This window comes from Blennius ocellaris (genome assembly GCF_963422515.1).
Source record: "Blennius ocellaris genome assembly, chromosome: 8".
NCBI lineage: Eukaryota > Metazoa > Chordata > Actinopteri > Blenniiformes > Blenniidae > Blennius > Blennius ocellaris.
Window position 1 is genome coordinate 3457253 of NC_137657.1, and position 252162 is coordinate 3709414.

At 44.3% G+C, this 252162-nt stretch overlaps 4 protein-coding genes across 9 annotated transcripts; 2 read left to right on the forward strand and 2 right to left on the reverse strand.

Moving 5' to 3' along the window:
* Positions 1–116811: 116811 nt before the first annotated feature.
* Positions 116812–131582, reverse strand: cep76 (centrosomal protein 76; the record flags this gene model as incomplete). Its single annotated transcript, XM_080500314.1, has 13 exons — positions 131471–131582; positions 129585–129740; positions 129394–129478; positions 129093–129311; positions 128824–129009; positions 126610–126707; positions 126401–126529; positions 124413–124604; positions 121731–121897; positions 119336–119495; positions 118908–119081; positions 117728–117945; positions 116812–116950 (listed from the first exon to the last, which is right to left on the reverse strand). The coding sequence occupies exons 1-13, from the start codon at positions 131531–131533 to the stop codon at positions 116812–116814; spliced, it is 1986 nt and encodes a 661-aa protein (XP_080356440.1). The 5' UTR covers positions 131534–131582.
* A 2960-nt stretch (positions 131583–134542) lies between these two features.
* ptpn2a (protein tyrosine phosphatase non-receptor type 2a) lies at positions 134543–155193 on the reverse strand. 3 transcript variants are annotated; one of them, XR_013936722.1, is made up of 10 exons: positions 155022–155193; positions 149441–149531; positions 149264–149364; positions 149071–149169; positions 147042–147179; positions 146101–146310; positions 144240–144404; positions 143091–143290; positions 137921–138194; positions 134543–137705 (listed from the first exon to the last, which is right to left on the reverse strand). XR_013936722.1 is itself a non-coding variant. In XM_080500413.1 (9 exons), the coding sequence occupies exons 1-9, from the start codon at positions 155076–155078 to the stop codon at positions 138002–138004; spliced, it is 1251 nt and encodes a 416-aa protein (XP_080356539.1). In that variant the 5' UTR covers positions 155079–155193; the 3' UTR covers positions 134543–138001. The 3 variants fall into 3 exon arrangements, 2 of the variants coding, with proteins under 2 accessions (XP_080356539.1, XP_080356538.1); XM_080500413.1 differs by having other exon boundaries at positions 134543–138194; positions 143091–143287; XM_080500412.1 differs by having other exon boundaries at positions 134543–138194.
* Positions 155194–162367: 7174 nt separating this feature from the next.
* seh1l (SEH1-like) lies at positions 162368–172944 on the forward strand. Of its 2 annotated transcripts, none has more exons than XM_080500305.1 (9): positions 162368–162554; positions 163161–163211; positions 166681–166827; positions 167964–168175; positions 168269–168367; positions 168465–168605; positions 169422–169576; positions 170044–170197; positions 172701–172944. In XM_080500305.1, the coding sequence occupies exons 1-9, from the start codon at positions 162444–162446 to the stop codon at positions 172876–172878; spliced, it is 1248 nt and encodes a 415-aa protein (XP_080356431.1). In that variant the 5' UTR covers positions 162368–162443; the 3' UTR covers positions 172879–172944. The 2 variants fall into 2 exon arrangements, with proteins under 2 accessions (XP_080356431.1, XP_080356432.1); XM_080500306.1 differs by lacking the exon at positions 172701–172944 and adding an exon at positions 172443–172694.
* A 7880-nt stretch (positions 172945–180824) lies between these two features.
* cep192 (centrosomal protein 192) lies at positions 180825–237273 on the forward strand. 3 transcript variants are annotated; one of them, XM_080501062.1, is made up of 52 exons: positions 180825–180952; positions 181327–181534; positions 182824–182919; positions 184404–184561; positions 184905–184966; positions 186359–186485; positions 186619–186731; positions 187245–187331; positions 187414–187566; positions 187641–187791; positions 187872–188089; positions 188218–188325; positions 195834–195980; positions 196050–196314; positions 196401–196550; positions 198542–198606; positions 200222–200452; positions 201280–201421; positions 201563–201645; positions 201720–201965; positions 202883–203591; positions 204036–204153; positions 204328–204481; positions 205118–205769; positions 205947–206066; positions 206140–206288; positions 207617–207847; positions 209068–209193; positions 209388–209522; positions 209605–209668; positions 209752–209891; positions 210573–210665; positions 210892–211010; positions 212950–213126; positions 213546–213636; positions 214836–215015; positions 215093–215353; positions 217343–217464; positions 217929–218038; positions 221247–221391; positions 222401–222491; positions 222604–222682; positions 224518–224641; positions 226049–226154; positions 226722–226941; positions 227038–227114; positions 227420–227515; positions 229114–229233; positions 230101–230213; positions 232900–233026; positions 233327–233385; positions 235791–237273. In XM_080501062.1, exons 2-52 carry the CDS (start codon positions 181362–181364, stop codon positions 235921–235923), a joined length of 8016 nt encoding a protein of 2671 aa, XP_080357188.1. In that variant the 5' UTR covers positions 180825–180952; positions 181327–181361; the 3' UTR covers positions 235924–237273. The 3 variants fall into 3 exon arrangements, with proteins under 3 accessions (XP_080357188.1, XP_080357189.1, XP_080357190.1); XM_080501063.1 differs by having other exon boundaries at positions 205118–205745; XM_080501064.1 differs by lacking the exon at positions 233327–233385.
* The last annotated feature ends 14889 nt before the right edge of the window (positions 237274–252162 follow it).

Sequence of the window (252162 nt, forward strand, 5' to 3'; positions counted from 1 at the left end):
GGAAAAAACCAACCATGCCCCTAAGAGGCCTCTGAGGAGTGGGACATGACAGAAACAGAAAAAGTACTGAAACACAAAGTAGCAAACAAGACAGACAAGAAAATTCCCAAAATAAACTCCTGTTACCAGGTGAAGGTAATCACACACTCAGGCTGCTGAAAAACATCAGGGCGGGGAACAGCAATCAGACATGAGGAGAGGAAGTCAAAGAGCCTGAAACAAAAGACAGAGTCAGAATCTGAAAATAGTACAAGAACACTGGATGTGAACATGACGTGGATCAATTATTCCAAAAAGTTTTACACTGTTGATGAGCGTTGAAGTGGCATTGAGGCTGGATTTACTATGATAATTATGATGACTATGATGATCCCCAGTGGTGCTATTACTATTGCAACAACACATCATCAGTAGGGTAAAACTAACCTGTCTAATCCCAGTGTGTATCATGTACGCACCATGCTTACAATGTAGGTTGCAGTCCTGTGGATGAGTTCTCTGTTAACACATACATAAGTGGAGTCACTCAGGCTGGTCTGAATAGTAATTTATTTGCTGTTAAAACACACATTTCTTTGTGAAGAAAATATTCAGAGCAGACTATGTTTTACCAACATTCTGAAACGTCCTGCTGCAACAGCAGAGTCACAACTTGTTCAGGAGCTTCTCCTTCTGGGTCACATTCTGGTTCTTATTGGTTTCGTTGAACTGCTTTTCTCCATAATGTAGTGACATATAGAGTATAAACAATAGCACATGGCATGAGGGGAGGAAGCACTTCCTCCTCTTCCCAAGATGGACATGTGGGCGGAGCCAGTCCAGCTCCCTGAAAATCAGCACATTCTGAATGAGGCTCAATGATCAAATATTCAACTGGCTGAAAATCAAGGACAAGCTGGATTTGGTGCAAAAAACTTTGAATACAATATTTGTGGACCAATAGGAATCATGTGAACGTGTTGAACGGCTGTGTGATATGACTCCTTTAAGTTTCATGTCTTCTGTGATCATCAATGTTAGAAACTGGCAGAAAATTAGGAAATTACCAAATATGGTCACTTGCTTGATTGTGAAAGGGCAAATAATAGCATACCGTTTTCAGTAAATTAGTAGCTTTAATTCTCATAAGTGTTTGAGGTAGATGTGCCCAAGCAGAAAGTGTCTCTTCAGTGATGAAGATGCCATTTCTGTTGTTCTTCTAACATGAAACAAAAAGCATAAAGCTACTTTTTTTCTCTCAATATGTTCAGCTTATACTTTTGACTGTGTCAATTGGTCTCTTTCAAACACATGTAAAACTTTTAGTTCAACTCAAAAGTTTCATCTGTTAGACAAATAAAAAGAAAACAGAACAAATCAAACTGTTTTCACTACATGGTACCTTCCTTGTGAACATCTGATACTGTACAACACAACAAATGAGTGCACATACAGTACTCCTCACAGCATATGGTGCTATAGCAGTTAAGGTCATGTTGTGTTGCTCACCAAGACATGTTCAGAAATGGCGCTGAACACAAACTCGTGGTAACAGGTTGCAGGAGTATGCTGGAGAGGAGGACAAAAATAGGGTGGAAGAAGTTGGAGCCGCGATGAAAGCTGGAAAGCCGTGGAGGTCTGGAGGAGAAGGTTGACGAGGAGAGTTAAAGGACAGAACGGTGGGGCGAGAGACGGAGCGCAGAGGCATATGACTAGTCGTCCATGGAGGTTGATGACCGGCCCCTGTCAGTCAAGCTCACACAGAGAGAGCAGGGCCCTGCCATCTGCTCCAAAGTTAATGGGAAGGAGACAAGGTGGGGAGGTGAGATGTGTCGACACAGACCAGAGGGGCCGGAGGGAGAGGGGGACACCCAGAGAATGGAGGTCTGAGATAGAGGTGGAGGTGGATGGAGTGAAGCCGGGTGGAGACCAAGGACGGGGGGGGGAATTAATGAGAGATGGGGGATTAAAAATATGACTGATGGAGGTTGAAGAAGAATTCACTACTATTATTAAATGAAGGTGGAAGCCAACAAAGTGAAAAGCAGTTTGGTTCTTTCAGTCTTTTCATCGCTCCTGATGTGTTTCACCTTCAAATTACAAACATTAACACCAAGTCTTCTCCGAGAAAATGCAAACAATGTTTTATTCTTTCAGTCCAGGACAAAGTCAAAAGATCAGTCAGAAGCTTCAGGCTTCTCTGAGGTGGACGACAACAGATTTACTTGTGTCATAAAAAACTAAGGCAATGTTTACGCATATATTGTTTATGGGTTAGTGTCCATATTTGCATATTAAATATTTTGAAAACGATGTCCATTTCCAGGGAAACAGCAACAGCGCTGAAAACAATGTCATTAGCATTCGAGGCCACAAGTTGGTGCAGTTGTTCATTTTATTTTAATGAAACCACACACACATGCATGCAGAGAAAAATACACTATAAACAGGATTCGAACATTGATTAGGACAGACGTCCAAGTTGGATTGTTATTAAAGTGACTGTGAGCAATAAAACCACCAAGTCCCAGGACGATATGGACTGGAAGTCATGACACTCTGGAAGTAAACATTGTTCATTGTCCGTCTATTGAACATGTGCGGAAGAACTATTTACTACGACCGTGGTGCGCATGCACAGTTGCAGAGTTTCAGAAAAGTTGTGTTTTCCTCTGGTTCCAAAAGGAAGGAGTTGAAGTGTTTTCAAAATGTTCCATCTTGGGAGCTGTTTTCAAAAAGTTGCATCTTCAGTGGCTCCGAGCATGTAGCATGTAAACGGACACACAAAACATTTTCGCTTGAAAACATGTAAACTGGGTGTAAGTAGAGACGGCTTTCATGCTCTGTCCCATAAATCCCCTGAACTACACACACTGTAACACCACCTGAGACAAAGCAGCTGAAAATGATCTCAGGACTGTAACTATTAACGCATTTGAATATTTATTTGTTTAATTTCTGCTTGAATTAATTTGTGTGGATTATTTTGGTAATCATTCCACAAACATGGTTTCAACAATTTTTCAAAAACAACAGCAAAAATCTTTCCTTTGTGCTTCCACCACCTTGTAACATGTGTACAACAGCTACACAATGACTGAAACCAGTGATGTTTGTTGAACCTGTTTTAAGAATTCTGACCTTCAATCCACTGAGAAATAAGTCTTGATTGTTCAACATCTACTGGTAATTGGTAGAATCTTTAGTGTCTAAATTCCTGTGGCTTAAAGACTCAGGCCTGGAGAAGTGATGTTAAAGAGAGGAGAGATGTATGCATGTGTGCAGATGCTGCTTTATTCTGCCATATTGTTTTGAGGGTTAACCAAAACAGAACAAGGGTTCACCAGTTACTGCTGATCCTGGGTGTAATTCTCAGAGCCCTTCCCCACCCGACATTCCCCACATACTTTGGACTTCTCAGTGGTTTGTCTTGAATGTGAGCTTAATGCCTAATCAATTGCTTTTTTGATCCTCTGAGAGCTTCTTACTAGACCAAGATAGTGACACCCCGCAGAGGTCAAAGACCTTTGACAGCTCAATTACGCCCCTCCAATTCACAATGGGATGAGTGGTGGCGGGCAGTGGAATCAGGATAACTTCATCGGACAGGCATCCAAAACATCTGCTCCGTGTGGTTTGGCAAAGATGCAGTTCATCACAGTGATAAGCATTCAGATAGGGTAGATGATCTGGAGGCGGGTGCAAGGTCATCCATGGTCAAATATGGTCAACTTTTGATACACTGGAAGAAAATTCTGTCTGTTTTGCTTATTATTATTCTGATACATGAAGAAAGATCAGAGGAGGGTCAAGTCAAGAGAGTGGAATTCCTGCACATCACTGACTCTGTGAGGTTGTCTAGTTGAGCCTCACACCACCTGTTCAGCAAAGTCCACCAACTAGGTCACGGCGAGACAAAGTCACAACAAGACAAAGTTAGTCCGGTCCGGGGTAGAATGCAGGTCTCGGTACACGGCTTCCCTCAGCCATCACGTCCGCTGCACCCCCCGCTGTTGGACATGAGCGATACCGGGAGTGTTTTCTCTCAGGTTCACCCCCCCTCAGGTTAACCTCCTGACTGGACAACAGATGGACTGTAGTGGAGCCCAGACAACAACACCTGCAGCTCGGGTGAGGGCACATGTATGAGTGTGTGTGTGTGTGTGTGTGTGTGTGTGTGTGTGTGTGTGTGTGTGTGTGTGTGTGTGTGTGTGTGTGTGTGTGTGTGTGTGTGTGTGTGTCGGGTGGGCTGTGTGTTGTTAGGTCATCGTGGCTGCAGATGCAGCCGCGATCCTTCGTGTCTCCGATTGACACCACCATAACTCATTGTCCAAACACTGAGTGTCCAGATTGCCTTTGCTACTGTACCTCATTGTTCACAATCTAGCCATAGTCAAACATCAAACACCTTGTTTTAAACCCCAAAACAACAGAACCAAAGCATCAGTCACAGTTCATGTTGCAAAAAGAGTGTTAAATGAAGTCCATCTGGTTCAGATCAAGACATGAGGCCCCAGGCTGTCTTTGACTAAAATTAATGAGAAATTACAGTTTGAACCACCATTATCAGTGAAAACATGCAAAGAAACACAAGAATTGAGCAAATTTCACAGCAAATAAAAACAGTCACAACATGTGACTCACAAATGAGTAGAATTTAAGAGTCAGACCCTCATAAACACATAAATCATATTTTTTCATCTGACTCCCTCAAAATAAATAATAACCCACTACTGCACTAGTATGTGTTGTCCCATTTACATGTTTCTGTGAAAATATGAAAATAGAAAACTTTCATTGTGTTTTGGGTGTCTGTATACACAGCAATGGCGCTCAGATCCACTGAAAACACTTTTTTTTTTTTTTTTTTTATCCCAATGTGGAACTTGGGAGCTCACCCTAACTCTAGCCCAAAAAATGTTCCATCACCATGGAAATAGAGGATAACTCAACTTTGTTTTCTGGCTTAATTTTTAAAATGTTGCCGTCCAAACACAAAAAGTTTCTGATATGAAAACACTGTGCATTTTCACAAATGGGGCCTTCGGCTTGCTCAATCAAATATCTGTTTCGTTCCTCACTGCCTGAGCATTTATAATTTCATTCATTATTATCACTGTATAGCATTCCTGTCATTTAGGCACTTAAACATCTGAAAGCAAATGCACAGATTTGCTCCTGGATTTGCTTCTGTACATATTATAAAAATATAGTTTGCCTAAATCTTGTAAAACCATTGTGATCTGTGTAGATTTTAACTTTCCATCACATGGTGCGGAAGTCACGTTACTGATGAACGGAGGACAAATCACAATCGACTGCTGGCAGTATGTCACAGTGGCATTTTGATCAGGTCAAAACTTGACTTGTGATAATGAGAGTCTAAATGAGCTAAAGCAGCAGCAGGAACTCTTCCATTGTGCACAGCCATGAGGATCTGCTCCGGCTGCAAAAACAAACAGCAATTCTGGCTCTTTCCCCATGTTTCTGGCATTTTTGGCTTCATAGTTATCCTCAGTTAATTTGTACCGGATTTGTGTAGTTCGTGGATCCAACAAGCAGCTCATTCGGTGCATAGCAGGGTTCGGCCAAGTGGTCGACACGGACACAGTCTGAGTTTATTGTACCTGGAACAACCCAGATCAGAGTTACCACACCTCTGCACTGATTAATCCTACATTTTTCCAAAGAAGAAATGAACAAGATTTCAAGCAACAATCCCTGAAGGAGAAAGCTGATGACAAGAAAAAGGCCACTGGGAACAAAAATCTTAACCCAAAACAAAATTGTTCTTGAATGAATTATTAGCACCGACAGCCAACCATGGCTGATCAGCACATTTTTTCTTCTTGTCTTTTTCACATTAAAATGAGAAAAGAAGTACCTTTGTGCTCAGTCTGCACCACCAACAATATGTCACTGGTTCCAAAGAGATCAAACTTTTAAATTTAATCAGGTTTATTTGCTTTGACTCAGTCCATTTTCTGAGTGATGCTGCTTTAGGTTTATGGTTTAGACTGCAGACCACATTGCACTGTTCTTTACACTTTGTACATTGATTTCTCATCTTTGCACTAAACTTTCCTGATATGTAGATCCCGTTCCTATCAGCAACACACTAACATCGATTTTGTATTTGACATTTCTTGAGTATTTTTCTCAGTTTTTTTTCTATTTGCCTTCCACTCACCCACCCTGGCAGGACAGATGTTCCATATTCCTGACTGGTTCTGATGGAGGTTGTTTCACTTTTTGAAGTGAAGTTTTGTTCTTCATCCAATCAGCCAAGAGTGTAACTCATTACCACAGAATTTTGGGAGGAAGATATTATGAGGCCAGGGGAACCTGGACTAGTTTGGTACATTATCTGTTTACATAATCACAGTTGACTGAAACCCCTTTTTTTGGACTTAAGTTTCAGAAAAATCTCAGATGACAATGTGTTGAAATAGTCACAGGAACAAAGCCAGAAGTGGGTTGCATCTCATCCCACTAGTGGGTGCTGGATTTTTTGTAACCACACAAACAACACAGTCATTTAAAGGTACTTTTATGGGGAAATACCCACCAATTCCACATGAGCAACTAGAGGAGACGGTGGGAAGGAAAAATCTCAGTTTTAACAGGAAGAAACCTGCAGAACCAGAGGAGGAGACTTTCCGTATTAAAATATGAAGGTAAATAATGAATGACAACCATAGTGCACATGTGCAGTACTCCACATTTCAGAATAGTTGTGTTTCAAAAAGATTGCCTTTTTCATTATTTCCCAAAACTGTTGTCACGTGAACAAACCGTCATTATACAACAAATGTTTGCTGTATTCACTGTAAACATGTAAACTGGGCCTGATTTTCAAAGCCCTGCAACACAAGACACAGACGTCTTTAGGGTGAATGAAATCTAATATTTTCATACTTTATTATAACAATGACACGCTGCATAGATTTCAATTGTAACTACAGCCAGATGACCATTTCCTTTCATGGAAATGTGTAAAAAAAAGGCAATCAAAAAGGAATTATGGAAACAAAACTGCGACAAACTGCAAGCAGGAGGCTTACAGCCTGAAGTACAGTCCCCTGTTCCACAACTATTTCTGTACACCACAAAACTAAAGCACATTCAACGATTAAAGACAGTCGACAGTCATTGCACATGACAAACAGAGACATCGACTGTTTGATAAAGCAGCCTCTCGTCAATCACTCACTGTCAGGGAGTTCGTACTCCTGCTGCGTCGCTCCGAAAAGTCGAGAATATTTGCAGTTTGAAGCCTCGGCAAATGACAGAACACAGTCGTCTGCAGTTTGTCGCACGTAATCATCACTCAGCAGCTGAAGACATGCATATGTTATGGAAACAAATTAGACATTCAAAAGAACAACAAACATTTAGCACCTCGTCAAACAGAGCAGCTCAGTCTGCACCGACTCCTGCAGTGTGGTGCTACTGTTCTCAAGCTGCTCCCACATTACACACACACACACACACACACACAACGGGATGCAGGAGGGCACTTTTACATGGGCACATGTGAAAGTAAAAGAAATGCACGTACACACACACACACACACACACACACACACACACACACAAGCAGAGAACGAGAAACACTCCCACACACACACTGGCCTCCAGCAGCGTTGAGAGTCTATCAACACTCAGTGACATCTGGCAGGGATGCTTCCTCATGAAGACGAGCCCGACTCAGCCTGAATCGTGTGTGTGTGTGTGTGTGTGTGTGTGTGTGTGTGTGTGTGTGTGTGTGTGTGTGTGTGTGTGTGTGTGTGTGTGTGTGTGTGGTGTGAGTTGGGTTATGTTCTGCCAACATCTGGAGTCTAGACTGAATGGCTCTGAGGTAGTGGGCAATAGTCCGTCTCCCTGTCACCCACTCTGTTGACTTAGGTGCTCCTGTGCATTCCCGCACCTGTGTGTGTGTGTGTGTGTGTGTGTGTGTGTGTGTGTGTGTGTGTGTGTGTGTGTGTGTGTGTGTGTGTGTGTGTGTGTGTGTGTGTGTGTGTGTGTGTTATACAAATGTGTTTACATATTCACAGTGTGGCATCCCTCCTCTTACCTGAAACCAGCTCCTTATATGGCTTACTTATATATATAATCACAGTCGAGACTGAATGCAACGAATATGAATACATTTAATATTTAGTAAAGTAATAGAAACTGTACTGCATTTTCCTTGAAGCCCTGCTTTATGCAAATGTTTAAACAAGGTAAATTAATTTTATTTGTATAGCGCATTTTAGTAACAGGACAATTCAAAGCACTTCATGTTAAGACACATGTATAGAACAAAATCAATGAGAAAGATGAGATGAAACATCAAAGTAACATTCAAAACAAGAGTGAAAAAGAACAAGAATGAAAAGTGAATCATCTTGTTTCCTATAAGGCCCCTTCAAACTTTTCTAGTGAAAACGCAAAAGTTTTGTTGTGTTGTTGTTTTAGGCGTCCATCTCCGTGTCGATAGAAGAACCGCTGCTACTGCACAATGCTCACCACCACCATAGTTAATCATTCTTCTGCTCGTGCGGTAGAAGATAAACAATAACAATGTTTGTTTCCAGAGTGTCATGACTCTCAGTGCATATTCTCCTGAGATGTACTTTTATGTCCATGTACTCACCATTGTAAATATATATAGCGTATTGATCTCTGTTTGTGCAGTTGCATTACATTGATTTCAAAACGTTGCAATGTAAATGCAAAACTTTTCTGAAACAAAAGTGCAAAAATTATGTGTTTTCAAATGACGTCTTTTTAACAAGGCTTAGGGTCACGTACAAATTTGGTGGAACTTGTGATCTCGGACCCCCTTGAAGGGAAACACCAGAACTCATAAGGGAGGGGAAAGAACCAGGGTGTTAAAATATGTTAAACCTGTTTGTGGATCGACCTGGAAGAAATAATATCACAAAGGCAGCGTCAGCATTCATTTTTTAATGTGAATGTACTGACACAAGATCAAATTATTTTAAGAATTTAACACTCAGATGTTCAGTTTGCGTGTGTTTAGCAGGTGGTTTCCTAAGAATAACACTACAAGTAACAACATGCAAAAACTGGAGTATTCAAATGAGGGTTTTGCATGTTTTAGACCTTGTTTAGACAAGATGATCTGCTGGAAACTGCATCGCTGCCAGATTCATTTGCTTGCATTCACTATGGAGTGATTGGCTGAAGCACGGTGACTCCAGCAGCACATAAACGGTGGAGGAAATGGTTAATATATTGGAGCGTTGCAGCAAATAAATCAGAATTTAGCAACAAAACAGAAAAGAAAACACAACATGGGAGATAATTGCTCACAAAGACAAAGGTTGAGGTACAACACAGAAAATATCTCAGGTTTAAACCAGCAAACCAAAGTCATGGGGAGCAAGTTGCAGAAATGTCGAGAGGGGTCTCCAACCCTGGTCCTTGAGGGCCCCTGTCCCGCAGGGTTCCGCTCTCTCCCAGGTGAAACACACCTGATTGCAATGAAGGGCTCGTTATTGGGCTTTTTCACATCCTTGGTGATGACATCATTATTAGATTCAGGTCTGCTGAAGCAGGGAGAGACTAAAGCCTGCAGGACAGGGGCTCTGGAGGACTGGGGTTAGAGACCCCTGGTCTAACCTGATGACAGGTCAAGAAGAAGAAAAGTTCTATCAGCAACAAAAGCTGCTTTAATAACTTCAAATCATGTAGGTTTTTTTTCCCCTGGGTTGAGGCTTCAGACGTCTCCGTGCTTCATATGACTTCTTATCAGCCGGCTGCAGAATGGCAAACACCACTTTGAATGGGAAGCAGCCATCATTAACAGCATTAGTTACACCTGTGCATCTCCCGCCATGACAGGTGACACGTCCCCTGAAATGAATCTGCACCGAAAATCATATCTCAAAACACAAAAACAAATGATGGTTTACAACCACAGAGAATGGATCATTAGAGGTGCAGAACAGCCCCTTCTGACAATACAGAACTTTAATTGAAATCCAGGCCTTTTGTGTGGATTAACAGAGTTTTCTGCTGACAATACTGGGTTCTTACATGATGTCAGAAAAAGAGTGCGAGTGAAAGTCAACCCTGGAATCAGTCACATGTGAATTGTTAAAAGATAAACATTACTGATTGCTGCTGAATATTTTGTGTTGTGTCTGAAATGAATGATTGAATAAAGCTGTTTATTGTGGCTCAATCTCCATCATCTGGAATGTAAAATTAGATAATCTAGAAAATCTGAGGCCCCATTTACACAACAATGTTTTCAAGTGAAAAAGGAAAACGTTTGTTTTTTTGTGGTGCTTGTTTACTTGACAGCAGTGCTTGGAGCCACGGAAAGCACAATCTTTACAACACTCCGACTCCATCGCTCCACCACTGAGGAAACAGAGGAAATTCAATTTTTCGAAAGGCTGCTCGGAGGAGGTTCACTTACCAGATGACCTTAGTGTACGAGGCTCTTCTTGGCTTGGTTCCCTCCTGTTCTCCTCTCCAGGGAACCAGCAGCCGTTACTCCCTACGCTCCAGTAACATTCTTCACCTGCATCCTCCTTCAGCAAGCTTTCAGTTTCTCTGCCTCCTCTTTCTGGAAAACTCTCCAAATGCAATCCAACGAGTTTCTTCAAATCATTTCCAGTCTTTATGACTCATCAAAGAGTGAGTTTCCATTAATCAGTGTTCTTCTTTTTAAAGTTTTTACAGTGAACAAATGCACCTGAAAATTCTATTACACTTTATTCCAATCTGCTGCACAAAATCTGCATTTTATCTTTTTAATGTTGTCAATAGTAGTCTGTACTTTAACTGGTGTATACTGTTAATTGTGACTTAAAAAAAACAGTTTAAAATGTTTTAAATCTGAGGATGTGATGTGAGCTTCAGACCTCTTGGCCAGGTCACCTTGTAAAAGAGATCCTCATCTCATTGGGTTTCTGTTTCCTGGTTAAATAAGTTTAAATGAATTGAACAAATCCAATTAAATGGAATGATCTCTTGATGAAAATGAAATATCTTGAAGGTAAACACATTGACTTGAGTGTGGAACATGAATGTGTGAAGGTGGAAGTGTGTACCGTATGTTCTCTGTGATGATGTAAGAGTACCACTATGTGCTCTTGTCTAGTTTAGGTCAGTTTACACAACATTTTGAAGCGAAAAATGAAAACTCTTGTTGCATTTTGGACATCTGTTCACACAACAACTGTCCTCACAACCATAGAAAATGCAACATTTTGAAAACAGCTCCTAAAGTAGAACTTTTTCAGAACACTAACTTTGTCTCCGTGGAAATGGGGAAAACAAAACTTTTTGGTGGTTTTAGAGTTTAGAGTAACCGTAACAACAGTCCAACTTCATCATGGATCAAGCAGCTGCCTGATCACCGTTACTGATTACTTCTAAGTTCTTCTTCAAAAGTGACAGAGACTGTTTGAAATTCTCTAGTTATTTGTAAAAGCAACGTTTGTGTTACTTGTAATTGTCTCAATTACGACGTCTTTATAATGTCTACATTTTGTACCAATATGCAATTTGCAAATTTGGAATTTATTTCAAAAGGAATTATCATTTTAAAATGTAATGTGAAAAGGATTAAACTCATTTTAATACTATTAAAAGACACGCCTTATGGATATATTACAATCTAAATTTGATTGTAAAAAGCTGTGTGAATCAACAATGACTGATCACTTCTTGTTACATAACAGCTTTGCTGAACCTGACATTTGAACCACTTCATCCTGATAAACGTGATTCATTTTGACCTTTTTTTGTCTGTGTAAGATAAAACATGTGATATGTGAGAATGTGTCATTCATTAGCTTGAGCAAGATTTCTAGAATTTCTGTCACGGCGGGGAGCCGGCGTGTGGAGTGTCCTGAACCCAAAAGCAGACCTCAAGCAGGAAGTAGTTTGCAAACGGTAAATGTTTATTGAGGGAACAGGGAAAGGGGAGCTGGAACGGTGACGGGACCCGGGGGAACTCTGGGGGGCCTCTTGGAACCGGGACTGGACCCGTGAGAATCTTCAGGGGGGGGCCTCTCGGGGATCTCGGGCATTGGGGGCCTGGGAAACTCGCGGGCTTCTTGGAAACGGGGACGGGGCCCGGTGAACTCGCGGGCTTCTTGGAAACGGGGACGGGGCCCGGGGGAATCTCAGGGGGGGCCTCTTGGAACCGGGACGGGACCCGGACGGGGAACTTCTGGGGACGGAACCGGGACGGGACCCGGATGGGGAACTTCTGGGGACGGAACCGGGACGGGACCCGGATGGGGAACTTCTGGGGACGGAACCGGGACGGGACCCGGATGGGGAACTTCTGGGGACGGAACCGGGACGGGACCCGGACGGGGAACTTCTTGGAGCCGGGACGGGACCCGGACGGGGAACTTCTTGGAGCCGGCGTCGGAACAGGAACAGGAACAGGAACCACCCCGGGGAGGACACTCACCCCCCGGGGAGGACAACACCGACGCACCTCCACACGGAGTGAAGACTAGCAATCCTCTGGCACCGAACCCTCCTCCCTGCAGGGCTTAAGACTGCTTGACAATCAATTATCTGATTGCCTGCAGGAGTGCCAGAGAGGATCCGGTGCTGGAGCGAGGTGTGTGACTCCTGACAATTTCAGTGTAAAAGAACCTGATTTACAGACCAGTAATGTTTATGACAGGTTGCTATGGATGCAGGCTTTCATGCTGCGTTCAGGACGATCAAGACAGCCACGGTGGCTGATACTAATGTTAAACCCCCTCTTTATTTAGCATGATATCAGCCCTTAGTACCAGAAACTCCACGATGCCTCTGCGTTGTTTTTCTTCTATACATTTCCACACGTAAACTTTAAATCAGCTTGAAAGTTTTTAGCAATATTTGTGCTGGAAGAAATGAGACTTGATGTGAATCAGTGAGACAAACTTCTGATGTAATGCAGCTCAATTATAATCCAATCAGCCTAACTTCTTAATTTCACTGTGGTCTCGAGGGCTGATCACTGTAAATAACCACTGATCAGTGCAATGAAGTGCAGGCCAGAAGTGTAGATTTTAAGATCTTAAATTAGGAGGGAATTAAAACCAGAGGAGGGATTTTTCTTTTCACATGAATTTACAAACTATGAGAAAATATTCAAGATGTACATGTGGGTAAATGTTTCTATCAAGGAGTCTCTCAAGAGGCAAACCTAACCACAAACCTTTACTACAACGCTACCCATTTGTTCATTTGTTGGTTAACTGAAATACTTTAAAAGATATGAACACGTTTTGTGAAAAAAATGTGTTTGTTTGTCCTGAAGTAGCCTGACAGTGGTAACAGAGTCCACAGATCTTTATTCAACGCCTCTACAATAGACCTGTTATCAGTTAAATCACTCACAGCTTGCATGAGATCATAAATCAAATCAAAACGGGTCAGCAGTGCAGTATGATACTAAATTTCCTACTGATAGCCACAATAATAAGTTATGTACTAATGCAGAACGTGTGCATCATCAACAGTCTGAATCAGTCTCTTCACCTGAGAAGCAAAGACTCAAGTTCCACTGTCGGTGCAGTGAATCAGCTCTAATTTAATATTCCTGCAGCATCAACACACACAATCACTGTTTGGTTGTTCTCTGAAGGGCTGTCAGAGATCAGCGTGTAAGCACATGAACATCAGCCGATGACCTCCACAGCAGATTAATGAGGTCAGTCGAGTTTCAGGTGTCAGGTATGTGTCTTGTTTACAATTAGTTTCAAAGTACCTGAGGCCATCCTCGTCACAGTTGGATACTTGAAGACAAAAACAGAAAGTAAATCACCAAATTAAAACATTTAATTCCACATCGCAGGCGTCAACTCAAGAGTGAAACCATGAATCAGTCCGGTAACAACTCTAAAGCTTTAAATATGGAGCTCTGCAGCAATTCAAGAGTGAAAGAGTTAAAAGAAAAAATGTTAGTACTACAACTATAAGTAGATGAAGATGTGAACATTGTTTCCTCATTTATTTATTAGACTGAAATGACGATCATGGCTACTTCACCTCACCATTGAGGTGACACCAGTCTACCCCAGATACTGAGAGCAATTAAAACTACAACCTCAACTTAAAACCCTAAATGTCTTTATAGCTTTATTACACTGATGCCTTATATATATGTGTGTGAGCCACTGACCGTTCACCTGTCAAAACCAACCCCCTTGTGTCACCGCACTTCCCCTTATAACTCCTCCCCACTACCAACACCACACCACGTCACCGACACACCCACTCCATTCTGTTTGGGAGAACCTCCCCCTCAGGTGCACACCACTATATATATATATATATATTAACAGAGAGGGTGAGCTCAAACAACATACATTTTGTTAGGGGTTTAAACTAATACTTAAAGCAGTAGGAGTGAAAATATGCGTTTCCCCCGATTCACATGCATTTTCAAAAAGTTGTGTTTTCAGGGGCTCCAAGCACCATTGTCATGTAAACAGCCATCAAACACACACACACACACACACACACACACACACACACACACACACACACACACACACACACTAGAGAAAAGGTCCTCAGTGGTCTCCTTGTGCTCGTCTTCTACTCAAGCTCTTGAGTTAATTAAGTCTGTAATTACATAGACTTGTGTTTGTTTACTCCTCCAAATACCAGAATTAGACAAGCCATTTCAGGGTTGATCTCTAAAATGTCATGTAATGAACACGGCAGCTGACATTTAGGCTTCTTTTTCTTTCTTTTCTTTTTTTTTTTTGTTTGGCTCGAACAGCCTAAGTTGCTTCTCATCTGCAGTTTTGGCCATGAAAAGATGTGACATTTGTCATTATTTATTTATGTTTGCAATTGCATTTCTATTGGATTACAGCTGAGTGTGTGAGAGCAAAATGGTGACCTGCAACTATTCTCCCAAATTCATGAAAATCCAGTCAGCAGTCTGGGATAATGACGGCGTGAAGAGAGCAGGAACGCTGGTGCGAGACGCATCATTATCCCAAGTTTCATCAAAATCCAATCAGCACAGTCTTGAATTTGTATGTGACACATATGACAAATAGAAGTTAAAGTCATGGGGGGTGTTTGCTCATTTGTTCTCCCCTTATTTATTTATTTTTTTAGGGGGGGTTTGCTATGGATTGAATGTCAGTCATTCATTATTCATCTCCTCTGTCATTGGGTTTTCACTGTCGGGGGCAAAAGAGGATTATTGTGGGTTTGGTTGTCAATATGTGTAAAACTCAGGGTCACTTTTGCAACATGAAGCTTATTGTTTAGTTTTCTCTTTAATAACAGCACTGTGCCTCCCTATTTCCATGGGAACAATTTGCACTTGACAGAGAGCAAAGGGGCTGCTGTGGAGGGGGGCAGCGCTGGGGGCAGTGCGGGGGGGCAACATGCCGGCAGGCAGCAGGTTATGTGTCTGCCTCCTGAATGCCTCCACATGCTCAGTGTCCGTGGATTTATGGCCGTGCCACCATCAGCCCGGATCCCCCACCAGCGGCAGGTCGGAGGGCGCCGTGGTGCCCAGTACAGCTGGCCAGCTGGTCCTGCTCAGCACTGCCACCCACCAGCTGAAAGACAGAGCCACACACACACACACACACACACACACACACACACACACGCACACACACACACACACACACACACACGCAGGTATGCAGTGAACCTACGGCTACACACACTGCAGTCCAGCCAAGTAGCACAGATGCTCCTTCAGGATGACCATGTCGGCATTGATGCATCCTTGGGCGAGTTTTGAATGAACAACAGTGTGAAGGACCAGATCTTCCAGACAATTGTGAATAAATTCCCAGGTGCAATCTGTGATATTGTTTTGTTTCCAAATTGGAATAAATACAATTATCACAGTCATACTCTGTATGTGTTTTTGCAGTTGGATTCAAATAAGTCACTCCCTGGTCAAATGAAGGTTTATGGGTATAAAAAAATGGATGCAAATGTGATGTTGTGTGCACACTCATGTAGAAGCTGATCCACACATGCTTGTCACTGAAGAACGATTCTGATGTACATAACAAATAACATACACAATGCATCTGGCTGCTGTTCTTTTAGTAAGATTCAATATCTGCCACATATTCGAGATTGCGCAAACTAGTGAAGTGAGTCTGAGTAGATTAATGTACAGCATGCAGTGTGATCTATCCATCCATCCATCCATCCATTCATCCATCCATCCATCCATCCATCCATCATCCTCAGCTGGCTCTTCTCAATGTGAAGGAGTAGCTGCTCAACATTCAGTCTCTCCCATATGGCTGAGCTCTTCACTCTATCGTGAAGAGTGATTCCCGTTGTCCTGATGAGAAAATCCTTTCCATAACTTGAACCCAAGATCGCTTTCTTTCTCTCTGACCCAAAGTCTATGACCAGAGGTGAGGATGAGGATGTAAACCGACCGGTAAACAGAGAGCTTTGCCTTACAGCTCAGCTTGTTAGGGATCTGTTTTTGTTGTTGTCTGTTCTCCCTCCCTTTTTCTGTTTCTGTGCAGGGTGTGTGTGACAGGGGGCGTGGCCAGCTCCTCCAGGAGAGTGAGGCACACCTGAATCTACTCCACACTAATTACAGTCTTCAAAACCCTGGTTGTCACTCCACACCTCTGCCAGATTATTCCGTCTACTTGGTAGTGCCCTGTTGGAAGTCTAGTATAGTTCTCTGCCATTTTTTTTATATTAATACTTGTTCCTGTGCTCAGGTTTTTTGTGCCTCTCCTGGAGTGTCGTTGCCAACCTGCCAGCCAGCCCCCTGTCTCCACTGCCTGTCCTGCCTGCCGTGTGGAAAATACATTTTTGAACTCTGTTTGATCAGTCTCTGGGCTCTGCTTTGGGGTTCTAACTTCAAGCCATAACAGAATAATCTGGCCAAGCATGGACCCCGCAGAAGCTGAGAGATTGAAACGGGCACTAGCCTTACAAGGAACCCGAGTTGGACAACGTGAAACAGCTTTAAGAGAAGTTATGGGTTCCCTAGCCCAGCTATCTGCCGATGTGATTCAGCTTGGTTCTCGTTTGGAACAAATGGCTTCCCACCTGACTTCAATTACCTCACCGGATCCTCCTGCCATTGCTGCCTCTCCAAATCAAGCTCCATCTCCAGCTCAACCAGGCAACCAACCAGCCCAACCCCGAGAACCATTCATTCCTACACCGTCCAGGTATTCAGGGGAAGCAGGGACATGTAGTCAGTTTCTCCATCAATGTAAACTAGTTTTTGATCAGCAACCATTAACATATTCTAATGATAAAGCTAAGGTGGCTGTCATTATGAGTTTACTTGCCGGCAAGGCCTCAGCTTGGGTATCAGCTTTAGCCAACAGTAATTCACCTATTTGTAATACCTTAGCGGCTTTTACAGCTGAAATGCGCAAGGTTTTTGACCACCCACTACAAGGAAAGGAAGCAAGTAACAGACTACTCTCTTTGCATCAGGGTGGTGGTACAGTGTCGTCCGACTCCATTGATTTTCGTATCCTAGCTGCAGAATGTGGTTGGGATCAGAAGGCCCTACAGGGGGTGTTCTTTCGGGGTTTAAGTGAGGAAATTAAGGACGAACTGGCTGCACGTGATGAGGCAAGCTCTCTTGATGAATTGATTTCTTTGGCAATTCGTTTGGATGATCGTTTAAGGGAGAGACGTAGGGAGAGATCAGTTAGACGTGGCTCCTATTCATCTTCCAGACCATCCCTCCTACCAGCCTCGTCTGCACTCCGTCCTGCCAAACAGTCATGGACCGCTGCTCCTCCTGCCCCAGCTTCAGCCGTCTCACCACTCTTTACCGAGGAGCCCTTGCAGTTGGGAAGAATGAAACTCTCTCCGGAGGAGAGACAAAGGCGCATAAACCAAAGGCTCTGTATGTATTGTGGTCAGGCTGGCCACATCGTGCCCAACTGTCCGTCGTGCCCAAAAGAGCGAGCTCATCAGCCACGGGAGGGGCACTGGTGAGCCATTCTCCTTCTGACCCCTCCACCCGACGCATTCAACTTCCAGGAACTATAACATGTAATCAAGATTCATTTGCCGTTTCTGCCTTGGTAGACTCAGGGGCCGACGACAACTTCATTGACTGTGACTTTGTTTCCCAGTGTAACATCCCCATTGAATCCCTTCCTAAACCCAAGTCAGTCTTTGCTCTAGATGATAAGTCACTGGCCACCGTGACCCATCGTACTGCCCCAGTTTCATTACTGCTCTCAGGGAATCATCACGAAAGAATTTCACTCTATGTAGTCCCTGCACCTTCGTCACCCTTAGTGTTGGGCCTTCCCTGGTTGAGGTCACACAACCCACACATAGACTGGTCTTCATTAGCCATAATTAATTGGAGCCTTTTTTGCCATACACACTGCCTTCATTCTGCCATTCCCCGTACTACGGTCCTCACACAGGAACCTCCCAAGCCCATAGATCTCTCTGGAGTACCTTGTGAGTATCACGACCTCAAGGAGGTTTTTTTCTAAGGACCGAGCGTTATCCTTGCCTCCTCATCGACCCTATGACTGCGGTATCGACCTAATCCCAGGTGCTCCGTTGCCCACTACTAAACTGTATAACCTCGCTAAACCAGAGAAGGAGGCCATGGAGGCTTACATAACTGACTCTTTGGCAGCGGGACGCATACGGCCATCTTTATCTCCGGTAGGAGCTGGTTTCTTTTTTGTGGAAAAGAAGGACAAGTCTCTCCGTCCCTTTATAGACTACAGAGGTCTCAATGACACTACAGTGAAGAACAAGTTCCCACTCATAGACTGCGTTCAGTTCCCTCAATGAGGCCTCTATCTTCACCAAGTTAGACCTCCGTAACGCCTACCACTTAGTTCGAATCAAAGAGGGAGATGAATGGAAAACCGCTTTCAACACCCCGCTGGGACATTTCGAATATTCCGTGATGTCCTTCGGGTTAACCAATGCTCCTGCGGTTTTTCAAGCCCTTGTTAATGACGTTTTGAGAGACATGTTAAACCGATTTGCTTTTGTGTACATTGACAATATTTTGATTTTTTTCTCGTTCTGTGGAAGAACATGTTCAGCATGTGAGACTGGTCCTCCAGCGCCTCCTTGAAAACAGACTGTATGTTTAGGCGGAAAAGTGTGATTTTCATGCGGCTACTGTACACTTCCTTGGTTTTGTAGTGGAGAGGGGGAGGATAAGAGCAGACCCTGCCAAGGTAAAGGCAGTTGCAGAATGGCCAACTCCCACCAACAGGAAGCAGCTACAGCGATTTTTGGGCTTTGCTAATTTTTATCGTCGATTCATTCGTGACTACAGCAAGGTAGCTGCACCTCTGACAAGGCTGACCTCTGTTAAGTCACCTTTTATTTGGTCAGCTGTTGCAGAGGCTTCTTTTGTTAAATTAAAGACACTCTTTTGCTCAGCTCCTGTCCTGTCCCATCCAGATCCCACCGCTCAGTTTATGGTTGAAGTGGACGCCTCGGACTCTGGAATCGGAGCGGTTCTTTCTCAGCGCACCTTTTCGGATCAGAAGCTCCATCCCTGTGCTTTCTATTCTCGCCAGCTTAGTCCTGCCGAGAAGAACTATGATGTGGGTAATCGTGAACTCCTGGCTGTGGTCCTGGCTCTGAAGGAATGGAGGCACTGGCTGGAGGGAGCGGCAGAACCTTTTGTGGTGTGGACTGACCATAAGAATCTTTCTTACTTTCGTTCTGCCCGCAGGCTGAATGCTCATCAGGCTCAATGGGCACTTTTTTTGGGAAGGTTTAACTTTACCCTCACCTACCGTCCTGGATCCAGAAACGTTAAGCCTGATGCCCTATCTCGCCAGTTTGCTACCCCCTTGGAGAAGGATTCAGTGGAGACCATACTACCCTCTTCCTGCATCATTGGAGCGGCCTGCTGGGATGTGGAAAGAGTGGTTCAGGAGGCCCAGGCCGGTCATCCCACACCTGAGCAATGCCCACCTGGTCTTCTGTTCATTCCTCCTTCAGCACGATCTTCAGTGCTTCAGTGGGGCCATGATTCCAAGTTAGCATGCCATCCTGGCTACCACCGCACTGCATTTCTAGTACGACAGCGCTTCTGGTGGCCCTCCATGCTCTCTGACATTAAGGAATTTATCTCTGCCTGCTCCGTCTGTGCTCGTAGTAAGGCCTCTCACCGTGCCCCTGCTGGTCTTTTGCGTCCACTCCCAATTCCTCACCGTCCATGGTCTCACATATCTGTGGACTTCGTGACAGGCCTCCCTCCATCAGAAGGTAACACCGTCATAATGACTATTGTGTATCGTTTCTCTATGACTGCACATTATGTTCCGGTATCTAAACTGCCTTCTTCGCTGGAGACTGCTAACCTGCTTGTTCAGCACGTTTTCAGATTACACGGTATACCGTAGGACATCGTGTCAGATAGAGGACCCCAGTTTACCTCACGCGTTTGGAAAGCTTTTTGTCAGGCTATCGGGGCCTCTGCCAGCTTGTCTTCTGGATACCACCCACAAACCAATGGCCAGACGGAGCGGGCCAACCAAGACCTGGAAGCCGCTCTACGCTGCGTTACTGCCCGCTATCCGGTTTCCTGGTCCACCCATCTTGCGTGGATTGAATACTCGCACAACTCACTGGTCTCCACAGCCACGGGTATGTCACCTTTCCAGGCCGCTAATGGTTTCCATCCTCCCCTTTTTCCCTCCCAGGAGACATTGGTGGCAGTTCCTTCTATTCAGGAACATCTTCGCAGAGCCCGGCGTGTCTGGCATGAGGTTCGGGCAGCCCTGGCTAGGACTGCGACTCGGAACCGGAGACTGGCTGACCGCCGTCGATCACCCGCCCCCAACTACAAGGCTGGTGAGAGAGTTTGGCTTTCAACCCGCGATCTGCCACTGCAAACGGACTCCCGTAAACTGTATCCCAGGTACATTGGGCCCTATGCAATAGACCGAGTCCTCAATCCATCAGTTGTTAGACTGAAGTTGCCCCCGTGTTTGAATGTCCATCCAGCATTTCATGTTTCTCTGCTGAAGCCAGTCACAACAAGCCCTTTGAGCCCTCCGGCCGAGCCCCCTCCGCCCCCCCGGCTTGTTGACGGTCACCAGGCCTTTACGGTGCAAAGTATTTGGGATGTGCGTCGGCGGGGCCGTGGCTTCCAATATTTAGTGGATTGGGAGGGTTATGGTCCTGAGGATCGCTCCTGGATTTCTCGCTCTCTGATTCTGGACCCCACTCTCCTCAGTGACTTTTATTCCTTGCACCCTGACAAGCCCGGTCGGTCGCCGGGTGGCGCCCCTTGAGGGGGGGGTACTGTTAGGGATCTGTTTTTGCTGTTGTCTGTTCCCCCTCCCTTTTTCTGTTTCTGTGCAGGGCGTGTGTGACAGGGGGCATGGCTGGCTCCTCCAGGAGAGTGAGGCACACCTGAATCTACTCCACACTAATTACAGTCTTCAAAACCCTGGTTCTCACTCCACACCTCTGCCAGATTATTCCGTCTACTTGGTAGTGCCCTGTTCGGATCCTAGTATAGTTCTCTGCCATTTTTTTGATATTAATACTTGTTCCTGTACTCAGGTTTTTTGTGCCTCTCCTGGAGTGTCGTTGCCAGCCTGCCAGCCAGCCCCCTGTCTCCACTGCCTGTCCTGCCTGCTGCTTGGAAAAATAAAATTTGAACTCTGTTCGATCAGTCTCTGGGCTCTGCTTTAGGGTTCTAACTTCAAGCCATAACACAGCTGCTCTTCAGCGCAACAGTCTGGCACGGTGACTTTATTACTGCAGCCACCGATCTGAAGCTGCAGCCAATCTCACCATCCCTCCTCCTATCACTCCTGAATCAGACCTAGAGGGGCTGCCTGACATACTGTAATGCTCAGGCAGCTAGACGCAGTCTTTCTTTTATCCAGCACTTTATTAACCAGAACAGGACATGCTCATCCTACAACACATGCTCAACTTCTCCCAAAACGTCCGGCAACAACCCCCTCTCCTTCTGTTTGCGCTAACACCGCCCCCTCCCATACCCACGAACAGTAACACATTAAACAGTCATTACACTGCCCCCCCCCCCCCCCGTTATGAAACCCCTCGCCCTCGAGGGGACATGAAATAGTTCTCAAACCGACGGGGCCTCCGCCTCTGTCTCTGTGGCCTGTGAAGAACTGGCCTTGGTTCATTTTCAGCCGTCACCAGAGGCTGGCTGAGTGTCACAGGAGGGGAGGCAGAGGGAACTGCATCTGCTGAGTGTTCTGGGCTTTGCGGCGGGGTAGAACTTTGTTCAAATGAAGGGAGGACTCCTCCTTTATAGGGTGCCAGTCTATCTCGATGGAGGGCTACTTTCCGACCCCTGGGGGGAACCTGAACTCGGTAAATCACCTCCCCCACCTGCTCAAGAACTCTGCACGGGCCATCCCAATGACTGTCCAGCTTTGGGCAACGTCCTTTCTTTCATTTGGGTGTGTAGACCCAAACCAGTTCACCGGCCTTGAAGCTTCTGCCTTTGCTCCTCAGGTCGTAGTTCCGCTTTTGCCTCGAACCAGCTTTCTCTAGCTGGTCCCTGGCAAACGTGTGAGCTGACTCCAGGCGGTCCTGCAGTTTCCTCGCGTACTCCAGTCCTGGTGGATCCCCAACAGTGTCAGGTGGTCGTCCAAAAGCAAGCTCAGCTGGCGTCCGAATCTTCCGCGCCAACATCAGCATGGCAGGGGTACAGTTCGTGGAGCTCTGGACAGCAGAGCGATAGGCCATCAAGACCAGAGGAATATGTCTGTCCCAGTCACACTGGTGGGCTGCGGTGAGGATAGCTAGCTGTTGCTGCATCGTGCGATTAAAGCGCTCCACCAAACCGTCACTCTGTGGGTGCAACGGTGTTGTGCGTGTTTTTTGAACATTCAGCCGGTCGCACAGGGCAGCAAAGACCCTGGACTCAAAGTTCCGTCCCTGGTTGCTGTGGATGATGTCGGGTGTTCCAAACCGGCTGAACATGCCTTCCAACAGCGCATCAGCCACTGCTTCAGCTTCCTGATCTGGGAGAGCATAGGCCTCTGGCCACTTAGTAAAATAGTCCATTGCACACAGCACATATTTATTTCCTCTGTCTGAAACAGGAAATGGGCCCATAATGTCCACCGCTACCCTCTCCATGGGTTCCCCTACTGCTTGCTGCTGTAGAGGGGCACGTGACTGGTCCTGTGGGCCTTTGTAGGCTGCGCATTCATCGCAGCGCCGACAGAAGTCCTCCACATCACGGCGGTGCTGCCCCCAGTAAAACCCCTGCTGCAGCCGTCGAAGGGTCTTCGTGTTCCCAAAGTGTCCTGAACCTGTGCTCCCATGGCAGGCCTGGAGTACTGCCTCTCAGAGGGTTTTAGGGACAACCACCTGCCACCTCTCCTCCCCGGTGGCCGGTTCCTTCCATGCCCGCTGAAGCACGTCATCCAGCACACGCAGTGTGCTGAACTTACTCCACAGGCTCTTCACGGTTCTAGACAGGCCCATCGCTGCTTCCCAGGGTGGTCTCTGGCCATTCCGGACCCACTGCCGGACAGGTTTCAGCTCCTTGTCATCCTCCTGCTGAGAGGACCAATCTGCAGCCCCCACAACCTCCAAAGAGCAGCATGTCTGTTCTCTCCCCGGAGCTCCATTTCTCTGGCGTCCCTGCGGTCGCAGTACCCACAGCCAGTCAGTGTACAAGGGCGCCGGGACAGGGCGTCAGTGTTGGCGTGTTGGGCCCCGGGGCGATGCACCACAGCGAAGTGAAAAGACTGCAGCTCCTCCAGCCATCTCGCCACCTGGCCCTCCGGCTCCCTGAAGGACATCAACCACTGAAGGGCTGCGTGGTCCGTCCTGATGGTGAAGGGCACGCCGCAGAGATAGTACTTGAAGTGCCGGGCAGCCAGGACCACAGCCAGTAGCTCGCGTCTGGTCACACAGTAGCGTCTCTCACTCTTGTTGAAGACACGACTGAAGTAAGCCACCACCCGCTCCCCGTCGGGACCCACCTGTGCCAGCACTGCTCCCATTCCAACGTCACTTGCATCTGTATCCAGCATGAATGGCAAGGTGGGGTCCGGTGTGGCGAGGATGGGAGCCTTGGTAAGGGCCTGCTTCAGAGCAGCAAATGCCTCCTGGCAGTCTGCTGACCAGGTGAAAGGCTGGTTGTTTTGAAGGAGGCAGAAAAGGGGGGAGCTCCAATGCAGGAAAAACCCTTGACAAACCTACGATAGTAGGAAGCCAGTCCAAGAAAACTTTTGAGCTGCTTCTGGTTGCATGGGATTGGCCAGTCCCTGATGGCCTGGATCTTCTCCTGCAGAGTGCTGATGCCATCTCCGTCCACTTTGTGTCCCAGAAACTCCACCTCACGCTGCATGAAGTGGCACTTCTCTGGGTGCAGCTTTAATCCAGCAGCTGCAATCCTCCCAAGCACCAGCTTCAGAGAGTCCAGCGCCGCTCTAAATGACCTCCCGTGAACGAGGACATCATCCAGGTACACCAAACACTCCTGTCGAGGCACTTTGGTGAGAACACTGTCCATGAGCCTCTCAAAAGTCCCGGGCGCGTTACACAGTCCAAAACTGAGGACTTTGAACTGCCAGTGCCCCCTGTTGGTGCTGAATGCGGTCTTTGGTCTTGACTCTTGGGAGACGGGTACCTGCCAGTACCCACTGCGCAGGTCAAGCGATGAGAACCATGAAGAACCGGACACCAAATCAAGGGTCTCATCAACACAAGGAAGGGGGTAACAGTCCTTCTTTGTCACCTTATTGAGGGGTCGATAATCCACACAAAACCTCCACTTAGTGCTTTTCTTTTTGGGGACCATGACAACAGCTGATGACCAAGGGCTGTCCGATGGCTCAATTATCCCCGCCTCCAGCATGGCTTGGACCTCACTGTCGGCAGCCTCCTGACGCACGAAGGGCAACCGGCGAGGCCGGACCTTGATGGGCCGTGCATCCCCAGTGTCAATGTGGTGTTCCACCAGGTGTGTGAGTCCAACCTCATTTTCATTTAGGGCGAAAATGTCCTTAAATTCCCACAGCACTTCCCACAGTTCTGTCTGCTGCTGACCATCCAGGCCGGCACAGCTCCTTTGCCAGATGCTGCGGACAGCCTCCATTCGCTCAGCTGGAATGTTCACCTGCTGCAGGGGAGGGGTTATGACATCTGGAGGAAGCACAGCTGGAATGGGGCCCGGAGGTGGACTGGACTGGGTGTCGGCCAGGTGTGGGTCAACCAACTCAGAGTGTGTAGCCGCACATAAAATGGGCATCACTGGGGGGGCCTGATTGAGGGGCGGGATCATTTGGATGGCTTGCCCACCAGGCAGGATGAGAACACCCGCCCCGAGGTCCAGTACGCACCCCAGGCTTCTGAGAAAGTCCAAACCCAGAACACATGGGTCTTTCACTTCAGCTACCCATGCTGAAAAAGTCACTGCCACCCTCCCAACAGTGAAGACAAACGTTCCTCTGCCTTTCATTTCAGCCGTCTGGCCAGTCACCGTCCGCAGTTTAACTGAAGTCGATTCCAAGACGGTCCCCTCTGGAACAACGTCGGGCCTCAGCAGGGTGGCAGTGGATCCCGTATCCACGAGGGCTGGGCAGGAGACTTCTCCAACCACAACGGGAACATGGCAGCGGTAACCTGCCTCTGTCCAGCCCACAGCCTCTACTGCGTCAGCATGCGGCTCCCGGTGAATGGATGATGAGGTCCGTGTGATCCGGGTTACACGGACCCCCTCCCGTTTCCCTGCTGATCTTTAGCCCCCGGGCAACGGCGGAGTGTGTGTCCTGGCTGACCACACCCCCAGCACACAGCAGGAAGGTTGCGCTGTGTGCCACTCTCTTGGGGTCCTACTGACAAGTTTTTCACTGCATGCACCAGCTCATCTGCCCACGCTGGTCTCTGCTCCGGCAGCTCTTGTGCAGCAGTGGCCATTTTGGGAGTGGAAGCTGCTGGCGTTAAGGCACAGGTGGCTATCTCCCTCTCCAGGGCCAGGTCAAGCGCCTCGCTCAACGTTGCAGGGTGAGAGAGCTGCACATGCAGGCGTAGCTCCACCGGTGTCAGTGCATGTATGAATTGGTCACATACAAGTTCATTGAGGACTGTGCTTGGCATTCCACAGTAGGCACGTCTGCCCAGGATCTCAATCTCGTGCGCCAGGGATCGCAGGTGCTCACCTGGGCGTCTGACACGGTGCTTAAATTCACATCGCAGAGAGTCTTTTAGATTGAACAGCCCGAAATGCCTCTGCAGCACTCCCACCAGCATGGAGTAGTCCTCTCTCTCCTCCGGGCTCAGGAGCAGGAGGCAGTCAGCTGCTTCCTCAGCCAGTGAAAGTGCAAGCTTTCAGACCATCCTGCCGCGGTTGCTAACAGTTCAAACTGGGCTCGATAAGCTTCCCAGCTCCCTTTCCCGGAGAACAGCGGCGCTGCGGAGCGGGCAACGATGAGCTGCTGGGGTTTCACGCGCTCCGGGGCCGCCATGTCATCGTCCGGCATGTTTATTGCACACTCGGCGCGTTCCGTCTTTACCTGCCGTCGGGTACCTGAGCCGGAGGACATTTTCAACCTCTGATCCGAACAGCGGCTCGTGCGGTGGGCGGATCTCGAGCTTCTGACACCAATGTAATGCTCAGGCAGCTAGACGCAATCTTCTTTCTTTTATCCAGCACTTTATTAACCAGAACAGGACATGCTCATCCTACAACACATGCTCAACTTCTCCCAAAACTTCCGGCAACAACCCCCTCTCCTTCCGTTTCCGCTAACACCGCCCCCTCCCATACCCACGAACAGTAACACATTAAACACAGTCATTACAATACTCTTACACTCTTCACACCACTCAGAGCTGAGAGAGAGCTTTAAGTAATGTGAAATATGAAGTAAAACTTCCAAAGAATTAATCTCACAGTAACATGGTAGATCTGAGGAAATATGAATCAGATATATAACCACTGGCCCCAAAGCTGCAAACCAACACCAAAAAGGCAGAACTGTTTAATGGCATGTCTAGAACAAAGCTCAATGCATAAATTATGTGTGTGTGGTTTGCAGAGCTCCGTCATTTATCTCCAGAGACACAAAAAGTCCCACTAACCTGGGTTTACGAATGTTAATCAGCTTTATACCAACTGTATCAGTGGCATTTTGTGCAACCACATTTGGGATTTGTGGAAAATCTGACAATTATTCTTTCTTTTGAGTTTTCTTGGATGTTTTTGGAGAATGCAAATCCATTTTTGCTAGGTTAGCTTGTTGCTGCAATCTGCAATAGCATCATGGTAGAGTGGAAAACCTGCCAACAGTGTTTTACTACCTTTAGGTTAATGTGAGCTGGGATTGGCTCCAGCACCCTGAAACCCCCATCACACATCGAACAGAAGATGGATCTCATGACTGAGAGGAAGTGTGTCTCACAACGATCCCTGCTGTTTCTTTGTTGCTAATCTACAGATTGCTCCTGTGTGTGATGCAATACTTTCAACCAAGGGCGAGTCGACGGCTGCCAAAGAAACAACAACGTGTCCAGGAAACTAGAGGTGAATGTTAGCAAGGTGAAGCGTGAGTATCGAGGAGACCACTTCTGACGACGCAAATCTCTGCCAAGCAGTGAGTCACACACAGGACGAAGTGTGTGTGAGGCCATTTCAAGATCAGCTTCTCTCAGTGAACATCGGATAATAGATGAGTTTCGAGTGATTGGATGTTTTTATATCTGTGTGTTTGTATCTGTAAATCCACCGCACGCACGCACGCACGCGTGCACAAACACACACACACACACACACACACACACACACACACACACACACACACACACACAGGTCAGTGTCCTGAACCCAGCATAATAAACAGTGACTGTATGTATTCCCTTTATAACATGACACTCTCCATTCACAGCACTGTCATCATGGAGCCAGTTACCGCCTCCCGTCGCGTTTTGCTGACAGACATTCTAAATTAGACTAATAAATTGCCTCGTGCTCTGCCTCATGCTTTCTAAAAGCCCTGTTACCCAGAGACAAATTAGCACGCTGCAGGTATAAAGACTGGATCCTGCACAAGAGGCCAAGCTGCTTTTATGAAGCGAGGCCTGAATAGACGAACAAAGACGTGAGGGTCATGTGAGGAGGTCGTCTGAACGGAGAGGACCCATGATAAGAAACAGGAAAACCGACTTTTACACATTAATGAGGCATCAGAGAGAAGTGACTACACAAACAGTGAAGCTCAGAGCGAGACAGAGAAAAAAAAGGCTTTGTCGTTGGAATGCATTAAGTGAAAATGTGCCGCAGAAAGCTGATACCGCTTTGTGGAATTTTATGCAGATTACTTACTCATTGTCACTGCTTTAACAAAAACATGGAAAATTACTTAAATTGGATCCAGAAAAACAAACACACACAAGAATGCTTTTATTCCACTCAGTTTGGAATAATGAAGTATAGTTTTGTGCATTTGACAAAAAGAAGGAAATAAGTGCATAAGAATTTTCTCTAAAACTGGAGTAAAAGCAACTTTAGCCTAATTAAATCCTGAGAGTTTCCCACTAATTGGAGCCTTCAAATACCGCTATGTAAGTTGGCTTTTATCAAAAGACCAAAACACAACAAATAACCATGCATTCTGTGCTTTATGGGTGAGGCCATGTCAGTGATAGAGTTTCATAGAGATGTGTGTCCATCAGATTGCATTTTTTCCACGTTTAATGAAGGAAACTGAACGTTTTGAGAAGAGTTGAACATTGCTGATTGAAGAAATAACTCATTTCTAGAGCAGGGTAGTCGAACATAAGGCTCTCCTCTAACCGGCATACAAGACGCTTCAAACAAGAGGCTTTGAAACCAACAAGCAAATGCTAACAAAAAAAAGTGGGGGGGACCTGATGGATTGATTGATTGATTGATTGATTGGTTGATTGGTTGATTGATTGATTGATTGATTGATTGATTGATTGATTGATTGATTGATTGATTGATTGATTGATTTGACTAGCTACTCCACTGCTGTCAAACTAGCCTCAAAGCAGGTCTGTCAGGGTGAGTTTGCAGAAACACCCATAATGCAACAGCACTCTGAGCTCTACATTTCCTCTACATTTCCGGATTGGAAAAATCGCACTATTTTTCAGTGGTTTGGCTCATCATGAAACATTTACATCAAAATATAGTGGTGTATACCACCTATGATCACTAGATTTCTCTGTATGACAACAGACTGCTGCCATAGCACTGCAGAAAAATGTGATTGTTGAATATTTTTGATGAACAGCTTAAGGATAACTCCAGCCTGGATCCCCACAGCAGGAAATCTAAAACTTTCAAACGGAAAACAGAAGGCGAGCATCAGAAAGAGTTCAGCATGTGTGAGAAACTTGTGAGAGAAAAGTAGAGAAACTGTTGCTATAATGAAGGAAACAATTAAGGCTGATCATGGGCTGAATGCTGGGGAACAACTTCACTGAAGGATTATCATTTCAACTTGGAAAACAAATGTCTCCTGTCTTTCATTTTTCTTCCTAATGATTCTTTTTTCTTTGCTGATGAGACCTATACTCCAGGTAATATTGCAGATGTATTTGTGCAGCTTCATCTCATAATACCTATAAACAAAAAGTCATTGTGAACTTCCTGTTTCATCTATGTAATTACGAAGAAGTCATATCTTTAAACAGTTTCTCAGGCTTGAATTGTGGGAAAGTTTGGAGGAGGAATCGGTGTGGGTTCCTCTGTGTGTGAGGTGAGTCGGATGTGACATTTCACAGCCCGTATGAGCAGGAGGAAAAGTGTCTTGATATGTGATCTGAAGTTGGAGAAGGGAATGGGAGGCGTACGCCAGCGAACAGCCTGTCAAAAACAAAGTGAGAAACAGACTGACGTTTCCTTCCACCACGCAGGTTGAGCGTCTTTGTCGGCACTCATTTCCTTGTATTCTTTTAACTCCGGGAGAAAGCCTTCAAATCCTCTCCACATGAATCGAGCTGCACTTAAGACGAGAGTGGATGGAAATTAAGCTCCTACACAATGCGTGGGCCGCGCTGCCAAGCTTAGGACAAAGTGGGAAAGCGTTGTATTTCAAACTATATAATGTTTCCTCAAATGTGAGGCAAAGCAGGAGGGGAAAAAAAAGAGGAAAGCGAAGGGGGGAGAAGGAGGAGGAGGGAGGAAGAGAGAGAGAAAGCTATATGGCCAAGCAGTTAATTGACACTCTTGGAAAACAAGCCACCACTTCTCCTCTTCCTCTGGTCGCCTGAGTGCCGAGCTGTTGCTGAAGTTATTGTGCCCATTGTGAGTCACAAAGCAGGGAGGAATGTTTGGCCGGCTCTCTGGGAAACGCCACTTCAGAGCCCACAGCTGTCACAGCCCAGGGACTCAACCTGATGCACAGTTCAATGCTGGCAGAGACACATACGCCTTCTTCTCCTTGTGTTGGAAGGTAAGGACGACACGCTGCCAGAGGCCGATTCTGAAACCCAAACCTCTGACGTTCACACACATCCCCCTCCAGCCTCACATCACTCTGTGGTGCTGGACCCAAACTTCAATAAACAATCCCGTCTCTGTAAAAAAAAAAAAAAAAAAAAAAGCTTCCCATCCTGCCAAAGGAATGCTGCTTCACTTCCTCTGCCTCTCCATGGATACTGGGAATCTGCTGGGAATCACAGTCGTCGTGCTGAGGATGATGACATTACTTTGAGCAGCAACTGATTATTGATATTATGAAAAATTCACAAACAAATATCTTTTAAAATCCATGTGAAGTTGATGTAACGCCATTGTACTTCCAGACTATAGAGCATCTTCCTCCTACTAACTGATATACATTTTGTGTGTGCCTGCATGTGTGTGTGTGTGTGTGCATTTTGCTTATCTTGATGCACAATGAATCTGTTGACATGATTGTAAATGGTGATGAAAGATTGAATGAAAATATTACTTTGCATGACATTAATAATCCTTTTTAAACAGCTGCTTTTTAAATGAACTGAAGTAGAATTCTGCAGAAAATGAAAATTATCCCCACTTATCAAAAGGTAGCTCCCGATCACCTATTTACAATTTATATTCATGATAAATGAGAATGTTTGAATAAAAAACAAATAAATTCCTGTCTGTTAAATTGGCTGGGATCTTGCATGTTATTTGTACTGCAGGTTACAAATCTTCCTCTATGTGTGTCCTTTAGAATTGTCGATGCAGAATAAGTGGGGTTTTTTCCCCTTTCCTTTTTTTTTTCTCTGATTTTGAAGTGCTTTGAATCTGACATTTGAATTGTCTGGCGTTTGAATTGTCCTTTCTTCCTCACCTCTGTTCGACGAGCAGTTTTTTTTTGGTCCTAAACGAGTGCCTGAAGCAGCAATCACAGCCGCAATTCAGCTTCTCGAAATAAAAACCTTCCCTTTTTCTTCCACCGGCCTTGAAATCAAATCATTGGAAAGCGTTGACTCAGCCTTTGTGCCGCAATAATTCCTCCACTGAACCTTTGAGCGAGGCGGCATGTTTGGGTTGCAGTTTGCGTCCCGCTCTCCATCCGTCGTCTTATTATGATAATGAGCGAGCTGCGGCGTTCCTCGGGAGTGATCTCATTGTGTGGCGCGACGTTCCCCCACAAGTCGAGCCCGCAGGGACACGGCGAGACCTGAGTGAAGATGAGGGAGTTGGAGGGCAGGGAAACAATGCAGCACACACCTCTGTGTGTGTGTGTGTGTGTGTGTGTGTGTGTGTGTGTGTGTGTGTGTGTGTGTGTGTGTGTGTGTGTGTGTGTGTGTGTGTGTGTGTGTGTGTGTGTGTGTGTGTGTGTGTGTGTGTGTGTGTGTGTGTCCATTCTGTTCTTCTGACATGACATTGTCTTTGCAGCTTAAACAGGCCACCAAGGTCGCCGCGCCGCCACGCTGCCCTCCACCTACTGACAATTACTGCCTTGCTGCTGGATGTTGGGCTTTGTGCTCTGGACCATATGAGCCTGTAACTGACAGAATTAGTAATGAGACATGAGAGACAGTCAGCATGTGTCCAATATTAAACACAAAGAAGTGTTCAAAGTCACGCTAACTGTTTTACTTTTCAACTCTGACATCAAAAGAAACATGTGTCGAGGCAAATGCAGAAAACAAATCAAACGATTTTTATGTCAAAAAAATTATTATAAAATGTGTGTGGAGGGGGTTATGTTTGTCTGAATCTCTTTGTAAATGATTGTTACAATCGAATTAGCATTAGCTTTGGGGGAAAAAATACTTTTAATATGAAAGGGTGTCATGTGGGATCAATATGAGAGGCATGATAGTATTTGTTGTTGTTTGTGTTTTATATGTGTTGAAATATGACCCCAACCCTAACCATTCATTCATTCATTCATTTGTTTAATCATTAATTCATTGAAATCCATGCAGCCTCGGTTCAATGTGACCTGCAGGATGACATTTCAATATATAAACAGACCAAAGAAAATATTCCCTGAATTTTATCAATAAAAGTTACTGCTATTCTTAATTTGTCCACAGGGGTTTGGACTGTTTATATAGGAGAAGTCATAGAGAAAACTCAAACTCAGAATTGAACAGCAGAAAGCAAACAATATAAATCAGTGACTGTTAGCAGGCTACTTTGATGCTCGTGACTCTTGGTTGTTTCTGTAATGAAACGACATACATGCACAGAGAAGTGCCATGAGCACTGCGTTGCATGCACAGCATAAACAAATTAGAATAAGCTTCCTCCTTAATACCAACTGCAATCAGCAGAGGCTTTAATTTGACACGCCGAACAAGAACACCATGGCAGGACTAAGTGATACACAAAACCACCTTCACCAATTTCCAAATATTAAACTAAACTAAACTAAACTAGATCAACTAACTAACTACACGAACTAAGCAACAAAAACACAACACAATCATTACCATCACTAACAAGCCTACTATAACCATAGATAAAGACATTTGAAACACTGCCAACCCAACTCCCATTATGCATTGCAGCGATCAGCTCTGTGACCCTACAATATTTTTGTGCTGGCAAGTGTTAATCTAACAAAATCAAGATGGTAAAACACCATTAAAGAAACTTAAACAATGATTCAATAGCAGTCTCCAGACTCTCCCAACAAGATATTGGAAAATATTAGAAACACTGAAACGCACGCTCTGACAGTAGAGCTGTCCATGGTCCTGAAAGCACTCCTGCAGCACAAACTGACATGAAAATATGAACAATTCTCTGACCTTTCCTCTGCTGAAGGTCTGGTAGCTCAGGTGTTGGTCTCCCGTCTTTTAAAAGCTGCTGTTTTACCTCAAAAGAAAGTTGTGAAAATGTCTTTATCAACTCTACCACTGTCATCCTGCTTGTTAATCCGCCAACTAGCCAGAGAGCGTAGCAGCGCTGTTTTAATTCACTGATGAACATATGTATAGCATTTAGCATAGCACGGTTACGTCCAAAGGCAGCGTAGCGATCTGCCTTTTTATGTCAATGAGTTCCATATTGGGTAAAATGCTGACACTTTCAAACCTATAGGTAATGTAAGCTACAAGAAATCTAAAAATAAATTATATTATATTATAATTAAAACAAATAATCAAAATGAATACTTCATTCATTTCAATTTATCCTGGGGTAGGCACTGCCTACCCTGCCCATGAAATATATACAGAACAATACATATTTATTGTTGGTATCGTCATTGGTGGTCTGGTTATGCAACGCACTGCCTACCCCACCCTGGTGCTCATGGCACATCACTGGTTGTTAGCATCTATTAGCATATAATGGCAGCATCTACTTTTGTGGTCTTTCATTTTCCAACAAAACACACTCCATGTAAACGAGAGAGTGTGTTTCCTGCAGGCTGCAGGTCACAGCAGCAGCTGCCGCTATGATTTCCCACATATCAGACACAATCCGATAGTGGTTGCAGGCTTCCGACCGATTCCTCGGCCGTCCTACAACGCTGCACAAAATCTGGCCAATTTGAGCTGCGATTTTATGAGCAATTCTCCCATGATCCAATCTTTCATCTCAGATGGCCGAAGAGTGTGTGGAGGCTTTTATTGATGGTCCTACACTGCACTGTGAGGCCTGTTCAAGGACGATCGTTGACATGGTCTTAAGACCAAAGACATCCAGCAATAAATATCAGACAGTGTCAGATCTCTGGGGTGATCGTAGCTGCTGCTAAGGCCTGAGACCTGTTTGTTACAATGACATGGAGTCAATGAAAGACCACAACAGTAAACTAGCGTAAAATGCTACTAGATGCTAACAAGTACTTCAATGCAAAATGGTTATTCCAAGTTCGCCTTCTTTTCTGAGCCACGACCGCATCCATATTCTCCTCCTGCACTTTATGGGACTCCTTTACAAACACATAAATGCCATAACGGAGAGAGCTCCGTTCCTGTTTACGTTCAAGATTTGTTGTTGTTGCGCGACCACATATTGTTGCACAATCACATCAACTCATGTCATTGTAGCTTTTGTTTTCATGGTACAGTCTGCACACAGTAGACTTCATGTCATGGCCTGAGTTCATATGGATTTGTGTCGTACAGTGTGGCGGGCTGCTAACTTATGTGCGGTTTTAACATTGCTAAAACTGCACAGACTTGTTCTGCAGTTGACTGGTACAAAAACGTGCGAAGGCTGGTAACAGTGTAGGGCATCCCCCATCTCCTCACATACAACATCCCCCATCTCCTCACATACAACATCCCCCACCTCCTCACGCAAAAACAATCCAATCTTGCAACAACATAAATGCTAATCAAATTTTGTGCACTTCCATTTTCTGCTCTGTACTTCCTCATCCACCCCCATCCTCTGCGCACGCATGCACACACACACACACACACACACACACACACACACACACACACACACACACACACACACACACTCACACCGCTGCCCCCCTGCGTTCTACTGTAGCTTTGCCATTAGAGCTATTTGCATCTGACTGAGAGGCCATTAGAATAATAATTAGCCTGACCCACCAGAGAGAGGAGGCCTTCGTCAGCTCGAAACAAGCCACCACCAGTCTGAAGGTGTGCACGCACACACACACACACACACACACACACACACACACACACACACACACACACACACACACACACACACACACACACACACACACACACACACAGTCTTGACTGGTGAAAAAATTGGAAGGCCAACACATGTAAGATGTAATTCCATTAGCAGAATATGTCTCAGCAATCAATCTGCACAAACAAGGTTTCTGGCTCTTCAGTTTTGCCCAGGTGTGTGTGTGTGTGTGTGTGTGTGTGTGTGTGTGTGTGTGTGTGTGTGTGTGTGTGTGTGTGTGTGTGTGTGTGTGTGTGTGTGTGTGTGTGTGTGTGTGTGTGTGTGTGTGTGTGTGTGCATATTTAAGGTATGAAACATTTGACGACCCTGCAGTTCGGAGTCAGTCTGACGAAAGAAAAGAAAACATAAAACGACGATATCTCCCTCAAATAACTCAGCAGGATTTTTCTTTATTTTTTTATTTTTTTTATTTCACTGTTTTTTGTTGTTTAGTTTTTTTTGTTGTTTTTTTTGTTTTGTTTTTTTTTTTTGTTTTTTTCAAAACTAGCAGTCCTCCAAACTGGCAGAATGCATTTCTGGCAAATGGGATGAAAAATGGGTATCACGTGCTTTTAGCAGATACGTGCTAATGTGCCCAATTTCCAGTCTCATTATGACATTAATGTAGAAATCTCTGGCCTGGGTGGTGATTTTTCACATTGAAGGCAAAAATAATCACTGATAATTAGCGGTGTTTGAGACTGTGTTGTACGAGCCGCAGCAGGCTTGAGCTGCACCTTTTTCTTCAAACCTTGATTTTAAATCTGCTTCATGAAATATATTTTTCATCATTTACAGCGAGATGCTGTTGGCTCCGGCTTCCATAACTCTGCTGGATGAATATGGTGACAATGTATAATATGTTTTTAGGGCAGAATAAAGACATTTCAACAGCAGTTCACAGTGATTTACATGAAGCTTTAATGAAACCATGTAATAGGAAAGTATATTTAAAGCAAAACTCCATTAATCTCAGTGATGAAGTGGAACTGTGCTCAAGAAATTTAATTTGATCAATTAAAAAGTCAACATGAAGCTATATTTAGATTGATAGATAGATAGATAGATAGATAGATAGATAGATAGATAGATAGATAGATAGATAGATAGATAGATAGATAGATAGACAGACAGACAGACAGACAGACAGACAGACAGACAGACAGACAGACAGACAGACTTATACTGTTCTTATGTGTGTAAAATACGTATCTCATTAACTTATTTTGTGCGATAAGAACATAATCTCTGGTATATCACCAATCAATACCAACGTTCCTTTATTAAGAATATCAATGATGTCATTGTATACTTTCACTATCATTGTTATCATTTAGTATATTTATCATTTTTTGTTTGTATTCTTTTCTTTTGCTATTTTTCCATCTACGAACTATAATTCTTTGGAGCCACGGTCTCAGAGTGTTTTTAATCTTCCACTGTTGCTATTTGACCATTTATTTTCCCATAAATCTGCCGAGGCCGAGAGAAAAGAGGCAGGTGTAGTTTACAGTGTTCGCTCCACGCTGTTCGGTGAGCGAGGCGGCAGCTTCGTACGAGCTGCTAAAGCTGACACACATGACACATTATTCCAATTACAGGGCGATTCCACACAAACCTTCACAGAAAGGTGAAAGTCAGTATGTCTTTTTCCACTCTTTATCTGCGAAGTTGTCTTTTGATACGGAGGTGGAAGCCGAGCCTATGGCAAACGGACAGATTCTGAGAGAAAATCCGAAATCTGCGCTGATTAATGAGTCTCTGCATTAGCGATGGATCAAAAGCTGGAGGCCCTCATAAAGAATGATCATCCAAACACACTTCTATTCAAGCCTCTTTGTCTTGATTATTTATGTTTTATGGCACTCCAGCAAGCCATCATCTTCACTTCATCCAGAAAATATTTTCAGGATAAAAGACCTCAAGACGCCACGTCAGGCTAACGTCCACTTGCACAAGACGATTGCTGTTCATGCCAAATGAGAAATATTTCCCCAATCCTCTCACTGAAATAAGCAATCCATAAACTATTAATGTGACCATTTCCAAATCAACACTAAATATTTCTTTTCTATAATGAGAATAATGTACTATCAGGTGAAAATTTCATTTTTTGAAATAAATTGTATCATAATTTTCAGAATTAATTATCTGTTAAGTTCTACAGATCCCTTCATTTTTTTGCCTTTCAGTTCCACTTTCCCTTTTGGATTAAAAAAATATATTAAAAAAGCCCACTCATGTATTTGTGTATTTTTGATTAAAAGTGATATTTATTGTGTTTAACAAAATCAAATATTATTAAAAATGTTTGCATCTGCACTTAATTTTCCTCATTACAGTAATCTGACTACTATGGCATGTAATATCGGCACCTTGCCTTTAAACTGCGCTAACACTCCCATGATGCATCAGTGCAGCGGAAGACTTGAAATGGGCACAAGGTCAGTTTCTCTCTCGTTTTTCTCATTGGGATGAAATGATACAACCTCGTTATTTTTGGACGTTACTAGTTAGAATCACCCTTTTGCTCATTTTACACTGAACTAATGGTCATTTTAACATAATTGAATGGAAAATATTTTTGCATCACTGGTACATTGCGATATTGAGGAAATGAAAAGATATCTGACTTTTTACCAACTACCCACTACCAGGTTGTGACCTCCTCCTGCAGGGTTTTCTTAGTATCAAACACTTTGGATTACAAACTCTACTAATGACATCAGGCCCTAGGTATTTTTCAGTATTGCAGTCTATAGTGGTGAAATCGTGGGCAGACTACGACACTGCTGGTCCGACGGTCGTGAAAACACACAGAACATGTACAAATGCAGACAATGATTTCATCCTATTTGTTCCGTCCTGCACTTCAGTGTGATCAGGATAACTTTCAGATTCACTTAAATAGCACCAATATCAAATCTGTGTGCTCATGACTACAGGACTGTAAAACTTAAAGATAAAAGCATATCAACATGAACAAGCATAGGAAAGAGGTGAATTTAATTCACAATGACGATGTGACTTCATACATGTACAGTGTGTGTCATTAGATGCGTTTCCATGACAGTTTTCAAGGGAAAATGGAAAACTTGTGTGTTTCAGGAGTGTGTTTATGCAACAATGGTGCTTGTGCTCACTGGAAATGCAACTTTTTAAAAACGGCTACCGAGCTGGAACTTTTATGGAAACGGGGTAAACGGCATTGCACATTCACACCTCAGCCATAGTAAATTGTTCTTCTGCACTTGCTCAGTAGCTGGACAATAACAACATTGTGTCCTTTAGAGTGTCATGACTGAAACTCATAATTGAAAGTCACTGTTATGACAAGCCAACTGAAAATTACAGTGAAAACATCAAGATAATAACCCCACAGACTCTCTGCTCCATTTGTCAATAATTCAGTTTCTTTGCCACGTGTACAATTGGCTTTGTGATTTCATGGATTAGAGCCTCTTGTGGGACAGTTTCAAATCAAACGTACCTGTTTCCTTTAATACGAGAATGTAATGAAACAGGTGTGAGCGACATGTAAACAGCAAGCAGACACAGTTGTGCTGGGTGGTTTCCAGTCCCACATCACAGTTGCTTTTCACTATTTTGCCCGGAGCTAAAACCTTGTGTTTTAATTCTGCATACATGCCGTGACCTCTGGGTCTGCATACGATAAGGAGCCCAGAGATAATTATATAAATAAATAAATCAATGTAAAATCTCCAGTCAAGCATATCTGGTGTTGGAGGCACCAACCAGAGCATCCCTAATGGGCACACCCCGGAGACATGTAAGGTGTGTGTGTGTGTGTGTGTGTGTGTGTGTGTGTGTGTGTGTGTGTGTGTGTGTGTGTGTGTGTGTGTGTGTGTGTGTGTGTGTGTGTGTGTGTGTGTGTGTGTGTGTGTGTGTGTGTGTGTGTGTGTGTGTGTGTGTGTGTGTGTGTGTGCGGACTAAGACACCCTACATCTGCATCCAGCATGCATATGTTTTGTGTGTGTCCAGGAGAACCTGAGCTCCTGCTGTCTGGGAGTTGTGTGCCTGTGCAGACACACGATTATGAATTATTTCACATGCTGGGGAAGCGTGCAACATATGTGCACGGGTGTGTGTTTACCACGTACGTGTACAAACATCTAGTTAGCATCAGTTGCTGTACGCTCTCGCATGCCAGCGCGCTGCAGACTGCTGTGCGGGTGTGCGTATTTGTTTGTGTGTGTGTGTGTGTGTGTGTGTGTGTGTGTGTGTGTGTGTGTGTGTGTGTGTGTGTGTGTGTGTGTGTGTGTGTGTGTGTGTGTGTGTGTGTGTGTGTGTGTGTGTGTGTGTGTGTGTGCTGCTTGCTGCAGGCAGGTTGAAGATTGTCTCCCCCCTGAGGGCCTCGCTTTCCCTGCAGCATGTGGGAACCATGGCGCGTTGCCAGGATACAAGCCCCTCGTCTGTACTGACAAGAAGACATGAAGAGCAAAGATTAATTATTTACAAGCAGACCCCTGTACACCACGTCTGGCTTGGCACTTCTCCTGCATTAAATGTCACTATCTATGAAGCCATCCATTTTATTGCTTATTCTACTTAAGCGCTGCAGAAAATCTGTTGCATCGCACTTCTTCGCACGGCGTCCGTACGTCTGGCGTTGGAAATTTGTCTTATTTAATAAAGCGTATATCAGAACAAACACCGGTGTTTTTCATGATGCCTTTACAGAAAAGCTGCAGAAAAACAGCCATTAAACAGGCATGAATGCTTCCTAATGGTCCTCGCCGGCACTGTCAGAGCTATTTCTTCTCTTTTAAGTGAGGTTTCTTGCAATCTGGGATCACCAGTGTCCTCTGGGCAGCTTCTCCTCTGCTTCATCTAATATTTATGGTGGTCTGCACACCGCCAACAGACAGACTGACTGACTGACAGATCCCTCTCTTCCGAGGAGCTGCAGATATTTGCAAGGCGTATAAGAATGATTCATTCTCCGTCACATTTGTCTTGGCGCGTCTCGGCTCTCTGGCTTCCCTCCGACTCCGTCTCGGGGTAAATGACGAGAGACACAGAGGCAACAGTGGAGGAGGGGGTTGATTGAGTGACTTGTGAGTTTATCGCTCAGGGTTTTGTTTTTTTTATTGTTGTGGATAAAAACATTAAAGAAAGATGCAGACTGAAAACACAGCATGCAGTTTTTTTAGGCTTTTTTTTCCAGTGTTTTATTGAGGCGGATCAGTCAGACATGTGGCCGTGACAAAGCTGGGAAGAGAAGTGAAGGCATCCATGCAGCGTCAACCTGGGCTGGTCCTTTGTTCTCATTTCCCATCATGTTCTTTGTCTTGTGTCTGTCTGTCTGTCTGTCTGTCTGTCTGTCTCTCTTTCTCTAACTGTCTTTTTGTCGCCGGCCTTCACTTTATTTGCATTCCTCCAACATCCATATTCATGATGGAAGCAGGTCACTCCACGTGTGTGTGTGTGTGTGTGTGTGTGTGTGTGTGTGTGTGTGTGCGTGTGTGTGTGTGTGTGTGTGTGTGTGTGTGTGTGTGTGTGTGTGTGTGTGTGTGTGTGTGTGTGTGTGTGTGTGTGTGTGTGTGTGTGTGTGTGTGTGTGTGTGCAGGATTTAATTGGGCCATGGTCAGAGGGGATCCTCCATACTGAGTCCCAGGTGGAGAGGGAGCAGGGATCCCACTGTTTTGAAGCATTATGCATTTCCACCATTGTTTCCCATCACCCCTCCTCCCTACACACACACACACACACACACACACACACACACACACACACACACACACACACACACACACACACACACACACACACACACACACAGCCTCACACACACCTCGCTCCTGTCTTTCCATCAGGCTAAATTTGGTCCTAGCTGCTGCTAACTCTGCTCATATCTGTCGAATTGATTTCAAGGACCAGGCAAGGACTGGGTGAGCTTTTTTATTTTATTTATTTTTTTTTTTATTTTTTTTATTTTTTTTTTTTATTTATTGGTCAGGTTTTTCCTGAGGGATGGCAAAAAATCTAAACAACAACCTATTTTACACTGCCATCAAATGTTTTGCGTCGCTTTTAATAATAAAGGCTGCATATTTCTTTAAATTCACATGGAGAAAATATAGCAGTTTTAATATATTAGCTTTAAAAACAACAGATTTGGGAGTGAAACATGTCACGTGACAACAAAACCAAACTACCTTCTCCTATAGCGAGCATTTGGCCTTGTACAAGGGCTTTTATTATCATCAGAACTGTAATTGCACTGTTGTTGTTGAAGGACAGAGGACAGGAGAGGAAAGGAGAAAAAAAAAAGGATCAGGCTCCAGATATAAAGTACGTGCTACGCATTAATGCCAAGCCCACTTCCCTCCTTTTATATTTCCCCGCCAGTCTCTGTGACTTCCTTACATGATGGAGCTATTGTATCCCCTTAACCTCCTTGTATGTCGCATGTCAGGGAACACAACACAGCTGCAGCTTCCTTCACCCCAGAGTGGAAATGAGCATTAACACCAGGCTGGGATTGTGTGGTAGAACAAGGCTTGTTACAGAGGTCAGTGGCTTGGGATAACACTGTTTCAATGTGCATGTTCAATGGGCTGTAGCTCACTCTTTATTGCGTCACAATCCCAAATTAAAGGAGAACGTGTGAGCTGTTCAATTTGAGTTTCACACATTTCCACTAACGTCAAATCATTATTTGATAGAATGCAGCACCTGTATGTTTGGAAATGTTCACAACGGACATGCACATGGTTGTGAAGAGCTGATAATTTTTTCTTTCTTCATTATTTGTGTAATCCAAATATTTCAAAGTAGCTTAATCTCTTTTTTTAAGTTAATTTCATCACATTTTCTGTTTTACATGAGAATGTAAAACAGAAAATGTGATGTGATGAAATTAACCCAAAATAATGTCAAACAGATGTTGAAAAAGTGTGGAAATGTACATTAAAACTTAATTCTTAGAATTCAGTTTTAATGTACATGTACATCAATTCATAGAATTCAGTTTTAATGTACATGTACATCAAAATTAGCTTTTTGTGATCCAATATAATACATAGAGTGACATAGATGTTGTTGCGCTGTACATCTTAGGTGGTGAAACCTAAAGTCACACATGCAGGTCTAGAAGATGCAAAATTTTCATTTTCATCTAAAAAAAAAAAAACAAATGAGAGAGAGAGAGAGAGAGAGAGCGAGCGAGAGAGAGAGAGAGAGAGCGAGAGTGAGAGAGAGAGAGAAACCCCATTTGTACAAGCAGTAACAGATGGAGAATAACAATGAAGTATCTTAAATATTTACATGTTCAATTTAATTTGTTTAGGCTTTATTACTATGAGAATATAATTTCAGGTTTGGAGGTTTGTCAAAACGCTTGAGTTTGAAACTCTATTTTAGTCTCGAACTCAACTGCAAAGAGTCATTTGGTAACATAATTTTACATTGTGCCCATATTTTGTACTATTTTACATTTTACTTCTAATTTACACTATTTCATTATTTATTACCTTTTTTAAACATATATTGGGGCCAAGGTGATGTTTTTCTGGGGTGCACGGACAACTCGTCCATGTATATACATATGTAAAATATCAGTTAGAAGTAACAATATTATACAGGATTTATTTTCTCAAAAAAAATCTGAAATGTCAACTGTGGATGAGTTGTCCTACAATCATTTTTGCCTGCGTGTATTTATTTATTTACTGGTGTGTGTGTGTGTGTGTGTGTGTGTGTGTGTGTGTGTGTGTGTGTGTGTGTGTGTGTGTGTATGTATGTATGTATGTATGTATGTATGTATGTATGTATGTACTTACATAAGTACATATGTATGTACGTGTGTGTATGTATGTGTGTGTGTGTGTGTGTGTGTGTGCGTGCGTGCGTGCGTGCGTGCGTGTGTGTATGTATGACCTGAATTGCATGACATTTTCAGTGATGATTTTTCTTTATTGAAGGATGGTTAAATTTTGTGGGTGATTGGGTCAAAGGTCAAGGTCTTGGTCACAAAAAGGTCACAGAATAATTTTCATCACAACGTGACCAATTTTAATCCGATTAAAATGTTCTGTTTTCAATTCCCTATCTTCTGATATGCCACATGACACAGTAATGTCATTACCCTTGTTAGAGGTTGGCGGTCAAATGGCAAATATGTGTTGTTCTGTGTCAAACAGTGATGACAAATGAAGAAGGAGTGGTGTGCTGGATTAAATAACCTTGGTTTCCATGGTGACAAATGTGGTGTTAGCGAAAGTATGCGCTCTACCGAGACCGGGCCTCGGGAACAGAATTACATATCATGGAAAACCTATAATGGAATATCAATAAACATTGTTGAATCCTTGAAAATCTGGTCAATTTAAAGCAGGGGTGTCAAACACGAGACACTTGTGCTAAAACTGGAGGCTCCAATCCGGCCAAACCACCAAGAAAGTTCTAGATTTCAAAGACAACATTGAGCATTTAACACATTTCTTGTGTTACACACACACCACAACACTGAGGCCTGAGCTGAGATATCAATGATACTTCCATGAACAATAACTACCGGGACCCATTTGTTCAAAACTGGGTTATTTTAACCACTGGTTAAGCCCTAACCGCTGGTTAAATTCTTTACCTGCTTAGCTATGGGTTGTTTAAAACATGGTTAGTCGCCCTGTTAGCTAATGTCACCATCAAAGTTAACAGCGAGGTAAACAACACTCCGCCCAAGGTTCTGCCCACTTTCAAGTCTCCCTGCCTCTTATCAGTTTGTCTAAAACAGAGTGGTGGATGGCAGCGCAGTGTTTTTAAAACTTTCTTTTTTCTTTTAAAACTACCATAAAACATGGCAAACGACGCTCTGCGACCAGGATTTTAAAGTGGAACATGAGAACTGAGCTGGATGATCGACGGCATCATGTTGCCTCATCTTTTTTTAATTTTGACCTGAGAGAACGATATAGAAAGTGACTGTACGAAGCCCCGGAGTGGCCAGAGAGAAAAATAATAACGCGTGGGAACGAGATAACAAGTCGTTACCTCAAATTAATGAAGAGAGGGAACAAGATCATTCAACAAGTGACCGAGATTATTTACTCGTGGCCACGAAGTTAGAGTCTGTATGAGGCTGCGTTGCTCCGCTATGAGACGCTCCACAGAGCTTCTTTATAATAAAGCAATACTTTTGGTTCATCAGTAACTACTAAAACAAACTACACACTACTGTAAATGAAAGCTGGATTTTTTAACCATAAAATTACCCTTTTATAAATGGCTTTATGTGAAAGAGAACTTTAATCAGCGTGTGTTTACGTAGGTTTTCATTATAAACGGCTGTAGAGCTGCATTCTATCATTCTACACCTCCATTCCTCCTGATGCTGAAGCATTTGATTCAGAAATAAAGTGAAAGGAGCAGAAATTTCAACTCATTTATTTATGGTAAAAAGGGAATACGTGATTCGGAGCTCCTGAGAAAAGTTAGTTATAAAACACCACTATCTAATATGGTCCGCATTATTTGGTCTCAAAGCTCCAGAACAGCAAACATGATGGGATGGAAGCAGCGTAAGTGAAAAAATGTAATATGAGGGAATGAGATAGTAACTCGGCTAGGAATTATCATCTAATATCCACATTATATATAGATATATATAATGTCATCGTGATAGTTAACCATTGTTAAATAGTTAGCAGAGGTGCGTTAACTTTAACACCAGGATAACACCTTGTCACGGATCACGGACAGGACCCAAGTGCAGGACTCTGGAGGCAGGCTGAGTTCAAACAAGTCTTTTATTTGAGGACAGCACAGACCGATGAATCGCAGGATGCTCCTTGACATGAGGAGCACAGCAGACTTGACTCCAATGACTGGACAGGACAGACGAGACATGGAAGACTAGCACTGGACCGGACGGACGGGACATCGCTAACAAACAAACCAACACTGAACAAACACACAGACAGGACATATATAGAGCAGGGTGATTACCAGAAGTGGCCACAGGTGAGGTGCTGACAGCCCAGACCTATGGCCCGCCCACTCTTAAAGGGGACCTCACCCTACACCCTGACAGTACCCCCCCCTCCACGACCGGCTCCAGACGGCCCAGGCATCTCAGGATGCTCCCTGTGGAAGTCTCTGATCATGCCTGGGTCCAAGATGTCCCTAGCAGGTACCCAGGCACGTTCCTCAGGGCCATACCCCTCCCAGTCAACCAGGTATTGAAACCCCCGCCCACGCCGGCGAGCTGCCAGGAGCCGCCTGACTGAAAAAACCTCCTCACCCTCTACAATATGGGGGGGAGGAGGGGCACTGGAGGAGGGCACCAGGGGGCTTTCCCGGGCAGGTTTAACCTTCGACACATGAAAGGTAGGGTGGACGCGAAGCGAGCGGGGCAAACGAAGGCGGACTGCAGAGGGACCAACCAGCTTAATTATTGGATAAGGTCCAATAAACCTTGACGCTAGCTTCTTTGCGTCTGAGCGGAGTGGCAGGTCCCGGGTGGAGAGCCACACACGCTGACCAACATCATAAGTTGGTGCGGGAACCCGGCGCCGGTCTGCAAGCCGCTTGCGCTCAGCAGAGCTTTGCAAGAGTTTGCCTCTGGCCTTAAGCCAAGCGCGCTTGCATCGCCGCACCATTGCCAGAGCTGACGGGACACTAACCTCCGACTCCAGGGCAGGAAACAGGGGAGGTTGGTAACCATACACGCACTCAAAGGGAGACAGCCCAGTGGACGAACAGGGAAGGGAATTGTGCACGTATTCCACCCAGACTAACTGCCTGTACCAAGCAGCTGGGCTGTCAGAGACCAGACACCGAAGTATGGACTCCAGCTCCTGGTTCACCCTCTCCGTCTGGCTGTTAGACTCTGGGTGGTACCCGGACGAAAGGCTCACCGTAGTTCCCAACAGCCTGCAAAACTCCCTCCAAAACCGAGACACGAACTGAGGCCCCCTGTCTGAGACAATGTCCCTTGGGAACCCGTGAAGACGGAACACGTGTCTCAGCATGACCTCTGCCAGCTCCTTGGCTGATGGGAGCTTTGCCAAGGGCACAAAGTGGGCCATCTTGGAAAACCGGTCCACTACGGTGAGGATGGTGGTAAACCCTTCTGCGTCTGGGAGACCAGTGACAAAATCAATGGACAGGTCTGCCCATGGTCGGGTGGGTACTGGGAGCGGCTGCAACAGACCAGAGGGGCGAGACCGCAAGGTCTTGTTACGCGCGCAGACAGGTCTTGACCTTAACCCCTTTCTGGGGGGATGTGTTTCTAGATTGTATAACATAGTCCAGGACATTTCTAGTCCGCCCCTTAAGCATCTTAGGGACTCTTGGGAGAAGGAATTGGGGTTGAAACTATCTGATGAGACTTGGCAGTCCGCGACTGAGAGGATACATAAATCCTCCTTATGTGTAAGACATGGGGTACTTCAACTCAAGGTGTTCCATAGGTTACATCTTTGTAGAAGCAGGCTTGCAAAGTTGTATCCGAATACCGACCCCACCTGCCAGAGGTGCCATTTAGCCCCTGCCACCCTCTCCCATATGTTTTTTACCTGCCGATCCATCGCCCCATTCTGGTCCTCTGTGTTCGATACTCTCTCTTTTATGTATTCGCGCAAGATGCAACCTAACCCTGTCACAGCTATATTTGGCTTGGCTCCTAGGGGGATGTCCCTTTCAAACTGTCAATTAAACTCTCTTGCCTTTGCCTCTCTCCTGGCCCGTCGACTCATTCTTCTCAAGTGGAAGGACCGTTCGCCACCCTCGCATGCTCGGTGGGTCAGGGAGGTAACAGCACATCTAAAATTAGAGGAGCTACGATACCGTAGTCAGGGCTCTGCAAAAAAGTACCATGAAACATGGCAGCCCTTCCTGGATTACTTTAAAAACCTGCCGAGTGCAGATGTGACTGACTGAGGCCCTCATGTAGGTTCCCCCTAATTAATTAATAAAAAACAGTTGAAATAGACCGTACCGGGGGACACACAAACAGGCGGTTGGGAGGACAACCTGGCGGCACCGTCACCCCCTCCAGAGCCCGCCGAACCTGCTCCTCAATCTCCCACGTCACCGCCCCCACCACACAGGTCAGAGGTAAAATTGGCGTGGGGGAATGAGGAGCAGGATCCGGCTCAAAGACCCGGGAAAGGGCGTCAGGCTTCACGTTCTTAGACCCCGGGCGATACGACACCACAAAGTCGAACCGGGTGAAGAACAGAGCCCACCGAGCCTGCCGAGAATTTAACCGTTTGGCCGACTTGATGTACTCGAGGTTTCTATGGTCGGTCCATACCACAAACGGGTGCTCTGCGCCCTCCAGATAATGCCTCCACTCCTCCAATGCAGACTTGATGGCCAGGAGCTCTCGATTGCCAATGTCATAGTTCTCCTCAGCCGGGGTCAGCCGCCTGGAAAAAAAGGCACAAGGGTGCAGCTTCCCATCCTCACTGCTGCGCTGAGAGAGCACTGCCCCGACACCGACATCTGACGCGTCCACCTCCACCACAAACTGCCGTCCTGGATCCGCCATACTAAGCACGGGAGCTGAGGCGAACCTGGCCCTGAGCTCAGAAAATGCCTGCTCAGCCGAGGGACCCCAAGAAAATGGGACCTTGGGGGAAGTTAAGGCATGTAGAGGTGCCGCGACGGAGCTGAATCCCCTGATAAACCGCCGGTAGAAGTTAGCAAACCCCAAAAATCGTAATAATTGCTTGCAGCTACCCGGGTTCGGCCAATCCGCTACAGCCCTGACCTTCTCCCTGTCCATCTCCACCCTCCCCTCTGAGATGACGTGCCCAAGAAAAGAAACTGTGGGAGCATGAAAAACACATTTCTCGGCTTTGACAAATAAGTTGTTGCTGAGAAGACGCTCCAAAACAAAACAAACATGCTTAACATGACTGGCAAGATCCGAAGAAAAAATCTAAATGTCGTCGAGGTAAACGAACAGAAACTTATTCAATGTGTCTCTCAGCACGTCATTGACTAGATTCTGGAAAACAGCAGGAGCATTACATAAACCGAAAGGCATCACCAAATACTCGTAGTGGCCAGAAGGTGTGTTAAATGCCGTTTTCCACTCGTCCCCTTGCCTAATCCAGACCAGGTGGTAAGCATTGCGCAAGTCCAGCTTAGTAAAGACCTTGGCTCCCTGCAGGCATTCAAAGGCCGAAGTTATGAGGGGTAGTGGGTAGCGGTTTTTAATGGTTATCTCGTTGAGGCCCCTGTAGTCAATGCACGGCCGAAGAGTCTTGTCTTTCTTTGCCACAAAGAAAAATCCTGCCCCAGCAGGGGAGGACGAGGGTCTGATTATCCCAGCCTTTAAGGCGGACTCAATGTAATCTTTCATGGCCTGATTCTCGGGTTGTGAGAGAGAGTAAATGCGACCCTTGGGAGGAGTGGTACCTGGCAATAACTCAATGGCACAATCATAAGGACGATGCGGTGGCAGGGACGTCGCCTTCCCTTTGTTGAACACCTCCTTTAGATCGTGGTAGCAGCTGGGAACTCGCTCGAGGTCCGGATACTCAGGAACCTCCACAGCTGCTACCTTAACTCCCGACACTGACCGACACTGCTCAGAACAATCCCCTCCCCAACTCAAAATAACCCCCGACTCCCAGTCAATATGGGGCTTGTGCAAACATAACCAAGGGAGGCCCAGGATAACTGGGTAGGACGGACTTAAACCTAAATGAAATGAAATCTCCTCAAAATGGGAGGGACCAAACAATAACTGAACAGAAAGAGTCATTTTATCAATAGAAAATATTTTGCGTCCATCTAAAGCAAAAGCCTTCAAGGGCACTGATAACAGTTCAGTGGGGATATTATGTCTCTCAGCCCACTTAAGGTCCATAAAGTTCTCATCTGCACCAGAGTCAATGAAAACGTCAATGTCCAACTTGGTGTCGGCATACCTCAGTTGAGCCGGTGTGAGTCTTTTTAAAGGCGCAGTGGAGGAGTTCTTAAGACTCACCGGGGCCCTCCTTAACCCAGGTGCGCCTGTCCCTTTAAGAGGACACGCTGCAGCTCTGTGCCCGTGGTGACCACAGTACAAACACAGGCCGCCGGTCAGGCGCCGATGCCGCTCCTGCTTGGAGATGCCGGTGCGGCCAAGCTGCATCGGCTCCTCCGGAAGCTGTGCAGCACTCGGAACTCGCTCCTGCTGGTAGGCGGGGCGGAGAGGGGCGTGCTCCTCCCGCGCGCTCCTGGATTCTCCTCCCTGCTGGTCAGTCTGCCTCAGGCGATCACGGACCGTCAGACGATTCTCCATCTTGACCGCCAGGGCGATGAGGGAGTCCAAGTCGTCGGGGAGATCCACCAGGAAGAGCTGGTCGCGAACTGGGCTGGCCAGCCCATAGAGGAAGGTGTCCCGCAGTGACGCATCGTTCCAGGTGCAGTCCGCGGAGAGAGTGCGGAACTCAATCGCGTAATCGATCACCGACCTCCCTCCTTGACGCAGCGCTGCCAGCACTCGAGCCGCCTCCTGTCCGCCGGGAAGCCGATCGAAGATCTTCAACAGCGCCTCCGCGAACTCGTCCACCGAGTCACACAGCCGGGATTGGCGGTTCCACTCAGCGGTGGCCCAAGCCTCCGCTCTGCCGGACAGGTGGGAGATGATGTACGCGACCCTGGACTTCTCTGTTGGAAACGCGCCCGGCTGCATCTCGAAGTGGAGACCACACTGGACCAGGAAGGGTCGCGAATCCTCGGAGTTCCCCGAGAAGCGCGCTGGGCTTGAGAGCGGTGATGGCGGCATCACGACGGGGGCAGCAGCTGGCGGCACTGCGGCGGCAGCGGCAGTCCGAACCTCTGGGACCGAGAGGCGGGTGATGAGCTGCTGGAGGTGACCGGTGAGTTGGTTCAGGTGAATCTCCACTGACGTGTGTCGATGAGAAAGGTCGTGGAGACCCGCCGTTAAACCAGCCAACTGCTCGTCGTGTTGAGTGAGCCGGTCTCCCTGCTGACCAACTGCTCCTAGCAGCTGGTGACCAGAGTCCGCTGGGTCCATGATGGTTGGTTTGTTCTGTCACGGATCACGGACAGGACCCAAGTGCAGGACTCTGGAGGCAGGCTGGGTTCAATCAAGTCTTTTATTTGATGACAGCACAGACCGATGAATCGCAGGTTGCTCCTTGACATGAGGAGCACAGCAGACTTGACTCCAATGACTGGACAGGACAGACGAGACATGGAAGACTAGCACTGGACCGGATGGACGGGACATCGATAACAAACAAACCAACACACAGACAGGACATATATAGAGCAGGGGATCACAGAAAGTGGCCACAGGTGTGGCGCTGGACAGCCCAGACCTATGGCCCGCCCACTCTTAAAGGGGACCTCAGCCTACCTCCTGACACACCTGGTTAAAGTTATCCCTGTTTTAAGCAACAAGATAAGAGTGCTGTTAAAGTTAACGGTCGGTTAAATGTATTTAACGGCTGGTTAAATGATAACGGAGTTTTGAACAACCGGGCCCAGGTTGGTATTAAAATAGCGTCAAAGCCATGCTGTCAGGGGGCGTTTGTATAGACATGCAAAATGCAACAGCTGTAGAAGTTTTGGTTCATTTTGGACCCGAAGGTTTCATTAGAATTTAATGTATTTCGTTCATCATGGAAATATAGACATTTTCATAACATATACTGTACTCTGCACCACAACAAAGACAAAACCTTTCTTTTTACTTACAGTATATTTTATATATATTGAGAACAAAACAGAACAAATTTGAACCAATTTTCTATAGAAGGGGGATCAGCTTGTAGCCATTTATGAGTAATAGCCTTTTTCCCAGCTACTGTGAATATTTTCAATAAGTATTTGTCACTTCCTTTCACTTCATCTCGGAAATCTCCCAGGTACAGCACCAGGCATGAATTTGGTATTTTCAACAACAAAATTTCTATTTTTTTTCCCCATACATCATTGCAGAACTTCTGGATTCCAGGACAGCTCCATAAAATGTAGTGATGTGGTTCATAGTCATTACAGTTCCTCCAGAATGTCTGCAGTACTCCCAGCTGCATTGTTTTAAACTTTGGTGTCATACAAAACTTTGTCATGTTTTTCCAGCTGAATCTCACCAGGGATTAGGGTTTGTAGTAGAGTGTTGTATTTTACAAATATTTACAAATCCTTAATAGTATCAGATCAATCAATCAAAATTGCTGGATTTTCTGTTTGAAGCTCGTCTTCACCTCTCAACTCAAACTATTTAAAGAATTAGACTTGTTTCTGACTTCAAACTTTCTTTGTATAAATGCAGAAACAAAATCTGAACGAAAAACAGAAAACCTAAAACGGATCAAGCAGAATTTGTCTCCTGCCAAACACCCAAGCTGTGCACATCATGACACCGACTGGAGGTAATTTCACATGAAACGCTCACAGTCGGTCTTAAAACAATTAGCGTCTTTGTTTGATGGCAGAGAGAAAAGAGTCGATGAGAACTGATTATTGCGATGGGATTTTATATTGCTTTTTAAAAACCAATTAACTCCTGAGAGCTTAGTGGCTTTTGGTCGTTAAAGTATTGTCGAGAAACATTGTTGGGCGTGATAATTGGCTCCCATTCAGAGCGGCCCCGTCAGACTCCTGGAGAGGGGTCTCGGCGAACAATCAGGCCCTCAGAGACAGAAGCCTGAGTTGGCATTTCTGTGGCCTTTTCCCCTCATCACAGATTCTCCCTCGCAGCCATTCCTCAATCCTTATCTCTCCGGCAGCCTGCCGACGCGCACATCCAACAGGAAGCACAGAGAATACTTCTGGCGTAGCCGCTGGACTCCGAGTGGAGTGGACATTAAGCACCGTGCATTGTCCATTCCTACTTCACAGTGAATTTATTGTCGCAACTTGAATCAGGCTGCCGTTTCATGCATTTCTTAACCAGATGTGGCGATAACGTTATTGTCTGACAAAAGAACTGCAAATGTCAGCGTTCTTCGGGAACTCCTGATATTATCTCAAGTTCTGAACTGGACTCTCTCCTGTCGGCAGAGATTTAGTGAAACAATTTCACAATGGATTGCTTTTACTTTACTTTGTTAGTTACTTTGGAGACTTTCCTCCTATGAGCACAAAATAGGATCTTGGAAGATTTTGGTCTTCCAAGATAAAAGATGGGCAATCTTTATCATTGATTGTGGTTTAAAGCCTTAGGTTGTCCAGTGAGAAGGGTTCACAGACCACTTGTATGACCACAGACAGCCTGATATTAAATTATAGGACTTGGCAATCAAAGCTACACCAAGACAATAGTAAATTATTTCCCAACTCGGCAAATGTCTGAGCTTTTTTCTCTGGATGCAAATGTTGCTAGAATAACTGGATTCTCTGTTGGTTTGGTCCAAGTCGGTGCAGACTGAATCCTTCAGTCACACAAAAGGCAGCAGGGCAATACCACCTGTAACCATGAGGGGGCAGTGTGGCCACCGAGTGCATCTTGACTGAGATACAAAGTAGAAACCTCACTGAGGGTAAACATGGTGTGACACACCTCCCAGAGTTTGCTGCACATAGTTGCAGAACCCACATTGAGGCCCCATTTACACGACGACGTTTCAATTGAAAACACACCGTTTGTGTGTTTTTGTTTCATAAAAGTTGTACATTTACACTGCAACATGTTGAAAAGTCGTTAGTAGTGCTGTTATTAATGTCATTAGCATATCAGGCCACAAGTTGGTGCTGTTGGTTGTCTTTGTAATGAAACCACACACACACATACATGCGTGCAGAGGTCAATACATTCTAAACATTAACAATGGGGGAACACCAACATTCATATGACAACGAAGTTGGATTGTTATTATGGTGGCTGTCAACTATAGAACTACCAGTCAAGATGACTAGGAGTCATGACATTCTGTAGGAAACACTGTTATTGTTCATCTACCTTCGCTTGTGCAGAAGCGCTATTTACTACAGCTATTGTGTGTACATGCAGTAGCAGTGTTTCAGAAAAGTTGTGTTTGGTCCTATTTCCATGGAGACAGAGTCAGGACATTTCAAAAAAGTTTTTTAGGAATTGTTTTTCAGTGTGAACAGACAACTCGTCCATGACTATTTTTTTCAGAATTATTGATTTGAAGGATTAGATTTCAAAGTATATTTGACATATCAACATAAGCGTGGTGGGTTTTGCTCTGGGTGAAGTGGGCAGCGGCTCAGAATGCAAACTCAATGGGGTGCACCGTGCACTGGCTCAGATACGGTCTTCAGAAATATGGTTTTCAGAATTTTATTTCTCAAAACAAATATTCTGTAAAGTCAAAAAGGTCAAACTTGGGTCATAGCTGACAGCTTTGAGTGATGCGTTCAGGTGCATCATGTAAGCCCGCCTTCTGACATGTTAACAAGCGTGTGAGGCTCGTACAGTGGTGACGTTACTTTATAAACATGATTAAAATATGACTTAGTCATTATCAAACTGGAACGTGCACGCGCAGCACACGGCAGTGCCGAAGTTTCAGGGGGTGGTGTGGGGGGCCTGAAACTGTCAAAATAAATGCACAAGGCAGTTTCTGAGATCTGCTTTCAATTTGAGGAATTATCATTTCTATATTAATGAAGACAAGCCCAACTGAGGCTAAAGCCCCGTCTCCACCGCACAGAAAGTAGCAGCCTAGACGGGTTTAAACCGCTCCGGCTCGCGTGTCACGACATGGAATGCAGTCTAAACCGCTCCAGACCGCTCCAAAGGCGACCGCTTTTCTGCTACCCTTCCGTTGGGGTACCAGGACCATGGAACGGGTCTGAGGTTGAGCTGCTGTCTGCTGATTGGTCAGTGATTTACTACACGCCCTCAATATTTTAATGTGCTGGCTGGATGAATCCTCTGCTGTCAGTGTGGTCAGCTGTGCTCTGGTTGTTTTTATTTTCATTTTCTTTTCTTTGCTGCTCAACTTTAGTGTTTGTTGTGAAAGAGCGACTTGAGGCAGGGGGAGACCGGGGGGAGGGACTTTGCATCGCGTTTGAGTTTTCTGTTTGCAGCATAGCGCCGGCCGTGGCGTGGATGCGCGTCCGTGACACTGGAGTCTGGAGCTTTCGTCTCCGGCGCTGACCGCGCTCCGGCAGCTCCGCTCTCCAGAGGCGGTCAGCGTTCTGTTCAACCGCGGTCAGTGGCGCTTTATCGCGGGGACGGACCGCGGAAGCGATGAAAAGGAGCTCAGAGCTCGGAGCTCGGCGCCGGAGTGGAGAACCTCCTGCAGAAAGCTCAGACTCCCGTGTCTGTGCCTCAGCCAACCGGGGGGAACGCTCCGGTCACTTGCCCCGCACCCGAGCGCTCGAGTGCGGGGCACGTCGCCCGGCAAGTGGCCGAGCGACTCGCTCTCTCAAAACAAACACGGAAGTTGCGGCTGCAGCTCTCCACTGCAAAAAATGACTGCTGCAAAAAGTAACTTTTTTTTTTTCCGCTGCAAAAAATAACAGTGCAAAGTGGAGAATTTAAACAACAACAGAGGATTCATAAGATCTACATCTGACGACGTTCTTTTCTGTTATAATGTCACATTTCTGCGGAGCTCATAAGCCCCGCCCACTTTTCATGCTCCTCTCTGCAGTGGAGACACGACCCAAAATTTCGGTCGGGGTTAGTGCTTCCGAACTGCTCCAAACCGCTCCGCTCCGCCCCGGCACTTGTGTGCGGTGGAGACGGGGCTTAAGCCTCTTTGCTGGTCCTCTCAGGGTCCTGGGACTGAGCCGTAGCAGCAGAGCACCATGAGGATTCAGCTGGGCTCAGGTGTGTGTGCTCCGAAGAGCATCAGGTTCCACAGCCACGCTGAATTCAGCTGATCGATACGAGCAGCGTCAGCAGACTGAAGCCGACTGTGTGGATGGAGATGATATTCCTGCTCACAGACTCAGACGCTCACCTGCTGGGCTGCTCTCTCTCTCTCTCTCTCTCTCTCTCTGTCTCTCTGTCTCTCTTTCTCTCGCTCTCTAATCGAACAGTTATGTCGAGCTTCTCTCTGGGGGGTTCTCAGACCTGCACTCTGTTCTCAGTAGAACATTAGACAGACAGACAGACAGACAGACAGACAGACAGACAGACAGACAGACAGACAGGTGGTCACCTGGGAGCTCTGAAACACATCAATGCAGAAACAAAACAACCTGCACATTTTCCTCCCATCTTCTATTGATGTACTTCACATCCCTCTGAATGAGTCCTGACATGTGGGTGGAGACGGCGCAGTACAAGGTCACCCACAAATGTCTTTGTAATGTGTTGAATTATGGAGGACTTCTCATGGCCACTGGGTAACTCTTTCAAACACGAGGGTCTGTTTCTCGTCAAATTAATTTCCCATAAAGAAACTAACATGCACATGTATTGAGAAAAAAAAAGGCCACTTGCACACTGCCTTGCACAAAATGTGCACTTAATGAAACAACACATTAGGTGGATTCCCACTCACCAACAAGATGATGTGTGCCCCCTGAAGGACAGATGTGTCATTACAGCCAAACAACAGCACATGATTTGAGTGTCACCAACCAATGAACATAGAAGCGATGCAATTATTACTTTAAGCTTAAACAAAAACCTAAACAAAAACAACAACAACAACAACAACACTGATTTGGATAAAAGAGTTTGAACTCTCTCCTTATGTTTGACTCATCCTGTGTTTGCCTCCTTGTCCAACCTTGAAATGGAGATTGGGCCCCATGAGAGGAAATCATTTCTGCTCACATGTCTCTGTCCCCAAAACTCTGTTGTATCTAAACCTGCAGCTGAAACGACGCCTCAGAAACACACCAAAATGGTAAAGAAGACATAAAACTGCAAACACAGGATCTGGGAGCTTGTGTTCAGCACAAGATTCAGGCAAGCTTTAATTCTTTTTGAGTAAAATTAGCAAAACTTTGTTTGGTTCTGGCTGTTTGTTTTACGGCAAACTGAGCTCCAAACTTCGTGTATCCGCGTAAACAGAAAAAATCCACTTTTTCTGAAAGACTGGTCCTGAATATGAACAAGTCGATGAACGACAACAATGTAGGAATCCAGAGTGTTTGTTCTCCAATAGTGTATATTTACTCACATTCATGACACCATCAGCTGCATGCGTTGATGCATGCTCCTCACACACAGCTGGCACTGAGTGGACCTGCACGACCAAGAAATACGGTTTAAAGGAGATTGAACATTTACATTGTATGGTTCTCTTCATGCTTCTTGTGTGGTTGTATTACGTAAACACAGCACCAACTAGTGGCTGGAATAGCAAATTACATCCTTTTTGGAATTACTGGTATTTCAGCATCTACATCATCTACCCCCACCGCCCCACACACGCACACACACACACACACACACACACACACACACACACACACACACACACACACACACACACACACACAGATGTTTTTGCCATTTTAAATGCTTCATTTCTTACCTCCTCTCACTGCAGCTCCTCGAAGACGCAGTTTCTTAGCACATGATCGATTTTCGCAGCCTCACTTGACCTTCATGGATGTTTTTTCACATTATATCAACAGACAGCTATAAGTCCACTGAGATCACATCAATCAACACCAGAAATGTTCCAACACGCAAAGATGTATCTACCTGATTGCGCATTCTTCCTGTAAACCTGCAGAATTATTCAGGTAAACATGCAGAGAATGTTATTATCAAAGCTGTGCAAACACAAAAATGAAAATGTGCACATACAAAAACTGTATGTATGCACAGATGTTTTCACAACTATTCAAATATTATTAAACTTCTTTCATCCTCTCTCGCTCTCTTCTTTGTTCTTTATTCTTTCAATGTGGTTTCTCTTTTAGTCAAGAAGTCATCTGTGAACTGTTGACATTTTTTAGTTATTTTTCAAGTCTGCAAATTGCATGTAAATATACAAATGCTTTTAACACCGAGTGCTTTGGTCACTTTCCAGTTTAACACCCCCTCCTTTTGCAGGTTTTTGCTGCGGTGCATGCTGAAAAAAAACCACAAATCCTACTGAACAATAGAAAGTTATTTTCATATTTGAGGTGAAATGGTGTAAGTTAATTATGACAGAAATGCAGAGATTAAAACCACACTCAGGCTAAATGTCACTTTAAATGGAAGAGGAGTCCATTGTCTCATAAAGAGAAGAGACAACAATATTCCTTTGTGCTTCAAGTGCGGTGTAATGAACCGAAATGTTGTTTTTTTTAGTGGCTGAACCTACTGAGAGAAAGAAGATGAATCAAAGATGAAGAAACAGAGAGGGGCAAAAAAACAACAACTTTGAACACAGGAAAAAGTTTGCATTAAAGAGTCTTGCATTAAACAGACATGAAAAATTCTCTTGTTTACTTGAAGAAATGAGCTTCTCTTTTCATCAGTGCTTTGATCAGAGTGACACAAACAGATCAGGGGAGAGGAAAACAGAAGAGGAAGAGGGAGAATTAAAAAAAACAGTCAGATTCCTGATTGACAGCTTTAATTAACACAAGCAGAGCAAGCCCTGTGCATTTCCTCTCACAGCCTCTGGGGGCTCGGGCCACCATAACAGGGAAAAGCCGGAGAACAATACCTGACTTTACAAAACAAATTATCTATTCTCACTGCAGTTGCAGGCACGTATGTTCACATAGGATTGTTTTTAATGAGGAGTTTCAATTTGAAGAGCTAAATTAAAGCCGAATCCAGGATGATTGTGTGGAGACGAAGCCTGAAATCCTCTGATGGAAATCAGCCAGATGCCATGTTTTCCACTAAAAGGTTCACAGTTACACTGCGGTGTGGATGTCAAACATTTTCACTTTCACTACTCATGCCAGGTGTACGGAGCCCCCGAAGGGACATGGAGGAAGAAAAAAAAAAAGATGAGGGAAAAAAAAATAAAAAATCTCGGGATCTCGCAATAACTTTTGCGAGATCTTGCAAAACTATATTGTTATATATGCGCATCGTGTATGTGATCGACTAAGTTTGTCCTTTGAGAGACACCGTACACCCCACTGTTGTTGAGAGACACTAAAGCTAATGGAGGACACCCACCCCTACGAGAGTAGTATTTTGAAATCAGCCTAAAATATAAAGACATTCAAGCAGTGCTTAGCAAAAAGAAAATGCTTTTTGCGAGATCTCGCAAAACTTATTGCGAGATCTCAAGATACTTTTCCGAGATCCCGAGAAAGTTTTCCGAGATCCCGAGAAAGTTTTGTGAGATCTCGAGATAGTTTTTTTTTTTCCTCTTCTTTTTTTTTTTTTTTTCTCCGTGTCCCTTCGGGGGCTCCGTACAGGTGAGAATACCATTATTCTAAATAAAACATGTGGAACGGAAGGAAAATAAAACACATTCTAGGATTTCTGTTTTTTTCCAAACCAATTAGCTCCGACCCAAAATAAACTTGGATTTATAAATCTTTATGTGGATTTTAACATTGTAGGCCTTTAAAAAACAAAAACAAAAAAACACTTAATTGAAGGAAGAAATTAACTAAATCAAAAAATTATTCTGTTTGGTTTTGGGGTTGTTTTTTTTGCTTTGATGTGTTTTCTAAATGTTTTTAGTCCGACATCAGGACGGCTTTGGATTTATTAATTTTTTCTTACCCCACTGTGATTTTATACTGTGTGTTTTTTGTGTAACAATCCATTACTATTCATCCAAGGCCACTGAAATGTTACAAATGATTCACTTATTTCAATAAGTCGTCTAACTGGGAATTGGCTATGTTGGAATTGTCTATCTGGGATGACACCGACGGTTTAGCCTTTAAAAGCATTGGTGTCCTTTATTCAGTCACAGGTTTAGAGAGCAGTTTTGATTTTTATACAAGAATGACAAAAAAGAACACTTGGTGCTTCATGTAGGTTCAAACATTCAAGTTAATTAAGTCTGTGAAGAATGAAATCCACATGATAAATGACAAAATATTCTTTCAAATATTCCTAAATGTTTCCAATAATGAAAGTATTTGGGGAAAATATTCAGAATTGGCTGTAAACGAGAGAAAAAATAGTAGCGTCCCAAATATTAGAGGAGAAAGAAATATTGAGTTTTTTGAAGCTCATTATTTCAGACAACAATCCACCCATCCTCTATACATGCTGCTCTCTTTAATCAGCAGCACATTGAAATATATCATTTATTTTCTTCTTTAAAAATGACTACATCAAATACAGACACAAGGTGTTTTTTTCCCTTTGAATCTGGGGCCTTTATGTTTTGTACATATTTTTTTAAGTCAACAGTGATTTTTGTTTCTATTTACTGTTGAATGCGGCGTCACCATTGTGGCAGCTCCTGGCTCTATTACCTGCAACCAATCAATGTTACACTTTTTATTTAATTATCATTATTAATTTGTTCAAGACATGTCAACACGTACACAAAATACATATGGATGAAGGAATCTTTTATTTGGAACATTCAAGTAGAAAAGAAAGACAATAGAAACATATGAATAGCATTTAAATTAATAAAACAAAAACAAAGGAGCAACATAATCCACTTGATCTACATTTGTACGTTTGAATAAAAAGGAGGAAGAAATAAACACTTAGTGACTCCTACCCCTCAAACACTCCCATATCTATATCTCCTATTCTATATAGAAAAAAAAGAAAATAATTTTACCCTAACCCTAACCCGAATATGAATGAGGAATGTCATCTAGTGATAAGAGTTGTTAAATACATGTTTGGTATTTACATTCCTGTCATCCGAGTGCCAGGAACAGAGATGAGGATTTCTGAGATCTAAGATCTTTGCGATGGTAAATTAGGAGGAGAAAATATGTGCATCTCAATTATAAATGCTGCTAATTGAAAACACAACCATTTGAAAATGCTCCGGCTCTGTGGAGGAAAGCAGAGGAAACAGAGGAAAGCTTTTCTTTGATGTGGCTGAGATGCAAAGAATGTTTTCCTCCAGAGTGCCGTGACCCCCAGTCCTTATTCTCCTGGGAGTTTTATAGTCGACAGTCACTGTAATAACAGTCCCACTTCATCATCTGTCCACGAGAATGTTCATGTACCGGTACTCAGATTGTTCATGTTTATAGTGTGTTGTTCTCTGAATGCATGTGTGTGTGTGGTTTCATTACAAAAACAACCAACAGCACGAACCCGTGACCTGGAATGAAAAATACATCGTTCTCGTTGTTTCTAACATTTGGTTGTAGGCAGACATAATTTTTTTTTAAAGTCTGCCGTGTCAACGCAAAGCTTTTCTGAAACGAAAACCACAAACATGATGCGTTTTCACTTGAACCGTGAGGTTTTAAAGCAGCAAATGTATTTTCTTGATTCCATGACAAAGTCCAAACAGCTTCTACCAACAATCAACCCAACCGCTTCAAACTGACTCACACTGACCACTAGTGTGTAAATAGTGTGTAAATTCCTCACATTTGGTGTTAAAAGAAGAAATGAAGCAGCAGTTTTTTGGTTTCATGTTTGCACAGAGGTCTATTATCCTGCCAGTACCAGTGAGCCAGCAGGGGTTCATCACAACAAACCAGAGAGAACAGAAAGTGAATGTTTAAGTGCGTCCATACGAGCAGTGAAAGTTCTAAACCTCAGTGTGATTATAGTGAAATATTATGATGGAGTACAGTACCGGCGCTCTGCTTATTACTGCGCGTACTTACAGTGCAGTATTCCCTGCTCCTGAACCATTACGAGGCGCGCGGGGAGGCGGAGGTGGGTAAGAGTCACTGATTATGGCGTGCGGGAGCGGAAATGGCAAACAGGCATTAGCACAAAGCGACATTAGCGTTGTCCCAGACAGCCTGTTAGCTGAAGTGGGTTTTAATTAGCTATTTCCCAGTTAGTAAATGGAGGAATTATCAATGGCCCAAAAACAAGAGTGAAACTGGGCATGCACACACACACACACACACACACACACACACACACACACACACACACTGACACATATAGGCTGTGTAGAACAAAGACAAACACTCCAAATAAATGGCAGATACCCACACATCATATTAGCATAATACGAAGCTCGCAAATGGAAATACCCATTATCTACCTTGCGAGACATTTTTTTTTTTTTTAATCCTGCTTTTAAATGAGGCGACTCTTCAACTGGATCCTGGATCTTTCCGTCCATCCTTGACGGACCTCTGTCTCTTCTCGGAGCCATCACGGCGAGGCCGTCACATCAGGACGATAAGAGAAAAGCCAGAGTTATTAAGCAGGTTTTTAATTAGATTCTCTCTTCCACACTTGTCCCCTTGTGTTTTCTGTTCCTCCTCGTACACGTGGGTGCACCACCGAGGCATTATTAATATTTAGATGAGGAACCCTTGCTCCTGCCTCAGAGGCTGCAGGTTAAAAACAGCCTCCCTCTAATGCGGCAGGATGGACAGACTGACGGACGGATGGATGGATGAATTCCCCTGATGCCTCTTCATCTCTGCCACAGCCTCGCAGCCTCTCTAATAGGCAGCCCAGGATCCATTCTGTTTGTAGTGTGTTGTGCTGTGCAGGTTTCTCAAAGGGCTCTAACATTATTAAATGAGCCACAAATGCAGCTTGTGTTTACGGGTTTTGCTTTGTTGTGTGTGGGCGTCAATGTTGTTTTTTGTTTTTTATTCTCATACATAATTGGCCTGAAGCAGATGACATGACACCGTGTTGAGATTTCTGTAACTCGGCTATAATGATGTTCGAGAGCAGAAATCATTCGTTCTGAGCAGACAAAAGAATTTGTAGAATCAAAAGACTGAAGTATAGCGTGCGATTTATCATTTTAATTGCTAACAGGCCTGGTGAGATGAAACTATTCAGGTCATTTATTGAAGCTGCAATCACACTTTAGAAATACACCATTAGAGCCTGAAAGGTTTTCACCACAAAATTTAATAAATTAACATTAGTTAACGTTTTGTAGTGTTGTTTTTATTCCAGTACTCAGAAGTACATAAATATCTCATACATATTTTTTTTTTAAACGTGCTACTCAGAGAAGCAGAGAAAATGATTTCATATTATGGCAAAATAAGATCATCTGAGTGAGTCACTAATTCAGTTTATTTAAGTAGTGATCACACTAAAAATACACCATTACAGACAAAATATAATCCCGCTTATTATTAATAAATGTTGTGGTGGATCGATATGATCTTGTGTTTAGTTGCACAGTATTTTATCATAAGTTTGCACTTTGATTTAAGGCATATTGATTTAATTTATTAGTGACTAACTCTTTTTTTGTCTTAAATAGGCAGTTAGTAACTTATTTAGCTAAAACGCACTCAAAAATAATCATCGTGCCACAGCCTGATCGGCACTGTAATACCATTTTGTACCACAGGGTGTCACAGTGAGACACTCTTTCAAGCGTTCAGACCAAGAAAATAAGAAACGAGAGCTTCAGTGACTCATTCCTGCCACCCATTGGACAAAAATCACATTGCTTGCATCTATACTGTAGTTTTGTCCAGTAAGACAGTAAGACAGCTGAAAAAGATGTTGTGTGTGTCAGTATGTTGACCAGCATCAATGGAGAATACACACCAGTGCAGGTCATTTTGCACTCAAATTGTCACTGAAGTCACTGAATCCATCGTGTATATGCTCAGACTCGCAGTAGAAAATAGGGTCTCTGTTTCTATCTGGTTCAGACACGTGTCATGATCCTGCTCTCACCCACCCCTCCCTTCCTGAGAGTTTTCACTCCTCCCCTCCTGTGTTCCCCTTAGCTCCGCCCCTCTGCTCTCCTGCTTCCTCCTCCTGGTCACAGCTGTTTGTTATTGCCATTAGTGTGTGTATTTAGCTCCCCTCTCTTGTAGCTCTGGTTGCCAGTTCGTCTGTGTTCTCACACCATTCATACCCACCATTTTTTCCTCGTGTTGCTTTTGTGTTTTTCGACCTTCTGCCTCCCCGACTTTGCCTCCTGGATTTTCTCCTCAATCGCCTTGTACTGGTTTTGACCTTGGACTGCCTGACTTTGCTTCTGCTGTGGTTTTTATAATAAACACTTTTGAACTGAGCTTCTTGTCTGCCGCGCAACTGAGTCCATGAACCCTGACAACACGAGTGGAGGACGGACTCAATGCTGGCCAGAGCAGAAAACACATCGTTCATTTCATTTGTCTTTATTTAATCAGGAAAAACACATTGAGGTTAAGAATCGCTTCTGCAAGTGTGTCCTGAAAGGACAAGAAAAGATAATACAGAGCAACACACTCAACGACGAACCAGCAACCAGACACTGAACTGAAGTCTGATACGTTCTCCTGTCACCAGATGACAACAATCACACTGAGACACAGGTGAAACACATCAGAACAACAATCAGACACAATGAGGGGGAGTCGGTTTTCAGATTTAACTTGTAAAAACTGTTGTTTAAACAGGGCCTGAGTGTTTTCTTGTTTGAGACATGATTTTAGTATTAAATAGAAAATATCTCAATATGTTGTTCAAGAGAGAGAGAGAGAGAGAGAGAGAGAGAGAGAGAGAGAGAGAGAGAGCGAGCAGGTCAGTGATTTGGAGTAAAAGGTCCGGTAAGCTCAAGGAATCAAACCAGGTTCCTGCAGCTGAGTGAACCTTCCTTCACCCTTCATCCACCAGGTCACTGGACACCTGACAGGAGAGGATGTCGTCGGCTGAAAAAACACAATTTTAACCAAATGCATCCAGATGGCTTTTTACGTTTAAAAAAAATCTAAGAATTGTTTATCATTGTGTTCATATATTATTACATCTGGAAACTACTTATAATTGCTTTATTATTAAACAGGAACCTTAATTAAGGTTGGTTTTTTTTGGCCTGTTATATTTGTTCTTTTATTTCAAATTAGCCAACACAAAACAATCGTGTTTTTTTCCTGCAATAGATTTAACCTGTAAGAACCTGATTTTATTTTTGCAAAAATAATATATTTACAGAAGAAAAGGATGTCTTAACTCCTGTTTCTATTCAGAAGTGCATCAGCTGTGTGACTTGAGGGCAATTCATCAATATGAAAAACAATCAGGCCAACATCATTATCTCAACTTATAATAGTTTATATGTTAAATTAAATCTGACAAAAGACAAAATAAATATTGATGTAGGTGTATTTTAAAAGTATCAGATACAGTTTATATTTCCACTTCACTTTATATTTACTATATATTTATTATTTATTACATTTATTATTACAACATATTCTGAAATGTTTTCAATAGACATGTTGCCACCCAGGAAATTACTCAACAACAAGGGTGTCAAACATAATGCCTGTGGACCAAAACTGGCTCGAATTGGGCCCACAAAAAGACCAAGGAAAGTGTAAACATTTAAAAAAAATTAATACATTTTCTAACAAATTTCTTAAGCATAGCAGACGCAACACAACACTGAGATATTGAGCTGCTGCCATGAATGCTATCAATCGAGCCTCAAAGCCATGCTGTCAGAGTGAGTTTATGAAATCATGCTTAATGTAACAGCAATAGGAGAAGACGTAAGAATTATTTGGTTTTGTGAAAATATAGACATTTTCATCTCATATTCTGCACCACAACAAAGAAAACTTTAAAGTTTAAACTCAGAGGTTATTATAGCACTATTTTACCGGTTTGACTCAATCATGTGGAAATTGGCCCCTGACCTCAAATGTATTCGACGCCTCTGGAGCTGACGGTTTTTATTGCTCCCTCTGTAAGTTTCTGTCCTTGGACTGGACTCAAGTGTGACTTTGTCTTATTAACAGAACTACCTAAAATGTTGATGGATGAACAGTGTGTGTGTGTGTGTGTGTGTGTGTGTGTGTGTGTGTGTGTGTGTGTGTGTGTGTGTGTGTGTGTGTGTGTGTGTGTGTGTGTGTGTGTGTGTGTGTGTGTGTGTGTGTGTGTGTGTGTGTGTGTGTGTGTGTGTGTGTTTTCTCTGGTTTGCTCCCACAATCCAAAAACCCTTCAGGTTGGTGACTCTAAAGCCCCGTTTCCACCGCACAAAAGTACGGGGACGGAGCGGAGCGGTACGGCAAAGCGAAGCCGGAGCTCGGCTCCGGTACCCGTTTCCACCGAAGAGAGGAGCTTAAAAAGTGGGTGGGACTTAAGAGTCCCCGCAGATATGTGACATTACAACAGAAAAGAAAGTCGTCAGATCTAGATCTTATGGATCATATGTTGTTGTTTACATCCTCCACTTTGCACTTGTTGTTTAGTTAACTGTTATTTTTTGCAGCGGTTATTTTTTTGCAGCGGCAGAGCTGCAGCCACAACTTCCGTGTTTGTTCTGAGAGAGCGAACGCTCCGGCCACTTGCCCCGCACTCGAGCGCTCGGGTGTGGGGCAAGTGGCCGAAGCGTTCGCCCGGGTTGGCTGAGGCACAGACACGGGAGTCTTGAGCTTTCTGCTCAAGCGCAGGAGCAGCCACTCCACTCCGGCGCTGATCGCGGTCTGGCAGCTCAGCGTCGGAACACGGAGTCGCCGAGCTCCGAGCTCCTCTTCATCGCTTCCGCGGTCCGTCCCCGCGATATAGTGCCACTGACCGCGGTTGAACAGAACGCTGACTGCCTCTGGGAAGCGGAACTGCCCGAGCGCGATCAGCGCCGGAGCCGAATGCTCCAGACTCCGGTGTCCCGGACGCGCATCCACGCCACGGCGAGCGCTATGCTGCAAACAGAAAGCTCCAACGCGATGCAAAGTCCCGAGCCCCGGTCTCCCCCTGCCTCAAGTCCGCTCTTTCACAACAAACACTAAAGTTGAGCAGCAAAGAAAAGAAAAGGAAAATAAAAACAACCAGAGCACAGCTGACCACACTGACAGAGGATTCGTCCAGCCGACACATTAACATATTGAGGGTGTGTCGTAAATCACTGACCAATCAGCAGACGGCTCCTCAACCTCAGACCCGTTCCATGGTCCTGGTACCCCAACGGAAGGGGAGCGGAAAAGCGGTCGCCTTTGGAGCGGTTTGGAGCGGTTCAGGCCGCATTCCTGTGGTGACACGCGAACCGGAACGGTTTAGACCGGTCTAGGCTGGCACTTTTTGTGCGGTGGAAACGGGGCTTAAATATGCTAGTAGGTGTAAATGTGAGGTGTAACCAGTCCTCACACACAGGACTGATCTACTGAAGAGACACTTGTATAAAAACACATAATGGCACACAAACACATTTCGAAGCCAATTTATCCAATCTAATTGCTCATATGGATATGATTCAGAATGTAAAAATCTTGTGAGTATTCATCCTAATAGATTAATGGAAAAGGCAAGCCGTCATTGTTATTGTTCATCTACTCACAAATGTGCAGGAGAACTATTTTCCTGCAGCTGTGGTGCACATTCATAGAAGCAGTGTTTTCTCCTGTGTCCATGGACACAGAGCTTTTTTGAAAAGTTCCACCTTGGAAGCCATTTTCAAAAAGTTGCATTTTCAGTAGATCCGAACACCGGTGTCACGCAAACGGACTCACAAAACATAACAGAAGTTTAGTGTTTTCACTGCTGGTTCATTGATCATTGGCATACTAACTACATAATGGTGAGTGTGTCTGCTGCTGCAACATGAACACAACAACTTTTGTTTTAATTAATTAGGTTTGTCACATGAAATGTTGTCATGTAAATGAGGCCTCAGGTGTGTTCTCATATAAAGGTTCGGTTTTCCTCTGAGTGGCTGTAGCGCTGCAGAAGAGGATTAGGGCCACTGAAGAAAAAGAAAAAAGAAAAAAACTCATAGGCTAAAAAAAACAAACCTTCATGCACTCCAGAAAAAGTCGAAAATCAGAGAGACGTAGGTCCATCCCACATCATTTGCTCGTGGATGTGACAACACATTAAATCACTTAATTCTGACTATATAAGGTTGCTTTCTGCTTATGGACATGTGATTTTACATAATATTTCTTTGATTAATATTAACATATTTAATAAGCGCCTTTTGTCCTTTGTACTCGACGAACATCCACGACGGAACAGCACTGCAGCTGCACTGTGTCTATAATCCTAAAACTGATGCCTGCGCTGTGTTTATGAGATAAATTCTGTTCTGAAGCATCTTTTCACCACTTCATTAAACCACTTGCAATGCATTTTGAAGCAGTCACACACGCTGGCATGTCGATGGATGGACTTTGTAAAAAAAAAAAAAAAAATCTCGATTTTGATTTTTGACTTTTTCTGAAGCCCCAAAATTTATTTATTTTTTCTTCAGTGGCCGTGATACTCTTCTGTAGCAGCGCTGCTTAAGTTCGAAGGAGAAAGTTTGTCACCGAGCCCCGAGGCTTTGTCAAACACCGTTGAGTCGACTTCTCTGAGCGGAGGAAGTTTGAACGAATTGAAGCTGAGCAAACATCTGAGGCTCTTCCAAACGTGAATAACAATTAGGTGATTTAGAGAAAGGAAGAGGCAGCCCACTCCAAATGGTGTGTGGGAGAAACATCTGTTCCTGCAGGTTAGCTGAGGTGAACGCAGGAGTGGCACGCAGACGAGCTGTCCACGTTTCACCACTTCCCCAAAGCTCGTTCGCTTTGAATTGTCACTCCGTGTTTGGAGCGACGACAGTTTTCACTGGAATTATCGACGTTGTTGGGACCCAATACGGAGTTTAAGTAGCCCGAGCTAACAGGAGCAGTCACAGCTGTGGAGGAGCCTCCCCGTTGGGTGGGGAGGTGTAAATTATCCAGAACAGCCTGCGACAAAATCACCTCTGCCAAACAGGAGACAGCCTCCACCTCGGTTACTGACAGACGCCGCTCTCACCCAGCTGTCTTATGTCTTCTGTAAAACTGATGAGTCGATACAGCTGCAAATCAGGAGGCGACACACACTCATCCTTCAACTTCTTCACTCCGGCTGAGGTGCAGACACATGCAGGGAGATAAAGAAGAACTCTTAGAAAACTAAAACTAGACTTAGAAGGTACTTGCTCCTCTTCATGAGTCCAAGCATTTAAAGAAGTATCCATTGGAAAGATGTTTTTAGTTATGGTTGCTGTTAATGTCAGCTTCAAACATTTCTCTTAAACCAACCTGACCATGTCATCAGCCTGCCAGGCCACTAATTGGTGCTGTTTTTGTTTTATTAATGAAACCGCACACACATGCATCAGACAATGTGCATGTGTGTGCACAAAACAATGTGCTAAAACATTAACAATGGGAGTACAGGGACATTTGTATGGACAGATAATGAAGTTAGATTGTTGTTCCAGGTGACCCTCAACTATAAAACTACAAAGTCCCAGTAGAATATGAACAGGCAGTCAAGATACTGGAGGAAAACATTGCTATTGTCCATCTACTGAGCATGTGCAGAACAGCCATGATGGGCATAAGCAGTACACTTGAGAACTTTCAAAAAAGTTGTTTTTCAATGTTACCATGGAGACCTTTTTCAAAAAACTGCTTTTCAGATGATTCAAGCAGCAGTGTCCTGCAAACGGAGCCTGTTGAAGAGTGAGGCTGTCTGCACCGCCATTTCAAATGCCTTGAAAACAGATGGATTCGTAAATGCTGCAAACATTTTCACAAATTGTAAATCACATTGCCTGATGCACATGAATCTATTTGTGTAAACTCCTCCCAGTTTTTCCAGCAATCTGGGAAACATGCAAATCCCCTGAATCAGTAGTGCTTGGTATTACCCACGTACGTCAGATTGGACCCTCCGTGTGTCCTGTTCATAGATCAGCGTCTGGGATTTCAAGTTTTCATTTGTTTCAAAAATACGTGCAAACCTTCAGTAGATCAGTAGATCGGGCTCTGTTTCTCTCTTTCAAAGTTTGAAAGCTCTGTTTCTTCAATTAGTCAGGAACTTGCTGCATAAATTACAGCTCTCCCTCATGAACGTGCTATGTAAACATCCCCGTGTCTTCCCCTCCGTTGTTCCAGTCGTGAAAAAGTCATGTGTGCAGTCGCGATGAATTCTCATTGACTCTGACATCTCTGTGATTTAAATGGAAGACCTGTGTACCTCTGAAGTTTACCAGCATCAAATATAAAACAAAACAAAACCTCCTCGTTGCAACGAGACCGCTTTGCTGTTAAATATTTCAAAAATCTTCCCTTCTTTTCCCTCTCGCCGGCAATCACAAAACAATCTTTCCTTGTCTCTCCCCGGCATCTTCAGGGATTGTGGGTAGTGAGTGTGAGCCAAGACGTCTGAATGTGAGATGACTGCTCCAGATCGGATGGCGGAGGGGTGTAGCTGGTGGAGGGCGGTTTAATTGGAGATGTGGCTGGTTTCTCCTGCAGTGGGAGAGAAGGGATATGGGGGGGGGGGGCTCCCAGTGGCTCGGCGCGTCGCATAACCGTGACCTAGAAAAGGAATGCTGATCACTCCCCGGAGCTGGCGGCAGATCCTCGCCTCACTCTGAAACAATTCGACGGCTGAAGTCTGCTGCCAAGCGAAGCGAATGGAGGCATCGTGGGTGCAGCCAGCACGGGCAGGGGCAGTCAATGTGACCCCCGAACCTCAGACCAAGAGGAGGTGCTTCGACTCAGATCCAATCCAATACAACAAATGACGCTGAAAGACTGAACATCCCCATGTGGCAGAACAGATTGTGATGATGCTGCATCATACTTGGATGAAGCTGGACCGTCAATCAGAGAGCCCAAAATAAATGCACAAATGATGATCAGGTGACAGATAAATCAAGCCAGGATAGTAGGGGCAGCGTCGGTCTCATTGAAGGTCTAAAGTCCACGTTCACTGGAAAATAGGTTTCTCTTCTACTTAATATGAGGATGATGTATGTGCACAAGTTAAAAGCAAAATGCTGTTTGTTTTTTTTATATTCATTTGGTTCATGAAAACATTTCCCTGACCTCTAATTGGATGATAAGGGAGTACATGCAGGTTTGTGCCAACCGAAATAGACGTAGATGACCTAGATGCCAAATGTATCTACCTTTTATTCCTTGTATGCTATGAGCCTATAGGGTTTATTAAAACAGCTGATATTTCAGCAGCACAAAAATGGCATATGCCAGCATATCAGCCTAGATCATGATAAACCAACATAGACCACTATGAACCAACATAAGACCACAATAGACCATCATAAACCAGTGTAATCCAACACAGACTGGCTGTACTCAAACTAAAATAAACCGAGATAAGCATAAACCAGCAACCACCATTAAAAAAAACAACATAAACCAGCAGAGACCATGATACACCAGCCTAGAGTAAAAAAGTAAAAAAATCATCATCCATGCATTCAGTCCATCATTAGCGCACGAAATAAACCCAAGCATGTATTTTGCAGAGCAACAAACAACAGTATGGAAGGGCCTCATAGCAACATAAACTAGCACAACTATCGTAAACCAGCATATACCACAAAGAAACAGTATAGACCAACCTAAATAACCATAAATCAACAATGACCAGCATGAAATAAATAGAATAATGCAGCATAAACCAGCAAGAAAGTTTGGGAGATTTTTCTTTACCAGTGAAATAACAGAAACAGCCACCAAAAGATAATTAATTTGTACAGTTTGTGTTGTTTCACCTGCTCTACAAGGCTTTTAAATGTGTCCAACGAGATATTTTAGTGAGTGTATCTTTAGAATAAAATTATATAAATTGAATGATCACATATCGGATCAGAAAAATAAAGCTGTCTCTTCCTTTAACATAAATGATCTCCTTTTATGAGAAACACACTTCCATTGAAGGAGAGGAACTTACAAACGTTTGCAGCCACGTATTAAACGTGAATATATAAAGCACTACTTTCTAATTATTGTTTTACTTCTAATTCACCTTAGTTTTACCAGGAAGTCCCATTGAGATAATACCAGGAGAGACCTGTGATTACAAAATATACAGAGTGTCGAAAGGTAGTTTTTCCTAATCTGAATGAACATTAAGTAAATTAAAAAGCAACCACTTGCAGAGTGTAACTGGTAGTAGACCAAAGTATACAAGTTTATGTTTGAACAGCAACCTAGACCTTTGGTTGTTACAGAATGAAAACTTCGTTCAACGACATTTCTATGTACATAAAGCTTTATTGCAAGAGGCTGTAAAACCTTTGACTCAGTGTTTATATAAGGCCAGTAAATGCTTAATGGGCAATTAAAGTGCTCCCAGGTAATCTTTACACATTTTACAGGCCTCTCTTCCTCCTCTCGCTCCCGTCTCATTATTACTGCCACTAGTTCTTGTTTACATGGCAACGGTGTTCGAAGCCACTGAAAACCTACCTTTTTGAAAACAGTTTCCAAGATGGAACTGTTCGAAAATGCTCAGACTCTGTGGAAACAGGGGAAAACACAACTTTTCTGAAATGCTACAGTTCTTCTGCACATGCTCAGTAGATGGACAATAATGACAATGTGCTCCAGAGTGTCATGACTGCTCGTCCTTATTCTGCTGGGACTTGGTGGTTTTAGGGTTGAGAGTCACCGTAACAACAATCCAACTTGGTTGTTTGTCCGTTTGTATTTCTGTGTCCTCCCATTAACAATGGGCCATTGTTCATGTTTATAGCGTATTGTTCTCTTCACACATGTGTGTGTGTGTGTGTGGTTTCCTTACAAAAACAATCAACAGCACCAAGTCCTGGCCCAACATGTGTTAACCACATGGTTTTCAGCGTTTCTGTTGTTGCCTTGTAAATGGACATTGGTTTCAAAACGTTGCTGTCTAAATGCAAAACTTCTCTGAAACAAACAATGTAAAAACAATGCCTTTTCACACGAGATGCTGTGTAAACAAAACGTAACCTGATCATCATTTTCTGCCACATCAATACACAGCCGAGTCCATGACTGAAGAATTTACACTTGTAATGTCCACAACCACAGATTTCATTGCATTTAACAAAACTGTGATCGCTTAATTGATTAATCTAAAGCTCCTCAACTTCCCTTTCTTTTGCCTCCTCTTATTGTCAACAATCCTCACATCATGTTCAAAAGATCAGGTCAAGAAGTGATTGTAAAGTCTTCACTCCTCTGTTGTGGACTTTGCTGCAACCTCATGGATTTGTTTTTAACAGCAAAAACATCCTCACACCCCACATTGTGTCAGCCAACATCAGCAGCCAACATCAGCAGCCTACAGGCACGTTTCAAACAAAACTGAAGTTCGGCTGCAAAAATATGTGAAATCGAAGGAAATTTCCGTCCGACTTCCCCCTGACCTTCTCATATTCTGTGTTTGATAATGAGGCGAATCAGACAGAGAAAAACGGAGCCTCGCGTTGGAGGCAGTGGGGGAGGGCTCCTGCATCTCTTTCCATCACTTAGTGCTGCAGCCAGACCGGAGGAGAGCTGCTGATTGCAGGAGGAGCCACAGCCCGTCCACTATTCAAGATTCAAAAATGTTTTATTTGTCATTTAAATTGTACTGAAAAACAAAATGGTGTACTCCTCGGTTAAAAGTAGTGTAAAAACAGTGAATAAATATATAGAAAAGTACATACCAATAAGAAGAAAATTAGAAGTAAAATAGTGTACTTGTCATTTAAGACCAGTATAAAACCAAGATATAAAAGACAGAAAAATAGTGCAGATAGTCAGAATAAAATTTAACAGAGTAAAAGTGCAGTCAATGTGCAGACAGTTCTTATCAGTCATTTTTCATTGTTCATTCAGTGCTCTCACTGCCTGGGGGAAGAAACTGTGTAGGAACCTGATGGTCCTGCACCGGGTGCCCCGGTTTCTTTTTCTGGAGGGAAACAGGGAAAACAGTCTATGAGAAGGGTGGCGAGTGTCCCTGATGGTTGCTGCTGCCCTGCTGATGCAGCACCTCTTATAAGTGTCCAGCAGCATTGGGAGTTGGGCACCGATAATCTTGCTGGGTGTTTTCACCACCCTGTTCAGCTGCCGCTTCTCATAGTCAGTGCAGCTGCCAAACCAGAAGATAAGGTTGTAGGGCAGGATGCTCTCCACAGTGCCCCTGTAGAAAGCGATCAGGTGGACGGTATGGAGACCAGCATTCCTCAGTCTCTGCTGGGCTTTCTTGGTGACGGCAGCAGTGTTGGTGGTGTAGGACAGATCCTCTGCCAGATAAATGCTGAGGAACTTCACACTGCTCACCCTCTACCACAGCCCCGTTAATAACCAGAGGCTATGGTCTGACCTGCTACGTTTCCTGAAGTCCATCACCATCTCCTTTGTCTTACTGACATTAAGGACGAGGTCGTGAGACCTGTACCAAGATGTCAGCCTCTCCACCTCCATCCTGTATGGAGCCTCATCCTCATCGCTGATGAGCCCCACAACTGCTGTGTCGTCTGCATATTTAATAACCTGATTCAATTTCAGGTCAGTCAAATATGAAGCAGTACTGAACCCCTGAACAGCATGTTGAGCCCCCTGAACAGCAGGGGGCTCAACATGCAGCCTTGGGGGGATCTTGTGTTTACAGTGTTGGAGCTTGATATTCTTCTCCCCATCTTGACTGTCTGCTGTCATTGTGTGAGGAAGCTGAGGACCCACTTGCAGATGCTAGTGTCCATATTCAGTGACCTCAGCTTCTTCACAAGCTGTTGTGGAATGGTGGTATTGAAGGCAGAGCTGAAGTCAACGAAGAGGACTCTGGCGTAGGTGTTCCTGTCCTCCAGATGGGACAGAATGGACTGGAGAGTGGTGGTGCTGGCATCTTCTGAGGAACGGTTTGTCTTATAGGGCAACTGCAGGGAACCCAGGTTGGTGGGGAGGCATGACTTTATGTGCTGCATGATGAGCCGCTGGAACCATTTCATCAGCACCGGTGTGAGGGCCACAGTATGATAGTCATTCAGACTGGCTGGGTTATGTTTCTTAGGCACAGGGATGATGGTGGCTCTTTTGAGCCATGCAGGCACCACTGATTGGCTGAGAGAGGTGTTAAAGATGTCTGTTAAAACGTCTTTCAGTTGCACAGCACAGTGCTTCAGGACCCTTTCAGGGATGTTCTCAGGCCCTGCAGCTTTACGTGGGTTGACACTGGCAAGAATCCTTTTTACTCCAGCTATGGACAGTTGTAATGTCTGTTCACAACGAAGAGGAGCGTCTCTATGGCTGGGTGATGATGTCTGACTCAAATCGTGCAAAGAACCGGTTGAGAACATTCAGCAGGGTGGGGTATGCATTTGCTGTCTGTGGGAGGGGGGTGGGGGTTAGGTTTATAGTCCACCAGGGAGCTGAAGCCCTGCCACAGTCGTCGGTTTTCCCCTGTATCCGTGAAGTGGACATACAGCTCTGGACATACCACCTCTTTGCCTCATTGATGCCCCGTGACAGGTTCGTCCTGGCCAGGCTGTAAGCAGCTGCATCACCTGATTTATATGCTGTGTTCCTGGCTTTCAGCAACACTCGCACCTCGGTACACATCCAGGGATTCTCGTTGTTGCAACACTTGAAGGTTTTCACCACTGTCACGTCATCTATGCATTTAGAAATGTAAACCATGACTGATTCAGTGTACTCCAAGTCAAGTCTGCCGTCGTATGTGGCTGCCTCCTTGAAGATGTTCCACTGTGTTGTCTCAAAACATTCCTACAGAATGGTGAGAGCATCCTGTGGCCAAACCCTGACATTCCTGGATTCAGCTTTTGCATGTTAAACTCTGCGTTTGTACAAAGGGGTGAGCAGAACCGCAAGGTGATCAGAGTTGCCAACATGAGGGAGAGGGGCCGCTCTATATGAGTCCTTCATGTTTGTGTACACCAGATCTAATGTGTTGCTCCTTCTGGTTGCAAAGTTCTCGTGTTCATAAAATGTTGGCAGGACTGATTTGAGGCTTGCCTGAATAAAATTCCCCGCTGCGATGAAGAAGGCATCTGGATGCGCTTTCTACTGTGCACTGATGATGTCATACAGCTCCTTCACTCGTTCACATTTGCCTTCGGTGGTACATACATAGCCACGATAATGACCATCGACAGTTCCCATGGTAAGTAGACGGGGCAAGATCTCACCATCAATGCCTCGATGTCAGGTGTGCAGATCACGGAGACAACCTCAGAGTTGATGAGCCAGATCTCAGTCAAAATGAAGACACAGTAGTCCCTCATGCTCCTCTGGAATGCTCTCAACCAGCCTGATGTAGCCCAGCTTGCTGTCTCGCGACCGGACATTGGCCTGGAGCACCATGGAACCGCTGTCTTGCAGGGATTAGCCGTTATCCTCGCACCTACTCCTCTGCGCTTGCCCCACTTCTGCGTCCTCTCGCACCGCCTCCGATGCCTCCTGTCAGGTAGCAGGCTAAGCTCACCTAACCTGCGGAGCACGTCTGGCTGCAGGGCTTCGTAGCTCCATTTTTCACCACAGATGTTCAATAAGCATTGCTGATTGTACACCCGTCGTGTTGTTGCACACTTTACTCCACTTTTCATGGAGTTCATAACACTTGTGCTCGCACAATCACACGTGCACACTGCTAGAGCCCAAGGAGAGGTCGCTGGGAGCACCAGTCAAGATGTTTCCTTTAATTCAGCTGATCCACCTGTCCACCGTTCAGCCCGTCCACCATTGCAGCCTGTCCACCGTTCAGCCCGTCCACCATCGTAGCCTGTCCACCGTTCAGCCCGTCCACCATCGCAGCCTGTCCACCGTTCAGCCCGTCCACCATTGCAGCCTGTCCACCGTTCAGCCCGTCCACCATCGCAGCCTGTCCACCGTTCAGCTCATGCACCACCATAGCTCACCCACCGTTCATCCCATCCATCCACCACCACAGCCCATCCACCGTTTAGCTGATCCACCTCCTCAGTGATGGTCTCTTGAAACATTGTCGTATCAATGAGGTCTTAGTGGCATGAAGGTCTAAAACACCTCCATTTAAATGTTTCTGTTTGCACACTATGTCAATCATGGTTTCTATTAAATCGCCCACAAAACAGAGACAAACTGAATCTATTCTCTGTATTTCTGCAGCGACTCCGTGTCAGTCACACGTCAGTGTAGCTTTAACCAAAGGCGCAAATGTTACGGTCCCGTGTCTTTTTTTCTTACCTTTCAAAGAGAATCCCTCTCCCCATCCTTTCATTTGTCTCCCCCGTCGATGTGCATCACAGCGTTCACATTAATCACCAGTCTGTCGCTCCAACCCCCCCCTCCACCACACCCCCACCCCCAATTTATTCACATTCCTCTCTTTTCCCCTTCCTTTACCGTGAATCACACCTAATTAGGCACTCTCTAGATCTGATTTTCATAAAAGGCTTGGGGGAAGGAGGCGGCAGGGTGTCTTGGTTATGACAATTATTTTTCATAGGGCTGTATAGAAGAGGAGACAAATGATAAATGGTTATTAGTATTCTGAACCTTAAAGAATCTGCAAGAAGATTCAGCTTTGATTTTAAAATTACAAAGATTTTTTTTTTAATTTTGTTTTATTTTATTTTTCTTGGGAAGTGTCTATTGGCGCTAACGAAGCGGTTAGTTAATGTGAGGAAATTGATGATCAAATTTGATCTTGGAGAATAAGAGCGTGATTATTTATGGCTTTGGTTTGGGGTTTTTCAGATTCTTTTAAGGATTTCTAAGATGAATCAAAGACTCACAGAATAAGCAGCATGCACAAAATGACATGTTACATTAAAAAAACAAAAACCCACATAATGGTGACAAAATAAAAGACAATAATAAGACACAGAAAAGCAGGAAGGTTCCCAAATAAACATTTTGCCGAGGATACACAAGAACAGACGACACAGGAGGGTTTGGACCCCCAATGTTAGATAAATATCATCCCATATGTTCAATTTAAACGACATATGTAAGTCAATAATAATAATAATAATACTAATAACAACAACAAGAAATAATCACACTTGTCTATCTATAATATACACATTATTATGCTTTTGTTTTTATGAATCAAAGGCAGCTTTCACACCCCCACGAAAAGAAATTGCTCTCGAGAAATTGCCCAAGAAATAATGAGTTTCCATCACATCCATGATCAACCAACATATAGCAAGAGCAATTAAATAAATGATCAAGTATATTTGGTCTGATGTGACATTCGGAAGGCTTTTGCTCTCTTTTTATATTAAAGTAGAACCATTTGGAGAAGCAGAACTCATTTTAAAGGTCACTTTGGACATTTACAGCTCACAGTGTTCAGTGTGCTTGTGTTCATGGATTGTTTTCTACGGTAGAATTGAGTGATTCTTGCCTCTCTGATGCCTTTTTTCTTCCAATTAGCAACCAGTGAGGAAAACGCTCAGAAAGCAGCAACTACCGACTTGGAGGAGGAGAACGCTCAATCTAATGGCCGGATCTAAACACAGACCTTGGACAGAGAAATCCTCCCTGAACGTCAAAACACACATGCACAAAATAAAGGAGTATATGTCTGAACACACGAACACACCCACACACGTACACACGCACACGCGCACACACGCACACACACACGCACACACACACACATGTGCATGCATTCACATACACACACAGTGTGTCCATCTTTAAAGTGCAGAATAAATGAGTTTCTACATTATTCAGAGTGTATGGACCCGCCGTCCCCCCAACGGCCGCCCTGCCTCACCGCCTCGGGGTGTATCCGGGGGGGTGAGACAACATTGGTTTATTTGGGGAAGATCCGGCGATGACCCCCCCCCCCCCCATTATATTAACAACACACACATATATTCATGTACGCTGCTGATTTCTGCCGCCATACTGAGCAGCCTCTATTGTTTACGACCCCCTGGACAGGGTCTCCAGATGGCAGGGGGCCTATTACTGCGGCCCCTACTGTGAGGGGCCCCACTGTGGACACGTGTGTGTGTGGGTGTGGTCATATAGAAATGTGTGTTAATGCAAATGCAGCGATGGAGAGAAAGGCCATGTTGCTCATTGTATTTTTCTGTGAATTTTTTTTTTCAGCCTATATGTCTTCAGGGCAGATTGTGTGTGTGTGTGTGTGTGTGTGTGTGTGTGTGTGTGTGTGTGTGTGTGTGTGTGTGTGTGTGTGTGTGTGTGTGTGTGTGTGTGTGTTAGCATGAGCCAGAGGCAACACAAAGTGAGACACCAGTGTGACATTCCTTCAAAGCCTCATCAGAAGCCCCCCTACAGAGGCGAACCCCCCCCACCCCTGGAGATCAGCCGGGCCCCGGTCATTAAGCCCCAGCCAAATGGCCCAGAGGAAACACCATAGCTGGATCCATAGCATGAAACACACACACACGGCCGTATGGTGGGCCCAGCTCATGAATATCATTACAAGAATGGAGGAGGAGAAGTACCCGGGGAAGACGGCCGGCAACGCACAATATGTCTCGAAGCAAAACATCCGGACATCAAAATATGAGTTTGTTTTGTTGATTAGAGTGAAATGTGCAATGGCGTCTTACCTGCATGAGTAACAGAGCTGAATTTCAGATGTGAAATAGTTTTCACTTAATGAGAAATCTTATAAAAAATAAACCTGAACGCTTCTTCACCTCCCGACCTTTGACCTCCTGATGAGCATTGATCTGCAGGAAGAGTCGAGCATCGATACTGAGATCAATCTGCAGAGGACACACAGACACAGCACGCAACAGGATTATAATATGACTACTGGGATTAAGACAGATTAGTATAGTTCACTGGGATTCAGCATTAAAACCAAACGTTTGATTTTATATGTACATGTGTGCTGTAAAACTAAAACTGTAAATTCTGCTTCAATATAGTTTAAAAGTGACAGAATTCAACAATTTGTCATTGAATCTTTGAATTTAGGAGTCCAACTGGAATGGATAAAGTATAAAACTCACGATTTCACTAAACTTATGTTTGTGAAGTAACAAGTCATAAAAGGGATGGGGAAATAAATTAAAGATCCAGAAAAGGTTTTCTTTTTCAGTTTGAAACATGATATAGTTATCTTTTCAACAGTAATATTAGATAACACAATATATAAATGTGTATTTTGTATGTTTAATGGGTATTGTCTCCATTTAACTCTGTGACTTAACAGGAGGCTTAAAACTCGTTTTTTAATCTGGATTACTTTGTTATCACACAATTAACTCAAGAAAATTCTTTCTTTTCTATACTAATATATTTCTTAAGCTGCAGTTTGTAAGATGGCAGAAAAACTGAGGAGAGAGGAGGGTTTGCACTCCCAATTATCATCCCATATGTGCAATTTAAAGAATATATCGATCTAAACTATATAATGAGAATTAATGACAGCACTTGTATCTGTAATAGATATAAAATGATGCTTTTGTGGAGCAATAAATCATTAAAGATCAAAGGCAGTGTTCACAGTGAGCTGTATCTGCTGCTGAAACAATGACACGGAGTTTCACATCCATGATCAAGCGACTTATAGCAGATAATATAAGCAGATAGAGCATATTAAAGAAAAGATAAAGGAAGTATATAAAGGCTGATCTGACATGTGCAAATCTCCTTTTGACAACCCCCCCGGAGTGGTCCCCCTTTACTTCCCCTTCAATCCCCCGGGGTTTCTGATGTCCGGGTGGGTTTATGCTGACTAAGAGAAATTGTTTGCTTGAGTTGGTTATTGTAATGCATCATTATAAATACATACAGAACATATATCCTATAGATCTGTTTATCTGTTTTTGTGTTGCGATTCAATTCATGAAGTTAAGGAAAAGGGAAGAAAATTAAGTAAAATCAGATTATAATGCACATAAAATCAAGTTTAAATATACGTAAATATTTGATTTTCTTAAATTGTCTATTGTGTTGATTTTCTTCCACTGACTGAAATGACATAAAGATTACAGATGTTTCTGAGTACAGCTGCTGTTATACAGCTTAAATTAAAGAATATTAAAGATACTTTATAATTAAAGAATATTAAAGTGTCAGGAATTAATTAAACAATTATTAGTGACTTTGTAATCATTGAGTGTGAGTCACAACATCAAGCAATTGATTCCCTGTTCCTGTATGAAAAATATATATGTTCAAAGCACATTTACCAATTCAATCATGAAAAAACAAAATAAAATGAAATGTAAAATGTATTTTCTAATCAAATCTAAAACAGGAAGCTTCTCAGTTTAAGGAATAAACTATAACTGCAGATCAGAAGAGACGAATACACAAGATTTTAGGAGTAACTGAGTAGATCACATGACATGAAACATGGGTAGGAGTTGAAAAATACTTAAAATTCCAAGAAAACTTCATAATTATAGTAAAGTCAGTCGCAAAGAAAAGTCTGTTTAGAGTCAGATTTACAGTAACTGACAAGATCTGCAGAAATTTTGTTTTTTAATCTCCAATTTCCTCTAATTTTCTGATGTTGTATATTTCAAACAAAGCAGGCTTATTGATTAATGACTGATGTTCACAAATCCAGCTAAAGATTAATGATCCTGATGTTCATCTGATATCTGACAAAAAAAACCTTTAAAATCCTCAGAAAAATCAAGCTTATAATCCACAAAAATATATTTTTAAATCAACATTTTCTTTCACTCTTTTCACTCCTGTGAATAAATATCCACACTTCGTCAGAAAGAAGCTGGAAAGAGAAGGAGGTCAGAAACGAGCCAAATCTGGACTGTGGAGACAATTCATTAAGTGGAGCGGCGTAGCATACCGCCACCTCGCTCGGTACTACACACACACACACACACGCACACACAGACACACACACACACACACACACACACTGACATTTCAGCATAATGATGCCAATAATGCATTCGTCTGTTCTCAGTTTATGGACCAGCAGTCGGCGGCGACATTAGGCCGTCACGTCAAGCTGCTGCCGAGGATTTGATGAGCGGCGTTTGACTTTAAGCATGTGGATAAACACTGTCGGGATTCAGGTGAAATGGGTTTAGTTCAGTGTTGTGCAGATTACTGAAATTGCAAAATTCCTTTGAAAAGCAAGTTACTTCAAGTTAATGAAGAAGTAGTTGTTTAGCATAATTAAAATGTTTTAATAAGGTACATGCAGCTTCATTCAGGCAGTGGTGGATACAGGAACCAGAGAGAAAGGTTGTTTTTATTTCCTTTTAACTTTAGACTAGGAATTATTATTAAAAGTGGAATACCTAGAGGAAAACATTACTTTCAAATATGTTAATTATGGAATTTTATGTGTGAGTTGAACAGTTTTAATGATAAACAAATAAAAACTGAAAAAAATTACTATAGTCTAAAACCGAAGTTTAAAAACGGACCATGACCGTCAAAGAAAAAGCCTAAAATGAGCACTCTACATATCGACAGTTATGTTATGCACCACATGATTCAATTTCACAGACAATTTACTGTCGTCAATTATCCTCAATCGTATGTTTTCGGAGTGTGGGAGTATACCGGTGTGTCTAGAAAAAAACTCAAGAACGCACTGGAATAACATGCAAACTCACCCTTTCCAGAGTCACAGAGCCACACCCGACCCTGAGCGTGCTAACTGCTACATGACAACGTTACTCAAAGTGTTGAGATTTACTGTAATAACAATCCACCATCATCGAATGTGTGTGTACTCCCAATGTTAATGTTTACAGCATGTTGTTCTCTGCACATGTTGGTGTGGTTTCTTTGCAAAAACAGCACCCACTAGTGCTCCAACATGAAAACTACATCATTTTCAGCATGTCTGCCATTTCCAAGTAGACGGAGAACGTTTCTAAAATGTTGCGGTTGTAATTGCAAAATTTTTCTAAAGAAAAAGATGCAGAAACAATGTGTTTTCACTTGAATTGTTGTGGTGTGAATGGGGACGAAGGGCATTAGTGTTAGCATTCAGCTGCTTGGTTCAGTTTGTGGGAGGAAGGTAAAGGTAAGGTAAGGTAACCTCTTTTGAGGTTACCTTACTGTTCTCCTCTATTAGCCACAGCAGTGGCTTATGCTAAAGTTAATAGTACGCTCCCCGGAACTTCAGTAACTGTTACTCATTTTCATATTACAGCTAAAAGTAATGGGATTACTTTATAAAGGGGTATTACTAAAACATCTTCATCATCCTCATCATGCCTCATTCTCACTCATGAGAGTCCCCGCTCTTCGTGCATTCGCTGTGCTGCATTGCCCAAGGGTGTGTGTGTGTGTGTGTGTGTGTGGGGTGGGGGGGGGGGGGGGGGGGGGGGGAGGGGGGGGGGGGGAGGGGGGGGGGGGTGAGACGGGTGGCCGGGCATTTTACGAAAGAGCGAGCAAGCGAGGCGAAAACGCAGCGCTCTCCAAAGGTCATCGCCACCCACCGGGTCTCCTGTGATATTTTCATTACCGAGGTGAAAAAAAGAAGCAGAAGAAGAAGAAGAGGGGGGTAACAGAACCCCACCCACCAACACTACCCCGCCCCCTCCCCACCGCCGATCAGCTGAGCTCGGCTCGCTGTACATGTGCTCCACCTTCAGGCCTGCCGGGGTAAATCCCCGCTGGAGGCATCAGGAGCGAGTGACATCCATGATGGAGGGGAAAGAAATTAGAGGAGGATTTGAGATTAGAGAGCAAAAAACAGAAAGACAGAAAGAGAAATGAAAGAGTGGAAGCACAGGAGAGGTGGGAGGAATGAGGAACTTCATTACAGCAACGTGTCTTCTGCTGAAGCTAGAAATCAGATAGGCTCTGATTGTTTTTTTTCTTTTTCTTAGATATACTGTAATCTGGATGATCTCCAAACACGGCTGTAATTGGATTCTTCTGGGATGATCACTAAGGGAAAAAAAGTCCCATTAACTGCAAGTCTTTTTGTCTCCAAACACAGAACCAAGAAAACGGGACGAGATGACCTCAAAGATAGAGGAAGGTTTGGATTCCTCCTGGATGACATATGAGATTATTAGGTAATTATGTTCAATATAGAATCACGCACGGTGTGGCTGAAAAACTATTTATTGAATTATGATGAGACCGATCGCACTCATTTGTCAAATAACTTTACGTTACAACATGTTTCATCACTACAGATTCAGAAGGAATAGAAATCCTTTCAGCCTGCAGGTAGTTAACCCAGAACACTAAAATAGTAAATCTGTCCATAATTTATATTTCTTTTCTGGTACAACGCTTTTGAATAAAACAAATTTTTAAAGGAAGATTGTTGCATTTTTGTCAATATGCTCTAAGTTGAATATATTATAAAATGTATTTTTAAAAAAACCTTTTTTATATTCAAATTTTGAGAATTTTGTGAGATTAATTGCCTTTATAGATTCAAGCTCATTTTCCCTCAAAAAATGACTTTTTCCATTATTATTTGCTTTGTGTGCATGTCATGCAAATTGAAAGCATCAATTCAGTATTTTGAGTCCAGAACCAAATGATACTGAAAGATATTTTGCAGTTTTAATATATTTGAAGTGTGAATGTACGGACAGAGATTTCTGTTAAATAAGAGTGAATACATCCCCAAAACCAAAGACTGTAAGTCAAAAGTTATGAAGTAATAATCGCTCTTCTCATACACACTTGCAGTAACCATTAAGCTATAATCATTAACAATGGACACTGGATGACATGCACTGTCGATGCGTTTCAGAAAAATAGTGATTTTCCCTGTTCACATGGGGACGGAGTCATTTTCAAAAAGTTCCATCTTGGAAGCTGTTTTTCAGATAGTTTCTTTTCAGTTGCGTTGAGCACCATTGTCTGGTAAAATGACCCCCAACAACATTTTTCCATTGTCACTTGAAAATGTCGTTGTAAACAGGGTGTAAAATACAGAAAAGATGTTCTAACAGCATGAGCCTGCTGCAGGTTCTTCAGAAAGTTGGACTTTGTATGGATCGTAACATAGGGACCAACATCACGTGAAAAATTACTAATACTATGAAATACTTGCACATATTTCAGCCATCAGACTGCCGGTGGCACAGTCCACTGGGTGTAGGGGTGCACTGTTCATATATTTGTGTGTAAATATGTATAGTGGGGAATTGTTGAAGGGCCAAAATAATGTAGTGTATATATTTTGAAGGCAATAATGATTTTCTGTTTGATATGTAGTTTATTAATATTTTTTTTTCTGTGATGTTAATTTGGAGTGGGTTAAACACCCCTTGGACTTTTGTTTGAGCCCAGCTTGTCCTGATTGGCTCAATTCAGGGTGGGGCTGGGCCTATTTAAAGAGGCTCATTGTCAGTGTCAAAGAGGACTGAGGGAATGAGTCTACTGTCTGTCTGCCAGCTTGCTGTGAGGCTGAAAGTAAATGCGTTTGTGAACTTTTGTGAAAAGAACATTTAGAATAAATCTAATTTAAAACACCGTTAACCACCTCATCCTTGCCTCATCCTCGTAAGCACAACGCGAGTCGGAGTGACCGCCTCGGTCTCTCACAAGGACGCGAGAATCACAAACCTATAACAGTGACGATTAATATTTTTGCTCAACACGCAAAGCTTCAGTCCAAAATTCAAAGTGTTTGAAATCTGTGTGTTTTTCTTTGTGAATGATCTGGAAGTGGCAGTAAAACTACAAATAGGAACTGATAGCTGATAATAACCATTAATATTAGAACCATAAGAAGCTTTCAGTTTTTAAATGAAAAGCATTCATCTTTTCATATTCTGTTTGAAATAATTTCTAATCATATTAATATTGCTGGCCTAACATTTCTTTTATAAGCAGCAGTGTTGTTGCAATTTCCTCGTGTAATAATTTAAAATTCCTAAGATAAATGTTGGAAGGGGGGGAAAGCGCAGGATTGATTTCTGAGGTCACACACACACACACACACACACACACACACACACACGCGCGCACAAATAAATACAAAAATACAAACCTCTGCCACATAAAAGAGTTTGCATGCCCGCGCACTGAAATAGATCCATTTTTAATTACATGACAAGACACTGTACTTTGAACATTTCTCAAATAACCCCAAAGCAATTACTGTCACTGGAGGTGTGTGAAATTGGTGTAAAAACGCTAAAGCGGACCGTTAATTAATTCTTCCTTTGAAATGGCATTAAAAGTCCCTTGAAAATATAAATCCCTAATTGTGGCGGTGAAGTCTTACAGGGAGCAGTGAGGAGGATATAAAACCCGGGCCCAGCGAAACAACTTTGCAGTAACAGGTTCATTGGAAAGCTTTCATCCATTTCTTCATCCCTCCTCCTCCCAACACACAGAGGGACGGAGGATGGTGCTTTTAAATTTCACTTTTCCCAACTATCCTTGATATTTTTCTCTTTCTCTTGACTCGACTGCTCCTTTTTTCCCCCCTCGGCTCCTTTGTGCCACAGTCGATCCTTTTAAAGCTTCCATTAGAACTCCGAATCATCTGATGTCCCTCTGATGCCTGGAGAAACTTCTTTCATGGTATCAATTGATCCTCCGGGCCGGTTTCCTCTCTATGTCCCTCTGTCTCCATACACAGGACCACTGGGGCTTTTTCGTCCCTGCTGATTTGACCTCTTTATTGAAGTTGCGACGTCTCCTGTGTCACCTGTCAGCAGCTTAGAGCCACCAACACTTTCCATTCAGCATCTGGAGAAAAACATCCATCCTGTTTCTACAAGCAAAAGAAATCATGTGCAAAAGCACTATTTTCTCTTGCTTGTCCTTGTTACTACAGATACTACAAACCCAGTGGTGTACACTGCAAACGCTTAGCGCTCGAGATTAGCGACGTTGTTGGCTAATGTGACTACGCTCTAACGCTCACGCCCAGAAATGTTCTCATTTCCACTGGATTATTACATTTAAACAAGTTTAGTTCATCTTAAAAATGCAATCTTGTTCATAAATATGGCCATAAATATGGGAGATGGTCCGTGTGTGTTCCAAGTATGGGTGTCGTCTTGTGTGAGTATGTGAGGGTGGGGGGGTCTACGCTCCCTAGCCGCTGGCCTCCAGCCGGGCTCGTGCTGGGCCATGCGGGTCTTAGACTCTGCTCTTTGGCCGTCGGGTGGGGTGGGGGGGCTTCCTGCCCAGGTCCTCTTGTGGTGCCTTGTCGGAGTGGGTGTTGGTCCCCGTGTTCCAGGCTGGCCACTTCGGGGTGGGGCGGGATGGCGCGGGGGGTCCAGCTGGGCCAAGTCCTAGCGACGGGGGGACCTTCTCCCTCTCAGCCCCCCCTACCTTACCTCACCTTACCTCATTCAACAATAGGGACTCATGGGCGGGGCCTAGGGTGGGGGGTCCAGGCCACTTAACTGTGGTCTGGCCCCTCCCCCGACTTTGCACCGCCCACAATTTTAAATACACTTAGTCACACAGGGTCTTGAGGGGATCAGCTGGCTTTCAGGGTTCTGCCGCTGGGCAGCGGTAGAACCTCATCGATGAGATTTGCTGCTGATTTTTCTTATTTTCTGCTATTTTTCTTTCAATTGTCAAAATCATGTTTTTGTTCTTTGTTTTGTGTCGTTTTGTTTTTGCTTTTGTTATCATTGTTGTTGTTTTGCTTTTTTTTTTTTGCCTACCTGCTAATTATCCCCCGCCGTGGCTGATAGGCCCCGAAGGGGGATCTTGAAACAGTCTCCGTCCGTACGTCCGTACGTCCGTCCGTTCGAACGTTTCTACCTATATCTCGGCAACCCCTGGGCCCACAGTGACCAAACTTCACATGTGGATACATCTCAGAGGGGGAAGGGGTACTATGGTGACCTTGACCTAATTTGCATATTAAGTAGGTCACAGGGTCACGAAGTGCTTAAAAACACATTTTGGGCTCTGGAGGCCTAGGTTTTTGAGCTAGGGCTCTGAAATTGTATACACACATGATACACACTCCAGGGATAACCTCCAGTACACCAAGTGACCTGACCTTGACCTTGAGGATTGGTAGGGTCTGAAGTTTGCTCGTCATGGTTGCACAATACATGTATTTTCATATAAACATTTCTCCTCATTTCTCAGCAGTTCCTGGGCCCACAGTCACCAAACTTCACACATGGACACTCCACCTGGGGAGAAGGGGCACCATGGTGACCATGACCTCATTTGCATATCAGGTCACAGGGTCACTAAGTGCATAAAAACACCTTTTGGGCTCTGGAGACGTATTTTGATATAGCTTATGAAGAAGACCTTTCAGATTCTACATAATTATCTACTAGGACCCATGGAACACCCTCTAGTGTACCAAGTGTGCTGCCTTAGAGCTGGCTTTGCGAGAAAATATAAAGCCCTCCGGTGGGGGATTAGCCCAGCAACGGCCTTCTTGTTTATACTCTTGCTGGACAATCATGTTACTGTCTAGATAGAACTGTTCAGGCTGGTTTAATCTAGAAAATCATGTTACTGTCTAGATCAGAGGTGTCAAACGTATGGCCCGCAAGTGGGTTTAATCCGGCCCGCAATATGTTTATGTGAAGTATAAAAATTAGCTGCAATTTTTCTATAAACTGCTGTTCTAATTGCGTCCACTGGGTGTCACATTAGCAATTGTGCTGCAGCAAGCAAACCCCGGTTTATTCCGGGGCAGAGCAAGCAAGCGAGGTCAAGCAAGCGCAGCCAATCCGGATGAGCTACATTGTGTTTTGCCCGCGCTAATTATTACGGCTTCTACTTTTAGCATTATATGCTTCGTCAGCCTCCTTGTCCCAATATGTTACTGTCAAAAAAGAGAAAAGTGGACACAGAGTGCAGAGCGTTCCAAGAAAAATGGTCATCCTCCTATTTTGTCACAGAAGTGAAGGGAAAGCAGTATGTTGTGTGTGTTCACAACATGTTGCAGTGCTGAAAGAATACAACCTTCATCGCCACTACGTGAGTCTTCATGCCGACAAATATGACAACTTTCAAGTACAGCAGAGAAAAGAGAAGGTGGATGAACTGTTGTCAGGTCTGAAGAAACAGCAGTGTGTTTTTACTCACAGCCGAGACGTCAGTGACCTGCGGTGAAAGCTAGCTACATCATTGCTAACGAAATGGCAGTTGCTTCAAAACCATTGAGTGAGGGTGAATTCATTAAAACATGCATTGTGAAGGCAGCGGAGGTCTTGAGCCCTGAAAAGCGACAGAGTTTTGCAAATATCAGCCTGACAAGAAACACCATTGCAGACAGGATTTCCGATCTTTCCGTGGATTTGGACAGCCAGTTAAAGAACAAAGTAAACGCCTTTATTGCCTTTTCAGTTGCAATCGATGAAAGCACGGACATTACAGATGTTGCACAACTGGCTATTTTCATCCGTGGAGTAGATGATACATTGATCGTCACCGAAGAGTTTGTGGAGACGGTGCCAATGTCAGATACAACAGCCACTGATATTTTCAGCGCACTCATCGGCGCCCCCAACAGGGTCGGAGTGGACTGGTCCGGCGCCGTCAGCCTGGCTACGGATGGTGCGCCCTCAATGATCGGGAAAAAATCAGGTGTTGTGACAAAGTTCAGAGAGAAAGTACGATCTGCAAATGGAGGACGAGATTTTTGGACTTTTCACTGCATTTCGCACCAGGAGGCTTTGTGTTGTAAGTCATTAATGGATAACGTCATGAAGGAGGTCTTCCAAACGGTGAATTTCATCCGATCCAGAAGCCTGAATCACCGTCAGTTTGACAGCCTTCTCAGAGAGAAAGACCACATCTATGGCTTGCCATACCACACAGAGGTAAGGTGGTTAAGCTGAGGTGCTGTGCTGAGGCGTTTCTATGACTTACAAGAAGAAATTGAACAGTTCATGGAAGAAAAGGGCAAACCGGTGTTATAATTTCATTCTGGAAAATGGATGCAGGACCTTGCATTTATGGTGGATGTTACCGAGCACATGAATACCTTGAACAAAAAGCTGCAAGGGTGCAACAAAGTTGTCACACAGTATTATGACAGCGTACACGCTTTCAAGTTGAAGCTGTCATTGTGGGAGACGCAACTTGCCGGTGGTGATGCAGCTCACTTCCTGTCTGAAATGTGTGTGCGCCAACCAATGTGTCACAGACATGAAGTGTTGGGATTTATGGTTGTAATTAGCATTAATAATTACTGTAAGTAATGGATTACTGAAAGTAATAGATTACTGAAAGTAATTTAGGAAAAATTGGAATTACTAATAAAGTAAACGGTTAGTTACTCATCAGCAACTCCTAGAGTAATTGAGTAATTACTCAAAAGTTAATAAATTATCAAAAATAATTTATTAATGAAAAATTATTAATTTTAATAAATTGGTTATTTATCAAATAAGAATTGAATCGGGGCACCACCAGCTAAGCTGGAAATAGCTAATACCAAATTTCAGTCTCGTTTGTCAAAAGGTTATTTAAGTAAAGTTAATATTTCTGTGTAAATATAACAATATTAATTAACAAGGAAGGTGTGAGATTCGAGCACAGACTGTTACAAACCAGTGAATTGTCAACAATAAATACACAATGATTACCAAGAATCAATCAATTCAGTTAAAATGCGTTTAACAAAAAGGTAATTATTCAAAAATAATTCAGAAATTATTTATTTCTTTATTAAACAACACAATTAAGTAATAAACATAAAACACGGAGATCTAATCTATTAAACAGCAAACACTATGTACAAAGAAAGAGGGTGTGTGTGTGTGTGTGTGTGTGTGTGTGTGTGTGTGTGTGTGTGTGTGTGTGTGTGTGTGTGTGAGTGAGTGAGTGTGAGGAAGCCTGAGTGGGGATGTAATGACCTCGAACGTCCACCAGGTGGCGGCAGGCGTTGGAGGGTCAGTGTGTGTGGGTGTAATGACCTCGAACGGACACGAGATGGCGGCAGGCGTCCGGTTCGAGGCAGTAACCGGAACGACCACTAGGGGCGCGGCGGCGCACGGAGGGAGAATGCAATTACTCGACGTGTCCACCGAGTGGCGGTCTTTCAAGAGATTGCAATCACCCACGCAGCCACCAGAGGCGCTTGGCGCACTCTTTCTGGACGGCGTGACGTCACTGTTCGTGCACGGCTCGTGAGCCTGCCTGGAGCGCGCCTGGGGTCCCGTGGCCGAGTTTTCCCAGGGACAGTGAACTACACACGGTCACACAAGCGCATTGGGAACAGCTGTTGCCGAGCACAGGCAACAGCTGTGTGGTTCTGCAACAGCTGCACAGTCCCGCCGTGTGTGTAACTGTGCAGTTTGTACACAGGTCCAGATATGAGAATGTACAGGATCTAGACACCCGGAGCAGCTGAGAGAGAGAGAGAGAGAGAGAGAGAGAGAGAGAGAGAGAGAGAGAGAGAGAGAGAGAGAGAGAGAGAGAGAGAGAGAGAGAGAGAGAGAGAGAGAGGAGGTTCGCGTGGATGTAAATCCAACGCGCAGACACAGATTGGTTGGAAACAGGGATCGGCGTCCCTGACTTCAACACAATAATAAAACACACAGCAATATTACAGTCACGTTATTCTCATTGCCTGCCCAGACTCTAAGCCTTACTCAGTGGGACGAGGGTGAACGTGCTTCGGCGGCCGGGGAAAATCCGTTGATTTCCCGGCTGCGGGCTGGTTTCTCTGGCGTCCAGGGAAACAAGCTGAACTGGTCTGGACAAGGAAAAGTCCACAGGATGATCCCAGGAGCACTTCTTGTGAGGAGGGGAAGAAGAAGCGGCTTCAGGTCAGCATGCGTGAGGAGGGTGCGCTGCCGCTGCACACTCGGCTCCGGTGAAGAAGAGGGGAAAAACGAAAAACGAAAGTAATTCCACGTTGGTTCTCGGCTCGTCCAGCGAGGTGAGGAACTCCGGCCCGGTCAGCGTTAACACATGCAGTACTTTCTCTCCGTGCGAAGAGGTGCGTCCGGCTCGGAGCACATTCGGCTTGGAAGAGGCAGCAATTACCTTCGCGGGGGTTTTTTATACCTCTTGTTTTGGTTCCGGGTTTCCGCTGGGGTCAGGGCCATGTGGACCAATCCTGAAGGAGGGCCCGCCCCGGACATTCCAGCTGGTGAGGGAGCTCTTGGGCTCCCCTGCTGTTGGCCTCCAGTGTTGCACCTTGGAGGGGGGGAGATCCGGGGGGGGGGGGGGGGGGGGGGATCACATGACCAATGGCGAACTTTTCCAGTTCTGACCATGTGGTCTCTTTGTTCTCAAAACGTGGTCCCCCCTCCCCCCTTCCATGAGGTTGAGTGGCCCAACAGAAGCATTTCAAAGATAAAATAGCAGGACTGTTACGGGAGTTTGAGCAACGTTTTCAGATTTTTGGTGAACTTGAGAAACACTTCAAAGTGTTTTGCTCGCCATTCACCGTGAATCCCTCTGATCTGACCGTCAACATCCAACTTGAAATAATTGACTTACAGAGTGATTCAAATTTGAAGGGCAAATTTGCCTCAGCTGGCTTGGACACATTTTATCAGAACTTCTTGCCAGGTTCCCCCAACTTGACAGCCCTCGCTGCAAAGCTGTTGTCCATGTTTGGAACCACGTATCTTTGTGAGCAGGTTTTCTCTGTAACGAGCATTAATAAAACAAAGCTGCGCTCCAGGCTCACGCACAGCCACTTGAATCCCATCCTGAAGTTGGCCGTCACTCAGAATGTGACACCTGATATTGATGCGCTGGCAAAAGCTCAAATATGCCAGGTATTAATTTATTTTATTTGTATTTTATTTAACCTATTCTTGATTTGTGTCTAAGAATAAGGGTAAGCTATCAAAAAGCATTGTTTAAAGCCAGGGAAGAAAAGTGGGTCTTAGGACTGGTTTTAAAAGTGAAGAGGAATGTCTGACACTTATTCCACAACAGAGGGGCTGCAACAGAAAACACTCCATCTTCTCTGAGCTTCCTTTGGACCTCGGTTCCTCCAGAAGCAGCTGCTCAGCTCACCGGAGGCACCAGGAGTGTTGGGTCGAAGCAGCTCAGAGAGGGAAGGTGGGGGCGAGAACATTCAGGGATTTAAAAAGAAATAAAAGAATCTTAAAATGAATTCTATGTCAGGAGTCACACACCTCGCTCCAGCACCGGATCCTCTCTGGCACTCCTGCAGGCAATCAGCTAATTGATTGTCAAGCAGTCTTAAGCCCTGCAGTGAGGAGGGTCCGGTGCCAGAGGATTGCTAGTCTTCACTCCGTGTGGAGGTGCGTCGGTGTTGTTCTCCCCGGGGGGTGAGTGTCCTCCCCGGGGTGGTTCCCGTTCCCGTTCCTGTTCCTGTTCCGACGCCGGCTCCAAGAAGTTCCCCGTCCGGGTCCCGTCCCGGTTCCAAGAGTTCCCCGTCCGGGTCCCGTCCCGGTTCCAAGAGGCCCCCCCAGAGATTCCCCCGGGTCCCGTCCCAGTTCCAGGAGGCCCCCCCAGAGATTCCCCGGGTCCCGTCCCGGTTCCAGGAGGCCCCCCCAGAGATTCCCCCGGGTCCCGTCCCGGTTCCAGGAGGCCCCCCCAGAGATTCCCCCGGGCCCCGTTCCCCATTCCAAGAAGCCCGCGAGTTCCCCGGGCCCCGTTCCCCGTTCCAAGAAGCCCGCGAGTTCCCCGGGCCCCGTTCCCCGTTCCAAGAAGCCCGCGAGTTCCCCGGGCCCCGTCCCCGTTTCCAAGAAGCCCGCGAGTTCCCCGGGCCCCGTCCCCGTTTCCAAGAAGCCCGCGAGTTCCCCAGGCCCCCAATGCCCGAGATCCCTGAGAGACCCCCCCTGAGATTCCCCCGGGTCCCGTCCCGGTTCCAAGAGGCCCCCCCAGAGATTCCCCCGGGTCCCGTCCCGGTTCCAAGAGGCCCCCCAGAGTTCCCCCGGGTCCCGTCACCGTTCCAGCTCCCCTTTCCCTGTTCCCTCAATAAACCTGATGTTTGCAAACAACTTTCTGCTTGAGGTCTGCTTTTGGGTTCAGGACACTCCACACGCCGGCTCCCCGCCGTGACATCCTAAGATGCACAGGCAGCTCATGGAGAGGAAACAGAAGGGGAGTTATGTGCTCCCTCTTACGTGCTCCAGTTAGAAGGTGTGCTGCAGCATTCTGGACCAACTGGAGACATGCGAGGGAGGACTGGCTCACTTCAACATGCAGTGCGTTACAGTACACTACAGTGTAAACTTAGAATGATGAGTTTTCATTTGAAACATTGTCGTATGAACGGGGCATAGCATCACCATGACCCACCCTGGTTTGTAAATTCATCAAGTGAAGATACACAATCTGAGTCTGGAGCAGATACTTGACTTCACCCTGACTGTTCAGGTCAATGTAAACTTTACTTTCAGACTTCACTTGCTTCAAAATCTGATTTTCTGTATCACCATCCAGCTCTCATGTTAACCTGTTGGTTAAATTTCTCCTGCATCCTGAATGTCTGCTACATCTTGTCTCGGTTTATTTCCATCCCACTGTTGCATTCAGCCTCTCCGCTGCTTCACAGCCTCTCTCGCCTCCGATCTCTTTCCCTTGAATGACCACCATTTCAATAGCAGTGGCCAAGGTTACTTGGCAGCTGCCACAGAGCACATTTGTTTGTCCCTCTCTGCAACTGAAGAAGACACTCCGCTATTCTAACGGACTCCAGAAGAGAGTCCTTTGAATAGATTTATAAAGAAGGCCAGCAGAGTCCCTCTATTTCTCTCTCCTCTCTCCTTCTCTGCTTTTGTAGATGCTGACAAAGGAGTCTCTCTGTGTTTGCCATGGGACCAGATGTACCCAGGCAGCAGACAGAATGCGAACCCCTGGAAGCCCTTATGTTCCTCCTGCTATAGGACATTAAAGCTGCAGGCCGCAGCTTTGCATGTTAGCAGCCATACACAGCAGAGTGCAAGCAATTGCAGGCAGAAACATGCTGAAAAACACAAAGAAAACACCTTTATGCATCCATCTTTTATCTAGTGTGGCTGTGATACCAGGAGAATCGCAGTCTACACTGGTAGGAGACAGTTTTCCCTGGACACATCACCGGGCTGAAGACACAAACAGCTGCAAGGCTTAAAGGTCTGGAGACACGCGTTTCAACTGAGGGTCACTTTACGACAGAGTTTCAAAGTGGCCAAAGACCCCGTTTAAATAAAAACATTTTCAAGTGACAAAGGAAAAAATGTGGTTGTATTTTTGCAGGTCCGTTTACTGTTTCAGCCATTTCCTATCGAGAAGCTCCAGATGATTTCACTTCTGTTTTTGTTCCATCTCGCTTTCGCTCGTGGCGTTAGCTGTTTTTCTGCTTTCAGTATAACGTTTGTTGTTTCTCCTCACGTACTATTATCCCTCTGCACTTTATAGGCATCATGTTGAGACACAGGTCTCTCCTAAAAGCCAGAACCTGTGTGTCTCAGTGATTTTACCCGAGTAAATAAAGGTCAAATAGAAATGTTTTTAAAGTCAAACACCAGCATCGTTGCTGGCCAAAGTAAGGCCTCATTTACATAATCTCAAGTACATTTTGAAAACACTCTGAGTCCGTCTCTCTGGAAACAGGAGAAAACACAACATTTCAAAAATGCTGCATTTGCATTTGTGCACCACTGCCGTAGTAAATCATTCTTCTGCACATGCTCAGTAGATAGACTATTATAACAATAATTGCCTCCACAGTGTCACGATTCCCCGTCAATATTCTCCTGGGTTTCATAGTCGACAAACACCGTAGCAACAATCCAACTTGGGCCTCGGTTCATGCGACTGTCCGTGTTCTCGCCATTGTTAATATTAATAGTGTTTTATTCTCTGTGTGCATGTGAGGATGGTTTCATTGCAAAAACAACCAATAGCTTCCACTCGTGGTCCAACATGCTAGATACATTGTTTTCAGCATTTCTCCTGTTTCCATGTAAAGGGATTTTATAAATTTGCAGGGAAAGATGAAACTTTTTTGAAGCGTAAACACAAAAAGATGCATTTTGACTTGAAACGTTGTCAAGGAAATGGGTCTTTGTGCTTTTCTTCAAGACTTTAGTTGGTTTAAAATTGCTTATGGCACCATATTCCATGTTGATTTTATTATTTTCATTCTAAAAATAATGTTAAATTGGCTTCATCAGATTCATATAGGAATGTTGACACATTTAACCTTTTTAGAATTTTGCACTGTTGAAAATCAAACCCTCTCATGGAGGTCAGGCCCTGGAGTGAATGTGGAAGCGACGTTGAGTGAGTAAAGCTTCCTCTCAGTCCCACAGGGAATACTGTTTTCATATTGTTGTGGTGCTTTTTTTTTAGGATTTTCAATACAGAAAGATCAAACAGAATATGTCTACATGGACTTATTGTAGTAGCTCTCTGGTAGAATGTGTATGTAGCACCCTCAAGCAGACATGACACCGTCTCTTCGTTCGCCAACTTTATTCTTCCCAGTTCAAATCCTTTTACTTAGTTTTGATGAGGCTCAACGCAGGACATACACGGGCTCACGGCTACACTGCTAAAACACACCGGCTCAACTCCGCCGCGCCAGCTGATGACGTCACCCGTTGAACCCCCGACTCTAATCTGAATCACAAAATATTAATGAATTAACATGGAAATTAACAGCAATTTTTTACTTTCCTTTTCAGCTCACTGCTATTTACATTATGAAAACATAAATCAAATAATGATAATGAATATTTATTCCAGGTCGCAACATGTTCCTACATGTTGCGAATATGTCTACGACATATCCATGTCGTAGACATATTCTAGTAGACCGTTAACTATACTGTTTAGACTAGTCTCTGCACATATAGGGTGCATCCGAATAGTCCCTCCTATCTCCTTTCCTATCTCCTTTTCCTTAACCCTTGATGTGGTCATGATAAGAAATGTTCAAATTCTCAAGAAGCTAAGGAAAGGAGTCTCAATGCTTCCTTTATGACCTCCTTTAGCCTAGGAAACACTGATGCTTCCTTTAGAATCTTCTTTAGCCTAGGAAACACTGATTCATCCTTTACCAAAGGAGACCAGATCATGCTGCCCCACAATTCCTTACAGGACAACATTTAAAGGGCCGGCTCATTGAGTGTTCAGGGAAACTCATGATGACTTAACACAGATCATGTTAAGTTACCAAGGCAATGCTATAACTTGAACAACTTTAAATAATCTAAAACCCAGATCCCAACTCTCAATGTCATGCGGATGTTGTAAAACATCCATCCATCCATTTTCTGCCGCTTATCCGGGGCCGGGTCGTGGAGGCAGCAGTCTGAGCAGAGTTGCCCAGACTTCCCTCACCCCAGACACTTCCTCCAGCTCCTCCGGTGGCACCCCAAGGTGTTCCCAGGCCAGCCGAGAGACATAGTCTCTCCAGCGTGTCCTGGGTCTGCCCCGAGGCCTCCTACCGGAGGAACATGCCCGGAACACCTCCCTGGGGAGGCGTCCATCCGAAACAGGTGCCCGAGCCACCTCAGCTGGCTCCTCTGGATGTGGAGGAGCAGCGGCTCTACTCCGAGCTCCTCCCTGGTGACTGAGCTCCTCACCCTATCTCTAAGGGTGACTGAGCTCCTCACCCTATCTCTAAGGGTGACTGAGCTCCTCACCCTATCTCTAAGGGTGACTGAGCTCCTCACCCTATTTCTAAGGGTGACTGAGCTCCTCACCCTATCTCTACGGAGGAAGCTCATTTTAGCCGCTTGTATCCGGGATCTCGTTCTTTCGGTCATGACCCATAGTTCATGACCATAGGTGAGGGTAGGAACGAAGATCGACCGGTAAATCTAGAGCTTCACTTTTTGGCTCATCTCCTTCTTCACCGGACCGATACAACGTCTGCATAACTCAGTGCTTCTCAAATGGTGGGGCGCGCCCCCCTGGGGGGGCGTGGTGGGGTGTCAGGGGGGGCGCGAGGCGGGCGCGACTTTCAGTATTAGTGTCTTTATTCATGCTTGAACAATTAAAAAAAGGGCCTCCAGCAACTAGGTGGCAGCAGTGCTCAAACTAATCAACAGGCTGCCTGTTCAACCAGTAGAGAAGAAGAAGTACTACACATGAACACTGGTGTACAGAGCTGGCGGAGGAGGAGGAGGAGAGGTGGAGAAGTTTCTGACAGGAGTGAAAAGAAAAAAGGATGAGGCATCAGAGGAAAAGAAAACAGGTGACAGTAACCGGTATAAACCTAGTAAGAGCAGGAGATATGACGATGCCTACATAGCCCTTGGGTTTACCGTGAACACGTCGGGAACCAGGAAACACCCGTTTGTGTTTTATGCCTAAAAACTCTGGCAGCGGACAGCATGAAGCCAAATAAATGAAGACGGCACCTGGAGACCATACACCCGTTATGTCAGTAAGCCACTGGAGTTGTTTCATGGTAAACTCCATGAGTATGGCCAACAAGCCGCTCATTTTGTCAGCGCGGCATCAGTAAACAAAAAAGCACTGTTAGCCTCTTACAAAGTTGCCCACCACATCGCAAGGTGCATAAAACCCTCACACCATAGCAGATTTATTTTGATAATCAGGCAATTGTATGCAGAATGCTGGTGCCAGCAACTCATACAGTGGTTTATACAGATAAATAAATAAATATTATCAAGTTCTCAATGGTAGTACAATTCGGGGGGGGGGGGGGGGGGGCTGAAAAAAATTCTGTCCTCTAGGGGGGGCGTGACAGAAAATAATTGAGAACCACTGGCATAACTGCAGATGCCACACCGGCATCTGCAGTTATGCAGTTGGATGCCTGTCGATCTCACGCTCCATCTTTCCCCCACTCGTGAACAAGACCCCAAGATACTTGAACTCCTCCACCTGTGACAAGGGCTCTCCACCGACCTGGAGGGGGCAAGACACCTTTTTCCGGTCGAGAACCATGACCTCGGATTTAGAGGTGCTGATCTTCATCCCAGCTGCTTCACACTCGGCTGTGAACCGTGTCAGTGCACGCTGGAGATCCAGGCTTGATGGGGCCAACAGAACCACATCATCCGCAAATAGTAGAGATGATATCCTGTGGTCTCCAAACTGGACCCCCTCCGGCCCCCGGCTGTGTCTAGAGATTCTGTCCATATATATAAGGAACAGAATCTGTGATAAATGACACCCCTGCCGGAGGCCAACGTGCACTGGGAACAGGTCCGACTTACTGCCGGCAATGTGAACCAGACTCCTGCTCCGGGAATACAAAGACCAAACAGCCCTCAACAAGGGACCCCGGACTCCGTACTCCCGGAGCACCCCCCACAGGACATCTCGGGGGACGCGGTCGAACGCCTTCTCCAGATCCACAAAACACATGTGGACTGGTTGGGCGAACTCCCACAAACCCTCAAGCACCTGGTGGAGGGTATAGAGCTGGTCCAGTGTTCCACCATCAGGAGCACCTGGTGGAGGGTATAGAGCTGGTCAAGTGTTCCACCATCAGGAGAACCTGGTGGAGGGTATAGAGCTGGTCCAGTGTTCCACCATCAGGAGAACCTGGTGGAGGGTCTAGAGCTGGTCCAGTGTTCCACCACCAGGAGAACCTGGTGGAGGGTATAGAGCTGGTCCAGTGTTCCACGACCAGGACGAAAACCGCATTGTTCCTCTTGGATCCGAGGTTCGACTAACGGCCGGACCCTCCTCTCCAGTACCCTGGAATAGACTTTCCCGGGGAGGCTGAGGAGTGTGATCTCTCTGTAGTTGGAACACACCCTCCGATCCCCCTGCTTGAAGAGAGGGACCACCACCCCGGTCTGCCAGTCCAGAGGTACTGTCCCCGCCCACCACGCGATGTTGCAGAGACGAGTCAGCAACGACAGTCCCTGCACATCCAGAGACTTAAGGAACTCTGGGCGAATCTCATCCACTCCCGGTGCCTTGCCACCGAGGAGCTTCACAACAACCTCGGTGACTTCAGCTTGGGAAATGGACGAGTCCACCTCTGAGAACCCAGCCTCTGCTTCCTCAATGGAAGATGTGGTGGTGGGATTGAGGAGGTCCTCGATGTATTCCTTCCACGCCCAACGATATCCCCAGTTGAGGTCAACAGCTCCCCACATCCACTGTAAACAGTGTTGGTGGAGAACTGCTTCCCCCACCTAAGGCGCCGGATGGTTTGCCAGAATTTCCTCGAGGCCAACCGAAAGTCCTCCTCCATGGCCTCTCCGAACTCCTCCCAGATCTGAGTTTTTGCCTCCACCACAGCCCGGGCTGCAGCTCGCTTGGCCTGCCGGTACCTGTCGATTGCCTCGGGAGTCCTATGAGCTAACAGTGCCCGGTAGGACTCCTTCTTCAGCTTGACAGCATCCCTTACTTCCGGTTTCCACCACCGGGTTCGGGGATTGCCGCCACGACAGACGCCAGAGACCCTGCGGCCACAGCTCCGAGCAGCAGCTTCGACAATGGAAGTGGAGAACATGGTCCACTCGGACTCAATGTCTCCAGCCTCCCCCGGGATCTGTGAGAAGCTCTCCTGGAGGTGGGAGTTGAAGACTGCACGGACGGAGGGCTCGGCCAGATGTTCCCAGCAGATCCTCATAACACGTTTGGGCCTGCCGAGTCTATCTGGCCTCCTCCCGGTCCAGCGCATCCAACTCACCACCAGGTGGTGATCAGTTGACAGCTCTGCCCCTCTCTTTACCCGAGTGTCCAAGACACACGGCCAGAGATCAGATGACACGACCACAAAGTCAATCATTGACCTCCGGCCTAGGGTTTCCTGGTGCCACGTGCACTTATGGACACCCCTGTGCTCGAACATGGTGTTCGTTATGGACAAACTGTGACTGGCACAGAAGTCCAATAACAGAACACAACTCGGGTTCAGATCGGGGAGGCCGTTCCTCCCAATCACCCCCTTCCAGGTCTCACTGTCATTGGCCACGTGGGCGTTGAAGTCCCCCAGGAGAACAATGGAGTCCCCAGTTGGGGCACTATCCAGCACCCCTCCCAGGGACTCCAAGAAGGTTGGGTACTCTGAACTGCTGTTCGGTGCATAGACCGAGACAACAGTCAGAGACCTGTCCCCTACTTGAAGGCGTAGGGACGCAACCCTCTCGTTCACCGGGGTGAACTCCAACACATGGCGGCTGAGCTGTGGGGTAATAAGCAAGCCCACTCCAGCCCGCCGCCTTACACCGCAGGCAACTCCAGAGAAGTGGAGTAACCAGCCCCTGTCGAGGATCTGGGTTCCAGAGTCCAAGCTGTGAGTGGAGGTGAGCCCGACTATATCTAGATGGTATCTCTCAGCCTCCCTCACAAGCTCGGGCTCCTTCCCCCCCAGCGAGGTCACATTCCATGTCCCAATAGCCAGAGTCTGTGTCCGGGAATCGGGTCGTCGAGGCCCCTGCCGTCGACTGCCACCCAATCCACACTGCACCGACCCCTACGGCAGCCTCTGTAGTGGTGGGCCCACAGGAGGATGAGGAGGAGGGGCCCGTGTCGTCCCTTCGGGCTGAGCCCGGCCGAGTCCCGCGGGCAAGAACCCGGCCACCAGGCACTCGCATGCGAGCCTCCACCCCGGGCCTGGCTCCAGGGTGTGGCCCCGGCTGCGCCAAACCGGGCAACATCACTGCTCTCCTCTGATGCATGTTCATAGGTCCTAGGTGACGGGTCAGACCAAAAGCAGTTCAACACACCCCTGTTTGACTTGGGAGACCCTACTGGGGGGCATAAAGCCCCCCGACAACATAGCTCCTAGGATCATTCGGGTGCTCAAATTCCCCCATCACGATAAGGTAGCAGTTCAAGGGGGAGTGTTGTAAAACAAACACATTTAAAGATTTTTTGGAGCCTATTGTCAGTTTGATTGGTTATTTGTTCATCTGAGCAGTTTACTTTTAGTTCCTCGTAGCCTGGAGCCTCTTTTCCTTTAATTTACATTCAAACAAACCTCGTGATTTGACATTATATCAGTGTTTAGAGCCACAGAGGAAAGTGGTAGAAATGTGCTTTTTGTTGTCCATTTGTAGTTTTTTCACCACGGCAGACGTCACTAAACTCCGCCACCGTCGAATTATTTTGATATCACCTTGTGGAAGTGTGGTCCAACTGTCACAGCATGATCGTCTTTCACTAACTCCTTTAGGAAGCCTTCTAACACCTTTCCTTAACCTTGTGACATCATCCACGGGGTAAAGGAAAAGTGAATAGGAAAGGAGACAGGAGGGACTCTTCAGAAGCACCCTTAGCATATGTCTACGCTGTAGGCACGTTCTAGCAGACATTCAATATATGGAATGATTGACTACAGTGACAAGTTATTATTAGTGCCTTACTCGTCCTCCAAAAGGAACCGTTTTCATCAAACAGACGGTCGGCAGCAGCGCTTGGTGGAGGTGATGGAGGCTGGCAGTCTTGCTCAAAGAGTCCCGGTGCAGGATGTTTAGACTGTGGAAGTAAACCAGAGTACCAAAGAAAAGTCACACACACATGGAGAGAACATACACACTCCACACAGAAAACTTCCTGTCGGGATTTGAACCGGTACCTGTTGGCTGTGAGGCGAGAGACTCAATGTGGATTCTCTGTGGAGTCAGGATGTGGTGAGCGGAACATGTATTATCATATCAGATTACAGTCTTTATTCTGTTGTCTCCCATGGTAACTGATATGGACTCAATCACGTTGCCTTGACGATCGATGCTGGCGTCTCGTCTTCAGATGAGTCTGAGTCTGTGCCCAAGTTGCTGGATTGATCGTCAATATTTCGCCAAATCTGTCCGGCCTGACCTCCAACACTCTCATGCTCTTTCTCTTTAAAAAGTCTTCTACTCCTGCTGAACAGGGTGAAATGTCAGAAAAAAAATATTTTTCTTCGCTTTTCTGTGTCTGTCACTGTGTTCTGAGCCTATTTGCGATGTCACAGCCAAGATGGCGGTGGATCAGAAAGCTTGCTTAGTGGCGATCGAGAATCATGACTTAATTTCACTTGTTTGTCATAGTTGTTTACTAGTGAATGGCGACAGTATGACAAAAATGTTTTATTATGGAAATACTTTTTTTTCTCAAATGTTTGGCGTCTTGAGGTCTTTAGTCAGTCAGTCTATCGTACCACTATTGTCAGAGACACAGTCTTATGTGATGCCAGAGTGGTGAAAGAACCCCATGTGACATATTCTTTAACCTATACACTGTCCTATCAATGATTAATCTTTTTAGATATTGTATTAGTCACATCATTTGCTCTCAAATGTATATTTTTCTGCTGCTGCTAAGTTATTTTTGTCCCTCTTTTAAGTGTTTATTTTTCAAAGCCCATATCGTCATGATGCTCCACTGATTTCGTTTCTTTTATAGGCAAACCCTGAATTATCGCTGTGGTGTAAATCCATAAATTCTAATTAGCATGTTCATACGTTCCCCCTCCTCTCATAACTCCACATTGTTTTCAAAAGCAGAACAGTATTCCTATAACCCATTCAAAGCACATCATCAGCAGTAATTGCTAAATGAGTCATGCAGAGATAAAAGAGACGGAGTAATCCCACTTTTTAGGCCATCATCGTTTGTCCCATTAGGAATCACTTTCCTCCTCACGCTGGATAATCCAGTTCAGTGTTAAAGACTTGACTAGATCCTGCAGCATGATGCAGAAAACAATCCAGGGGCTGCATTCAAGTCACGCAGGGGTCAGAGGCGCACTGGGGCAGGTCTGTCTGGTGTGCTGCCCCTGCTGGCCAACAAGGGGGAATACTATTGCAACAATACATCATCAGTAGGGTAAAACGAACTTGTCTCACAATGGTCTAACTCTTATCCCCTTGGCACTTATTGTTGCGATTTTGCATTAAACCAAATCATTTATTATTTTTCATAATTGGAAATAAATTCAGGCATCAAGGGTTTAAGACCTGGCACTACATCCAGGGTGAAGGGACTGTGTAGATGCTATGCACGACTCAAACTGCTGTAGACACAGTATCATCCTCTACTGTCTTTATAAAAACGCAAACATGTGGAAGCTGAGTGACTGTATTGCAAACACACTAAATGACTTCATTCAGTTTGCTTTCATGAATATGGAAGATTGAACATCCACCCATCCATCCATTTTCTGCCGCTTATCCAGGGCCGGGTCGTGGAGGCAGCAGTCTGAGCAGAGTTGTCCAGACTTCCCTCACCCCAGACACTTCCTCCAGCTCTTCCGGTGGCACCCCAAGGCGTTCCCAGGCCAGTCGAGAGACATAGTCCCTCCAGCGTGTCCTGGGTCTGCCCCGAGGCCTCCTACCGGAGGAACATGCCCGGAGCACCTCCCCAGGGAGGCGTCCGGGGGGCATCCGAAACAGGTGCCAAAGCCACCTCAGCTGGCTCCTCTCGATGTGGAGGAGCAGCGGCTCTACTCCGAGCTCCTCCCTGGTGACTGAGCTCCTCACCCTATCTCTAAGGGTGACTGAGCTCCTCACCCTATCTCTAAGGGTACGCCCAGCCACCCTACGGAGGAAGCTCATTTCAGCCGCTTGTATCCGGGATCTCGTTCTTTCGATCATGACCCATAGTTCATGACCATAGGTGAGGGTAGGAACGAAGATCGACCGGTAAATCGAGAGCTTCGCTTTTTGGCTCAGCTCCTTCTTCACCACGACGGACCGATACAACGTCCACATGACTGCAGACGCTGCACCGATCCGCCTGTCGATCTCACGCTCCATCTTCCCCCCACTCGTGAACAAGACCCCAAGATACTTGAACTCCTCCACCTGGGACAAGGGCACTCCACCGACCTGGAGGGGGAAAGCCACCTTTTTCCGGTCGAGAACCATGGCCTCGGATTTAGAGGTGCTGATCTTCATCCCAGCTGCTTCACACTCGGCTGCGAACCGTGTCAGTGCACGCTGAAGGTCCAGGTTTGATGAAGCCAACAGAACCACATCATCCACAAATAGCAGAGATGAGATCCTGTGGTCCCCAAACTGGACCCCCTCTAGCCCCCGGCTGTGACTAGAAATTCTGTCCATATATATAAGGAACAGAACCGGTGATAAAGGACACCCCTGCCGGAGGCCAACGTGCACAGGGAACAGGTCCGACTTACTGCTGGCAATGTGAACCAGACTCCTGCTCCGGGAATACAAAGACCGAACAGCCCTCAACAAGGGACCCCGGACTCCGTACTCCCGGAGCACCCCCCACAGGACATCTCGGGGGACGCGGTCGAACGCCTTCTCCAGATCCACAAAACACATGTGGACTGGTTGGGCGAACTCCCACGAACCCTCAAGCACCTGGTGGAGGGTATAGAGCTGGTCCAGTGTTCCACGACCAGGACGAAAACCGCATTGTTCCTCTTAGATCCGAGGGTCGACTAACGGCCGGACCCTCCTCTCCAGTACCCTGGAATAGACTTTCCCGGGGAGGCTGAGGTGTGTGATCCCGGAAGATTCAACATGTTCCTTAAAAATACTTGGAGAAATCTACACAAACAGTTTAATGCACAATGTGATTTACAGTGTTGTGCCTGAACGAGTTCAATGAACGATTGTTCATATTTTGGGCAATGTGAACTGTACAGTATTTGAACGTGTGATGAACGTCACTGTGAACGCGCTCATTCTTGCATTTGTGAATGGCGCTCTCACAGTTTAACATTGTTTAAGAGGGGTTCCAGATTTCCAGAGCCTTCTAGTGGAAAACACAGCTAAAGCACACCGTAAATGGACCTTAACATGTAGGGGGGAAACAGCCAATCTGGCAACAGCAGCAACCACAGAGTTGCACCGCATCATCAACATGCGACGCTTCACAGCAAAAACAAATAGAAGACAGCAGCACTGCTTCAGCCTGGTTCCTACCTCAAAGTGTGTTTGTGTTAGTACAAGAATTATGTCGACACATCTTCTGGACTTTGTTAACAGTATACTGCAGTTCACAATGCTCTGCTGGGGTTTTTTACTATTCTAACTTGTAATTTGTCTGTAGAACCTGCCTGGTATATTTTCCTTTGCACCTTAAGGACAAGTACTACTGTATGGTTTTTTTTGTTTTAATAATTCCTCATTAAAAAGACTGAATGGTGGCAACAAGAAGGGAATGCCAGTATTCTGAGATAATAGCTTGCAGAAACATTGTGGGGGGGAAAGAACTATAAACAAGTTCATTTTTGGAACTGAATTATGAACTATGAACTGAGCTAGTTCATTTTAAAATTTGTGACCTGCACTTTGAACCCTGGTGATTTACTACCTCTAGTAATGCTTGTTTGTGGTTATATTCATGAGACTGATGGTAAATCAGCTCAGGTTTCAGCTGCTGTATTGTACTGAGTCAGTTCCTCAGCTGGCTCACCACCACTATTGTTTACTAACGTTATCCTCATCACAAGCGTATTATTATTTGTACTTGCTTTGATGCAGTGTCTCAGATCACTTCTTCAATCAACACGAAAGAAAATAGACACAGAAGACAAACAACTTCCAGTTATTTTCATGTAAACAGGATCTAAAGTATGAAAAATCTTAATTTAATAGTTCCTGTTATGGTGTTTACCAATTTACTAAGAATTTACTAAGAATGAGACCACAAAGGGAAACCTTTGTGGTCTCATTCTTAGTAAATTATCTGCAAGAGCACAATATAATGCAGGATCTTAACACATCACATATGGTTAAAGAAGTCATCACACAACTTTAGTTCAGTTAAATATCCTCTCAATAGGACACCAGCATGGTTATAGTATATGTCCATCCACACCCAAGAAGTCCAGATTTTGTAACTGTTTATCAAACGTTCAGCATAGTGAGGGCAGAATAAAAACTTATAGAAAGTTAATATAATGAAAGATATCGAAGGATGCAGGAGAAGGATTAAATACGTTTTACTTTTTCCTCATACTGTGTGTGTGTGTGTGTGTGTGTGTGTGTGTGTGTGTGTGTGTGTGTGTGTGTGTGTGTGTGTGTGTGTGTGTGTGTGTGTGTGTGTGTGTGTGTGTGTGTGTGTGTGTGTATATATATATATATACATATATATATATATATATATATGTATGTGTGTGTATTTTTTTTCACTATGTATTTCTAGATATGGGTGTGTGTGAGTGTGTGTGTGTGTGCGTGTGTGCGTGCGTGCGTGCGTGCGTGCGTGCGTGTGTGCGTGCGTGCGTGCGTGCGTGCGTGTGTCTTGGGTATATAGGACAGCTGGACGGCTCGCTGTCTAAAACCATGACACGGGGGGAGAAAATGTGAGGCCAGACAGAAACAGGGGCCTGACAGTATGTATGTATGTATATTGACATGTCTGGAATTAATTAAAGAAAATGATATGTTGAAGAATTTTTAAAAACTGAGTAATAGTCATTCGACGGAATTTCAAATCATGTCTGGTTATAATGTGGCTGAAATGACTTACAGGTACCTCTGAAACTAATATTCTCTTTTCAAATTAGTCTATAAAGTATTAAGAGAGGCAGCATGCGTTTTATACTCTATCAGATCATCTTCACTGTTCTTGTCCCCTTTTAAACAGCCACTAGAGGGTGTCAATACAATAATACCTACCACAGCGTAGACCTGACATCGTCATGAGATCCACACAATGAACCTGGACCGACCTGCAGTCTTTTTCTTCCTGCCTCTTTCCTCTGCTGCTGCTCTCTTCTCAGTTCTTTCTCCTCCTCCATCCAACAACAGGCTCATTAAACCAGAAGCACAGTGACATTTCACCCTGCGCCCTTCCTCTCGCTCCTGCCTCACATCAGTAGGCTTCGGCAGCGGCTTGGAGCGAGCCGGGACCGACGCTTTGAGAGAATCGGCGTTTTGATGAGCTTGTCACTGTCTCACCCCAAGCATGCCTCATTAGTAGTTCAGTGGAAACACCTTTCCACATCCTCCATCCTCCTCCTCCTCCTCTACACACACACACGCAAACTGTTTCTTTCCCTTTCTGTCTCCCCCGCCTCCCTCTCTCCGGCCCCCCTCCTGTTCTCCACCACTAATTAGCTGGCTTCTCCCTCTTCTGAGCTTCCCCAGTCACATCTCAAAGGGAGACGGATATGATTTTTCTTTAACCCAAAGGCCAACTTAATCAGCTGAATTAATGACTTTATTACTCGTTAGGCTCCGGGCCATGCTACCATTTCTCTCCAATGCCCAGCGCTTCTCCTCTCCGCCGCTCCCATTCCTGCCTTCATCCCCTGCAGGAGTTTTCACATTTCAAAAATAGAAGTAAGACAAGAGGAAAGGGAGGCTGGGAGGCCGGGCAGTGGGTGGCGGGGAGATACCGTGAGAAAACCTGCTAATTGAAGAGATAAGGAGGCGCAGGTACACCCTAATGACCACGTTAACTATCAGCCACGGGTCATTCATGTGCACCGGGCTCAAAAGCAGGCGCAGATAATCAAAATGTAATTTATTTTTTTTGTAATCTTATAATTACCCTATCTGCAGGTAAAATAAGGAGTATTTGCTTTTTTTACAGCTTCTCATAAAAGCCCCCGTCATTTAAACATTCTTAATTAATCAGCAAAAAGGCAACACGCCGACACCCGGTGAGCCGGCGGCCTGGCTCGGCATCACAACCCTCCACTTCTAATGGCTCAAATACGGTAATTAGTTGATACATCAGTCTGTCAGCAGATGCATTACCACAATTGAAAAACACCACTGATAAGGAGATGCACCATTAGTCTTCTCATTTACTCGACAAACCCGAGCAGAGCCCAAGGCCCACACGTTGGATCGGGTTCACGTCGTGGCAGCAGAATAATGAGGCGGCGCCGCCGCTCGAAGGCCGACTCCGAGAACCGGCCTCCATTTCCCGTGGATGAGACGTGATGCTCACAAAGCTCCGCGGCGGTGAGACGGAGACAAGGAGAGGAAGAGGAGGAAGTCAAGGAAGGGTCTGCTGCTCTCTGCAGCCTCATGGCGCTGGGCTGTGGATCAGTGGATCAAACACAGGTTTGGAGGTTTGATGCTCATCTGCACCTCAGGAAGGACTGTGAACCTTCATAACCTCCAGGTGTCAAAGCAGTCAATCTAAACAAAAATGTGAGGATTATTTATCCTAAGATTTCCTAACAAACATCTGTTTCCCCTCAAATGTCAAAGAAATCAAATTGTTAAATGAATTTTATTTTTTGTGTATTTCCATTCTGTCATTTCATTTTCATATTTATAACTTTCCCACCACTAGAGGGAGCCTGTGGATCATTCGTGGTACACTAAGCAAACTGACAATCATTTCACATCTATTTGGGGAACTTGTGGCCTCATCATCATATTTTGTGGCCCATCAGCCAATTAAAAAAAAAATTGGAGAGAAAGGAATTATTGGTTTTATGTAAAATGGCTCTGATACCACTTTTTGAAAGTACCAGTGCATGTAATAATCTTTAGATACTTGCTGATACTGAGTACCAACACCAGTGCTGTTTAAAAACCGCTCATCTTTATTCATACTCTGTTGCTGTGAAAATGAGGCCTTAAGCCCACAATTAAAAAACGGAAGTGTTCTGGGTGAGGAAACAGTACAAACCACTGCATCATTGCACCACTGCACCACCGCACCACTGTACTATTGTACCACTGCACCACGGCACTATTGTACCACTGTACCACTGTACCACTGCCCCACTGCCCCACTGTACCACTGCACCACTGTACTATTGTACCACTGCACCACGGCACTATTGTACCACTGTACCACTGCCCCACTGTACCACTGCACCACTGCACCACTGTACTATTGTACCGCTGCACCACTGTACCGCTGCACCACGGCACTATTGTACCACTGCCCCACTGCCCCACTGCACCACTGTACTATTGTACCGCTGCACCACTGTACCACTGCACCATGGCACTATTGTACCACTGCCCCACTGTACCACTGTACCACTGCACCACTGTACTATTGTACCGCTGCACCACTGTACCACTGCACCACTGCACTATTGTACCACTGCCCCACTGTACCACTGTACCACTGTACCACTGCACCACTGTACTATTGTACCGCTGCACCACTGTACCGCTGCACCACGGCACTATTGTACCACTGCCCCACTGTACCACTGCCCCACTGTACCACTGCACTATTGTACCGCTGCACCACTGTACCGCTGCACCACGGCACTATTGTACCACTGCCCCACTGTACCACTGCCCCACTGCCCCACTGTACCACTGCCCCACTGTACCACTGTACCACTGCACTATTGTACCGCTGCACCACGGCACTATTGTACCATTGCCCCACTGTACCACTGCCCCACTGTACCACTGCACCACTGTACTATTGTACCACTGCCCCACTGCCCCACTGTACCACTGCACCACTGGACCACTGCACATCCTAGACTGCACAGAATCACTTCCCATCGCAGTAGTGAGTGATGAGCGAATGATAATGTTAACATATGGATGAAAAACCACGTTATGATTAAAAGCAAAAAGAAAAATTTGCCTTTAAACATTTTACTAGTGAAACATAATTTTAATGAAATGTAGCGAGGAACTCAGATGATTATCAGAGATTCCCATTTCCAAGTGTGGGGTTTTCACATGAGCACATAATACAATTAACTCCTCAATAGTGAGGTAACGCCTATAAAAATCATATAATAGTCACACTTATTCATGCATTTCTTTAATACACTTTTAGAATTGTTTTTTTTTTATAGCTAACTATCTTATAAAGTTACTCCAATGAAATATAAATGCAAGAAAACAACATTCTTTTTTGCACAATCAAAGGAAATGAGCAAAATGAAAGCAGAAAGTCAAAACTGCCTCATGTTTGAGAATTACTAAATGCTCTTCTTTTTTAATTTTAAGGTAATTTTAAGGTCTTTGTTATACTTTAACAGTCAAACAGTTTACACTTACTTTGCACCGTAGCAACCAATAACCTATTAACTTTTACCATTATAAATGTAATACAGCAATAATGTGATCATTTATACTATTTGAGCCAATACCATAACAACGTTTTGTCAATAAATTAATACATTATTACATTATTGAGGAAGCATTAAAATAATTTGAAAATGCAGTAACTCATAATAAATAAGCGAGCATTTTCTGAAAATCCAAGTTACTTATTACGTATTAAATTACTGCTTCATTAAAACAGATATAGTAGATGACATTTTCATCACATTGATTTATACAATGGTAAATAGACTTCACTTATAAATCACTTTTCAGCTGCTTGAGCAACCTGCAACATCCCAACTGGGAGCCGATTGCTTGACTAAATTACATGTTTTTACACATTTTTACACAAGTTATTAGATTATTGGATTCATCACACTGAAAATGGTCGAAGTCATGGAGTCAAACTCAGTTAAAGGACCCATATTTCACATTTCACAGTCCATCTCTGCTCATGGGGGATAAGAATTCGGGTGATACAGTATAAACACTCAAAACTTGTGACATTAGAGCTATTTCTTGGACTGAGCTGACGTCACCTCTCATGATGGTGGTTCTCAGCTCCTCCTCCTCCTCCTCCACCCTCACGGAGACTGCAGCCCAGCCCACAGCCGCCTCCTCCCACCCCCTCAGTGACGTAGCCAGCAGCTCACGCTCTAGTTGTAGTAATGTACTTACAGATCTCAGCCCTCGTTAGACTTTTATTGTGGGAATAGCAGCAGGTTTCAAGATGAGCTTCTGAGGAAGTCCAGTTTCAAAGTATCGTAGTTCTGGAAGCTTCTTTGGTGAAGAGTCGCTCGCAAACAAACACATTCTTTGTGGAAAAGTCCAGCCACATTCGCCACTGTGCTTCTTCAGCAAGCCAAATAGTGTGGAACCATACTTGCACCCGAAAACACATTTTCTCCAAGTGGACATGATGGTGAAAACACATTTTCTCCAGTGGACATGATGGTGAAAACACATTTTCTCCAAGTGGACATGATGGTGAAAACACATTTTCTCCAGTGGACATGATGGTGAAAACAGTTCTCGACAGCAACAAAAACAGCAGCGTTGAAGTGAGCATAGACTGAGATAGCGGCAGAGAAGAGGCTCCATGGCACATTTGTGGGCGTGTCTTGTTTTGGTTTCTCCACATGTCAATCTTCCTGGAGGCGGGGCTTCTCCAGCTCTGTGCCGGGTCAGCAAGGTGGTGCCCTGTCATCAAATAGAATCAAGGTGTTGAGCTCCCCCACCAGGTAGAACAGAGAAAGATCTCTGTGAACTCAAGCTTGATGGAATCAATGAAAAAAACACTTTGGGGATATATATGAACCCAAAATAGCACTTTAATGATGTTTAAAGCACAGTAAAGTCGATTTAGTATAATATGGGACCTTTAACTTCAGGGGCCACATTCAGCCCGAGTTTGTCTTGGGGGCAGTATGGCTGGTAGAGCGGTCGTCTCCCAATCAGAAGGTGGCAGGTCCAATTCCCATCTCTGCCTGTCTACATGCCTTTTCACTTTTCACAATTACTACAGAAAATGACTAAGCTCAACTTAAAGTCAATTTTAATGAAACCTTCTGGTTCAACATACAATGAAATGTGTAGAATATTGACTGTGTACACTACAGTAATATTAATGTGCCTTTCTTCTAGGCCACCGTAGTTCTGACATGCGCACTGTGTGTTCCTAGTGCCGATACCTGCAAGCATGTTCCTGTTGTATCTCCTGCTGCCCAGTACAGATTAAATCTACAAATGGTAACTACGGTCGTCATCATTGTACCACAACACGCAACAAAATGTCCAAAAAACGTCTCCGAGAACCGTTGCATTATGGGTGTTTTTAAAAACTCCCCTGACAACATGACTTTGAAGCTAATGCCCGCTTTCTAGCTTTCATAGCAGTAAAACTAAAATCTCATCTTTCTTAAGAAATTCAGGGGTTTTTGTTTTTTTTTTAATCTGTTTTCTTTGCTATTTGGGCAATTTTCTTGGTGGTTTGGCCGATCGGAGCCTCTTGCCGGCCGGTTTTGACCCACAAGTCTTATATTTGACACCCCTGTTCTGAATTTTGAACGTCCATTATCACATTTTTGACTGCTAGATTCCCTATAGTTTGTTTTAAAGTTTGAATTTGTCTCAATGTCATTGTCATTAGATTGATTAAAAATAAATGTGTATTTTAAGTGAGCTCTGTTGGTTTTATGTCTGGTTTAATCATATCTTCCCAGGTGTAGTAGAGCCATGATGTAAGTTTGATAGAACTCTGCATGGTGAAGTGCAGCAGTGGATGAATGTTCGAATGAATCTACTCAGTCGTACCGTGAGTTTCTTCCCAACACACTGCTGCCACGGCTGCCAGGCATAATAAACAGTAATGTGCTAAAAATGGCTGCAAGCCACAATCTATTTCTCCCAATCAACACCATTATAACGCCTGATGATGTAGTTATTGACAATACTTGTGAAGTGAAGGTGAATTCTCATTATCGGCTCTGGTGCCTCCTCAGAAGAGGAAGATGTCTGGAAGGAGACGTGTGAAAAACAAAGTGTGTGTGGTGATGGGGGGGGGGGGGCTCTGCTTCCACCTGCAACTTTCATCAACTCAAAGCTTTTGTGGTTTCTTTTATTAATTTCTCATAATGAATTTATTGTTTTGTTTATTATGAGAAAGTTCAATTGCACTTGAGTGTGAAGTGAAGCGGTTTAGGAGCAGAGACGTTGGATTCGAGGGTCTCGCCGCCTCGTCAGCAGGCTGGAGGTGTGACTGATGAGTTAGGCTCGGTTTTAGAAAGCAGCTTCCCTCCTCTTTGCTTCCTGTCTCTCCGTCCCACAGGACCCATTAGTCAATTACACCTGAGCACTGCTGTTTAATATGGACTGAAAACATACCTGAGCTCACTTCCTGTGGAACGCGGGTGGAGAGGAGTTGTTTATGTGTGCGACATTCACAGTGGAAAGGAAAAGGGACGGAATTATTCATTAGCTCTCTGTTTCGCTCTTTCTGCCTCCCTCCTGATCCTCCTTGTTCAACAACTCCGGGCCACAAGCAGAATTGCAAATTAACTCCTGGGAAAATGCAATTAATTGGCTCGTCCTCGCAAGCTTCCCGTCAAAGTTTGGGGCCTCTTGACGTGAGCCCGTCTCCATAACAACACATCTACTTTCAATCAGCGGAACGCTTCAATCCTGGAGAAACTTCTAGAGCTCGACTTACCAAACAATAACTCTCAACACACCTCTCGCTGTGATTTCAGATGAGAAGTCAAGCCTGTGGGTTTAAAGCACGCTGAAGAGCCTGCTCCTGCACAAAAATAAAAGTAATTAAGTCCATTTAGTATGCCTGTTTTGCTTTACTGCATTAGATCAATTTGATGTGAATCATAAGGAATAATATAATAAAGCAGATGAAACAGAGATAAAGGACTGTAAGCGATGTACAGCATGTTGGTGGAAACCAGATATTCTCATATTCCAAAACACTTAAAATAACCACAAGATCTTCTGCAGCCGAGTCGATTCAGATCATGATACAAGTATAAAATGTATTTTATAAAAATATTTCTTCCAAAACCAGAACAATTCATTGTGTTATTAGAGTTCAGGAGAGACCAACACAAGGCCCGTCAGCCAAAACCAGCTGGCAAGAGGCTCCAATCCAGCCGCCAAAGCACCGAGCAAAGTGTAACAGTTTCAAACAAAACAATGATTCTTTTCTTTACAATTTTCTCAAGAGTAGTGAACACGACACGACACTGAGACCCGAGCAGAGATATCTGTGACACTGCCATGAAAGACAGCTTCCTGGTTGTTATCAAAGTTATAAGTTGTATAACGTTATTCAACCTATCAAGTATATAACTTAGTGTTTTGTTGAGGTCTGTCTCCTGCTCTCACACAAGCTTGAGGCCAGACGCTGCAGCCACCGAGTCGACGATTGTCTTACTACCCCATCTAGTGGTGGAAATGTATACTGCAGATAATTCCATGTGCACGTTTATGTTGAAAAAAATAAGCTGAGCTGTAAAGCGTCTTTCTTTGTAACTCTGAAGGTTCTCCAGCTACAGCCTTCAGGCTGGTCCAACCCTCAACCCCCCAGCATGTTTTTTACTGCCTTTTAAAAAATATTATTTCCAATGAGCATAAAACTTAGGCCATCACAACCTGATACCGATCACTCCCAAGTCCCAGTCGGTTGGTCTCAGGGGCCAGAAAACACCCTTTTTCAGGAAATGTTTCTGGCTTTGGATGAGGGGGGAGCTCCGGGTTGGATGAGGGAGTTCTGGGTTGGATGAGGGAGGATAATGGGTTGGATGAGGGGGGGGTTCTGGGTTGGATCTCTCTGGAGTTGTTACTGGTAATGTGGTGCTGGTTTTGTGTGCTTGGTCTCACTGAGGCCTCCCGTGCTGGTCCTGGTCCTGGCCTGAGGAGACCCTCATGCTCTACTCGGGCTCACGTCCGTGCGCTTTCCATAATGTAACGTAACGATCCAAAAATAGCTCCACTTCTGCTGCCCGGCGTTCTCCACCTTTCCTAAAATACTTTATCTTTCACTTCAGGAGTGTTGAGAGGTGTGGCTCTTTATTTGCTTTTACATTGTGATTGTTCAGACGGGGAGACGGAGGAGCTGCTCGCACAAGCTCCAGCGCATGCGCAGTCGGCGTGTACAGTCGCCTGCAGGACACGAGGTCACCATGCGGACCACCGCCGCGAGGTCGGAGCGGACATTCACGTCTGGGGGCGGATGACGATTTTGACATCACAAAGTACTGGCGTACCAGCGCGGACACTGGTATCATGACTTTAGTGGTTTCCTACTATTGCTATCGGCACTTAAAGTCTCCTCTGAACAGTTGATGTAGAAAGTTTTCTGCTACTTGAACTCTGCGTGGCAGCAGTCTGGGCTCCAATCTGAGCAGCTGCTGATTTGAGATGCATTTCGTGTATGTTCAGGTTGATATTTGAAAATAGAAAGGCAGCAAAGCGCCAAAACTTATTTTGCTCGTTTCCGCTATGTGTCAGGATACTTCATGTAAAATTGTCATACCTACATGACAATCTATACAATTGCACTAGCTTAATATTTTCATTTACATAATTGAACTGGAAACATCTCTCAAAACATTGAGTTTTCTGGCTCCTGAAACCAAACGGCCCCAACTTGGGAGTGATGGGCTTCAGCTCGTGATGGCCTGAGGTATAGGGACGCTGGAAACATCAGTGGAAAAAAGGTAGTAAAAAACCTTCTGAGGGGCAGACCTGACTCCCCGACGACTCAGAGTTTGGGTTTTTTCCAGGCGCTCCAGTTTCCCCATCATCGTCATCATCATCATCGTCATCATCATCATCGCCACGCTGGTATATTTAGAAATAATAAGACTTCAGAAAGCTCAAAATAAATACAAAATATCACAAATGTTTTTGTTCATTTTTTGTGTCTAAAACAATAAAGAACAAGAAGGCCGTTGCTGGGCTAATCCCCCGCCGGAGGGCTTTATATTTTCTCACAAAGCAGCTCTAAGGCAGCACACTTGGTACACTAGAGGGTGTTCCATGGGTCCTAGTAGATCATTATGTAGAATCTGAAAGGTCTTCTTCATAAGCTATGTCAAAATACGTCTCCAGAGCCCAAAAGGTGTTTTTATGCACTTAGTGACCCTGTGACCTGATATGCAAATTAGGTCATGGTCACCATGGTGCCCCTTCTCCCCAGGGGGAGTGTCCATGTGTGAAGTTTGGTGACTGTGGGCCCAGGAACTGCTGAGAAATGAGGAGAAATGTTTATATGAAAATACATGTATTTTTTCCGGAGCCCCTCTGGTGATATTGGTGAAAAAAAAATTCTTGCTTAATCGCGTGGCCACGCGTTATTAAGGCGTGGGAACGAGATAAGTAAGTCGTGACCACGCGTTATTAAACTGCCGTCAAGTGAGCCGGCACTCAATTTTAACTGCGCTTTTATTAACGCCTTTACGGTAAAACACAGGTCAGCGTACGGCCGCAATGCTGACAGAAAGACAGATGGTCTGATTTCAAAATGCAATAAAACGGAATCCTTCATAGGTTTACACCCAATTTCACTTCAGCGCAATACTAGGCATACTCCTTTGTTAGTACAAGAAATATGAAAGAATATTACTCTAGAAATTTGGAGAAAAGTACTCTTAAACTTGGCTGTGTTGATCGAAAATGATGGTCTCATCTAATTTCAAACTGCAATAAAATGGAATCCTTACTAGGTTTATGCCTGATTCCACTTCAGGCAGTACTAGACATACTCCTTTACTACTACAAGCAGCATCAAAGAATATCACTGTAGGAATTTGGAGAAAAGTACTTTTAAACTTGGAGCAAATTAATGAAGGCAAGACCATTATTTTTGACCAACAGATCCAAGTTTGACATTACTTTTCTCCAAATGTCTACCGTAATATTCTTTGATCTTACTGGTACTGTTAAAGGACTATATCTAGTATTGCACTGAAGTGAAATCAGGCATAAACCTATCAAGAATATTTTTTTATTGGAATTTGAAAACAGGTGTGAGAAATCATTATTTTCGTTTAAGTTTAAGAGTACTTTGCTCCAAATCCCTACAGTAATATTCTTCGATATTGCTTGCAGTAACAAAGGAGTATGTCTAGTATTGCCTTGAAGTGGAATGAGGCATAAACCTATGAAGGATTCCTTTTTATTGCATTTTGAAAACAGGTGAGAGACCATAATTTTCAACCAACAGATTCAAGTTTAAGAGTACTTTTCTCCAAATTCCTACAGTAATATTCTTTCATATTTCTTGTAGTAACAAAGGAGTATGCCTAGTATTGCACTGAAGTGAAATTGGGTGTAAACCTATGAAGGATTCCGTTTTGGCGCAGTTAAAATTGAGTGCCGGCTCACTTGACGGCAGTTTAATAACGCGTGGCCACGACTTATTTATCTCGTTCCACACCTTAATAATTTTTTTTCCACCAATGTCACCAGAGGGGCTCCGTAATTTTGCAACCATGACGAGCAAACTTCAGACCCTACCAATCTTCAAGGTCAAGGTCAGGTCACTTGGTGTACTGGAGGTTATCCCTGGAGTGTGTATCATGTGTGTATAACATTTCAGAGCCCTAGCTCAAAAACCTAGGCCTCCAGAGCCCAAAATGTGTTTTTAAGCACTTCGTGACCCTGTGACCTACTTAATATGCAAATTAGGTCAAGGTCACCATAGTACCCCTTCCCCCTCTGAGATGTATCCACATGTGAAGTTTGGTCACTGTGGGCCCAGGGGTTGCCGAGATATAGGTAGAAACGTTCGAACAGACGTACGGACGTACGGAGACTGTTTCAAGATCCCCCTTCGGGGCCTATCGGCTACGGCGGGGATAAAAAAAACCATAACGTGAACAAAAGTTGCTTTATTAGTAAAAAAAGAATAAATATTGTCACAGGCAAAGAGTTGATTGTGTGTGTGGCTCAAAGCACGGAGCGGTATTTACATGCAAACATCAGCCACACTGCACACACGTCTTCAGGACACACACACACTCGAACACGCACCGCCAGCCTCACGTGGTCACCACGGCAACAGATGATCTCCTCACAGAACGGAGACCTGAGGAGATGAGAGGAGGAAAATCAAGAGTCACTTCGTTTTAAACATCTAAACATCAAGATTCACTTTCCTGTTAATAAAACATCTGACCATGTAAAAATCTATTGAAATCATTGAAAAGTTGTTGTTTTTTACACTCATACTCAAATTATCATTGTAAATATTTTAAATATGGTCTGTTCAAACAAAAAGAGAAAAGAAATAATCCATGTATCACTGATTTTTATATCAACTATAAACAAAAATGAAGATTAACATATTTCAGTTTATATGCAATAAATCTAAAATATCTTCAAGCTTCAATTTTTGGATTTGGAAAATGTATTTTTTCCAGTTTGATTTTTTTTATTTTGATGTCATTTGATTACAATGATGACTTGAATGTGTAAAAATGAATTATAGAACAGAGTAATACAGATTGTAGTCATTTTCTGTAGCAAAGTAAAGAAAAAGGTTTTAAAGGATACGATGGCACTAGTTCAGCTGCCCGGCCCAGTCAAGATGAAAGTGGGCTGAATGTTGCCCCTGTTATACGCTGACCACTCCCTCCCTGACAGACAATGACTCTGCTAAAAGGAGATAAACACTCTCTCAACACTGACTTAAACTCACAGTTTATACACATCCGTCACTTCGTTCAGTTCTCCTGTGAAATCCGATCCCGTCAATCAGAAAGTGAGCATACGGGTCACCACTTGTGAGTTCATAAATCCTGACTTGCTTTTCTGCAGTGGAAGCAGAGTTGAACCTCTGACCTGCTGCTGCTCTGTTTGTCACCTTAAGCAGGCGGCGAAGGCTCTGCGGGCGTTGCGGTGCAGGAAGTGGATGGGGAAGCCTTTGAAGGTGTGTCCGTCCGGCACGGCTCTCCTCACCGCGTCCTGGAACTCCTCGTTACCGCAGGAGACGCCGGTGCTGCGCTCCAGCTCGTAGGCCGACAGGGCCGAGGACAGCAGGTAGGACAGGTGGTCGTCCCACACCGTGGCCAGGTCCAGGTCCTGAAGGCGGGGGGGAGAGAGAGAGAGAGAGAGAGGGAGAGAGAGAGAGAGAGACCCTCCTATGCTCGGTCAACTTGGTCTCAACTTGCATTGACACTCTAACATAGTACAGTGACTGTATTTCTATTTTGCTGTCATTTACCCATTTTCCTTTTCCCTCAACCACAAATGTATTTAAATAATGAATAAACCCTTCGCTTTTTTATTTTATTTCCCCCTCCCCATTTGTCTTTTGTTGCAAATGTGCAATGTGGTACAATGATATGATGTGCAATTTGATGTTCTTTTGTTTATTTGTGAAAGTTAAAAACAAATAATATATAAAAGCTGCGGCTATTTTATTCTGTGGTGATCACATAGTTGTAATAGAAGTAGTGGAAACAACAGTGAGAAACAGCAGAGCCTCCTAATAACATACAAACTATACTGTGGGCGGGTTTGTGAATGAAATGACAATTAAAATTGCAGATATTGCACAGCCAGTGAAGAGAAACACTGAGGCATAAAGGATTTTACATTTGTCAAATAAAGCACAAATGTAAATAGAGAACTTTGGTTTTCCTACATTTGATTGTATTTTCTCTCTTTGCAGTAAATCAAAACAGAACATCTGGAATTGTGACTGTTTACAGAGGAATATGACAAAATATTCCTCTCAACGTCACAACGACCCCTGGACTAAATTGAGAGGTAATAAGTCATTATTTAAAGACGAAAGCAGAGAAACACATCAGCTCCTCTTCAAATGTTATGACTAAATACAAAAGTTTGAACTACTGGACATGATCAGTGAGCAAGAGATCAAGTTTTATGTGAGAATTTCACTCAGTTTTTCCCTCTTTTTCTCCATTATTCGTGCTATTGCATCTTCTTTCTCTTCTTTGAGGTGATTCCACAGCATGTTGAGCTGTTTCAGTGTACTGAATAACAGTGGCTGGACGAGTTGAGCTCAGGTGTTTTACCTTCCGGTGCTCGGACACCAGGTAGTGCAGCTCCAGCTCCAGCTGGTTGCTGGCTGTGGCAGCATCCAGGGAGGGGGCACAGAGCGGGGGCACAGGGGGCAGCGAGGTGGTGGAGCCAGGGGCGCACACCGACTTCAGGGCCTCTTCACTCATGGCTTTCCATCGAGACGGATTCTGGAGGGAGAAGAAAGCTCTCACTTCAGACTTTTTCCTTTTCCACTGCACCAGTGGGGTCATGCTGAGATCTCCCATCTCACAGCAAGAAGACCCCCGATCAGACCCGAGTCTCTTCCACAGTGCAAAAACATTGATCTGAGGTTAACCGATTAGCTTGGATGGATAGTAAGGATGCATTCCAACAAGCTCCTATTAAAACTGATCAGATTAGATGAGGTGCAGCTGGGAGTCGTGGGAGCATCAGCTTGTACCTGGAAGTCAAAGACGCTCAGCTCCACGGCGTCAGAGGGCTGACAGTTGGCCAGGAAGCTGCGGTGGTTGAAGACGCAGCCCACGGTGCGGTACGGGGACGAGGGTCTGGGCTGGGGGGCCAGGGGCGGAGCGTCAGGGTCTATGGCCCGGTGCAGGTACCTCAGAGCCCAGCATGGACAGAAAGAGTCATTTCAATACATTCATTGTGTATGCATGCCAGTGAGTACATATACACGGATACCTAGAAGGCAAGTAACAAAGTATTAGTACATAGATACTGTACTTGGGACACTTCAGTACTTTATTTATATTGTAGAAAAATCTTTCCGGTTCTGTCCATGGGAAGACAAACATCTAAACTTCCTCCCCTGCTGACTCCTGGATCATCATTAGGAAACTCTTTAACTTCCTGCCAAGCTAGAAATTAGATCTCCATCAGAGTGAGGGCAGAACATTTACTTTGTTTGACGAAATCAGCATTATGTTCATTTCTACCTTGCCAAAATAGTGTCAAAATAATATGGATCTCAAGTTCTTGTTTTTATTTTGTGGTTGATGGTTGCTCATTTACGGCACATTTGAAATTCTGCTTGCATTTTCCTGACTCCCAAAACAAAGGCTATTAATATATATATATATGTACACACACACACAGTGCAATGGCTGCTGTTGTGTTTTGTTTCATATAAGAATTATGACGTAAATAACACTACTACAACAAATGCTACTGATAACGAGTGTGCGATCAAGATCAGAGGAGACTGAGGTGGCCCCCTAGAGGCTTGGGCCAGCACTACATCAGAGGATGCTAATCCAATTACAATGAACAGTTCATGTCTGTAGGATCATTCATATGGGAGGAAAAAGGTGCGACTTTTGGTTGTGAGAGAAAATAAAATCTCTATGGGAAAATGAATGGCAGTCTAAGGGAGGAGAATGGAGCTTGCTCCAAACACGTGTGGAAGTCAGTGTCCTTCATGAGCAGGAAGCTTCTTGGAGCTCTGATGAGTCGGAAGGAGAAAACGTCTCTGTCCTGGACTCAATGAGGGAGAGATCCAGATTCTTCAAGAGGATCCAGAACACATTTTCTTGTTGCTTCAAACCTCAGAGTGAGGACTAATTCCCGTTTTGAACCTGTTTTGTAAATAAACAGTGTTTTATTGTTCAAACTGCAACCAATACGAGTGTTGCAACTTAATCAGCAGAGACGTTTGGACCAGCAGAGTTAGAACACTTAAACTTATTAGTTTAAGTGCTCAGTGGATCCAGTAGCGGCAAGCCGTGTGACATGCGTCATGCTAAAGATTTCTGGGGCTCACATACCAGAGATGCTACATGCTAAACGTGATTCAATTCCTCAGTCTACAGTGTACATGTCGCAGTGTGTAGATAGACGCTACACACTGTGACATGCGTAATGTAGACGCAGCAGTATACTGGAGGTGGTTCAGGACAATGCCTTTGCGTATTGTTTGTGTATGTAGTATGTATGAATTAGGCTTTGTGACATTTAATAAGTACTCACATCGGTGCTCTGTATCGGCAGGTAGCTAAAGGTTGGTGTTTGGTACTTTACAAAAAAAAATAAGAAATATCAGTGCATCCCGAGTTTTTACACTCCACCATTCATCACTGAAACATGGAACAAATCTTTGGCTTCAGCTGATGTGGAGCATTTAACAGACCTTTAAAAGCAGTGATCCTTTTGCAGTCATACCCATGTTAACTTCAGATAAACAGTATTTGCATATCTGTTCAGCATTCTGGAGGAAGCATTGAACATTGTCTCTGCCAAATCGGCCTTCGGCTTCACGGTGAGGATGGTTGTAAAAAAAAACAACATAATGGAATCAATTTGTTCTTGGCTGGGAGCCCAGCCTTCAAAATTCATGGAAATCCATTTATGCGATTCTGGGATATTCGGAAACTCTGTGGAACTATGAAAACACAAAAAGCTCTCTGTAAACCGGAGCTTCTTAGAGAGGGTTCGATTGCGGCCGTTACAAGAAGATTCACGGTTCATGGAAGGCTCTGAAACAACACTTCTTCTGAAATACATCTTACAACAAAAAGATTAGTGATGCACAACAACCACGTTTTTAAAGGGCGAGGACAAGTACTCTAACTTGCCGATATGGACCACTGATGGGAGTACTTATTAAATGCCATAAAGCCTAATCCATACTTCATATGCAAACAAAGGCTATGCTTTGCCGTGAACCACTTTCATACCATCTCTGCGTTGACGCTGCGTCACCTCCGATAGCCTTGAGGCTGCAGTATAGTATTGGTGCATCCCTAAATGGAACTCAGACAAATGATTTCCTGATATGTTCACACGCCGTGGACTGAGAAGCAACACAAGGTTTGACCTGAGAGAAGACGCTTCCTGACCTGTGTGCCGTCAGGCTCTCCCAGAACGTGACGCTGCCGTCGGTGCCGCGGGTCAGAACCCAAGCGTGCGGCATCCCTTTGGCTTTTGTGCCCACGCACACGTACGCGTCGAGGCCGAAGCCCAGCAGGAGGCTGCACAGCAGGGTGGCGTGGTCCTCGCAGTCCCCCTGAGGAAGACACGCACATTTCATGCCTCTTACTTACAGGATCTCGCCAGACTCTTTGAACACGAGCAAGACTGTTCTATTAAAAAAACTAACCAATGTAGCCTGTGGTGAGTTCGGGATCATGAGCTGAAGTTTCTGATGACGACAGCTCAGATTCATGTGTTTAATCTCCAAGATGAACAATTTATCTGCAGTTTTTCATTTTTGTTGGAGGCCCAGTGCAACAAACCGCCACAAGACAGGAAATCAAAAGGTTCTGTTTTAACTCAAAACTAGAAAATGATTCCAACTTTATTCTGAGGAAGTTTCAACTTTATTGCATCAAACCTTTTTTCCCCAACAATGGTCATTTGTCATCATCCATTTTTTTTTTGAAGACTTGTGGGTTAAATGCTGCTGTAGTTTAATGTGTCAGATGTGCCGTATCGTCAGAACGAGACAGATCTGAACAGAGGATGTTCACGGCCATCGTCACACCACTTTTGTCCAATTCATTCCGTCACTGGGACTTGAAAAGACCCCAATATCCTGTCCTGGCTGCACTCGTAGCCTTTAAATGCACGCACGCACGCACGCACGCACGCACGCACGCATGCACGCACACATGTACACACACACACACACACACACACACACACACACACACACACACACACACACCTAACCCTAACCCACACACACACACACAATGGGCTGCACAGCCATCAGATTGTATGTGAAAAGTGAGCAACTGTCATTCCTCCTGTACGGCTGTTCCTGTAAAGAAGCATGTGCTGATTCGAGTCAGAATGATAGATGTTCCCCAGAAGTGCTAATCCGGACGGCAGCTCCAGAACAGGCTGGGGACTGATGAGGCTAAATTAATTTCCCCCAGAATGAAAGTCATAAATCACAGCTGACAAGGGCCACTTTGTGCGAGTTTGTGTTGTGTCTGTCTTGCCAGGAGAGGCCGGGGAACATTCATCCTGTGGCGGTCTGGGAATTTCCCCGCCGTCGAGCAGAGAGGGGGAAGAAAACACATCAGTCAGTCAAGTTCTCAGAAATCCCAGCGTCAGGCTGTACTCAGGAGGGGAGTCTCTGAGCACGCGGCTGAACCCGGTTTAGCTGCGGCTGCTATATTCACGGGGAAAAGGACATTGTCTTAAAATTCAGCACACAAAAAAAAAACCTTGATTACCACTTGAACCAGTGGGTGCCTTTTTTTTTATGTCGCCATGGTAACTGGTGAACGCCTAACTTCTGGACCAGGTTAAATTAAGGATAAAAGCTGGGTGGGCAGAAAATACCACAGACTCACCAATCAGATGTCATGAAAAGCAGACTGAGCAGATAAAGAGTGATGAGATCAATAGTGGTTTTTATAAGAACATCCGTCGGAAGGACTGAAATATATCGGAAATCTGCCCAAGCATCTTGTCTCCATATCACCTACAATAAACCCATTTACAAGTATCGTAAGTGTACTGACCATTTAGACCGGGGGGGGGTACCACACATTTCAGTTCAGGGGTCACATTCATACATTACACCAGTGTTGTTGTGTCGCTACTCTTAAAGAATTAATTTTTCAAATAATGTTTTCTTTGGAATGTTCACAATTTACTTGGTGGTTTGGTGGGCCGGATTGGAGCTTCTTGTGAGTTGGTTTTGGCCCATGGGCCTTGTGTGGGTGCTGTTACTACCTCCACCAAGGTCGTACAATCATCAGTGTCTGTCTGTTAACAAGATATCTCAAACACCAAATGAGCAAATCTTCATAAAAAATTGGTACATGAGTGCATTTTGATCAAAGGAAGAGTTTTGGTGTTGATCCGGATCAAAATAATTGTTCCAATAGAATATTTTCATTTTGCATTATATTGTCATACCTTGTGTCTTTCAAATTATGAAATCCATTTATGGGATCACCAAACTAAATAAATGAATAAAGGCAGTTAGATGTGGAATATTCATCATTTCGCTGTGTCCATGTCTTCCCTTGGTGAAGGTCAGAAATCTCTGATTGCTCTTGTTTGTTTACATGCACACAGAGAACAATAAGCTACCAACATCCACAATGAGAGCACGTGGACATTCTTATGGACAGACAACTAAGTTGGACTGTTATTCCAGGTGAGTCAACTATAAATCTACCAAGTCCCAGGAGATTGTGGACTGGGAGTCATGACACTCGGGAGGAAAACATTGTTATTATTGTCCATCAACTTGCACATGTACAGAAGAACACTTTACTACGACACTGGTGTATGCACAGTAGCAATACTTTTAGAAAGATTTAGGTTGGGTTATTTTGTGGTCCTGTTGCATTTTTAACTTTAAAACTCTGTAACACAAACAAGGCCTTACTCTTCATACATGTCCACATCTTACAATCTCAGGTTTTAGGTTTAGTTTGTACATTCACAGAGATACAGACTCAGACAACAAACTAAATAAGACAGTATGGTGACTCCCCTGTCTCCAGGAGAAGCGTTAAATCACTCGCTGCTTCTTGAACACAGAAACGTGTCCTTACCTTCCCTCTGCACAGGAAAGCCAGTAACGTGCACCACTGCTCCTGCTTGGCTCCTCCTCCTCCCACCACCGGGGCCTTCTGGTGGGCCAGCAGGCTGACGAAGCGGGCCGCATGTCGGGGGCTCTCCAGGAGGCGTCCGGCTCGGACGACGCGCACGTAGGAACACACGGGTCTGTTCACGCCGTTCTCGTCCTGCAGAGTGCAAAGATACAACTTCACATGAATGAACTGAGGCCGACATGGAAGTGTAATCAAATGTGTGTGCAAATGATCAGGTCCAGGTATGTGACAATGTTGTTGAGTATTCTGAAAAAAAATTCCATCAAGATGATTTTAATGTCTTTGTAAAAAAAAATGTAAAAATGCTTTCTTTTTCAAATAATTTACAGCAACTGTTACTGAGTACTGCATCATTTTCTTTGGTATTTCTTTTTTTCATCCCACCTGTGTCTGCAGGTCAAATCAGCAGCTTCAAATCTGTGTGTGTGTGTGTGTGTGTGTGTGTGTGTGTGTGTGTGTGTGTGTGTGTGTGTGTGTGTGTGTGTGTGTGTGTGTGTGTGTGTGTGTGTGTGTGTGTGTGTGTGTGTGGTTTCATTATCAAAACAAACAGCAGCACCCACTAGTAGCCTGGCATCCTCACTACATAGTTTTCACTGTTTCAAAATGTAAACGCAAACCTTTTCTGAAACGAAAATTCAAAACCGGTGCTTTTTGATGTGAACATTGAATAAACGGAGCTTAAAGCACCTTATAATGACCCTTTAAAAATGGAAAGTTTTTTTGTTCTACCTGGCCTCATATTGTAACTGCAAAAAGTTGGGAAAGTTGTTTTGCCATCATCTTCACACTGAACACAGGTCTGTTGGGACTAAAACTCAATAAAGGTGAAAAAGTAAGCCGAGTTTCTCTTCACAGGAAAAATGTGCACACAAATCTTAATCTGTCTGGATCTTCACATCACTTCCATCCACACAGAAGATTCCTGCAGATGTTTCAGCGTCTGAAGCGCTGCACTCGATCGTGAACGTTGAGAAAGTGTAAAGTCTGGGACCGCCACTAGAGCATCGCCGCTGCAGCACGGCTGTCCGGCAGATCTCCAGGCAGGGATCCACTCGGCTCACCAACGTGACCAGTCACGTTGACAATCCAGCTTCGATGAAGACGGAACCAAGATTATTTCCGGTTTGGTCACAAGTATGGACCGATGACTTGAGGACTGCAGCTGCAGACTGCGGGACATGTTCACAAAAACATCTGAGCTCTCAGAAACTGTCTGCACACATTACTTCCCGTGAAAACTTTCCCCGAAAATCAGTTTCCATTACAGCTGCACCACGTCAGGTGAATATTCGATGTGCAATAATTGCATGACTTGCAACTGATACAGACGCTTCTGTACAGTCATGTGAAAAAATGAAGATACCCTACAAAAGCCTGGATATTGAATATAAATTTTAATAATACTGAAAATGTTGAATAATCTAAATAAAGAATTGAAACTGAATAAAAGGCTTTCTGTAAAAGGCGAATAAAAAATGCCTTTCATGGTGAGGTATAATTGGGACACCCCCACATGTAGTCCCAAATAAAATGGCTAAAATCACACAGTTGTATCACATCAAGTGCACATGATTAGAACATCGTAACTCAGTATTTTGTTGGAGGCTTGCCTTGTTTAAACCTCAGAAACGTAGTCTGGTGTTTTCCATGACTGTTGAATGGAGAGTAAACACCATGGTGAGATCCAAGAGTTGCCTAAGGTGATCAGAGGGAAGATCGTAGCAGCTAATGATTTGAAAACATCCATTCCACTATCTGGAAAATAGCCTACAACTCTTTAATTCCTCTATTTATTTAGTCTATTTAAGTAGCTTATAAGTATGTTTTTAAATGCCAGTGATATATGTATCTAGCCTCTGTTCTCCATGTTTTACTGCTTGCTGTGCCGGATTCCCTCTCTGGGAAAATTACGTTTTTCCTTCTCAAACCTGAGCAAAGATCTTGACCAGTTTGGACTGGTGTGACGGCCGGATCTCCAGGAACTCCCTCCACCACTGTTTGGCATACACCAGGAAGAGCCGCTCCTTCTCGGCCGTCCTCTGCCTCTCCAGCGATTGCTGAGTGACAAACAGACACAGCAGCGTCACTTCAGTGGCTGAATGCAGCAAAGGCAGGGGAGACGAAGAGCTGAGTGGACCTGCGTGCGGAGGACGTCCGAGCTCAGAGTTTCTGAGAGAGGAGGGCACAGCTCCAGGCTGACGGTCAAAACTCCGGCTGGAAGTTGGCATTCGCTTCCTGCAGACACACAAACTGGTTACTGAGAGCTGCTGACAGACAACAGGAACACAAAGTATTCGTTTCAAATTGTATTTTGAAAAGATTTAATGCACTCTGAACTGTCTATTCCATCAGTACCTGGAGGAAGCAAAGTGAGCTTTACTCCAATATAAACTCAAAGATTCATAATCAAAATTATTATTGCTCCTTCTTTTAATACAGTAATACCTTTTTAATACCTTTTTATAATACAATTATTGTATTTATAATATTGTATTCCAAGTTATTTGTCCTCCGGCTCATAGTGCACCATAAAATGAGTTGTTTTTATTTATTTCTTTATGTTTTGTTTTGTTTTTTTGGTGTGTTTGGCTCAACCTCCTAATGATGTTTCATTTTTCTCTGTATTGTGTTGTCTTCTAATTATGAAAATGGCAATAAAAAATATAAAACATCCCAAAAGTCATGAGTGATTCAATCAATTATTGAATCACCATTGTAACACATAAAATGTCACACAATGGCTAGAGAGCAAAGCAAACGTAAGGCGTTTCCTATTAGTGAATACATTCCAAATAGAATAATTAACCATCACTAATATTGACGTGCAGAATCTTTAACAGCGGCGTCAAACCTGTTCGGCACAGAATAATGACTTAAATAGCGACCAACAACCTGTTTTTGAGTGAAATAGGGAATAAGGGTGCAAGTAGATTAGGCAACAAACAAAATTACACTGTATAATAAAAAGTTTCAACAAGTTGAACATTTTAAAGAAAAATAAGTCAAATTTCATCATAATGTCTTTTATGACTATGCCTTTGGGTGTGAAAGCCAGTGAAAAGTTTAAACACTTTTTTGCTTCTACCATTTTTTCTTTTGATTTTGGTCCAATCCAATTAGGAGACAAATGGCTGCAAAGATGACGGTTTGTCTCCAGACTAATGTTAGTAAATGTTCCCTCTTCTCAGGGAAAAAGCTTTATAAAGCCTTTAGCAGCATTGCTTTGATGCTAATGCAGCCGTGGTGTTGACGTGTTTTTCAAATGAGCGAATCACAAGTGGCGAGCCCTGAAGACAAGTGTGAACACGCACCAAAGCGCTTTCACTCAAGTCACTACCCCAGGCAGTCGTAGTGTGAACATCATGTGTCAACAGGAAGATTTGTCATACGTAGGCCTGGGCAATGTATCCATTAATTTTTTTAGATTGATTCAAATGTGTTGTTGCGGATGATTTCAAAATTAAGAAATGTAATTTTTCTTCTCTTGCTTCGGTGCATTTTCTGCCCCCGCGAGCTTCCGTTGCTCCACCTTGCTTCTCTCACAGAAATGCACACACAGCAACAAGGTGGCTGCAGCTGACACGAGTGACACGTTTGCTCCCAACAAAGTAGTGTGGTCAGTTGTCTGGAACTGGTTTGGGTTTGTGGCAAGAGACGTGCAACAAGTGCACAAGCACGCTGCAACATCTGTCTGAAGCCCTTTGCAACAAAAGATAGCAGCACAACAAACTTATTCCAACATCTGAAGTGTATTGAAATAATTCTTTGGTACTGTTTTTTTAATGTGAATGATAACAATTCAGTCTCCTTTCAAACTGCAGAATTTTTCTTTTTTTGTTTTTTGAATAACAGCTGGCACTTTGATCCCAGGAGGTAAATAGGGGTTCGGTTTGTTAAGTTTGATGTGATAAAATCGAAATTGTTTTGAGACAACTGTGTCACTTCTACTTTTTGTTTTCTTTTAAAAGTAGGGGAAAAAAAAAAAAATCTGATTTTACATGTTTGGAAGTTGGATTCTGTGCCGTCAATTAATTTATGGCTGTGAGAATTGTCAACTACTTTACACCTTGAAAGACTGAGATTCTATAATGAAGACAGAGGAGACAAGTTTGATCAAATGTGGAACCCGATACTGAATTATCTTATCTAATTATGTGCAGGGACCCGGTGCCTTATAGCGGCCTGGGCGGAGGATCCATCCATCCTTCATCTGGATCAGTGGAGGTAAAACAACAGGCCTGTGGGCTAAAACCAGCCCACAAGAGGCTCCAACCTGGACTGACAAAACACACAGCAAATGGCTTCCATGGAGACGGACGGACACCCACAAAAGGGCCTGGGTGTTGCTCACCAACTCCCATCAGCTCCACAGCGATGCAGGTCTTCCCACTGGGCGAGCTGAGGACCGACCTCCAGTCGAGGAAGTAGGACGAGACCAGCGTGGTCTCGCTGGAAGTGTCTGTCTTGATCAGTACGAAGTGAACCGGGTCACACATGGGCAGCATGCTGGTTGCATCCACCATCTTGCTGCCCTCTCCTGCAATGAAAACAGTGATTTACCCAGAATGAAGAGGCTGTTCAGCCGCACTGTCACGGCGCTCAGTTACAGCGGACCTGTACCGTCTTTGTGGATGTCCAAGAGGAAGCCCTCCTTCAGGTCGGGCTCACAGGCGCAGGGGACCGGTTTGGAGCGAAATCTCTGGTTGCGAAAGTGCAGATAGAGCGTGAAGGTGGAGCACACCTGGCCGGGTAAAGGCTCTGGCTCTTGGAGGTGCTCCAGAAAGGCTTTGCCTCCGAGCACATGTAGGTACAGACACCGCCTGGAGGGGTCGATGCTGGCTGAGCGGACGAACAGACAAACAGATGCTTTAAAATGCGAGGAGATGTCAGGATGTACTGATCTGTATAAGGGGATTCTCACTTTTCTTCAAATGAATGATGTCGTTGTCAACAAAGTGAGCTGCAGGCTTCGGATGAGATGTTTTCTCAGAATGTGCGGCTGCCTCCTATCCAAACAGTCACAAGAAACAGCTTCCCGTCAAGACACCACAGGCAGCTAAAGATCTGCTCATTAAGTATTATCAAGTGCAGACACACGCAGTGATAAGCAACCTGAGTAGAGTAGAGGTCTTTCATAACGTCGTCTATGATGCCTCGGCGCTGCAGAGCGTGCAGGAAATCTGTCTCAGACAGAAAGCGATGGGACGGCCTGGGATCGTTCCTCACTGTCTCTGCCAACACCTCTCGGATCTTCCCATGAATATCCATCTGAAAAGGAGGGAAAAGGCAAGAAGAGCATCACATTGTAATCCCTTTCCCTAAAACAAATCTCATCAGTCTGTGATCTTGTTCTTGTCTGCTTTCTTCAGTAAATATTTCTTGTTGTGAGGTAAAAATGCGTGGAAAACAAACAGCCCTTTTTGAGGTTTTGTAAAAGGAAGCCGCCTCTCTGTGGCGGCTTTCATGGATATACATGAAACATGTGCGTAAAACACGGAGCAACTGTGTGGCCTGTGATTCGTTACAGTGAGCAGCTCACTCCGGACAATATACACATCTTCAAGACATCACATGCTACTCATCAGCAGAGCCATGTGAATGTGACTGAAGATGACACACACACACACACACACACACACACACACACACACACACACACACACACACACACACACACACACACACACACACACACACACACACACACACACACACACACACACACACACACACACACACACACACACACACACACACACACACACACACACACACACACACACAGTGAGGCTGGAAGCAATACGTTGGACAATTAGAGCTTATTCTGAGGCTACTCTGTATTGTCTTTGCACATTTCTGGGTATACTGCACATTTCAGGATGAAATTGGGCTTTTTGTGGCCCCGGAATTAACTATTTGACACTCATGGCCTAGAAAATGTGCAATCAGTGTTTTCGCTGCCCTCGTGTAACTTTCAACTTTTGCGTGTAACTTTTCATCAAAAGTTACACACAAAAGTGTGCTATTCAAGGCACTTAGAAACTTCCCAAAGGTAGTGTACTGTAGTAGTGCTCTCGCCTTACAGCAGGAATATCTCTGGGCACAGTACAGTTGGGGCATTTGCATAGGTTCAGTGTGTGCGTGAAAATCTGCCTCTCTGTGTGTACCATGTGATGGACTGGTAACCTGAGTGTCCAGGGAGCAGGAGGGCCTCCTGCTCCCTGGACACTTCCTTCACTTCCTTCACCCACAGACAGATGGAAACTGCTCCAGACTCCCAGAGGATAGGTGAAACTACAAGGCAGGGGTATGGGCTGCATAGTGGTGCATTGGTTAGCCCTTTGGCCTCATGTTCTGCCCATGTGTACGTACGTGGGTTTCCCCCAAGTACTACTTTCTTCCCAGCCCCAAAAGCATGCATATGAGGTTAACTGGTGACCCTAAATTGCCCCGAGGTGTGACTCCGAGTGTGTGTAGGGGTTTGTCTTTGTTTTTGTTCTCTGATGGACTGATGAGTTGTCCAGGGTGTTTCCTGCATGGATGGATGGATGACTGGATGACTGTATGGATGTATGGATGGATGGATGGATGAGAGAAGCGGACTACACTGTTCATAGCCCGCTTCTCTCATTCAATAGTTAATTGGTTTTACTGAAAAGACAATTGACAAATGCATTGATCCACAAATAATGAGTGCAGTGTAGAAACAAAGTTCATATATGTGTTTGCAGCTTACAGACATTGGAGGTTGATATGTAAGGAGTTACCATGTGTGATTTTGTTTTCACCCTGAACATGTAAATATGTGTAAGATGTGTTTGTTTACGCTCACCTGGAGCAGGTAAGGAGGGAATCTGTGGGTTTTGCTCACCCTGAGCGGGCAGTTGTAATCATAACTGATGTGTGTGTTGCTCACCTGGAGCAAGTAAAGAGTGAAGATCTGTGTATTTCGCTCACCTGGAGCGTGAAAAGAGTAAAGATGTGTTTGTTTTGCTTACCTGGAGTAGATGGTTGTGAATCATCTGCTTCAGCTCGGGAGCGTTCCCTGGAAGTACAGACATCTCCGCACAGTTTTCAGCCAGGCGACCCGAAGCGGTCCCCTTAGCAACTATAAACGACTTTATTCTTTCTTGTATAGGCTCTGTTTGAAATCTAAATATATTTGCGCAGTAAAAGTACAACGAGACTCCGAGTTTGACAGCTAGCTGTTTGAACTGTGGCGCAAAAGCAAGCGGGAATGTGTCCCTGATTATGCCTGACGGGAAAGAATTAAAACACAAGTATTTTATCTTAAACTTGACTGTTTTGTGTCCAATTCTAAACATTTCAAGATATTATTACATTTATTCAACATTAGCTTTTCTTGTCTTTCGCTTTTGTTAGCATTATAGTTGTTATTTCATTAGGAGATTGTAGTATGTGCTTCAAGTCGTCACAATATACGACTGGTCGTCAAAAGGACCCTTTTGTAGTCCAATTTGTCGTTTTATTGCAGTTTATAGTTTCTGGAGCTTGATGTTCACGTTTATTATATATTATTTCTAACTAAAAGAGACAAATTTTGCACCGTATTATATACTTAAACAACACAAGCTTCCCAGAGAATTCATTATATTTAAAACTTTAAAACTTGTTGAATAATTTACGCAATCAAAATTAACTTCTACATTTGTGTATTTGTTTTCCAGAGATATTATTGGTTGTCTGAAGCAGACATGGGTAAAATGGTGTACACGAGCCATGACTTCCAGCCCGATTTGGTGTGGCCCTCAAGCCAATCTTTAAAAATCTTGTCTGGACAAAAGAACATTTGAAGCAGGAATTACTTGCGATTACTCCACCAGCCTCGAATAATTATAAATGCATTTTATGTGTGCAGCACTTTACACCTGAGCTACAGTCTCTGCACTGGCTGCCTGAGTGTCAAAGGATCAACTTCAATATCTGACTCCTGGTCTATAAAGCTGTGAATGGTGTTGCGTCAAAGTACATCTCAGATTTACTTGTAGAATATGAAACATCCAGACCCATGAGGTTCTCAGGAAGAGGTTAACTCAGTGTTCCCAGAGTCAGAAGAAAGAAGGTGAAGCAGCTTTTAGTTCCTCTGCTCTTCACCTGTGGAACACATTTTTGAACACATGGAGACTGCTGACTCACTCATTCTTCTCAATCAGGACTTAGAATATTATTTATTTACACTATTTATTTTATACCTGTTTCTTCAAAAAGTTACTTCATTTATTCTCCTTTCTATGCTTGTTTGTCTCCTTGTTTTAATGTTTTTCATAATCTTCATTAAGATTATAATACATTTCTTAATGCATTACCTTTCATTCTTTGTAAAGCACTGTGAATTGCCTTGTGTCTGAATGATGGTGGAGAAATGGTTTCACCTTGCCTTACTATTACAACTACTACTATTACGACTAAGCGCATTATCGGGACTCCACTCACTGCCCTGGAGAACATCCAGAGCAAGTGCTCTCTGCGTAGGGCTCTGAAAATTGTGAAGGAGTCCTCCCATCCTGCACACAGACTTTTTAGCCTCCTGTCTTCTGGCCGCCGCTACAGGAGCCTCCGGACCAGAACCAGCAGTCACTCTACTGAACTCTCACCACATTAAAGCACGTTAATGGCACTTAGTCCACTAAATGTAATATAATGTAATTAATGTAAATTCTAGTAATGGCAACCTCACACTGTTCCTTATTTATTTATTATTTATGTGTATGTGTGTGTATCTGTGTGTGTGTGTATATATATATATATATATATATATATATATATATATATATATATATATAATAAATGTACATTGGTATGCATATATACTTATCTGTGTATAATATTATCTGATACTTGCAATATTGCACTTCTGGTTCGATGCTAAATTGCATTTCGTTGCATTTGTAATGACAATAAAGTCTAATCTAATCTAATCATAATATTACAGTACTTGCTATTAATAGTACTGTGTGACATTTGTGGTCACCACCCTCAAGTTCACCATGTTTTATTAAATTAAATGACAAACAAAAACACCATACTTCAGACGCACTGCTGCCTTCAAGCTCTTCTGTGCGTCTGTGTGCTCCACCTGTCGCTTGTCGTCTCTGGACAGCTCCGCCTTTTCGGGTAGAGAGGTGATTAAACAATTGATGTGAATCAGGTGTTTAATCACCTTAATAATTCATGGATAAGTCAAAATTGTTAGTTGGATTTGTTAAATTGTGGAAAATAAATTAAATGAAAAAGATATAGATCACTACTACTACTCCCACTACTATTACAGTACCACTACTACTACTCTTACCACTATTAGTCCTACTACAACTACCACTACTGGTTTGTTTTGGTGTATTTCTTGATACTCTTGTAAAGCACTGCATTGCATGGTGTCTGAATGGTGCTCTCTAAATTTGTCTTAAAAACTATGAATTGCAAGCATTTTGATTAAATAAACAATTTTTTTTCCAACATTCAGTTCAAACTTTTCATATCCTTATTTAAACCGCATAGGTCGTGAAGATGATCTTTCTTTGCAACCCTCACAATGAGAACCACCCTCAACCTGCAGCCTTCAATCACCCAAATAGAATATTGAATTGTGTGTGCCCATCTGTAATGTAGCAAAGCGAATTGAACCAGTTTGCCTTATGTTTACTCAAACCTTAAGTCATATATTGTCCACTAACCAAATCTGTCCTAAAATATCCCCGTCCATCTCCGTTTCTGGCTTTGAAAGAGGAGGGAGGAGGATCGGACTGGTTTCTGGAAGTGTTCCTTCCACACCAGTTCCCCTGAGAAGTGAAAATGAAATTAGCAGAGCAGTCAATGCGAGCGATGCCTCTTCTTGAAACCCCGAGTCTGTTCCTGGAAGCTGCAGAGCGAGGCCTCCAGCCTGGATGCATCGATTCAGCTCACGGTCAGAATGAAATCATGAGTGGACTGGCGCTGCAGTGAGGAGAACTGCGGATGGATGCAACCTGCAGAAAAGCTGCTTAATGCTAAACTAAAGAAAACACAACAGGCTTTGGTCATTTTGGGTTTTTTTTTTTAAAAAAGGAACATTTTATTTGTCAGAAGAATTTCATGTTTTGTTTGCTTTCTCGCTGCAGCCGGACAGTATACAAAACTTCAAGAGTGGAATGTTCTGGTCAAACGTCTGGGTTGGATGAGAGGAGAATCAAACGTTTCAATTCTGCATCAGTACATCACCAAAGACATTTGGTGTGCATCCGACTCAAACGCGATAGAGGCAACACCACCTCCGTTACATTGGGACTCAGCCGCTGATGGTTTTTCCCGGGAAACCTCAGAGCTCATCGTTTTCTCTACTTTAGCTCATTTCAAGGCACATTAAAGCTCCAGCGACCGGGAAAACTGACGAGTCGTGGTTTGAACACTGCGTTACCAGTGAGCTGTGGTCACACCGTGCAGGTTCAATACATACAAACTGGACAAGTGTGAATGGCCTGGTGAGCACCAAATGAGAAAAAAATCTGGTGTGATATAATGGAGTTCATCTACTTTATCCGGCCTTTTTGGAAGTAAGAAGCATGAAAAGAACCAAGAAGTCACTCAGAGTTGAATAAGCTTGAATAAAGTGGAGTTCCGGTGTCAACTCGTCACTCGCATATAAGAAGTGAACTGAAAAGCCTGAAGGAGCAATTCATGGTCAGTTTTAGAAGCCTTTCACATTCAGATAATCCGGGGTTCGGTTCACTTGGGAGGCAGGGGAGCCGAGACTTTTCACACCTTCATGTGGTTTGGGTGGCGTTAACATTCACTTTAGAGGCCGGATCAAACCACCTGGAACATCTCACGCAATCACAACAGTTGCTGGTTTGGAGGCGCCGTCGCCTGAAACAAACACTGACCAGAGAGGAAGTAAAGAAGAAACACGGCTCATTGATTGGTTTGGACTGGAACCGAAGTCCTGCCGCTTTAGCCTGTGGTGGCGAGGCTAATTAGCTCGTGGCTAACGAGTAACCACAAACAACCACAATATACAGTCTTCAGACCAGATATCAATGAGTCTTCCTCACTACTTCTTCCTCACTATTCCAAGTTTGGCCATGAGATATGTTCAACTTTTTCCTTCTGCGTTTAATTCTTCTGATTTGCACAGTTAGTTGTTTGTTCACTACCCAGAATGCATTGCACACTATGTCATGTCCTCTCACCCCACCCACGAGAAAGATTGTTTGCAAAGGGACCGAGACCGAGGTTTTTAAAGGGACAGGAGATCTCGTTTGCTCTGGTTCAGAGTTGGTGGGTGTGCTCAAGTCATCCAAGCTAAATCGTTTTTTTACCCTGAAGAGACTCTGGTCTGGACCAAACAGGGGAATGTGAACACACCCTGAGAGACCTACTCTTAAAGCACGCAGACTGAGGATGAGTTAAAGGGATCAAGAAGGCATCAGAGAGAATTTATTCAAGATAAAACTCTAGAGATGCTGTAAAAATGCCACTCCTAACAAGGTTTCTTTATTCTGTGGATCATTAAAGGGAAAAGCACCATGACCGTGAACAGCTTATCTGTGGAAGCAGATCAAGACTTATTTACTACATCTTCCGAATAGACCGTCGCATTTTAAAAGCCGTTGTCAGCCTGTAAAAAGGTTTCAAAATCCCAGTGTGAACCCAGAATGCACCACGAGTGTGAACACAGCCACCGTCGCGCTGTCGGAGCTTCAGGTCGGCCCCCACCAAAACATTCCAAAACTAATTTTGGTGATGCCGTGGCTCAAGTGACGGGAGGAAGGAGTCTATTGCGAGGAGAATCAGAGTGTCCGTGAAGTCAGAGATCGAACAGAAAATACATTCCACATCATGGGAGTACAAAGGTTTTCGTCACTTGAACAGCTCGCCTGGCTGAAGACACACGGGCAGCTCTGCTTTGGTTTTTCCACAAAAAAAGAGAAGAAAAGAAAAGGAGAACTGGAACTTTACACCAACACACCCATCCAGTGGGTCGACACACGTCGAGTGGCCACAACCAAAATCTGAGAGGTAATACAAATCTCACACTAAAAAACAAAAGAACGGAGGATTAAAGATTAAACATTCATACAAGAACAGAAATCTGTCCGAAGCAGGGGTGGAGGTGGGGGGGGGGGTGCCCTGCGAAGACGTGAGTGGAAGAACGAGTGTGTGGGGGGGGCTGCATGCATCCTGTTCGCTTCAAACAAGAAGTAAACACTGCATAGCGGCCAGAGGACGTGCGGAGCCGGGATCAGACAGCAGCTGGAATGACACCCTGAGAGGTGGAAACTCATGGAGGTGGTTCGGTCAAGCTTCACCCTCTCACAAATACCAATACAGCCAATTCACCACAATTAACCGGGAAAATCTAATCAGCTCTTAAGTTCAATACAAGGGTTTTGAACTGGAAAAACAACTGAGTGTTTCTTCTGTTTAACTACCTTTTAATTAAGGATGTGGGAATTCACTGACAACTATTGCATGAGCCATTTCTCTCACCAGCTGGTTGAAACCGGCTTCAGAAAATGGTTTCATATGACAACTGACTCTTCCTTCTCGCTTTGGTTTTCTTCCTTATCGTCACATAAAGGAACGTTTTGCAATATTTATAATGGTTTTCAAAGTAATGTCATTACAACATTATACATCGACAGTGATAACATTATCAAATTCTAACAGTTTCCTCACCACACTGTATTGTTTTATATTTTAATGTTAAAGTGGAAGATAGCGTGAGAGTAATCATTTATGAGCTTGTCTAAATAATATTTGATGCTTTACACTTGAAACTTGCATCACCAACTGTCTCGTTATTTAAAGCACAGTGAGCTCCAAGACGCTAAGATAACACAAAAGATGTCACGTGATGTGATTCAAGTGTTAAAACAAGTGAAACTTGTGATGTGACCTTATAAAACATTACAATGTGGTTAAAACTCCAAATGTGATCATTGATCCTCACACAGTGAACCGCTGACGGTCCGTGTTGAAGGAGGAAAGCTCAGCTGATGAGTGTGGATTGACGTTGCCACGGTTACTGATCCAGAGGCGAGATTCACTGTGGGTTTCATGGTGGAATCCCTGGGTTGTCTGAAAGTGGCTCCTGGAGCCTCCCTATGCTCCTGTGGGAGGATGATGACGGCGTCAACACAAACCACACGTGTCGCCTTCACAAAGACCGGATGCAAAAACAAGCCGGTCGGGATTATTGGCTCTGCCCTGCGGACTGCACCAGTCCAAGCCTCTCTGCTGGGAAACGGTACATTCATGAGCAGTGACGAAAAGGGAAAGGAAACAAACCCACCGTGCTGGCACCGAGATCCTGAGATGTTAGGATTTTTTTGTCTTTGTTAAGATCTTACATGAAAAATATATGCACACTCATTTGATCTAGCGCTCCCGCATCTTTTGACCTTAAGAAATAAATACCCTCAGTTATGCAAGTTACAGCCTAAACCTACTCAGAGAAGAGAAGTACCTACTCCCAGGTACCAGGTGCAAAATGCGAGTCAGTCTTTCTCCCGCCTGGCGTTGGCGTGCTCTCACTGCGAGAACATCCAGCACAGCAGGCTGATGGCTAAGACGGCCCCGGCGCCGGCGCCCACGTTCAGCAGGATGGGCCTCCAGAACTGCCACTGCTCCCGCTTCCTCTCGGAGTCCGTCAGTCTCTGTCTCATCTGCTGCACCTTCTGCGCCGTGCTGGCGATCCTCTCCTCGCGGTGCCGCTTCCGCACACTGAAAACACACCGTGTGAGATCGGTAAGCCAAATAGTCCCACAATGCATCACTTGTGAGAGACACAAAACAACCACCGGCAACCACAGAGAGCAGAGTTGGAGCTGGACCAGCTTCTGCCGCAAAGCTTTTTTTTTTTTTCAGATTTTGAAAATTCCAACCCAAACCACAATTATTTTCAAGAGGAACAGCTTGTTCAAAATCCAGACCCTCCAGGTACAGAAGAGTATTGAGGGCGACTGAAGAAAATCATATGTGGAGGTTAAGAAAAACTCATGTGCTTCAGAAAAAAAGCTGAAATTCAAGGAGGACACATTTTTTTTTTCACAGAGAAAGAAAAGTGTTTTTTTTGTATTTCAAAGTGGAGACGTCCGTCCATCCCTCATTATTTGCCTGTTGACGCAAAAAAAATCACATTAAACCAATTAATTCTGACTTATTGCTTATGAACATCTAAATTTACAAAGGATTTCCTTGTTTAATAATACATTTTATAAGCCCCCGGCATCGGGGGCGATGCCCTCTGTACTCGATCAACGTCTGCGACGGAGAGCTGCAGGCTGCAGTGCCTCTGCAATGTCCTATACTGAAAACTGCACTGTTTAAGGCCCCTGCAGACTCCCGTTTTGAAGCCGTAAGGACAAGGTCAAAGTTCGACAGTGACATCAGCAAGTTGCCAAAAAAAGTTTGTTTGGCAGGAATGTTCATACTCTGCAAGACGCTGCCAAACTCGTAGGCCACGCCCCCATAACACCAGACCACGCCCCCTTACAGCAGCCACACGTCTGTGAAGTGACATTTTCACTTTTCAACGGCACAACTTATTTCTCTCCTCCTATGCTTTCAGAAGTGCATTTCTCTGAACTGTTTCAGTGATAAAAGAGTTTTTAAATGAGCACGATGTTTGTCTGGTTTTAACTACGGGAGCTGAGCGCTTTGGGTGATGCGTTCAGGTGCATCACAGCATTTTAACAAGCTGCGGCGCTCAGACAGTAGCGAGGTTACAAGCTAAAGATGATTAAAACATGACTGACAGTGATTAGTGAGCTGGAACGTGCATGTGCAGCACACGTCAGTGCCGAAGTTTGGGAAGTGCGGCTCCTACAATGTTCAGCCAGGACAGCCGGCACTGCCGACACAAATTTGTTCAGCCAGAAGGAGCCTGCCGGCAGAAGTGATGTCATTTTGTTTGGTAGCATACGTCACTGCTGAACTTTCGTCTTGTTCTTATGGAGTACGAATTGGCCTTTATGAACTAAAGCCTGTTCTGAAGCGTCGTTCCGCCATTTCATTAAACTGCCTGCAATGCATTTTGTAGGCACGCCAGCGCGTGGATGGACGGATGTTTCCGCTTTTTAAAAAACAAAAAAACTTTTTTTGAGTGAAAAAAAGAAAAAAAAAATCCCTGACTTTGACTTTCTAATTTTTCTGAAGTGCATGAAGTTTTTTTTCTTTTTTTTTTGGGGGGGGGGGGGTAAATAATACTCCAAAACGTAATTATTATGGAAGAAAAACTACATTGCACAACCAAAAACTCTACATTTTGCAGGCAAAAAACCCCCTCCACACCATAATTGACAATCTGCAGACAAATAAAGATGATTTACATCTTGTAGACAAAATAAAAAAAAAGATTTTGAGGAACTCTACACTGTGCAAGTAAAACCTCAACATTTTTCAGGCAATATATATTTGTAGCCAAAATTCACATCTTTTGGCCAAATAAACATTTCGGGGGCAAAAAAAATATATAAATCTGTCTTGCTGGGAAAAGAAAAAAAAAGATTTGTGGGCAAAAACTGCATTGTGCTAGCAAAAATTGGTTAAAACACCCCAACAAAATCGACATTGTGTGGGGTAAAATAAAATTGGATAAATCTACATTTAGCTGGCAAAAATAAATACCACATCTTGTGGCCAAAAACTAAAAAAAACGATTGGGCGGGTAAAATCTACTTTGTGCAAGCAAAAATTCTACATTCTGTGGACCATTTGCTCCAAAATTATAATAAAACTTGTGTGATTTTGTGAAAAAAATTGTAACCATTACTAAAGGTAGTCAGCATAGAAAAGAACTAAATGTTTCAGTTCCCTTTGTTATTTCGATTTGAATTCGTCTTGCATTACAGTTAATTGACACGTAATTGTTGAACCTTCCTACATTATGTGAAATCTGAAAAGCTCATGAGCACAAACTGCTGACACAAATTCCTTTAAATACAGATGTTTGTCAAACTTTATACCTGTAGACAACAACAACAACAAAAAAATAGCATCTTCTTTAAAATTAAGAAGCTTATAAAACTCATAACCACAGACTGCAAAACAAAATGAAGGTGCGCATTCATTGAAATTCAGACGTCTGAGAAACTCTGAACAGTTTGATAAGAAGCCAGAGCGAAGATTTCATCCATTCAACGAGTGTAAATCTCTCTCTCGCTCTCAAAATAGGTTTTTTAAGAGCAACTTAATGGAGCTGGACATGGAGCACATTTCACCATTTTAGATATAAAGTAGCAATTTTCTCCAACAACAGAGTATATATATATATTAGTTCCAAAAGGTTTTAATATGTCAAACTATGTGTGTAATGTGTGTGCGTGTGTGTGTGTGTGTGTGTGTGTGTGTGTGTGTGTGTGTGTGTACTCTGTAGCAACTTGTGACTTTTGAAGGAGAAAAACAGATTACATGGTATGAATTAAACTTAACCCTTTATTGGATTTTAGAGGTTGATTCTTTTCTTCTACGTGTTCAATTGTCAATTTTAAATAAAATAACAAAAATCTTTTAGAAATTCTCATACTAATTAAAACAATATTGTGTTTCATAAGCTATAGTTAAATTTAGATTTTTCAACCTAAAATGCTGTTTAGAATCTAGTAATTACAAATGTGGTCAAAAGAACCATCGTCCTCTCATCACCAGAGAAAACATTAATTCACTCTTTGAACTAAATGAGAACAAAGCGACGAGGAGGTAATTTGAAGCATGTGATGTGATTTATATATAACTATACACTATATAAATGACTGCTTGTGAACGTACTCACTTACCAGATGTATTTCAACAGAATAAACACCCTTCAAAAAGTATAGAATGCTTTTTAATTAATATAATTTTAATTTAACGTGCAAAGCTTATTGAAAAACACAAAAACAAAGAAAAGAAACAACTTATGGCATTTGCAATATCAAGCCACCGCTGATTCTTTCTGTCATATGAAGTGCCTTTAGAAAATGCATATAAAATGCGTGCCATCTATTTACAAACTGCCGTGTGCTGCATACACACGCTCCAGCTCACTTATGACTCCATCAGTCATGTTTGAATCATGTGTAGCTTGAAGCCTTGCTACTGCGTGAGCTCTGAAGTCCATGAGCATGTAGCCTCGCTACTGCATGAGCCCCGAAGCCCGTTAGCATGTAGTCTCGCTACTGCGTGAGCCCCGAAGCCCGTTAGCATGTAGCCTCGCTACTGCGTGAGCCCCGAAGCCCGTTAGCATGTAGCCTCGCTACTGCGTGAGCCCCGAAGCCCGTTAGCATGTAGCCTCGCTGAAGCCCGTTAGCATGTAGCCTCGCTACTGCGTGAACCCCTAAGCCATTAGCATGTAGCCTCACTACTGCGTGAGCCCCGAAGCCCGTTAGCATGTAGCCTCGCTGAAGCCCGTTAGCATGTAGACTCGCTACTGCGTGAGCCCCGAAGCCCGTTAGCATGTAGCCTTGCTACTGCGTGAACCCCTAAGCCATTAGCATGTAGCCTCACTACTGCGTGAGCCCCGAAGCCCGTTAGCATGTAGCCTCGCTGAACCCCGTTAGCATGTAGCCTCGCTACTGCGTGAGCCCCGAAGCCCGTTAGCATGTAGCCTCGCTGAAGCCCGTTAGCATGTAGCCTCGCTACTGTGTGAGCCCCGAAGCCCGTTAGCATGTAGTCTCGCTACTGCGTGAGCCCCGAAGCCCGTTAGCATGTAGCCTCGCTACTGCGTGAGCCCCGAAGCCCGTTAGCATGTAGCCTCGCTACTGCGTGAGCCCCGAAGCCCGTTAGCATGTAGCCTCGCTGAAGCCCGTTAGCATGTAGCCTCGCTACTGCGTGAACCCCTAAGCCATTAGCATGTAGCCTCACTACTGCGTGAGCCCCGAAGCCCGTTAGCATGTAGCCTCGCTGAAGCCCGTTAGCATGTAGCCTCGCTACTGCGTGAGCCCCGAAGCCCGTTAGCATGTAGCCTTGCTACTGCGTGAACCCCTAAGCCATTAGCATGTAGCCTCACTACTGCGTGAGCCCCGAAGCCCGTTAGCATGTAGCCTCGCTGAAGCCCGTTAGCATGTAGCCTCGCTACTGCGTGAGCCCCGAAGCCCGTTAGCATGTAGCCTTGCTACTGCGTGAGCCCCGAAGCCCTTAGCATGTAGCCTCGCTACTGCGTGAGCCCCGAAGCCCGTTAGCATGTAGCCTTGCTACTGCGTGAGCCCCGAAGCCCGTTAGCATGTAGCCTCGCTGAAGCCCGTTAGCATGTAGCCTCGCTACTGCGTGAGCCCCGAAGCCCGTTAGCATGTAGCCTTGCTACTGCGTGAGCCCCGAAGCCCTTAGCATGTAGCCTCGCTACTGCGTGAGCCCCGAAGCCCGTTAGCATGTAGCCTTGCTACTGCGTGAGCCCCGAAGCCCGTTAGCATGTAGCGGAGTTACGTGATGCGCCTGAGTGCACCACTGCGGGCTGGAGAGAGACTTGTAGCCGCTGCCATGCCTGCGAGGAAAACAGCCTCTGCTCCAGGACGTCATCAACATGCGCCATCGCCGTAGGTTGGCATCATCAAAGCCTCTATCGTGGACCACATTCTTATCGTTAATACGGTTGATACCACCTCCCCTGAACCTCGACTCTTTAAGCATCGTCCAGTCACTTACATCCCAGAGTTGTCAGCCACGCTGTGGTCTTCGCCTGCTCCTCCTTCTCCTGGCTGTCCTGCCGGCAGGTCGTCTTCGCAGACGATCTCCTGCGGCTCCAGGCAGGGGCCGTTGGGCCTGTTGTCCTTGAGGTGAGGTCTGGGTGGAGGAGGAGGAGGAAGGAAGTCCGGCTCAGAGTCTTCGTCACTCGACATCATCTGCTACAGACAAGAGACACAGAGAATTCTTCAATAGTTTTACAGCTTGAGAAGACAAAACTGATCTCACACGGAACTAAAATCACCGACGTCTTAATTCCTACAGATTCTATTCTCGTCTACATCTTTGTTGTGTTTTGGGTGTCTGTTTACACGACAACCACTGAAAAGGGCAACTTTTCCATCTCCGTGGAAACGGGGGGGAAATACAGCTTTTCTGAAATGCTATTGCTACCACCATAGCAAATAGTTGCTCTGCAAAGAAAAGGGGGGGTTGGTATCAGTCTGTGCACACGGATTTGTCATCTCAGAAAAGGATGTCCGCTCTTTTCGGGAAAAATATCTGTAGTTCACCTTAGTATTCTCAAGCAGGCCATCTGACAGTTTGGCCCGAGCCTCGGACAAGGACACTCCTAAATTAAAGTAGGAGAAACTCCAGAGTCCACATTCTCCTGGACTTGGTAGTTTAATAGTCAACAGTCACTGTGATGACCATCCAACTTGGTCGTCTGTCCACAGAATGTCCGTGTTCTCCCATTAATGTTAATGTTTATAGTGTGTTGTTCTCTGCACACGTGTGTGTGTGTATGTGGTTTCATTACAACAGTGCCAACTCGTGACCTAGCATGCCAGCTACATGCAAAGCTCCTAAAATTCCCACTGCAACAACCAAACACACAGTCGTTTCCATATTTGGACTACTGGGGAAACAGTGCCTCCAAACTTCTGTGCAAACTGTTTAGTCCCCACAACACGATCTGTCCTCCTGACCACAGTCTGAAGTGATCATGAAAGTATAAGACCTGTGAAAGTCCGACAGCTGTCTGGGGGCTCATTTTCTCGTCACATGAGAGGATTTCTCTTTTCCTGTAACACCATGTGTGCCATGTGGGGAGATTTCAAATATTCCAGCACGTGTGAGGACTTGACGTTGCAGCAATGACAGATCTACCTGTGCTGCCGAGTTGCTGGTCGGGATGAGCTTGCCTCCCTCGATGACGGCCATGTAGGAGAAGCGGAGCTGGTCGGGGGTCTGGATCAGACCCATGCGGTACTCCCTCATGCTCAGCAGCACCTTCTGGATGTCCACCGAGGAAGGGTCTGTCCTCCTGTCCATCTGTTCAACACATGTTCAGAGAATCAGCTGGACTGAAGAAATTAAATAAGTACACTGTTCCTTCAGTCATCGTCACATTCCAAACAGTTTGGAAACGTTTCATTGAGACTAAGCTTCAGCTTTGATGCTAAAGCTAATTTGATCTTCCTAATTTGGCACTCTGAATGTAGAACAGAAAAACTTCCTTTTTGAATTGTGCAGCTGCAGCGTTTAAATAGCTGTAGCTGAAACTGTACATTAACTTGGTCAAATTATTCTTTCTAACTCCAAATCCATTCGCTCCCTTGAATATAGATAGTTAGATACTTCATAAATTCCAAGGGATATTCAAATTTTCAGCAGCCACATACAACAACAAAGTGACAAAAAAGCCAGATTGACATTGGCACAACAGTTGATACACAAAACTCTTCTAATTTTAAAATCTACAGAAATGCTAAATATATTAAAAGTTGATAGTTAGCGTGTACACATTTCGAGGCAGCAAACAGTAGGAGACTTATGTTTAATACTACAAACTCACTCAAACTTAACTGCTCCTGATCTCTGCAGAAATACTGTCAACACCTAACATAGTTCAGGTGAATTTACTTCTAAGGCCCCGTTTCCATGACAACATTTTGAAGTGAAAAAGCATCGTTTTGGAAATGTCTTGCCTTTACACAGCAACATTTTGAAAATGATGTCCATTTCGACCAAATGGCAGAAAGTCTGAAAACGATGTAGTTTTCCTGTAGGGCCACCAGCTGGTGCTGTTGTTTGATTTCAAGCAAATGCACGCTGAGAATAATGCAGACATTTGAATGGTCAGACGACCAAGTTGGATTATTATTATGGTGACTGTCAACAATCAAACTACCAAGTCTCAGGAGAATCTGGACTGGAGTCATGACACTCTGGAAACATCGTTGCTGTCCATCTACTGAGCATGTGCACAAGAACTATTTACTACGGCTCTGGAGCACATGCTCAGTAGAAATGTGTCAGAAAAGTTGTGTTTTTCCATTTTCCACAGAGACAAAGTTAGAATGTTTTCAAAACCGTATGTTTTCAGTGGCTGTTATGTAAACAGTTTTCTGTTTTCATTTGAAAACTTTTTTTTTTTTTAAAACCAGCCTAATATTCAAGATAATATCGTTGCTTTACGTTCTACTCCTTAATGGATAAAATATTAAAACGTTACACAGTAAAGTTTGCTGCATTTCGACATCTTCAGCTTCATGTCATTAACTACAACAAGTCTCAACAACGGACTTCTGTTTAAGAGGAATGGAAATGAATAGAAAGATAACATACAGGACGCAATTTGTTGCAGCTACAAACAGATTACTATCAATAATATAAATGAAATTGAAGAAACAGAACATGCAGTGTGATCGTGGTGTAGGGTCGGACAAAGACGATTCTCTGCAGGTTGAAAAGCATCAAGAAATATGCAGCTCCTACACAGTGCCGGTCATTGTTTTTGCTTTGATCACTCATTTCTAAACGTATGAAGTTCTGATGCGAGAACATTTCCATTGTGAAAAAAAAGAAGAAAAAAAGACGTCCCAGACAACAAAAACTTCATTTGTGCTTCAGAAATCCAACATGCCACAACACATCTCAACACCACGATAACAGCATCTCCTCTTTCCGTCATGTCGTGTAACGTTTTAACCCTTTCCTCTCCACGTACTGAGAATGAATCCCTCACCAGGACGAGGCAGGAGTCCACCAGGGCGAAGGTGCCGGAGCGTCCGATCCCTGCGCTGCAGTGCACCACCGAGGGGCCGTGCTCGGGGCCCAGCGAGCCCGACTCCCGCACCTTGAAGAGGAAGCTGAGGAAAGAGGCGGGAGACTCAGGAACGCCGAAGTCAGGCCACGTGGTGTAGTGAAAGTGGTAGATCTCCCTGGACTCTCCCGTCTGCAACAGAGAAGATTAGTAAGGTTGACTCCAGCAGCTCTGGATGAAGTTGCGTGTCTGCACCCGTCTGTACACCCTTCATGTTGAAATGTCCTTACATTTCAACATGAAGGGCGTTCGGGGATGTGCTGCGTTTACAGTCCGCATAGCGCACAGCGTCCCTCTACACACTGTGGGCTGTAGACCGAGCTTGCCGTGTGCCATGTCCAGCCCACACAGACACAGCAGATTCTGAATGCAGCTCCTGTGATCCAATGTTCAAAGGGATGAAAATCAAGGAAAAGCTGGATTTGGGCCAATAAACTTTGAATACAACGTTTTTGGACAAACAAGACCACGTGGAAGTGTTCCAAAGTTGGATAATATGACCCCCTTTAAGAACCTCCATCGCTTGTCCTCTCCCGTCGACCGGCCGGTGACAGCATTACCTCATGTAATACGGCCAGGTTGTGTCGAGGATGGATTACGAGTACCCTGCGCAGTATCGGAGCCGATACCCGAAACTGGGATTGATAATGGTGCAGTCCTAAACTGGGCCACATTCACCTTTCATGGACAGAAAAGCTCCTGATTGAAATGTTGGTGTGTGGTGCGCGTTTTAGAAAAGTGGCGTTTTCCCCATTTCCATGGAGATGGAGACCACCACAGATGCTGTATTCCACAAAGTCTCTCTTTAACTTTAAAAATCATAGAACTTCTAACTCTTCCATCCGAGCTCCTTCTCGGCTCACCTTGGTGTTCTGCAGCTCCAGCACTCGGATGGTGTAATGCGATTGGTCTTCCTCCGACAGCAGCCTCACAACAAAACCCGTGTCTGTGAAGGACATCTGATCTCCCTCGGTGGTCGGCCAGTACTGCGCACACTTCTCCTGTGAACGCCAAAGCAAGTGAAGGAGGAGTTCATTAAAACTGACAAGACGCCAGTGTGTGCGGGTGTTCACTATTTATTCACAAGTGATTCTAGGAACTCATCTTACTCAACAAATACAACTAATGTGATGGGATGTGGCATGCAGCAGAACACTTGTGATTATGCAACTCGCCCTCTGGGTCGTTGCAGTTACTAACAACTTTGGATTACTAACGTGGCAGCTCGTTTCCATAACTCATAAAGAGCCAACCTACCGATCCAAGATGTTGGCAGACAGTTCAAGCCTGTGGATTTGTGTAATTAAATCTGTGATTTCACTGTGCACGAGGGTGTCGGCTCAGGTTGGTGCTTGCAGAGATATTTTAATCTTTTAAGGTAACACTTACTTTACAGATTTCACTAAAGAAACAACGCACCAAAAACGCATGAAATCCTTTCTGTTTACATACATAGAACTGATCCCCCCCCCCCCCCCCCCAAACAAAGAAATATGTTTATTTGATTATCAAGCAAGAAAAAACTACTTTTATGGGTTTACACATTAAATGAGCAAAGGAGAACAATAAAGAGGATGCTTTTTTCCATAAATGTTACCAGTTTATCTCGATATTCATCACACAAATTCATGTGTCTGAAATGAATTATTCCGGCTTGTGTTGAAGTGCCACTAAAAAAGAAAAACATCTTGCAAATCTTCAAGCCAGAAAAACTACCATTAAATGATCATGAATCTATATTTTACTTGCCTTTTTTCATAAATAACTTCAAAAACCATTTGCAGGATTTTAACACCCAAAATGCCAAGGACGTTTGTATACCTATATATAAACTTGGACATATTAATATTTAATACTGTATTACTTATTTAATTTGTATCCTGTCTCATTCAATATTCAATCTTTATTTTCTATGTATTGCGTGGAGCAACAGCGCGAAAGAACTTCCCTCTGGGATTAATAAAGTATTTCTGTTCTCTTCCATTTAATTAAAAAAAAAAACTAATAATTAACTAAAACACTTTTAATGAATTCCAAACTGTCAAACTATTTTCCCACTGTAGGCAGAAGCATAGAAAACCGTCGTATATCGGAGCCTTGTGACAACCAGGAGACTCTGTGTGTGTGTGTGTGTGTGTGTGTGTGTGTGTGTGTGTGTGTGTTCATTTTTCTTATGGTTCAAGTACTCGACTCACCTATTTGCCCTATATGCAGTATTGGTTATATGTAATTTAGCACCAGCCTCCTGATCTTGCTGAAGACTATTTGAGGAAAAGTTTGTTTAGTCAATATTGGCTTGCAAACTGAGCACTCCTATCCAATTAAAAACATTTTTTTTAACAGGCATGTCACGTCTTTATCTGACTGAAATCACACAGTAGGTTGTGAAAGGATAATTAGAGATTTCACTCCCGTTCACAACATCTCTGCACAGAGCAGAAATAATCCGCACACGAACACAGGAGGAGCAATTTGTTAAATATTATGATTATCAAGTACTCTTTCATGTGAAAATGATACAGGGCCAAATATTACTACTCCAGCCAATTAATTGGAGAAATGAATTTCATTTGGTTTCAGAAAACTTTGACCTTTATATGAAAATGGCAGAAACACGGAGTACGATGTAGTTTTCATGTAGTAATGAGTGGGTGCCGTTTGTTTTTGAAATGAAACCACATGTTCACATATATAGTCCACCATTTCCAGAGTCAGAGCGTTATTTTTTTTTTTAAAAAGCTACACCTTGGAAGCACTTTTCAAAACTTTGCATTTTTTAGTGGCTCCGACTCCCGTTGCCATGTAAACAAACATCTAAAACACAACTGGAGTTGTAAACTTGAAAGCGTCGTGGTGTAAACAGGATGAGAGCAGGTATGGAGGTGTACTCACAGATCCTTTCTCAATCACTCTGTTGAGCATGATAACGGCTTTGGAGCACTGCTCCCAGATCATCAGCCAGAAGTGACCGCAGGTGTTCCTCAGAGGCCCCTGAATCCCAGGAGAGGGAGCGACAAGAAACATGACCAAAAAAATTCAATACTAAACAAAAGCACGTGAGCTTCTGACTGTCCAGCGCGCCAACCTGAGAGAGAATGTACGCTCTCTGGGCTTCATCCACTGACACCAGGCTCGCGTTGATGTAGTCGTTCTCACAGTTCTCCAGTTTGACCCGGCTGTGGTCGTCTGAAAGCCAAAGCACACATCAGCCTACAGCTGCAGAGGGTTCCTTCTCCACATCGCAACACGTCTCGAAACTCACATGGACTGACGTCTCTGTAGCGGTTCAGATTGCGGTTGACTGGAAGCTTCGCCGCTTTGTACGGATACTCGCTGGCTTGGTTGCGAATCTCCTGTTAAAGAGAAAAACAGACATTTTACACAGTTTTCAACCTGTGGAATGCGAGAAAATGGTGATCACTGCCAACCTCGATCCGGTTTAAATGACAGCATTTCAAGTGAAGACTATTTCTTACCAGTGGAACTAATAAAGGTCTGTCAAATCCAGGGGTCTGCAACCTTTCCCGTCAAAAGAGCCGCTTTTCTCACTTTCTGACAAATTTTATTCTTCTGGAGCCACAAAACACCTTGAACCATAAATGATCACACTGCTTATAAAGTTACTCATGTTGTTTTCAGGAAACATAAATTCACAATGTTTCATGACTACAATTTAGATTTAATTTTCCCTTTTTAGCAGCTTGGATCATTTTAGGATATTTTAACAGATTCGGCTGATTTGGTTGTTTTAGCCACTTTAACTTTTGACGATCATTTATTCCAATCACATTAACCATTTCACCCATTTTAGTTCCATTCTTGAACGTTTCAAACATCGTGGCTACTTTTTTTTTTTTTTGCCAACTAACACTTCTTTAATGCAATTTTAACAGTTTGCTTTGTTTAATATAGCAATTTCAGCAATATTAGTCTTTTTAACCATTTTCGTCAGGAGTCTTTTTGAAAAAAATTCAGGTATGAAGGTAAAATTCAAAAGAAAATGATGAGATGAACATTGTACTCTACATTGATTTCAGAAAGCTTCAGGGACCAATACAGAGGAGCTAAAGAGCCAGTCTTGGCTCTAAAGCTGCAGGTTGTATGCCCCTCATCTGATCGAATCTTTCATGGAGAATGAGCTTTCTCAAAAAAAAATTCTCAAAAAGCTGCCTATCTGGTGGCTCCGAGCACCATTGCCACGTAAACAGACTCCAGAATGCTATGAAGTTTTGTATTTCCACTTGAAAACTGGGCCTCCGTCAAACGCAGCACACCCACATTACAAAAAGCTCGATTCCGGAAAGTCCATTGTCTCTCATTCTGCCACCAAGCCGCTTTGTTCCACTGACATTTGTCAAACTGGTGTGTTCAAATAGTATTTTTACTGCACTGATGTAGTGTGTGTGGGTGCGGTTGACATTTCCTGTAATGACAGTGAATCACACACTGCGTTAAGATGATGGTACCCCACCCATCCTGGACATCACCTGCTCTCCCTGCTGCCCCACACTCTCAAAAAACTCCTCCATGGAGAGGAAAAACCACCAGCCCAACTCAGCACACATACAAGAAGTCGTTCAGTGTAACACAGGGGTTTAGGGTCAGACCATCTCTTCAAAAGATCAATTACAAGTATATTGAATGAAATCAAGATGATTAGAGAGATAGAGAGATAGATGGATAGATGGACAGACAAAGTTCATTACCGTGGGGAAATTCGCAGTCTCAGCAGCAACCACAACAAAGGCAACAACAGAATTTGTTTGCACAAGGATAGAGAAAAACAAAAGCCTTATATAGAGTAGAGGTACCCTCTAAGTACCCTTGTGTACAGTTTTAACTACCAACTCCCTTGGGGGAGTTCAACAGCCTCATGGCATGAGGGAGGAAAGATTTCCTCAGTCTGTCAGTGGAGCAGGACAGTGACAGCATTGGATTATAAACAAGATTAAAAAAATAATAATGTGAAAAACCAGTAGGATGAATTCAACTGGAGCCGAATTGGTTTTACAGTAGGGCTGCACCGGTACCAATACCAGTGTCTGGGATCAGGTCCTATACGGCAAGATGCACTCGCACTTGAGTATTACGTGACGAGGTCCATCAGCAACATCGGTGGCCCGTAGATAAGAGAGGACAAGAGATGTCTGTGGTTTAGGAATTCTTTAACATTAATGAGAACGACAAAATGTAAAATTGATGTTCTGCTAAACTATCAAGAGTGTAATATACTTCACACGACTGCAGCAACTTAATCACCACATGGGAATTTCTAGTTTAATGTGTCTGTTGGTGTGTAGAAAGGTCATCATGACACCAATATTTAAAATTCTTATATCATGTGGTGCATTATTAGATCATTAAAAAACCATCAGCTGAGCTCGCTGGTTCATGTGGTTCCATGAAACGGATGAGGATGACAGTGTCCTCATAGACCACTCTCAACCTGCAGCACCTTCTCAATGTGATCTCCTGCAACAACCAGCAAACAGTAGAGCTTCCTCGTTCTCTTTTTAAGTGGATTGTCACGTCTTTGTGTACAAGCTTGTGGCTTTAAGTGATTTATTGTTAACCATGTTTATTTGTTATTTGACGTGTGCAAGTTGAAGTGATCGCAAAGGAATAAATCGTCATAAGCGTGCGCCATCCATTCACGAAACATATTCGAGTGAAGCATGAACACGACCATCGCCCTTGTGGCATTTATGTGCTTGGAAAGACATCCCCAAACGTTTTTGTTTGCATCCCACATCCTTTTTATGAAGTGCAAAGCAGCTATTTGTATTTAAGTCCAGTGTCACACTAATCAGTACGTCATTTTCATGCTGCATTTCTATTGCTTAGTTAGTTGATGAGGGTTGAAGCAGCAGTCACACTGTGAGACGATCACCGCAAATTTCTGACGCTGGCAGAATTGTCACTGGTCATCTTTGGCCACAAGACCACGAGAACGGCTGTGCTTAAAGCAGTCTCATAGCACAATGTAGGACCTCCAATTTAGAGCCAAGACCAAAGATGTGACCACGATTCTCTCACGATTGTTGTCTTTCTTCTGGGACGGCTGAAAACCGCAGTGTCGCGGAAATTACAGAAAATATAAATGTGATCATCCAAAATAGGGCTGCAACAACGAATCGGTAAAATTGATTACATTTGATAATTAAAAGCGTTGGCAGTGAATTTCATTATCGATTTCTTGTGTCGCGTGATTTATGCGTCACGCGGCCGGCGTTCGCTCTCTCGGTAACATCAAAGTTGGAGTGCGGTACTCGAGCAAACCGGCGAGCCGCCGGAGCGTGCTCCGATGCAGGGAGACAAAACTAAACAACCAGTGCAAAGTGAGGATTGTAAACAACAACAGAGGATTCATAAGGTCTCCCGCCCCGGCTGAGGTTATTGTTGTAACGTCACATATCTGTGGAACTCTAAGCCCCGCCTACTTTTTAACCTACTTTCTGGAGGAAATGCACCAGATTTAGCTCTGATTACGCTTTACCTTACTGCTCCGTACCATTCCATACCGCTGTTTGAGCTTGTAAAAATATAGACAATTTCATTCCTTACACTGTGACCACAACAAGGAAAAACATTGAAGTGTAAATTTAAAGGTTATTATAGCAATATTTTACCAGTCTGGTCACTCAGCATGAAACTGGACTGTATGTGGTCCCTGAAGTACATTACATCTTATTTAATGATTATCTTGTATACATCTTATATACATGTGTATATATGTATTTATATTGTATACATCTTTGTATTGGTTAAGTTATGTGCTTTTAAATAATCATAACATATCAAATATCAACTGGTACTACAATTTCAAATGTTTTTTGTTTTTTTAACCGATTCACCGAAAAAATTATCGACTGATCGATTATTAAAATAATCGTTAAAGCCCGAATCCAAATCTGTAGGAAGTTATTTGTGTTTATCTGATGTCTCAACGCATTGTATGTATCGGAAGATGTATTAATCACGAAAGAGTTATAGAATCTGTCCTCAGATTATTAGAAATCAGAGTGAGCTATATGTAAACAGGATGGAAATCCCTCCAGAAATTTCCACCGCTGCACGACATTTGTTAAACATTGTTGTTGAATATTGTGATGGCGATAAATAAGCACTTAAAGACGTAAATCTATTCAGATTTTTACATTCTCTTCTTGGTACCAGTCAACGGTGTTCATATTCATTTATTTTAATTACATGTGCATTTGTAGATTTCAGTAGTGTTTCTGAAAGACAGCTTTTGTTCTTTTTGTTGTTTGTTTCGGGATGGGCATGGCCCAGTTCAGTCATTTAATCCCTCCTCTCATACTGTGCATTTACAGCTGACAATATTAGATCAATGTGAATTAATTCAACAATCTGTAACACTTAAGCAGATGTTGGTAATTTTGAAGTTTTTAGATTTTTCTTTAAAAGAACTATGCCGTCTCTTTTGCTCTCAATTCCACATTCAGTTTGCAATATGCATATTGCACATGCTAACATTCGCAATCAAGCTTGCAGAACTACTGCGATTGTAGCCAAGTCTCCTTGAGAAAGACACACATTCAATTGGTTTTATGTTGAGCTTGTAGTCATTTTCAGTAGTAATGGTTTGGTTTAGTGAAAATATAGACATCGCCATCACGTATACTCTGCACCACGACATAGATAAATTTAAGTTTGAATTTGAAGGCTATTGTGGCACTATTTTACTGGTCCACTCGCGATTCAACTGGGATGAACGTGGCCCCGTACGAAAATGACTTGACACCCCTGCGGTGGATCAACGTGTTTAACAGGGGAATCTATTACGTTTGCTCCAGGAGGATTTACACAGATTAAATGCTTTCTTCCCTCTTCATCAGCAACACATCTTACTATACTTAAACTACTTATGTAACTGCTGCATCATTGGTGCTCTTTACAGTGGAACGCAGGTGTTTGGGGTCAGATTATCCCTTTATTTATCTCTTTACCACAGACAACTCAAACACCTGCAGCGACATGCTATCCTGCGGCTCCGCTGCAGGGTCACGGCTTCAGTTAAGCAAAAATTCAACTGAAATTGTCTGTATGCGAAAGAGAAAGAGGGAGACAGATGGTGATAAAACAATTTTCGCTGGAAGTCCCTATGAGTTCTCAGAAACTGCAGCTGACGTCTGTGAGCGTCAGCCGGCGTTAACTGCCCGCCGCTGCACGTTTCCCGGCTACGGAAGTCGCCGAATGCTAGCTCCAACAATGCTACTCTCCATCGCCGCCTCGCCACTAAATGTAAACTAGGGAACGCGCTCCAAAGCGTACAACTTCACAGGATTCGACGTGTCTCTCGTTGAGGCCAAAGGCCGCTAAAACACAGGCAGAAGTGATGTACGGAATGGCTAACGAATTAGCTAAGCTCAATTCGATAGCTACCGATCGTCATAGAAACATGCGAGGCCCGGAGCCCGGTGTTTCAGATTAACTGGTTTCCCTGTTAACTGGTGACAGACTTGCTTTTGCATCCGTCGTTGCTGCGACTGGTAAAAGCAGATGTTGAAATCAGACGCACAAAAAGGTCTGACACTTCAAAACTATATTGTAGACGCGGTTGAACGGCGTACGCCAGGAAAACTTCGGGTTTCGGTCGGGGTTATTAACGTCTGATTTAACCACCAGCAGCGACGAACGCAAAAGGAAGTCATTCACCGGTTAACGGGAAGCCAATTAATCCGAAACACCGGGGGTCCGAGGCCCGGAGCCCGGGTTACACGACCTCTGGTCCCGAGTCCGGACTTCCCAGGCCCCAGGTCCGGCCTGACGAGGCCCTGGTCCTGGGCTTACGAAGCCCGAGTTCTGGGATCTGTACTTACATTGTAGAGGTTCTGCCATCCCCCGGACGAATCGATGTCCTCATATTCCCGCTCCATGGTGTCCGTGAAAAGAGACACTCTGCCGCGTAACGTCGGGGTGTCTGCGGCACCGTCCACCAACTCACTCCAGTGTGTCAGCCATCTGAACTACGGTGTGTGTGTGAGTCGGATCCCTGCGGGGACTCGGTTTGCCGCTACGCACTACACACACACACTTCACACTCCAGAAACGTTGCGGTTGCCTGTTGTGTGTCCAGCACAAGGCTTCGTAATTGAATGTGTTTTCAGGCAAACCTGGCAACACCGAGGGGAACAAGAAGGATTCTAATGTTTTATTCCATCGAAATTAAATATCAGTAATACGTGGAACATGACACTGCGACATTAAATTACATACATTAAATTATTACAAAAGTTAAAAAGGTTAAATATGGCATATCAACATTTGTTAATGTATAATAAACTATTAAGATAAGATAAGATAAGCCTTTATTGATCTCACAAAGGAGAAATTTACGTGTTACATTCAGCTCTTAAGGACACTCATGAGAAGGAAAGACAAGAAATGTGCAAACAGTTAGATAAGAATAGAGGTATCTTATATACAATGACCATCAAGAACCCTAAGGGCCAAAAGTATTTACAGTAAAAAGTAATAATAAATAAAATAAAATAGGACTAAAATAAGATACAAATCACAAATTATAATAAAGTATAATAAGTTCTAAGGGGGGCAAAGTAATACAGTAAGATGAAATACAAGGAAATTAAACAATGATGGGGGGGGGGGGCAAAGTATAGAATAAAAATACAATAAACATACTATAGTAAAAAAATAATACCAGTGTTGGCAGTGCAGGGTCGGTCCAAAGTGGTCAATTAAGTGATGAATAGATAAGGTGACTTAGATAAAGTGGCACACATGAGGTGGCAGAGATGCAGGGTTGTTGCACATAGTATTGCATGTTCCTTTACAGTCTTGTTGTACAGTCTACAGTGGGGATGAAGGACTTGCGGTAGCGCTCCGTCTGTAGTGGGCTGGTTCCCTGGCGTGTGCTGTTGTAGGAACCGGGATCACACAGGAGGTCTTCCACAGGACTGGGACCTTCTCCAGGCTGAGGCTCAGGTTGTAGATGCGGCTGAGGACCTCGGAGAGCTGGTCTGCACAGGTCCTCAGCAGCCTGGGACTCATGCCGTCTATTTAATGATACATGATACATAAAAAAAAAAACATTTTCACAGTTTTAATCCACACAGAATAGAGTAAAACTTGAAAATCACCCTCTGATCAGCTTGGGTCTCCTCCATGAGGTGCCTCTCCCATCCGCTTTGTAAGGGACATTTAGTAGATTACTTTAATATTCATCTTTGCGCTTTGCCACATAAGGCAGGCCCAAGAATTAAAATAATGTTAAAATATCAAAGGAGTCAAGGGCTTCAAAATTGAATAAATCAGTAATATATGTTTCAATGAGTTCATCATTTATTATCCAATAAATGTAATGATGTGACAAAAAAGAATGGAATACTTCTTGTCGGAAGTGAATGAGTTCTTTTATTCTCAATCTGAATGGACATGGAATTCAACTCAATTAAAATGTGAGAGAGAATGAATAATTTATTTTACAAAGAAAATGAACTTATTAAAAGTTGAAGAATATATATCAAATAAGATTAAATATTTACTACTTTGAAATCTAACTCATGGGAATGTTTTCAGTATATCACTGAATGTTGCTCATTTTTAGTTCCAGTTTTCTAAACTTACAGTTGGCAAAAGAAAATAAATTGTCAGAAAAACAATGAAGTAAGGGATTCATTTTAAATTATTTTAATGTATATAACACAGTGACAGATATAGTGTTACATTGTGAATACGTTGATTGTTTATTCTGCCAGATTAAACCAAATGAGATGATATGATATGATTATTTAGTGAGAATAAGAACTAGAAAATTCCATTAGAAATCTTGTGTGCCTGCCTCTCTCTTTTGATGTTAGCATCTCCATGGCAACGGGTGCTGATCTCCTTTGATGTCCTCCATTAAGTACCTCTCTTTGTATGGGAAATGTTAAATTTTTTTAGCGATTTATTAGGGAATCATTAACTGAATTGTTAATAAAAGTCATAGCGAACGATTCCCGTAGTTTCTGCATATTCTGATGTGCTTTATGTGTCCATTATCCTAATGGTGTGAAGTCTCACACCGTCATGTGGTAAAAAAAAAAAACCCACAGATAAACAATAAGACTAAATGGCCACCTACAATAGTAACCTTTGCACCTTTCCACTGAGGAAAGCAAAAGAATAAATAATCTTTGTAAAAATGATTGACTAATGTCCTCTCAGACTTGGAAGAAGGTTGAATTATCAACAAGGAATCAACATTATTTACCACTGAATATTCAACACAATTTAGCATGATCCTGTTGTCATTTTAACATTTGATCAATGTCGTCAATTGATATTTTTATTATTATAGATGCAAGTGTATTTATAGTATTTAACAAGCTTTACAAGTTTTTTTTTTTTCGAAAGCTCACACGTCACAACTTAATATAATGTTGTAATCCAAATTTAATCTGCAGTTTCCTCCCTCAGTTTAAAGTGCCAACTCTGGTTTATCAAACTACATCGACACATTACACCTCCAAAACTTAATATAATGGTCTGATACACATTTAATCTGCATTTAACTTTATTTCAAAGTGTAATTTTAGATTTTAGTTTTTGGCTGTAGAAAAGAGAGGCAGTTGAGTCTCCAAGTTAATAGACATTGACAAGATGGAGCCCTGGATGCGTGAAATGAAAAATTCTGAAGTGTGGAAGAACCGGAGCATGAGGGGCCTGTTACAGGGGGTGGATGGAGGCTCAAGTGCAGGAAGCACCCAGGAAACAGATTGAATGTTCGCATCACCCAAAGCGGTAAGCTCCTGTAGTTAAAATCGGACAAACATCACGCTCATTTAAAAACTCTCTCTTTTATTACTGAAACAGTTCAGAGAAAGGCATTCTTGACAGCACAGGAGGTGAGAGAAAAACTGTGCAGTTGAAAAGTGAAAACGTCGCTTCACAGACGTGTGGCTGCTATGAGGGGGCGTGGCCTGTTATGAGGGGGCGTGGCCTCGCAGGCTTGCGTCTTGCGGTTACCTTTTCTTCATTTCCTCTGCTGGAGCGTATCTTAATAATTCTTCTTCCTTCTCAGCTTTGAACATCTGTCTTTCTTCATCCTCTTCCTCTCTCATCAACTCAAAAACTACTCTTTCCACCATTGTCGCACTCCATCTCTGTCTTATCCAAATGTTTGAGTCGTCAAGATGGCCACATGCTGCAAGTGGCGTGGCCTGAGAGTTCAGCAGCGTCTTGTGGAGTGTGAACAGTCCTGCCGAACAAACAGTTTTTTCCACAGCTGACTGACGTCACTGCCGAACTTTTATCTTGTTCTTGTGGCTTCAAAAAGGGAGTCTGCAGGGGCCTTTACCCTCCTATGAGGCTGCAGAGGAGGAGGACGTGACAGGGCCAGTCTGTCCGGCTGCGGGGCCGAGAGAGTGATCCTGAAGGAGCTCTGGAGGAGGTGTGAGGTCCTGTGTGCGCTGGCCGCATGGCCAAGACAGCGGACATGTATGTATGTATGTAACAAGTATGTTGCGTATGTTTATGTCTTATATGTATGTGAGTCGTTGTTTATGAAGCTGTTCATGCTTAGTACTCAAGATTTGTGTGGGAAATGTTGTTATAGGTTCTGTTCTGTGAAGTTTGTATTTGAAATCTAAAATTTGAATGACTATTGTTATATTAAATGTGAAAAAAATACACAACACTGATATATTTCTAGGGGAACATGAATCATTTAAGTAATGTGAGCTAATCTTTTTATATGTATCCACACAACAACACATAATCTTGTGATTGTTATTGTGTTGCATTCAGTATTTCAAAACAGCAAATACTATAATATCCAAAGGCTATTACTTTTCAAACAACAAAGACGGATAGAATGAAGACATGCAAAGAGGCGGAGGATGTTGCTGTATTAGTGGACGATAGACTTCAAACAATCTATCAAACATCCACTCCTGTTCATACAGATGATTTAAGGGTCCTGACAAAGAACAAACACTTAGTTCACCTTACTTGGATTTTATTTTTCATTAAAAAAAAATTGTAATGATTGCATATTACATATTGAGTATATAATTAAAACAAAGAACAATCTGGCTTGACCAACTTCAATTAATTATGCAAGAAAAAACTTTTTTTAAAGGTCAATCTTGGAGAATATTATTATCACTGCATAAATAGCAGGATAAGGCTGCAAATGTGCAATTTGCAATGTGCAAATGTAAAGCTGATGACGTGTCAGGCCCCGCTCTGGCCCCACTACGATGTGACAATCTTGTTAGTGCTACTTATATTATTTACAGCTATCCCACTGATCCAAATATTTTCCAACTGATATGAGATTAAACCAGCCTGAGCAGCTCTAACAAGACAGTAACATGATTTTCTAGATTAAACTAGCCTGAGCAGCTCGAACTAGACAGTAACATGATTTTCTAGATTAAACCAGCCTGAATAGTTCTATCAAGGCAGTAAAATGATTTTCTAGATTTGACCAGTCTGAGCAGCTCTATCCAGACAGTAACATGATTTTCTAGATTAAACCAGCCTGAGCAGTTCTATCAAGACAGCAACATGATTTTCTAGATTAAACCAGCCTGAGCAGCTCTATCTAGACCAGGGGTCGGCAACCCGCGGCTCCGGAGCGGCTCTTTGGTCCCTCCACTGCGGCTCCTTGAGCCTCTGTCCCACTGCAGTTCATCCCAGAGGGACGTAAGGAGGCAAAGCCACCCAGAGTGCAGTCCCGCTACAAAGAGTGGAGTAAAATGTAGGGTCGTGAACGACGCAGCAATGTAATGTGATTATGTAGCAATAATGGCATGATGAACATAGAATTGCGGCTGCAGGTCATGACAGCGGCATAACTGGTATCTGAAGCTGGGAGCTTCCTGTACCTTTCACAGGAAAACTGCTGCGCTGCGGAGCGCCGACAATTCCAGGAGGTTCATTGCAGACTTGTTGAGAGTGACGGCAAATTCTAGTGAATTACACAACAAGTAAAGGACATTGAAAGCCACACCACTCACACTCATGGTTCTAAAAATCCCAGATCTCCCACATATATCTTCCATTTTAATAATGTGTAGCAATAAAGGAGCTGAGAGCTGCAATGCATTATGGGAGTTTCTGTTTGTCGTGTTTTACATGTAATTATTGGGGGTTATATTAGGTTTGTACTGTAGGTAATAATTGTTGTGTTGTGTTTTTGTTGCTTAGTTCATATAGTTTAGTTTATTAGTTGTAAGTTGGCGACCAGCAGTGAAGAAGGTTTTGTGTGTAGTGTCGTCCTGGCATGGTCTGCCTGGGGGAGTGTCAAAATAAAATCTGTGCAGCTCTTTGAGTGTTGTGTTCAGTAGGAAATGGGACCAAATGGCTCTTTGAACATTATAGGTTGCTGACCCCTGGTCTAGACAGTAACATGATATATCAGATTAAACCAACCTGAGCAGCTCTAATTAGTTGGTAACATGATTTTCTAGATTAAACCAGCTTGAGCAGCTCTGTCTAGACAGTAACATGAGTTTCTGATTGGTTGTAACAGAAAATAATTACAGCCCATTGTTGCCATATATAGTGTGTTTTAAAAAAATAAATAAAACATATTGCAGAACTGCAGGATAATACTACCAAACAAAGGAGAAGTGCAAAGCATTTATTTTAAACTTATATCGTGAAATATTATTACATAATGTAAATGACAATAATACTCTTCCAGCAATCGTTTAAAAGCCTTTGAAAAGACACCTTTACCTTCCTCCTAAACTACATACAAATTTTGTAGAAAGATTTAAGGTAAAATTACTTATTCAGGTTGTCGAAAAGACGTCTCTTTCTTGTAAAGTGAAAAGTGAAAGATAATCCTACAACTTTTTCTTCCATCTTTTACACTGCTTATGGTGTTCAGGTCACCGGTCTATCACAGGGCACACACTCACATGCATGTTTTCAGTCTGAGGGAGGAGCCGCCACAGAGTTTCACCATGTCGGCTTCAAAAGTTCAATGTGTTGCAACCAATAGCAAAAAAATTATTATGCAGTCCGCATTAACATCCACATGCTTACGACCCACCAAACACCCGATGTGATTTAAATGTTGTTTTTTTTGGTTGGAATTGGGATATAATTGGACCATCCAATGAGGAAGTAATAACACCCCAATTTCAACAATTATATTACGGCTAAATCCAGGCTATGACAGGCCAACCAGATTTAGCCCCCCAAAAAACATCTAAATTTGGGTGTTTGGTGGGTAGTGGTTATTTATAGTAATCCAGAAAAGTCACACATGTAAGACGGAGTCTGGAAATATCCCTCAAACAACATGTAAAGATGAAATACATTTAATAATGCATCCTGGGTAGACCTGCATAGATGCTTGCAAGTTTGACATTCTGACCTTTTAAAAACTGAAAATATGTTATGTAGTTCAGCTTCTTGGGGTGCAATGTCTTAGGGGCGGGAACCACACGGGAGGTCTTCCATGGAACTGGCTCTCTGTTCACATTGACACTCAGGTTGAAGATGCACATGACGACCTCTGAGAGTTGGTCTGTCAGCAGTCTGGAGCTGATGCCATCTGGAGCCCTCGCCTTCGTCCCCCTGGCTCTCCTCAGACTTTTTTGTGTGTGTTATGGTATTTCAGAGTTTCTTGTGGTCAGTGTATTTACATCTTTTAGACTTAGAGTGTGTTGTGGAATTTGTAATGCTTAGTTTTAATAATAATAATAATAATAATGATAATAATAAACTCACAAAAAATTGTCATCCATTCATACTTCAATGAGGCAGTTCATTCCGTATTAAATACTGACTTTCTGTCCCAAACCTGGCAACCCAAGTGTCCAGCGGAGTCTTTTTTATAAACCATTGTAAATATGTTGTTTATTGCAATTCCATGTCATTACGGTTAAGGCAGTTCATATCTGTTTGCTGTTATAAAGTTTTAATGGTAGATCCATGCTTTTACAAACCACTAAAAACCGACAAAAAAAAAGTTAGAATTGTTTTAGTTTTGTAGTCTGCACCTTGTCGTGGTGAATTTTTTTAATGCATGTATTAAAAAAAAACATACATTTTTGTCTATAAATTGTTTAAATATATATATATTATAAGACGTTTTAATTTAATCTATTTTTAATCACTTAAATAAAAACAAAGTTTATCATGGATAAATGCGATGGTGCCTCCGTGTGGTCAGAGGTATGAAACACATCAACGAAGACCCGCCAACACACGGATACACATGAGAGGTCTGCGAGGAGTAGTGTAGCCTGAACTCCCGGTGTTTCACAGCCGTGAGCATGTTTGTAGCTCGGAGCATCGCAGCGGACCACAAAGACCTGATCCACGATGTGTCGTATGACTTCCATGGCCGGAGGATGGCGACCTGCTCCAGCGACCAGAGCGTCAAGGTGGGCTTCGCCGCTCCGGGCTAACGTTACCTCCGGAGGCAATCTGTACTCCGTGCTAACGTTAGCTTGGGAGGCTAACTACGCTCCCTGCTAACGTTAGCTCCGGAGGCTGACTCCGCTCCGTGCTACCGTTAGCTCCGGAGGCTAACTCTGCTCTGTGCTACCATTAGCTCCGGAGGCTGACTCCCCTCCGTGCTACCATTAGCTCCGGAGGCTAACTCTGCTCCGTGCTACCATTAGCTCCGGAGGCTAACTCTGCTCCGTGCTACCATTAGCTCCGGAGGCTAACTCTGCTCCGTGCTACCATTAGCTCTGGAGGCTAACTCTGCTCCGTGCTACCATTAGTTCCGGAGGCTGGCTCATTTACTCACGTTGTCCATGTGTTTTTTTAAATATACTGTTCGATCATCACGTGACGGTAAAACTTTTGCTTTCACTTTTAAGACTTTGGTTAGAGGTGTGACATATAGCATACCTGCTAACTTGTAGGATGCTTTAGGAAAACATTCTCATCAGAGAGCTGTGGAGTGTTGTGTGTGCTGAGCTTCTTGTTGACAATGTTTGTCTGATCCTTGTTGACTGCTGTATCGTTTATGTTTCTTTCAGGTTTGGGATAAAAGTGAGAATGGAGAGTGGCAGTGCACAGCAAGCTGGAAGGTAAAACACCTGCTTCATCTTTCAACCGATGCTGGGAAACTTTACCTTCTTCAATTAGTGCCACACAACGTCAGATAAACATAATAATAATAATAATAGTAAATAATGTTATTGAGAATCACTACAGTGTATAGAAACCTGCCGCCGTGTTCTCAGCTTTTCTTTGAAATGTCATCTGCTTTCATGTGCTGGTGTCAAGCCAGCCCTCACTTCGGAAAACGACGTCAAGTCAGCCCCCACTCAATTTAGCAGTGCGCATATACACAGTGCATTACCGTAAGAGCAAACTCAAACCGATTTCAAAATAAATGTGACGTTTCAATGAACAAAATATCGCTGTTCGGTCCTTGTATTCCCGGAGCAGGAGTTTGGTTCGCATTGCCGGCAATAAGTCGGACCTGTTCCCAGTGCATGTTGGCCTCCAGCAGGGCTGTCCTTTGTCACCAATTCTGTTCATTACATACATGGACAGAATTTCTTGTCACAGCCAGGGGCCGGAGGGGGTCCAGTTTGGGGAAAGAACGAGATCCCGGATACAAGCGGCTGAAATGAGCTTCCTCCATATGGTGGCTGGGCGCACCCTTAGAGATAGGGAGAGGAGCTCAGTCACCCTTAGAGATAGGGAGAGGAGCTCAGTCACCCTTAGAGATAGGGAGAGGAGCTCAGTCACCCTTAGATATAGGGTGAGGAGCTCAGTGACCCTTAGAGATAGGGTGAGGAGCTCAGTGACCCTTAGAGATAGGGTGAGGAGCTCAGTCACCCTTAGAGATAGGGTGAGGAGCTCAGTCACCCTTAGAGATAGGGTGAGGAGCTCAGTCACCCTTAGAGATAGGGTGAGGAGCTCAGTCACCCTTAGAGATAGGGTGAGGAGCTCAGTCACCAGGGAGGAGCTCGGAGTAGAGCCGCTGCTCCTCCACATCGAGAGGAGCCAGTTGAGGTGGCTCGGGCACCTGTTTCGGATGCCCCCCGGACGCCTCCCTATCCTGAGGGAGGTGTTCCGGGCATGTCCCTCCGGTAGGAGGCCTTGTGGCAGACCCAGGACACGCTGGAGGGACTATGTCTCTCGGCTGGCCTGGGAACGCCTTGGGGTGCCACCGGAAGAGCTGGAGGAAGAGTCTGGGGTGAGGGAAGTCTGGGCAACTCTGCTCAGACTGCTGCCTCCACGACCCGGCCCTGGATAGGTGGCAGAAAATGGATGGATGGATAGATGGATATCAGACTAAGATAGTGGTTGGTGCTCAGAAGTGCTATTTCAGTACACCCTTATTTTGGAATTCCACATCGGATCTGGCTGATACTTGGTGAGTGGCATCCTGGGGTGTCCTACTATCAGTCTGAAGTGGAATGATTCAATGATAACGTGGAAATTCCATTTGATATCACTTCAAAGTTGGCATGAATGTTGCTCGGGTGTGGTATTTCAAATGGCTCTCTCTCTCACTCTTATTTGGGAATTCCACATCGGATCTGGCTGATTCTTGGTGTGTGGCATCCTGAGGTGTCCTACTATAAGTCTGACTTGGAATGGCTAAATGATAACGTGGAAATTCCATTTAATATCACTTCAAATTTGGTGCAATAGGTGCTCTGATGTTGTATTTCAAAGGGCTCTTATTTTGAAATTCCACGTCTGATCTGTCTGATACTGGGTGAGTGACATCCTGGGGTGGTCTACTATCAGTTTGATATGGATTGGTTTGATGACAACAGGGAACTTCCATTTAAAATCAGTCTGAAATCAGAGTGATTCAAGCCCAGATAAGCTGTCAGAGGGCTCTTATTTTATACACCTTATCCTGATCAGGTCTACTATCAATCTGATGTTAAATGAGTCTGAATTTTTCCAAGACCGACTGTTCTATTGGGCCTTTAATTTTAATAACGTGATCAGAGTGAGTTTATATCTATAGTATTATAATAACATTAAGACTAATAAAAAAAGTTTTTTTGGCTTCTGTGGGCAATAGTTTTATTGATATGTCATTTTATTAGTTTGTATCAACGATAAACTAATTTATTTTCTTTGTTGTTATTAGTTATAGTATTAATTTGTGTTTCATTAACTATCTGAATGAATCTCGTTCATTTAAACGTCACTTTTATTTTGAAATAGGTCTGAGTTTGCTCTTACGGTAATGCATAGTGTATACGCGCACCGCTAAATTGAGTGGGGGCTGGCTTGACCTTGTTTTCCGAAGTGAGGGCTGGCTTGACACCAGTTTTCATGTGAGGATTTTAACGGCTTTGTAAAATGTATAATGTGTATGTATTTATTAAGAGCAAAATATCCAAATACAGATATTTTAAGTCTATTACATCGACTGTTATAAACTCTCAAAATATTCAGCTCTTTTTATGACTGTTCAGAATGAGCATTCTTTTTTATATTCTTTTTATTGAACATTAACGAAATAACTGTCCAGCACAGTTCATATGCAGATTGTATGAAATGAATTGCAAATTCTAAATACACAGGTTCATATCCTACCAATTTGGTCATAACATCTGTTTGGCCCAACATAATCAAGCAAATATTGTAATTTTTGTCTCCCAAAAAGAAACTTCAAAAGCATTTTTAATTCAGGAAACAACAGAATATAGATTTGTAATATATCATGCAGCCTTAATGTAGAAACTGTTTTAGGCCCCATTTACACAAATCTTTGAAGTAACGATGCAAAACTTTCTTACTGTTTTGTGCATCTGTTAACACGACAAGCATCGTTGTATAAATTCTCCATAGAAACGGGGTGGAAAATGCAACTTTTCTAAAAACACTGCCACTGCACAAAGTCGCCACAGCCGTAGTTAATAGTTCTGTACATGCTCAGTAGGTGGACGATAACAACAATGTTTTCCTCAGAGTGTCATGACTCCTGGTCCATGTTCTCCTGGGACTTGGTGCTTTTAGAGTTGAGAGTTGCTGGGATAACAATCCAACTTGGTCGTCTCCATTCGAATGTCCATGTACTCCCAATAGTAATGTTTATAGCGTATTGTTCTCTAAGCACTTGTGTGTGGTTTTATTACAAAAACAACCAACAGCGCCAACGTGTGGCCTGGCGTGGTAATTACATAGTTTTCAAAGTGAAAAGGGCCAGTGAAGAGACAGAAGAAGAGCCTACAACTTCCAAGAAAAAGAAGGTTTTTAACAGACAGTAGCAGGAGTTGTACTTGAAGTATGGATTTATGGCGACAGGTGATTCCCACAGACCAAAGCCCGCTCTGCATAATATGTGGCGAACGGCTCTAACGAGGCAACGAAGCCTTCAATAATATAAACAATCTACGAATCCCCCCCGGTCCGCAGTACAATTGTCAAGCATTGACCGGTCGGCGGTGATAAAAAGGTTGGGGACCACTGAGTGAAGCTGTTTACTTTCTTCTGAAGACGCTCTGTGTCCCTTCAGATTGCTAAATGTCTCCCTGTTGCAGGTCCCTGCTCTAACCGTTTGTCTTTGCCCTGCAGACACACAGCGGCTCGGTGTGGAGAGTGACGTGGGCTCACCCCGAGTTCGGACAGGTTCTGGCTTCCTGCTCCTTCGACCGGACGGCCGCCGTCTGGGAGGAGATCGTAGGAGAGTCCAACGACAAGCAGAGAGGTCTCAGTCACTGGGTTGGTACTGCTGCAGCTCCAGATATCTGCAACACATCAACACTGCTCTTTTATTAAGATACAACATTATTTGGACCCTTTTCACTCTTTTGGATTAACTGGATTCCCTGTCGACCTGTGACCATTTTCCCTTAGCGTCCGTAGTCGTTGCTTGTTAGTAACAGCAGGTGTTAAAGTAAGACTTACTGCTATGATAACCACATTTCCAATAAATGTTTACAAGACTTTTATTGTAGATGTGGTTGTCTGTCAGGTTTTTCAACATCTGCAGTTACCAGCAACAAGGGCTGCTAAAAGGACGTTGGTCTCCAGTTAACAGAGAAACCAGGTGTTCCAAAACATCAGATGCCACTCGGTGGCTTAATTGCTCAGTGGAACCAGGACAATTTAGTTCCAAGCCATGCTGTATGCTACATGCTAAGAAGTTTCAGCAATGATTTGATTACCAAGAGGAGGATTAGTGAAATGTCATGTGTTTACGTTCAGCGGTCTTTCACTCCAGTTTCTTCATAATGAGACAGTCTCCATCCCAACATGGTCTCAGGTCAGATGTGCAGTGACGGCTTTGAAGGTTCCGGGATGCAAAGAAAAGATCTTCTTGCTTTAACAATACAGGAAATACCTTTTTTTGTCAGTGGTTTATTTATATGAAAGATTCAGTGAAATATATTTGCTTAAATGTCTTTGTATGTAGCGTAAAATCAAACCTTCAGGCCTGCTTCACCCATATGTTTGTGTATTAACGATGTGCTTCCGTGATGTGTTGCATCTGCTTTGAAAATCTTTCAAGAAATTCTTTGTTCCTGCAATCAATGTAAAAACAGAGTTTTAATTTGATTCTGCTGCTTTGAGCACCCGTTAGTACATGTCCAGCTTGTTTCTGAGGAACATTCAGAGAAAGAGTATATGGGGACTTGCTATGAACTCAACTGTCTTCTGAAGCAGAACAGAAAACAACATTGGCTGCCTCTTCATAGCTCCTTCATTTCTCCTCCTCCTATCTGGAGGAGAAGTGCAGCTCCGTAACGTGATGTTTCCACAGCTGTGGTGTCACTAGCTGAAGTGTTATCCAACAGAATTAATCCTAAAAAAAAGTGAAGCTGTTTGATCTGAGCTCGATGCTGCTGTCGTCTCAGATCAAGAGAACCACGCTGGTGGACAGCCGGACCTCAGTGACAGATGTGAAGTTCGCTCCGAAGCACATGGGCCTCATGCTGACCACGTGCTCAGCAGACGGTGTGGTGAGGATCTACGAGGCGCCTGACGTCATGAACCTCAGCCAGTGGTCGCTGCAGCACGAGATCTCCTGCAAGCTCAGCTGCAGCTGTATCTCCTGGAACCCCTCCAGGTGACACGCACACACGCACACGCACGCACACACACACACACACACACACACACACACACAGAGTTGGGAACTTTATCCTCACTCTGTTCCCAGCTCTCGAGCCCACCCTCCCATGTTCGCCGTGGGCAGTGACGACAGCAACGTGACGTACGGAGGGAAGGTGCAGATCTACGAGTACAATGAAAACACGCGGTGAGTGAGGATTCATCTGTCTGTGCACAGAAAGATTAGTATGTAAGATCCTATTTGACATTTTTTTGTAATTTTTTTTTTTTTATTGCTTTTAAAGTAAGTATGCCAAAGCCGAGACGCTGATGATGGTCACTGACGCCGTGCACGACATCGCCTTCGCTCCCAACCTGGGACGCTCCTTCCACGTGCTTGCCATCGCTACTAAAGACGTCCGGATATTCAAGCTAGTTCCCATGAGGTGATGATCACGGCATTTTTATCCCCCGCCGTGGCCGATAGGCCCCGAAGGGGGATCTTGAAACAGTCTCCGTACGTCCGTCTGTCCGTTCGAACGTTTCTACCTATATCTCGGCAACCCCTGGGCCCACAGTGACCAACCGTCACATGTGGATACATCTCAGAGGGGGAAGGGATACTATGGTGACCTTGACCTAATTTGCATATTAAGTAGGTCACAAGGTCACGAAGTGCTTACAAACACATTTTGGGCTCTGGAGGCCTAGGTTTTTGAGCTAGGGCTCTGAAATTGTATACACACATGATACACACTCCAGGGATAACCTCCAGTACACCAAGTGACCTGACCTTGACCTTGAAGATCGGTAGGGTCTCAAGTTTGCTCGTCATGGTTGCACAATACATGTATTTTCATATAAACATTTCTCCTCATTTCTCAGCAGTTCCTGGGCCCACAGTCACCAAACTTCACACATGGACACTCCCCCTGGGGAGAAGGGGCACCATGGTGACCATGACCTAATTTGCATATCAGGTCACAGGGTCACTAAGTGCATAAAAACACCTTTTGGGCTCTGGAGACGTATTTTGACATAGCTTATGAAGAAGACCTTTCATATTCTACATAATGATCTACTAGGACCCATGGAACACCCTCTAGTGTACCAAGTGTGCTGCCTTAGAGCTGGCTTTGTGAGAAAATATAAAGCCCTCCGGCGGGGGATTAGCTCAGCAACGGCCTTCTTGTCTCGATTGGCTCAGATCCCTCCGACTCTGAATCCCTCCCTCCTCCTCCTCCTCCTCCTCCTCCTCACAGGAAGGAGAGCTCCTCCACCGGCCCCACCAAGTTTGAGGTGCAGATCGTGGCTCAGTTCGACAACCACAACTCGCAGGTGTGGCGCGTGAGTTGGAACATCACCAGCACGCTGCTGGCCTCCTCTGGGGACGACGGCTGCGTGCGCCTCTGGAAAGGTGAGCAAGCTGCTCGGATGTCTACCATGTCAATCTTAATGTTTGTTTTTACTGTATTTTAGTTGTTACTCTTCTATTTCTATTTTTGTCTTTTATTTGAAGCACTTTGGCTTCAGCCACAGCTGTTTTAAAGTGCTCTAGAAATAAAAGTAACTTGACTTTTAAGAGAATACTGGCATACATTTCATACTTTACTTTAGAGAGGAGTTTATTACAGCCTCATATAAAATCAACAATAATGATTATAATATTAAAGCAAACAGAGCACCGGTATTGGAATAGTATCGCTATCGGCAGATATCCAAATTTGGGTATTGGGATCAGATCGGAAGTGAAACAACGTGGATCGGTGCTTCCCTAATTCCACCACATTAATGACAACAGACACATGTTCATGCTCCATTACAAGTTCAGTCAGACCATCAGAACGAGTAACGTTTTGTTCTCGGCCCTCCGTCTGTCCACAGCGAACTACATGGACAACTGGAAGTGCACGGGCATCCTGAAGGGGGACGGCAGCCCCCTGACGGGCTCCTCTGGTCAGCCCACAGCCATGAGCACGGTGGTGGGCTCCTCCGTTCAGACCTCCCAGAACGTGCTGAACGGGATGTCCGCAGGAAGGTAGGTGGCGTGCTGCGAGCGGACGCCACTCACCTGGCCTCGCCTCGCCTCGCCGGCCTGCTCAGAACTGACCCGCGTCATGTGTGTTCTAACGCCTCACACTGACTGGACGTGCAGCCGCCGCACTGGCAAAGAGCTTGGCTTCTGGTTCCCAGCGTTCAGGTGGTCCGCCTCCTCCGATGTATCTGTGCATGTTGATGAAGAGCAGTCCACTCTGTCAGCGTCGGGGCTAAATGATTTCCTAGTACAAAAAGTCCAATAAATCTTGTTTGTATAAATTTGATAAATGGCTGTTATTTCACTTTGTAGAGTTACTTTTGGTAAAACATGTTTCCACCATTTAAAGACAATCCAAGCTGATCTTTCTCCTGTGTTTTGATGTACCGTTGATAAAGTGTTGCCAAACTCTTTGCTGAGCAGAAGGATTGCGTCAATGAAGCTGACAGAGGACCTGTTACGCTCATTTTAACACTTAGTTTCATATCCTGGATCTTTATTGCAGCTGCATTTCATGAATTCATCCTTCAAAAAAAAAACGTTGTGATGTTTGTTTACCAGTTACCGTCCAGGATACGCCTCAATAGCATCACGTCTACTGATGTGCAGCAAGAAAGGCTTGTAATTTGACACCAGCCTCATTTGTCTCTGAGCAGACGTGTTCTGACTAAACTCGTAGGAAGGTAAAGTCTTGTCTAAAACAGTGTGAAACTGCTGAAGCAGCCAATAAAAACAGGGGACTGTTTGGAGGTGTTTAATAAGAACGGCGTAGCGTCATCTTCTGTCTCAGAAAAGCGAAACAGGTCCTTGTCATAAGAACTAACTGTAGACATTGTGACATTTCTAAAAGCAACGCCATGTAACCTGAGTGAAGCTGTGCAACTAATGAAATACTGAATTTATAACCAATAAAACTCATCTAGTTTTTTGTTTTTTTGCAGCCTTGTTTGGTCTGAGTGACCTTCTCTGCATAACATGGGTTTGATACTTGATACTACTTTGATACTACTACGGATATTTCTCAGTGTCTCATAAATGTAAGAAAATGTGAACAGCTGCTGTGAATGAATTCTGTCACGATGTTAAGCTGAAAGCATGTTGGATCACCACTGGTTCTCTGTGAGGGAATAAACTAGGAAGGGGGCGGGGCTTCCGCAATCCGCCATGTCCTGTGTTTGGTTCGTGTCACGTTGACGTGTTCATCAGACACATGCCATGGCAGATTTAATTTGCAGCTGTGCCGAAACATTTAAAAATGATCCACTTGTTTGTCCGGCAGCACGTGAAAGTCGGTGTTCACACTTCTATGATTGTAGTTTCAATGCACTGTGTCTCAGTTTGTTTGCTTAGTGAGGACTTACTTCAAAATGAGCTGCGTTCTGGATGTTTTATTTTTGGCACAGAAATCAAGTGTTTTGGGTTTTTTTTTTTTTTTTAGACATCTGGTTTTGTTACTGCAGGCATATGCGTTTATTTGTAATGACATTATTAACCTAAACCAGGGGTTTGCAGCTCTTCAGCTCCTCTGTAGCAGCTCCCAAGAATATTCTGAAATAGTGTTTAAATAAAGATTTTGTTCTCATTTTTTTGTTTAGTTTGCATTCCACATGGACCAAAACTGGTCTCATCTCCAGGACAAAAACGGCTAGAAAAGATGGATTTACTAAAACTGGAAAACATACATAAAACTACTATTATTTATATTTATATATATATACACAAACAGTCAAACCCCCCCAAAGTTAAAATTGGTCATGTGACTTTTTATTCCAGCAATGAGAAAAAAAATTGTGAAATTATGACAAGTAAATGATGCAAAAATAAGAAGTGGATGTAAGGAGCGAAATGGTACAGGTGGAAAAATATATGAAAAAATCTGTACTTGTGGCCTCAAAAGCTAAAAATGGGCTAAATTGTACTTGTTACACTTCATGAATGCAACTTCAGTTTTAGTATATATGGCTTCTCTTTTTTTGCCCCTGTCTTAATTTTTGATGATTAGCACGTTGTGCAGCTCCAGACACATTTTATTTGATGGAAAGTCCTGAGCTCAGCTCATTTGATCATAAAGGTTGCAGACCCCTGAGCTATGAACGTAACAAGAGCTGCATTTCAGACCATCCCTGTGGATTCTCTCCTAACCTCAGTAACGTCCCTCCGAATAAGAACTTTGAACGTGTTTCTGGTCTTTCTGAACTTCGGTGTTCACGTCGTGTGATGAAGTGACTGTCCTGCTTGTTGCATGCAGGATTGGAAAGCGAGCTCCCTTTGCTCCCCCCGTGCGGCACCTGACTTCTCCAAAGATATACCAGCACCCTGTGTATTACTACTAACGCCTCTCGTCATGTGGCCGCTCGACTCCTGAGTGTCACGTTTGGCATGAAAACGGCGCCCTGATCACCGATTGAAACACACACTCAATATTGAAACACTCACCGCATACATTATTTTCTTCTCTTTAATTTCTGTGTTTTCCTATGCTCCTTCCTCCTCCCTGTGGCTTCAGGTATTTCTTTCCTCCTCTGGACCCTCCCCGAGCGGGGACCAGGTACGGTCACCTGCTGCCCCCCTCTTCCCTCATAGAGCACTGTGATGCTGAGCCCATGCAGCCTCAGCCTCAGGCTCTCCCCCACAGACACTCCTCCAGAGCTCTGCTGCCCTTACCTGAGGCTGAAGGACAGTGATGTCTGTCTGTCTGTCTGTCTGTGTGTGTGTGTGTGTGTGTGTTTGTGTCTGTCAGCACAATTTATTCATTTCTAATAAAAAGCACCAGATTAAAAATTTGTCCTGTTTTGTTCATTTGGGAATAACTTGTAATATAAAAAATGCATTTTTTTTTTATCATGTGCATATATTTTAAGGATTCCTTTAGGTCACTTCAACTAATATCCAGATTATAGAGCATCTTCCTCTTCTTGCGTCCAGATTATAGAGCATCTTCCTCTTCTTGCGTCCAGATTATAGAGCGTCTTCCTCTTCTCGCGTCCAGATTATAGAGCGTCTTCCTCTTCTCGCGTCCAGATTATAGAGCGTCTTCCTCTTCTCGCGTCCAGATTATAGAGCGTCTTCCTCTTCTCGCGTCCAGATTATAGAGCGTCTTCCTCTTCTCGCGTCCAGATTATAGAGCGTCTTCCTCTTCTCGCGTCCAGATTATAGAGCGTCTTCCTCTTCTCGCGTCCAGATTATAGAGCGTCTTCCTCTTCTCGCGTCCAGATTATAGAGCGTCTTCCTCTTCTCGCGTCCAGATTATAGAGCGTCTTCCTCTTCTCGCGTCCAGATTATAGAGCGTCTTCCTCTTCTCGCGTCCAGATTATAGAGCGTCTTCCTCTTCTCGCGTCCAGATTATAGAGCGTCTTCCTCTTCTCGCGTCCAGATTATAGAGCGTCTTCCTCTTCTCGCGTCCAGATTATAGAGCGTCTTCCTCTTCTCGCGTCCAGATTATAGAGCGTCTTCCTCTTCTGGCGTCCAGATTATAGAGCGTCTTCCTCTTCTCGCGTCCAGATTATAGAGCGTCTTCCTCTTCTGGCGTCCAGATTATAGAGCGTCTTCCTCTTCTGGCGTCCAGATTATAGAGCGTCTTCCTCTTCTCGTGTCCAGATTATAGAGCGTCTTCCTCTTCTGGCGTCCAGATTATAGAGCGTCTTCCTCTTCTGGCGTCCAGATTATAGAGCGTCTTCCTCTTCTGGCGTCCAGATTATAGAGCGTCTTCCTCTTCTGGCGTCCAGATTATAGAGCGTCTTCCTCTTCTGGCGTCCAGATTATAGAGCGTCTTCCTCTTCTGGCGTCCAGATTATAGAGCGTCTTCCTCTTCTGGCGTCCAGATTATAGAGCGTCTTCCTCTTCTCGCGTGCAGATTATAGAGCGTCTTCCTCTTCTCGCGTGCAGATTATAGAGCGTCTTCCTCTTCTCGCGTCCAGATTATAGAGCGTCTTCCTCTTCTCGCGTCCAGATTATAGAGCGTCTTCCTCTTCTCGCGTCCAGATTATAGAGCGTCTTCCTCTTCTCGCGTCCAGATTATAGAGCGTCTTCCTCTTCTCGCGTCCAGATTATAGAGCGTCTTCCTCTTCTCGCGTCCAGATTATAGAGCGTCTTCCTCTTCTCGCGTCCAGATTATAGAGCGTCTTCCTCTTCTGGCGTCCAGATTATAGAGCGTCTTCCTCTTCTGGCGTCCAGATTATAGAGCGTCTTCCTCTTCTGGCGTCCAGATTATAGAGCGTCTTCCTCTTCTGGCGTCCAGATTATAGAGCGTCTTCCTCTTCTGGCGTCCAGATTATAGAGCGTCTTCCTCTTCTGGCGTCCAGATTATAGAGCGTCTTCCTCTTCTGGCGTCCAGATTATAGAGCGTCTTCCTCTTCTGGCGTCCAGATTATAGAGCGTCTTCCTCTTCTGGCGTCCAGATTATAGAGCGTCTTCCTCTTCTGGCGTCCAGATTATAGAGCGTCTTCCTCTTCTGGCGTCCAGATTATAGAGCGTCTTCCTCTTCTGGCGTCCAGATTATAGAGCGTCTTCCTCTTCTCGCGTCCAGATTATAGAGCGTCTTCCTCTTCTCGCGTCCAGATTATAGAGCGTCTTCCTCTTCTGGCGTCCAGATTATAGAGCGTCTTCCTCTTCTGGCGTCCAGATTATAGAGCGTCTTCCTCTTCTCGCGTCCAGATTATAGAGCGTCTTCCTCTTCTCGCGTCCAGATTATAGAGCGTCTTCCTCTTCTGGCGTCCAGATTATAGAGCGTCTTCCTCTTCTGGCGTCCAGATTATAGAGCGTCTTCCTCTTCTGGCGTCCAGATTATAGAGCGTCTTCCTCTTCTGGCGTCCAGATTATAGAGCGTCTTCCTCTTCTGGCGTCCAGATTATAGAGCGTCTTCCTCTTCTCGCGTGCAGATTATAGAGCGTCTTCCTCTTCTCGCGTGCAGATTATAGAGCGTCTTCCTCTTCTCGCGTCCAGATTATAGAGCGTCTTCCTCTTCTCGCGTCCAGATTATAGAGCGTCTTCCTCTTCTCGCGTCCAGATTATAGAGCGTCTTCCTCTTCTCGCGTCCAGATTATAGAGCGTCTTCCTCTTCTCGCGTCCAGATTATAGAGCGTCTTCCTCTTCTCGCGTCCAGATTATAGAGCGTCTTCCTCTTCTCGCGTCCAGATTATAGAGCGTCTTCCTCTTCTCGCGTCCAGATTATAGAGCGTCTTCCTCTTCTCGCGTCCAGATTATAGAGCGTCTTCCTCTTCTCGCGTCCAGATTATAGAGCGTCTTCCTCTTCTCGCGTCCAGATTATAGAGCGTCTTCCTCTTCTGGCGTCCAGATTATAGAGCGTCTTCCTCTTCTGGCGTCCAGATTATAGAGCGTCTTCCTCTTCTGGCGTCCAGATTATAGAGCGTCTTCCTCTTCTCGCGTCCAGATTATAGAGCGTCTTCCTCTTCTCGCGTCCAGATTATAGAGCGTCTTCCTCTTCTCGCGTCCAGATTATAGAGCGTCTTCCTCTTCTGGCGTCCAGATTATAGAGCGTCTTCCTCTTCTGGCGTCCAGATTATAGAGCGTCTTCCTCTTCTGGCGTCCAGATTATAGAGCATCTTCCTCTTCTGGCGTCCAGATTATAGAGCGTCTTCCTCTTCTCGCGTCCAGATTATAGAGCATCTTCCTCCTGTAACCTGAGCTTCATAACATCTCACTATGGCTGCTCTCCTCCATGCTTACAGGGGAAAGGCAAAGAACAACAGATCATAACAGGAAATTGGTGGAAAATTCAACTATCAAGTTAAATCCCATTTTCATGGTGAAGGAAACGGCAACACATTGATGTGTTGTGCTTATGACACATGATGGGAAGAACTCGTTTGTTCCAGACAGGCAATGGGACCTTCTGAGGTTTTATGTGTAAAACTGCAGGTTTGAGGAAGTTCTGTGATTCACTGTGCTATTTTGAGAAAGCCATTTTTGACTTGTAGCCCTTCACACACATTTCAAAGAAGGACCAGCAGCATTAATTTACAAGGGGCCGATTAACAAACACCTCCCTTTAAGACATTTGATTCATTGTCATGCAGGTGGAGTTTTCAAATTTTTATGCATTTTGGGTGCAAAGATTTAGTTTGCATGTCTTGAGAGAACCGGCTAAATCTGTAGCTCAAACTTGAGGACAGAGACAATGTGATATATGTCTGATAAAGTCGTAACATATGAATGTTTACTAAAAACTGATATTTCAAACTTTTTTATCTGGGTATTGTATAGTTTTAATGTTTCTTTCCTGGTGCAAAAAACGGTGAAATGTCAGAAAAATGTCCCCATGTTGTAAACAAGTTAGCAACAAATCATTTTTCACTTATACTTTATTTAGCTCTCCAATCTGCAGCCAAATGTAAAGTCCTCCGTAACAGCCTGTCTCTTCAGGATATTTCTGCAGCCTTCAGCACGTTTAGAATACTGCCACATAGACACTGCCCTGGGCGCACACACAACATTACCTATGAGCAAATTATCCTCAGCTCATCTGTAACAATTTGTTGACTGCTGAAAAAATTGGAGTAGCTGGTGGAAACCCACATATGCAATCAGACAAAAGACGCCTGGACTCACACCGGGATGTTCTTGCTGTGACGTGGTCATGTTCACCGCTACAGGACCACCATCTGCTGAATGTTTTCACAAGTCAACACTCAAAGTCTTGACCAAGCCCAATAAAGGTCACGTCCACATGAGCTAAAATGTTCTCAAAATAAATTCAACCACACGTCACTATGAACACGGCTCAACACAAGGCTTCAGGGCATGTAGTACACATGCTAGGCCTTTAGGGGCGCTGTGACCCTTTCAAACACACCAAAAATGCAGAAGAAGACACGGAGCGTATACATTTAAAAGTTGACTCCTGCTCTTCTATCTAACTCGTTCTATAGGTCTATGGCCCTGCTCCTCCTGCATGCCATAAAAACAGATGAATGACGTGTTAAACAATGCAGGCTGTGTAGATTCTGGCACGGCAGCGTCAGTAGCTCCCGCAGCTCGACTGCAGCCTGTCGTCCACCATTGTTGTGTTTATTTGATGACATGGCGGAACTACGTGTTTACGTGAACTGGCGGTCTCGTGTGGACGGCCCCAAAGAGCCCTTCATTGCTAAAACATGCAGGCGTAGGAAGCTTCAAGACACCATTTCACCATTTAACTGATCCTCCACTTGACCCGGTTGGTTTTCAAGTAATCACACATGATGGAAGTACCTCAACCTCAGACTGGGAATGTGTGGTCCTGGAACCGGGTAATTAGTTGAGGTGGCACAATGTCGGACAAAACTATGTTTCAGTCATCGCTGAGAACGACCTCCAGGTTTCCTGAATTTACAGGGATGGACGTACTCAGTCTTGAGCGTGTCCAGTTAGCAAATCATAAGCTGGTAGTGTTCTGTGCACTGGTACATGAACAACACTCAAACTCATGCATCACATCAAAAGAGCCCAGCAATGTTTGTGTCTGTACTGAAAGCCAGAACTGAACTAAATTTGCAAACACAGTGATGTTAAACATTGTTGCTATCAGTCCATTCAGGCACACTGCACCATAAAGCTGTTGTCACATATCTGTAAGGATCACAGCACAGGGACATCCGTCACTGGCTGCCGTTTCACAATAGAAAAGGAAACTTCCCCCTTTGTGTTATAACTTTCCAGTGGTAGAAACGTGTCCAACATTGCTTCTTCCTCCTCTCTAGGACCCCATACCTCCTTCACAACATAACCACACTGAACTCAGAAAAGCAATCTCTGAAGAAAACCACAGAGGTGCTGGACATTAAGGACTAGATGATTCATATTGAACTTTGTATGAACAAGTGAGTTTGAATGAACTGTGCACTGATGAATTCTCCCCCACATTGATGTCAATACGGTACAGGGCGAAACGTCCCCACTGGTGTGTTGTTTCCACAGTAAGGCCCCATTTATGCGACAATGTTTCAGGTGGAAAATTCATCTCTTTCATATATACGCAGGAAATATTGTTATTGCCCATCTACTCGTGTGCAGAGGAACTGTTTACTATGGCCGTGATGCGTATGTGCAGGGGCAGAGTTTCTGTGGCCGACACAGAAACAGAGCACGAGCGTTTTCAAACAGTTCCAAATTGGCAGCCATTTTCAAAAAGTTGTGTTTTCTGCACCTTCAAGCACCATTGTCTATGAAGGTTTTGAGTTTTCACTAGAAGGTCCTACATGAGTCCAGAAGCCTGAACTGAAGAGTTGTCCTAAGGCATGAATTCAGACCCAAACAAGCTCCATACAGTTTAGTCAAATAAAATACTACAAAGAAATGAAAGCTGTCAGTGGAAAAACGTGAAGGAAGAACAATCCCCTCTGTAACATCTCCTAACAGAGCTCAGGCTGGGTCTGAGGGATCGCCACAGCTGAAAGAACCCATCAATTCATTAGAAACAGAACATTAAGAAAATAACGTTTTCTTTGGATCCTCTTTGAACTTGGTGTTGTCCACTCAGATGTTTGACCATGTGTTTGGCCAACACAGATCAGAGAGCAGGCCCAAAGCCTTTCTGAGAAACAATGTGGGGGAGCCCCGGGGGGGAAACGGGCTGGGAACCAGTGAGGAGGATGACATGACCCACAGCTCGTTCGGTATGAACATTTGTCCCGCTCATGTGTCACAGAGCAGGTCTATGAATCCCTGCTGGTTCTGGCCTGCTCATGTTCAGGAACACAACAGATCAGCTCAGAATCATGTGTGAGTATGAAGCAGGGATCTGAACAGTTTCTCTCCGTTTTCTTTGTTTTCTAAGTTAAAAAACACATTTGTTTTGACTGGGAGGATGAGATTTCATGTCGGGGCTGACTCAGAAACAGGTATGTGGGTGATGGCAGCTGTCGGCTCAGAGAGACGTTCCTGCAGCTGCTTTGGACGAACACATGATACAATCAGCGGACCGTTTGGCCTCCAACTCTCATACTGCAGTCTGCAGGCTCTTCACAAGCACAAACAATGTGACATCAACATTCAGAGTACTGCAGTACAAACAAAATGGAATTAAGCTGCTTTATATTTCACAATATGTTTATTGTCATTTTCTTTGAACCCCCTCCGTCCAACAAATGAACAGCAATAGCATAAGACATTTACAAACTCGCATATTTTTACATACCTTCACCTGTAATCCCCCATAATTCCACTATGACCAGGTCATTCAGCAACGAGTAATACGTTTGTGTTGGAGTAAACAAATCAAGGTAAGGATGTCTCCTGGTGCTTACGTTTTTAATGAAAATACTTAGAAATAGTTTTGTGACATAAATGTATTAAATGCTGGCTCATCTTTTTTTAAGACATTAAAAAGTTATAACCCTGAAATGAAGAGGTCTTCACAACCCCCTAACGAATCCTCGTTGCACCCGGGGTGGAAATCACTGCCATAGATAATGGAATAATGCAACCTACTCATTTGCACACATATTGTATAAATCAGACATACAGTATGATGGAGTTTAATGAGTTATGCACATTCTCATCAACAATTTGTAGTTTAACAGATGAACCTTTGTGTTTATTGTTGGTTTTTGTGGCTTTACGTTTTTGGTTCTTTAAGTATGTGATTTCACTCATTCATTCTACTTTGCTACCAATTACAGCTTACATTCTGACTACAGTTTGGTGTTTATTCTTTGTACATTTTCACATGGATTAATTTAAATTAAATGACATTTTAACAGTGAAAATTATTTTTACATTTTTTACAAAAACAAATTACCGCGGCAAAGTTTAATGTAATGTTTGTGCTTTGAATGTAAGTTTTTATGAAGCCAGATAAAAGTCAGATTGACTTTTCCTTGCAAATTAAAGTCCAATTTCAAATCCTTCCCCTCTGAATTCTGACCATTTTCTAATCACATTAAATGTATAATTCAGGTTCCCCCCCGTCAAGATTATGACTTCTTTCTCATCATATCAAAGTGAGAATTTTGACTTTTGTCCTCAACTGTTTGGAGCGTTTCATCTAATCGTAGGATGTTCGAGTCAGCATTGAGACTTTTTCTCCCTTCTCATCTGACTTTTTGCTAAATGCAAAAGGATCAGACTTTTCCCCTCAAATCCTGAGTTCAGACTGTTTTCAAAGATTAAAGTCAGATTTGTTATCCTTTTACCTCCGAGTCATAACTTCAGTCTCACAATTCCAATTTTTGGAGATCAGAATTCTGAGTGTTTTCCAAATCAGATCAAATTAATAATTCAGATTTTTCTCCTCAGGATTATGATTTGAATCAGATTAAAGTCAGAACTCTCTGAGTTTCTGATGACATTTTTTGAGCTGCCCCAAACCTCTTCTGAAGTGTCGGAGCCTCAAAACCATCCTGGTAATCTCTCGGGTCTAAAAATAATCCTTCCCTGGTTTCATTCATCACAAGAAGCCTTATCTCGAAAATGACCCAAACTTTATTGAATGGCAACAATCCTAGCCAATCGTATTATAGTATTTCTCCTCTTGAAGTTTAGTCGACCAATCAGTGCGTCGTAGTCTGAATAATTCCCGCCCGCGTGATATGACGCTGAGGCGGGCTTCCTGTAGAGTCCGGGCGCTCGCGGCATTCGCTCAACAGTTTCACGTTTAGTTCAATATAACTGATTTAAGTCACTATGGAAAGCACAAGTCTTCCAGGTGGTAATTTTACAACTTAACTCCGTCGGAGGACGTGTTCCCACCAGTTGTGGACTGGCGGAAGTTGCTACTGGAGGAGAAAAAGTCGCCTCTTCGGCCCGTTTGTGGAGTTGAACGTGAGTTGAATCCATGGAACGTTTTTTCCCTCATTATCACGTTAATCTGGTCAAAAAACTACACTTTAAAACCCGCTTTATCGAGGACAGGCGACTCGTCAACTTTTATCATCTTTTGAACTGTTTTCTTGAGTCACTTCCATCTAAATCCATTCATAAAAGACAGAGAAGCATCTTAAATGGAGACAAACCCACTTGTTTTTAGCACGTAGCTCGTTAGCTTCTCCAAGTTAGCAAAGTTTGAATGTTTTGTTGAGAAGACCAGCCAACGTACACACTTGGATCACCTGTCTGTTTACAGCTGCAGATGAAATGAAGTACTCAGTGTTAATAATTTCTTTCCCTTCCTCTTATTTCTCCCCAAAACGTTGCAGATGCTGTCCACCTGATCTGAAGCCCCTCGTCCACAATGGCAGAGAGCTTCTACAGGCTGGAGGATGAAGCCTTCCCCAGTTTCCTGTGCAGGTCTCTGGACAGCACTGACGGCCGAGCCACCCTGGGGAACGTGAGCCTGGGCTCAGGCCCTGGGCTGCCAGTGGCTGCTTCCACTGTGGCTAAAATTAAACCCCAGAGCGACAACAGGTGGGAGTGTGCTGCTGCTGTGTACAGCTGTTTGCACCTTTGGGACAGGTGTGGATGCTTGTAGAAAGAAATCTCCATACATCACTCCCTGATGCAAAATGCGACCCAATTTCTGCCCCTTTTCTGCTCACAAGTGACCCATATCCAAGCCGTTTTGTGACTGTGTGAATGTTGCGGTTCCGATTTTGCACACCAGACTGAGGCCTGGATCATTGTGGTACCAAATCGTATGTGTAACTGACGTCTTTCAATGCAACCGCAGTCTAAATGGTCAAGTGGTATGCATGTGGCTTCTACGTCATTGATGTGAGACTGATGTCGCCAATCTGCACCGGAGCTGTGCCTTCTTTTTTCCCCTCAATCTCTTTCTTTCCATCAACATTTTGTCAGCTCTTTTTGCACATCCACTTGAAAATGGAGATACACGCGCAGAACAGTGTCGCATCCATATTTACTTCAGTGAACAGCACAGTCAGCGTGACGTCACACCTTCTTCCGCGGGTCATTCTGGGGTCGGATAGCGTTCACACTGCAGTCTGATGGTCGCGCTTAACATGAAGTGTGGTTGATCACGTAAAGAAATCCGATCTCGGCAAGTAATCGGAATTGAGCGTCAAGTCCTACAGTATGAGCAGAGCCTAACATGTATTTGAGTTGTTGGAGTAAACAACTCAATGAAACTTGAATGAAACTCACTCCTCTCGATGTCTCCAAATTCTAAAATGAGCGGCGACATGTTTAAAATTATTCACATTATTATAGATACTTTGGAATTCTCAATTGTCTCCCTGAGCCTCGTCCATTCATCCAAACATGACGTCATCTCTATGAAATGTCATGCATAGCTCCTTATTATCAATTGGATGTGTAAATTGTATAGATTTTAGATTAAAGAATCCATTTCAAATGTTTTGTAAATGAAGTTCGCGCATGTCAAAAGCATCAGCAGTTTGGAACTGGCTCATCGAATTGTTTTCTCCATTTTAGACTTCCACACAACTTATTTATATTAAGAAGAACATACTTTGAACTATGAAGCAATGTGGTGAATTGTTGTTCAGGATTAATTCACGAGTTAAAGATTTGTGTTTGTCATTGCATTCAAATCCAGCACCTTTGTGTTGTTGGCTGATGAGAAGCGCCTCTTTCTTTTCTGACTTTAGCTCGAGGATGTTTATTGCCGAGTCAGCTGGCAGCTGCTTGTTCTAATTTTGGAGCATTGATAACAGTTTAGAGTGTCTTCAATCAGTCGGTGTGCGTGTGAACGGCCCTGTGTGCTTCTTCTGCAGAGATCCTGTCGAGGCTTCGTATCTGGAGGCCGACGCCACGCCGCAGCCGCCCGCCGGAGAGTCGCCCAGGTTCGCCCTCAGCTTCAAAGACGACTTGTGAGTGTAAAACCTCTTCAGCTTATCAGATTCATGTGAAACACAGTCTGAATTATGTGGGGGGGGAAAAAGCTTCATGAATGATTGTAATTCGTAAATGATTGATTTCGCTCTGTGACGGTGCTCCTGTGATTTTCTTTTTCTATTTGGACTTCCACTTGTCTGCATTCGGGAGGTACTAAACCATTTCCATTTGTTAAACTTTATTGTCAAAGGCTGATGAGTTTTCTTCCAGCATTTTCTATGTTTTAATCAATTCAGTACAAGACTTGAAATATATTGTTTTTGTGCGATTAGGTTAAACACTTTGACACCCAAGACTCATTTCATCACTATTTCAGAAAAGTAGAACATCTCAATGGTTACAACCTCTACACACTGCACGGGTGTACTTTTCAGAACACTCGTACTTGTAGTTGAACACTGCTCCAAACTTGGAAATGTCAAACTCACTGGTGATATAATCTTTGAAAATGGTTTAATTGGGGATCCAAATCCAAAAGGATTTCGACCACCTTCAAACCAATTTGAATGAAGTTGCTGCTTTTGCATACCTGCACCTGAAGGGTATTAAAAATTTGGATTCATGTTTTCGCCTCACTCCACTGGCTTCCTGTCTCCTTTTAGAATTGTTTTTAAGACTTCATTATTGTTTTTTGAAATATTAAATGGGTTGGCTCCGTCTTATTTATCTGATCTTTTACATATTCACACTCCTGTTTTATCACCGAGGTCAGGAAATCAGATTGTTGTACCAAGATCCAGATTAAAAACTAGAAGTGGCCGAGCCTTTTCCGTGGCTGCTGCCCGTCTGTGGAATGGTTTTCCTCTCCACAGTAGAACTCCACGGCCTCTTCAAGTGTTAACTCAAGACACACATGTACTCTCTGGCCTTTAATCAGTAATGAGCACTGTGATACTGTGGCATTGTTTTCATCCTGTGTTTAGGTTGCTGTTTACTGTGATTGTTGCCCTATTTTTACTCACTGGTACCCTGTTGTTTTGTTTTTGCGGTGTTTTTTAAAATTATTTTTAAAATATTTGTATTATTACCTTTAACTGTGAGGCACATTTGTCAACCTTGGCTGTTGTGTTAAATGTGCTATACAAATAAAGTTGGATTGGATGTTGAGATCTTCATCCTTTTCACAGTAGTTGTTTATTTTTTGAAATTCTAGACATTTTCATCACTTCAGGTCTGCTCCACAAAAAAGAAAAACTTTACAGTTTAACTTTGAAGGTTATTGTAGCAGTGTCTTACCTGTCTGACCCACTGGAGATGAAACTGGACTGTATGTGGCTCCTGAGCTAAAAGATGTTTGACACTCCTGCTGTGGGATTGAGACGATATTTTTGTTCCAGATTTGTTTTTTTGTTTGTTTTTTTGAGAGAGAGACTATTTTCAGCTTCTCTTTGTTGGCGTGTCATGTGATGGGTATCGACCTTTGACACGGGACGACATGTCGTGGTTGTGTGCGTTCCAGGGACAATGCAGACGACTTCATCGCGGCCCACCGCCTCTCAGACATGCTGCTGAAGATTAACCTGGAGGAGAGTGCCTCCACAAACAGCGGCTGCATGCTGGGTCTCCCTCCCACACAGACGGGCTCGGCCTGGGGCCGGCCCACTGAGCTCGCTACAGGTGAATATGTTCATTTGAGGACTCGGACGCAGCTTCTCTTTGGTGAAACGAATGTTTTGTTAAGTCTTCTAAAACCTTAATGACAGCGTGAAACTTAACCTGCTTATTGGAGATATCAACCACATAGAAATAAATCTGAACCCACTTCAACACACAATAGGTCCCTTTTTAGTGTGCAGATGAATTTGTACTGATGGTGTCAATGAGCCTTATTCTCATTAGTGCCCGTTTGAGTTAGTGTGTGTAATATTTGATATTAATGATGAGAAATATGAAATGGTTTGAATGTAGAGACGTTGATGTGTCATTGACGCTGATGGAGTAATTTCCTCTTTGTTTGTAGATCTGTCAACGGGACTGCTGACGTTTACACAGTTCGGCCATAAAGATGTCACGGACACAAAGGTACCACATTTCCTCTATAGACTGATTGATTTATTAATCCTGCTAAACAGTCAGTCAGATCCTCTGAAGGTTCAGTCATCCAGGATGTGGTGTATCTAATTTACTAATGTTATTTCAAAATTCTTGCGTTTCATATATCTTCTCAATTGCCACCAATAATTGTCACTTCCAGCCTTTTATCACCTTCTGCTCATTTTAATCAAAATTCTGATAATGAAACAAAAAAAGAAAAACAAAGCTGCTTTCTCTGTTATTATACAACAAACTGTGTGATTTATTTAATGTTATTTTCTCCTGGCTCTGTTAATGGTTTAACAAAGCAGCTTCAACCATTTTTTATTTGGAATAATAGACTTGGATTTGGTGTTTTTTGTTCATTTGAATGTTTTGTTTTAGTCATTTTAATTATCCTTCTCATTTCATTAGTTTTCAAGCATCATCTGACATATTGTTTCTCACTTTTTTATTAGATTTAATCCACTCCTAATCTTTGAGCTGCGTTTTTTGCATAAACGCTGCAATATAAATGTGTTATTTAGCTTTATATTGATTGTAATTCAAAGTGAGTCCACGATATTTGAAAATATGAAATTCTGTGTTAACATTCTGGCCTCCAGGCACGAACACACAATATCGCATTGAGATTCAACTCTGACAATAGGAGTCTGAATTTAGACAGAAATATTCAAGTTTTAAAGAAAAAAAAAATCTTTTAGGTCTCTGTGATTTTTAATAATTCATCAAATGACACACACACACACACACACACACTCGATTGAAGTTCCGGTTAGGAAGGAGCAGCAGCAACTCATGACCAGAGTGTGAGACATCAAAAGTGCACCCAGCTCGGCTCGTCTCACATGGAAAGAACCTATATGAGGATATATGCACATATATTGAACCTATATGCAGAATATATGCACATATATGACAATATGTATGCTGCATATAGCACATATATGCTGCATATATGCACATATATGACCATATATATGCACATATATGACAATATATATGCTGCATATATGCACATAAATGCTGCATATATGCACATATATGACAATATATATGCTGCATATATGCACATATATGCTACATCTATGCATATATATGCCACATATAGGCAAAATTGAGGTGCATATATGTGAATATACAGGCCATATAGGTCTCCTGTACTGCTTCTTTATTTCCACATATATATATAGCCCATATTCACAGCTTCTCTTCGGTGCTCGACTGGTATTTTATTCATACTTTTTTTATACAGAAGCTAATGTTAAATGTCTTGTCACGAGTGAAAAATTGTAAAAGCTGTAAATAAATCCTGTTTTCACTGCCCTCACACGTTCCGTGTCGGCCTTGACGTTCGTCTGTCCGTCTCGCTGTGTCCAGGCTCCGGCGGAAGACGACCACATGGAGAGCGACGGGCTCGACAGCGACCACTTCAGTGGCAGCAACTCCAGCTTCCTGGCCAACGAGAAGCTCGTGTGCACGGGCAGCATGAGCAGCGACGTCACCGGTATGACGAGCACTCCATTCAACGACCTGAGCGTCACGCTGTCAAACATCAACCACAACCTTGGTGTCTGATGAGATGGCGGTGAAGGTGGTGCTTGACCGAGTCGTTCGAACACATTTGTTTGTTTTGCCAGATGACGACATCGACTCCAACAACCTGCGGGATGACGAACTGGAGCTGTACTTCAATAAGCTGGTGCCTCCCGCCATGCAGAGGGGCCGAGTGGAGGGCCAGGAGATTCCTACTGTAAGACTCCGCCTTCTTTTAGGGCTTTACATGTTAATGCTGCTTTCAACTGCCTCAGGTCTCAGAATTAAAAAAAATAAAATAAAGAAGATCAATAAAATAATGCCGTTAAGTTTAAGCTTTGTAATTTCCAATATCTCAGCTTAGGCATCGGTGTTGTGTTCCGTCGACCACTCCTAACAAATTTGTCCAAAAACAACTTTTCTCTGAAATTTCTTACCGTTTGCGTGGTGGTTTAGTCAAACCACCAGGGTTGGAGCCTCTCGCTGGTCCGTTTTGGCCGTGGGCTTTATGTTTGACACCCCTGATTTTGAGAGAATTGTTCATACAGTTTTCTGACTCACAATGTTGTGATCAACTGGAAGGTTTTCAGAGGAAATGTGGAGTTGGTTAAATTAAGGAACTCTAATGTGTCAAGAAAGAACAGTACATCTCTCACATTCAACTAATTTGAGGAAGACCTACTTTTAACCACTTTATTCTTGAGTCCTCATTCATGTGCATCTTGTACAGGGAGTGTCTGCTGCTGCTGATCTGTCCAACCCAAGTTCAACAGAACCTGAGCAGTACAGACACCAGTTCCTGGATCAGTATGACCAGGTGAGCAGTCAAATGATGACGACTCCTTTGATTCTACAATTCTTCTTCATGTTGTGGGTTTGTGCGCGCGTCGTGCCTTCAGGAGGACTTCCAGATGCCAGACGTGCGCCTGGCAGCCACTGGGATGGACTCGTGTCCTGCCAGCGACGAGGACACGGAGGACGAGTTGGAGTCTGTCAGGAGGAGCAGCAGCTCCACCAGAGCTCGGCTGCTGCCGAGCACCTCCAGACAGCTGGTCAGGCTTCCAACATCACTTCAGGCCTGGAATGTCCAGCTCCAGCCTCCTTCACCACATTCCTCCTCCCACAGGTGGGAGAAAGTAACAGACCCAGCTTCCGTCCGGGCCTGGAAGGAGGCAGCTCGGACGACGAGGACTCCGGTGGCCGCGTTGCTCCGTCCCGCTCCGGGATCGAACACCGACGATCTGCTGAAGGACAAGTCATCAGCTCTCCTGTTTCAGGTGGAGCTTTCCTCCATCTTGTTGCCGTTGTTGTCGCTTCCCCACTCTGTTGCTGACTTCCTGTCTGGTGTGACTTCCAGGGGACGGAGGAGGAGGAGACGGAAGCAGTGGCAGTGAGGAAAGTGGAAATGATGGAGGAGTTTCAACCATCCCTCTTCCACCTACTAACGTCCAGACCACATATGACGCCCTGCGCGGGCTGGGGATTGTGGGTAGCAGTGCTGCTGGAGAAGATGAGGACGGCGATGAGAACAGTTTGTTGGGACCAGGAAGGAGCAGCTTCTCTCGACATACAGAGGTCAGAGTGGAGCTAAAGGCAAAATCTATCTGCCTGGACTGAAAGTGATCTCAGCTACACTGTAGTGCAAAAAGTTCACTAATTAAGCGCCGAACTCACAGCAACTTGTTTCTCTGTTGGTTTTCCAGATGGGAGACCGAGTCGGTCCTGTTGGAACGGGTGAAGCTGCACCGGGAGGATCTCAGAGACTCTCTTCAGTCAACTGGAGCATGGTGTTGGACCGACAGGAGGCTCTGGTGAGTGATCCAACTGAAAGCTGACCAGTGAGGCGGTGTCTTCATCAGACTGGACTCTCTTATTCATGTTTGTTACCCTGCAGATTTACAGCACACTGTAAAGATGTGCCTTGTTTCTCTGTCTCGTTAATTGAGAGGAAGCTCTCGGGGTATCCTCAAGGAGTTTGATCAAAGTTTTATTAAACATACTGGAACACTGGCAGTATTTTTACTACTGAAGCCAGTTTAAGCAGCAGCAGCTCCATTTCACTGCAGTTTAAAGCCGTGAGCCTCCAGACGTCATTTGGACGGTCAATCTCCAAAAGAGACCGCCAAAAAAATATGCACACCTTGCTGAAAGACGTCTAACTAATGTGCACTGTAGAACCTCGGACAAGGGACCCGGTAAGAGCAGCTAAATCTTCGAGCACGGAGAGGTTTTGACTGTTAAGGTATCTTAATGAGGGAAGCCTCTCCGCAGCTCACTGCTGCTGTGAAGTTTACTTCAGTCAAACATGAGGCCCGTGGACCAAAGCCGGACGCAAAAAAACTCCAATCAGCCCCAGAGACCACCAAGCAAGGTGGTTATATAGGATTTGGATATTTTTTTTTAGCGGCACAGTAGCGACATCCTGCTGCACTGTATTGCAGCAGGATGTTTAAATAAAATTGACTTTATGTTGAGATTGCTGTCTTTTGGAAACAATAATAAATAATTTTAGATACTAATATAAACTACAGTAATGAATCATGTTGCTTTACGTTATATGTTGATACTTTGGCCGTCCTGTGAAACAGCTAAGCTCAGTACTTAAAACGAAAGTTACGAATGTAACTACGGTTCTATGAATCCCGAATGACCGCCAGAGGCGGTGCTTAAAGCACTGAATGTTCCCTTCGCGCATGTGCAGTTCAAGTATGCATACCAACGATGTCACCTGTGGCCCCTGGGTGACCCAAGAAAGTTCCGGTGTCACCCGAAGTTCGTTTCCAACAGAATCGTCTTGCGGAACACGAGGATTCTGAGTGACACGACGCTCTGGCGGTCATTCGGGATTCATAGAACCGTAGTTACATTTGTTACTTTTGTTCTATTTCATCTCTTCTGACCGCCAGAGGCGGTGCTTAAAGCACTGGATGACTCATACCAGCGTAGTCACGAGGAATCCCAGCCACCAACCTTACTGAGAAGCCTCCGAAGATCAAGAGACCACGCCCAGTGGATGAGGAGTAGCGACATCCACATTGTAGAACCTGGAAAATGTGCACGGTGTCATCCATGAGACAGCAGCACATATTTGCTCCAGGGGCACTCCCTTAAGGGCAGCCCAAGACGTGTAGACACTCCTAGTAGAATGACAACGCACACTTGACGGTATAGGGCGGCTTGACACCCGATACAAATGGCTAATAGTGTCCACAATCCATTTAGATAAGCGCTGCTTGGACAGCGCAGCGCCTTTGGTGGGACCCCCCATAACACACAAAAAGCTGTGCAGACGTGTGTGTGTGGCTGCAGTCCTGTCAATATAAAATCTCAGGGCCCTGACCGGGCACAAGAGTTTTGACCTGGTCCCATCTTCCCCTGATGGGGGATCATACCGTGCAAGCCGTAAATGCTGATTAAAATTTGAACTGGGCAGAACCTTAGGAATAAAAGCAGCGTTCGGCCATAATGTGACACCCGTACCATCTGGGTACTACTTCAGACATGACGGGCTGACCGACAACTCGTGCAACTCACCAACATGTTTTGCCGAGACGATAGTGAGTAAAAACCTAGTTTTGCGTGACACCCACTGTGGCTCTGCCCTGGCCAGGGGCTCAAAGGGAGGCTGACATAAGGTATTCAGCAGTAAGTGCAGGTCCCATGTAGGGGCTCATGGAGTCCTTGGCGGGTGAAGTCTCAGAGCCCCCTTGAGAAACAATGCCACAAGGCTGTGGCCCCCCACTGTGCCATTGTCGATCTTAGCATGTTGATCCGATATTGACACATAGATTTTAAGGTGGATGGAGTCCAACCCTTATCGAGGAGAGACTGCAGGAACTCCAGAACCTTGGGCACAGAGCAAATCACTGGGTCCTCCCCATGGCTCTCGCACCATTCCACAAACAACTTCCACCTGTTGGCATACTGGAGCCAAGTGGACTGTGCTCTGGCATTCAGGATTGTATGCCTGATAGGTTCCGCACATCCACTCCGCATGAGTATATGTTTTCCTCTCAGGCACGGCAAAAAGTGCTTGAGAGTGAGTTGCACTGCTCACAGTGACAGCACATTGATGTGATCGGTACTCTCCCGCACAGACCACCGATCCTAAACCGTCCTGTGCTGCCAGACAGCCCCCCACCCGGAGAGGCTGGCATCGGTAGTGACAGTCTCGCAGTGGCCTGGGACAGCGCCCAATGAGATGCCTCTGAAAGGGAAATCCCTGTCTCTCCAAGGGGCCAAGCAAAGGAGGCACTGGCATGACACCCTGAGCTTCCGGCAACGGTGCCCCAATGCATCCAAGTGGAAGCCTTTCAGCCACTTCTGCAGGGGGCGCAATGACAGCAGACCCAGCGGGACCACAGCTGTCACGGATGTCAGCTTGCCTAAAAGTCGAAGGAAAGTGATATACGGCAACATCCTGTTCACCTGGAAGCGCGTGAGGAGACTGAGAATGTCCCCTACCCGGTGAGAGGTATCCAAGGTCATCCCAATAAAGTTCATCCTCTGAGAGGGTTTGAGGCATGACTTTTCAAAATTGACCCTGATGCCCAACTGGGCCACATGGGCAAGGAGACTGGATGTATCCTGGGCCATCTGAGCTTGTGACGGTGCACAGATTAGCCAGTCGTCCAGGTATGGCAACACCTTCATGCCCCACGAATGCATGGGGGTAAGAGTAGCTCTCACAAAACGAGTGAAGACCCTTGGGGAGAGGGAGAGCCCGAAGGGGAGCACTCCTAACTGCCCATGCCTGCCTCTGTAGGCAAAGTGAAGAAATCGCCTGCGGTAAGGTGCAATAGGGACATGAAAGTAAGCGTCTTTCAGATCAACAGATGTGAAACAGTCCCCCTGGGTCACTGTTCGTAAGACATTCGCTGTAGTTAGCAAGTGAAATGGCAACACTTTGAGATGGAGATCCAGTCCCCTCAGGTCCAATATTGGCCTGTATCCGCCAGTTTTTTTCATCACAAGGAAGTAGGTGGAGTAGAAGCCTCTGGGGTGTAACAGAGGATCAACTTTCTCTATCGCCTCCTTGGCCAGGAGGGCGGACAGCCCCTGGTCCAGTGCCAAGGCTTTTTCCGGGTCGCTGATGACGGTGGCTTTGACCCGCCTGGAGATGGGGGGGCCGGCGTCGGAACTGAAGCTTGTATCCATGAGTCAAGGTGGAGACCACCCATGAGTCCGAAGCACGAGCAGCCCAGTGACTGAGCTGCCGGGGGGGAAAAAACACAGGAGGCCCCTTGGTATAACTGAAGGAGGCACAGTCCTATTCAGGCTTGATAGCTGCTGTCTTGTTTCATGTGCTCTGACGGTCCTCTCCAATGCATCAACCGCGGCAGAGCCAAAGAGCTCCCCCAGTTCCACCGGAACACTCCGAAGAGTTCTCCGTGATGCCTCTGTCAAGCGGGACTGTGCCAGCCACACCTGGCGGCGTGCCTGAACCAGGAAATAGATCATCCGCCCAAGTTCTCGGGATATGAGCGCAAAAGAGTGCAATGCTGAAGCTCACTGAAGCTCATGGCAGAAGCGTCGACACGGCCCTCCTGCAAGGAAGCCGAGAGGGCGAACATAATGTGAGCCAAGGAGTTTCTAATATGTCCAGCCCATGCACCAGCATTATAGGGCCTCACAAGGAGGTCGTCAGTCACTCGACATTGAGGTCGATGGCACCTCACAGATGGTCGAAGAGTTTCCTCCGGCGACACAATGAGGCACGCTATGGCTGGCTCAACATTGGGCATCTGCTCTAAGCCGGCTCCCGCAGCATTGTGCATGGCTGACAGAGTTCGGCCATGCGACGAAAGCCGGGAGAGAGCACTCCTATCCCTCCAGCAAGGATGTAGCGCCCTCAAGTAGTCCACTGATGTGGGGACCAAAAAGGTGGTTGAGAGGCGACCACGCCGGAAGAAGGCACTATCGCAAGCTGACTGAGCTTGCTGGGGAATTTCTAACTGCAGGTGCTTCAAGGCCATATGCATAATATCCTGCATCGAGCTATCTACTGTCTCACTGAACGAGCTCCGAGCCGAGGATGGGGATCCCGGCTCCGAAACCATGAAGGACCGATCACCGTCATCCTCCCGGAAGTGAGAGGCTGAAGCTGCCAGAGAGAGAACATCATCCTCCCTGGTAAGCACTGGCAAAGGCGGGGTCGGTGGCCCCGTCACATCTGTGGTCATGGCGGGGTGCCGCTCTTGCAGGAGGGACCTCATCCCCACCAGTTCTGCATGCAAGCGGTCCACTTCTGAGGCAAGCTGCCGCTCAGCTTTCGCCTTCTTCCTGGGGAGGTCAGTCCCAGTGGCAGACATGCGACGGCGTCTCGAGCGCCTAGGTTGGAAAGACGGCAGCTGTCCAGATGTGGGAGGGGACATCCTCTACAACTGGAGCCACCTGCTCCAATCTAGACACCCTCGTGCTCGAGGCATGTAGCTGCAATTCATGCATAAGTCATCAGATAAGCCCTCTCTAAGGTGGTCAGCACAGAGGCACCTTGGACAGAGGTCATGGCCATCACCAGCCTCAAGGAGGGCACCACAGGTAGAACAACAGTGTGAGCCCTCCATGGTGAACGGCTAATTAGCTCACTTGTACGCGATAGGCTGAGGGAAGGGGCCCACCACCTGCACAGCAGACGCACGTCGCACAGCACCAGCGGCTTGTGCTTCACACAAGGCTTTTTAGCTTCCCCGATTAATAGTCAACTCGTGCCAGCTTCGGGAAGAGGATAACACACTTCTACACACAGCAGTCAGCTGAGAGCTCTATCTATACGGCTCTGCGAAAGCCGCAACGCCGTAAGCCGGGAGAGGGGACGTGAACGCTACCTTAACCAGCAAAGGCTGCAGTTAACGTCCCGCTAACTAGAAAATACTGTATATAAACAGAAGCACCAGTAAGCAGGGGGAAGGGGGCGTGCATGCCACCTGACTAAGCAGAGGTGTACTAATAACACAAGTGGTCGCGTTAATAAGTAAACAACAAACACGCGTGTTAGCGTCGAGCAGCGCGGTGCCAGGATAACTGGGCCGTCACTCCACAGTGGTTAACGGGTCACTACGGGGCCATAAACAAACAGAAAAAGGGTTGCGGGAAGAAAACTGCGAATCACTGCTGCTCTGACCTACACGGTCATGAAGCTCCGAGCGACAGAGTGATGGCGCCAAAGGCGATTCCTTTCAGTTTGACTGTAGCTGTATATACAGTGGTATGCGTGGCACGCGAGAAGGAAAAAAGGAAACAAACCTCAGTGACACCGGACTTACCTTTCTTGGGTCACCCAGGTGTCACAGGTGACATCGTTGGTATGCATACTCGAACTGTGCATGCTCGAAGGGAACATTCAGTGCTTTAAGCACTGCCTCTGGTGGCCAGCAGGGATGAAATAGAACTAAGTAATGCTAGTAGCCACCGTTAGCATTACTTGGCTTTAAAATGACACGGAACCTATACCACTGGTGTAACACGCTGTTATTATCATAATCAATATATGTTAGTTTATGGCAGGTATATCAACGGCGAACACACGCAAGAAACCATACATTCATAATTGTTTCGGGAAATTTAAAAGTAGCAACTTACCGCTAAGTAGCTTGCACCTGCGCGTTTGGGTTAAATGTGTCGTCATTTCCTGTCTGACAGTGGAGGCTGCAGCGGAAATGCCTGAGATTGGAGGTCCTGCGTCTCAGGGCGAAAACGGCGCATAATCGCTTTTCCTCGAATATATGAATTTTGAGATCATTTGGAGCCAAAATCGTAATCACGATTAAAATTCGATTAATTGAGCAGCCCTGGTGTGCATGATGAAAATGTCTTAATTTACACAAAACTATACCATTAATACAAGAAAGTATTACAATCTGAACATAAAGCCAGTTTGAATGAAAACTTCTGGTGCAAAATCCAGTGAAATGTCCAGAAGTCCTCTGCGAACCTGTTGCATTCTGGGTGTTTTTACAATCTCACCCCGACAGCATGGCTTTGAGGAGAGTTTGACAACAACGAGGAAGCTAGCTTTAATGGCAGCACCACTGATATCTCAGCTCAGGTCTCACTGTTGCATCCTGCCCACTACTCTGAAGAAATTTGCTTTAAAAAAAAAAAAAAAAAATCAATGGTTTCTTTTGGGGAGAAAAAAACTATTTGCTGGTTTTACTGTGTCTCTCAGGGAGGACAGACACACTTTCAGGTTAAAGGGGAGAGAACAAGTGTACAGTTATTCCCGAATGCCTGCAGTCCTGTTTGGTGTTACCTTATATTATTATATTATATCGTGCATTGATGATGCATTGGTTTTATATAGTGCTTTTCTTGGCACTCTTTACGCTTTACATTGCATTATTCATTGACTCCATACTTGATGGTGGTAAACTATGTATGTAGTCACAGCTGCCCCGGGGCAGACTGACGGAAGCAAGGCTGCCAAACTGCACCATCGACTCTTCCGACCACCACCAACCACTCTCTCACACTGCATTCACACAGGCAGTTTGGGGTTCAGCGACTTGCCCAAGGACACTTCGGCATGCAGAGATGGGAATTGAACCTGCAAACCTTCCGATTAGGAGACGACCGCTGTACCAACTGAGCTGTGCTGCTCCTATTTTTTCATATGTGTACAATATTTAAACTTTGTTACACTTTATATTGATGCACAAAAGGAGCAGCACCTTACTGGGGACATGATGAGAATGAAACTTCATTCATCGGTTTGAACTAAATCTGGAAGGCAACTAAAGTGCTCAGTTGAGGTGGGGGTTTTTTTTTTCAGAAGTTGCATGATAAATAAAGTATCTTCTTCTGATTCACTGCTCTTTATCGTCTCAGATTGAGGTAGCTGGATTGGGGAGGTGTTCACAAGTCTTCAGCCTCTTTTCTATCAATCAGCACACTGTCTATAGTGTTGATTTCATTACTTATGAACTTCTGCATCGATGTGACTCTGAACCTTTGTCAATTTATGATTTAGATCAGGGATGTCAAACATAAGGACTGTGGTACACAAGGGGCTCCAATCTGGCCACCAAACCACTGAGTATATGCAAAAATATCAAAGAAAACAGTGGATTTTGGATTTAATTTTTTGGGACACTTCACTGTATTTTGAACCAGAAACTTTAATGAAAATTATCTATATTATTTCACAAAACCAAACAAATACTACTGAAAGGGACTTCAATCTCAACATAGATATTGTCATCGTGTATGAATTACAATTTTTGAAGCACCAATAATAGAATATATTCAGACTGGATGTTGCAGACTGAGTTGTGCGGAGCTCTTCAGTGGAGTTTCTTTGTGTCTTTGTTGTTAACGGCAGGATGCCATGGAGGGCACAGACTGTGCTGCTGCAGCCGACCGGTTATTGGACTCGATCTACCTGAGGAACGGGACGGGACTGGGGAAGCCTCAGGATGCAACCAACCTGACTGCGTCTCACCTTCAAGGCAGCTTCCACCTTTCCCAGGTACACAGCTTGACATTTTGATCACTTTTAAACAAGTGCTACATGAGCTTCACCAGCTCCTGTCCTCAGGTGCTCCCTCACTGTGACGACAGCGCGGTGGAGGAGGAGGAGGATGATGACGGAGTAGATGAACCTGACGGTTCCAGGCCCTCCCTGGCCCTGAGAGGAGGACCCTGCGGTAACGTGACGGCCGCCGAGGCCTCGGACGCCACCAGCGAGGAGGAAAACAATGTCCTGTCCACTTCCCTGGACGCAAAGTATTTCTCTCAGAGCTTCAGTCAGGAACCGGACGACGAGTGGAATCACTGTCCAGACAACATGGAGTTTGAACAAGGTTGGCCATCTGTCTGAGACTTTCATCACTGAAGCAATGGAATATTTGTCTAATTGAAGCAACATTGGGTGTGTTTGTTTGTCCAGGTGCCAAGGCTTCTCACAGCGTGGTGTACCAGAATGAAGAAGGCCAGTGGGTGACAGACCTAGCGTATTACTCCTCCTTTGAGAAAGAGGTGGACGGGAAGGCGGCAGAGACTGCTGGACAGTTTCAGACAGAAGACTTTGTTCCTGCCAGTAAGTCCGGAATTTAAAATGGATTTTGACAAAAAAATGTTAAATATGGTTTTTGAAAAACTTGCAACATTCAAAGCTTCCAAACGTTTTAGACATTTACAATGCAACTCCTATGTTTTGCTCCAACATCCCTGCAACAGCATTTCTGTACCATTTGTTGATGTAACATTTTAAGAAACGTATACATAAAAATAAACTTCATGTGGCAAAAACAACTTAGGATATTTACAAAAGAGGAAGGAAATTAAAAAAATTTGATAAAAGATAGAAGGATGTGAAATAAAACGACTAAAAAGACAATCGAGTTGCAATGAATAAGTATACAAGCAGTAACTTGGGATAATTATCACACAACTACAGTATCAAGTTTTTCTATTAAAGTAAAAAAAAGAAAATAAACATTCTGAGCATAGTTTGGAGTGAAGTTTTCTCCAAGGTCAGAAGATTCATCAGGGCTTTGGTCCCTTGTTGAAAGGCTGGTGGAAGTCTTTCCTTCCATTTAAGCAGCCGTCTGGCTGAGAGACACAGCTGCTCTCATATCTCTTGCTTGGTGATTGATGTTCATGTCCTGTGAAGCTTCTCTCAATACCATGATAAGGGCACAAGGTTTTATGGGTAACGCTACAGTGTCTGAAACAGTTTTGAATACTGATTGTCAGAAGCCGTTTGGTTTTGGACAAGACCATAACATACGTGAACGGGTGGCGGCTGTTTGTTTGTTGATTGGGGGAAAACTGTTCCTTTCAAATCAGTCAAACGCTGAAAATAAGCCTGACTTGGCCTAAAACTGCTGAATTTTATCTTTCAACAAGAGAGTGTAGTCTTATACCAATAATAAACTTTCTTAATGTTCATGTTTGACAGTTATAAACCAACCCTTCAGCTGGCTAGTAAAGCTATGTTAAGAATCCATCTGTTATACTCATGTGAAGTAAATTCCAATTTCAGAAGCGCTCTCAAAAACATTGAAAGCACATGTTCTAATTGGATTGATTCTCTTTCTTAATGTTCCCTGATTAATTACCGTATTTTCCGCCCTATAAGGCACCTAAATACCTCAAATTTTCTCAAAAGCTGCCAGTGCGCCTTATAACCCAGTGCGCCTTATATATGGAAGAATTGCTCTACTCCAGACTGCTATTTGACAGCTGAACAACCAGAAGCTTTTATTTTGACAACTCTAACTTCACAATGGGATCTTCAGAGCGGACGACACTCCACACAACACCTTCATCACTCATGGTTGCACACCAACATTCTAACAAACCAAAATAAACTAGATGAAATAATGACTCCCTAAACTGGGGAACAAAAACACATAAACACAATCAACACAACACCAAGCCCAACAACAACCCACAATAACCTCCAACAACACAAAACATGAATTCCCATCATGCCTTGCATCCTGAGCTCCTCAGTGCAGCCGGTAGCTGCAATGAATTATGGGAGTTTCTGTTTGTGGTGTTTTAAATGCAATTATTGGGGGTTCTATTTGGTTTGTGGTGTCGGTAATAATTGTGTTGTGTTGTGTTTTTGTTGCTTAGTTCATGTAGTTTAGTTTATTAGCGGTAGTTGTAAGTTGTCAACCAGCAGTGAAGAAGGTTTTGTGTGTAGTGTCGTCCTGGCATAGGCTGCAGGTAGGACTATCAAAATAAAGTGTGTGCACCTCTCTGGGTGTTAGAATCAGTGGAAAATGTAACCTAATGGCTTTGAGCTATAAAGGTTATGACCACTGGTCTATTCCATGCGCCTTATAGGGTGCTGCGTCTTATATATGAACAAAGTTGTAAATTATGTCAATCAATGTAGGTGTGCCTTATATTCCGGTGCCTTATAGTGCGGAAAATACGGTATGTTAAAATCTTAAAAATGCCAACCCCTCATTTCTAAGTTTGTCTGTGTGAAATACCACAATATGTTAATGCTGTTTATATACAACACACAAATATTCCCCGTTGGAGTTTTGACTGTCGACGTGCTATTTGCAGGTGACGCTATGGAAATAATCGTGAAAGACCAGGAGGAGTTTGAGAAGGAGCATCGGTTCATGCAGGTATACAACTGAAGCTGTTCTTTTCAAGGTCTCCCTGCCTGAGGTTTCTCTCTTCACCTCACATGTGTCTGTGTTGTTCACTCTGAAGTGTAAGGTTTTATTGGATATGTGGCTGTATTGTGAAGAAGTTACAGGATCAGGGTCCGTTTACACCTGGTCTTAACGTATGTTTTGGTATGTCTTGTACGTATGTCTTTGTCTGGGGACGGAACAACTACGCGCTGGGTCCTTTGACCTTTTGGCAGAAGTGACAGTCGATGTGGTGATACAATGTGATCTCCAGTGGTTAGTTCAAAACGCATGATCCAGACAAGTGTAAACAGTCTGCCTCAGGGCTCGCCACATGTGATCTGATCACCTGAAACTAGTGCATTTTAATAAACTAATTAATGGCACAATTTTCTGTAATTGCGATTAATCAAATTTTTTCTACTTAAGACTGAAGCTTATAATCTTTATTTATAAAATATAATTCATAGAAATTATAATTATTATAAATTATAATTATAATTTTTGAATCAATTATGGAATTAATGTAGCCTCGATACATGTATAAGTATTTTTAATATGTTTATATTCAAGTATATTCAAATACTTGCTTTTGATTTGGGTGAACACTATTTCTCTTCAATTTAGGGAAATACAAAAATATCCACAAACGGAGATAATGTAACAAGACTTGTACGTTAAAGTGCAGGTCCAACACTTTGGCAATTTTAATATTTATTGAAAAAAGTTGTGAACTTATTACATGAACAAAGTTGCAATAATGTACTGTGAAATCCACTAATGCAAAAGGAAATGACACACACACACACACACACACACACACACACACACACACACACACACACACACACACACACACACACACACACACACACACACACACACACACACACACACACACACACACACACGAGAAAAAGAAAGAAATGGCACTTGCACATAGGTGAACATAGGAGACAGAAATTAATAATCTATCTGCAAGGTTCCAGTCTTTCCTCCTTTTATCTAAAAAAAACAAAACAAAACACAGCAATTTCGTTGTACCATGTACAATGACAATAAAGCTTCTAATCTAATCTAATCCAATCTTTAGCAGTTGGTGAGCTACTGGTCAGCCAACATGGCAACCTGTTGTTTTGCTGCGCACAATTACTTCTGTGGTCGTTGCATTACTAAGTTACTAAGCGTGCAAAACGACATTCACTAACGGGCCATCAGGCAATATTCTAAAAGTGAAACTTTCTATTGAAACTGAAACTACCAATCATTACGAGGTATGTTGCATTTCTGCAGCCTGGTGACTCCGTGCCGCTGCATCGGCTGCTCATGGGTCAAAAAGCTTAGAGTGAAAAAGAAACCCTGGAAGTATACAAAACTGCATTAATTGCGCTATTTTGTTTTTTAACGAGTTAAACATTTAAATTAATTGCCACAATTGCCACATTAATTGTGACAGCACGACTTGAAAGGCAAGTTAATGCTAATGCTAGGTGTGAATGGGCCCTTTGTTCTGTAACCAACCATCAGAGAGCGATCACGATCTCCGTGCTCAACTTGTGTGCAGTAGTCCTGTCGTTCAATGTGAAGATTCTGTTTGTGTCTGCAGGAGGAGCAGATCCAGCCACTGCCAGCAGCAGAGAGCAGCAGCTGTCAGGTCAACACCTCCTGGAAGGTCCCCGCCGGCGGCCACGTCCTCATGCGGGCCTCCCAGGTCTCCTCAGAGTTCCAGCAGGGAGATGAGAGCTACCTGCGGCTTTCCCTCGGAGAGTTTTTCAGTCAGCGCTCTGAAGCTTTGGGCTGTTTGGGCAGAATGGATGATGTGGATGCAGTTAAACGGGTCAGTAAGGACTTCCTGCCAGGTTAATCTGCTCATAAGGAAACGAAGCAACACTGATGTGCATCAGGCTGCTGGATGCTGAAAAAGTCCAGATAATGACAGGATAGATGATAGTTGTTCTGTAATGAACTTGAATATAATAGCTTGCTGTTCACTTCCAAAAAAGCTGTCAAATTTAAAACAAGGGTGACAGTTCATACTGATGATGAGAGAAAAGGAATGTCATTAATTATGTTTTCTAATGTTATGTTCTTCACACTTTGTTTGTAAATTGAACATATTCTAGGTCAGTCACAGAATTTTGAGGATAGACAAATAGTCGACTGGCTTCGGCCTAATGCTTTTCTTCGTCTGCTAAACTGTACAGTATTTGTTGATGTTTGTATGTTGTTGTTTTCATTTCTTTATTTAGAACCACTTCACAACAAATCTGAGGCTTTCATCTCAAAATGCAGACACCGAAGTGATCCTTCTTGCTTTAGTAAATCAAATGCACAACATCCCACACAGAGCACGAAGTGCTTTACATTACATGAGAGAGACATGACGAGGCTTTTACTGTGCATACTTGACAAATAAAGCAATTTTCAAAAAAGGATCAATCAAAGTAAGAAATACAGCAACAACAAAAACTAAAAGAAAGATGGTTGTTTTGGGAAAATGTACCGTTTCCAGTTCTCAGAGATTAGTTGAAATTTCAAAGTGATTGTCTCCATCACAAAGATTTGGTTGGTCATATCTTGCCATTCTCCGACAGACATGTTGGCGCTTGTATTTTCCGTGTGTGGAAGTAAACCATTTGATTTGGAATATTGTCCTTGTTCTAGCCGTCGTTTGGTTACGTCATCACTTCTCCGGAGAAGAGGGAACCGTTCGCCCTGATTCACCCCTCGGAGTTCTCCAGTCGAGACGGTTTTCCTCTCAATGTGACGGTGGACGTCAGTGAAGGAGACAAAACTCTCAACGCAGGTGTGTTGATGCAGGAGCCGTGATTTCACAGCAGTTGACTGCTGAACCTTTTCTTGAGGGACACAAATCTTTACCATCGTGAACCGAGACAGTCTCGTCACTCTCACTTGTTTGTGACTGCCCGTGATCACATCTTTGCAGAGGACCTGGACAAAACCCTGGAAGTTCCAGGTGAGAGGATGCCACCGAAAGGAGACGCTCGTCCCGGATCGTGTGATCAAGAGGTAAACTCTCAATCTGGCAGACGTAGAAATCCCTCGACGTGATCTTCTCCATCTAAATCCACTCTCTTCTGCAGGAGCACGCCGTTGGCGCCGTGCCATCTGAAAAGTCGAGTGTGGCCAATCAAAGCTGCACATCTCCCGACATCAACAGCAGCCACCTGATGCTCAGCATTAGCACCATCGCTTCAGCTATCGCTGATGCGTCCATCAGCACCGACCCGTCTCAGCTGGCTGCCATGATCGTGGAGTTGTCCAAAAGGAGCCAGGCCAAGAATCGAACGCACTCCAGCAGCACGGAGGAAACCACGCAAGCTCAACATGTAAGACTTTAGTCTGGAGCTTTATGGTGTCTTTAACGACTTGGAGTGAGTGACATTTGTCCTCCTCTGACCCCCCCAGAGCCCTCCTTTAAAGCAAACCTGCACATTTCAGAGACACACCTGTGCAATAGTCATGCTGTCTAATCAGCATCATGATAAGCCACACCCGTGAGGTGGGATGGATTATCTCGGCAAAGGAGAAGTGCTCACTAACACACATTGAGACACATGTGTCAACAATATTTGAAAGAAATGGGCCTTTTGCATACATAGGAAAAGTCTTCATCCTTTGAGTTCAGCTCGTGAAAAATGGGAGCAAAAAACAAGTGTTGCATTAATATTTTTGTTCAGTGTGTCATTAACAAGTCTTACAAAACCTGACGTTTTAATTAAAAACACATAAAAAACCAAACGTAATTTCAGCAATATGATGCCTCAGTTCCCCTCGTGTGGTTTGCAACTTCCAGATCCCAGTGGATTTTTCTATTAAACTATTTACTTCTTCAAAGGAGTAAAACATGAAGCTGGAACTGAAAAATCCAGCAGACTACTTCATATTATCATCACAATAAGATGAAATGATATTTAATGTGACACATTTCTACATTTGTGTAGTAATCCTGATCACCTGAACTGACTTTTATCACATACACTATTTCTCCACTTTCTGCTTCTTGTGCTAAATTGATACGTATTGATACAGTTGCGATCGATAATTCAGTATCCAGCAGTGTCTACTTCACACCAACAGCAGCTCTGACCTTGGGTAACGGACTGAAGTGATGTTTGTGATACGCACAAGAAACTCTCCTCAGTTTATTTCAGAAGGTGTTGGAAGAATCTATTCATGTGTGGAAATATGTTCCGTTTCAAAATGAAAAGTTGGGAATAAAAAGCATGTTTTGTTGTCCACACAGATCCTCCTTGATGCGGATCAGAGTGCAGCTCTGCAGAAAACCGCCTGTATTGGAGAGTTGAGTGCCTTCGACATCGAGAAATACCTGAGGAAGGCCGATATGTCGGGCGGCAGCAACGCCTCCATGGCTCACACGACGTTCAACCTGAGCAGCTGGGCGGAGAGTCTGGGCAGCTCTCAGAGGAACTTTCAGGCATCGGATCCTGGGAATCAGGGCAGTTCCGCTCAGCCAGCGGAGAGTCGGCATCAGCAGGTTGCCGCAGGGGCAAAACATGAATGGAAACGTGGAACCAGAGAGATGAAAAGTTCGTCTGAAGGAGCGAATTCCAAACTGCTGTCACCACCTAGTGGGAGCGACTGTAATAGGAGCTCGATTCCTCGTCCTCGGACGTCTTTCAGAAGATCCGTGGGCTCATCCACATCTTCAGATCACACTGCTTCCAGCCCTATGGGTGGAACTCGCATGGAGAACGGGCTCAAACCACAAAAGACTCCAGACACTCAAAACATGGCCAAAACCTCTGCTTCTTCACATCGAGTGTCTGCAGCCTCACCGGGATCCAAAAACATGGAATGCGGTCCATCTGTGAAAGGGTTTTCTCCGTCTCAGCATCAGGACGGCGCCGTCCAGTCTCCAGAGAGGAAACCACCAACAACACACACCACTCACAGCTTTGAGAATTGTGACTCAACATCAGATCCTGCATCCGGTGAGTGAAGACCAGACACATGCAGCTTTAAGAAATTGTTGTAATTTTCTATGCCCCTTGCAAAAATAGACATTCTGTGCTCTTCATTGCTTCTGCCAAAGACGTAATGGAATCATCTGCGTATATTTGTTTTTCTCTCTGCATGTCTGTTGGCAAGATTACGTCCAAACTACTGCATGGATTCTGTCAAAATCTTCACCACACAGATTTTAGGCAATAGAAGATTCCATTAAATTCTGGAGGTGATCTGGAGCCGGAGTTAGTTTTATAAGCTTTTCAGGATTACGTCGAAACGACGAGACAGATTTTCACCAAATCTTCACCACTGATTGATGTGACCTTTGGCGGACGTCAGAAATCTCTGATTGTTCTTGTTATGGCACTATTTTAGCAGCAAGTGTGATCATTGAAAAAGAAATCATGTGTCTGAACCTTGTCTTGTAGAGTTGCCCAAAGCTTTTTCTGCGCCGTGTGTGGAGGAGACGCAGTGCAACTTCAGACCATCCACCTCTCCTCTCACCCACTCCTCTCCCAGTCAGACCTCCATTCCAAGTGCAGATGGGTAATGTATGGTTTTATACGTCAGATCTGTGTACTTCAAATAGACATCGATGTCATCAGGAGGTTGAAAAATGTGCTCTTGTTAAAAAGCCTGATCCTCTTTTGTCTCTTGTCGTCACTGATTTGAGTTGTAGCCACAGCCCTGCCGTTCATCCCTGTTCTCTTGTCCTGGCAGCCTGCTCTCACCTCCGTCCACTGGTGGTGTGGCAGACCGGCGTCCTGGTCCGGACCTTTCCCCCCAGTCTCACTGCTCCAGCCCCAGCCTCAGCCGGCTCACATTCATCTCCATGAATGACGGCAGGGCCGCGCCGCCGGCAGAGACACAGAAGGTGCTTTTGTTAATGATGCATGAAGTGAACCAGCTTGAAGTCGGTTTGTGGGGTGCGAAATAATGCAACTGGCTCAAGGCCAGTGACAGCTTAGAGACACTTATGTTTGTAAATGCAACTTACCATTCCTCACAGCTTGGTGATTTGAAGGTAAAGTGCACCTCTGTCAATATTTTCAGAGCACTCCAGTTGAAGATTTGAAATACGAGTGTTTTGTTGTTTTTTTTAAAGGTTTGAACACACACAATATTTGTGTTTGTTAGGTGTTGTGAAAAATTCAAATTACGTTCAACTTTGAGGAACATACAAGCTTTTACTTATGGAATCCAAGTGTTTCTGATCAGATCAGTCAACACAAGATTGTTTATTTCAGTTGGGTTACAACTTGTAAAATGACTCTTACAATATTTTGATGACTTTGGCTTATTTTGTATCACCCTGTTTTAACTGAAGGGATCTATTCAACTTTATTAAGTAGGTTTTTTGCACATAGAAATGATTAGTGTCAATTCAACCCAAACCTTCGGTACTATTGTAAAACTACAAGTTCTTGAAATGCAGTGAGATGAAACGGAGTAAAAAAAAAAATGATCACAATCATGGAATCATCTTAAAGGTTTGTCTCTGCGTCCACAGAATAACTGCACCATGGCTCTGAGCACAACCATCATCAGATTCAGTCCGACCCCGCCTACAGAGTCGGACACTCCTCCGAACCCGGACGCTCTGGACCCGCCTAAAGACCTGGACCAGGCTCAGCCGCAGCACTCCAAGAGTCTGGACCCTCTCCCTGGCCAGACGGGTAAAAGCCCCGAGCCGCCCCGGAGCGGCTCCGCTCTGAGCGAGTGTAACTGCCACTGTCCCGGCCAGCTCTCCGCAGGCTGCAGGAGCCACAAGCGTCTGTCCCAGCCCGGCACCAGGCAGCTCACTAAAGTGGACTCCGGCTACAGCAGCAACCTGAACATCCAGCAGACCGGCGGCTCCGCGGCTCCTCCGGCCTCTCATCCATGGACGGCTGGCGGCTCGCTGCCCTCACCGGCGTATGCCGGCAGCCTCGACGTGCCTCCATCTTTCTCCTCGGAGGGACTTCACTATGTTCCCATCCCCAGCTTCAAGGCCCGGTGTCCCGGAGTCCTGGACCTACCTCAGGGAAACATGCAGTCCCTCCTCATTGGACGGTCGCTGTTCAACCCTCAGCTGGCCCGGCAGTATCTGGCACCGGAAGCTTCTTTACATCCTGGTTCTTATCATGTGGGAGGAAACGGTCTGTACTCTGTGTCGTCTACAGGCACGTCTTCTCTTCCTACTTCTCCATATAATAGATAGAGTTGGAAAAGGCATCATTAAAGTTTTCCTCTTATTCTCTACTTCTTCTTTGTCTTCATATTCTTCATCTTCCCTTTCTTCTTGATTTTGTTTCTGTTCTTCTCATTCTTTTTGTTCTCCTCCTCCTCTCGCTCTACAGTGGATCCTCTGAGGATTGGTGGTCACCTCCCGATGCCGCACCAGAGCCAACAGAACCTGGGTCTGCTGGGGAAACCCTTCAGTCAGTACAGTGCAGAGGCACTGGTGGAAGAAATGAGAGGTAAAGACCGCCCTGTCATTACGGTGCAGGGGTTCTCTCCATCCGCTGACCCTTCTTCTACTTCCACCCTCAGGCCAGGTGGTGGTCCCGGAGGAGCTGCGCTTCCCTCACGCCTGCTGTGTGGGCATCGCCTCGCAGGCCACCCTCAGCCTCTTCAACCCCTCGGACAGATGGCAGCAGGTGTCCATCACGGTCAGCAGTCTGGCTATTGATGGAGAGAAGGTGAGGGGACAGGGATCATCTCGCAGAACACTGAGGTTATGTCAAGAAACGTATTGACACGTGGACGGTACAAGTTCAGTTTTTATTTATGTCACCGTAGCATAAAGCATAAGGAATGCACATTCAGAAATCCAAGAGGGAAAGATAATAGTGTGCTGAACAGTAGCGGATTAGAATCATAAAATAAACTAACAAATAGTTTGGCTCCATCAGCCGAAGTTCCTTCCTGCCTGAGAAAAGGAGGGAGGAACATCATCAAATTAGGTTGGACTCCTCCTCCAGCCCTGTCCTGAATTCAGAAGGAAAATGGTCAGATCAACTCATTTTCCTTCACATTCAATGCAATTTGCTCTCAAGTGGGCCGGACCAACAAATAATAGCATTAAAACAGAAATGAGTGGAATTAAAAATCATTGTATTATACGTTAACAATTAAATATTTATTGAGATATCCTTTTACAATACATATTATATTGTAATAATGTAATATTTGAAGACAAGAACTGTCATTTCAACAATGTTACACTTCAGTTGACCATTCACACGTGTGCTTTACAATTTATAGATCACAGTGCATTTCTATTACATTTAAAGGTGTATGTCAAAGACATTTGGCCACATGAAGGTGGAACTCACAAATATAGCAAGCTAGTTTATATTGTGATCAGAATAACTTGTCAAATTCTAGAAATGATCATTAATATCAATGCATTTCTACATCTGTATCAATTCTGATTGCCCGAACTGACGCACCCTGGTGGTCAAATAAACATATTGCAGTGAATGTCATCATTCCTCACAGCTCGACACCCCTGCATGGATGTGCAATATCTTTAAATAGTAAATATTTTGCTGTTGCATTTGGTTCAAGTGCTTTGATTTTTGAGTCACAGTTGGATTCATCTCTAAGTTTTCTGTTTTTTTACATTGGCTGCTTATTATTGGCCCAATGTGGAAATACTGGGAGCATTTCTTCACTCTCTCACGGTTTGATGGCTTCTTTAGAGAAAATGGAAAGTTAACACTCTCACACAGTGGCAGAAACGGGAAGCTCTGAAAACTTTTAATAGCAGCTGATTTAATTTCAGCTCCACAAAGCTGTTAGGTTTTTATGTGTAGTCAACGTCTCTCTAATCAATATTTTGGTTTCAGTCAGAACAGTAAGATTCATTTTGCTAATGGTTTCATGAAATCATGTAGAAATCGGTGCCTCAAATCTATTTGAAACAATTCTTTCGGATATTAAAAGTCTGCTGCTGTCAGGTGAGCTCTATGGTAGTAATCTGTCTGCATGGTTTTAATTGAAAGTTTCGTGTTGACCTCTCCAGGTGGACAGCTTGCATTACCAGTGGCTGATGGTGAAGAACAAGACCATCATCGGTCCCAGAAGTACAGAGGAGCAGAAGGTGCTGCTGGTCCCTCCAAGAGCCGGGGCCTACCACTGCATCCTCGGTGTTTCCTCCTGGCCTGCGTCTGCAGAGACGGAGATGGCAGCCAGAGCCAACATGTTCGCTAAGAGGGTGGTGCTCGTTGCCATAGCGGAGAATCCTGCTGTCGAGGTGAGCAACTCCTTATCAAACCGAATCAACAGCAATCGACACACTGAGGCCGTTTACGCAACAGTGTTTTCAAGTGAAAACTCAAAACTTTGGTTGGGTTTTTGGCCTTTATTTACATGATAACGATGCTCAGACACTGAAAACACAACCTTTTGAAAATGCGCTGGCTCTATCTCCGTGGAAACATAAAATTCTTTCTGTAAATACTTGGGCTCCGTGTGTCGATGTTGGAAATGCTGAGGCTGCGCATGCACATGACGGCTATACTAAATCGTTATTCTGCACATGTTCGAATAGAACAACAGTGTTTGTCTCCAGAGTGTCATGACTTTATAGTTTATAGTTCAATCACCTGTAATAACAATCCAACTTCATCATCTGGCCATACAGATGTCTGTGTACTCCAGTTGTTAATGTTTATAGTGGATTGTTCTCTCTGCTTGTGGGGGTAGCTTCATTACAAAAAACAACAGCACCAACTAGTGGCCCTACATGAAAACTACATCTGTTTCAGTGTGAACGGACATAGTTTTCAAGATATTGCCACGGAAACAAAAATGCAACGGGGGCCCTGGTTTAGGAGTGGATCTAGTTGTGAAGTTGTCTATTTGTCGGTGTATTAGGCCCTGTTTACATGACTACGATTATGAGTCTATCCGCAAAACTGTCTTCACTGTCGGGGGGTCCGTTTACATGTCACCAGTGTGCGGATGCACTGTATCAGCGAAGTATTTAATCCGGCTCCCAAGGTGGAAAGTTCCTTTCACGGCCGCTAATCCCTCCTGCAGAGACTGCTGGAGGCTATTTAGCCTGTTACTGCACATGCATAACTCTCCTCCTCCCTTCCCCTTCCATCCCTTGTAAACAAACATGGCGACCCGCGGTGCTCTTCTAGTTTTATCCTCCATATCAGTAGTTTATAGTTGAGACTCACCCCTGATAGCATCCGATGCGTCATCAGTCCATGCGGGTGTCAGGTGCTCTCCATTTTCTTCACGTTTAGAGTTTATTGTTCTCTGCACACGCCTGTGTGGTTTCATTACAAAATCAAGCAACAGTGCCCTCCCATGGCCCGGCATATTAACAACATCGTTGTTCCTGTGTCCACTACTGCAGTGTTAGCACACTCCCTTTTTTTTAGCGGATTAGGTGTTGTCACGTGAAAACAGGGCCTCAGTCATCACACAGTATGTCAGGATTGATTCCCTTTCCATTGTCAGGTCGAAGCGAGCGAATCCGGTTGTTTGGATTTCGGGGACCTGCCAGGAGGCGGGGCCAAATCACTCCCTCTGAAACTGCTCAACAGGACTCACGCCACAGTGCCGATCCGTCTGGTCATCAATGCGGTGAGTCAGCATCAACCTGACACGACTCCATCAATGTAGATCAGTTCTTGGCAACATGAGGTTCGAGGGCCACTTTGCTCTTTGGCTCTGTGCAAAATCTTCCAGTCAAACTGTACTTTTAAACTTTTACTGGTACTTTGTGGAAATCTGAAATGTTCAAGTTTTAATTATTCCCCTTGTGCTTTTCCCTCCAGACGGTCTCAGCATGGCGATGTTTCTCCTTCTCCAAGCAGCCAGTGACCTCCGCGGCGCCGCAGCAGGCTGCACACCTCAACTTGGTGTCCTCGCCCTCAGTGATGAATCATGTTCTGCATGCCAGCTACGGAGAGGTGAGAAACAGTGTTGATCCTGACAGCCAGTCTTTTTTACAAGGCAGCTAAAGAGGCTGATGTGATTGCCTTGTTTTCCCAGAGTCCCGATAGCTTCATGGTCTGGGTTCATTTCAAGGCTCCTCAGAAGTACACGGCTTCTTCAGGTGATCATTGTTCACAAACTGAATGCTCATCAGTTCTGACCCAGAAACTCAGCTGCTTGAAGTGACTGACGTTGTCTTTACAGAAGAGCTGGGCCTGCCTGATGAGTTCAGTGCCCGAGTGGACATTGAAGTGGACAGTCCCGGTCCCAGCCATGTGATCAGGAGCGTTCCCATCAGAGCTCGGTCGGGGACTGCAAGAGTCCATGCTCCCAAAGATCTGCAGGTAACAAAGACACAACCAGGATCTTCTTTTCGGTCGGGATGCACCGATACCGATGCTTGTATCAGGTCCGATACTGCATGGCATACTTGTTCTTGTGAAAGATCCCCAATACAACCTGCTGAGTGTTAAGTGATTCACTCATAAACAAGCGAGAGTGTGTGGTGGCACACAGGGAGTTCGGTCCAAATATCTTTTGACGGCCGTCCACACGTAGATCATGCAACCAAGCCAGCGGTGGATTATCGTCTGGAACACTCAGCAGATAAATTCTGGATTTACACAAGATATACTTCACTTGTACGGTGTGAGTTAGAACTTTAAAGCTTTGAGAAACACAAATGATTTGTTAGTGAAAAAAAAAAAAATCCAATACTCAGTTGACCTTTAATGTTTTTAGAGTTTAAAAAGCAAAAATGGTGCATGAAACCAGTCGGTGTATAGAAATGCAGAATACTCTGAGATGAGTTATGTTGGCTTTATAACCTTTAGCTGGAGACTTTCAACAGGAAGGATTCAGAGACGTGAAAGGTGAGTGAAACGGTTCCTTTCTAAAGGTTCCTCAGCGGGCAGCTCCACTCCATGAAACTTTTAATTAGTGTGTGTAATTTGGCTGGTGTCCAGCCTCCTGTGGCCTCTTGTGGAGCTGACAGTGAACACCATCCTGTGCTTCTTTTTGTCTAGACTGTCAGCCTGTCTGCTCCGCTGGGGAAATCCTGTCAACAGACGCTGCCATTAAAGAACGCAGGAAACATTGACGTGCAGTTGAAACTGAAGGTAATTCTGACCTTTACTTTTCTTATTAGATTTGGGGTTTGGGTAAGCCTCCGGGACATTTCTGGCCCTCGGCGCAGCTCGCACAGCGGGGATCCATTGATGTTTTGCTTGCCTTATTTGTACTTTTTCCCCCCTCCTCACTCCTTTGCCCTGATTTACCCCTGAGTTGTGTCCACTGCTCTTTCTCTTCTACCTCCATATTAAAACCTCTTCCTTCTGTTTCCAGATCAGTGATACCGAGGATGTTTTCTCTGTCACACCACAAGAGCTGCCCCTCAGAGTAGGAGAGGAGCAAGGCATCGTGGTTTCTTTCAAAGCAGAGGGGAACCGGAACCGCAAAGAGAGGTTCAAACAGGATATGTTCATATTTGAAAGGATCCCTTGGTTTCTACAATGTTTTCAAGGAAAAACGCAAAACATATGTTGCTTTTTGGGAATCCTTTTATACAACAGTGCTTGGAATCACGCAAAATGCAACTCACACTTGTACACGACTCTTAAGTGGCCGTTTTGAAAATGTAATTGAGTGTTTTCAATAAGTTCCACCTTGGGAGCCATTTTCAAAAAGTGGTGTAAACGGACACACAGAACACGTCAAGTCACTTTTATTTGTATAGCACTTTAAAACAGCTGTGGCTGAAGCCAAAGTGCTTCACATAAAAGACAAAATAAAAATAGAAGAATCAAAACAACAAAAAAAACAATCAAAACAAACCATAAGATTGCCAACAATAAAACCAGGCACAGTCTGAAACGTGGTTAAAAGCCAAGGTATAAAATGGGGCATTTATTTAACTTCATCTCTGGATGAAACTATCGTTTAGTCTGCACTTGAGCTCTCAGAGCCACTGAAAACGGCTTTTTGACAACGCTCTTGACTCCATCTCTGTTGAAATGGGGGGGGGGGGGGGAAAGACACAACTTTTCTGAAATGCTGCTACTGTGCATGCACAATATGGTCATATCAATAGTTCTTCTGCACAAGAGCAAGTGTATGGACCAGAAGAACAATGGTGACCTCCAGAGTCATGACCCCCAGTCCATATCCACCTGACACTGGGGAGTTTAAGAGTTGACAGTCACTGTAATAACAATCCAACTTCATCATCTGTCCAGAGCATGGAGAGGTCTGCAATCTGCAACTCTGGAGTCTCATGTGACTCTTTTGCTCTCCTGTAGCAGCTCCTCGACACTTTCAGAAAATTATACATGAATAAACATTTGAATTTTATTTTTAGCTTATTTACAAACCGATCGCTTTCACAAGGACTCTTGGCTAAAAAAAAAAGGCTTTAAAAAAATAAGTAAAATGGGAAGAATAGCTAAAACCTACATAAACCTACATAAATGAGAAAAATAATAATACAACTTAAGCGCGCCCCCCCCCCCCCCCACACACACACACACACCTCCAAAAAAAAGAGCAGAATTACCTCAAGAAAAGAAAAAAAAAGCCACTTAAAAATGAGGATGTTTTCCACATGCTCCTCTGCTTAAAAGATCCGAAATGGTTAAAAAGCTCAAATGTCAAAATTGTCTAAAAAAAATACTGGAAGAGAAGGATGAAGCTGCTAAAATCTCATCTTAAATTCTAAATTGAAACTTCAGGAATGCAAATTTTCCATACGTGTATTACAACTATAAATGAAACTTTTTAAGCTGCGTTGGACTCCTTTTAAAATATAAATGTGTTTTGCGGGTCCTGCTAAAATTGATTTGGTACAAAGTGACGAAAACATGTGTTGGTGACGAAGGTTGCAGATCTCTGCTCCATACAAACGTCTGGGTATTGTTACTGCTTATAGCATATCGTTGTCTGTGCACGTCTATGTCATTTTATTACAAAATCAACCAACAGCACCCACTAGATCGTAGACGGGGCGGCAAGCATCAAAACAGTTCCGTTGATCATCAGCTCAGTTGTGGCAATGGATCTGCTTTAATGTATTTCAGGGGGAGAGGACAAAAATCACATTTTAAAACCAACAAACCTCTATAGGCAGCATTCTGTGTGAATGTATTTTGGTAACTGGGTTAAAGGATTAAGCCAACACGTGAAACATGCTTCCTCCAGGATTTATATCCATCTGCATGTCTAACAGGGTTACTACATTAGATCTGGAGACATATTGCTGGAGCAGCAGTGTGGAAACATGAAAAGGAAACCTCATTACTCATAACCTTGTGTCTGTCTGAAAATAAACTGAAAAGACTAAACGAATACATTGACGTGGTAAAGCTGGGATTGCAAATGGCTCAGCCGCGCTCTGTCCTCCGCTTGCAGCCTGCTCACCATCCTGGTGTTCCCATGCGGGCCGCAGTATGAGGTGACCCTGAGAGGGGAGGTGACCCCCGAGGCCGGTGGGAGTCCTGCAGCTCCCTCTGCATCCGGCAACGTGCCCCCGATCCTCTCCAACAAGCAGTTCGTAGCCTGGGGAGGGGTCACCCTGGGACGAGCCATGTAAGCAACTTTTCACTTTCATTCATTACTACTCAGCTATAAGAAAGAAAAACACTTTCTAGGTATCAATTATTCATTGGTGAGTAATCAATAAAAAAAAAGTGCGAGCCCACTGGTCCATCTTATTCTATTAAGGCTGCTGTAATGTTATTCATGAGACGGGACAGAGGGCGTCTACAGGGAGTGTTATTTCTCACAAGCTATTTCAACATAATTCACTATTTATTTGTACTCGTCGAAGGGAGGTGAAGAACAGACAGCAGCGAGGAGGATAAATCCCTCAGGGATCAGCACATCCTTCAAGTTTTACTCAGATCACTCTGCACAATGAGAGGTCTTACACTAAAGCCCTAATTTGTGAAAGGAGGGACCGTTTGGTAACTCTTCTTTTTTTGAATTGTTTTTTTTTTTAATTAAAGCCAACAGAAGCTGGTTCTCAGAAACAACTCTGCCAACGCCAGCCAGCAGCTGCGCCTGCTGATCCGGGGACAAGACCAGGACTGCTTTCAGGTGGCGTCAGAGAGTCTGCCTCATTGTTTCTCATTCAGTACCCCCCCCTACACACACACACACACACACACACACACTGTCATCTTTGGAGATCTTATCACAGATATTTAGTCGGAGAATAAATACACAATTCTGCAACCTTGACAACGATACCCAGAACCCAGACTGTGAGGCGAGAGCTGATGAATACATCTCTAAATATTTACTATTAATCCAGATAGAAAACCACGATTATCAAGAAAAACTGAATTGTCAGTCAGATTAAATTGTTTGTTCAGTTTGGATTGCACATTACTCATGCAATTCCTTTTACTCCTATTTTACATTTCTATATCTAATTCTACAATACTTTTTATTGACATATGCATATAGTTTTTTAACCAATCTTTAACCAAACAGCATGTGAATGTTTCATTCACATGCTGTTTTTTGTGCTATTTTGCTGTTGGCATTTTCAGCAGATAGTTGATAGAGAACTTCATTGCACAGGTAAACATTTCTGATATGCATATGACAATACACATTAAGGTTTAAATATATCCAATGAGAAAGGCAAAGATTTAAACCTACTGTAAATGATCATTTCTAATTTGTAATTACTTGTGCATGTGCGTATTAGACACATCAGTGCAGTGCATGCATATTTAATTGCAATGATATAAAAATGTGTCTAAGAATGGAAGTCACATTAAAAGCAAACCTTTTAAAAAAAGAGAACATGTGAGGTGTTGAGTTACAGATTCAATAATTACATAGATTTTAGTTCAGGTTCCTCAGCCCGGTTTCATCTCGAGTGGACTGGTCCCATCAAATAGTGTCATAATAACCTTTAGATTTTCACTTTTCTCTTTGTTGTGCCACAGAGTATACCTGATGAAAATGTTTATATATTCACAAAAGACGAGCACTACTAAAAATGGCTACAATCTTAAAATAAATCCAATTTGAATGAAACCTTCTGGTGTGAAATGTCTCAAAAACTTCTCCTCTAGTTGTTTGGTTATGCATGTTGTTACAAACTCACCCTGACGGCACACGGACCTTGTTTGAAACCACTGGTTTATATCATTTATTCATTGGAGAAATGACCCGATCCATAAAAATCTAATTAGTGATCACTTTTTCTCACCACAGTTTGAAGAGATTAAAAAAAAAAAAAAAAGGTGCAGCTTTGAAAGTGTATATTTGTGTGACCGTAGCTCCAGAGCATGTTCAGCCCCGAGGAGCGTCTGACTCGACACGGCGAGCTGTCCATCCGTCCCCGAGAGGACGTCACCGTCCACCTGCTCTTCGCCCCCACCAGGGTGGCCTGCATGTTGGCCAAGCTGGAGATCAAGCAGGCCGGCGTGCGGCCGTCGCAGCCGGGAGTCAAGTTCACTGTGAGCAGCTCGCGGTCAGGGCTCCGTTCCCTCCTTCAGATGTGAGGAAGAGTGAAATCACTCTGTCCGCTTTGCAGATCCCCCTGTCCGGCTACGGCGGCACCAGCAACATCATCCTGGAGGATCAGAGGAAGCAGGCGGACGGTTACGTCGCCGCGCTGACCAACATCGCCGTCGGCCACGTCAGCAAAGTGTGTCTGTGCGTGAGGAACACCGGCTCCAGAGCGGCGTTCATTAAAGCCCTGGCCTTCTCCGACGTGCCCAGCCGAACGGTGATGGAGGCCTCCGTCATCAGCCTCGCTCCGTCACAGTTTGTACTGAAGGAGAGGACTCAAGAGGTGAGGGAAGACGACTTTAGGATGTTTAAGGCTCATGTGTCGCTCTCTGTCCACCGTAAAGTCACAGATATGTTTTGCTCACGAAGGTCAAATACTGTATTGCTTCTCTGTACAGAGACAAATCCTCCTTTACACATTCCGCCAAGGCACTTGTGGTTAAAATGAGAGTTCTTAGACGATGTGTTCTTCAGATCTGCCTCAAAAACTCTCCTTCACAAGATGGATGTTATTTACCATGCTGCTCTCTGCTTCGTCACTGGAGCATGCTCACTGCTTTCATTTGTTTTCATGGGAAAACTCCAGCATATTATATTTACAGTCCCATCTCCGTATTTACAACACAAATCAGTCTACGTTCTATTGCACGGGTCTATAACCGGTGGCTCTGGAGACGCATCTTTTGTCCATTCAAAGTGGCTCCCTGAATTTAGGTTTGAATAAACTTTTTTTTTTTAATCTGCACATCAAAAGATGTCTTGTCTCCTATCAAAAAAGTAAAATAAGCAAAATGGTTAAAATACTGTAGCTGGAAACCGGAAAATAGGTGGAAAAACTAAAATCTCAAAAATGACTAAAACGAGAACATTTGTCAACCAAAAAGAGTCAAAAACTCTTTAACAGCTAAATTAGAAACTGAAGAAATTCCTCAAAACTGTTGAAATAAACCAAAACTCTAAACTGAACGAAAAAACAATTTAAAAAGGTGAATGTGACTAAATACAACCGTTGTGAAACGGAAAAATGGCAGAAATGTTTAAGTGTCCAAATGGTTTCAACTGCAGAAATAAAATCGCTAAAAGTGCCACACTGAATGAATGTAAACTTGTAAAATGACTATTACAGCTATAAGATTGAATTCACTAAAACATTGTGGTTTAACATCTTTCAAATTGTACTTTTATCTCCACCTTCAAACTTTCTGCAGTTATTCCACAAAAACCTAACGATCAATAACGGAGGATCACTGCAGATGCTTTCAGCTTGTATTCATGTCTTTCTTCACTGTAAATACGACTTTCTTTCTTTTCAGATTGCGTGACACTGTTTTATTGGATTATATATGTCTTTGTTTGGGCCTCGCTGCCTCTTGGCCAACAGGTCAATGTGAATTAAAACTGGTTCTCAGTTAACCTACGCCATAAAATAAAGGTGAAATAAAAACAAACACGTCAAGTGGCAGTGAAAGTCCACCTGATCGCATCTCGGTGCAGAAGGTCAACTTCAGCCTGACCTCATATTCTCCTTGTATCAAACGTTTGTGGAGCCGTGTGCTGCTGCAGATTAACATTTAAGATGTGAAATGTCAAACTCACTCTGAGAGCAACTCTGTTGAATAAATACAGTAAATTGCATTGGTTGAAATAGTTCACTTGATTTTCATTAGTATGTACTTATTAGATGTGACTAGAGGAGTGTAAAAAGTGGATACTACAAATATAATCTAATTCAATGTTAATTAAACGCAAAGAAAATGTTTGACATAACTGATTTTAAAGTGAAGCTTGGTGTCACATCCCTCTTTCTGCCACATGGTGGAGCAGCGAGTCACTGGGTCGTTTGTTCTCAGTCCAACATGATAAAAACAAGCAGCAGATTCAGATCCTGTGAGATTTAACGCTCGTAGACACCCACAGCTTCTCTCGCTCTCTGCAGGAGCGCAGGTTGAGCTTTTTGGATTAGAAACGGGTTTAATAATGCTAAAGTAGCACTCTCTGTGGTTGTCCTTCATCTGATCTCCAATCTACTTAATTTGAAAGCAGAGAAGCTGAAGTGTGAGGTCACACACGAGGATTGAAGGACATCGGAAAATGTTTAATCAACTTTTATCAGGGATATTATGAGCTGCAAAGCTTCCATACTGTGATGTTCGACCACTCTGCACAAGAGTAGCATGTTTGATCTTGTAATTCTAATGAATGCACTGACATTCTGCTAGATTGCATCACTGGTCCGTCAGCATGTGTTGTGAGAGGTGTGTGTGTTTTCCAGGTGATCACTGTGTTAATGAAGTCCACGCTGAGGGAGCAGAGCCTGTGTCAGTCGTCCAACCCCCTGCTGGCTACAGTCTGTCTCTTCTGTGGAGATGAAGTCTCCAGGCAGCAGTACAGGAGGTGAGAGCCTCCAGCTTTCACTGAATACTGGCAGTTTTTACATGTCGGGTTTTCTTTTTGTCTGCATGTCACAGATCACCTGATGTTGGTGCTGAACTGAATCGTCTCTCCAACCGCATTTAGAAACCTGTAAAGCCCCGTTTAGTGGAGCTGAAGCTGCTGACATTCATCACACCTTTAGTTTTCTCTTGTAAATGAAAAAAAAAAACCAACAGTCATTTTGGCTTCGGCCTGAATTTAATGGTGCACATGAAACAGTCTTATTCCATATAAAGACCTTTTACACACAGACTCGCCTGGATAACATTTATGCAACTGTGTCTTATTTGTGAGCGATGCCAGAGCTGTCCAGCTCACCTCATACACATGAGTTATGTCATTGTAGTTCTTTTTTTGTTTTTCTCAAGTTGAGGGGTTCAGTTTGTTGCGAGACATTAAAGTGGATTTTGTTTCAAATGTTTCAGGCTGCTTCAGAACAAACCAGATGCGGCGCAGAAGGCCCTCTCCGAGAACAGCCTGCTGAGGAACGTGGAATTCAATGAGACGTTCCTGGGAGAAGAGAACCTCTCAGAAAGTAGGATACCGTATTTTCTGCCCTATAAGGAGCACCGGGTTATAAGGCGCACCTACATTGATTGACATAATTTACAACTTCATTCATATATAAGGCGCACCGCCCTATAAGGTGCATGGAATAGACCAGCGGTCAGCAACATCTATAGTTCAAAGCCATTAAGTTACATTTTCCACTGATTCTAACACCCAGAGAGGTGCATGCATTTTATTTTGATAGTCCTACCTGCAGCCTATGCCAGGAGGACACTACACACAAAACCTTCTTCACTACTGGTTGACAACTTACAACTACCGGTAATAATAATAATAATAATAAACTAAACTGCATGAACTAAGCAACAAAAACACAACACAACACAATTATTACCGACACCACAAACCAAATATAACCCCCAATAATTGCATTTAAAACACCACAAACAGCTGCAATGAATTATGGGAGTTTCTATCGGCTGCACTGAGGAGCTCAGGTTGAATTTGTCGCTGCAAGGCATGATGTCCCATCATGCCTTGCAGCGACAAATTCATGTTTTGTGTTGTTGGAGGTTATTGTGGGTTGTTGTTGGGCTTGGTGTTGTGTTGATTGTGTTTATGTGTTTTTGTTCCCCAGTTTAGGGAGTCATTATTTCATCTAGTTTATTTTGGTTTGTTAGAATGTTGGTGTGCAACCATGAGTGATGAAGGTGTTGTGTGGAGTGTCGTCCGCTCTGAAGATCCGGTTGTGAAGTTAGAGTTGTCAAAATAAAAGTTTCTGGTTGATCAGATGTCAAATAGCAGTCTTGAGTAGAACAATCGTCCATATATAAGGCGCACCGGGTTATAAGGTGCACTGGCAGCTTTTGAGAAAATTTGAGGTATTTAGGTGCCTTATAGGGTGGAAAATACGGTACCTCCCGAGAAGTTTGAATAATGAAGTCATCTGCTGCTCACGTGTGGCTCAGCTGCCAGATTGCCCATTAATGGAGGAGTGTTTGTGACTCTCCTCCAGCTGTGCTGCATTCGGTTCACAGTGTTAAACTGTCTCTGGCAGCCACTGATTTCTAATAAGTAAAGAGCACCTTAATGTGTCAGGCATGGGACAAGCTGCTGACTCGGCAGTGCCCGCGCGTTGTGAGGCCTTCTGCTTTCAAGTCTTTAACCTTCCGATGCAGCGGCATGGCCGGCAGGAGCTCCACACGGTTCTGCAGCATTGTGACTAACAGGACTTTCTCATCGTCTGTAATCTGCACTATAGCGCACCCTATTCCTTATCTAGGTCGATGTGTTTTTGTTTTCAAATCGACACAACTTTAAGAACAATTTAAACACAGAACCTTCACATCAAGTTCTTGATAACCCCCAGAGTTACTGGACCCTCTGTAAACTTACACAAAGCACATTTTTAAACACATGACACAAGGACAAAAATAATGTAAAAACAAGTTACTAATACTGACAATCAATGAAAGATAGCAGGTCCATACATATTCACTTGTGTTACATCCAGAGAAACGGAGAGAAATGGCTGTCAGGTGACCTAGAATCATCTGATGTGCCCCTTATGGTATTTATATATATTTTTAAATGAATGTAACTCATAACCTCTATTCCATTGACCATATGTTGGAGGATTTGAATAAAATAAGCCTCCTGGATCGCAGGGAGCAAAGGGGTGTCGTATTTATATCTCTCAGGGAGAGAAATTCCAGTTTTGATCATTAATCTGCAGAACAATGTGACCACAGCTGAGCTGCTAGCTCTGAGAAGCAGGAACAGCCCAGAACTCAAAATGACTTTACAAAGTTACTAAATAATTATTCATTCAGTTTGCCTCCTTACATCTAACTAAAAATAACCCCCTCTGGAGTTACAGCTTCATCAACATGACTTTACTTTGAGCTGCTCAGGGAGACGCTGTTGTCCACATGAACAAACCTGATTCAGAGCGACAGTCTATTAAATGTGAGACACTTTCAAAAGAGCCCAGTTCTGCCGTAAAGCTCAGGTCTGAACCCTGGAGCGACGGCATATACCAAACGGCCTCCCGATTGAAACCTTCTCAACAGGTTTTCAGTTCTACAGAGACTCAGAACTCTCCAAGCACACTGCAGTGGTTGTGACACAAATGGCTCCTGACTGCAGGTTTGATTTAGTTCTGAGAGTTGGAGCATTTTTCTCGTGAAGGTGATCCACTTTTTTTTTTTTTTGCTGGTCTGGACCAGAGTTTGGTCAGGTATCGTTTGTTTCAGATTGGCATCAAAATGAGAGCTTTCTGCGAAGCTGCTATGAAGCTTATTCTGGGAAATAAAATCCCCACAACATGGTTGAGCTGAACGCAACGCGGTCAGCATGGGATTTTTACCCGTTTAGATTAACCGCCGCTGTACGAGCCCAATATTCAAGTAATCATTAATTGAGTTTGAATATCTGGAGCACCGATAATTACTATTTGGACCAGAAATATTTGTTTCTTTTGAACAGGAAGAAACCTTCATAATGTTAATGAGAGTTCCGTGCTACAAGCATCATGTTCCATGACGTTTTGCAGCTAAATGGTTGGATACAGTTACAGTGATCAAGTAATGTCACAAATGCTCAAGACACGGCCGTCTCCTTTTCTTTTCTTTCTTTTTTTTCCCCAAGCCCCCGAGACTGTCAGCGGTGTGAAAGACTTCACTTGATCGCTGTCAGTGCCGGGAATATCTGACTGCTGTCCGTCATCCTGACACTTCACATCATCGTCAAAACCCTGGAAGCAGCACGTTGTGACGAGCCCCACTCGTCCCCGCTGCTTTTTAAACCTCCCCGGGTCCAGATGAAGAGTTTTCACCTGCTTCGGACGCACAGATGATTCTAATCATTATATCATGAATCAATTTCAAAGTATTGAAAAGGAAGTGAACATGCCTGGGTGGAAAGTCGTCCACTCTTCTCTCCACGTCCTTCCCTAAAATATATTTTTACTGAATGTGGGTGTAAAGTCAGAAGTGTTGTTCATAGAAAAGTACAACCAGACACAATTCTGCAGTAAAAATCCATAAAAACCAAACCTCCTCCCACTCTTTCATTGTGAGGAAAGAACCTTGGAGTCGTGTTGCTTCTTGTCCCGTCTGCAGTCTTTTTGTTTATAGATTTGGTCTGAATGACACGAGGCTGAAGATATTTTGGAATTTTGTGTAAAGTGTAGATGTCTAACTTGTTCTATACTTGTATTTTTCTGTCTGCAGCCTACGACCTTCCCCAGCGGCCCAACGAGGCGCACATTTTCTACGGCAACATGAGCAAGGTGGTGGTGTCGCTGCTGGGCAGCAGGACGAGTGCAGACGGCGAGGGCAGCGAGTCCTCCGGCAGACGCAGCTCGGAGACCGACAGGTGACACCTCGCACATCAAACCATCCGTCACGTCGCAGACGAGGAGCCGCTGGAGCCACGGCCGCTCCTCTGACAACAGAAACATGGCAGCATGTCTGTTACATCTCACTCAGTGTTACACAGCGACACATCACATCCTCGGTCAACATGTCATCAAGAGAGAACGAGGCCATCTGAATTAATCAACAAGTAACCGGCTTCCTGCTCTCGGTGGCAGTGTTGTAATCAATGCACACCGCAGCCATAGTAAATAGTTGTTCCGCACATGCTCAGTAGATGTACAATAAAAGCAGTGTTTTCCTCCGTCATGTCGGGACTCCCAGTCCATGTTCCCCTGGGATTTGCTGGTTTTGATAGTTGATAGTGGTCCGGCAACACAATCCAACTTAGTCTGTCCATATGAATGTTTATAGCACGTGTGTATTGTTTCATTATAAAGACAAACGGCTGCACCAGCTCGTGGCCCAACATGCCAACTACATTGTTTTCAAAATGTCGCTGTTTAATCTCAAAACGTTTCAGAAACAAGAAAGGCTAACATGATTTGTTTTTACTTGAAAAGTCATGTAAATGTCCCAGGTCTGTCCGATCAATTAACAGAGGCTAGAAGCAACGTCGCCTGATGGGCAATAGATTGCTTACATATACTCAATATTGTAACTTATTACATATTTGAAATGGTGCATCTGCGGTAGATTTTACTCCGAAATGTAACATATCCACTTTCCAAGTATGTCTGCCTCACACGGAGATATTGGTTGGTGATATATAATTCTACATGTTTGGTTCAGGTGAAGGTCATGGTGGAACTGTGGTGTGTATAATAACCACCACAGTCTTGCTCATGCAACACTGAGGTGTAAGTAGGAGTTAATGGTTGTGGAGTTTCCCATTTTTCTTCACTGGAAACATTTAAAAAGTTTTGTGACGGGAAGTCCTCTGCTGTATTCCGGCTCTTTGATGATATAGAGCCAGGATGTATAGCTTAATGTTGTTATGTAATTCCCAGCGGCTCGTCAAACGGTAACGTGTCTCTGGATGTACTGCCAGTGAAGGGTCCCCAGGGTCCGGCGCTCCGAGTGGCAGAGCCTTCCCTCAAGGTACTAAACACTCGGCTGAAGAAAGTTTCAATGCTTTCATGTTGATTATTTTGGTGCTTTTCCAGCCGGATGAGTGCAAGTTCTTTGCGTGAGTGTGTTTTATGGATCTCAGCCCTCAGAGCCCCTGAACAGAGAGTCCGAGTCCTGGACCGTCCACCCAGAACAGCTCGTCCTCGCAGCCCCCACCATCAGTGAGTCCAAGCACAGTTTGAAATGGCATTGCAGCGTTTCTCAACCACTCAGGTGGCACTCTTCAAACTGATTGAACCTTTTCTAATCTGCAAAGGCAAGCCTCACAGTCATGTCTCCATGATGAAGGTTCCAAGATGCAAATCCCAGCACAGCCTCGAGACCTTCCCTGCTCCCACCGTGTCAACTTTAGCTTTCTGCTAAATGACACACTTTCTGTAGTTTAGAGCAAACCTCGGTCCACACACAGAATTTAAAATGACCATAATGTTTGATCCAATCGGGTCTGAGATGAGCTCTGCAGTCTTTCTCAGGCCTCCTTTACACAACAACGGTGATCGGAGCCACTGAAATCGTAACGCGTTTTGAAAACGCGCCAACTAATGTTAATGTTTATGAGGAAATGTTCTCCGCACACATGTGAGTTTTCATTTCAAAAACAACCAACAGCTCTTCCGAGTGGCCCGACATGTGAACTACATGCTTTACAGCGTTTCTGCCGTTTTGGACGTAATAAAACGGTCTACATGAGCATTTTCCTTCTGAGACTGTAAAGATAACCCCCGAAATATAGCAAGCCTTAACAAGATCATATATGCATGAATATAGAAATTCTCCAACCTACTTATGAAAAATCATAGCTGCATAAACTCGCACATTATTAATTGCCTGAAACTGAGAGAAAAAAAATCAAAGAAAAAATATTTTTATACTAAAAACTGAGGTCGTGTTCATAAAGTGTCATAACATCCATCTAGGTATATTCTATTCTATTTCTTTGGTTTTGCAGTTTTTCATGGATTTTTCCAGCTTCAACCATTTTAGCTAATATTAGCAATTTTAACCTTTTTTGAACGTTTGAAAAAGCTGGCATTCCTTTATATATTTATTTATTTTGTGGAATTCTGGCAGTTTTTAGCTGAGCCATTTTTGAAAAATAGTGCGGTATGCTCATACGTTTTTTTTTTTTTTTTAACTATTTATACATTTTGAACCTTTACAACAAACAAGACAAACGGGACAAGTCTTCAGATACAGGTGAGGCAAATGAGGGGGAAAAAGAGAGTACATGGGTGTTTGATGACAAGAAGCATTGCAAACCACAATGTTTATTCCAGTCAAATTTGAAACAGTGGTGACTTTTAAAACTGTATATTTGTCACTCCCTTTTTAGATATTCAAATTAGTCACATTAACATACACCTATATCTTTGTATTCAGTCGTCCTGAAGCGATGGATTTACATGCGTATAAAACAATAATGTTGGCGTTAACTGCCTGTAATGTATCCAGGAAAGAAACTGAACCGGACCATTATGAGTCTGTTTAATGGTTCTCCTTCATCAATTAAACATGTGAGAGAAATGACTGTCATTTAATGGATCATTTTGGTTCTGATGGCTCGAACAATGACGGAATATCGAGCAGTGTTACAGCGAACGGATTCTACCATCAAACGCATCCTGTGCAAACTACTTACTGCCTTGCTACTTGCATATTAAGTTTGCTAGTGATCAGACCTCTATCACTCAATTTGATCTGTGGCTTCAGTTAAAACGAGTTACTTTTGGCCTCTTATAACTTTGTTTTTTACGTCTCCCTCCTTGCCTTCCTTTGTAATTCAGTGTGTGGTGAACCCTATCCTCTCCCACTATTATACTTTTAGATTTTAAGCCATGCTGTTTTTTTTTTGCTCGTCTTAAAATGGGCTCAAGAAGGAATACGGTATGAATAAATGGTTGGAAAGTCATTAAATCCAAGCAGGAACAGTTCTGATTTCTGTAAATGTGGCTGTTGGTCAGTTGGTGTTCACGTCATTGTTTGTCTCTGTGTTCAGATGGTGCGTCCATCACGAGTCGGGTTCAGATCCGGAACAACACGTCCAGAGAGCTGCGGTTCGACCTGTCGTGGCCCGCTCACTGTCTGACCATCACACCGCAGCACGGCGTCATCGAGCCGCAGTAAGAACTCCTGGTTTAGAGTCGCAGGTTTTAGTGCTGCAGTACCATGTTCCTATCTGCCTTCACTTCCTGTGCTTCCTCTGACATTTTCTTCATCGCATCAAAGAGTTGTGAACAGTAATAGTGGTCGTTTTTGTTAAATGTCTAAATTTGTTCTGAACGTTTATTTTATTTTTTTGGGGGGGGGGGGGCGGATTTTCTTGTTATTATCAAACATAAAGGTCGATTAATGTGGAATCGTATCAGAAACAAATGTTCCGCTTCTTGGAAATGAATGGTGTCTGATAAAAAGAATTGATAACTGGATCATTGATTGGCTGAGAATGAAGGATTTCGACCAATGACAATGCTCATTTAATTTCTCACTTATTCAGACGTGGCTTGTTTCCATGGAAATATGTTTTTATGGGCTTATAGCAGGTCTTCTAATGTTATTCTCGTACAAACTTTGGCTAAATGGCTTTAAGTAATAGTTTAGAAGCCTTCAGCTTCAGGGGGGGACAACGGCCCCCTAGACCCCCACGCCTTTCAGTTAAAATCATTTTATGCTTAAAAACTTAAAGCTTGATTCAGGACTGAGGAATTTATTAAAAATGATGATCAATTCTGTTTCACATCTCTAATTACACAAACGCTGAATTGAAGTGGAACAATGGAACCATAACGTTCAGTAATACTACAAATATTTGATTGCAAGACGAGACAAATGTACTGCTACAGCACCATTCAGTGCTTCATAAAGAAATAAAGGAAAAACACTGAAACACAAAGCAGAAAGAGGAGACCAGTGTTCGGTTGGAGTTGTCATGGGGTCTATAAGTATGTCAGCTTTTCTTTCTCACAGCTGATGGATGTTCACGTATAATAAAACGTTTGTGTGTGGAAATTCCCAAATGAAGGTATTTTGGGCCTTTCACTGATCCTGTACTGAATTAATCCTCATACTACTGCAATGTTTCTGCTGGACCTGGAGAAAGTGGCGAAGAGACGTGTGTGTGTGTGTGTGTGTGTGTGTGTGTGTGTGTGTGTGTGTGTGTGTGTGTGTGTGTGTGTGTGTGTGTGTGTGTGTGTGTGTGTGTGTGTGTGTGTGTGTGTGTGTGTGTGTGTGTGTGTGTGTGTGTGTGTGTGTGTGTGTGTGTGTGTGTGTGTGTGTGTGTGTGTGTGTGTGTGTGTGTGTGTGTGCACATAAGAGTTTTCTAAGCATGATTCAAAGCACACCCACCAATATTCTCACATGTAAATCTCAGACACAGATCAGTGAAAGCACAATTGTGACTTCACCTCTACCAGTGTGTCATCTCGCACACAGATCCTGCACATTAGAATAAACCTGTTAACCCTCTCCTGGTGTCAGATGAAGCTGTGAATAAGTTTGAGTTGATCCTGAGTAAAACTGTCCCCCCCGAGGTGCCAGCTGCAGATCCTGATCAGTCCCAACCTGTCGCTGGCCACCAGGTCCGCCCTGCTGCCATGGAGCGGACAGATTTATGTCCAGTGTGACGGCCAGCAGAAGGTACAACACGCTGCTCACACACACACACACACACACACACGCACACACACGCACACGTCACGTAATAGCAGTCATATGATGAAGCTTTTCAACAGACACATTTTACTCAAAGTGCATTGCCCCAAATCCAGCTCCTCCTTGATTTCCCTCCATTACAATATCGGATCACACGAGCTGCATTCAGAATCTGCTGTGTCTGTGCGAGCTGGACTGGCTCCACCCACACACGCCCATCTTGGGTTGAGGAGGAAATACTTCCTCTCGTGGCGCCATGTGCCAGAGCAGAGCTGTCTCGTTGGAGTGAAAGGGGAGGAGCCTACCTTGATTGTGATTGGCTAAACCCCAGATGAGTTTGATTTCTGATTGGCTGGTTGGAGCAACACACTTTTTAAAACCTGGAACAAGCCAGGGGGAGAGAGGACACACTTTCTTCACTTCTGGACAGTGATTCCCGGGACGGGGATGATTAGTCCTGTTGGAAAACCACCACAAAGGGAATTTAGCATCATGATGTGGCTCCTTTAAAGCCGTGCAGTGTGTGAGCTTCACACAGACATATTGTCTCAGTTCATCAAGGTCCAGATCCGTCAGGACCTGGCTCTGGATGTTTCGGCTGCCCCGGCAGACCTGCTGTTGGCCCTGCCCGCTCAGACCGCCACCCCGGTGGTGCCGCCCATGTCCAGACTGGCCAGCGGACCCCCGCTGAGCCCGCAGGCCTCTCGGCCTCTGATGGAGATCAGCAACAAGACCGTGGTCTTCCCCGCCACCCGCTCTGGGGAAACATCAGGTACGAGGAAGGTTCAAAGCTCGGGTAGGAGCCGCGAAGCAATATGAAGTGTTTGTGTCGCCGCGGGAGGCTGAAACTGTCGCTGCTGTCATTCAGAGGCTCAGCTGGAGGTGCAGAACGGGGGCATGGAGGTGAGGTGGTACCTGTCATCCTTCGCTCCTCCATATGTCAAGGTGGGTTCCTCTCTCTTCATTGCCAAATGTATTTTTATTGAGAAACTTTTCCAAAAGAACACAAGAAGGCAGGGAGGCGCGATACTCTCAGAAAAAAATCACCGTAGCCTCTCCAGCATGGAGGATGTGGAAAACGGTTTTTAAACATATTCTCTTCATCACCAGCGATCCTGGCCTCTCTCCTCTCATGAATCTCACTCTGACGCCGACTTTCAGTTTCCTATTGAAAACGTAAAGTGTCTGAGTTTGTCGGCAGCCTGGTGAATCTCTTTCTCCCCCCCGGCTTCTTCCTCCGCTCTCCTCAGGGGGTCGACGACAGCGGAGATGTCTACCGGGCCACCTACACCGCCTTCAGATGCTCGCAGGTGTCCGGGACCCTGGGAGCGCACCAGAAGCTGCAGGTAGGCGTCACCGCCGGCCCAGCACGTCTCGTGTTTAGAGCAGGTCACTGCACAACCACAATCCTGTGAGGACACCGAGACACACATGACATTTTTTTCCTTCCTGGTACAATATCAGCAGAGTTGTTTCATTGAGCCGTTGGACATTTTCTAAATCAGAGGTACATTTTTACATTTATGACATGAACTGTTTGAGGAAATGGTTTTTGTTTAAAGGGAAAATAGCAGATTTTTGTAATGAATCGTCAAAAAGAGTGACATTTTGCTCAGGAAAATGACATAATTATATATTGCAATAGTTATGAGATACTAAAATGTGGTTGTACTGAAGTATATATTTTGTCGTTGATGACTTAAGAGTGAAGTGGATTTTAAATTTGATGCTTCACAAAAAGAACAATGCATGAAATGTAAGGTTTTGGTTCGACATCAAAAGCTGCTTTGTAAACTTTTTTTTTTTAATCCCAAATCAGCCTTTTTTACTTTTGTGGTTAACTCTTTACATATCTGTTTTTATTTTGTTAAATTATTTTGGACAATTAGGTTTTTTTTTTTTTTTTTTTTTAACCACTTTGTTTATTGTTTCTTCCACCAGACTGTTTAAACACATGAGCATATTGTGAAAAAGGTAGCTCGTCAGTCAATTCCAATCACAGTAACAAGACAACACAAATCAACTGAAAAACAGTCAAACGAAGCACACACATCAAAAACAACAACAACAACAAAAAACCTCATCTGTCATTAAACAATGGAAGAAGGGGAACATGTGAAGCCGCCCTGGTCACACATCCTTCACGTCCAAATGTCTAATTGAGGCTTTATCTAGTGTGGCAGCGGACCATATTCCAGTATTTCTGAAATGTCCAAAATGGACTGTTCTTCTTTTTCCCCATGAGTAACGATGTTAACTAAGCATACAAAGGGTTAAAATTCTCTAAATGATTGAATGTTTATTAGCTCTGAGGGAAACTGAAATTGTTTTAAGATATTTATGCAGAAAAATCTCAAGGTCTCAACAAGGTTTGACTTGAATCTTAAGTGTTGAATTAACAGAATGAAGCAATTAGATTTTCATCATAAAAGCTGAGCAGTGATGCGGGTTAAAGTAGAATTTAACTGGTGTGAATTTCACTGCTGACCTCCGAGTCCCTGACCAAGGATCTGCTTTCTCGGCTTAAGATAAAACAAACATGTGCTTCATTAAACCAGCTAAAACCCTTGGATTGAGGGATTTGTTCCCAGCCCACAGCCTTAAGGAACTTATCCATTTTTATTCAAGACAAAACTTGTGTACTAGTGGGTTAAAAAAAATAAATAAATATATATATGAAAGAGACATGATTTACATGTCTGCATGTTTTGTTTTGTTTTAATTTCTTTAGTGCATTTGAAGAATTCACAGAAATATCAGGATTAAAAAAAAAAGAAGCTTGATCGCCATGGTAACCTGAACCGGAGCTGATGTGCTGCTTTCCGTTCCCGTGCAGAACGCGGCAGGAAACCTGTTAACTTAAACGAATGAGGTTGCAGTGGCCGTTTCCGTCTATAACCACACGTCAGTGAGCAATGAAGCTCGCCCTGATGTTTGTTCCCAGGTGCCCATCACCTTCCTGCCGCGGGACCGGGGAGACTACGCCCAGTTCTGGGACCTGGAGGGCCACCCGGTGGCCGAGCCCCAGCAGAAGAGCAGGAGCCGCTTCCAGCTCTGTGGCACCGTGAGCGCGACTCGTGTTTTCGTGGGATTGAACTGGGCCTGAGGTTTCAGCCTTGGTTTTCAGCATTTCTGCTGTTGCCATGTAAACCCACATCGTTTTGAAAACGTTGCCGTGTATCTGTGGAACTTTTCTGAAACAAAGATGCAAAAATCATCTGTTGTTCCCACTTGAAATGTCGTCATGTAAATGGGGCCTGGATTTTTTTGGGGCTCATAACTTAATTTTTTTTAATCTTGTCTTCAGCCAGAAACTCTTGCATCACAGGCAGCAACGTTTAAGACGTCAGAGCTTTACGTACAACAAAGTCGCCTGAAGATGCACTTTAATCTGCTCACACATTGTTTACACTAAATGACAACACTTGGTACAAAGCAGGCGTGGCTAAAGCTCACCGGAGGAAAGCGTTCCTCTTGCAGCATCATTTCATTTATCTCTCGCATGTACGTTCATACTTGAGCTGCGTCTTTGTAGCGTGGTTGACAGAATTAGCAAATGAGAGGAGTAGGTTGTGGGACGAGGAGGAGAGCCCCCCCTGCCGAGAGGCGCCGGCGGGCTTGGTGCGCGCGTCGCTTTAATGTGAAGTGTTGTGACAGACCCAGTTAACTTAAGAGCACACATACGCAGCGAGCGGGATGTCACAGAGATGGCTCCACATAAGTAGGTTAAGTGGCTCTGATGGGAGCGTCTTTGTTGCCGCTGCTTTATCTCTCAGACGTGGCGCTAAAGTGGAGTGGTAAATTCTTCCGCGGCGTTAAACACTTGTCTGTGAGTGGAGTTTAGTGTGAAACCAGGTACGAGTCGGAGCCGTTGTAGTGCAGTTCAATGGGAAATGGGGGTACTTTAGTAAAGGTGTGTGTGTGTGTGAAGGGAGTGAAGTATGGACCAGTGGAAGGGCCTCAGGAAGGCGACTGCTCTCTGGTGAAGACGGAGGCCTCGGGGAAGAGCCGCAGGAGAGCCGACGCCTCAGCGGGCAAATCCAGGTCAGTCTGAACACAATCCTACAGACCACTGTCTGTCCACTGAATAGTCCAGCGGGGGGGAAGTGCTTCAGAGATGTACACACAAGGGATCTTTCTAAAGAAAGTTGAGGCGAAACTGTGTCACAAATGTCCAGCTATGGTTTGAGCTGCTAACGGACTCCGGTCCTTCTAGGAGAGCAGGAATGTCAAACGAAAGGCCCGTTGGTCAAAACCGGCCAGCAGGAGGCGCCAAACCAAGAACATTGTAAACATTTGAAAGAAAGTACAGATTTTTTTTAAAGCAAATTTCTAAAGAGGAGCAAAGCAAAACAACACTTGAGAGGCGGGTTGATGTATCAGTGATGCTCCATGAAAGCACTTCCTTGTGATCAAACTATCCTCAGAGCCGTGCTGTCAAGGGGTTTGATTAAACCTCGTCATGCAACAGCTATAAGAGACGTTTTTAATTCACATTTCACTTTATTTTGCAGCAGAAGTTCCATTAAAATTGACTTCAACATTATGTATATATATATGTGTATATATATGTACCGTATTTTCCGCACTATAAGGCACCGGATTACAAGGCACACCTACATTGATTGACATAATTTACAACTTTGTTCATATATAAGGCGCACCACATTATAAGACACATGGAATAGACCAGTGGTCAGCAACCTTTATAGCTCAAAACCATTAGGTTATATTTTCCACTGATTCTAACACCCAGAGAGGTGCACGCACTTTATTTTGATAGTCCTACCTGCAGCCTATGCCAGGAGGACACTACACACAAAACCTTCTTCACTGCTGGTTGACAACTTACAACTACCGCTAATAAACTAAACTACATGAACTAAGCAACAAAAACACAACACAACACAATTATTACCGACACCACAAACCAAATAGAACCCCCAATAATTGCATTTAAAACACCACAAACAGAAACTCCCATAATTCATTGCAGCTATCGGCTGCACTGAGGAGCTCAGGATGCAAGGCATGATGGGAATTCATGTTTTGTGTTGTTGGAGGTTATTGTGGGTTGTTGTTGGGCTTGGTGTTGTGTTGATTGTGTTTATGTGTTTTTGTTCCCCAGTTTAGGGAGTCATTATTTCATCTAGTTTATTTTGGTTTGTTAGAATGTTGGTGTGCAACCATGAATGATGAATGTGTTGTGTGGAGTGTCGTCCACTCTGAAGATCCAGTTGTGAAGTTAGAGTTGTCAAAATAAAAGCTTCTGGTTGTTCAGCTGTCAAATAGCAGTCTCAAGTAGAGCAATTCTTCCGTATATAAGGTGCACCGGGCTATAAGGCGCACTGGCAGCTTTTGAGAACATTTGAGGTATTTAGGTGCCTTATAGGGAGGAAGATATGGTATATGTGTATATATGTATATATGTGTGTACATGTATATATATATATATATATGTGTGTGTGTGTGTATATGTATATATATATTATATATATATATATATGTGTGTGTGTGTGTATATGTATATATATATATATATGTAGTCATTTTGATAATGTGATAATGGTTTTGTGCTTGGTTTGTTTTTTTAGTGTATATACCAGCACAGTAACGTCGAACATCATTGTTTTTCATCATTCTTATTTTATTTGTTCATACAAACGCTGATGTTTAAAAAAACAAAAGTCACTTTGCCGTGTTTTTTGTTCTTTTAGAAAATCCTCTGGTGATGATTTTTCACTCTTGAGTGTACATATTGAAAACAATGTTGGCAGGAGCATAACTAGCAAGACTATAATCCACATTTTGAATGAATGGACCAACAAGAAATACAACAACACATTACAGTGAAAGATTCACATTTCTTCATTAGCCTTTATTTATTCAGGAGAACCACATTGAGATTAATAATCTGTTTCACAAGTGTGTCCTGGCAGAAGTACATAAAATACATTTACAGTGTCAAAATAATACTAAAATGTTCGTAAAATAAATAGCAGAGAAGACAAGTGCATCAACAATAAAAAGTACCGTCTCAGAGTAAGAGCATATGAAAGATAAAACTATAAAAGCCATCAAATCGTTAAAAATGAGTTTGCTAAAACAAGAGCAAGGTGAATAATTTGTTTCAAAGTGAGACAAACTCTGAGTTTATAGCCTTCCTGTAAAACATTCCATGAACATGGAGCAGAACACATTCTCTGCATTATTGTTGGAATAATGTCCTTTCAGCTGAACGACATTCTGTCATGAACACAACTGGAGTGATTTGTGTTCCAGTTTGATTGGAGTGGTTTTCAGACCTCCACAGGAGAAAAGAAGTGAAACAAATAACTTGTGAGAAAAAAAATGACTTCTTTGGAAAAACGCACACATAACTTAGCATTTTATTATTCCCTTCTTGTCTCGCCTGACGGGATGTGGCATATAATTCTTATGAATTTAACTCGTAAACTGTTTATGATGGTGGGAAAATTCCCAAGCTACCAGAAAGCAGAGAAATGAGCTTTACCTCCATGCTTGAGTCTTCCTAGTTGCCCCGAGTGGTTCAGTATTGCACAGTGAACGAAGCAGCAAAGGGTGAAAGAGAATTGATGGGATTTATGGCAACAACCTGCATTCTTCATGAGGGGGACGTGTTGAGCTTCCACCCTGCACAATCCAGAGATTTGAGAGCTTCCAGTTCAACCTCTTCATTGTTCTCACTGCAATCACTTTGTGTCGTCAGCCAGGAGGAGGCGCTGCGGAGGGGCGTGTACTCGGCTCGGGACGTCTACACCTTCCCGGCCACCCGGGTGGGCGAGTCCAGCTCCCTGAAGGTCAACATCCGCAACAACTCCCTCGAGACACACGAGGTAGGCCACACCTCCACCCTGCTGCAGCACAAAGGAAAATACAGACTATACATGTGGAGGGAGCAGAGGGCGGCTAATGGAACCAGGAACCAAGTAGAAATACATCTCACCTGTACATATCCAAACATGTCAGATTATACAGAGGCACAGATGTGTATTTAAGATGAGATTGCAGCTTTCATTGCATGGAGGACTTGAAGTATTTGTGCCGAGTGAGATTTGTAATCACCGCTGCTAACATGTGTCTCTGCTCTGCATGGATTGTATTTTTCATGTGTGGCTTCTCTAATTGACTTGCAGCTGAACTTTGTAAACCCTAGGGAGCCCTTCCACATCAAGCATTCCAAATATTCCCTCAGGTGAGTCCGACAGTCTTCTCCCAAACACAAACTCTCCATTCTGCTCTGCCGGGAGTCCGAATTAACCGCGTTTCTCATTCGCTCCCACCTCGCTGCTTTTCTTCAGAGTTTTAGTGAGTCAAAGACTTGATCACTGATGAACGGACACATGGCGTGGTGAGTCTTGGGCCCCGTGTTCAACAGCGGTCGAAAAACACTGCAAACGCTCCAGCATTTCAGAAAACTCTACTTTTTTGAAATGCTGCTTCTGCAGTGGTAGAAATGAGTTGTTCTGCTGATGCGAGAGCCGACGGACATTTTGCCACTTTAGTCCACAACACACTCGTTTCTGCTCCTGAAGTCTCTCCGTCAGCTTCAACTTTATTCACATTATAGATTCTTCATTTGTCTCTTTTTAAGGTTTTGATTTCTAAGACGTCTCAGAGTGCAGTGATGTCACCTCATTAGTACTGACTGGACAGGATCTACTCAATAAAAATATTCCATATGGTCCATACGAGGCATCATAAATCATTCTTTAAGTCTTCATGTTAGACTGAATCGCCTTTTACAGAGAAATGTTTTCAAGTGAAAATGCAAATCCATTTACACAGTAACGATGCTCAGACCGCTGAAAACCTAACTTTTTGAACACGCTCATGCCTAACATGCCGACTCAGCATTTATTCAATTTCTTGTGAAAACCAACATTATTTCAAAACGTGGCCACGTGAAACCACTTTTCTAAAACCAAAAGGCAAAAATGATGCGTCCTGTAACTGGGTCCTAACGCAGGTCGTTAACTTGATGGGCTGTGTGGTGATTTTGAGACAACGTGATGATGTTTTCCCCTGGCGCCTGCTCACCGCGGCACTCTGGGGCCTGGAGGAGGAGGATGCTCAATATAAAAGCCACCAGAGGCTCGGCGCTCCTGGTCGGGCCCCTGGGGGGAGTCGCCTGGTCACGGGTACCAGCTGTGATGCGTGTGCAGTCAGAACGCCATCAAGAAACAATCTCTACGGTTTGAGCTTTTAAATGAGGCAAACTGCAGAGTGCTACTAGCCTGGTAGCATTAGCATCAGGTCAGTGAAAGTTCAGATTGTTTGATCAGTGGGTTTTACTAAAAGCTGCATCAGGAGGTTTATAAAGAGATATGACGCAAAATCAAACGCACGATCTAGTGTGACGACCCCCACACAGCTAAAACACGCTGACCACTTCTTCCCTCTCCCAAAGTAAGAACCTGACTCTCCTGGTTTAATGGCCGCCGCCGCGATTCCATCCGGGTTCTGTACAAGTTACCAAGTCCTCACACGGCTCATCAATATTTAAAGTGCAGGATATCCAGTGCAGCTGTGCCGCTCCTCTGACCTCATGTAAAATTTATACCTGGACATTCAATTAATTGGTGGGACTTTAATTGGGTAATCGCTCCATCTGAATGAATAATTGATCCTGTTATTAGGAGTTATTACTGAACAGCTCCTCGCGCTGCTGACGCTGGCAGGATGGGTGAAGGTTTTCAGCCCGAGGCTCACTGACCTGTTTGACTGTTTCTTTCTCGGGTCGTCAGGTTATGTCCGCCAATATTTATTTTTTCTCCTAAACACACTTCAGAATCAAAATGGTCTTTGTCATTGTTGTAAACGGTCACATTTTAAGTGTTGTCAGTGTATGTGCCACACATTTCATTCATTAATTAGCCTTTATTTATTCAGGAGAAACACATTGAAATTAATCATCTCTTTTGCCAGTGTGTCCTGGTGGAAGTAAATACAATTAATTTGGTGTCAGTAATACTAAAACTAAAAAACTAAAATGAAATATAATAAACTATATATATATAGAGCCAAACCGTTTTAAAGAGCAATAAAATGCATAAAAACTGCATGTGCCACAGTATAGATGTATAAGAGGAGGCAGAAGGCTTAAAAGAAGACAATAAAATGCATAAAAAACAGTCATACAACAGTTGTGGTACTTTTCTTTTCCGTTGTTTTGAGCGGTTCAAAGGTTTATTCCTGAAAGGAGTGAAGTCAAACGCTCCCAACACTAACCGCCTTCTAATCAAGACCAGGCTTCCATCACCACCTCTCAACTAAAAACATGGTTTTTGTGCTTCCGTTTCAGTGAAGTTTCACATTTCGTTTTCATCGGTTTCAAAACATCGCAGCCTAAATGTGAAACTCTTCTGGGAGGAAAAACAAAGACAATTCCTTTTCACTTGAAATGTTGTGTGAGCGAGACCGAGACCTGATCTCAGTTTGCAGCATCAGGTTGTGAGAAGCACGTGGAATCCTCCCTGATCAAACTCTGTGTTGGTGCATCAGAGTCACAGCAGCTTCTGATTGGAGTGAAATGGATTTGAGCGTTCTTCCACTGCTGCTCTCCGGCTTCCCTTAACGCCTGCTCTGTGTCCCCCGCAGGTCCCAGCACTACCTGAAGCTGCCCGTCCAGTTCCGGCCCGGCTCGGCGGGCCGCCACGCCGGCTCGCTGCTCATCCAGTCAGAAACCAGTGGAAGCCTTGTTATTCAGCTGAGCGCTGAGGCGCTGCCCTGAACCCGCCGTGGCTCCGACAGGAGGAGCCAACCAATAGACACAAGCCTGGACTTAAACGCTCTCCTGGCCACGTTTGCAGGTGCGGAGCCGGGTTTCTTGTTGCTCCCGTTGGACTCGGTCTCGCGGGAACGGTGCGCCATGTTTCCTTTTCAAGTAGCACAGCAGAACTTTCAGGTCTGAAAGATTTAAGTCATGAATCCTCGCGTCTTCCTACATTTCACGACTTCCCTGCCGCCTCCTGGTGGCGTGTTCACCGCCCAGCAGCCTCCAACCCGTCCAGATGTGGTTCATTTGGTGGCGGCTGGCAGCAGCGTCTCCGCGGTTAATGACTGTTATTCCAGGGCAAAAAGAGTTTCCTCTGCCGGGGCTCTTTGTCGGGCGGCTGGCCAGCGCCTGCTTATGATGGTTACCATGGCAAAACGGCGCTAATCACTGAAGATTAGCTCCCCAGTTCCTCTTTCAGCTGTGAGGCTAGCGGCCAGAACTGTGGAGGGATTATGAACCAAACCCGTTGTTAGCCTGTTCCACACAACGCAGTGCGACGGCCCTCTGGAAAACACTAGTGTGGGGGGATTTTTCCTCCCGTTTTTAAATGAAGGTGGTCACAGGTCGCTCCGCGCTTCGGCCTGAGACGACCTCCGGTGACATTTGCACATGCTTCAAATAGTTTATGTAATATATTGTTCATGCACACGTTTAAATAAAGTTTTGTCATTAAAAGCTCAGCTTCTTTTGCAACTTCTTTTAAAAATGTGTCATGGGTATGTGTTTTGTTCTGCGCCTTTGATCTTTTATTAAGGAAATGTACTCGATGCTAAAATGATCCATCAAAGCACCTTTAAAAGAACGACACTACATACTGTCCTTTTCACATGTTTGGGAGTTGCGTGCTGAAATGAAGTAACTACAGAGTAATTCAGCTTTAAAGTGGCTGTTGAACAATATGTTGTCGACCTGAAAGCCGCTATTAAAACGCTATCTGGTTTTCTTGTTTTCATTGTCTTCATGTTTATGGAGAATCGACTAAAAACATGAAAACCTACTGGGTGTTGGCAGCTACAGCAGCTTCTGCACTGACGTCTTTACTCTGTGAAGTGAAACTTAGTTCATATATCTGTTAAATGTATACACGTGCTTTATGACCTTCTCATTTATATGAAATATACAGATGACAATTTACAGAAACATTTTTCAAAAGCAGCTGTGGGATGCCTGTGGTGCCGTCAGCTGGCAAGATTTGAGATGCCACTTCCCTGGACTTTATCTCAGGATTAATTGGGGATACATTTGTAGATTTGGTGTTTCTATTCTATATGGTCACCCTGCTATGTGTTACTCGTTACGACACCATGAGTGAATCCAGTGTGGCAGCTGACGACTCCTCTGTGAGGTGTGTGTGTGTGTGTGTGTTCAATAACTTGATGAAGCCAGAATTCTGAGTGTTTTGAAATAAAAGCTGTAAATAAATTTAACATGAAGCATATTTATTCAGCAGTCACTCAATGTTTAAATGTTTCTTTACATTCAAATAAAGAAAAATTGTGCTTTAGAGGTCTGACGTACTCTGTTCATTTCACAAAATCTTATCTGTTTGACCTTCGGAGAAAACGACAACTTGAAGCCGCTTCCTTGTGCTGGCTTTTTTTGCTCACAGTAACTTTTTATCACTGTTGCGCCATCCATCATGAAGGATGTCGCCTAAATATATGCTGTCTGTCAAGTTTTATCCAGCTGTACAGGTGTTCATAAATCTTCCAAATGTGGGCGTACAAAAAAAACCCTCCTTTGTCCACAATCACAGTGTGATGTGTCGGTGTGTGTTTTTGTGAAACACCGAACATTTGCTGCAGGGGAAGAACACAAAGAAGCAAAAAAACAACTTTTAAAACTCTTTTTAAAAGTGCCTTTGAGCAGGCTGGAGGAGAGAGCGCATCCTGGAAAGTCCTTGAGGGATGCTGAAGTGTGGCAGTGTGCTCCTGACCTCTTGACCTTCCTGGAGGAGGCAGCGGCGGCAGCAGCGCCGCTGCAGTAACCCGGAGCGGCCTGCAGGTGTCGCCAGATCGCCCCGGCTGTCCTCCCGGCTGCTCGGCGTGCTGAGGCGGACAGCTGCGCTTCACGTTGCCTCGCAGCCTGGAACCTCTGGACTGCACTTGGACTTGACGTGCAGAGCGACATCGCAGCTTTCAACAGGCACGCAGCGGCTCTCGCACGCACAGGTAGGACGGCACGCGCAGTTATTTCATGTTTTACATGCATGTCGCTGTGGCCGTGCTGGAGGAAGGCTGCGGCGGCTTGCCTGCCGCGGCTGAACGCCGGGCGGCGGGGCTGCCGGGCGGGCGGTCCCCCGGGGAGGGGCGGGGGGCGCTGACTTTGCTCCAGACGGGGGAAGTTGATGTTCGGAGTTGAAGCCGCTTTCTGAAGCTGAGACAGACGGCAGAGCTAAGCTAACCGGGCTAAGTTAGCAGGCAGGCGGTGGAGGCTAGCTGCTGGCAGCCGTCCATCACCGGGACCCGGTCCGTCCACCGGGGAGACGGCACCAGCCCGCCCCGGCTCAGGCGCTCCCTGCTGGGGGAGAGCAGGCTCCCACTGACCGACACACACACACACACACACACACACACACACACACACACACACACACACACACACACACACACACACACACACACACACACACACACACACACACACACACACACACACACACACACACACACACACACACACACTCGATGACATTTGCACCCACCCCCCAGGTGTATGTTCTACGTGCCTACTGAAGTACAAAATAAAATGTAAACCAGCACAAAACTAACTCCTTACTGACCATGTCACATATTTCACCCATATTTAAAGTGAGTGAGGATGACTCCCCCCTTCCTCACCTCCTCCAATAAACCACATTGCTTCCAGCCAGATAGAAGCCAGGAAGACCTCACACAGTACAATATAAGATGGATATTACCAGCTCTTATAACAAATACAAATCTAGAATAGGATCTTGTTGACACTTTTTTCTTTTATAGTAATAAAACCAATTCAGTAATAAAATATCTATACATCGATCCAGGACAGGATACACCAGTCAATAAAATGTGCGTAAATGTGTCACACACACACACACACACACACACACACACACACACACACACACACACACACACACACACACACACACACAGGTCCTGGGTTTCAAGTGAAAACGCGTCGATTTTGCATTTTCGTTTCAGAAAAGTTTCACAACACTGAAAACTATGTGGCTCGCCTGCCAGGCCACACATTGGTGCTGTTGATTGTTTTTGTAATGAAATCACGTACATGTGTGCAGAGAGCAACACGCTCTAAACATTAACAATGGGAGAACACCGGTATCCTAGTGGACAAACACCCAAGTTAGATTGTTATCACAATGACTGTCAACTCTAAAAGCACCAAGTCCCAGGAGAACGTGGACTGAGAGTCCTGACACTCTGGAGGAAACCTTCATCTACTGAGCATGTGCAGAACAACTATTCACTACGGCTGTGGAGCGCAGTGGCAGTGCTTCAGAAGAGTGTTTTTTACTCTGTTTATATGGAGACGGAGTTGGAACGTTTTCAAAAAGTTGGGTTTTCAGTGGCTCCCAGCGCCGTTGTCCCGTAAACAGACACCGAGTTTCCATTTTCAATCCAAATCATTGTTGTGTAAACGAGACTTGATTGTGTTTGTCTATCATTCCAAGATTTGACAGAAGTTTTTGTTCTTGAAGTGACACTTTTATAGATGTCGTGGTGTGGTTTGTTAATGTAACCCACAAACACTTTCTACTGAGGCGGGGCTGTTCTCAGTATTTCTCTCCAGACTGACAAAAACACAAATCAGTTCTTTCTCACTGTATTTCTGCAGATTTTAGCATCCATGTGTTTATGTTCATGTATTGGGCTCAGTGTTCTGTCCCTCCTCTCCGTGAACCAGTCATGAATAGTGAGTACTGTTATTAAAAACAAAACAACACAATGTGTTACTTTGTGAGCTGATCCTGCAGTGGGTTAGTGTGTGTACATTTCTAGAAATGTACCAAATTGTAACAAAAAGACAAAAATGTGAGCTGGAATAAGTTCAGAGTGATTTTTCCACATTTCAATGCAAAAGAATAAAAGTTTTAAAAGATCTGATTTTACAAATTCAAAGTTTCACTGCTAATGATGCAGATTTATCTGAACGCTGCATTTGTGGACAGAATTTGGAAACAAAAAAATGTATGTTATAACTTAAAAGGTTAACGTCTCTAATAACATTCTTCCAGAGCTGCTGTGGTGGTAGAAACAGGTTGATCTGTAGGTGGCGCTGTGCTCTGATGATCAACATCATTTACTTCTAGTCCCAAAATACTGGTCACTCTGTGTTTTTCTTGTTTTTAAGCTCATATTCTAGAAAAAGTACATTCCAACTTGATGCAAAAGAACATTTAATGTCAAAAGTTTCTCAATAACTTTGAATTTTTTGGCACAATATTTGCAGAGGCAGTAAAAGCTTTGGCAACAGTGACGGCTTCTAAGCTTTTCAGGCTGCAGACGATCAGTCTGATACCAGAGGTGTCCAAACTGCGGTCCGAGGGCCAACCGCAGCCCCATTCATTTTCCAGTGGCTGCCAGCATCTATAAAGCACATTTTACCCAAAGTTCATTGACACTGCTAGCTTTGTACCCCAGGGAAAACATGGACTCCACTTCTGAGTGGCCCACTTTTATGTTTCTGTAAAGTAAAAAAAAGAAACCCAGGATAGTGATAAAGCATCACTCTTCTTGCACTAATGACACACTTTCAATTTGAAGTATCTGGTCTGTCTTTATATATAGCCTGCAACTGTTAGGTTTCTATTAAACTAATGATAAATCTAGTTCTCAAATACGTTTTTTAAAATTAAAATTGCATGGTTATTATTTATTTCTTTAATCATGACACCCCCATGGTATTTACCTACAACCCCTGAAAGCTCTCTAGCTCCCTCTAGTGGAGCATTTTTCCACTGTGACTCATTCAGGGTCTTAAAATGTTGCAAGATTAAAAAGAAAAATTCAACCGTGGCAGATTTCAGCTCTACAAAGGTTTACATCTGCATTGTAAAGAAAAAAATATCTCAGTACTCGTTAGATTTCATCACTTTCAATGCCTCCGGTACCAAAGGAAGCCACAGCTTCATAGTAAATAGGCCAGGCGTTTCTTTCTGAGCTTCATTTTGTTCCCAAAGAGTTCTACAAAACGTTTTTAACACTTGTTGATTTGTTGTTCCTTTCTGTCAATACTGCCGTCTTCCTTGGTCTGGATCCATGGACTCCTGTTTGGTTTATTATTAGTTTGGTACAAACTGAAAGAAACACTACATATTGTTCCAGCTCAAGTCCAACGACTGAGTCCACTGCATCTAAATAGTGTGTTTATTTGTTAAAAGCACAAGTTGTTCTGACCCCCACTGTTGAAGAAGAAAAGTCTTCAGCACTTTGAATGTTTGCTGTTAAATATTCAGCTTGATTTTCTAGCTCCAAGATATTTTGAACATTTAACCTGGGACGCTTTCCAAAACTCAGCCTTTTAATACATGTTGGCATTTTATTTTCACTTCCCAATTTTAGATTCCACAATTCCACCAAACTTGTTGTGGTAGCTCCAGTCATGGTTGGAGTGATTGCACCACAGTGTGACCTGGACAGGTTCCTGGGTTTTCTAAAAGTAGAATGGAGGCGGAGCCTTCAGCTCTCAGGCTCCTGTCTTGTGGAACCAGATCCCAGTTTCAGTTAGCGAGGCTGAAACAGTCTCGACTTTTAAGGCCAGACTCAAAACTTTTCTATTTACTAAAGCTTACAGTTAGGGCTGTTTCAAAACACTCCCCCTCGCCTCTCTCTCTACCTCTCGCTATGCATCTCTCTCTACCTCTCTCTGTGCATCTCTGTCTGCCTCTCTCTACCTCTCTCTCTACCTCTCGCTCTACTGCTCTCTCTACCACTCTCTCTACCTCTCGCTCAACTGCTCTCTCTACCTCTCTCTCTACATCTCGCTCTACTGCTCTCTCTACCTCTCGCTATGCATCTCTCTCTACCTCTCGCTATGCATCTCTCTCTACCTCTCTCTGTGCATCTCTGTCTGCATCTCTCTACCTCTCTCTCTACGTCTCGCTCTACTGCTCTCTCTACCTCTCGCTATGCATCTCTCTCTACCTCTCGCTATGCATCTCTCTCTACCTCTCTCTGTGCATCTCTGTCTGCCTCTCTCTACCTCTCTCTACGTCTCGCTCTACCGCTCTCTCTACCTCTCGCTATGCATCTCTCTCTACCTCTCTCTGTGCGTCTCTCTCTACCTCTCTCTGTGCATCTCTGTCTGCCTCTCTCTACCTCTCGCTCTACTGCTCTCTCTACCACTCTCTCTACCTCTCGCTCAACTGCTCTCTCTACCTCTCTCTCTACATCTCGCTCTACTGCTCTCTCTACCTCTCGCTATGCATCTCTCTCTACCTCTCTCTGTGCATCTCTGTCTGCCTCTCTCTACCTCTCTCTCTACGTCTCGCTCTACTGCTCTCTCTACCACTCTCTCTACCTCTCGCTCAACTGCTCTCTCTACCTCTCTCTGTGCATCTCTGTCTGCCTCTCTCTACCTCTCTCTCTACCTCTCTCTCTACCGCTCTCTCTACCTCTCGCTCTACTGCTCTCTCTACCGCTCTCTCTACCTCTCGCTCAACTGCTCTCTCTACCTCTCTCTCTACCGCTCTCTCTACCTCTCTCTGTGCATCTCTGTCTGCCTCTCTCTGTATGTCTCGCTCTACTGCTCTCTCTACCGCTCTCTCTACCTCTCGCTCAACTGCTCTCTCTACCTCTCTCTCTGCCTATCTCTACCTCTCTCTGTGCATCTCTGTCTGCCTCTCTCTCTATGTCTCGCTCTACTGCTCTCTCTACCGCTCTCTCTACCTCTCGCTCTACTGCTCTCTCTACCGCTCTCTCTACCTCTCTCTCTGCCTATCTCTACCTCTCTCTGTGCATCTCTGTCTGCCTCTCTCTACCTCTCTCTCTACGTCTCGCTCTACTGCTCTCTCTACCTCTCTCTCTACCGCTCTCTCTACCTCTTGCTCAACTGCTCTCTCTACCTCTCTCTACTGCTCTCTCTACCTCTCTCTACTGCTCTCTCTACCTCTCTCTGTGCATCTCTGTCTGCCTCTCTCTACCTCTCTCTCTACTTCTCTCTACTGCTCTCTCTACCTCTCTATCTACCTCTGTCTCTACCTCTTGCTCTTCCTCTCTACCTTGCTCTACCTCTCTATCTACTTCTGTCTCTACCTCCACTCTACCTCTCTACCTTGCTCTACCTCTCTATCGCCCTCTCTACCTTGCTCTACCTCTCTATCTACTTCTGTCTCTACCTCCGCTCTACCTCTCTACCTTGCTCTACCTCTCTATCTCCCTCTCCCTACCGCTCTATGTCTATCTACCTCTCTCTACCGCTCTCTCTACACTACACCTCTCTCTACCTTGCTCTACCTCCCTCTGCCTCTCTCTCTACGTCTCTCTACCCGGACCAGGGTCTGTTTCTCGCCGATTACCTAAATCAAGGTTTGTATCTCCCCACCCGATCTATCTCTCTATCTTCCTTGTCCTCTCTTCTCCTCTCCTCTCCTCTCCTCCATCCCCTCGATCTATCTCTCTGTCTTCCCTATCCTCTCCTCTCCTCTATCCCCTCAATCTATCTCTCTGTCCCTCCCCTCTCCTCTCCTCTCCTTTCCTCTCCTCTCCTCTCCTCTCCTCCCCTCCCCTCCCCTCCCCTCCCCTGCCCTCTCCTCTCCTCTCCTCTCCTCTCCTCTCCTCTCCTCTCCTCTCCTCTCCTCTCCTCTCCTCTCCTCTCCTCTCCTCTCCTCTCCTCTCCTCCTCCTCTCCTCTCCTCTCCTCTCCTCTCCTCTCCTCTCCTCTCCTCTCCTCTCCTCTCCTCTCCTCTCCTCTCCTCCACCTCTGACTCTGGTTTCTACAAAGGTTTCTTCCTGTTAGAGGGAGTTTTTCTTTCCACAGTCACAAACAAACCTGCTGCTCATGTGGATCCATTGGGTTTTTCTCTTTTCTCTGTTAAAAGCACCTGGAGATGACTGTGTTGTATTGGTGCTATATAAATAAAGTTGAAAGTTGAAAGGTGGACTGGAACACGTCAGGCCAACAAAAGAAGATCTAGGTGTGATAAAGCAGCAGACGTTCAAGATTGGGTGTGAATTATTAAAATCCTCGTCAGGTCATAAAAAGCGGTATCTATTTTAACAATTTTAATGGTCCACACAACCCGATGTCCAGAACTAGAGTAGAATGTTGGAATTACTCCAGATGAGTCATTTGTCTGGACCGAAGATGAAGTAACTGGAGTATAAAACCAACAGATTACAGTCTACTTCACTGAGCAGGTTCGAAAAGCATCATGGCTTTGCACCATGAAGATGTAAATTAGCTGATCTGCTCATGGGCGGGATCCAAGACCTCTAGACTACAGCCACCCATGGAAACAGTCCATTGCTTCTGTTTTGAACACTTCTCAATCAGTGCGTTTGTGTGAATTTTTGTTTCACGATGATGTTTTTGGAAAGTCTAGAACAAAAGTTTGTGACCCACTGCTTAAACACATATTTTTAAATGGCTTCATTCACGTTTGTTGTGTGTTGCTGTTTTCACTGCAGATTGTGTACAAGTTCAGCTGCTTGGTTCAAAACGTTCTTATTATCTTAATTTATTTAGTTTTCGGTATTTAATAGATGTAACCTAAAATCAACCAATTACCGTCTCTCTTCAATGATTAGTGCCGGGAGTTGATCTTGTTGTTGACACTAAATAGAAAACTGAAAATTGACATTACAACAGGTGAGCTGTTCCTGTGTGAAAGCACAGAGGTCCTGCTGCTCGTGTTTAATAAACTCAGAAAATAGAAATGTGGATTGTTTTTCAGTGCAAAACCAGTCTTGGCAGCTGCCCTTTACTCTCTTACTGAGTCAGTCACTTTGCCGTGTGTCACCCCTGTGCAAGTACACTGATGAGCCATAATATTCTGCACATTCTCGAAATTAATATCGGGATCCCACCACGACCACCACATATTCAGATATTGAGTTCCAGGCCTGCAGACATCTGCCTTCAACTTTGTTGGCGTTGCCTCAGTGATGTCGAACAACACTCCTGTAGGGATTTCTTACCTCGTAAGGATCATATTTATGTTATGGTTGGCTATCGATAATGATTAATAATTATCAAAGATAGTTATTAATTATGTTATTGAAATTTAATCTGATGTGTATCAGAACCTCGGAGCTCCACCTGTCTTAACAGGAAATGATAGCCAACTCAGTTCTATCAGTCTCATAAGACATACTAAACAGTTAATCAGGAATTTGAATTAATAGTTAAATTAATTACAATTACCAGAATTAACAGTAAAGATTGAAGGATTTTGGAGTTCTTGACACAGAAGAGGTCGACATTTCATTCACCCTTGTGTACATTAACCCTCCGGTCGGGTTCCGGTCAAATCTGACCGATTTCAACTTAAAACACTCATAAATATTGTGTTTTACATCTGATTGCCTCAAGGCTTTATGATATCCTCCACACTATGCACTTGAACATATAAAAGTGGTGATCACCTCTTTCATTGAATTTTAAGTATTTTAATCAACCTTGTTACACCTGTAGTGTCCCGGGCAAAAGTGATGCCATAGGAAATGAATGGCAGCCCTACTATCTTCATCCATAGTCATCCTCCCTCATGATTCCTGGTTATACAATGTATTATATCTTCACACAGACTAGAAGGAGTCTGTTATGTGCACCACACCTTCCAGACTAATCAACATCTTCACACAGACCCCATATATATAGCTTGATGTTTGCTTTGCAATCCTTTTCCTCTGAGCACAATGACGAGGCGACTGACCAAGCGGTTCTCTGTCGAAGACGTTCAGTCCAGCTTTTTGGACATGATGAAGAGGACACTAAAATTGAACCAGAGATAGAGGAGATGTCTCAGAAGTAGGAGACAACACAGTTTTTGATCCAGACTTTGAGGAGACTGACCAGTCAGCAGATGGAGAGGGAGAGGAACCTGAAGAACATACCTGAGGAGACATTCCAGTCCCAGAGGACACTAGCTCTGGTCTTCATCCCCCCAGGACAGAGGAAATTGAGCGAGAGTGGAAAACATCATAAAGATGACGCCAGGCCAACACGGTATGCAACATCTCGTGTGGATGACATCAAGTCCAGCTTCCAACTCTTTTTTACCAGAGTCCATTGAGGGATATATACTGGAGATGACAAACCTGGAGGGGAAGCGTGTGGTTGGGGACACCTGGAGAGAAATGGACCTGGAAGACCTCCGAGTCTATATCGGTCTGTTGATTTTAGCAGAAGTATATCGCTCAAACTATGAGGCTACAAAAAAGTCTGCGGGAGGCAGCGTCTGGCGGGCCTATATTCCAGCAACTATGTCCTGACAACAGTTTCATGTCCTTTCAAGAGTTATTCGATTCGCAGACCAGCCTCTGCCAGTCTGGTAGGAGTACGCAAGCCCCAGCCCCAACCACTGCCCTGGGTACTCTCCCCCAACAAGGACATGGGCAGGAAATGGAAGCAGTGTGAGCTCTGAGCCCCCAGAGACAACAAAATAAGCCTGAGATGCTGCAAATGTGATGCCTATGTTTGAATGGCCCTCTCTGACCTGAGTGTGACATGCCACTCGTGCATGGACACACACACACACACACACACACACACACACACACACACACACACACACACACACACACACACACACACACACACACACACACACACACACACACACACACACACACACACACACACACACACACACAATTTTACATTATATTCATTGTATTACATACATTTTGTAATACATTTTCGGTACTGATTTGTATTTTCACTGCAGTTATTTTATGTCTAAGTCTATAAATTCATGTTACACACAACTTTGAGACTTTGTTCACAGCTAAAGAATGTCTGCGTAACAATTTGGTGATGAAAAATATTTTTTAGTGCTAATTTAAGAGTAGTTAAAACAGACCGGTCAATTTTGACCAGGAACACTAAAGTAAGGGGCGGGAGGTGAACATGACCCGAGGGTTAATAAAACAGCAAGTATGATTCCAAAAATTATATTTATTTACAATGAAAACAAATAAAACACAGATTCTAACTACCAATATACAGCTGGGTGTGTGTGTGTGTGTGTGTGTGTGTGTGTGTGTGTGTGTGTGTGTGTGTGTGTGTGTGTGTGTGTGTGTGTGTGTGTGTGTGTGTGTGTGTGTGTGTGTGTGTGTGTGTGTGTGTGCGTGTGCGTGCGTGTGTGGAGAGAGAAAGAGAGAGAGGTGGAGGGAGTGTGTGTGAGACGTGTGATGGAACTACAAAACAAGATGGCGGGTCACAAGAAACTCCATTCCAATGGAGGTTATCAGAGAGCAGGAAGTCTGTCCTGGGTCTTGACCATGTGCTGGGGAACAATGGAACAAGGAAGCTCGTCTTTAGCATCTGCTTCCTGTGTTTCTCTGCTAAAAGACCATTTCTAGAATGAGTTTATGTGAATGCGACTTGCTTTGTAAAACGTCAGGAGTCGTCAGATGGTGTTCGGTTACTGTGTGATGTTGTCTTTGATGTGATATGTGTAGGATTGTGAGATAACAAGTTAGTAAAGCAAAGATTAGCATGCAGACCCTGTGTCTGTGGCAGAGCTAACGTTGGTTTACAGGTTGATAACTGCTCCTAATATCATTATCTATAGAACTCAATCACTGTAACAGAATCAACACATCTTCATAAAGTTAAACAGTTCTATCATAGCATCAGGTTTAACTAATCTCAGGTAAAGCCCAGTTGTTCCCACTTCCTTGAAGGAGTTCAGTTGTTGTCCTGCTGGAGGGAAGCTGGTGTCTTCTCCTGTAGTTAGCACCTCCTGCTAACTGTGGTTGCTGGTTCTGCAGGCTGAGGAGAAGAAGATGAAGTTGATGTTTCAGGAGTCCTTCTTTGCAGCTCCTGGTTGTTCCTTTTGTCCAGACTGAGGAGCTGGTCGCTCAGGTCTGTGATGGTTTTCCTGCTGGTTGAGGAAAACACAAAGAAGTTCTGTGAGGCGTCGTTTCCCTGGTCCGTCCTGGAGGAACTGGTTGGTTTTCCTTGGTTGATGGGAGATCAGACTCTGGGCGCTGGTCTCCGGGTCCTGGGAAGGTCTGGCCCTCGTGGTGGGGTCAACAGAGGAGTTGAGGAATGAAGGCCCCTGGTTGCAGGCCTCTGGTGTTAGCTGTATGCTAACGCTGGGTGAGTTGAGCTGCTGGGAAGCAGCTCTTTCCACAGTATTCACAGGAGACGACTCGCTGCAGGAGACTCTCTTGCAAGACTTTTGTTGCAAGTGTGTGGATTCAAAGGTGTCGAATCCCGAGAGCTTCAACCAATCAGTGAGTGCGTGGGGGAAGCATCGTTTCAGCAGAAAATGGGGGAGGGTCTGCTGTGGCAAAAGGTCCCCCCGACTGAGTGTGATGGTCAATCACATTCCTGGGTCAGAATTCATGTGTCATGACTGTATCATGACATATGAAAATGGTCTTTCCTTAGAAATTAACAAATTTTGTGGTCTTGTGAGATCCCAACAGTCCTCACCTACAGACCAGATCTCTGGCTGCATTACATACACTAGAAAATACAATTATTTATTTTAAGATTTTATGATACTATATCGGGCCATTCAAAGGAAAATCCGTTTTTTTTTTAATAGAACTTCTTTAGTAAATAATTTGTTTACAGTCATTGTACAACTTCTGATTTAATGAGTTGGAATATGATATATTCATCTTTTAACCAAACCAGTTTCAGTGAGGATCAAATGTTTCTTTCTGAAACTATTTCCTTTTAGGGATTTTCTGATGCGTATTTTACTTTCATCTTTTCAAGTCGGGTTTTAAAACCTACTTTTGACTTATTTTGTCAGAAACGTCATCTGTTTTTCTGCTGGGTTTTTAGCAGTGTTCTGTCAATCCTTCGCACCCCGGAACGGTGCTCAAGTGTCCCTCATCTTCACGAGCTTTTAGAGTAAATTCACATGTATAATTTCTTGGAACGGAACACAGGGAATAATTTCTAATTAATTCACGGCGCTCCAGTCAAGGGCATTCATTTGCTGTCAGCGTGCGCCTCCAGACGGCTTTCAGGAACACATAATTGTGAGAAGTCTTTGGCTGAATTGGTGAAATCGTTTGGCTTGACACAGTGTGAACAGGTTGTTGATGAGGGTTTTTAACCAGCTGCGGGTATTCATGGCGAGGTCCTGCTCATCGTCCTTCAATGACTGAAAATGTTTTTTTTATTTGCCCAATTCATTCCTTCTCGAAGTAAATTATAGAAAGTCAAATATTTCCTGCTTGTGATTGGTGTGACTATGTGCTAGGTTTCTCTGTGAAGCTCTGCCCACTTGAAAAATGAGACAATCAAACTACAACTATGGCAAAACTTCTTCTTAGGCCTTGTTTACACAACATTTTTTCAGTAAAAATGGCAAACGCATGAAAACAGTTCCCAAGATCTAACCTTGGTGATATGCTGCTGCTGCTACTGCTCCGGCACACCGTGGCTGTAATTCTTCTGCACATGCTCAGTAGCTGGACAATAACAACAAGGTTTCCTCCAGAGTGTCATGGCTCCCAGTGCATGTTCTCCTAGGACTTGGTGGTTTTATAGTTGTCTCTGTAATAACAATCCAACTTGGTGGTCTGTCCACTAGAATGTCTCCTAGAGTTCTCCCATTGTTAATGTTGATTGTGTTGTTCTCTGCACGTGTGTGTGGTTTCAGTACAAAAACAGCCAACAGCTCCACCATGTGGCCCGGCCTGGAAACTACTTCATTTTCACTGTTTCAGCTGTTTCTGTGGAAACGGACATCGTTTTTTCTAAACATCCATCCATCCATCCATTTTCTGCCACTTATCCGGGGCCGGGTCGTGGAGGCAGCAGTCTGAGCAGAGTTGCCCAGACTTCCCTCTCCCCAGACTCTTCCTCCAGCTCCTCCGGTGGCACCCCAAGGCGTTCCCAGGCCAGCCGAGAGACATAGTCCCTCCAGCGTGTCCTGGGTCGGCCCCGAGGCCTCCTACCGGAGGGACATGCCCGGAACACCTCCCTAGGGAGGCGTCCGGGGGGCATCCGAAACAGGTGCCAGAGCCACCTCAGCTGGCTCCTCTCGATGTGGAGGAGCAGCGGCTCTACTCCGAGCTCCTCCCTGGTGACTGAGCTCCTCACCCTATCTCTAAGGGTGACTGAGCTCCTCACCCTATCTCTAAGGGTGACTGAGCTCCTCACCCTATCTCTAAGGGTGGCTGAGCTCCTCACCCTATCTCTAAGGGTGACTGAGCTCCTCACCCTATCTCTACGGAGGAAGCTCATTTCAGCCGCTTGGATCCGGGATCTCGTTCTTTCGGTCATGACCCATAGTTCATGATCATAGGTGAGGGTAGGAATGAAGGTCGACCGGCAAATCAAGAGCTTCGCTTTTTGGCTCAGGTCCTTCTTCACAACGACGGACCGATACAACGTCTGCATAACTGCAGACGCTGCACCGACCCAGCTGTCAATCTCATGCTCCATCTTCCCCCCACTCGTGAACAAGACCCCAAGATACTTGAACTCCTCCACCTGTGACAAGGGTACTCCACCGACCTGGAGGGGGCAAGCCACCTTTTTCCGGTCGAGAACCATGGCCTCGGATTTAGAGGTGCTGATCCTCATCCCAGCTGCTTCACACTCGGCTGCGAACCGCATCAGTGCACGCTGAAGGTCCTGGTTTGATGAAGCCAACAGAACTACATCATCTGCAAATAGCAGAGATGAGATCCTGTGGTCCCCAAACCGGACCCCCTCTGGCCCCCGGCTGTGCCTAGAGATTCTGTCTATGTATGTGATGAACAGAACCAGTGACAGAGGACACCCCTGCCGGAGGCCAACGTGCACTGGGAACAGGTCCGACTTACTGCCGGCAATGTGAACCAAACTCCTGCTCCGGGAATACAAGGACCGAACAGCCCTTAACAAAGGGCCCCGGACTCCATACTGCCGGAGCACCCCCCACAGAACGTCTCGAGGGACGCAGTCGAACGCTTTCTCCAGATCCACAAAACACATGTGGACTGGTTGGGCGAACTCCCACGAACCCTCAAGCACCTGGTGGAGGGTATAGAGCTGGTCCAGTGTTCCACCATCAGGAGAACCTGGTGGAGGGTATAGAGCTGGTCCAGTGTTCCACGACCAGGACGAAAACCGCATTGTTCCTCTTGGATCCGAGGTTCGACTAACGGCCGGATCCTCCTCTCCAGTACCCTGGAATAGACTTTCCCGGGTAGGCTGAGGTGTGTGATCCCTCTGTAGTTGGAACACACCCTCCGATCCCCCTTCTTGAAGAGGGGGACCACCATCCCAGTCTGTGTTGAATAATGATCTTATGTTTCTTGTAACACCGTATTAAGTATGTTGATATAACTGAACGTATTATGCATGATGATTGGACGAGTGTAATGTAATAACTCACAAATGTTTTTCACAAATGTTTTTTAAATGAAGAAACCATCTGGAGCAAAAAGATAACCCTGTCCCCAGAAGAGCACAGAGTGACCATGAAAAAAGCATAGAGTGGACAGATAAGGGATACTATTAAGTTCAAAGAACAGGAACAGGTGCAAGAAAGCCCCCCCCCCCCCCCCCCGTGATAAGTCGAGGACACCATTAAAAACGCAGAGTGGACATCATTAAAAAACGCAGAGTAAGCAGAAAAAGACAAAGCCGAGTCTCTTGAAAATGCCGACGGACACTACGGTTATCTCCAGATGGTCAGAGAAAAGTCTCTTTGAACGTGCCGACAGAAGCCCCGCTTATTTCTAGGTAGTCAGAAAAGAAGTGAGAAACACCTGGCAGTTCAAAGGGTGGGTGGACCCTCAGAATGTGTATATAAGGACTGAACCGAATGAACGATCTTTGTGTCTCTTGGTCGACCGGGGGGCTCCGAGTTTTAGAAATAAAACTCTTTTTGCATCCAGATCTCGTCTCCCAGCCTGTTTTCTTTGTTTGTAGACTAGCTGAGTACCAGTATAGTTAGAGAATTATTAATTTGTGTTCGTGGAAGATTTCTGACATTGCAGTACTTGGCCCTGGACAGCACTCCATCAAAAAATCCACGACATCTGCCAGTCCAGAGGTACTGTCC

Excerpts from the sequence above, each read along its gene's own strand:
- seh1l (XM_080500305.1), top strand. The coding sequence starts at position 162,444 with ATGTTTGTAGCTCGGAGCATCGCAGCGGACCACAAAGACCTGATCCAC. Across the intron at positions 168,368-168,464 it reads GAGTACAATGAAAACACGCG|TAAGTATGCCAAAGCCGAGA; the intron begins GTGAGTGAGGAT and ends TTGCTTTTAAAG. Across the intron at positions 169,577-170,043 it reads CTGCGTGCGCCTCTGGAAAG|CGAACTACATGGACAACTGG; the intron begins GTGAGCAAGCTG and ends GTCTGTCCACAG.
- ptpn2a (XM_080500412.1), bottom strand. The coding sequence starts at position 155,078 with ATGGAGCGGGAATATGAGGACATCGATTCGTCCGGGGGATGGCAGAAC. Across the intron at positions 149,365-149,440 it reads CTACAGAGACGTCAGTCCAT|ACGACCACAGCCGGGTCAAA; the intron begins GTGAGTTTCGAG and ends TTTGGCTTTCAG. Across the intron at positions 144,405-146,100 it reads TGGACTCCTGCCTCGTCCTG|ATGGACAGGAGGACAGACCC; the intron begins GTGAGGGATTCA and ends TGTGTTGAACAG.
- cep192 (XM_080501062.1), top strand. The coding sequence starts at position 181,362 with ATGGCAGAGAGCTTCTACAGGCTGGAGGATGAAGCCTTCCCCAGTTTC. Across the intron at positions 204,482-205,117 it reads CGCCGGCAGAGACACAGAAG|AATAACTGCACCATGGCTCT; the intron begins GTGCTTTTGTTA and ends CTGCGTCCACAG. Across the intron at positions 209,194-209,387 it reads TCCGTCTGGTCATCAATGCG|ACGGTCTCAGCATGGCGATG; the intron begins GTGAGTCAGCAT and ends TTTTCCCTCCAG.